The 288,358-nt window shown below is 40.0% G+C and overlaps 1 long non-coding RNA gene and 1 other non-coding gene across 3 annotated transcripts; both read left to right on the top strand.

Annotated features, from left to right (window-relative positions):
• The first annotated feature begins 46,401 nt into the window (after window positions 1–46,401).
• LOC109574772 (uncharacterized) lies at window positions 46,402–257,765 on the top strand. 2 transcript variants are annotated; one of them, XR_011562420.1, is made up of 5 exons: window positions 46,402–46,651; window positions 94,224–94,425; window positions 120,736–120,875; window positions 253,499–253,656; window positions 256,944–257,765. It is a non-coding gene; the product is annotated as an uncharacterized lncRNA (long non-coding RNA). The 2 variants fall into 2 exon arrangements; XR_011562421.1 differs by lacking the exons at window positions 253,499–253,656; window positions 256,944–257,765 and adding an exon at window positions 128,346–132,499.
• On the top strand, window positions 148,758–148,829 carry TRNAC-ACA (transfer RNA cysteine (anticodon ACA)). The gene has a single exon. It is a non-coding gene; the product is annotated as a tRNA-Cys (tRNA).
• Window positions 257,766–288,358: the final 30,593 nt, after the last annotated feature.

Raw genomic sequence — 288,358 nt, 5'->3', positions numbered from 1 at the left:
GGTCTCTGTTTCTGGAAGGTTGGATGTTCAGTGGCACCAATAGCTAAATTAGCCTTGGTAAGGGGTGACGCTGCTTATCTAACTTATATGCAGAATACATCATGATAAAACTGGACTGGAAGAAGCACAAAGTGGAATCAAGATTGCTGGGAGAAATATCAATAACCTCAGATATGCAGATGACACCACCCTTATGGCAGAAAGTGAAGAGGAACTAAAGAGCCTCTTGATGAAAGTGAAAGAGGAGAGTGAAAAAGTTGGCTTAAAGCTCAACATTCAGAAAACAAAGATCATGGCATCTGGTCCCATTACTTCATGGGAAATAGATGGGGAAACAGTGGAAACAGTGTCAGACTTTATTTTTGGGGGCTCCAAAATCACGGCAGTTGGTGATCGCAGCCATGAAGTTAAAAGACGCTTACTCCTTGGAAGGAAAGTTATGACCAACCTAGATAGCATATTCAAAAGCAGAGATATTACTTTGCCAACAAAGGTCCATCTAGCCAAGGCTATGGTTTTTCCAGTAGTTATGTATGGATGTGAGCATTGGACTGTGAAGAAAGCTGAGCGCCAAAGAATTGATGCTTTTGAACTGTGGTGTTGGAGAAGACTCTTGAGAGTCCCTTGGACTGCAAGGAGATCCATCTAGTCCATTCTGAAGGAGATCAGCCCTGGGTGTTCATTGGAAGGAATGATGCTAAAGCGGAAACTCCAGTACTTTGGCCACCTCATGTGAAGAGTTGACTCATTGGAAAATACTCTGATGCTGGGAGGGATTTGGGGGCAGGAGGAAAAGGGGATGACAGAGGATAAGATGGCTGGATGGCATCACCAACTCAATGGATGTGAGTCTGAGTGAACTCCAGGAGTTGGTGATGGACAGGGAGGCCTGGTGTGCTGCGATTCATGGGGTCGCAAAGAGCCGGACACGACTGAGCAACTGAACTGAACTGAACTGAAGGGGAAATCCATGCTTTTGGGCATGTGTATAGCCTTCATTTTTACCACCTCAGCTTACTCTGTTTATACAGCCATTTTTTTTTTTTTTTAGCTTTGGGATTGACAGTGATAAAGACTGGCTGATATAAACAGGCTGAGTCATTTTTGCTGCATAGTTGTTTAGGATTTTCTCTGTGTTGGATGCTATTGGTGGGTGTGTTCATAAGATAAAAGATTTTTATAATTTATGCACACTCTCATATTCATACTTCTACCCTAGATTTCCTTGTCTCTGATCTTCGTCTGTTTTCTTTTCCAAACCTTAATAGCCAAGCCACTGGCTACTGCCCATGAGTTCATATATGTAGTCCAACCTTGGGCCACTTCTCTCTCTACACAAAGTATATGGCCAGGTATAGAGAGTTGAGTCTGCACTATCCCTTGCAGTCCTGTATACTCAGAAAGTATCTTCTCTTTCCCTTATCAGGCTTGTTATGTCCCTTTATTGGTTATGGTGCAACTTACCCTATTTTGGCCACCTGATGGTAAGAGCCAACTCATTGGAAAATGTCCTGATGCTGGGAAAGATGACGGGCAGGAGAAGAAAGGGTGACAGAGGATGAGATGGTTAGATGGCATCACCAACTCAAAGGGTACAAGTCTGGGCAAACTTTAGGAGATAGTGAAGGACAGGGAAGCCTGTCATGCTGCAGTCCATGGGATCGCGAAGAATCATATAAGACTTAGTGACTGAATAGCAATCTTAAAGATGATATGTCATAGCTATAGAGTGGAATGTTAGCCACAAAAAGTAATGAAGTTATGCTATTTATTGTAATATGGATAAACCTAGAGATTATTATGTTTCATGAAATAAATCAGAGAAAGATAATGTATAATATTATCTGTATGTGGGACCAAAAGATAATATGAATGAATATATATATAGCAAAACAGAAACAGACGCACAGACATAGAAAACAAATCAATGGTTACCAGTGGGGAGAGGGAAAGGAAGAGGGGGAAGTTAAAGGTGTGGGATTAACAGATACAGACTACTAAGTAGAAAATTGATAGGTATCAGAGAGATATTTTACATCACAGAGAATTATAGCCATTATCTTTTAACAGCTTTTCATGGAGTAGAATCTGTGAAAATGCTGAGTCATTCTTCTGTATAGCTAAAACTAGCGTGATATTGCAAATCAAATACGTGTGTGCATGCATGCTCAGCTGTGTCTGACTCTGTGACCTATGGACTGTCACCCATCAGGCTCCTCTGTCATGGAATTTTTTCAGCCTAGAATACTAGAGTGTGTTGCCATTTCCTCCTCCAGGGGATCTTCCTGACTCAGGGATCAAACCCACGTCTCTTGTGTCTCCTGCCTTGCAGGAGAATTATTTACCACTAGTGCCATCTGGGAAGCCTGCAAATCAAAAATACTCCAATTGAAACACAAATAAAAGTGGTAACTTAAAAAAATCTTAGCTATCAGTCCACTGGCTATCATGGGAGGTAGGAATGTATCCTGAGGGAGTGTATACATTGTCCTGCAGAGAGAAGGCCTCTGCATTTCCTCTTGCAAGAGGAGAAATGTGAGCTTTTGGTGGTAGGTGGGCAACAGGCACTTCTCCTGTCATATAGGGTTTGGGGAAATCTAAGGATTTTGGACTTTTTGGGGCCTCCACATAGATACCTACTCAGTGTGCCAGGGTCCTGTTTTTCTTAGTGAGGGCCCTAATCTTAACATAGAAAATCTGTCTTGATTAGGAGTTTAGCCTTTGATGAGTGTTTAGGCTTTGATTCAGAGTTTGGCTCCGTTGATGATTATATTCTAGTCCTAGTCCTTGGATTTCTATGCCTTCCTGCAGCAGAGAAAGAGATCCTTTTTATTTGCTATTAAGAAGGCTTTCTACTTTCACAATTGCTTTTTATCACCTGTTAATTTCTATAGACTTTTGTTTTCTTTCTTCCAGACAAGGAGTTTAGAAAGTAGCAGTACAATTCCATTGTTTTTATAGTTTCTATTACCTCTTTTTGTCAAGTGCAACATATAGTACTGGCTAGGGCATCTCATGCACCTTTATACCGTCTCAGTTCACCAGTGGTGATGTGAATACTTGGCCCTTCACCTAGTGCCAGGGCTGTCTGTTCTCCCCCTGCCATCAGGGAGGAAGTTCGCATCGTCAGCTAAAGGTCCAGAGCCGGAACCCCATCTTCTTTCCTACATCTTTGGAGCACTCCTGGTACCAACTGTCACAGGGTGAGGTTTCCCAGGAAGCAGACCCTGAGTTGGAGATTAGAACTTGCTTTATTTATTAAAGAGAGTTCATGGACACCTATAGAAGGGAGGGGAATGAAGTAGGATTGGGCAAAAGGAAAAGCTGAGCTGAAATGCAAGTGTAACTACAGCCTCAGTCAGCATCGTAAGGATCCTTGGAGCTAAAATGGTCATTCATAGGTATCTTGAGTTGGGCCATAATGGTCAGGACTTTGTATTCTTGAACTGATCTGGTATTGGATGTGGATGTTCATGGAAAAGGGCATGACCATGGATGAGAGGGCTCAAGAGCTGAGACAATCTTGAAGAAGCTCACAGTCAAAAGCTGACTGCTGACAACTCTCCAAGGAGCAGGAAGAATTGAGTCTTCCAGTGAAGAAGGATATGGACATGAGAGCTAATCTTTGGGGGAAGTGCAATTTTAGGAGCAATGGCAGTCACTTGCAGAAAGATTGTGCCATCCACCCGCACCACTCTGTGCCTTTGTGTAAAGGCAAATCAGAACATATTCTTCAAGCATTGCTTCCCCAAGGGAGCCCTCTTTCATCACCCCTAATCCTGTCTTCTTGCTTAACTCACTCCCTGGATCCAGTGAGTCCCTATGACACTTTAAATATGCCTTTATGTAGCTATCTTAGTCCATTCTGGCTGATATAATACTAATACCATAGACTGTGTGACTTATAAAGAACAGAAATATATTCCTCACAGTCCAAGATTGAGGTGCCAGTTGATTTGACGTCTGGTGAGAGCCCTCTTGCTGTGGATAGTTGGTTATCTTCTTGCTGTATTTTCACATGGCTGAGGAAGAAAGGGAGCTCTCTGGTTCTTTTTTATAAGGACACTAATCCCATTCTTGAAAGTTTCACCTCTATGACCTAGTTCTCTCCCAAAGGTCCCACCTCCAAATATCATCACATTGGGAACTATGTTTCAACATGTGAATTTTTGGGGGGGAAGGGCAGTACAAACATTCAGTCTGTGACTTTAACACTTATCACATTGAGATATAATTGTGTAGTTACCTGTTATATTTCTACTTTCTTGAGGGTTGTAACTTTCATTCATTTGATCTTAAGGATCAGAATCAGTATTGTACCTTTCATATGCCATGACTATTAACTGAACAATGTGTCAAAAATACACAAATGCATCAGACCATCATTCATGTCATATTATAAGGCTATAGATATAGCATTAAGAGATCCAATTTGAGTCTTTATTTAGTCATAAACAGATAATAGATAAGTCAGTTAGTCTTCATATGTCTGAGTTTCACCTCCCCTAAACTGTAAGGAAGTGTCCTCCATAGTTTATATCATTATTATTAAGATAAAAGAATGTTCAGTTCAGTTCAGTTGCTCACGCATGTCTGACTCTTTGCAGCCCCATGGACTGCGGCACACCAGGCTTCCCTGTCCAAGTTCACCAATTCCTGGAGTAAAGTCATGTCCATAACTTCAGTGATGCCATCCAATCATCTCATCCTCTGTCGTCCCCTTCTCCTCCCGCTTTCAATCTTTCCCAGCATCAGAGTCTTTTCCAACAAGTCAGTTCTTCCCATCAGGTGACCAAAATATTGGAGTTTCAGCTTCAACATCAGTCCTTCCAATGAATATTCAGGACTGATTTCCTTTAGGATGGACTAGTCGGATCTCCTTGCAGTCCAAGAGACTCTCAAGAGTCTTCTCCAACACCACAGTTCAAAAGCATCAATTCCTCAGAGCTCAGCTTTCTTCACAGTCCAACTCTCACATCCATACATGACTACTGGAAAAAACATAGCTTTGACTAGACGGACCTTTGTTAGCAAAGTAATGTCTCTGTTTTTTAATATGGTGTCTAGGTTGGTCATAGCTTTTCTCCCAAGGAGCAAGCGTTTTTTAATTTCCTAGCTGCCATGACCATCTGCAGTGATTTTGGAGCCCCAAATATAAAGTCTGTCACTGCTTCCATTGTTTCCTCATCTATTTGCCATGAAGTGATGGGACCAGATGCCATGATCTTAGTTTACCTAATGTTGAGTTTTAAGCCAGCTTTTTCACCCTCTTCTTTCACTTTCATCAAGAGGCTCTTTAGTTCTTCTTTGCTTTCTGCCATAAGGGTGTTGTCATCTGCGTATCTGAGGTTATTGATATTTCTCCTGGGAAACTTGATTCCAACTTGTGCTTCATCCAGCCTGGCATTTTGCATGATGTACTTGTACTCTGCATATAAGTTAAATAAGCAGGATGACAATATGCAGCCTTGACGTACTCTTTTCTCCATTTGGAACCAGTCTGTTGTTCCATGTCCAATTCTAACTGTTGCTTCTTGACCAGCATACAGATTTCTCAGGAGGCAGGTCAGGTGGTCTGTTATTCACAGTTTGTTGTGATCCACAGAGTCAAAGGCTTTGGCAAAAGTAGAAGTTTTTCTGGAACTCTCTTGCTTTTTCGATTATCCAGTGGATGTTGGCAATTTGATCTCTGGTTCCTCAACCTTTTCCAAATCCAGCTTGAACATCTGGAAGTTCATGGTTCATGTACTGTTAAAGCCTGGCTTGGAAAATTTTGAGCGTTACTTTGCTAACATGTGAGATGAGTGCAATTGTGTGGTGGTTTGAACATTCTTTGGCATTGCTCTTCTTTGGGATTGGCATGAAAACTGACCATTTCCAGTCCCATGGGCACTGCTGAGTTTTCCAAATTTGCTGGCATATTGAGTGCAGCACTTTCACAGAATCATCTTTTAGGATTTGAAATAGCTCAACTGGAATTCCATCACCTCCACTAGCTTTGTTTGTAGTGATGCTTCCTAAGGCCCACTTGACTTCACATTCCAGGATGTCTGGCTCTGGGTGAGTGATCACACTATTGTGGTTATCTGGGTCATGAAGATCTTTTTTGTATAGCTTTTCTGTATATTCTTGCCACTTCTTCTTAATATCTTCTACTTCTGTTAGGTCCATACCATTTCTGTCCTTTATTGTGCTCATGTTTACATGAAATGTTCCTTTGGCATCTGTAATTTTCTTGAAGAGATCTCTAGTCTTTCCCATTCTATTGTTCTCCTCTATTTCTTTGCTTTGATCCCTGAGGAAGGCTTTCTTATCTCTCCTTGCTGTTCTTTGGAACTCTGCATTCAAATGGGTATATCTTTCCTTTTCTCCTTTGCCTTTAGCTTCTCTTCTTTTCTCAGCTATTTGTAAGCCCTTGTCAGACAACTATTTTGCCTTTTTGCATTTCTTTTTCTTGAGGATGGTCTTGATCCCTGTCTCCTGTACAATGTCACGAACCTTCGTCCATAGTTCTTCAGGCACTCTGTCTATCAGATCTAATTCCTTGAATCTATTTGTCACTTCCACTGTATAATCGTAAGGGATTTGATTTAGGTCATACCTGAATGGTCTAGTGGTTTTCCCTACTTTCTTCAACTGAAGTCTGAATTTGGCAATAAGGAGTTCATGATCTGAGCCACAGTCAGCTCCCTGTCTTGTTTTTGCTGACTGTATAGAGTTTCTCCATCTTTGGCTGCAAAGAATATAATCAATCTGATTTCAGTATTTACCATTTGGTGATGTCCATGTGTAGAGTCTTGTCTTGAGTTGTTGGAAATGGGTGTTTGCTATGGCCAGTGCATTCTCTTGGCAAAACTGTTAGCCTTTGACCTGCTTCATTTTGTACTCCAAGGCCAAATTTTCCTGTTACTTCAGGTAGCTCTTGACTTCCTACTTTTGCATTCCAGTGCCCTATAATGAACTGGAGAAGGAAATGGCAACCCACTCCAGTGTTCTTGCCTGGAGAATCCCAGGGACGGGGGAGCCTGGTGGGCTGCTGTTTATGGGGTCGCACAGAGTCGGACACAACTGAAGCGACTTAGCAGCAGCAGCCCTATAATGAAGAGGACATCTTTTTTGGGGTGTTAGTTCTAGAAAGTCTTGTAGGTATTCATAGAACCGTTCAACTTCATCTTCTTCAACATTACTGGTAAGATATGTGAAAGAATTTGGGGTAAGAAAAGGGGTGTACAAATGCCAGGAATTATTACTGTTTCTTTCTCTGTCACTCTGTGTTCACTTCTGTTCTTGCTGCCTAAAAATATTTCATTTGCTCTTGCAACTCTGTGGTTAATCACAGACACAGGTTCTTCACCATTGTTACGGTGTATTCTTCAGTTAAGTACAACTGATCCATACATGTATTTGAAAACTGGTGAACAAATGAACCATTGAACATGATCACCTCGAAAAGCACACTCTGGGATCATCAAAGTCTATACATAGAGGCTAACAGATGATAAAGATATGGTCTCTGAAGATATGGTTTTTAGTCTGCTAGAGGAAGACCAACACGTAACAATTCAGGAGAAATGACATAAGTATTTTATGGATATAAATTTGAGATGGGATATAGTTCAGGTATAAAGGAAGGAGTGCTGGTGATTGGGTGGTGGTCAGAAGAGCCTTCATTAAAAGATGAGGCTTGCACAACCAGTAATAGAGGAGTAGATCTGATTTAGGAAGAAAAGGAACTGCAGGGCATCCAGGATGAGCAGAGGCACTGAAGAGTGAGAAAATGGGAGGACTCTAAACTATTTGAGCAGAACACAGGTTACAGGGGGCAGTGAAAAAGAAGGCAGCCCCATGAGGCTCCCAACATGTGTCATGAAGACATCATTGAACATGCTCTGTATGGGATCTTCTTCTGAAAAACCTTCCGAGATCCTTCAAGAAGAATTCTTGCTTTTGTTGCATGGGTCTCAGATACAGCGGATGGGGCCACCATCTCATTTGTTGTTATTGTTGTTTGCTTTTATTTCTGTCCTTCAGCCTAGGCCTTGGGCTTTTCAGGGCTAGGGATTTTCTGTGTCCTCAGAATTCATGATGGTAACAGGCACAGAATAAATATATACTGAGAGATGAATGAAAAGATGTAATATCTTTGCTTACTTAGTTTAAGTAAGTCAAAACCATCAGGAATCAAAGAGAAGAAAGCTTTATAACTTAAAGAGGTAAATGTAGAGTAAAAAATTATCAGAAGTAGAATCTGAGCACTTGAATTCAAGTTCTCAAAGTGAGGCAGTGGTTTTGTGATTTGGACCCCTGGAGAACCTTGCTAAGCTTCAGGGGATCAATCACACTTAGCACTCAAAATCATTGAAAGAATTAAACAATTTACGTGTGCACAAGGACACTGCTTTTTTTATCCTAGACCTAGGTCTCCATGCTCAAGTTCTCATTTCATTTTTTAAAATTATTTTAGCCACACCCAGTAGAGGTAAGAACGAGACTTGACATGGTGAACTTAATGGAATTCAAAAGAAAAGATCTTCTCTTAAACTGGAGGCCTGTTCTGTGATAGAAGAGCCAAAGCTAAGACACCAGAGCGTGAGTCCCCACTCTGCCACCTGTTGACTCTATGACTTTATGTGCATTATTTAATCTCTCTGTGCTCCCAGTGCTCATCTGCAGAATCAGGATTTGTTGATTCAGTTGCTATTTTGACACTAGGAACTGCAAGTGTGAACAAAATATACAAAATTACCAGGTGATTTTTATACACTAATTTCGAGAAGTACTGAATTCTAAATTTGGGTATTTAAATATTCCTATATCTTGGCTCTTCCCTAAACAAATTAAATAATAATCTGCAGGAGGGAGCCAGGAATAAGTTTGTTTGTTTTAAAGCTTTACAGGTGATTCCAATGTGTAAGAAAAGAACCACTCATATAAGATGATTTCTGGATTGGTAAATATTTAGTAAAGGAGCAGATATGAATCTGTATATATTTGGAATAATTTTTAGTTCCTCTCTTTTTCTTTTCTCTTCCTTTTAACAATATGCCAAGTGCACACTGAGTGAATTGACAGAACTAGTTCATAAATCCCCAGCAAGACTGCATTCTTTGGTCTGTCATATTGTGCTGATTCCATCTGCACGTTTAGCCCAATGCCCAGCCATAGCCTTTATGGGCTGATTGGCTTCATATCCTACTGGCTGCTGAACAGCGGCCAATCCCCCTGGCAAGAGGCCCACTAAGATACCGTCAGAGAATAAAACAAAGGACTTGCCATTGCATTGGCTCTGGGGTTGGAATTAAATCAGGAAAATAACTTCCTCTGTGATCTGAGGTAGAATAAGACTTGAGTTTGTGCCCAGTTGTGTCCAGAATTGAGGGTTAACATCAAAATGTATCCAAGAGTAAGGGATATCCAAGAGTATGGGACCAAAATTCCACAATAAATTCAGTATCCTCAAGTCAGGAGGATGCAAGACCAATGTAGGTGTGAGAGTCAAAGTAGAAATGAAGCCAGGGCTCCTGGGACACTGACCATGAATCAGCCTGGGTTGTCTAGAACTTGTTTTTATTTGGCCACAGAATAAACTGTCTAGAGTTAAAGGCATATTGTGTGTGTGTGTGTGTGTGTGTGTGTGTGTGTGTGTGTGTATGAGTTAGTCATTCAGTTGTGAATGACTCTTTGTGACTCCATGAACTGTAGCTGGCCGAGCTCCTCTGTTCGTGGAATTCTCCAGGCAAGAACACTGGAGTGGGTAGCCATTTCCTTCTCCAGGGAATCTTCCCAAGCCAGGGATTAAACATGGGTCTCCCACATTGCAGGCATATTTTTTACCCTCTGAGCCACCAGGGAAGCATAAGATTTGTGTAAATAAATAACAGCTATTACAGTTCTGAGATTCTCTGATCTATTTCAATTAGGACTCTATTCTTGGTGCTGGGAGACCTATTCCATTATAATGATTGTCTCCTTACAATAAATTTTCTTTCCTTATTGTAAATATGATTTATTCTGAAAGTGTTAGGATTTTTGTAATAGGAGATAAGAATGTCTTATCAGGATTTCAAAGGATCCAGATGGTCATTGTTTTGTGGTGTGATAAATGTAATGTTAAAGAAAAAGACTGCTTTGAAAAGTCGTTAGATGGTCATGAATTGTGATTGAGGCTGAGATAGGGTAAGTAAAGAGATTTTTTTCTTCTTTTCCTTTAGTATAGAAGCACTTTTTCCTTTCCTGAGCCTTGAATACAAGAAGGAGCAACAAGGCAATTCTGGATAAATAAGTACTTAGAATTACCATCCTAACTCCCTTTATACCAAAAAAAATATGTCAAAACACATTATTATTTCTCTAGGGCCATGACATCTTAAAAAGATGCAAAGAGCTGGAATGGAGGGAATGAGAGTGCTATCCAGTCGTTCATTGGTGGTGGCAAATACATTTCTACGTATTTCTGATATTACAGACAGATACTCTGTGCTAATTTTATTATTATTTTTTAATTTTATTTTATTTTTAAATTTTACATAATTGTATTAGTTTTGCCAAATATCAGCTAATTTTAAAAGCCATAAGAGAACTCAATAGTGTGGAAAGACTGGAAAGAAGATACATTTCTTCTTCTGAAAAAGGCATAGGGAAGCATGAGCACCATCTTTTCTTCACCACTGGATTTGTAAATAAGAGGATAAAGTGAGAGAATTTGATTCCCCAGTTCTTCCAGGAAAGTGCAATAGCAAAGTCATTGTCCAAATGGCAGTCCAAAGGTTGTGATAAAGAATTCAGGTGTATGAGGGTACTTCAAAATAAGGAAACTGAATCCTGGTGAAGAAATTGAAGCTCCAAAAGGTCAAGTGGTTTGCCCAAGGCCACTGATGGCCTGAAGTGGTCCCCAAAACTCTAACTATTAACGCATTGCCAGGTTTATTGTTTCATAGAACCGAGTTTCTTCTAATCAAGAAGCCTCGTGTGGAGCAAAACATCCTTTTCATTTACCACTGCTGCTGCTGCTGCTGCTGCTGCTAAGTGACTTCAGTCGTGTCCGACTCTGTGCGACCCCATAGACTGCAGCCCACAAGGCTCCCCCGTCCCTGGGATTCTCCAGACAAGAACACTGGAGTGGGTTGCCATTTCCTTTTCCAATGCATGAAAGTGAAAAGGGAAAGTGAAGTTGCTCAGTCGTGTCCGACTTCCAGCGACCCCATGGACTGCAGCCTACCAGGCTCCTCTGTCCGTGGGATTTTCCAGTGGAGTGGGGTGCCACTGCCTTCTCCATCATTTACCACAGGGAAGCTATTTCCTTCAGAGAACTACTGCTTGCTCTTGATTTTTCAGGAGATCAGTTATCTCATGGTTCCTCCCATTCATTGCCAGTTTATTTCCCTATTCATAGTCAGTACTTGGGAGGAGAGAAAAATAGAGGGGATAAAACATGTGGTCATTCTTCCACCCGTTAGTGGTTTGGTAGAGGGCTTGTGAGGAGAGACAGTAGGCAGAAAGATTGAAATGATTTTTTATAATTGCCTGGGGATTTTATTTGTTCTAAAATATTAATGACATAACAGAAAATTTGAGAGCTTAACTAAAAATACATTAGTACTCAGGTTTCAAAGCCTCCACTGTTTCATGATTCAAAATTTAAACATTGAATCTTATTCAATCATAGAAATCAGTAACCTTTATTCTGTGAGTTTAGTTCATGATTTATTCTCCTGTTGGAAACAGTGTTTTATAATAGAAATCAAATTTTATATTTGTAAACGTGTATAAGAGTGTGAGTGACTGAAAGAAGGTAAGTTCCCAGGCTTTTCTAAGCTGAGAATGTCAACCTATGTGTGAACAAGTGCCTTTCTAGCCGATACTGGGTGTAAGCCACTTGAAATTTTGGAGGGAGGCCAGCATCTCATCATCTTGGCTGATCTCTTTGCACACAGTGCAATGCTCTTGTGTGCCAAGCCAGAGCAGTAAAATGCCAAAGGCTTGCCCAAAATGCCAATGATAATACACCTATTTTCATCCAGCACAGCCACTGTAGTTCACGTAGTTACTTTCCCAGCTGAAAAATGCTGGTGAACCAGCATGGTGAGGTGCAGATAAGTACCTGCTTCTAGTTACTGGCAAACAGCAAAGACAATTAAACTTTAGTATTGAGTCATTTGTCAGCTGGGCAGGCTGATTTCAACTCCTACCGCTGAGTTTTCAAGCTGCGTAGGATTTTGCCATATCGCGCTTGCTTTACATTAATAGCTGTGCTGTTAAATTCTAGAAAAACCAAATGCTTTTAATAGAGACTGCATGCCTATATTCTGGAGCACGTGCAATACTAATCATTCTAGTTTCTGAACTGAAATTGGGTGGTTGATGCCAGGAGGGGAGATTATTACATGCGTTGATGCCTCGTGAGCAGACAAAATGCAACTCCTCCTTGTTGGTTAAAAACCTTTGCGAATACCAAGTCAGCCTCCCACACTCATGAATCTTCTCCATCTCTTCAGTGGGAGTTTTATGTGGGAATTAAGAAGAGAAAAATGTCACTCAGGGCGTGTATCTGATCATGATTTAATATCTAAGCCAAGAAGTCCTCAGAGAGTGAAAGCATCTACCCACATAACAGTAAGTCATGAACACAGGCGGCAACGGGCCTCAGAAGAAGCCTCTGCAGTGTCTGGATGCAAATGAGTTATAAGCTTTATCATTTTAAATTTGATAAACCCAGATAGACCTTCACAAGAAAACTTCATATTAGGAAACTTAATTGACTACAAACGATAAAATAGTCAGTGTTTACTTTTGTTATCCCTTTATAGGAGGATCATAAAAGTCCCTGTTGATACTTGCTGTGAGGAAAAAAAAAAAAAAAAAAAAAACCTTAAAATAATTTAAATACCTGCATGGCCAAAAACAGCAAAGTGAGAGGACTTGAGGGAGCAGGAAGGGCAGAGTGTTTGAGAACTGAAAGCTTCCTCAACTAGACCAATTAATTATATCCCTCTGTATGATTAACATGCATTCATTGAAAATCAGAGTCCATATAGTTTTGATTACTGTTAAACAAATACAAACACTAAACAAGCACAGCCATGTTTTATTAAAATAAATAATGGAGCTTAAGGATTCATCCATGGCATTTAAAGGCAGCCCCATCTTCATGGCGCTGATTCCCATGGGGTAATTACATGAGTCAGTCCACCGGACACCCAGCTGAGCCGGAAGCAGGTTTGCAGGGAGTGAGGACAGTCTGGCCTGCGATTCTTTCTGCTTGGTCTTTGAGTTGCTGAGTTAGTGTAGACCAGGGCAGCCTCCTTAACCAAGAGGGGGGTTTTTGTAACTAAAGAAGCAGTCATGGTGTGGCTCTAGCCCTATTCATGTTTGAAAACTAAAGAAATTTGAGAAGCATTAAGAAGGAAGCTTTATGTAACCTTTTACAAGAGAGCTGGGGAGGCCAGATTGACTCTCCAAGGGCTGCAGGGATGCTCCTCTGTAAGGCAAGCTGAGGTCCCAGCAAGGTGGAATCCACCATTGCTCTCTAATGGAGACACCTTCCAACTGTATCCCTAACCTCTCACACTATGGGATGGTAGGTTTCATCACCTCCAAGGAGAGATACCTTGACTCATAACTTTTAAATATCTTAGCTGTAGCTCTCAGAAGTAGTCCATGCAACATTTTGCAGGTGGAGCAGATCGTGTTTAAGAATTTACATGAGGGCCCTTAAAACTGTTTTGGGGCAACTTCTTAAGGCAGATCAATAAAACAGAATATCATGTTTTACATAGGATTTTACCAACATAGTGGCATACTAATGCTGATTTTCAAGATTTTTTTTTTTTTTCAGAATGGTTTTAGGTTCACCACAAAATTGAGAGGAAGGTATGGAGATTTTCCATGTACTCCATAACCTCCCACCCCCGTCAACATGCATAGCCCCCACCCTCATTATCAATATCTCAATATCCCTCACAAGACTGGTACATTTGTTGCAACTGATGAACCTATACAGATACGTCCTAATCACCTGAAGTTTGTAGTTTCCCTTAGGGTTCAATATTGGTATTGTGCATTTTGAGGGTTTAGACAAGTGTGTATTGACAGGCATTCATCATTATAATAGCATAACGTGCATTTTTGCTGCCTCTGTGCTCTGCCTAGTCATTGCTCCCTTCACCCCCAAACCCTGGAAGCCACTGATCTTTTTACTGTCTTCATAGTTTGCCTTTTCCAGGATGTCATATAGTTGGAATCATACAATATGTAGCCTTTTAAAATTGGCTTCTTTTGTTTCAGTTCAGTCAGTCAGTTCAGTTGCTCAGTCATGTCTGACTCTTTGCGACCCCATGAATCACAGCATGCCAGGCCTCCCTGTCCATCACCAACTCCCAGAGTTTACCCAAACTCATGTCCATCGAGTTGGTGATGCCATCCAGCCATCTCATCCTCTGTCATCCCCTTCTCCTCCTGCCCTCAATCCCTCAAAGCATCAGGGTCTTTTCCAATGAGTCAACTCTTCGCATGAGGTGGCCAAAGTATTTGAGTTTCAGCTTCACATCAGTCCTTCCAATGAACATCCAGGACTGACCTCCTTTAGGATGGACTGGCTGGATCTCCTTGCAGTCCAAGGGACTCTCAAGAGTCTTCTCCAATACCACGGTTCAAAAGCATCAATTCTTCAGTGCTCAGTTTTCTTTATAGTCCAACTCTCACATCCATACATGACTACTGGAAAAACCATAGCCTTGACTAGACGGACCTTTGTTGGCAAAGTAATGTCTCTGCTTTTGAATATGCTATCTAGGTTGGTCATAACTTTCCTTCCAAGGAGTAGGCATCTTTTAACTTCTTTTGTTTAGTAGTATGCATTTCAGTTTCTCCCTTTTCATGGCTGTATAGCTTAATTCTTTTTAGCACTGAATAAAATTCCTTTGTCTAGAGTAAACTGTATTTCAGTTAATTTATCCTTTTGTCTATTGAAGGACATATTAATTGCTTCTAAGTTTTGGCAATTATAAGTAAAACTGCTATAGACATCTGTGTGTAAGATTTTGTGTACTTATAAGTTTTTAACTCTTTTGGGTAAATACCAAGGAGCCATAATTGCTTACTTATATGGTAAGACATATCTAGTTTTACGAGAAACTGCAAAACTGTCTTCCAAAGTGGCTGTACCATATTTATTCCCATGAACAATGAATGAGCATTCCTGTTCTCCACATCCTCGCTAGCATTTGCTGTTGTCAGTGTTCAGATTTTGGCCTTTCTAATAAGCATTAGTGGAGCCACATTGTTTTAATTTGCATTTCCCTGATTCCATATGATGTGGAGCATCTTTTCATATGCTTATTTGCCATCCGTGTATTTTCTTTGGTGAGATGTCTGTTGAGATACTTGAGCCATTTTCAACTGAATTGTTTGTTTTCTTATTGTTGAGTTTTAAGAGTTCTTTGTATGTTTTGAATGAGTTCTCAGATGTGTCTGTTGAAAATATTTTCTCTCAGTGTGTAGCTTATTTTCCCACTGTTTTTGCAGAGTAGAAGTTTTTAATTTTAATAAATCCAGCTTATTTTTTTTTTCATGAATCATGACTATGATGTTATATCTAAAAAGTCGGCAGCATACTCAAGGTCATCTAAGTTTTCTCCTATAAGATATGTTTTTAAATTGAGTCTCTTCATGAGTATAATTTCTTCATCTGCAGATATAAGCATTGCCATTCTCTCTTCCCTTGCCCCAAGATGGGATTATGATCAGGAAGGAAATCTAGCTGATGTGCATTGTTACAGAAAAATCCAAAGCAATGCCAATTGGCAGAGGGAAGGAAGATTCTTAGTGTTTGGCAATTAACACAGCTTATCCTTTTGGCCAAGAAAATTTACCCACAGAAACATTTTTTTAGAAACCTACAATGCAATACCTTTTCTAGGTTCTTAAATATTGCTGGGAAAATCCAAGCCATACAAAGATATTTTTTACTTATCTCCAGGGAAATCAAGCTATTGGATTATTAACACTAGGTTATATCATAACTGCACTGTTTGATGATGTGTCTGGGAATCAGAGGATGAACTGTTGCAGACTGGTGTGGGTGTTGGTTATTTTGAAGCTGAGTTTATTTGAAAAGAACTCTTTACAAGTTTCTGTATGTTATGTTGTTTGGCCCAGAGAGTTGATACAAGTCTTGAAGCTGGAGATTGTGAGATAAATAATGCAGGGTAGAAACTTGCCCCACTAATTAATCAGAATCTTGTGAACCTGAGCGGAGTGAGTCACAGGCAGCCAACTAGGTAAAATGGGACTATAATACTTACTATTCTAGATGAAAGACAATCACAATTTTGGATCCAGATGCTAAACAAAGAAAGGAAAAGAAGTGAAAAAAAAAAAAGATGATTCAAATTTTGGAACTGATTCCTGGTGAAAGACATTGCAACTCAACACAATTTTATTCACAAGTTTATTCAATAATAAATGAAAATTAAATCATAATGAATTAAACAGAAGGAATTATGAATTATTATTTGTATTAACCTGCAAGTGTATAAACACAGGCTTCCCAGGTGCCTCAGAGGTTAAAGCGTCTGCTTGCAATACGGGAGACCTGGGTTCGATCCCTGGGTCAGGAAGATCCTCTGGAGAAGGAAATGGCAACCCACTCCAGTGTTCTTGCCTGGAGAATCCCATGGAAGGAGGAGCTTGGTGGGCTACAGTCCATGGGGTTGCAAAGAGTCGGACACGACTGAGTGACTTCACTTCATTTCACTTCAAACACACCCTTAATGTGACAGTTTTTAGACCTAATCAAACCCCTCATCAATTCATTTCTTTTCTCAGTGTGTTTGATAGCATTGGAGAAGTTTTTCATACATTGTTTTTCTGCTGGGTTTTCAGTAAGTTGGCACTTTATGCTTTCCATTCCTTAATTTTTACCTGTTGTCTCTATATTTTCTGAGTCTCTAACTTAATAATAACACATCAGTAAGAAATACTTGCCCAATATGCAGAAATATCATTAATGAGTTGTCTCATGATGGATCTTAATTACATAAAAGGCTTCTGCTAACAACCCCAATCAAGTTAACACAGAAAAGAAACTGATAATGGCATTTTTGGTGATTTTTGATAGTCAAGTGACCTCAGATATTATAAGACACCCAAATCTAATATCAATGAGATTTCTCCCACACTTTATAATATAACTTGTAAGTTTGGGTGAAAATTGTATTTAGGATGTATAGGAAGTCAAAACATAGGCATATGTGGCAAGAGGGTTTTAAGGTCTGACTTATCTGAGGTGAACGCATGCTGGTGCTTCCTGATTCTTGAGCTGGAATCAAGCATTTTGAAATTTTCCTTATTTTAAATAAATGATTTACTGAACATATTCTAAAGTTCCAGTCACCCTTGGAGGAGACTGATTTTTCCTCAGTGCCCTGAAATGCACCTTAAAAAATAAAACTCCTTTGAAATATGCACCATCACTAATGGAAATGGAAATTGCAACAATTAAACAGTGTAATAAGAAATATACTTTACCAGGTACTTTTAAACTAGGAGAGACCTATTAAACCTTGCTAAGAACATCTAAGCATTAATAGAGTTGTTATTTAGATATTGCAAAGGATTCTTTTGTAAAATTCCTTTATGCTCAGACTGAACTCATTTATTTGAGGAGAGGTAACAGAGATCAGCCCTGGGATTTCTTTGGAAGGAATGGTGCTAAAGCTGAAACTCCAGTACTTTGGCCACCTCATGCGAAGAGCTGACTCGTTGGAAAAGACTCTGATGCTGGGAGGAATTTGGGGCAGGAGGAGAAAGGGGCGACAGAGGATGAGATGGCTGGATGACATCACTGACTCGATGGACCTGAGTCTGAGTGAACTCCGGGAGTTGGTGATGGACAGGGAGGCCTGGCGTGCTGCGATTCATGGGGTTGCAAAGAGTCGGACACGACTGAGCGACTGAACTGAACTGAACATCAGACCATTATTAGATACAAAACATCTGAGTTCTGGTTTCAGCTCCACCTCTAGCAAACTCATTGACCTGGTCCAGAAGGACAGCCTAAATCCTCCTGCTAGTAGTGGACTCGGTGACCTTGGGCAAGCCACTTATTCACTAAGTCTTTATCTCTTCATCTTTAAATTGGACTCCTCTTTGCTCTCTTCCTTATGGGAGTTAAGGAGATAATATTGTTAAATTGCTTTGAGTTCCTAAGAAGAGAAGCACTCCTCAAATGGAAGCACCATTATATTGTTTGGCAATCAAGCTGTGTCTTTGTTTCCTTCAATTATCCCTTCTGCTGCTGTGTTTACTTCAACTGTTAGGTGTGTCTACTCTAACTAGTCAAACCAATACTTATATGTTATGCCTTTCCCTGTCCCTGTTAGTTATCCTATTTTCCGTATTATTCCCAATTCAATTTCTTTTGGAATAATCTATGATGAGCAAGTCATATTGACCGTAAGAGCACAGTTTTCAGAAAGAGGCTTGTGCTATAATATGTTAGGTGATGGTAAAATAACATCCAATAGTTTCTTGTGTTTTGAAATGGTTATATACAATAAAAATAATAATTAATGTTGTAAATTTCAAGTACACCTTTCATCTGATCATCTCAAAGTATTTTAGAAACACTAATTAAACTCCATAACAGCTCTATACCATACATATTATTATTCCCATTTTGCAAGTGAAGAAACTGAGGTTCAACAAGGTTATGTGACTAGCACAGGACACAAAATGAGTCAGTGTCAGGAAGGGGATTTAGTGTTTCAAGGCCCAGTGAGCTAATTAGTGCTCTGATTTCAAAGATAGAAGGTATCACTGACTCCCAAAATTCAAGAGGAGCATTTCAGTGCTTAGGCTATCCAGTGCCTTCATTCTCCCACTGAGTTCTGTTCTTAACTTTTGATAGGTTTTCCAACTTCTTAAACTCGTCCATCAGGGAGTAAATAGAGCTTGTTGTTGTTGTTCAGTCACTCAGTCATGTCCAACTCTGCAACTGCATGGACTGTAGCATACCAGGTTTCTTGGCCCTTCATCTCCCAGAGCTTGCTCAAACTCATGTCCATTGAGTAGGTGATGCCATTCAACCATCTCATCCTCTGTCATCCCCTTCTCCTCCTGCCCTCAATCTTTCCCAGCTTCAGGGTCTTTTCCAATGAGTCGACTCTTCGCATCAGGTGGCCAAAGTATTGGAGTTTCAGCTTTAGCATCAGTCCTTCCAATGAAACTCAGGGTTGATTTCCTTTAAGATTGACTGGTTTGATCTCCTTGCTGTCTAAGGGACTCCTAAGAGTTTTCTCCAACACCACACTTTGAAGGCATAAGTTCTTCAGTGCTCAGCCTTCTTTATGGTCCAACTCTCACATTCACATGACTACTGGAAAAACCATAGCTTGACTATATGAACCTTTGTCGGAAAAGTAATGTCTCTGCTTTTTAATATGCTGTCTAGGTTTGTCATAGCTTTTCTTCCAAGGAGAAAGCATCTTTAATTTCACTGCTGCAGTTACCATCCACAGTGATTTTGAAGCCCAAGAAAATAAAGTATTTGATGCTTGGCATAGGCTGTAAGGCTCAAATCAATTAAAATTATACCTTTAGCTTAATACAGATACTTAGTGGGAACAAATGTTGAAAGTTAGTACTAACCTCTTGGAGTTGAATTACATACTGATTTTCTTTTCCTACTGTATCCCATGCTATGCTGTAGCAGGAAGATTGAGTATACTACATAGTGTTTTAGCAATAGAGAAAGAATAGTCTGTAGTGTTGATTTAATTTGCTTTAAATAATAAGAATTAGAAATTGGCTACCCAACATTATTAATATTAACAACCTGTATCCTATGAACTGGCTCAGAGGATTGGAATAGAGTACAGATAACCTTAGCTAGGTCACACCTGTTTCTCAGTTTGGGTGGGTCAGTCTCACCTCAGAACCGCCTCTCTAGGTTACTTTGGGTTGATTCTAACTCAAATGATTTTTCCTTCGAAGTGTAGCAATGTTTCTTCTTAGGAATAAGCTTCCAAAACTTTTCTTCTCTAATTTATGGAATAATTTAATAAAATCGTCATTCAGTTCAGTCACTCAGTCATGTCCAACTCTTTGCGACCTCATGAACTGCAGCACTCCAGGCCTGCCTGTCTATCACCAACTCCCGGAGTTCACTCAAACTCACGTCCATCGAGTCGATGATCCCATCCAGCCATCTCATCCTCTGTCATCCCCTTCTCCTCCTGCCCCCAATCCCTCCCAGCATCAGAGTCTTTTCCAATGAGTCAACTCTTAGCACAAGGTGGCCAAAGTACTGGAGTTTCAGCTTTAGCATCATTCCTTCCAATGAACACCCAGGACTGATCTCCTTCAGAATGGACTGGTTGGATCTCCTTGCAGTCCAAGGGACTCTCAAGAGTCTTCTCCAACACCACGGTTCAAAAGCATCAATTCTTCAGCGTTCAGCTTTCTTCACAGTCCAACTCTCACATCCATACATGACCACTGGAAAAACCATAGCCTTAACTAGACGGACCTTTGTTGGCAAAGTAATGTCTCTGCTTTTCAATATGCTATCTAGGTTGGTCATAACTTTCCTTCCAAGGAGTAAGTGTCTTTTAATTTCATGGCTGCAGTCACCATCTGCAGTGATTTTGGAGCCCCCAAAAATAAAGTCTGACACTGTTTCCACTCTTTCCCCATCTATTTCCCATGAAGTGATGGGACTGGATGCCATGATCTTCATTTTCTGAATGTTGAGCTCTAAGCCAACTTTTTCACTCTCCTCTTTCACTTTAATCAAGAGGCTTTTTAGTTCCTCTTCACTTTCTGCCATGAGGGTGGTGTCATCTGCATATCTGAAGTTACTGATATTTCTCCTGGCAATCTTGATTCCAGCTTGTGCTTCTTCCAGTCCAGGGTTTCTCATGATGTACTCTGCATATAAGTTAAATAAGCAGGGTGGCAATATACAGCCTTGACGTACCCATTTTCCTATTTGGAACCAGTCTGTTGTTCCATATCCAGTTCTAACTGTTGCTTCCTGACCTGCATACAAATTTCTCAAGAGGCAGATCAGGTGGTCTGGTATTCCAATCTCTTTCAGAATTTTCCACAGTTTGTTGTGATCCACACAGTCAAAGGCTTTGGCATAGTCAATAAAGCAGAAATAGATGTTTTTCTGGAACTCTCTTTCTTTTTCCATGATCCAGCGGATGTTGGCAATTTGGTCTCTGGTTCCTCTGCCTTTTCTAAAACCAGCTTGAACATCAGGAAGTTCATGGTTCATGTATTGCTGAAGCCTGGCTTGGAGAATTTTGAGCATTACTTTACTAGCATGTGAGATGAGTGCAATTGTGCGGTAGTTTGAGGATTCTTTGGCATTGCCTTTCTTTGGGATTGCAATGAAAACGGACCTTTTCCAGTCCTGTGGCCACTGCTGAGTTTTTCAAATTTGCTGGCATACTGAGTGCAGCACTTTCACAGCATCATCTTTCAGGATCTGAAAGAGCTCAACTGGAATTCCATCACCTCCACTAGCTTTGTTCGTAGTGATGCTTTCTAAGGCCCACTTGACTTCACATTCCACGATGTCTGGCTCTAGGTCAGTGATCACACCATCGTGATTATCTGGGTCGTGAAGATCTTTTTTGTACTGTTCTTCTGTGTATTCTTGCCAACTCTCAATATCTTCTGCTTCTGTTAGGTCCATACCATTTCTGTCCTTTACTGAGCCCATCTTTGTATGAAATGTTCCCTTGGTATCTCTAATTTTCTTGAAGAGATCTCTATTCTTTCCCATTCTATTGTTTTCCTCTATTTCTTTGCATTGATCGCTGAGAAGACTTTCTTATCTCTTCTTGCTATTCTTTGGAACTCTGCATTCAGATGCTTATATCTTTCCTTTTCTCCTTTGCTTTTCACTTCTCTTCTTTTCACAGCTATTTGTAAGGCCTTCCCAGACAGCCATTTTGCTTTTTTGTATTTCTTTTCCATGGGGATGGTCTTGATCCCTGTCTCCTGTACAATGTCTGGAACCTCCATCCATAGTTCATCAGGCACTCTATCTATCAGATCTAGTCCCTTAAATCTGTTTCTCATTTCCACTGGATAATCATAAGGGATTTGATTTAGGTCATATCTGATGGTCTAGTGGTTTTCCCTACTTTCTTTAATTTAAGTCTGAATTTGGCAATAAGGAGTTCTTATTCTAAAATCTTCATTAGTAGTAAACAATTTCAGCCTTAAGACTTGAATTTATCTCTGTGGTCACATCTGTGCCATAAATACAGAAAACCCTAGTGATTTCCCTAGATAAGTGGGCAAAACAGCTCAGTACTTGAGAGTTCTAGTCTGACCATAATCCTAGCTAGGTTTTTCACTAGCTGTAGGAATATGAGCAAATCACTAACCCTGTTTGAGCTTATTTTATCATTTGTAAACTGGGAATAGTATTTTTATATCCTGAGTTTTTTGTGCAGATAAGTTGAGAGAGGGTAGGAAAATCCTGAAAATGATACTTGGCATATAGTAGGCATTCAATAAATGGTATAAATGTTAGCATTAATCTTTAAATTATTCCCTGAGTTTATAAGGAAATGATCCTAACAAAGAGTGATGACAAATATGGAAATTTGGAAAGAATAAAAAGATAGAGTATATCCAAAATAAAATAAGTGCAAGGCCAAACCCCATGGCATTTATGTCTGGAGAAACAAGGTGAAAAGGTGTTGAGTATGTGAGCAGATGGCTCTTAGGGACTGAGGCAGGAATGGGTGGCACATTAATTACAGGAGAAAGCAGGGTATATGAATTGGCACAGAATTTCATCTTGCTCTTTCTCTAACAAAAATGTTATTGTTACTTTGACGTATTACAATGGAAAATTGTTCTCAGTAAGTCCAGCTTTTCCTTTGATGTTTCCTAGGGAATTGCACTTGGCTAATGTCCTCAAGCATGTAATGTTATTTTCAAAGAAGTTCTGAAAATGTTTGTGAAAATAATAAGGCCAAAGTTAAAGGTAATGTAAAATAATCATTCCAAGTGGGGTTGGGAGTCAAATACAAAGTTTTTTGCTTAATAAAAAAAAAAAGACTGATTCATTAAAAATGTATTTTCCATGTAAATGTAAAAATACTTGGGAGGGAGAAGGGAAAATAGTTTCCTTTTGGCATAAGGACAGCAGATAGTTAGGAGACCTGAATCTATTTTCTCTTTTCCTAAATTTGTGAAAAGATCCATATAATCTGACTTAAATCCATGAGACAGAAAATCTCATTGAAATTTATAATCCAGGATTCCAGAATAGTGCATGAAAATAAAATTTGTGATAGTTACAAGCTTTGAAATATTAATTTATCAATCCATGCAAGGTCTGAAGCTCACATCAAAATCTTTATTTTCAGATGATTATCCAGCTTGATTTATTAGCCCATCCCTTCACTATTTACATGCTTACTGCACTTCAGTATCTACCTTTAGGTGGGTCATTAGAGAATTTCGATTCTTCTTCCACTAATTTTTTAGGTTAGTTATCTCAGGGTTACCTCTTAATTGGTTTTCTTTTTTCTAGTTTCTTCCTTATTCAATCTACTTGTCACATTTGCTGCCGAAAATGATCAAAGATGAAAACCCCAAAATATGATGGAGTCACTGTTCACGTGAAAATCCTTCTGAATCTCCTTAGATCTACAAAGGAAAAAAAAAAAAAAAAAAAGAGTTTGAGCCTATTATCCTGGCATACATATGCCTTCAAAACAAGCACGCAGCCTAGTTTTCAGATTTCATCACAGATTACTTCCTCACCTAAAAACACTTTCTACCTCATGCCATTCAGTCAGTGACAGTGCTGATGTGGCAAAACCAAACCAGTTTGAGAGGTGACGAGAGAGAGAAGTCTACATGGCACACCAGCTTGTAGACCATAACAAGAGAAGTGACTGAGGACAAAAATTAAACACAGACCCCACGTGGGCTGATGAAGACACCAGGCCAAAAGATGGCGGAGAATACGTGGCAGGTTAAGAATGTGCATGGACCTATGATTATTATTATTGTTACTGCTGCAATTCTGATTTTTTTATTCTGTTAGCTGGTTTCAGTAGAATACAAGCCTGAAAGCCACTTTATGTTTCTCACCTGCCCCTTCATGTAAACTGCATGAAGCCCTTGTTCCCCGTGCCTGGGTGAAACAGCTTTTCCAGTCACTCTTAAATAATAAAGAAGACTCCAGCTACTTTTAAGGATTAGAGATTGGTCCAGTTGTAAAGGTGATCTTGGCCATGGAGGGTGTCAGAAAGGGTGTTAGCAAGTAGAGAGAATGAGAATGAGGCTAGTCTAGTTGTCTCTGTCTCTGTTCTCTGGATGATGGATACATGAGTGTTGGGTTTTCCTTGGGGGATACATTAGTGGGGTCCTTGGAGTTCTTTTGCTCAAGAACTCAGGCTGCAGTAAATTTTGTGAGAAATAATTCTCACTTGCTGGTTACTTTCGACTGTCTACCTTGTCCCTTGGGCTTTTCAAGGGCAACTTCATGACAGGGAACACAATGTCCTCTTGGAGAGGGTCTGTTGTGCATTGAATCAGAGCGGGTTTCTTCCCACAGAATTCACATGCGGAAATAGGGAGGTAAAGCTCTTACTCAGGTATAGGTGAAGGAACACCTCCATCCCACACAACTCTCCATTTCTTTGTTATGAAAGAGCAAAATCTTTCTTTCCCTTTTTCACTGTCCAATCTTTCACCTTTTAATGTTTTCTAAACATCAAACACCAGTACTCTGTCCCCCATAATCCTGGAGATGCATGTCCAAGCTCTCTCATTCATTACTTTTCAACCTGTTACACTAAGTCTGGAATGAGTCTTCAGCTCTTCTCTACCTTCTCCAAGGAGAAGTAAAACACACAGCAATTTTTTCCAAAGAAATTTTCCCTTTTGATTTTTTTCAACCTCAACCTTTTATATAGTTTTATATAGCTGAAGTGATTACCTAGTCCTGGTAGCACTGGCTTGGAGCCAGTTCTCTTCTAATCTTTTTGAGATAGTTTAACACCCTACTTTAGACTTTGTAGATATGTGCTATCTGCTATTTTGTTCCTGGCCATTGCATCTCTGCCAAAATTCCAGGGCAACAGAGAGAGTTACATTCAACACCCCGTGACTCTCTGGAGGTAGCGGTGGCACTTTTTTTTTCTTATTGAAATATAATTAATTTGCAATGTTGCAGGTATAAAGCAAAATTATTGTTATATAATTTTTCAGATTATTTTCCATTGTAGGTTATTAAAATACATTGAATATAGTTCCTTGTGTTATACAGTAGGTCTTTGTTATTTATCTATTTTATGTATGGTAATGCATATCTGTCGGAGAAGGCAATGGCACCCCACTCCAGTACTCTTGCCTGGAAAATCCCATGGACGGAGGGGCCTGGTAGGCTGCAGTCCATGGGGTCACTAGGAGTCGGACACGACTGAGCGACTTCACTTTCACTTTTCACTTTCATGCATTGGAGGAGGAAATGGCAACCCACTCCAGTGTTCTTGCCTGGAGAATCCCAGGGACGGGGGAGCCTGGTGGGCTGCCGTCTATGGGGTCGCACAGAGTCAGATACGACTGAAGAAGCGATTTAGCAGCAGCAGCAGCAGCAGTGCATGTCTGTTAATCTTAACCTCCTAATCTATCCCTCCTTTTACCTCTTTTCGCTTTTGGTGACCTTACATTTGTCTTCTATTTCTGTGAATCTTTTTCTGTTTTGTATATAGATTCATTTGTATTATTTTTTATATTCCACATATAAGTAATACCATATCTTTCTCTGTCTCAATTACTCCACTCAGTATGATACTGTCTAGATCCATCCATGTTGTGGCAAATGGCAATATTTTGTTTTCTCTTATCAATATTTAGCTGAGGCACTTTTGAAGACCCATGTTTGGCTCCCCATGATGGGCTCAGATCCTCACGCCTGAGGTCCATGCTAGGCATGTTCATGCTTTTGTTAGTCGCTTAGCTAGTTCTTTCTGCCTGGGGTGCCCTTTCCTACCTTGAAAAGGTCTCCATCCTCTAAGACTGCTCAAATACTGTCTCTTTTGTGCAACATTTATGAGTTCCCTTGGTCAGAAGCAGTATGAATCCAAGCTATGTTTACCTACTATTTAGGAATCACATAATGAAAATTCTAGACTTTAGAATAAGACAGACCTGGGTTTAAATTTGATTTCAGCATCTTACTAGCTCTGTGTGACCTCAATTTCCTTCATCTCTCTGAGTTCACCTGAGCACATGAAGGGAAATTTGAGGTTATATAAATACTAAATCATTTATATAAAGCATGAAATATGATATCTCCAAATAGGCAGTACTCAATATGATATATGCAAGTATGTAATATGACAGAGTATTCATACTATGAATAGTAAATACTGCTTTTATGACCACTTCTAGTACTGGTACTTCTGCTATCACCTCAGAAGTAAATAATCTGAACATAGCAAAAGGGAAGACTATTGCTACTCATCTAGTTTAACTTTTATTTTCACTGCCATCTGCCAGCCACTAGACCAGAGTCTCTGTATATGCTGCCCAATTTAATTCTCTCAACATCCCTATGATGCAAGTATAATCATCTCTTTTTGACAGATGAGGAAACTGAGGTTCATAGAGATGAAGTAACTTACCCAAATTCCCATAGCTAGCAAGGGATAGAGCAGAAAAGGAAAATCTAGGTCTGCTTCACATCACACTTGTGTGAATAACAACCACGTTGCACCATAGAGTCTGAAGGCTCTTACTGTGTATTTGCTCAGTGTCCAGATTATGCAAAGCAGCATCACCTACTTTAGTGTTTTCTGGGGCTGTTAATTCCGTGCAGCTTTACCTCCAATGTGATATCAATTCTGCAAAAATTTCCAGGTACAAAATAACACTCAAAAGTCCCATGAATGTCTCTTAAATGTATGGTGGGGAATCTTTGTAAGCCTTCCTCATTTTAGGCTGAGATTTCCTTAAAAGAGCATCTTCCTCCATCTCCCTTCTTCTCAGAAGCCTTTACAATGGCTACTTGGATGTCCCTATAAAATGGACTCTTCCTCAAAGTACCTGGAACTTTAAATGAACAGCTTGAGCTCACCCAGGCTATGCTGTTAAATTGTGTCATGCCTGCTTAATATGTATGGCACATCCTCCCAGGAAACTGGAAGTGCCAAGTGTTATTAATTTCCCCTCAGTGCTCCACTTTTGTCACTGGCATAGCTTTTCTTTCCGACTGTGAAAGATACTGCATTTCCAAGTGCAAAGGCTGAGTGAAAACGGGTGAGGTGGGGCACCAAATGTCCCATTTCCCCCGTCCGTGGCCAGTACAGTCTTGCTACCTGATTCCTTCGGAGCCGCCCCAACTCCTTGATGCTGTGTATGATGTGGCAAATGGGAGACCCTGCTCTTAATCTGAGCCCCCTGTTCTCCACAGATGTGTGAGCTGCATGTTCATGTTCTTTCCCTTAACTAGGATGTTGCTTGCTGACAGCTTGAAGTGGCCCTCAAATCCCCAAAGACCGCAGCTCAGTTTCAGGTAGATCAAAATATTTATAAGGACATGTTCCCTCTCCATATGTAGATCAGCCGAGGGACTCAGAGAATGACAAGTAGTTCAGCTGAATTCTCAATAAAAAGATGGTTAAAATTTACTTATAGATTTCATATAAATGCAGGGACTGACTTGCTAGTGAGTAACCCTGAGATGTACCAACTTAAAAGCTACAAAACTTTATGCTTCCTGCCAAACATTTTGGTATATGATACTCCTACTACTAGGGGTCCTATTAATATTTTATTTTTATCCTCAGCATGGGGTAGGGAGAGATATGGAGAATAATTAAGAAACTTGAGAGGACTCAACATAGAAATATCTCTAATTAAAGAGAAGGTAGTATAAAGAATAATTGGACATATATATATGTATGTATGCCAGTTGTATTATATATTTTATAAATTTATATCATATATTGATTGCTCTCTGTATGATATATACTACCATTTACTATATAATATCAAGCTATTTTCCCTTTTTTCTGTCTCTATAGTATCAATTCCAATTATATATATATATATATGAATAATTGAATATATTTAATGCCGACAAAGGTCTGTCTAGTCAAAGCTATGGTTTTTCCAGTAGTCATGTCTGGATGTGAGAATTGGACCATAAAGAAGGCTGAGTGCTGAAGAATTGATGCTGTTGAACTGTGGTGCTGGAGAAGACTCTTGAGAGTTCCTTGGACTGCAATGAGATCAAACCAGTCAATTCTAAAGGAAATCAGTTCTGAAGATTCATTGGAAAGACTGATGCTGAAGTTGAAACTCCAGTGCTTTGGCCACCTGATGCAAAGAACTGACTCATTAGAAAAGACCCTGATGCTGGGGAAGATCGAAGGCAGGAGGAGAAGGGGATGACAGAGGATGAGATGGTTGGATGGCATCACCGACTCAATGGACGTGAGTTTGAGCAAGCTCCGGGAGTTGGTGATGGTCAGGGAAGCCTGGTATGTGAAGTCCATGGGGTTGCAAAGAGTCAGACATGCCTGAGAGACTGAACTGACTGACTTGAATATATATTTGATCCTATGTGTAGAAGACTCCATTCCTTTTCCCTACGAAGTTTCGTATTCACCCTTTAAGATAGACACGGGTAGAAAATCACATCTTCTGTACAGCTTCTCCATGCTCCCAAGAAGTCCTCCTCACTTCCTATTTTCTGTTCCCCTGGCACTTGCACAGGCAGATGGCTTCTTCAGCTTGTGGCACAGTAATTCTCTATTTACTGCTCTGCTGCTCACCTGACCTGTGTCTCTTTAAGGGCAGGGACTGTGCTTTACACCTGGACTTTCCAACACATGGTAGATGCTCAATAACTATTATCATATTAACATATCCTTTCATGGAGTAATTTGATTTTAATAGTAATATCATTATAAACATTAAGTTTCCAGTTATTTATAGTCTCATGATAGTTTGGTGTATCTCAGTTCCAAAAATGTTTGGCTTCAAAGTGAAGTAGAATTTGAACATGAAATGTGTTTGGCCAATCCATCATTTACTATTGATATTGAAGACTGAATATAATCATAAATCATGAGTCGTACATGACTGAGTGACTTTCACTTTCACTTTTCAGATTCCTATCTTTGGCTTGCCTGCCACCCATACATACATATACACACATACACAGATTACATAAATACAAACACACATATACACATACATAAGCACACATGTATATACTCAAATACACATACAACCACTTATACATCCATATATACACACAAAACACATGTAGCCATATGCAAATACATAATTACTCAAATACATGATATATACAAAAGGATACACAGAGACACGCATACACAAGAACACACGAACACACACACTTTCATGAGCACAAGTACACATGCCTACATACTCATGCAAATCACCTTAGATGCTTTGCCTCATTACTTAAAAGTTTTTCCTGCTCTTCTGTTAACATCCCTTAGAATTTCTGGGATATATGGAAGGAAACAGGGTGATGTTATTTATTCTCTTCTTTATGAATCTAGGAAAGGTTTGCTGGCATTTCCACACCTACTTGGGGTGCGCTACCTACATCTCCAGACTAGTGGCTGTCGGGAAAGGCCTTCCTCCCCAGCGCTGTGTGGTCAATCCTAACGTGTCTCCTCCTGGCTTTGTTAGGCTGGCATTAAGTCCAGCTAAAACACATGCATATTCATTTGAAGCTTTTAACATGAAACCTCTGGGGCCAGGAGTCTTTGAACACTGCTGCTGCTGCTGCTAAGTTGCTTCAGTCGTGTCCAACTCTTCGCGACCCCATGGACTGCAGCCCACCAGGCTCCTCCATCCATGGGATTTTCCAGGCAAGAGTACTGGAGTGGGGTGCCATTGCCTTCTCCCTCTGAACACTAGGCAACCCTAAAGCCCAAACTTCTCACTGGCAGGATGTGGACTTTTATTTGTCACAAATCTTCCTGCCCAAATAGGTGGAATGGACTGCAATTTTAATGACTTATACATCACTTAATATAAACACCACATTCCTTCACTGCAAAGGCTGTTAACTGTTAGAATTGTTTCCTAAGAGAGATTGTTGAATCTGTATTAAAGTATTTGAAAGTAGGGCACCTTCTATTTATCTTGGAGAGAGTCTAAGTGGGTGAATGACTCAGATAGCTATCTAGTGTCCTAAGCACAAACAGTATCAGAATCTTCATGGGAAATCCTTCTTTAGGACTTGGCAAAATATTTTATGATTTCAAACACCAAACCAATGGACATAAAAATCCAGACTGAAGATGATTTCATCTCACACTCTTCAGTCAGACATTTTATCTCAGGGGCAGAACGGCTTAGCTCCTGATGGGCCTTGGTAGTGTTTTAAGAGAGGCGTACAATGAGTTAACAGGGAACCATGTGAAACCTACATTCTAATGACAGTTGTAGTATTGATTTCTTTGGCAAGTCTCTCTCTCTTTATTCTCTTTGCTTCTGTTTCTCAAAAGGTAGGCCGAATGTCTTAAAGGCATTCTTTGAAAAACTCATTAAGCCCTGTTTATATAGAGCTCCAAAGATTGTTCTCCTTTGTGTAAATGAGGTTACAGAATTCATTTGAAACCACCAGTTGTAACTCTATCACTGAAAAATGATTCACTGTTTATTGTTCACTGCTTAGTATTGTGGTCACTCAGTATTACTTTAAAAATATACCTATGATTTAGGAATTTTCAAGGATTTCTAGGGACAAATCCCTAGAAATTTCTCATTGCTGAATCTTAAAGACTAGTATGTGTCAGTAATTTGGGAACACCTGATCTTGTCATCGTATTTTTTTCCTCTACTGAAATACTCTTCCCTATCCCTCTTTCTGGCTAACTCTGATTCATCCTTTCATCATTAGTATAAATGTCACTTCATCTGGGGAGCCTTGCCAGATCCTTAGACTATACCTGTCCCTTCACTGTTCTTCTAAAGTGTGTATCTTAACTCACCTCACCCTTTGGTAATTGCTTGAGTAATTGTTTAATTGCTCCCCTCTACACCCAGCCCCTGCACAGTGAGCTCCATGTAGGGGTGGGGGTCTGGGTGTAGGGGGTGGCTAGGATTGGCTGGAAGTCTTGTCCATCACTATATCCTTCAAGTATGGAGAGCGACTGACCTGTACCTGGCCCTTAAGTGGTGAATGAGTGAATGAATGAATGAATTTTTTGAGCTCTCACTGTGTGCCAGGCACCAAGGAAGGTGCCAGGGGAAGACATGAGAAATGAGACTGAGGAGCATGCATTCTAGTGTAGGAACTGAACGTTAAGATGTTACATTTGCTACATGCAGGTATGGACAAGAGCTGAGAGGCAGGTTTGCACATCTTTCCTAGATATTAGGACACTTTTCAAGAAGCTGGGTGAAAAACTTTCTAATATTCAAATGTTGAAAGGCTTTCTAATGTTGAGACAAGATTAGGCATTTTAAAATATGTGCATTAAGCAAATGTTTATCAAGCACTTGATGCATAGGAAGTAATTCCTAGGTGCTATGAAAATCACTTTTATGTCCCTTGCCATTTAGAGAATGACTTAAATGGGAAAAACACATGTTTGTTTTTCTTCTAGAATTAGTGTCTAGGCCAGGCCTAGGTATGACTTAATAGATTTAAAAAAAAGTGTTCTGAGAAATAATTGCGTTTCTCTTTAACTTCTCTTGAGAAACCTTTGTGTTTTTTTGTTGTTTTTTTTTTTACTGTAAAGAAATCCATTGATATGAAAATGGCTGATAAATAATATCAAAAGTCTGTCTCGCTGGGTTCCTGTTATCCACTAGAAGCCCTCAAAAGAGGTGAGCTGGTAAAGAATTGGGTTGGCCAAAAAGTTTTGTTTGGGTCTTACCATAAAATATTATAGAAAACCCCAAATGAACTTTTTGGCCAATCTCATAGATGGTAAAATTGTTTTTGTTGTTTAGTTGCTAAGTCATGTCTGACTCTTTGTGACCACACGGACTATAGCCTGCCAGGCTCCTCTGTCCATAGGATTTCCCAGGTAGGAATACTGGAGTGGGTTGCTATTTCCTTTTCCAGGGCATCTTCCCAACCCAGGGATTGAACCCACATCTCCTGCATTGGCGGGCAAATTCTTTACCAGTGAGCCACCTGGGAAGCCCAGATGATGAAATGTGTGCTTTCAAAGATGAATGTCATGTTATGTTCTTGAGACTTGTCTGAAAGAAGAGACCTCCCAAGAACATGAACATACACTTAGAGTTGTCTCATGATGGCCTTGCTCCGTCCTTGCCAGGAGAGGCAAATTCCTGACTGCGGAAGCCTGACTGCATCTCTTCCCCTCCTCCAAGAGGGATCTGAGGTGTCACAGACATGTCCTGCCTCCCTACCTGGGACTTACAACAGCTGCTCTGAGAGGCAGGTGTGGACTGCAGAGACAACATGGGGCTTTCTCTGGCCACATGGGGTATATGTGAGAACGAATCCAGCCAGCCAGAGTAACTGAGCTCCCTGAGACAGCCCAAATCTGCCTTGAATTTCACAAACAAAGTTTTGGCAAAGAAACATCTCTCAAGAGCCTTCTCATTTGTCCTAGAAGTGTCAGCCTCCGTCCTAAATTTTGTAGGCTCAGAACCTGGGAAGATTGCTGCCTGTAGCCTCTAGGACAACAAAGACATAATTCAGCCTCTGTGCCTGCTTCTCTGGACATTGAGAAGAAAAGATGACAAGACGAAAAGGTGACAAGTCCCTCTGCATTCCACCCACCCACTCAACCAGCATCTCTGAGCACCTGTTAGGTGCTGGGCACCATGTGAGGCACACGCCTATTAAAACCAATACAAGGGCCTGCCCTGATAAGCTTATATCCCAGTGAAGGAGAGAGACAAGATAACCAGTCAACGTCTCAGGTTAGATAGATAGCAATAAATCAGGTAGGAGATTATGAAATATTGGGGTCAGGGAGAGGGAAGCCACATGATGTGTGAGTGTGTGCAATTTTAGATAGCATTCCCCAGGAAGGGACATCAGGGAAGAGAGGGGTTAGCCAAGTGCATGTTTGGATAACCATGTGATGTTCTGGGAAAGTTCTAAGAACAGTGAGGAAGCCAGTGAGGCTGTAGCTGATTGAGTGTGGAGAAGAGTAGAAGAAAACCAGACAGAGGGGCCTTCTGCGGGGCCCTGCAGGATCTGGCCAGGCCAAGCCAGCTGTTCTGAGAGCTGTCGAGCCAGTGCCTGGGCCCAGAACATGAGCTCTGAACCGGACTTGTCTATGGAAGCATCTTCCTTAGAAGGACAGGTCTGCCTTCAAACCCAGCAACATGATAAACATTTGTAATTATTTTCATGTTTTAACAGGTCTAACAATTTCATTTTGAAATTGGAACTGCTGATTACTGGGATTCAGTGGGACCATCAACAGGTGGTCTCCTAAATACTGAGGTGGTTTCCCACGGCTTTTCAGGTTGTGGCCAGGGAGACCTTGTATTGAAGCCAGAATCTAGGACAGTGGCTTTCTCTTACACACTCCACCCCACATTTCTCTTTGCTTGGAACTATATCTTCTATTCCCTTTTATTCCATATGTCCATCCTCAACTATTCTTCCCTGTTAAGAATACATTTTGACCATTTTAGACTGCAAGTTCCCACTCCTTAAATAAAGCCAGAAGATGACGTTTGTTGTTTGGATTACATGGACTGGATGAAGCCCTTGCTTCTTAAAAATCCCTTCACCTTTCCTCTTCTGTGAAGTGTGTTTAACAATAATTTCCCCCTGAGGGGCACTGGGAAGAACATTTGAGATATGGCCTTTAAATGAGTGAGGGCATTTCCTTGAGCTTTTCAGTTCCTTTCCTTTTCCCTGAAATGTTTTGACTCTAACCCATTCTCCTTTTGTTTCTAGCATTATGGTCAACCAGTGTAGAAACAACATCAATCTAATATAAACCACTGGTCAAATTTCTTTGGGGCCCATCTATCTCCTGCAGGAGATGCCAGTTCAATTCCTCGGTTGGGATGATCCACTGGAGAAGGGATAGGCTACCCGCTCCAATATTCTTGGGCTTCCCTTGTGGCTCAGCTGGTAAAGAATCTGCCTGCAATGCAGGAGACCTGGGTTTGATCCCTGCTTTGGGAAAATCCCCTGGAGAAGGAAAAGGCTACCCACTCCAATACTCTGGCCTGGAGAATCCCATGAACTATGGGGTCACAAAGAGTCTGACACGACTGAACAACTTTCCCTTTCATCTATTATAATGAATGGTATCCTTTTTGAAAACAAATCATTGTGTTACATTCATGTGTTAATTATGAATGCAGTTCACAAATATTTGATGAGTGTTATACTGTACCAGGCATCCTGGACAAAGGGCGGCCATTCCCACACATAACAGAGTATACAGTCCAGCAGGAAGTACAGACATTCGATAATCAATGACAAGGCTTCTTTGTAGCAGGAGAGCTCTGCAGTATTGTAGAAGAGCCTAAGAGGGTGGCTTAAGAGAATCTGAACCTTCAGAGGCCTAGAAACAAGGCTTAGAGGTATTTGTTGTTGCAACTATAAAAATCCTCCCATAATGTTTCCCTTTAGCTATTTTAGGATATTGTTTGATTTCCTATTTAAGGCTTTAAAATATGCTGACATTGAATTCATCATTATGATACATCTCAACTTTGTTGTTAGTGTTAGTCACTCAGTCGTGTCTGACTCTTTGCACCCAATGGACTGTAGCCCATCAGACTCCTCTGTCCATGGAATTCTCCAGGCAAGAAAACTAGAGTGGGTAGCCATGCCCTTCTTCAGGGGATCTTCCCGATCCAGGGATTGACCCCAGGTCTCCTGCATTGCAGGCAGATTTTTTTTTTTTTTTTTTTACCATTTGAGACACCAGGGAAGCCCAACCTTACCAATGAAGGGGATAAAAACCCACGTCCATATTTTCGGAGGCTGGAGCAGGGTTTGAATTTGCTGAGCACAACAGAAACTGACAAGCTCAAACCACCCATTTTCCAAATTACCCTCACTTTCTTCACTGTGACTTTTACCAGCAACCTGTGGGGCAAAAGTTTCCAGCTTACTTTTTGTACTACAGTAAATCACATTCATTTCCCAAGGATGCAAAACAGAAAGATTCCTAAATTATTCAATAGCACAGAATGTCTTTCTAAACAGCCAGACTAGGTTTAAAAGCTACCATTGTCTATTTATTAGGAGCACTTTTCTCACTGAAATTAAATTGTCGGCCATACAGACATATGAAATAAAGCCCAATAATGGTTTTCTCTGTTCTTGATTATCTTTTCACTGTGCAAAGACTCATGTGGCTCTCTTCTACATGAAAAAAGAAAAAAGGAAAATATATGAAAATTCTGTGATGTTTGGGAAGGGGACTGCAACACTTGGACATCTTGTGTGTGAGGAAAGATTCCCAGCCTTATGCCGCTGTCATAGAGCTTGGATATCTACAAACCTCCAGATCTTGACAAGTTCGTGCTAATTTGCATAGTCTCACACCACTCCCAATTTATGGCAGAATACATCTCACATTTGTAACAGACTCAGGGCTTCTCAGAATTCTAACCTTGCTAGCGAGAAACACAGTATCCAAGTGGGCAAGAAAGAGAAAGACGCAGGGAATGGCTGCATCTTTTGTTCCCTTTTCAAAGTCTGATCCCAATCAACTCTCGAAATTCTCAAGAACCCTTGAAGTCAGGGACATGTGGCTAATGGAAGTATGCCACCACATGTATTGTTGCATTTGGAAAGTGGCTGCTTGCAATCAGTTCTCCTTGGCCCTATGCTGATGGGGCCTCCTCCCAGCCTGCCCTACCCGATGTAAGCTGTGCTTGCTCTCGGCTTCCACTAGAGACCTCTAGCTGCTCACAGGAAGGCTGGGGAAAATTCTCAGTAACTGGCGTTCCTCCATGAGCAGCGGGGGTTAACAGTTTGCCAATGGCCCCTGGGAGGAGGGGAGGTTCACCATCAAAGGAAAATAATTCCCTATTATTTTTTCCTTTCCTTCTCATTTTTTCTTTCCTGAAACAAATTGAGGCTTATTCAAGCAGGTGTGTTGTGGAAAAAAAAAGAAAAGAAAAAAACTGAAGAGGAAAGAATTTCTGTGACTTAAGGCAATGCCATAGAAAAGACAAAGGAGGGATTTTTTTCCCCCTAGGTTGAAAAAGCCCTTCCTCCAAAGAGTTATCCACACTGACAGTTGGAAGCCAGTTTCAATGCTCAGCGTTTTTGAGAGCTTCTCCTGTCAGAGCGGGAGAGAAAGGGCTCTGTTCACAGGCAGTGAACTCCTGGATGTTATTATGAAGCTGAACTAAACATCCTCCATATCTACCCTCCACTCCGTGCCCCAGTCTTTTCCTGCATCCCCTGGGTAGCCTTCTCCTGGGTTCTTGCCACCTTCAATGGGAGTCTACAGCTGTAATCCGTGTAATAGCAACAGATGGGACACATCTGTAAGGAGAGACTAGCAGATGAAGTTTCACCATTTTTCCAAAAAGGCAAAACACATTAATCTCCATTTGCCTTTGAATGGTCTGTAACAGAAACAGAGGACCAAAAGGGGATCTAATCTCCCCTCATTTAACCTGTGCCCCTGTGAAAAATTGCTGTAGCTTATGTTTCAGAAACTGAGTGTGACTAATTTTGCTCTCTATCCATGATCTTTACCATGTAGCAGCATTAGAAGGAGAATCAAAGTAGGCTTAGGTCAGTGGGTCTAGAAAGCCTCACATGAGCTGATCACAACGTCTTCAGAGATGCTCCAACATCCGGTTTTCTCTAAAGATAATTGCAGATTCTCTGCATCTATCTTTTTAGGAAAAATCTTGCCTAAGTAGACTCATTTGTTCACTCACTTATTCATTTATTTATCAAGTGCCTCCAATGTGCCAGTCACTGTGGTTTGCAAGGGAAATGTAAATAAAGATGCACAAGGACTTGAGCGGGAGTTCCGAACACAGGCACCACAGATTCCAAAGGGTGAATAATTTTTTAACATACCTGTAATCCTCCCAGGGGTTGTGTGTGCACGTGAACTTCAATTAGTGAGAAAAATCCAAGATTTCAAATGACCCTTTAAGGGGTTAACATAAAAACAAATAGTTAATAGCCGTCACAGAAGCTGATAGTTATATAAGCAGATGATTAGGAGACTGCATTAAAATCGCCATATAATAGAGCTATGAACAGCGCCATATGAATCTGTGGGTGGAGTCATCATGACTGTCTCTGACACAGAGGTCAGGGAAGGCTGCGGGGAGAAGGCTGCATTTGTGTTACCTGTGGAGGATGAGGAGGAATTGCCAGGCGGCTGGAAGGGAGGATAGATGGAAGTCAGTGTGCCCTGAGGGGCACTTCTCCTCCAGAGTCGGAGGCCACCCTACAAGTTGGAGCACGATTGGTATTTTTTTCACTGCAGCTTGACAAATGGAGCCTGCTTTGCCATTAGTCAACCCTTACAGCACAGGAAGAGGAATTCCAGAGGCATGCCCTGGCTGACCACAGATGGCTGAGAGTGCATGCCGTACAGAAACACCCCGAGGTTGGTGTGGCACGATCATAAAGATCTCAAACGTTTGGTGATGGGCCAGGTTGCAGGGGTGCCTCAACTTAGCCCAGTGTTGCTCCTCTGGGGCTCTGACCTGGGCTGGAGAGGAATGCTGGCTGCAGTGGACAGAGCCCTGCATGGAGGTCAGGCCCTGTTTCTGCACCTGACCAGCCGCCTGCTCACTTATTCCCTCTAGCCCCTCCTTCCTCTTCTTTATGTAAGAGGCACCATTTATTGGGAACCTCTAAATCCTAGCTTCTGTGTCTGGCTTCACTTCACTCTCCCAACATCATACAAAGTAAGAGTTACCCTCTTCATTTTCCAAACAGGGAAACTATGGTCAGAAAATTTAATTAACCCCATTGACATCTTACAGCTAAAAGGATGGTGATGCCAGCATGAGAACCATGGTCTTTCTGACTCAAGTCTGTAACCATTTTGGTCCATCTCATTTGTTCCAGATAAGTCTCCATCTTGATAATTTAAGTGTTTTAAATATCACAGTCTTGAGGCCATTGACTTATTAGTGAAGCTGCAAGGGTAATTTGACACTTAGTTCTGCAGAACCAGAATAATGTATTAGGTATATACTGCTTATCTGGGAAATTACAAAGCTGAATTTTTCTGCCAGCCAGTGCACCAAGTTTTGGCAGTAATGACAGAGTTTGATATGAAATTTATAGGATTTATATGTGGCTAAAGATTGTGGGCTTCCCTGGTGGCTCAGTGGTAACGAATCTGCCTGACAACGCAGGAGACATGAACTCGATCCCTTGGTCAAGAAGATCTCCTGGAGGAGGAAATGGCAACCCACTTCAGTATTCTTGGTTGGCAAATCCCATGGACACATGAGCCTGGAGGGCTACAGTCCATGGAGTTGGAGAGTCGGACCCAACCCAATGTCTGAACAATAAGATTAAATTGTCTTCTCTTTAATCTGGATGGTATCACTGAGATCTGATTAAACCTTTAAAGGCAAATGAGTTTCAAATTGTACAAATAAATCCGTATTTTAACCTGAGAATTATTATTCTATCAGGATCTATCCATAATGCATACCATTTGATCATAATATGGAAAAACTTGAACGAATGTTTTGGCCAACCTGATACAATAAATTGTAAGTCAAAAGTCTTTTTTAAGAAAAGGAAGTTGATTGACTTGATAAATATTTTAAAATTTATCTATCATATTGTTGAATATAATACTTAATATTTTATCTATATTTAAAGTAGCTTATTTAACGTATTTTATTATGCCTGCTACATGTTATAATCTAATAAATGAACAGTCAACAAATGCAATCCTTTGATAATAACTTGAGTCATTTAAAATTTTTTTAAAAAGGCTTATTTTGTGTCAATATTTTGCCCAAATCTTTAAACTCAGAACTCGTTTATGGGAATTCCACACATACTGAAGAATTCTGGTTATTGTATTTTTTCAATATTAAAAATTAGACTACAGCCATATTTAAAAAGACTTCCTTCTGCTGTATTTCCTAACCTTAAACTTGAACAGTTTCTACATCTATTATAACATGTTACAGAAATATCTTTCTAGCAAGAATGCCAGTTATAGAATCCAGTTATGATTTGTGGATATTGCAATATAGTAGTGATGAGCCGTGGTCCGTGTGGCTAGATTGGCTGGAGAAGACTCTTGAGAGTCCCTTGGACTGCAAGGAGATCCAGCCAGCCCATCCTACAGGAGATCTGTCCTGGGTGTTCATTGGAGGGACTGATGTTGAAGCTGAAACTCCAATACTTTGGCCACCTGATGCAAAGAGCTGACTCATTTGAAAAGACCCTGATGCTGGGAAAGATTGAGGGCAGGAGGAGAAGGGGACAACAGAGGATGAGATGGCTGGATGGCATCACCAACTCAATGGACATGGGTTTGGGTAGACTCCGGCAGTTGGTGATGGACAGGGAAGCCTGTCATGCTGCAGTTCATGGGGTCGCAAAGAGTGGGACACAACTGAGCGACTGAACTGAACTGAACTGAACTGAAATGAGTGATGAGCCGACCTGTTATAGAGTAAGACCGACAGTCATTCAATTAACTTTATAATGGGAAACTCCAAAACTGTGTATTGTCAGGCATTATGCTTTTTTAAAACAAAGCAGTTGACAAGGTATTTTTCTTTTATGAGACACACAAGTCTCTCTAACTTTCAAAAACAAAACAGGTAGGTGGATATAACTCTTTCACTCTAAACTTTTAGTTAAAAAGTGGAAAAACGAATCAGGTACTCAGTTGAAGAGCCAGACGCTTGGCTTTTCAATAAGATACATATACTTATCTCCTATTGATTCTGTTTCTCTGGCAGACCCTGACTCTCTAGATTCTATTTCATTTTACAAACATAAAGCAAGGTGGACTTGGCCATAAATCCTAAGAACAGTATAACTGATGTACGTTTGCTTACATTTGAATTTTTGTTTTTCTCAGAAGGGTGTAAGCTGTCCCACCCTTTAGGACAGTGTGCAGATGAGACAGCAAACAAAGCCCAGATGCTGACCCATGGAATGAAGCCTCAGAGAGTGTACTGACCCAACAGGGTATACAGAACAGTACTTGGGGAGCTGTTATTATATCATCATCAAGGGATTAAAGCCTCCCTAGACAAGCAGTGACAAAGCACAGAAGAATTGAACCACGCCTTACAGGATGAATTTGGGCTCCTGGAAACATTCTCAAGATTTTAGCCAGTTCTCCTTGCTTTTCTTTAATCAGAGCTATTACAAAGATGTTTGGGAAAAGCCCTTAAACCTGATGATTCCTTCTTCTTGGGGGAGCATATCAGCAAGATTGGATAGAGTTAGGAAAGAAATCAAGGGGCTTAGTTAAAATCGGGGAGAATCAAATTAAGTTTATTTATATGATATCAAATGCTGGGTTTTTTATGTATGATAAAGTTAACTTTATTTAAATTTTGCATGCATTTATTTATTTTTATAAAAATATATGTAAGGGTATTAAATCTATTACAGAATAAAACCAAATAATCTCTCTTAAAGCTACTTACATAACTAGAAGAGAAATTCTCTCTGGTATCCTTGAGTTTACACTATGCCTACACTGCTATCTTTGAAGCTGTAATGAAATCTGGCATATAGATTCAAGCTGTGTTTTTGCAGAATAACTCGAATAGGATTTAATGTCTAAGAAGAGAGTGGGTGTGAAATACTTAAAACCCAGAATCAAAGGCCTGTCTATTTACAATGACTTTCAACTCTATTAGGATGATAAGATAGATTATTTAAATCCATCTTTTATTTCATAGAATCATTTGCCACTGATCTGAAATAAAAATAACCTTGCCATTGGATATGACATCAAAATAAAGTCAAAGATGGAATGTGTTTTCATGATTAATGGGAATTTTTAAAATAACTGCTACTTAGAATAAATGAGTAGGCAATGGCACCCCACTCCAGTACTCTTGCCTGGAAAATCCCATGGAGGAGGAGCCTCCATGGACGGAGGAGCCTGGAGGGCTGAAGTCCATGGGGTCGCTAAGAGTCTGACACGACTGAGCGACTTCACTTTCACTTTTCACTTTCATGCATTGGAGAAGGAAATGGCAACCCACTCCAGTGTTCTTGTCTGGAGAATCCCAGGGATGGGAGAGCCTGGTGGGCTGCTGTCTATGGGGTCACACAGAGTCGGACATGACTGAAGCAACTTAGCAGCAGCAGCAGCAGAATAAATGATAAAGTAACTTTTTTTAAGGATGAGAGAAAACTTTTGGAGGTGATGGATATATTTATGGCATACATTGTGGTAATGGTTTCACAAATGTATGCTTATTTTAAAAACTCATGAAATTATATACATTTAATATGTGCAGCTTTTTGTATATCAAGCATGCATCAATAAGGTAGGTTTTTAAAAAAGAACTTTCCTTTTAAGTTAAAATTAACTTTCCTTTTTTCTGATTATAAAAGCAGTAAAGGTTCATTTCAAGGAAAACTGCAGCAATTTACATAAATGTTTTATCTTAGAGAATTGTGTGTTGCATCAAAATTAAAAGGTTATTGTATAAATAATTGTGTTTCCATATAATCGAGTGTTATTTATTCTAAGTATACTTACGATACTTATGTATGAGTGAGTGAATGAGTGAAGTCACTCAGTCGTGTCCGACTCTTTGCGACCCCGTGGACTGTAGCCTACCAGGCTCTCCATCTATGGGATTCTCCAGGCAAGAATGCTGGAGTAGGTTGCCATCTCCTTCTCCAGGGGATCTTCCCAATCCAGGGATGGAACTCTGGTCTCCCGCATTGCAGGCAAATGCTTACCCTCTGAGCTATCAGGGAAGCCCTACTTATGTATACTTATACATATTTATACTTATTATAAGTATAAATAACACAATTTTATTAAAAGATTAAAAGTAAAAGTCTCTATCCCTCTCCAATCTCTATTTTCTCGAGGTACCTGATCTTAAGCATTTCTTATATATTTGTTTCAAACTGACCAAGAGATACTACAATTTTATCCCCCCACTCCAAAGCCATTTTCATCATATGCTTGCAGTCATGCTGTCCCATGGAGAATCTTAAAAATCAAAGACATTAGTGGGCTTTATAACATATAGTCAAGTTCAATGAAGGTCCCCCTTTTTGTAAGACTGTCCCAATATATAATTTTTACTTTAAGGTATAAATCAATGGTAAAAATCTAACACATTTCCAAGTCCATGCACCAAGTCTGTTTGTATATCCCAGGCAACTCTCTACCTACTAAGCTGAATTAGTCACTTCAAAAGCCAGCCTATTCTATACAGCCTTGCTCCACCATAATCTTAGCTTCCTGACCACTCCCACCACTGGAGAACTAAGGCATCTTCCTACAGAGGCCACAGCCACTTTGCCTTGGGCTCCCACAGGCTCCAGCCTCTTCTCTCTGTATCTGTGCAATGAGATGCAATATCCTTATCAACTCACTTCAGTTCAGTTCAGTTCAATTTAGTTGCTCGGTCATGTCTGACTCTTTGCAACCCCATGGACTGCAGCATGCCAGGCACCCTGTCCATCACCAACTCCCAGAGTTTACTCAAACTCATGCCCATTGACTAGGTGATGCCATACAACCATCTCATACTCTGTTGTCTCCTTCTCCTGCCTTCAATCTTTCCCTGCATCAGGGTCTTTTCAAATGAGTTAGCTCTTCACATCAGGTGGCCAAATTATTGGAGTTTCAGCTTCAGCATCAGTCCTTCCAATGAATATTCAGGACTGATTTCCTTGAGGATGGGCTAGTTGGATCTCCTTGCAGTCCAAGGGACTCTCAAGAGTCTTCTCTAACACCAAGTTCAAAAGCATCAGTTCCTTGGTGCTCAGCTTTCTTTATAGTTCAACTCTCGCATCCATACATGATTACTGGAAAAACCATAGCCTTGACTAGATAGACATTTGTTGGCAAAATAATGTCTCTGCTTTTTAATATGCTGTCTATGTTGGTCATAACCTTTCTCCCAAGGAGTAAGCGTCTTTTAATTTCATGGCTGCAGTCACCATCTGCAGTGATTTTGGAGTCCCCAAAATAAAAGTCTCTCACTTTTTCCACTGTTTCCCCATCTATTTCCCATGAAGTGATGGGACCAGATGCCATGATCTTCGTTTTCTGAATGTTGAGCTTTAAGCCAACTTTTTTACTCTCCTCTTTCACTTTCATCAAGAGCCTTTTTAGTTCCTCTTCACTGTCTGCCATAAGCGCGGTGTCATCTGCATATCTGAGGTTATTGATATTTCTCCCAGCAATCTTGATTCCAGCTTGTGCTTCCTCCAGCCCAGCATTTCTCATGATGTACTCTGTATATAAGTTAAATAAGCAGGGTGACAATATACAGCCTTGACGTACTCCTTTTCCTATTTGGAACCAGTCTGTTGGTCCATGTCCAGTTCTACCTTGCAAGGCTTTAAAAATCTCTTCCATGCATATGTTGATCATCACTAATATTAATTTCATTAATTTCCATGAATTTCCCCTCGTGGGGGAAATTTAAAAACAGGTGGCTATACATACCCTAATGGGAACTCCTATTGTGGTTTAGTTGCTAAGTTGTGTCTGACTCTTTTACGATCCCATGGACTGTAGCCTGCCAGGCTCCTCTGTCCATGGGATTTTCCAGGCAAGAATACTCGAGTGAGTTGCCTTTTCCTTCTCCAGGGGATCTTCCCAACCCAAGGATTGAACTCATGTCTCCTGAGTTGCAGGCAAATTCTTTACTGCTGGATCACTGGGGAAGCCCCTTCCAAATCTGATTGTATCTTGTCCCCTCAACTTCAACCAGGTCTAATTTTTCTCTGCACTCGTCCTTTTTCTCTACCTTTCACAAGAATCCATCTGCAGAAGAAAATATCCACAAATCTAATCCATCCCACTGAGAATTTGCTTTAGAAGCTGCAAAAAAAAAAAATAGTGTAGACAATTATCTCTGTTCACCAACTTGTTTCTTTCTTGTTTATGTGTGAAAGCAAAGTATACTTCACGAGCATACAATCTTAAACTAGTGAAATCTGTTTCCATCATGGGACCTTTTAGTCCCTGTTTTGCCCTTGTTAACATCTTCCTTCTTAATGCTTCCTCCTCTTCCCTCAAGTTGGATAAATTCAATCAAAGCCTGCTGTGACGGAAGAATCTGCCATGTACATCACCTCTGCATCAGAGAATGGCAACAGTTTAAAGTAGCTGGATATTTGTGCTGAATAACCCAGTGCACTTTTAGAGTTTGCAAATTGTTTTAGATTCTTGGACTTTAAGAAATTCTTATAGTCCTTTGAAGTAAGTATTCATAACCTCATTATGCAGATAAGTTAAAGCATGAACAATTCAGCGCACTCTTCCTAGTCACAAAGCTCATAGGTGGAAGAACCTAGGTTTGAGTATATGTCTTGCTAAAATTCTTTGTTAGAACATAAGTGCCTTTGAAAATACCTGAAGCCTTAGTCTAAGTTAGAACCGTCTTGATGTGAGAGAATTTCAGGCAGATCAGGTTTGGAGAAAAGGAAAAATAAAACCTTTCTGGAATCTATACTTGGATATATTGTATTTAATTTGATTGTTATAAATGTATCTTTACAAATATCCAAATATAATTATCTGATATAAGGTAATGAATAAAGGATTCAGATACTCCATGGATAAAAGGCTCTCTGTGGGTTGTCTGCTTGGAAAAGACTCCTCAAATCTGAGCTTTTAGCTTGCAAGTCATATTGAAGCTTACTATGTTTCTTAATGTACAAAAAATCTTTCTCCTAATCTAACCTTGTTTTTTCCTCTCCCTTTTTTCCCTCTACTGTTGCTATTTGTCTCCCTATCTACCTTTATTTTATTTTCAAAAACTCCTCATGCTTAGCTTTTCATGGAAATGATGAAAACCTCATTCGCTTGTTTTTTTCACTCTGCTGCTGCACAGCAGTTGCTACAGAAAATAATTCAGGAAATGTGTCCTTTTCAGCACTTGTAGTGTGAACTGAATGTTCGTGTTCCTCCAAAATTTTTATGTTGAAGCCCTAGACCCCAGTGTGGTATTTGGAGGTGAAGGCAATGGCACCCCACGCCAGTATTCTTGCCTGGAAAATCCCATGGACAGAGGAGCCTGGTAGGCTGCAGTCCATGGGGTCGCTAAGAGTTGAACCCAACTGAGCGGCTTCACTTTCACATTTCTCTTTCATGCATTGGAGAAGGAAATGGCAACCCACTCCAGTGTTCTTGCCTGGAGAATCCTAGGGATAGGGGAGCCTGGTGGGCTGCCATCTATGGGGTCACACAGAGTTGGACACGACTGAAAAGACTTAAAGCAGCAGCAATGAGAAATTTAGGAGGAGGCGATGGCACCCCACTCCAGTACTTTTGCTTGGAAAATCCCATGGATGGAGGAGCCTGGTAGGCTGCAGTCCATGGGGTCGCAAAGAGTCGGACACGACTGAGCGACTTCCCTTTCTTTAGGAGGGCACTGACTTCATGATGGAATGCGTGTTTGCTTAAGAAGAACAGCGACCAGAGCTTGTTTGCCCTCTGCCACGTGAGGACACAGTGAGAAGGTGGATCTCTGTACATCATCAGGTTCTGGACCCTCACCCAAACCACACTGGCCAGCACCTTGATCTTGGACCTCCAGGAGAAATAAATCTCCGTTGTTTAAGCTGTTCAGCTACGGTGTCCTGTGGCAGCAGCCCAAGGCAACTAACACAGTGTGGTTTGTAGTTTGTTCTGTGTGCATGTGTGACAACCCTAGTAAATACTTTTCAGAAATTCCTGTATTAAGTGACACTTTCTCTCCATATATCCTTACAGACTTCAACTCACCCAGGCTAAGTTTGCAATGGCACTTTGAACATTGTAGAACAGATTTCACATACTAAGATGCTGTTTATCAGATTATTATTCCAATCATAACAGTATTATTAAGGACTTTTAAAGTAATTCCTATGTCTCTTGATTTATGGTAACCATACCAAATAATCTCTATGTACACCATTTTATTTAAATGCCTTTGATAATTCTAAGGGGTTAATACTATTATATCTTGATTTTATAGATGATAAATCTGATTTGGAAAGAAGTTTCTTACTTATTTCATGTATAATATTCAGTGAATGTGAAAGGGACAGAGTGAAGGGACAAAGTAGGTGATTAAATAGTTAATCATACTACAAGACCGTCAGTAGAAAAAATATGGGAGACCCCTGTAAGTTAATGATTACTCAAGAAAGCAGGTTTGCTTAACCACAAAACCAAACAGGCTTGCTTAGCAACAAAACCATACTGCAGAAGCACGAGGCATGCCCCCGGACAACAAAACAATGGTGGCATGAGACTCACATCCTGCCCAACGAACCCAGTGAGTTAATGATCCCTAGGCCATGCTCTCTGCACGTATAAAAAATAGTCATTTGTGTACCTAGCTTGACTATTTAGGAATAAGAAAACTCCTCTGCTCAACCTGGAGGAAGAGCTGAGGAGAGAAGCATGACATTGACTCAAGAAACACAAAGAAGTTCTTCTCCTCCTCCCCGCTTGTCCTTTGATTTTAAAACCGTAGCCTGGTAAGTTCTTGGAGCACAGCATCTCTCACCCTCCAGCTTGTAAGCCTCAAAAGCCTCCTATTCTAATTAATCACTTTTTATCTATCACTTTGCCTCTCACTGAATTCTTTTCTGCACTGAGACATGAAGGACTATGGTACTGGAACTCTCCAGAGCCCCTCTAAACAACACCAATGGTTTCAGATGCAGGATTTGAAATAATCAGACGCCACTGGAAAGTTTGTTAGTTCACTTATAGATAACCAGTGGTGTGGAACTTAGCAACTTACCCCTAGAAAATAGCATCCTCAAGAATTAATTTATTACCGTAAAAGATCCTAGTATCCAGCCTGAACTAGGAAATATTTCTTTAAGTCTGTGTCACTTTAACATGCTGCATTTCAGTTATGTTTTCTACTAAATTGCCCCAAACATGATTTAGATAGTTGAAGATTTTATGTTGAGTCCATAAACCAAAGCAAAGCCTAGCAGTAGCCTCAATGATAATCATAGGGACAGGAACATTTGCAGTGGAAAATCTAGAATTATCATGTGGGCCCTGAGAGGAGGAGAGCTTGATTTGCTTACCTGAGGTTGGTTCTCACACTAGAAAAGGAAGTCTTACCTGCTCAGGCGTTTGGCAGAAAGCCCAATGAAACTGCTTTTGTTTTGGTGAGAGCAACTGATCTGTGAGGAATGTTTGAATACAGAAGAGATAAATAGGACATTTTCCAAGGTCCAGGGAGCTGTAGGAACCCACAAGGACAGAATTTTTGGAATAAGTATGCAGAGCCTATGCGGTTGAATACTTGGTGTGGATGACTGAAATTTAATTTATAGGCTCTTTCAGGTTCTAAATGGAATCATTGAATACTATTTTTTTCAAGATTGGGATGAGGATATAAAAATATATTGAACTGGACACTGTTTACTATTCTTTCTTTGTGTTATCTCTAATGCTGCAATGCTAAAATAAAATAGTAAGAAAAAGTAATAATAGCTTCTAGGTAATGAATATCTCTACTAGATTAGGCATAGATTTAGACTTTTTATATTTTATCTAATGCACTCCTTACAGAAACCCAGATTTCTATGCTCATTTTATTTATCCAAGAAGTAGCATAGGCTCGGAGAGGACAATTTCTAAAGATCACAGAATTATAGACCATAGAGTTGAGATTTGGACTTGCATTTGCTTGCTCTTAAGCCAATCCAAGGACAGAAACATTTGGTGGTAACTAATATATTATATTCCCTATTTCTGCATAGAGTTCAACCCCTGTAGACATAATGGTTTTCTCAATGGACCAATTAACTTCCTTTATTGGAGTCAATTTTCTGATTTGCTTTAGTCCTAGGAGTAATCTATGGGTCACTTTTATCACCTATTGTAATCATAGCACTTTTACCACCGTTTTGCCATAAGTCTGGGAGATCATATGTGCCTGTCTGCTAAGTTGCTTCAGTCGCGTCCAACTCTTAGTGACCCCATAGACTGTAGCCTACCAGGCTCCCCTGTCCATGGGATTCTCCAGGCAAGAATACGGAACTGGGTTGCCGTACACTCCTCCAGGGGATCTTCCTGACCCAGGGATTGAACCTGTGTCTTTTATGTCTCCTGCATCTGTGGGTGGATTCTTTATCATTAACACCACCTGGGAAACCCCTGGAAGGTAATATACCTCCCTTATTCAAACTTTAACTGGTTATAATGTTTTCATTCGCAAGACAGAATTTATGTTCATTATCAGTCCAAATATCTGATTGCAAGTATGCAAATGAACAATTTTATAAATGTGTTTCTATTCCATCATGTTCTTGTGAGCTAGGTTCTGTGTTTGGTGGTTGAGAAATACTTAAATTTATTTTCAGAACATCTCAAAGATCAAAATGAATGTCAAATTTCTCTTTATTGCATGAACTCTTTTTTAAAAATTTTTAATTGGAGGATAATTGCTTTACAATGTTATATTTGTTTCTGCAGTACAACAATGCGAATCAGTCATAACTGTATAAATATATCTCCTCCCTCTTGAGCCTCCCTCCCACCCCTCTCAGTTATCAAAGAGTGCCAAGCTGGGCTCCCTGTGTTATACCGCAGCTTCCCACTAGCTATCTGTTTTATACGCAGTAATGTATGTATGTCTGTGCTACTTTCTCAATTCGTCCCACCTCTCCTTCCCCCAATGTGTCCATACGTCTGTTCTCTATGTCTGCATCTCCGTGCATGAACTCTTTAAATCATATTTGATCAAAGCTCTTATATTTTAGGTTTTGGTGTCTGATTTCATTTACATACAATTTGACACTGCTTCAAACTCACTTAAATATATGTACATTGAAGTGAAACCACTGGTATTTGTGAGAAGTGCTTTGTTGGGTTAGCCTATTCAAAACCGCTCAGCCCTGAGAGATAGAATTTCAGTCTAAGTAAGTTAGCTCCACTCGATTTATGAGTCCCAAATCCTAGTCTTTGGCAAAATTCCCTTGGATGGGAACTCAATACCAACTCTTGCCCATAAAGCAGATAAATGAGGCTTCTGTTTGGAATATAGAATATATCTAAAGTAATGCTCCTTAAACATTTTCATCTTTGGGGTTGTGGTCCAGGGTTTGTGGTTACTGCTAAAAACACTGCCATTAAACCTTCTGGAGCAGCAGACACAAGAATGTGTCCTTTTCCCATCTTTTTATGGACCAAAAGTAATTTCACCTGGTGTTTAAAAAAGCAGCAATATTCCAATCAAGTAAAGGAGAACACAGAGTAATATCTACTGTTGATTGGTGAATCCTAGAATCAGATCTGATGTTTGCCTTCATATCCACCAGTTAAAGAAACTAAGGATGTTGCAAAATGCAGAAGAATATTTAAGAGAAAATTGATATGCCCTAATCTAAAGTAATCCATGTTTACTACTTTTTGTTAATAATCAGTATCTGAAGAAGGAGACATAACTGCTTATTTGTGATGGAAGGCCTTTACCAGACCTGCCCATGAAAAACTCCTTTGGTAAACATAAATAGAGCATTCTTGGGTCCTGAGGTATAGGTAACAGGAGATTGGCTGGTGCTGGCATGGCAAATGTTTTAAGCCTTGGAGCCTGGGTATGCAGCCTGGGTAGCATGCTACGTAGTAAATCTAATGCCTTTTAAGTTATTTCTGGATGTTGATATAAAGGAGAACAATGCTGTACTCATCTGACCTTGAGGACAGCCTCCTTCCACGATGGCAAGACCACTGGTATCAGAGTGTTCCCATGAGAACACAAAGGAAGCAGTGGGGCTCATACCTACTTACTTCAGTCTTTGCCTTCTGTTCATTCTTTGTACTCCTTATTAGCTACTTTTGGAGTAAACAAAAGTAAAACAATATTGAATTGAGTCCAAGTCATCATTCTTACCCACCACCAAATCATAAGCAGACTTTGAAATGTGACCAACTTTCCTTATAATGTACAGATTGTTGCATGAGCTAACAAATGTCTTGAAGCCCAAATGATTTAACTTTTAAGAAAAAGATAAATTTATAAATATGATGATATAAAAAGAAAGAAGCATGTATTCTTTAGGAAAGAAATAAAATGTTTGCTCCCTAACTCTGAAATCCAGATATTCTGTTATACACTGCTTTAATTTATCCAACTTTAGGGTGCATATAATGTGGACAAGTAGTAGGAAAAAGATTTTAAAGCTTGATAATTTCTACATGAAATACATTGTACAAATAAGAACAATAAAAGTAAAAGCTATGAGTAAATGTAGTATAAATTTAGGAGCATTTTTTTTCAAGCCCATGGAGAATTACTTGAGAAATGTACAAGTAGCTCTTAAAAGGTGGAAAGTGTGTAGGAAAATATTATTTTTCACAATAACAAAATCTATGTTTTTATATGGCTTTGAGGTGGCCAAGGTGCTGAAAATAAGAGTTTCCAAAAATATCTTGGCTATTCTTTTGTCCCAGCTGAATTCCAGTTGACAATTTACCTATAAAACCATTATCCACTATAGCAGGCTGTTCCAACTGTCTTCTTCTGGGTATATTTTTCATTTACCTGAGGCTTCAATATCATATCATATAATTGTATTAATTAGGATCCTCATGGTTGCAAGAGACAGCAACTTAATTCATATTGTGTGAAGCCAAAAGATATATGTATTTGAAACCAAATATGTATTTGAAAAGTCAATAGCTCCAGCTGCTCAAACACTTCATGTTTGTGGACTACTTGCTGGAATGGGGAAAGGATATGTTTGTTACTGGCTATTATTTATGTTGTAGAATGGGGTTTAGAGTCAAGCAGACATGGGTTCAAATCCCAATTCTCTCACATAGTACCTTTGGGATCTTGGTACATAACTAAACTCTGAGCTTCTGTTTTTTTTTTTTTTTTTTTTTTTTCATGTATGAAATTGATTTGAAGTCGCTCAGTCGTGTCCAATTCTTTGCGACCCCATGGACTGTAGCCTAACAGGCTCCTCCATTCATGGGATTTTCCAGGCAAGAATACTGGAGTGGGTTGCCATTTCCTTCTCCAGGAGATCTTCCCAAGCAGAACAATTTTATGAGAGGAGAGAAAAAACCTACTTTCTCTTTTGAAAGTGAAAGTGTTAGTCACTCAGTCATCTCCAGCTCTTTGCAACCCCATGGACTGTATCCCACCAGGCTTCTCTGTCAATGGGATTCTCCAGGCAAGAATACTGGAGCAGGTAGCCATGCCCTCCTACAGGGGATCTTCCCTACCCAAGGATCGAACCTGGGTCTTCTGCATTGCAGGCAGATTCTCTACTGTCTAAGCCACCAGGGAAGACCCCTTCTCTTTTGGGGACCCTATAAGCTTCTGGAAAAGGCCAGGGCAGATAGAAGAGCTTGTGTGGAAGCCATCTGAGCAGTATACTGGGTAAGGCACAGAAGTATTCCAGAGCATCTTGCTCTGTGTGTTGGAGAATCTTCAAATCACCTGATGTCAAAAATATAGCAGGAATGAAGAAAATGGAGCAATGCTAATTAAGGATGTAAGTAGAAAATACTTCTGCTCTCATCTACTGAAATTAAGAGTAACATCAGTTCTGCTTTGTGACAGCTCGGTAAGTCCTGCTGTCTCTTAATCCATAGTCAGTGGTAAAATAATTCTTATATCACAAGCACTATGAGTATATATCAAAACATGTTTAGAGACACTTAAAGATTTCAACTGAATTTTTAAAATTTGGACAGGTATTTTCAAGTTTGTGAGTTACTGAAAGAGGATGGTGAATTTAAAGTTAAAATATACACACATGAGGTAAATAATACCATGATCATAGGCCACAGATTTAGATCTATGTCATGGAAATTGGACATGTAGAATTTATTTAGGAACTCTCAAAGCCTGAAGCAGAGACATATACAAGGCCCAGGTCTATAGGAAGAAAAGGAACAAAGAGGATTCTTGAGTCTGATCATATACCAAGGAAAGTTCTTAGTTCAACTTTTCAGGACATGATCTTACTCAGGGTCACTCAAGAAGAAAATTGCGTATATACATGGAACTTTTTCCCTCTAGTGAAAATCTAAAAGCAATTCACCTTTCACAGTATGCAAAAGCAAGAGAGTATATTACGCGAGAAAATGTTATATTGCTTCAGGGAAATGCAGCTCTTGACACATAGCCAATATGTGTTTTAATTTTATTTTCTAATTGATAGCTGTTTTGTTTCCTAGTAGTCTGATGAATTAAAAGCTATTAACTGCTTTTCTTATTAAATTTTAAAATTTTTCTTATTTTAATATTGTCTGTTGCAAAGTCAGGTCCAGATTAATAAACAAAATACAGTATAAGAAGAAAAATCAACAACAAAAGGGCTTACTGGTAAAGCATTCAGGTTCTTCAGGCTTTGAGGAAATGTTGGATCCATCACTTATTTGTCTTTGGTCTTGTCATTTATGAGGTTGACTAATTCATTTTAATGATTTCAGTAGTTAAGTCCACGCAAAGGAAGAAAGGCATGCTTTTCAGAGATGCTACTTCTCTATCTCAGTTGTCTATTGCTCTGTAAAAAAAAAAAAAAAAGCCATGGTGGCTCAGATGGTAAAGAACATGCCAGTGCAGGAGACATAAGAGACACGGATTCGATCCCCGGGTCAGGAAGATCCCCTGGAGAAGGGAATGGCAACCCACTCTGGTGGGCTATAGACCATGGAGTCGCAGAGGCGGACATGACTAAGTGACTAACACTTCATTTCACTTTAAACTCAGTGGCTTAAAACGATGACAGGTCTTGTTTGGAACTGCTCAGGTTACTGCAATCAGACAGCAGCTAAGCCTGGAATGTCTGTGTGGTTCCTCCCATGTCTGATGAGTGGCAGGGAGGGACATCTGAATGGCGAGGACCTCTCTTTCTCCACATGGACTCGCCATGTGACTAGATTAGGCTCCTGTGCATGATGGTCAGACTTGTCACAAACTATCCCAGATTCTAGAGGAGGTGAAATACATTCCATCTCTCAGTGCGAGGGGTGCCAGGAATGTGTGGCCGTCACATCTACCCTTAGATGTTTGTAATCAAGATGGTGTCTTTTACCTCTTCTTTTTTTTTTCCTTTATTTTCCTCAAAGCATGTCATTTATACTCTGTCTTCAATGAATACAGAGATTTCAGAGAGAGTCGCCTTTTTCCTTGGAGCATGCCAGAAATTTGGCATTTCTAGAGGGCCTCTGGGAGGCCATAAGCCTGATTTCAACCCTGAGCTGAGGGTCGGCAAATGAAGGTCAGCAAATCAAGGGATGGTCCAACCTGTGAGATTGCTTGAAGGTGGTGAGGGCAAGCTGGTGCAAAAGAGCCCCACGTTTGGGCAGGATCCAGTCTAAGGATCCAGCCTTTGTCACTCTGGGCCCACTCTTAGCTGGGCCCTGCCAAGTCCACGATGAAGATGTCTAGCAAACAGGCACAGTGTTTACTGCCGACTCTGCTTGTCAGGACAAGGCAACAGGCAGTTCTGTTCTTCCCTCCCCACACCCACAGTGCAACACATCCCTGGATAATGATAGGCTTCATCTTTATTAAGTAAATCACATTGGCATTACAGCCCCACCATAAACTCCTTGACCTTGCCAAATTGGCAAAAGCCAAGCATTATGAGTACTTATTTATGAAGTTTCAACCATTTGCTTAGGGTATTTATTAAATGGCCATATCTGTAGATATACCCTGATCTTAACCATTGCATAATAAATAATGTGAATTTTCAAAGAGCATCATTGATTTTTTTCTTTTGCCACAGATATGTGGTAACGCTTTCCTTTTTTGTTCTAAGAAGCCAGACAAATAGAAATCTTGGAAATTATGGGTCCAATTAGTCTTCTTGGTAAAAAGCCCATATTGTTTGTAAAATATTGGACCTCCCCCATTATCCAACAATAAGGTTCTAGATTTGGAGTGGCCTTATGACTGTAAAATGCTTATGGAGCATTTTAGTCATTGTTTTGAACAATTTTTAGCCTCATAAGCTTAAGTAAAACCAGTTGTAGTAGAAATTAGGTAATAAAAGGTAATGGAGGGGTTAGGAGGACCTTTCCATATTCTATTGATTAAGTGAATGACCACAGTTTAGGGATCTTTCTGATGCTCCAAAGAAGAGAAAAATAAGGTGGGAGGAATAAACAAATTTCTTCCCTTGTAGTAGAGACAGTAAGTTCCAGCAGAAATAGCCTAAACACAATCACATCCAAGTCCATACCCAATGGTGAAATTAAGGGCAGAGTTTTGGTTGCATAATGTTGTTGACTATTATTTGGTATTGGATTAATAACAATGGAGAATGATAAATACCAAAATGAGTGGTAAGTTTTGATAGAAGCCCTTTAACAAAATATGAGTAGAAGGTGAAGGGGATAGATAGACATGTTAGTTTAAAAAAACTCTCATTCTCTTTCTTCATCTCATCAAAATGTCTTTGTGGCTTTATGAAGTAAATATTTTGTATTTAGAAATTCAGGAATAAGTACCAAGGCCTCATGTAGATGTAGAAATTTTGGAAGAATGAAAGTAGGAATCAAAAAGAAATAAAGCATATTTATTTTTATTTTTTAAAGTTTATTGAAGTATAGTTGATTTACAATGTTGTAGTAATTTCTTCTGTGTTGCAAAGAGATTCATTATACATATATGTTTTTCATATTCTTTTCCCTTATGATTTATCTAAGGATACTGACTGAGTATAGTTCCCTTTGCTTTATAGAGGATCTTGTTGTTTATCCATTCTATATATAATATTTTGCCTTTGCAAATTCCAAACTTCCACTCTTTCCCTCCCTGTCCCCTCTTTGGCAAATAAAAATCTGTTCTTTATGAGTCTGTCTTTTTTCTGTAGATATGTTGATTTGTACTGTATTTTAGATTTCATGTAAAAGTGATGTTATATAGTATTTTTCTTTCTGACTTATTTTGCTTAGTATGATTATCTCTAGGTCCATCCATGTTGCTGCAAATGGCATTATTTCATTCTTTTCGATGACTGAGTAATATTCCATTTCTTATATGTACCATGTCTTTATCCATTCTTCTGTTAAAGGCTATTTTATAAACAAGAGCCTTATTGGGCTTCTTTGACTTTAGCACCCTTGATGATTGTGGCATCTCCTTGCTTTATTCTTCTTATGTTAGTTACTTAGTCGTGTCTGACTGTTTGCAACCCCATGGACAGTAGCCCGCTAGACTCCTCTGTCCATGTGATTTTCCAGGCAAGAATACTGGAGTGGGTTGCCATTCCCTTTTCCAGGGGATCTTCCCGACCCAGGGATCGAACCTCCAGTCTTCCCACATTGCAGGCGTATTCTTTACCATTTGAGCCACTAAGGAAGCTCTATTCTTCTTCTTCTTGTCTTTATATTTTTAACAGAATTTTCCTGTTTTTCTCACTTGTAATTATATATGCATGTATTCATGATGGCCTTTAGTCCTTTTTCTGACTGCATTGTAAGCACTTAAAAAGCAGCAAATACACATCTTCTAGTCCCACTGTAATTTTTCTCCTGCCTGACACAGTGCTCTGAGTTCCTTGGGATTTAGTACAAACTCTTAATTGAAACAGAAGTTGCCATATTCTAAATTAACACCAAGGGTGTGAGCTTATTACTGTTTCATGATGACTACCAAAGGGAAGACAATTACTGGCATCTTATGTGCCACAGGTTATACGTGTGATAACTAAGCAAGGAAATAGATCTGCTTTTGAGCTCAGGTTTCGGTGGAAACTAACTAACTAACTATGGGCATAATTACTTTAGGCCAGGCATCATCACATCACCACTAACACAAGGATAATAAAGTATCTATAAGAGTTGGTGATGGACAGGGAGGCCTGGCATGCTGCAGTCTATGGGGTCACAGAGAGTCAGACATGACTGGGTGACTGAACTGAACTGATCCCATTATGGGGTTACAAGAATTAATTGGAATATTGTGTGTAAGGCATTTAAAGTATCTGACATATATTAATAGTTAGATTCAATAAATGTTATCATCATCATGATTGTACTGTGCCCATACTTTTTTAAGTGCTTCAGTTCTTGAAATTTATAATACTGATGTTAGCCTATTTTTATTTTTTATATTTCTGCTAGTATGATCCTGGACCAAGTAAAAACTTCAAAGAATTTCCCTATTTTGAAGAATTCTCTCATTTTACTTATAGTCATTGGTATGAAGGCTTTTATGAAGCTTAAATTGTGTGCCTGCTCCATCTTTCACATTAAACATATCACCATTTGAAGACACCAACTCTCACAGATTTCAATTTGTAAATAATTGTTTTACTCTCTCTAGTGCACTTTTATCACAGTATCTGCTTGAAATTTTATCAGACTGGATGACATTTCTACTGCCCATTATCCTTTTTTAGGGTTGTTCTTAACCATGCCCAAGCCCCAGGGTCATTTGGTGGTGACATGTTATAAATAATATTATTACCATAATTAAAGGTTGGATCAGAGTAGCTTGGGAGGGAAATGTGCTAACCTTTGGCTTGCAATCAAGCCTGGGTCACTGAGGTCATTAACGCAGTTTACTATAGCTGACCAAATACATTTCTTTGAATAGGTGGTAGTTTTCAGAGTAGACATACCTGACACTTAACTGGTGTGATTTGATCTTATTCCAAGTAAATTGGAATATCAAAAATATGATGGGTGATGGTTTACTGTGCCCTTCTATTGTATTTTTATGCAGATGCTTCAAACTTCCAAACCAAATCTTGTCAGTATGTAATGTAAAATGTTTACTTATTGAAGATGTAACAAAATATGATCATAATGAAATTTATTGTTTAGTTACTTGGCAACATATTATCTTGTGCCATCAGTGGATAAGATGATGACCATGAATCTGACTATCTTTCTAGCATTTCTCTCTCTTGCCTCAGTAGCAGCTAATTTGCTATAGCTCAGGATGAAACAATTAGAGCCAGAATGATCTAGGGGTTGGATATGAATGCTGGTCTCTGTAATTTTGCAGAATTCTCCAGGGAAATCTGGGACCCTACCACTGTCCTTCCCTGCTCCCTCTGGAAACTACAGAGGAGCTCTCTCTCTTTCTTCTCTTCTTTTGTGTTAGGTATCTTCTCGATAGGAATAGAGATCATCGCCTTAAAAAAATAGGAAGCTTAAAATAAAAAGTGCTCTTACACTCCTAAAGCCTAATTGCAAAATTTTCATTCACTTTGCATTTTATATCTTTCTTCTTTTATTTTCCTACTGATTCAAAGTTAAAAAGAATAGAATCCTGTAATGAGCACTCGTTTGCATACAGAATGAATCAAAGTTTGTTTTTGCATTCTCTGAGTAACATATTTGAAATGGCCAAGATAGAGGAATATTTGCCAGGCTCTGAAAGAATTTCAGTGGCAGAGCACGTGTTTACAGTGGCAACATAATCGAGAGCCTGTCTGAGGCCCTCCTGGGAATCATCATGTTCAGAGCTGCTTTTGGCAGCCTGACCTCACTGGCTAGGTTTGACCATCTTTAAATAAGGGCATTGGAGATTTCATTTGTTCAAGTAAAGAAATATTCTTAAAATAAAAGTGTATATACATGTATGGAGAATATATCATGTATTTATTCAATTTTAGGTGAGCTGGGGAGGCCTGGCATGCTGTGACTCATGGGGTCGCAAAGAGTCAGACACGACTGAGCGACTGAACTGAACTGAACTGGTATATATATATATTCTCATAACAGTTAATGTTCCTTCACTGACAGTTTATAATGCAATATTATACTGTACATTGTGGATATTATAGATAGCATAAAATTTAACCATTAATAATAAAACATCTATGGTATTAATTTATTCTTGGCTTCCCCACTTAGATCATCAACATTTATAAGAACTGCACACAATACTTCTGTTATAGGTTTAAGGTAGAACTGTAATGATTTCAATACTTACTTATCAAAGAAATTGAAAATTCCCATGTAATTCCTTCCTATTCAGATCTGGATTTGAATGAAAGGAACAAAAAAAGATATAATTCAGAGCTTTGAAAATAATTTTAGAAGATTATTAAAGCAAAGTATTATAATGTCATTGATCAAAAAATTGTTAACTTGTTACACAATTAAAGTTGATATATTTTAGCAATCATATCAATTAATATGCTCTAAAATTAAAAGACGCTTACTCCTTGGAAGAAAAGTCATGACCAACCTAGATAGCATATTGAAAAGCAGAGACATTACTTTGCCAACAAAGGTCCATCTAGTCAAGGCTATGGTTTTTCCTGTGGTCATGTATGGATGTGAGAGTTGGACTGTGAAGAAAGCTGAGCACTGAAGAATTGATGCTTTTGAACTGTAGTATTGGAGAAGACTCTTGAGAGTCCCTTGGACTGCAAGGAGATCCAACCAGTCCATTCTGAAGGAGATCAGCCCTGGGATTTCTTTGGTAGGAATGATGCTAAAGCTGAAACTCCAGTACTTTGGCCACCTCATGCAAAGAGTTGACTCATTGGAAAAGACTCTGATGCTGGGAGGGATTGGGGGCAGGAGGAGAAGGGGACGACAGAGGATGAGATGGCTGGATGGCATCACTGACTCAATGGACATGAGTCTGAGTGAACTCTGGGAGTTGGTGGTGGACAGGGAGGCCTGGCATGCTGCGATTCATGGGGTCGCAAAGAGTCGGATATGACTGAGTGACTGAACTGAACTGAACTGAACTAAAAATTAAAGAAAATGAAGATAAAATTGAATTACTTTAATATCTTATTTAGATTTTATTTATATTTGTCCTTAAGACAATTTATTTCAAGTCCAGGAAATATTCTATTTTTTGGCTCTGTCAATTAAGATCAGTCCCCCAATAGATCTTGCTTGTAAAGACCAACATTTCCAATGTGGCATCTGGATCAGCTTGCAAATCATTAATAAAGTAACACAGTGTGAGATGACCCAATAAAACTATATCTTCAGTTCATATTTCAATTCATGCAGGCTATCTGATGACACATTACCAAATTATAATACATTTCTCTCATGAGAATCTAGCTGTGTGTCAATCTGATTTTGAAAAAAAGATCAAAGCTGCCCAGTCAAATTAATTCTGACTTGACATACTTGTCTTTCGCTATTGAATTTTGACCTCTTAATACTCGATGTCTTTATTGCTTTTCATTGCTCCTCAGGTTGTACACGAATGGATTGTATTTTACTGAGGAAACTCTTCCTATCTATACCAGCTGAATATTTGAAATGTGAAAGAGATTTGGTATTTCTGCATGGCCCCCTAGTACACTGTTCTCTTTGTGTCTCATACATCCTTTTGTTCTGGCAAAGAACAGGACAGTGAGAGTTGGGACATAGAAGGGATTCGGGGATGCCTTTTGCTGACTTTTCAATAGCTGGAGTTTGTAAAAGATCACAGATCAGAAAGGATTTTAAACACTATTGCACCTGAGCTTCCAACTTCTTGAACAATGTGACAAGAATTTGAGATGCCCTTCCAAATGTGCCTGGCTTAAGTTACAAAAAACATTAATAGCTTTGACCTCTTCAACTATTACATGAAGAAAAGGCTCCACTCACTTAAGGGTCACCCTATTGTAATCTCTATCTTTGAAGTGAGTCACGTACTAATTTCCTCTCAGGAAAGTTTAAAGCAAAATATGTTTAGTCAGAAGGATTACTTTTTACTTTAAGAACCCCAAACAGCTGAGATTTGAATGTGATGAAAAGATAGCAAATTAATGCTTTAATTTGAAAAATCTGTGCTAAGTGCTGAACTAAATTACTACCAATCCACAGAGCCTTCATTTACTTTCCTATATTTATGTAAATAGGCATTCTGTTAGTAAATTCTGTTAGTAAACTGAATGAAAGTGAATAAAATGAAATTGAGTATCTGTCCAAATCACATGGGACAGTAACTGACAGTCATAAAAAATAGAGATCGCTACTATGATTAAACAGGCCTATGTAGATCCTTGATTCTATGTGATCGACAAAAACCTTGTTATACTCACCACTGGTGCATTAAAATCTAGGGATATTTGACATGAGAGTATCTCAGGGTTGTTCACTGTGATACCAGGATTTATCAATAGAAGTGCCCTGGAGTTCTAACTGTTCTTTGCTAAATAGACCCTAGCCCTGAATCATTCCTCTGGTTGTCTTCTAGGCCCTTTTCATTAAATATTAAGTGATGATTATAATGAAACATTTATTAAATCTTTACCCTCTTAAAAAGTTTGGTTGAGCCTGTAAAATTTAGCCCCAGCTGCTATCTGAGAAAGCTTAAAACTGACAAAATCATTTCTAAGGCTATTCTGCTAAGTCACTTGAGTCACATCCAACTCCTAGCGACCCCATGGACTGCAGCCTACTACTTCATCCATGGGATTTTCCAGGCAAGAGTAATGGAGTGGGGTGCCATTGCCTTCTCCGATTCTTCCTCTACTGTATATAAATCTAAAATCAGAGTGTAACTTCCATGGTATTTCATAGTTAAATTGCAGTGTTTTTTGTTTTTTTTTTTCTTTGTTGTTGTATACTATCATGGTACAACTTGCAGCAGATAGAGTGGTAGATATAATGAAATGTGGTAGCTCCTATTTTAAGATTTTATCCCTCAAATTCATAGGACACATAAAAGCTAGAAAAGCTAACATTTTGCAATCTTTCTATCAGTGAAGATCCATGACTTCATTCCAGTCTCTGAGTATAAATAAGAAATCCTTCTTACATTTCTCCATTTTCAGGTTCTGGGCTGGTAACATTGCTGTAATAATTTTTATTAATATGTGTGTGTGTGTTTAGTGTCTGGTAAAACTCTTAATGGATTGTTCTCAGTGGGGATAGTGGAATAGCAGTCAGCTGTTTATTATTGCTATTATTATTATTACTACCAGGAGCCCTCAGATGGTAAAGAATCTGCCTTCAGTGCAGGAGACCTGAGTTCAATCCCTGGGTCAGGAAGATTCTTTAGAGAGGGGAATGGATACCTACTCCAGTATTCTTGTCTGGAGATTTTCCTTGACAGAGGAGCCTGGCAGACTATAGTCCACAACTATAGTAGTGTCTGAAGAGTCAGACACGACTGAGTAACCAAGCACTATTTTTGTTGTTGTCGTTCAGTTGCTAAGTTGTGTCCTAGTGAGCCTAACCAAGAAGACATTCATTTAGACAGACTGACCTCATTGATTCTCTCAATATTGAATTCAAATCAGTGGTCAGGCAGGTTTTCCAGAGAAGCCAAGAAACATCTTGGGCAAAATACTGAGACTCTAAATTTCGGAACTTGAGCTATTTAGCTAACCGGGATTGTGTTTACCTAACTGATTGCTTTTCTTCCCATATGAATACCTGGATGCATGCTAGCATAATCCTTAGTACTTGACACATTCTGTGTTCTTCGCACAGTGTTTAATTCTATGGGCCATCATGCTCAACCAGATAACACTGGAATTTCTTAGAAAAGTGGATTTAAACATTTTTGACCACAGCGTTAATACAGTCTGTTCTCTATATATTGGTAATTCTATAATACGTATGCACACACATGACTGAAAGTTCCACACAACTGAAGTGAGAACATCAGGAACAATAATTACTGTTAAGACTTTTTGCCTGTGTTTTACTCTAATATGTTTTATTCTGTTGTCTTCTACCCCTATGCCATTTTTAATGTTAACTTCTACTTTTTTTCTTTTATGTATGTAAAGATTTATGTATCACTTGATAGATTTTTAAAAAAGAGTACATATAAACACATTGTGAAGCATAGCAATGAAATTCACTTCACTGCTCCCACATAGAATATTACAAGCATAATGAAAGCCCTCTGTGTTCTTCTTGTTATCTACCCCCGCCTTGTACACAGAGATTAATACTCTCCTGAGTTTCTTTTCATTGCACCCTTGCTTTTCAGATTTTCTTTTCAGATTTATCACAGAAATTTGTATTCTCAAACAACAAATTTAGTTTTGTTTGATTATAATTTGATATTCTTCCTTGAGTTGTTTTTTATTCTAGTAAACATTACATTTCAAAGATCAACCCACATTCATTCATTATTCAATAAACATTTATTGAATGTAGACTGTATGCCAGCTCCTCTGTCATGTGCTTGGTGTACATCACACAAACTAGATAAGGATTCCTACTCTCATAGAGCTTACGTTCTACTGGGAGGAGACAGGCAATAAACAATAGATGTAATAGATATGTAAGTGACATCATATGTTAGAAGGTAAGACCTGATAAGGAAACATAGAATAGGATTAGAAGAATCCAGAGTGCTGAGGTAAAGGTAGATGGCAGTCTTTAAAGGGTTGTTCATGAAAGGCCTTGTTGAGAAGGATGCAGTTGAGCAAAACAACCAGCCAACTAACCCATGGATGAGTATTTGTAATTTATTTACTTTCACTGCTGTATAATATTCAGTGGTATAGACATACCACTGAATTCTTCTTTGTGTAATTATGATATTATAAACTTTCTTGCATTATTTCCTAAGACATGTGCAAGAGTTTCTCTAGAAGTAGAATTTCTAGAAGAGTATACAATGTTTAACTTAAAACAGGCAATTTATTTTCCAGTGGTTAATCAAATTATTTTCCCACCAGCTATGTATAAGATTTTCTATCATCCACATTTGGCTAACATTCAAAATTATCAGACTTTAAAATTTTGCCATAAAATTATCTTTTTTTGCATCGGATTTATATTGAAGTGAGTACTTTTAATATAAATATTGGCCTTCCTTGTATCTCTTCTGTTCATGAGTTTTGCCTGTTTTTCTGCCAGGTTATTTTTATTTTTTCCCATTGGCTTATAGAATCCAGATGATTGTCTCATCTCAAGATTTTTTATATAAGTTTATCTTTTTCAAATAAAGTAATACAAGTTCTGAGAATTAGGGCATGGGCATATCTTTTTGAATGCTGCCATTCAACCCACTAGAGGAGGTCTTGGTGAAGTCCTCGTACCCCAGCATAACTTTCAGGTCAGTGTTTTCCTTTTGTTCTGTACAAAACCCCCACTAATCTGAAACTGATGACATCTTGTTGTGTAATTTTATGCCCCTTCTCTTTGCTTTAACTTGCATCATTCCTCCTCTTCCTAACTTGTTTCTGCATGGATAACTTGATCAATACCCAGTTTCTCAATCTCTTCTTGACATCTCTACTATCTCACCTCCTCCTCATTTGAGCCAATCCACACCTATGTCTATCCTGGGGCCTCATTATGGTTCCAAGTCTGTTTTTTAACTTCTTTACCTTTAATCGTCATCTTTAAATTCAACATGTCAAGATGTATTTCCAGATCTTATATTCACTTACCTTACCCGACATGTGTTCTTTAACAACACTGAGACCTAGAGTCTCATTTTTATCCCACTTATAAGCCCCCTGCAGTGCTCTGTGATTGCTCTCTGGTAGTGGTAGCAGAAAGATTCATAGTCCATCAGCTTAACCATTTCTTTGCCAGTATTCTCAATTCTCTCTCTTTTTTCTGTATCCAGCTTTTAAAAAGATATTTTTCAGAAACAATCATGGCGTCTCAGGTAGAGTAATTGTTAATAGTATACACCAACTTTCAAACTCCTTTTTTTCAATGGACTACCAAAATCAGAAAGCCATTTAAATCACATTGGAGTCTTCATGTGATGCTCTGAACAGAGAAAGTATAGAATAAGGGTTGACATTTCACAGTTAGCTTGTTGTTTAATAACTTTTGCAAGCCAACCTTACGTTTTGGGAAATGGAAAAGAAAATAGCAGCATTATCCATTAGAAGATAGCCTAAAAAAGGAACTGCTGCTTTCTCACCCTTTTACCTGACCACCCCCAAACCTAAATAAATTACAACAAAATAAACATAAATCTTACCCTTATGGGCCTCCAGGCTGATTGCAGAGAGAGAGAAAGAAGAGATCATGAAAAGTGTCAGTAGTGTCTCAGAACTGAAAGGGCATAAACGTAGTTTAGGAGAATAAGTATCCCCGAAGAGACACTAAACTGAAACCTAAGTGATGGTAAGAACTGGGTCAACAAAGAGTAGAAAGAAGAGAGTCGGAGAAACATACCCAAAGGCCAGATTATCAAGAGCTTCTGCTCTCAAATTAGATTACTTCTCTGTGGAGCCTTCAGTGATTTCCCATGTCTAAGTCAAATCCTTCTTCCTTCAGTTCAGTTCAGTCCCTCAGTCATGTCTGACTCTTTGCGACCCCGTGAATCGAAGCACACCAGGCCTCCCTGTCTATCACCAACTCCCGGAGTTCACTCAGACTCACGTCCATCGAGTCAGTGATGCCATCCAGCCATCTCATCCTCTGTCGTCCCCTTCTCCTCCTGCCCACAATCCCTCCCAGCATCAGAGTCTTTTCCAATGAGTCAACTCTTCGCATGAGGTGGCCAAAGTACTGGAGTTTCAGCTTCAGCATCATTCCTTCCAAAGAAGTCCCAGGGCTGATCTCCTTCAGAATGGACTGGTTGGATCCCCTTGCAGTCCAAGGGACTCTCAAGAGTCTTCTCCAACACCACAGTTCAAAAGCATCAATTCTTCAGCGTTCAGCCTTCTTCACAGTCCAACTCTCACATCCCTACATGACCACAGGAAAAACCATAGCCTTGACTAGACGAACTTTGTTGGCAAAGTAATGTCTCTGCTTTTGAATATGCTATCTAGGTTGGTCATAACTTTCCTTCCAAGGAGTAAGTGTCTTTTAATTTCATGGCTGCAATCACCATCTCCAGTGATTTTGGAGCCCCCCAAAAATAAAGTCTGACACTGTTTCCACTGTTTCCCCATCTATTTCCCATGAAGTGATGACACCAGATGCCATGATCTTCATTTTCTGAATGTTGAGCTTTAAGCCAACTTTTTCACTCTTCACTTTCACTTTCATCAAGAGGCTTTTGAGTTCCTCTTCACTTTCTGCCATAAGGGTGGTGTCATCTGCATATCTGAGGTTATTGATATTTCTCCCGGCAATCTTGATTCCAGCTTGTGTTTCTTCCAGTCCAGGGTTTCTCATGATGTACTCTGCATATAAGTTAAATAAGCAGGGTGACAATATACAGCCTTGACGAACTCCTTTTCCTATTTGGAACCAGTCTGTTGTTCCATGTCCAGTTCTAACTGTTGCTTCCTGACCTGCATACAAATTTCTCAAGAGGCAGATCAGGTGGTCTGGTATTTCAATCTCTTTCAGAATTTCCCACAGCTTATTGTGATCCACACAGTCAAAGGCTTTGGCATAGTCAATAAAGCAGAAATAGATGTTTTTCTGGAATTCTCTTGCTTTTTCCACGATCCAGCGGATGTTGGCAATTTGATCTCTGGTTCCTCTGCCTTTTCTAAAACCAGCTTGAACATCAGGAAGTTCACAGTTCACGTATTGCTGGAGCCTGGCTTGGAGAATTTTGAGCATTACTTTACTAGCATGTGAGATGAGTGCAATTGTGTGGTCATTTGAGCATTCTTTGGCATTGCCTTTCTTTGGGATTGGAATGAAAACTGACCTTTTCCAGTCCTGTGGTCACTGCTGAGTTTTCCAAATTTGCTGGCATATTGAGTGCAGCACTTGAAAGAGCTCAACTGGAATTCCATCACCTCCACTAGCTTTGTTCGTAGTGATGCTTTCTAAGGCCCACTTGGCTTCACATTCCAGGTATCTGGCTCTAGGTGAGTGATCACACCATCGTGATTATCTGGGTCGTGAAGATCTTTTTTGTACAGTTCTCCTGTGTATTCTTGCCACCTCTTCTTAATATCTTCTACTTCTGTTAGGTCCATACCATTTCTGTCCTTTATCAAGCCCATCTTTGCATGAAATGTTCCCTTGGTATCCCTCATTTTCTTGAAGAGATCTCTAGTTTTTCCCATTCTGTTGTTTTCCTCTATTTCTTTGCATTGATCGCTGAAGAAGGCTTTCTTATCTCTTCTTGCTATTCTTTGGAATTCTGCATTCAGATGCTTATATCTTTCCTTTTCTCCTTTGCTTTTAGCTTCTCTTCTTTTCACAGCTATTTGTAAGCCCTCCCCAGACAGCCATTTTGCTTTTTTGCATTTCTTTTCCATGGGGATGGTCTTGATCCCTGTCTCCTGTACAATGTCACGAACCTCATTCCATAGTTCATCAGGCACTCTATCTATCAGATCTAGGCCCTTAAATCTATTATTCCTCACTTCCACTGTATAATCATAAGGGATTCGATTTAGGTCATACCTGAATGGTCTAGTGGTTTTCCCTACTTTCTTCAATTTAAGTCTGAATTTGGCAATAAGGAGTTCATGGTCTGAGCCACAGTCAGTTCCTGGTCTTGTTTTTGCTGACTGTATAGAGCTTCTCCATCTTTGGCTACAAAGAATATAATCAATCTGATTCCAGTGTTGACCATCTGGTGATGTCCATGTATAGAGTCTTCTCTTGTGTTGTTGGAAGAGGGTGTTTGTTATGACCAGTGCATTTTCTTGGCAAACTCTATTAGTCTTTATCCTGCTTCATTCCGTATTCCAAGGCCAAATTTGCCTGTTACTCCAGGTGTTTCTTGACTTCCTACTTTTGCATTCTAGTCACCTCCACAAGAATCATCAGTCCTCCTTTTGTAGATTATCTCATCTTAGATTATCTCACAGTGCATAGTATCTGCCTGTTTCCTTGACTTTCTTCCCCAATAGCTCTGGAAAGAGTTTGGTGTTTGACTTATCTCCCATAATATCACCATACATAGGCAGGATCTGACATATAATAGAGGTTTAATAAAATTTATCAATTAATTGACAATGAGAGTAAAATATTCAAAGGGCAATAAAAAATGGTTGGATACAAATGGCAGCCAGGTGATTTGCTTGCCTTTGTGATGGTCATATTGATGGGACTTATTCAAATCACCTGAATTCAAGGCAACACATATTTATCATAGAATGTGGTTGCTGTAGGCATTGTTGAAATGTCACTTATTCTTCACTCACATGGTATAATGATATTACTCTTATTTATCTGAGGAAATCCTATACAAAATAAATAATATACAGGGTATGTTTGGGCAGACTGAGTACTCAGTCCAATAAAGCAAGACTATTATTTTTATATGTGTGTATTATTAGAAGAACAATATTTTTTTTCTTTCTTTAGTACTCACTGTGTCACTGCATATGTTTCAGGCTCTGTAGCCATGAGAGATTTGGAAATCAGTCCCAAGAACAGCCATTCTCAACAATACTTCAATGGGTCACAGTTAGTTCTGAGGTGGTGGTTTAGTCGCTAAGTCGTGTTTGGCTCTTTCAAATCCATGGACTTTAGCCCACCAGGCTCCTCTGTCCATGGAATTTCCCAGGCAAGAATACTGGAGTGGGCTGCCATTTCCTTCTCCACAGATCTTCTTGACCCAGGGATTGAACCTGTGTCTCCTGCATTTCAGGCAGATCCTTTACCAACTGATCCACCAGGGAAGCTCACCAAAAAATGGTACTAATGTGTTCAGAACTCTTGGAGCTTTACCACAATTTTGTAAGAAAAGGAGGTAGAATGGGAATTTGAATGAAAACAAACCATTAGCATATTACCTCTGGGACTGATAAGTCAAGGTTATTACCCGTTTCAGAGAGATTAAGGCAGTTATAGGCTTAAACAAGAGCCCTTTAGAGGAAAGAGGTTGGGAGAAGGGTGCTGGTAAACTCGGTTTTCTTATTTAGATTATATTAATATTTGATGAAAATATTTACTTTGAAGTCACAGCATTAATAGGAATTTCACATCCAAGAGTTAATATCCTATCTATTATTAAAGAAAACCTCATAATTTTTCTGTAAAGGCACCAGATTTCTAGTTACCTTCAGGGACAAAAAGGTAGACTGGCCCTACTTGATTCACTAAAAAAAGGAAACATCCATCTCTGAAAGGTGATGACTTTTAGACAATGCATCATTTATATCATAGGTGAAATAAAAATAAAATTGCATGTAGGCTTCTTGATACATTTCTTTTTAAAAAATTTAGTTAGCATAGGCAGTCCCAGTGTAATGCTTTCATGCCAGCAAATGTAACTTTGGCTTTAATCATCTTAATTTGTAATAATATCATATAGGGTAATGCTGAGACTGTCACACCAATATATTAATATTTCTATATAATTAAGAGGCAATGGAGTATAATGAACACCAGACTGAGACTTTGAAAATCTGAAATTTTAGTAAGGAGCAGCCAATAAAAATTTTAGATGAGCTACTGTAGGTCTTAAGTATTACAATCCAAAAATGAGAAGAATGAACTAAATCAACCAATCTCAGCTGTGTTCCTCAGAAACCTTTGGGCTCCCTGGTAACCTGAAAAAGACCACTCAGTAGGGAACAGAAAATAATTGACTGCAGTCCACGGGGTTGCAAAGAGTCGGACACAAGTGAGTGACTTCACTTTCACATTTGGAGAAGGAAATGGCAACCCACTCCAGTATTCTTGCCTGGAAAATCCCATGGACGGAGAACCTGGTAGACTACAGTCCATGGGGTTGCAAAGAGTCAGACACGACTAAGCGACTTCACTTTCACTTTCCATATGTCTTACTTCCACATTAACTGGAATCTCCACTTTGATCTTCTTAAGTATTGGACTTTCTTTGGAGAACTGGTTTCTCTGTTCATTATTTCTTTTTATTTTTTGAGGAGCGGTTTAGCTATCTTCTAGGGACTTCCCAGGTGACTCAGCAGTAAAGAATCTGCCTGAAATGCAGGAGTCACAGATTCAGTCCCTACATCAGGAAGATACCCTGGAAAAAGAAATAGCAACCTACTCTACTCTTCTTACCTGGAAGATGCCATGGACAGAGTAGCTGGCGGGCTACAGTCCATGGGGTTGCAAAAGAGTCAGATACGATTTAGCGACTGAACAACAGCAGCGGCTGACTTCTAAAGGTCCTTGCTACACTAATATTCAACCACTATGTTCTAATCTAGTTAGAACTTTCACAAATTCATGTTTTAAATACCTTAAAAATTTAGCTGAAGATGTTTCCAGAATAAGGATTTAAAAAATTTGTCAGGAAAGACCATTTTATGTTATGGTATAAATGCCCCAATCTGGAGTTTATCTTAAAAATAAGAATAAAAATGTTTTACTTATTTTAGAACATATCATGAATATTCATCTGAAAATACATGATATCCTCAGAATAGAGTATGAAAAAGCACAAGAAGTACCTTCACCTTATTCTGAGAATAATTTTCTGAAGGCTAGCTAAAAACATTTATTTTTTAACTAACACTGTTTGAATATCTAGTATACACTAGCCATGTACTGTTAAAGCTAAGAATGTCTCGCCTGACCTTTAGAATTTAGTCTAGTGGGAAAGACAGACACATGAATGATTAATTGCAAACTGATGAGGTATATGCAGGGGTAGGAGTATGTAGTATATATTTTAAAAGTGTTAAGCTTGGTGATTAAAAGCATAGAATTTGTGTTCAAATTCTACTTCCACTGATCAATAATATTATGTCTTCTAGTTTCATGACTTACTTGAATAATGGCTTCATTTTCTTCATTTGAAAAATGAAGGTGGGAAAAGTAGCCACCTCTTTTTTTGTGCCAATTAAATGTTAAAATCAAGGCTTCCCTGGTAGCTCAGTGATAAAGAATCTGCCTGCCAATGCAGGAGACATGGATTTGATCCCTGATCTGGAAAGATCCCACATACCTCGGAGCAACTAAGCCTATGTGCCATAACTACAGAGCCTGTGTGCTAGTGTCCCAAACTGCAGCTACTGAAGCCCGCACACCCTAAAGCCTGTGCTCAGCAACAAGAATAGCCACTGCAATGAGAAGCCCACCCATCACAGCTAGAGGGTAGCCGCTGCTCACCACAACTAGAGAAAAGCCCTCGGAGCAACAAAGACCCAGCACAGCCAAAAATAAGGAAAGAAATAAGTACAATTATTTTTTAAAATGTTATAATCAACATCAAATGCCTAGCATAATGTCTGCATTTTACTCCTAACTTAAATGATAGCTGTTACTATTATACTGCTTGTTAGATTTTTTAATCGGTATGTTATACACACTAAGTGTTTGGAGACAGTATGCTCTTGTGTGGCTTACAAGTAGAGGTCCTGATGGCTTTTGTCTCAGACTAGTTTTTCAAAGGTCTTGAAGAGTAAATAACCTTGGAAGAATAATCTGGAATGCTGTCTCCTCCTGAAACTAAGTATGGGTGGGTTCACCGTCCACTGAAACAAAGACCCTGGGGCAAAAGTCGGGCGGGCTTGCTGCTTGCTAGAAGAGAAGCAGGTTCCCAAGCTTGGGCTTCCTCTGCTGTAGCACAGCCCCCAGCCTGGGCGGGCATCTCCTGGCCCTCTTTGTGTCACCCTGTGAACAATGGGGCTTGAGGAGCTGGTACACCTGCTGATGCTTTTATGAATGATAATGTCTTTTGTCTCTGAGTCAGGAGTCTTGTCTTCTTACAGCATCCAGGGGGCAGTGAGCACCTGATCTGTTTGCTTGCAGGAAAGTAAAATCTCCGAGCCTTTACAGTTCTTGGTACTAGAGAGACTGAGGTAGAAATCTTACCCCAACCAGAGGGTCACAGCTTTTAAACCATATTTGCTCTGTTTCCCAACCATTTATTATGAAAAATGGTAAGCATATGCCAAGTTGAATACCCCTATATTCCACCACCTATATTATGCTAATACCAATTTATTATATTGTAGAATTTTTATGAAAATAAAGATTAGCATTTTTACTTTTTGTCACAACTGTACACCTGATGTACATCTGTATGTCACAAACATTTGAGCCCCATAATTAGAAGTCAGAACACTGAGGCTCAGAAAGGGTGAGGATCTCGCCTAAAGTCCTGTTTCTAGGAATCCTCTCAGCAGCTCAGTCCTCTGACTCCAGATTTCTGGCTTTCAGTAAAAAGTTATGTATTTATTTCACAGGGTCAGGGAAGAATTATATTCTCCCCACCTTTCTTGAGTTGAAGCAAAGCATGTTTAAACCTGGAATGGGGCTGAATGTAGAATCTGGCTCATGGTCCAGTTGAATCTCAATTTTCTCTTTTTGAAAATATATACACCCCACTTAGGAACATCCTGAACTTAGAAGTGGATGTTCCACTGGGATATCCCTACAACTGCTTTAACTGACACCTCCAGAAACACTGCTGTTACTCTGGTAAGTGGATCCCAGAGCCTCTGCAGAATGTTCTGAGGCCACTAGGAGGTGATTTTGCCATTGCCACTAAGAGGAGGATGTGTGGGGTTTGCAGATGTTCTAGGATGTGAGGAACGAGATGCCGTCCTGTGTCAGAGAAGACTACTGTGGTCTGAAATGAAACCAGAGTGTGATAATTTATCTATTAACAGTTGTGAATTAAATGGCATTTTTGAACTGGCTTGAGCCCCATCCAAAATCTGTCATTGTTTTATAGGAAACACATTAATTTATAAGTAAACTTTAGGTTGATAATATGTAAGTTGGAGATAAATGATAAGTACATATGAACTTTGACGTTGACATTTATAACTTGAAAAATATGTCATTTTTATTACATTCAAGTGTATCCTGACACACAAGCCAGAAAGACACCTCACTGAGTTATTTGTATCATGTGTTCATTTTGAATCCCAGGATCTTTTTCACAGTTGTCAGGGAGTCCACTCAATGAGATCGTTCTCTCAGGACTATAAAAATGGCCATACGATTGACAGACAATATAAAATTGGCACTTTGCAAAGGTAGCTGTCATATTAGAAAGACTAAAAATATTCATTGACTAAATGAATGAATGCACTGAATTATAGTACAAGAATGGTTACAGAGGAAAATGAGATATATACCATGTTTCATCACTTCTAAGAAATAACTTTCCACACTGTAAATAGTATCTCTGTAATTAAGATGTTTTAAATTGATAACGTTAGCAGTATTTTTTTTCCTATCATATAATTCATGATAAATCTTAGAATAGTTTTCTTAATACTCAATGAAATGTACCTTATATCTCTACTTTACCTGTATATTGTGGACTCCTGGTAAGTGGGCCTGTCTCATCGTTACACTAAGAGGTGCTATATTCATTTCTCACAATTCAAAATTTAAAATAGAACATTTCCATTAGCTTTTCTTTTAATAGCTTTCAATATGTGTTCTACCTACCTACTACCATTCAATTACATGATGAATAGGACCTAAAACTTTCTCTCTCCTCTGATAAGCACTCTGCAAAATTGTCAGGGCCACTGCTTGCTGACACAGGAATGACAATTTAGTCTTCACTAGCGTAGGATATGGAGAAGGCAGTGACACCCCACTCCAGTACTCTTGCCTAGAAAATCCCATGGGTGGAGGAGCCTGGTAGGCTGCAGTCTATGGGGTTGTGAAGAGTCAGACATGACTGAGAGACTTCACTTTCACTTTTCACTTTCATGCTTTGGAGAAGGCAATGGCAACCCAATCCAGTGTTCTTGCCTGGAGAATCCCAGGGACCGGGGAGCCTGGTAGGCTGCTGTCTCTGGGGTCGTACAGAGTCGGACACGACTGAAGCGACTTAGCAGCAGCAGCAGCAGCAGCAGTGTAGGGTAGTAGCTTCCCTGGTGGCTCATTGGTAAAGAACCTCTCTGCTAACACAGGAGCCGTGCTGTGCTTAGTCGCTCAGTCGTGTCTGACTTTTCGCGACCCCATGGACTGTAGCCTGCCAGGCTCGTCTATCCATGACGATTCTCCAGGCAAGAATACAGGAGTGGTTGCCATGCCCTCTGCCAGGGGATCTTCCCAAACCAGGGATCAAACCCAGGTCTCCCTCATTGCAGGCAGATTCTTTACCATCTGATTCACCAGGGAAGCCAAAGAATACTGGAGTGGATAGCCTATCCCTTCTCCAGGGGATCTTCCTGACCCAGGAATTGAACCAGGGTCTCCTATATTGCAGGCTGATTCTTCACCAGCTGAGCTACCGGGAAAGCCCATCAATACAGGAGATGCAGGTTCAATCTCTGGGTCCTAGAGCCCCTGAAGAAGGAAATGGCAACCCACTCCAGTATTCTTGCCTGGAGAATTCCATGAATAGAGGATCCTGGTGGGCTACAGTCCCTAGGGTTGCAAAAGAGTCAGATACAACTTAGCAACTAAATAACAGCAAGACTAGGGTAAGATATGGGCACTCATGAACCATCTGGATTTTAACAGACTGAGATCTACTTCAAGAAAATTTCCCCATTATGCAGTGGTCACTTCCTATGTAACTCTACTAAGGGTTCCATCACCTCTACAGTATCTACAGTTTAACTTCTCAGCTTTTGACACCCACTTCTGTGTGGGCTCCACTCTGTCTTTATGTTCATCATTTAAGTGTTGCTGTTAGAGTGGGTGGTAGTACAGTGCCTGAATTGCCATGGCAACCAGAAACTCATTTTTCTAATCTTGTCTTTGGTTATTCTTACTTTACAAATCCATTATATAAAAAGGCTCCACATGTCAGAGTCAATCTTGTATGAGTTATTTTTTTCCAAAGTATTTTAGGATCGGATTCCAAGCTGATTTCTTCATTGATTAGGTGTTAATAATCTAAAGACAATGTCTTTTCAGTGAGGTTGGAAACAGTAAAACGTCAGTTCAAAATCTAGAGTCCCTGACCATTTGTCTGGTTTATTTTCCCCCCTTTACTTTTCTGTGATAATTAAACATAGTTATTGCAGATGGTGACTGCAGCCATGAAATTAAAAGACGCTTACTCCTTGGAATTTGGCAATAAGGAGTTCATGATCTGAGCCACAGTCAGCTCCTGGTCTTGTTTTTGTTGACTGTATAGAGCTTCTCCATCTTTGGCTACAAAGAATATAATCAATCTGATTTTGGTGTTGACCATCTGGTGATGTCCATGTGTAGAGTCTTCTCTTGTGTTGGTGGAAGAGGGTGTTTGCTATGACCAGTGCGTTTTCTTGGAAAAACTCTATTAGTCTTTGCCATGCTTCATTCCATACTCCAAGGCCAAATTTGCCTATTACTCCAGGTGTTTCTTGAGTTCCTACTTTTGCATTCCAGTCCCCCATAATGAAAAGGACATCTTTTGGGGGTGTTATTTCTAAAAGGTCTTTTAGGTCTTCATAGAACCATTCAACTTCAGCTTCTTCAGCGTTACTGGTTGGGGCATAGGCTTGGATTACTGTGATATTGAATGGTTTGCCTTGGAAACGAACAGAGATTATTCTGTCGTTTTTGAGACCATGAACTCCTTATTGCCAAATTCAGACTGAAACTGAAGAAAGTAGGGAAAACTACTAGACCATTCAGGTATGACCTAAATAGAATCCCTTATAATTATACAGTGGAAGTGAGAAATAGATTTAAGGGCCTAGATCTGAAAGATAGAGTGCCTGATGAACTATGGAATGAGGTTCATGACATTGTACAGGAGACAGGGATCAAGACCATCCCCATGGAAAAGAAATACAAAAAAGCAAAATGGCTGTCTGGGGAGGCCTTACAAATAGCTGTGAAAAGAAGAGAAGTGAAAAGCAAAGGAGAAAAGGAAAGATATAAGCATCTGAATGCAGAGTTCCAAAGAATAGCAAGAAGAGATAAGAAAGTCTTCCTCAGTGATCAATGCAAAGAAAGGAGGAAAACAACAGAATGGGAAAGACTAGAGATCTCTTCAAGAAAATGAGAAATACCAAGGGAATATTTCATGCAAAGATGGGCTCGATAAAGGACAGAAATGGTATGGACCTAACAGAAGCAGAAGATATTAAGAAGATGTGGCAAGAATACACAGAAGAACTGTACAAAAAAGATCTTCATGACCCAGATAATCATGATGGTGTGATCACTCACCTAGAGCCAGATACCTGGAACATGAAGTCAAGTGGGCCTTAGAAAGCATCACTACTAACAAAGCTAGTGGAGGTGATGGAATTCCAGTTGAGCTCTTTCAAATCCTGAAAGATGATGCTGTGAAAGTGCTGCACTCAATATGCCAGCAAATTTGGAAAACTCAGCAGTGGCCACAGGACTGGAAAAGGTCAGTTTTCATCCCAGTCCCAAAGAAAGGCAATGCCAAAGAATGCTCAAACGACCGCACACTTGCACTCATCTCACACGCTAGTAAAGTAATGCTCAAAATTCTCTAAGCCAGGCTTCAGCAATACGTGAACTGTGAGCTTCCAGATGTTCAAGCTGGTTTTAGAAAAGGCAGCGGAACCAGAGACCAAATTGCCAACATCCAATTGATCATTGAAAAAGCAAGAGAGTTCCAGAAAAACATCTATTTCTGCTCTATTGACTATGCCAAAGCCTTTAACTCTGTGGATCACAATAAACTGTGGAAAATTCTGAAGGAGATGGGAATACCAGACCACCTCACCTGCCTCTTGAGAAATTTGTATGCACGCCAGGAAGCAACAGTTAGAACTGGACATGGAACAACAGACTGGTTCCAAAAAGGAAAATGGGTACGTCAAGGCTGTATATTGTCACCCTGCTTATTTAACTTATATGCAGAATACATCATGAGAAATGCTGGGCTGGAAGAAGCACAAGCTGGAATCAAGATTGCCAGGAGAAATATTAATAGCCTCAGATATGCAGATGACACCACCCTTATGGCAGAAAGTGAAGAGGAACTAAAAAGCCTCTTGATGAAAGTGAAAAAGGAGAGTGAAAAAGTTGGCTTAAAGCTCAACATTCAGAAAACCAAGATTATGGCATCCGGTCCTATCACTTCATGGGAAATAGATGGAGAAACAGTGGAAAGTGTCAGACTTTATTTTTGGGGGGCTCCAAAATCACTGCAGATGGTGACTGTAGCCATGATATTAAAAGATGCTTACTCCTTGGAAGAAAAGTTATGACCAACCTAGATAGCATATTGAAAAGCAGAGACATTACTTTGCCAACAAAGGTCCGTCTAGTCAAGGCTATGGTTTTTCCACTGGTCATGTATGGATGTGAGAGTTGGACTGTGAAGAAGGCTGAGCGCTGAAGAATTGATGCTTTTGAACTGTGGTGTTGGAGAAGACTCTTGAGAGTCCCTTGGACTGGGAGGAGATCCAACCAGTTCATTCTGAAGGAGATCAGCCCTGGGATTTCTTTGGAAGGAATGTTGCTAAAGCTGAAACTCCAGTACTTTGGCCACTTCATGTGAAGAGTTGACTCATTGAAAAATACTCTGATGCTGGGAGGGATTGCGGGCAGGAGGAGAAGGGGATGACAGAGGATGAGATGGCTGGATGGCATCACTGACTCAATGGACGTGAGTCTGAGTGAACTCTGGGGGTTGGTGATGGACAGGGAGGCCTGGTATGCTGCGATTCATGGGGTCACAAAGAGTCGGACACGACTGCGCGACTGAACTGAACTACTCCTTGGAAGGAAAGTTATGACCAACCTAGATAGCATATTCAAAAGCAGAGTCATTACTTTGCCAACAAAGGTCCGTCTAGTCAAGGCTATGGTTTTTCCTGTTGTCATGTATGGATGTGAGAGTTGGACTGTGAAGAAGGCTGAGCACCGAAGAATTGATGCTTTTGAACTGTGGTGTTGGAGAAGACTCTTGAGAGTCCCTTGGACTGCAAGGAGATCTAACCAGCCCATTCTGAAGGAGATCAGCCCTGGGATTTCTTTGGAAGGACTGATGCTAAAGCTGAAACTCCAGTACTTTGGCCACCTCATGCGAAGAGTTGACTCATTGGAAAAGACTCTGATGCTGGGAGGGATTGGGGGCAGGAGGAGAAGGGGACGACAGAGGATGAGATGGCTGGATGGCATCACCAACTCAATGGACATCAGTCTGAGTGAGCTCTGGGAGTTGGTGATGGACAGGGAGGCATGGCGTGCTGCGATTCTTGGGGTCACAAAGAGTCGGACACGACTGAGTGACTGAACTGAACTGAACTGAGAATTTATACAAGTAGAATACTTATATCCTAGATGCAATGCTTTAATATGTCAGCCTAGGGAAATCCACTGACTTCTTGTTGTAGACTGAAATGAGTCCATTCAATTTTGTACAGAATTATATACCTTCCCTGCCAATGGTGCTAATGATACCGTAAAGCAGGTACTCAGTACTATCTGTTATCCTTCCTGACATATAGAGCAGCTGAGGAGATGGACGACTATGGCTAAATACCTTAATAGAATCTAAGAGGAAAGAAGAAATGTTTGTGCTTTAATAAATGATTTAGGTTATAGTGGTTCAAACTACTGGAGCGTTTGTGTTTAAATTACTGCCTTTGCATTTGATGGTTCTGGATGTATATAAAAACAGAATGATTATTGATTGTTTACTTTGATTTGCTTCATGATGACCTCACTGGATGTCAGATTTGATGATGGACATGTTCGTCTGAGATTTCCATTGCATCTTAACAGACTATTAATGTGTAGGGAACAAGATTAGGCTTTTTTCCCTGATAGCTCAGTGGAGGGGACAGTGTAGAGATACTTTGTACCATGCATTGTGTACTTTGGAATACACATTCTGTAAATATCTTATGAGCTATCAACTTAGTGAGCAATATCCCAACTGATTATTTTTATGGAGAACATAGCATCTTCTTTAGTTTTTTTTTTAATTATTATTATTCTTTATGCCATATGTTTTCCTTTTCATTTGAAGGCTCTCTGAATAATTCAGGCCAAAAAAAGTGAATGTGGCTTTAAAATACCTAAACTAGCTACTAGGCTTAAATTCTCTAAGCTTGTGATGCTCAAGCAAGGATGTGCATCAAAGAAAACCTGGGGTGCTTTATAAATAAGAAGGTTGCTGCTAAGTCGCTTCAGTCGTGTCCGACTCTGTGCGACCCCAGAGAACGGCAGCCCACCAGGCTTCCCCGTCCCTGGCATGCTCCAGGCAAGAACACTGGAGTGGGTTGCCATTTCCTTCTCCAGTGCATGAAAGTGAAGAGTGAAAGTGAAGTCGCTCAGTCACGTCCTAGCGATCCCATGGACTACAGCCCACCAGGCTCTTCTGTCCATGGGATTTTCCAGGCAAGAGTGCTGGAGTGGGGTGCCATAAATAAGAAGGTTACAGACTCTCAGACATCCCAATTCAGAAGCCTCCAGAGATAGAACCTTCAATGTGTCCTTTTAAATAGATTTCAGGTGCCTCTGGTTCTTCCTTCTGGCTAAGAGCCCCATACCTAATAAATATTCTGTTACTGATATGTATGGTACATACCTTATAATTTGTGTCTCTTGATTTTAAATTTTTGAGAAATCCTCATGCGTGGAATCTTTCTATATTTCTGGTTTGAAAGCCAGCTTTTGATTACATTTAAGCTTATGCATTCTCTTACATTTATGTTGCCTTTACATTTAGCAAAATACCTTTGTTTCATCCTCACCATCATCTTGTGAGATCGGCCATGACCACAGTTCATGAACATGCAAGTTGGCTCAGAGCATGTGAGCCCCTAGTTGAGGGTATATATGGAGCCTCAAACCTGGTCCATGCAATGCACACTAAATTATGTACCTGCACTGGCTGGGTAAGCTCAGAGGGGCTATATTCTTCTCATTTTCACAGAGGCATGCCATGGGCCAGTGGTGCCCCTGTGGTAAGCAACCAGGGCTTATTATCCCCATGTAAGGCATGAAGAGCTGGAGAGGCTCAGAGGATGAGAATCAGTGGTTCCTCCAAGGTTTCACAGGTCATGAGTGCCCAGCTCAGATGACGTTACTTGTCCTAACCCAGTGCTTTCCTGTCATACTGGAAATTACTCTTTTATAGTCTTTGAAATACCCATGTAATTCCACCCAAAGAATTTACAGATGCTCTCGTTGTTCAACTTTGTTCCTGACCATATAATTATGAATTTCTTTTTCTTTTTGATCAGGACCAATTTAGTTAACGTTGGTTGTGACTTGTCTTTGAAAAGAAACACTCATACGAACAAAGCAAAACAACTGTCTGATAACCTTTGAAATTCCAGGCTATGTTAAACATCTAGATTAAAATCAGTAAAACATCTGGAGTTTTCATAAAGATGGTAATGTATGTAGATCATCCTTCAGGATATGTGCATATGCTTGTCCTGTGACATACTGGAAATAGTAGTAGCATGGAGATGAGGAAGCACAACATCTAGTCCTGATATTCTCCCTGATTTCATGCATGCCTCACCCAATTCATGATGAAATGATAAACGTCTGGCTTTTTTTTCTTTTTTTTTTTGCTGGAAATTAGTCCTGCACAAATGTGTTCTTTGGCTAGTCTGCGTGGTTCCTTTGTGTTCTTCTGGCCATGTCCCTCTGCCCCCACCAGCTGCCACTGTGCTCACCACGTCATTCTCCTCGGGACACAGTTCTTCTCTTCTGGCCTTTGAGGCTGCCAGCATCCCTCTTACCTCTTACTTCCCAAGCCTGGATGTAAAGCCTTCCTCTCAGCTCCTCATGGAAGACAGAGTTCAGGCTGTTTAAGTGTTGCTGTGTCTTTATTAAAGACCGTAGTAGTAGAAAGGGAGTTCAACACCAAGAATAACTCACACTGCTCTCTTCCTGGACTGGTGCCCTGTCTCGTTACCAGCCTGTCTCCACGTTCCAGGCACGACTCACTCAGAAAGGCTGGCAGGGCCCTACGTCTCTCCAGACATGCGAGTGCAAGCATAATGACTCTCAGCTACAGAAAGAGGAGGGTTTTAATCCCCTCATCTCATTTTAAGACTTACCTCTCTAGTCTTCCATTTCTGTTCTAGGTTTCAGAATTTTTAGGATTATTACAAGTGGCAACATCTGTTCACTTCAGGAGAAACCTCATTTCTGCCCAGAAGGATGGAATATCTTCCCACAGTCCCTACAATACAGTTTAAAGTTATTAGTCGTCAGACTCCAATAAATTAATCAAAGTCTAAATTATTCCACCTTTAATGCTCGTTCCTGTGGGATATTGATGCTTTATCAGTGTGTATATGTGCCTCAATTAGTTAAGTTTTATCTTATTCTCTCCTCTGAGGATTTCAAGTAATCTGGGTTCCAAGATTGTGGGTCACTTTTTATACCTCTCTGTTCTTCTCATTTTCCAGTATGCCAAACAGAGATGAAAAATCCTCTATAGGGGTTTTAAAGGATCATATGGAATGCACTAAATCATGCTACTTATGTGCTAGATTTTGTACACATACTGTTTTAAATTTTGTATATATTTTTATATTAATTCAACAAATACTAAATAACTATTGCCATGTGCCTTGCACTGTTATAAATGCATTTAAGAATAACACATTTCATAATATCCCTTTACTATACTGTGATTAGCTTTATTTTGTCTTTACTCTGAGGCTCAGAGAGTTTAAGCAAACTGCCTAAGGTCACACAAGTAGTGTGAGGAGTCAGTCCGATTCTGGAATTTATGTGTGTGTTTGTGAGTGCTAGTCACTCAGTCACGTCCAACTCTTTTCGACCCCATGGACTGCAGCATGCCAGGACTCTCTGTCCATGGGATTCTCTAGGCAAGAATATTGGAATGGGATGCTGTTCCCTCCTCCAGGGGATCTTTCCAACCCAGAGATTGAACCCCAGGTCTCCTGCATGGTAGGCAGATTTTTTATTGTCTAAGACATTTAATTCTTTCTGGAATTTATGTTCTTAGCATTTTGCATAGGCTTAGAATTCTGGCATCTGAAGACATGACCAGAGTGAACAAAAAAAGAAGGAAAAAAAAAGAAAAGAAAGATATGTTTACTTGCAATATGAAGGAATCCTTAAATTAGAATTTTAGTGTAAGCAATTATCCAAATATACAAATCACCAAGAAAATAAAAATCTGTATTCTTTCAGATGCCAGTTTTGTGGGGCTTGTTATTGAATTTTTATTAATAACAGTTGTTGACAGAAAAAAAAAAAAAAAACTATGGCCCCTGTCCTTAATCTAGGGCCTTGCTACTTTCAGTGTGGACCCAGCCGCACCATCAGAAACCCCGGAGAATTCGTTGGAGATGAGGATTCTCAGATCCACACAGACCTACTGAATCAAAATCTGGGCTTTACCAAGGACCTCAGATGATTTCTGTGCACATTAAAGTTTGAGAAGCTCTGGTCTAAAGCAGTATATGCTCCAGCATTGATGTAAAGTGATATTACCCAGATGTAAGCAGCTGTTTACCAGATATGCCCAGGGAGAGCATCAATATGTTGATCTTCCTAGAATGAACTTGCAGCATGCCAACTCTTCAGCAGTATGAGAACTCTGTGCCAGTAAATCATAGTTACCATTAGGAAACGTCCCTCTTTAAAATTTCTTCTGATTCAGACCTCCCAAGCACCATCGCCAAGCTCCATCCGAAGGCTCTGTGGGGGCGAGGATCCTTGTCATCCAATCCAGATCATAATTGGTGGATCTACTTGAACAGGTGCACAAGTTGATTAGTGTAATCTAGTGAGAGAGGCTATTGTGTGACATCACTTGGGTCTTTGAGATGCTCAGTGGGGATTTCCACTCTTCTGATTTATGCTTTGACCCTTCCCCTCCAGCACAGGTGCTTTCTGACTCCTGCCTCTCCATATGGCTCCTCATGTCTGATCCAGATCTCAGCATGCTGGGATCTGATCTGAATACTCTTATTCTGTTTCTCTCATGCCTTTCCTGTCCTGCTTGGATATCCTGATACCCATCTGAGTGCCCCCCTGCAGATTCTAAAAATTGCTGGTATCCTGTGCCTATGCCTGATGGCGGACTCCCCTCCATGCTGGAGGTGACTGCGTGCATCTATCTATGGGACTAATCAGACACAGGTTGAACCCAGCTTCTGATCTTTGTCTTCCAGTCTTGCTCAGCCTCATGTCCCTTCATGAAGATCTAGGCCTGAAGGTAATTTTTCTTGTGAATGAATGTGAGAGTGCAAATTTAAAACCAAAGAGGTAAGGCTGTGAATGCATTCAATCATGGAAGAACTGAATTCTGTTTCAATTTCTGCTGTCAGAACAGCCTATTCTTCTAAATAAAAACATGAGCCAAACACAATCTAATTTGTTTAATAGAAAAAAATTGAATTTCATGATCAAATGAGACTGGCTATTCTATGACTCAATCAGTTGTGGAAATGAAATAATGTGTCTTGAGCTCCTAAGAGAATGTTCTGTCTATGGCAGGTGTGTTAATAAGTGCTAGTTCTCTTTCTCTTGGCAATCAGTTCAAATAAAATCGAAAAGGTCTGCTTTGATGTGGTGGGTAAACCTGGCTTTAGTGTCTGTATTCTAAGTCTGTCTTCCTGAGGGCATGTATTAAGCATCACAAGAGAGGTCTGAGGCCACTGAATTCTACTGGATAGTCCAGCCATTACAGCCAGCAGCACATCATCAAGAAAAGTTATTATTTTTTGACAGTGGTTTTCCTATAATCGATAAAAGCTACGGAAGAGTCTTTGCAAAACTCAGGGTCTCTGTAGGAGTATGAGGCCAGCTTGGGAATGAACAGTGTGTGTTCTATTCAGCTTAGTTAGAATCACTGAGCATCTGGTTTACGTAGATAATAGAGAACATTTGTCCAGACACCTGCCATGTGCAAATTGCTTATCATTTTTATACTTGCAAATTAGGAATCCAAGACCCCTGCAAGGTTATGAATAAATAACAGGACTAAGGGCTTATAGACCAAAGTCATTGTTAAAATAAACAAGCTGTAACCCAAGATTTAACAAGCCAGCCACCCTGCAAGTAGTGCATTCCCAGCCCTGCATTGTCCTCTGTGGGGCTTACGTTCACCAGTCATTTCTTTTTCTTTAATTTCCTTTTTTTTTTTTTTTTAAAAAAGAGATTATTCCCATATTCTCATTTTGATAGCCTTTGACAGATGGTACACAAAGGGAATATGATTTAATATAGTGAGTTTGGTTGGTATGAGGATGAGATTAAAGGCCTTTGACTTTCTAGTCTTGTTGAAGTCTCAGAAAAGAGTTGGCCCTGCATAGAATTGTGAGGAAGTGCAGCCTTCCATTCCATGAGGTCCTCTTATCTCTTTTCTGACTTTACCCTTTGAAAGATTGCCTCCCCCGGGTATTCTTTTTCTTCTTTTCCCTTCTGAAAACTTGTTTTCAGGAGATACATGCAGAAAAACTCATACTAATGAGCAGACAGCTGTTAAAGTTGTAATATATTCCTTTTACTAAGAATATTGGTATTTTTAACTGGAGACAAGAAACCACATGTCAGAGACAAAAAAAAAAAAAAAAAAGAATTTGTTAATTGCAAAATGTTAGACATTAGTGAGCAGGTGGAGAAAATATTTCAGTGGGGGAAGAAAATCCTGAGTTTCATTAAGCTCCTGCAGGATACTTGCCCTGCCTACAGGTAAGAGTTGAAAAGTGAGGACTGAAGTAAAGGGGTGGGGGATACAAAGGGGTATATGTGAGGATCAGTGGAGGAGAAGAGCAAGAAGAAATATTTGTATGATACTAAGAGGTTGAAGTTATCTTTTTATTAAGTAATTGAGGCTTTGGATTAAGAGATGGAAAACAAGAGAGCATTTGGTTCCTACTTAATACTGTGGAGTGGAGGCTATCCTAAAAATCTGGTGTGCTTCTAATTGAAAACAGATTTTCAAAGAGTGGTATAAGTCCTTATGTAAAAGCTTGAAGTAATTATTCATTTTGCTGATATTTTCACTTGTTTAGTGTTTGATGTGCTTAAAGTAATATACTTTTGCATAGAAAACAAACCTTAGGCAGTAAGATTTAATCAGATATGGTATGATAGTCAGCCTCCAAGATGGCCCCCAGTAACTCTTGCCTCCTGGTATCCACATCCTTCTGTCGTCTTTTCCCATATTGGCTACTGTTGATCTATGAGATAAGTAAGATGTTATGGAAGTGACACTGTGACTTCTGCAAGCTTAGGTCACAAACTCATGATAGCTTCTGTCTTATACTCTCTTTATCACTTGCTCTGGAGAAATATCCAGATGCCGTGTGATAAGAACATACCAGTAGCCCCATAGAAATCTCATGAGGAGAGTAAGTAATTTCTTCTGCCATCAACCAGCTCCAAATCGCCAGCCAAATGAATGCCTCCTGTTGAAAGCAGATTCTCTAGCCTCAGTCTAGCCTTCAGATGAAAATCTAGCCCATATTTTGATGCATCCTCGTGAAAGACTCTGAACCAGAACCATGTGGCTAAAAGCTGCTCCCAACTTCCTGACTCACAAAAGTTATGAGAGATAACCAATGTTTATTGCTATGTTAAGCCACTGGTTTTGAGGTAATTTTTAATGCAGTTTTTAACTAATACATATGAATAAGGCAGAGATCTAGCCTGGAAGTGTGGATAGAAAAGTCAAAGCATCAAGTCAATAAATTTAACTTAGTGACCTACCATGGCCCAGCATGATTCTAGACACTGTAATTAAAATTTAAAAAGCACAATGTCCCAACCTCAGATGACTTAGTGCATGGTTTGATAAATGTGGATCATCCATATCACCAAAGAGAGCAGTGCGGAGAAAGATGTGCCCATATTTTGCAGATATTATACATTGTAGAAAGGAGAAGGGCAGGGTAGGGTAGACCAAAGAGCTAATGACTTCTGGAGGAAGTGGCACGATAGATGGCCCACAGAAGACTTAGGAACACTTAGAAGACTTAGAAGACTCTGAAATGAATTCCAGAAAAGTTTTTCCAGTGGAAGAATGTGATTAGAAGTCATGATGATAGAAATGAGCGAGCTCACTGGGGAAGGTTTAGTGTGTATGTATGTATTTGTGCTTGTGGGAGGGTCCTAAATCCTAGTTTTTGATTTAATGATCTTGGAAAAAAGTCTAAGAAGTAGAAAAAATATTTAAAATTCAAATCATGAGAAATCATCTTGGAATCAGATTTTAAGAAACCTTATCTGGTTTTCAAGTACAGGATATGTTAGGAGAGAATAAAGATAAGTGAGAAGATCCCATGGCGATCCAGGTTTGTGAGACATTTAGTTGGGGGCAATGAAACTCAATGGACATAAATCTGATCAAACTCCAGGAGATGGTGGAGGACAGAGGTGCCTGCAATGCTAGAGTCTATGATGTTGCAAAGAGTCAGACATGACTTAGTGACTGAACAACAATGAGAGAGGAGAGGAAGGGCAAATCTATGACAACACAAAAAGGCCAAGTGACTACCTCTTCCCTTGAACTGCAAACACCATTGTGTCAGGAACCATTCTCATTGCCAAGCACATAACTGGCATGAGTAAGTGCTCAGCATGAATTTATTGAATGAATAAATGAAAAAAGGTTATTCCATCCTCCTGTTGACCGTCCTCTTGTTCACTGGTCTTTTTTTCACATGTTGCTTGCCACCCCCGGGTCTTTCCTCATCATGCCATTTGTTCTACCTGGACTGACTACTCCAGGTCCATAGGGCAATAATAGATATGAGGATCATTTGATTAGTATCTGGCTATCCTATTAAAATGCAAATAAGCTCCACAAGGAAAGGGACCTGTCTGCAGGAAAAACTGTTATATTTTCAAGGGCATTTTTTTGTACCTATCCAAATGAAGGATGAGATATCAAGTAAATCTCTTCTTCTCATCCCTCACTATCCAAAATACCCCTAGGCTCTCCATTTCTCTTCCTGAATAGCTCTTACCTCACATCACATATTCTATCTGTGCATGAAAGAGTGAGCATAGCCTTCCTGAGGCTGCTATATTTAAGAGGGAAGCTTTCATGGTTAGCCCTTGGCTGGTGTCAGGAATGTGAATTTCCCACCATTTTCTAACTGATGAGAATGGTTTGTTGTACCTAAATTATTTGTACAGTGTTCATATTAGACACTTGCTTGTCTCTAGGAATCTGGAATTTTTGTACAGTTAGGCAGAGGGTACCTATGCGGCTAGACCCCAGGAAAAACTTTGGGCACTGAGGCTCTAATAAACTTCCTGATTGACAACATTGCACACATGTTGCCACAATTCAATGCTGGAAGAATTAAACATTCCATGTGAGTCCACGGATAAAGGACTCTGGAAGCTTGTGCCTGATTTCCTCCTTTCTCCTCATGTGCCTTTTTCATTTGCTGATTTGGTTTTGTATTCTTTTGCTGTAATAAATCACATCTACAACTATCTGCTGAGTCCTATGAATCCTAGCAAATCATAGAAACTGGTGGTGGTCCTGAAGAACTCTGACCATTCATTGACAAATTCTGTCTGCATTTCTTTCAAAGTATATCGTGAATATGATCATTTCTCATTTCCTCCACTGTTTCTACCCTTGTCAAAACTGTTATGATCTGTCTTCTAGTTGATACTCTTCACCAGTCTCCCAATTTCCACTCCTTCATTTTCTTGAGCGCTGCTGCTGCTGCTAAGTCACCTCAGTCGTGTCCGACTCTGTGCGACCCCGTAGACGGCAGCCTACCAGGCTCCCCCGTCCCTGGGATTCTCCAGGCAAGAACACTGGAGTGGGTTGCCATTTCCTTCTCCAATGCATGAAAGTGAAAAGTGAAAGTGAAGTCGCTCAGTCGTGTCCGACTCTTAGCGACCCCATGGACTGCAGCCCACCAGGCTCCTCCATCCATGAGATTTTCCAGGCAAGAGTACTGGAGTGGGGTGCCATTGCCCTCTCCAAGCACAGCAAACTGATTAAAATGAAAACATGACCTGTCACTCCTCTGCTTAAGCCCTCTAGTGACCAGACATCCCACTCAAAGAAAAAGCAAAGTATTTACATGACCTCTGCACTCTGACTACTTATTGACCCCTAGCCTGCAGCCCCTCCTGCCCCTAGCCTGCAGCCCCTCCAGCCAGAAACTTTGCCTGATCTTCCTCACAGGCACATTACAGCCTTTACAGTCCCTTTGACCTGGAACGCCCTGCCCAGATGGATCTTTGTGGTTCAATTCTTCACTTCCTTTAGACTTTTAGAAATCAAATATGGCCTTAATAGGAGGCCTTCCCTGGACACCCTACCTGAAATGTCAACCTCTCCTTTTCCTCATTCTCCTTTACTTTTTCCCCTTAACACTTATCATCAAACTACTATAGCTGCATTGTTTATTTACATTACTTATTGTAGGGATTTTTGTCTGTGTTCACTGAAATATCTCTGGTTCCTACAATAGCTCCTGACATACAGAAGGAGCTCAAGAAATATCTGTTTAATGAATGCACAAGGAAATGGAAAAATAATAAACAGCCCAGTCCCAAATCTCACATTTCCTGAATAGGTTTTCCCAATTCCCCTAAAATTTTTTGCATAGAATTCTCTCTCTCTCTTTGTGTGTGAGTGTGTGTTTTGGTTATTTATCTCATTCTCCTTGTTTGCTATTTCTAACTGCCAATCATTTCCTAATTCTCTTTGTAGTCCCTATACCTGGAACAGTGCCTGGCATGTTGTAATTCAACAGCAAAGTTCTGAGTGAATGAGTGAATAAATGAACTTCTCTTGTGATGCAAAATATCTTTCCAAATGGTTAGCCCAAGTTACACTGATGTTAGCATATGCGCGCACCCCTTTCACTAAAGATAAGGCAAGGAGTTTGTTTTTGTTCGTTCAGTCATGCTAAATGGCTATATTGTATTTTTGTTTGTTTCTTTGATTGCTACTCTTTAACTATTTTCAATTCTTTTTGTTAAATCTGTAAATCTGTTGTGCTTGTAGTTTATTTTAGAAACAATGAAAACACAATATTTCCAAAGAATATGAAAACTGATTGTTTCTTTGTACCAGCAGGATTGAAGAATGTGTGTCAGGGCCAGGGAGACAGCAAAAATGAGTGAACCCAGGAGTGAATGTTCTGTTGGTGGAAATGGGCTCTATGTTCTCTGCTGCCCTTTGTTGGTAGTATTCAGTACCACTGAGTGCTGTGTGGGGCAGTGGGCTCAGTGTTGCCAAAGTTTCTTTTTCAAAATTAAGCCTTTTATCTCTTAGGTCTAAAGGTGAAATCCTGGAGGTAAAAATACAGCATAACGTTAGCAGTAAAAATATTCACCTTGAGATGAGGAAATGGTAAAAGTACTAAAAAGTAATCAACAACAGGTGATAACGTGAGAAGGTGTAACGGATTTGCTAACCTTGAGAGTGTTGAACACTGTATGTGTTTTATACTTGGGTCTCTGATAGTACTGATACAGCTTATGATGATTAAGAAATAAGTTGATTTTTATTCTTTCCCACCGCCATCAGATTTCCAAATTGTATTGATTGTCCTATAGTTGGTAGAATGGCACCCTGACATTTGCTTTTGGATTTGATAATTCATTTATAGCAGCTATTAAATTCCTAACTGGTAGATTGGGGAAACTTCTGGGCAGCAGAAAGCACATGTTGTACACACTTTATCAACCATGCACACAGTAGAATTCCATATGTTCATTGCCAGCTGCCCTATGCAGATCCTCTCCTGGAGTTGTGTGCCATAGAAATAGGGTTGTATTATCAAAATCTGTATTCTTGAAAAAAAACGGCTTTATTTTCAAAGAGTTGCTTGCTAGAAAAGGGGAATGACATTAATAAAACAGGATGGCCCATCATCTGGACAGTTTCCTTGGTGGTCAATTATAGCCGGCATCCTGGGGAGGGCCACATCTGTTATACAGACTTCAAGTTTTCTTCTCACAATAAAGAAAAGGGAGAAGCTATTGAATGCACACTGAGACCCTCCCCTAGTATTGCAGGTGGCATTCCCAGAGCTAAAATTTTAGCATTTACCTTGTGTTAACCTTTTACATTTTCTTTTCTTTTTTAATATGCGGTTTCTGTGGCTGACTACAGGATTTCATGACATAATATTTCTATGTATCCTTTGTGAAAATATCTAAAGTACTTACTGCTGCTTAAAATTCTGAAAGAGAATTTTTTATTTTTTTTTTAAGTTTGGAGCTCTCAACCTGGTCCCCTGAAGAATATAAAAGAGAGAAGAAACTGTTTATCATGCCCAATAGGAGATAGGACTAGTTTATTTAGCTTGTTTAGGACATGATTGTAATGTTGGTGTATAAAGAAAATTGCCCAAAGTCCGTTTTCATAATACCAAATGATGACTATATTTATCACAGCACCATTGTCCTGTAGTCCAAACATTATTACCTTATTCATCATGCCAATAGCAATATTTTCTTATCCTATTTGTCTTTTATTTCTACTCTCAAACAAGGCAATAGGGAAGTTATGCTGCCTTTAATTTGGGGGGGCAAACTACATAATAATTGACTTTATTTCTCTTTAACTTAAATATTTCCTAAATTCAGAATTAGTTTCATAATGTTTGAATGAGGCTTCATCTTATATGCCCTGAGAAAAGAGATCAAGCTATGTAGGAAATGGTTATGGCTTTTTTCTTAAATCAAAACCAAAAGCAATCAGAAAACCACAATAATAATAGGCTTACATAGCTGGTTGTTAGGTTGCAAGATACATGATATTCAGAGCCTGCTATGTATCAAATACATGCTTGGTAATTTAAAGACATTTATTATTTCTACAGATTAGTCTTTTCCAGTGAGGATTAGAATTCTCATTGTACAAAAAAAGATACAAAAGCACCTGGTAAAGGACAGGACTATTTCTACCAGCCTCACTATATGAACCTGAATCTTCTCTCTCTGTGAATAACAGAGAAGATTCAGGGTGAATGTACACAGATAAATTAGCTTCACGGTGGCACCGAGGCTTTCTGAAATTGCAGCAAACCAATTTGACTGTCATACTGGCTAGCTTGTGTTCGGCTCTGGGGCCCCTATATAGTGGCATTGATCTTTTTTTAATCTTGTAGGATCATATGCTTCCACACAGGGCTGTGTCCTTTAAAAAGACACCTCGGGGATGCTGAGCATCCAGAAAATGTGCCAAATATTTCACAACTCATCTCTTTGAATTACCTTGAGAGTACCTGGCACTTGTTTTTTTTCAGTGGTGACAACTCTTCAGTCTTTGAGGATTGGTTTTGAAAATGTGAAGCAAACAGAAAAAAAAAAAAGGAAAAGCTATCCAGAGCTGAGTCTAAAGAATGCGGTAATAATTGCTTTACTTGAGCCCCACTTGAGATGTGTTTATCCAATTAAAAACATGATTTTCCCTCCCTTCCTACCTCTCCCCCTTCCTTACTTCTTCCCTCTTTTCCTCCTCCTTCCCTTTCTCCTCCTCCTTCTCCTTGTTCTAGTCTTTTTTTCTTAGCTCATGAAATGCTTCTGTGAAGAGACTTTCAAAAATGTTTTCAGCATGGAAAATTTTTAAAATCAATAAGTATTCTTCCAAGTGACAACCTTGAATACTAATATTTTGAAAAGTAAGTTCTAGTGTGTTTGTAAAAAACAAATCATACAGCTAACCCCAGTGGGTTTCCCATCTCTGGTAATCCACTGCTGCGTACACACTGCCCCCAAAATGTAGTGAGGAAAATGGAAATCATTTTCTGATGCACACAGTCTCATGGGTCAGGAAGTCAGGCAGCGACAGCAGGGGCAGCGCCTCTCACCCTTCACCCGCCACGAGAGCTGGGGCCTCGGCCGAGTGGCCCAGTGGACTGGATGGCCTGAATAGGGCACTTTGAGGCCTCAGTTCTGCTATGGTCCTTGGTCCTTCTCCACATCTGAGATGGTTTTGGTTTTTGTTTTTTCCCCCTACTCACATGCCTAACACCTGCCTTGATATGGCTAGAATGTCTGGCTCTGGCAGGTCATCTCTCCCCATGTAGACTCTCAAAATACCCAGATGCAACTTCCTCACAATGTGACAATCTGAGCAGCTGGTCTTCCAACCTAGTGGTTGGCTTTCCCCAAAGTGAGTGTTCCAGGAAGCGAGAAGTGAAACTTGCCAGTCTCATAAGGCCTGGCCTGGAAACTGATTCAGCATCTCTTCTACCATATGCTTTGAGGAAAAGCAGTCACAGAGCAACCTAGATTCAAGAGCCAGGGACATGAACCTCAGCATTCCATGAGTAGAAGCTCAAAAATGTTGGTCACTTTAATGAACCACGAAGCCTAAAGCTCTCCAGATAGATAGGACATGTATTCATGGATTCTTCTCTCATTTGTAAACATCAGAAATGTTCCAGGTATTGTATGGATTAAAGATGAAATAATAAGCATGGATTTTTCTAAGGATACTGTATGAATATGCTCAGAATCTAGATACACTGATTTTAATAAGGTTATTATAGTATGAAGATAATTCTGGTTAATGTTTATGTCTATATGGTAGACTCATTCTAACAAATAATCTATCAGCAAATTTTGATACTTTGGAAAGTAATCGCCTGATAGATTGATGCAGATTACCTGTGCATTATATTAGAAGTTATATAATCCTCTCTACCTTGTTCATGCTTGTCTCTTTTCCTGAAATATACTACTTACATTCATACTGAGTTTGCTTCCTAAAGTGTCTATCTAGCCATCAAAGTCCACATCTTCCTTTAAGTCTTTCCCATACCCAAGTTATGAGAATGGGGTTTCTGAGGCTCCATAATTCTTGGAAGCTTAGAAGAAAGAAATTTTCAGGTAAATTTTGGACTTGTGATTCTTCACATACTTTACCTCAGATTAAAGCTATTTATTTTCTCATTGTCTTTTCACTCCTGATAAGCACCTAGCAGGTGGTGCTTTATTTATTTATTTGCATGATATTTATTTACTTATTATGTGATTTATTTACACTTTTATTTATTTACATGATGCCATTCTTAGTGTGGTATCCTGCCCAGAGTAAGGGCTTGAGATGTACTGTTCAAAATAAATAATAAAGACAGATACATAAGGATTTCTGTTGATTGTGTAGAGTTATAGAAATATCCATGATGCTAAAATTTGTGATGAATTGAGCACTTAACCTAGACAGAACAATGGTAAGTGCCTATATACAAGATCCATTCAGCTTTATGAAATGAGAGTCCTGGTACTTGCCTAGGCATTATGCTGGGTGAAAACCTGAATGCAGCTTCCTCACTCAAGGCATGCTTATTCTAGGGGAGGAATTGAACACCACACAAGAAAGTGGATAACCATTTACAGAATTGTGATAAGGGCTATTAAAGGAAAGCACAGTATGCCCGGAGAATACACAGATCTAACCAACCCAGTGGAGTGGTGGTTAAGAAGACAACTGTGGAGATGCCTTTTGGGCTGAATTTTAAAGGATGATCAGTAGTTAACAAAAGGGGTTACACAGTGGATTCCAGGACTTGAGGACGAAGGATGCATGACCTGTTGGAGAATGGAGAGAAGTGATGTTTATGCTGAGATCTGAAGGATAGATGGGAGTTGACCAGCTGCATAGTGGAGGCAGATAATATCAGGCAGAAGAAACAATTAGTGGCATGTACCTAAGGTGGGAAAGAGCAGAGTTAAGAGAAACTGGGTGATAAAGTGACAAAGGCAAGACTTAAATTCAGGCTCAGAGCTTTTATGTGAGAGAATATTTGCAAGTACCATTCCCCCTTAAGCTTCGGTGTGGACTAGCTCATACTGTGGACACGTGACTTACAGTTCTGAGTCTATTAAGAACAAAGTGTATCTTCTCTATGCTCAAGATGGCTTCCCCACACCTCTCCAGTCACATTAGGAATGGTGACATTGTTAGAGAGGTTGTACAAATCATGGCAATTTCCAGACAGTGCTGGGCTCTAGAGAGTAGACTGCAACTCTGAGGCCAAGCCCAAATTTCATGGTAGACATGAGTGATGTTTTCTAAGTCCTTTATCCACATAGTGAAGAGGGAGGCAAGGTCCTCTCCGCAGTGTGATTATCGAGGACGAAGCTGCGTACAAACACACCAGACACTGTGGAGAGAAGCTTGGCTTAGATGCTGAAAAGATTCAGGCTAAAGTGCTGGCCTGGCTTAAAAATCCTAGCCTTTTTTAATATCCTAGCCTCTTTTAATATCCTAGCCTAAAATTACCAGGTCTCTCATGCTGTTAACTTCACTGAGCTTAAAGTTTTTACCTGTAAGAAGAGTAAAAACTGACTCCAAGAGGCTATTGTGATGATTAATAAGATACTGTAAACAGAACTGTAGTCTATTAGACACTCTATAAATGATTATTATTGCTGTATTACTATTTCTATTTTACATTTTGTGTCCTTCAGTTACCAGAGCAGGAATAATGGCTCTTTAAATATTGACTTAACTCTTTCTCTCTATGTAGCACCTGTGTGTGGTAGAGAGAACAATGGCGTCCCCGAAGATGGCCACATTCTATTTCTTGGAACCTGTGAACAAGTTAAATTACATAGCAAAAGGGACTATGTGGATGTATTAATAATGGCATTAAACATCCTGAGATGAGATGATTATACCAGATTATCAGGGGGTAGTCACAACGATCATTATAAAACTGGAGGCAAGAAGGTCAAAAGCAGGAAAATTGGAAGATACTACTCCCTGGCTTTAACAATGGAGGAACAAATTCTCCCCTAGAACCTCCAGAAGAAACCCAGCCATGTGGACACCTTGATTTTAGCCCATTGAGATCTATTTTGAACTTCTGAACCACTTGTATTATAGGTGTGTTGTTCTAAGCCATTAAGTTTGTGGTAATTTTTTACAATGGCAGTGGAAAACTAATGCATGATGGGACAAATAGTTTTAGCTAGTAAAATTTTTATGTGGAAGCTTTGTGCATAGGAAAGCATCTTCATTTATATACACAGCCCTTATAAAATTATCTGCTCATATTGATGAATGGTGCTTCTGTTAGTGAAGAAAGAGCCTGTTCTGCACCTGAATTTATCCCAATAATCTCTTAAGTACTCCTTTTCTTTGTCATAATGTTATTTTTTTCCCTTGTTTGTTTGAAGGATAGACAAAAAATAAAAATAATGCACTAGAAAGTCTTTTGAGAAGAGGATTTCCCAAGATGTTTCTGTGTCTGGCATGATGGAACTCCCCCAGTGGTATTTATAACTGGAAAGCACTGGGTTCTTCAAAGTTCACACCGAATGAGAGCCCCGTCTCATGGTCAGGGGGATGTCATCTGCCATCGCCATGACTTCCTGCCAAAACGATTCCTTGCCTGTCCCAGGAAGGGTATTTTTATGCAAGAAGTTTCAGTATAACCTACTTTTAAAAATGTGAGAGTTTAAAAGTAGTTGGTAATTCAATCTTACTCTTGGTACTGAATGGTTTTGTAATAAAATCATTTTAGAGTGGAGTTCTTTCTGTCCCTCTGTCCTGTTTTAATTTTTTTTTTTTTTTTTTTTTACTTATAGCCTTCTGATCTTCAACTTCAAGCCATTTACTCTGCAGTGAATAGCCAAGCATTTTCACTTGGCTGGCTATGTCTCGGATGTTCCTGTTTGTTTATGCATTTGCTTCTCGGGAAGTAAAGTATAAAACTTTTAACAAACACCTTTACCTTTGTTAAATAGATATAGAGCCAACAAAGTATAATATGAAATTCAATACAGAAAGGTGAGTAAAGTTTGAACTTAATACTAGAAATGTTTGTGTTTTTCTCAAAATTTATCAACTTTCTGTACCTCATACTTAGCCTTTAGAGTTTTTAAGACCATGTCAATACTATGGAAACAAAATGCCAAGCCAAGTTTCTAATGCCGGTTAATTATTGAATATTGCTCTCAGAACTGTAGTTATTTCTCTGAAGATCAATCATGGCTTTATATGTGGGCTACCAATACTGCTCCATTCATGTATACTAAAGTATTTCTACTGATGAAGAAAAATTTGTATAGAATGGTAACTTATGCCATATCTAAGAGGAAAATAGCTACTTTAGTTGAAACTTCTAATGATATCAAGTTTACTATAATAGAATTGAAATTGCTCTGAAATCTCATATTTCCTACATAGCACTAAAGCGAGAACTGTAACAGACTCATTACATTTGAGCCCTTTAATAATTTTTATCTTCTTCCTAACTAAACCTGCCTGTAATATGCAACTAGACTTCCATGATTTAACACAGAGCATTGCTTCACTATGTAGGGAGGGTACAAATTACTTTCAGAAAAGATCTGTTGCATGTGGTTTGGAAAATCTAATTTTGATTCTAATCTGGGTCTTCCCATATCTCCACTCAAAATTGCCTTGTAGAATATCTAGTAAGTTTATGACAAACTGTGAAGCAAATAAATTAGCCTTTCAGTGAGGCCCTAGATGATACCAAGGGTCATAATCTCAAGAAACTGGAGTGACCCTCTCTAGAAAGAAACAGCCAGAGAACTATTTCAAAGGTGTGATTTTAAAAATGCAGTAGATTACTTCACTTAGCATAATGCCTTCCAATGAGATCACTTTTATACGTGGAATCTAAAAAATACAACAAACTGGCGAATGTAATAAAAAAGCAAACTCATAGATACAGAGAACAAACAAGTGGTTACCAGGAGGGAGAGGCAAGGAGGGAGGGACAATACAGGGACAGGGGATTAAGAGGTCCCATCTATTAGGTATAAAATAAGCTACAAGGATATATTGTACAACACGGGGAATATGACCAATATTTTATAGTAATTCTAAATAGATATAACCCTTAAAATTATGAAACATTATGTATACCTCTAACATATATATTGAGAGGGCAATGGCACCCCACTCCAGTACTCTTGCCTGGAAAATCCCGTGGGCTGAGGAGCCTGGTAGGCTGCAGTCCATAGGGTCGCTAAGAGTCGGACATGACTGAGTGACTTCACTTTCACTTTTCACTTTCACGCATTGGAGAAGGAAATGGCAACCCACTCCAGTGTTCTTGCCTGGAGAATCCCAGGGACGGGGGAGCCTGGTGGGCTGCGGTCTATGGGGTCGCACAGAGTCGGACACGACTGAAGTGACTTAGCAGCAGCAGCAGCAGCAACATGTATATTAATAATAAAGTAGATCAACTATACATAAAAGTGTTTTTCCATAAAAATAAAACTTTAAAAAGAGACACTGTCAATACTCTTTTCATATCCTCTCACCTGTTCGGTATAAGGTGACCAAATTCAAATGCATTTCTCTGCCTAGGGGCTTCTTCCACATTCTAGCATTCACTTTGCTGCCCATAGGCTGGGTTGGGTGAGGCAGAGAATTAGCGTTCTGCCTGGAAACCACCTTCCTTTTGTGACTGACAAATAGGCCAGCTCCATCACCCTCAGGTTAGATAAGTCTGAGACATGTATTCTACACTGGCTCACAGCCTTCTCTAGAGGGCTTAAACTCTAGTGACCAATAGTAGAAACTTGCTTTGTGAAAATCCTTTGTTACTTGCTTTTATCTTCCTATCTCATTCCTCTACTTCTCTGCCAGAATTACCTTCAATATAAACTACCATTTAGGTCCCTGGAATCCATTTCTAGCAAAGGACATACCTTTTGAAAAGCAACATTTTTTTTCCCTCCCAACTTTATTGAGATATAATAATTGACATATAACTTTGTGTAACTTTTAAGTACAACATAGTGATTTGATACATGTATATATTGTGAAATGATTGCTATAATATGGTTACATCATCTTGTAATAAGTACTGTCTTTTCCTAGTAGTAAGAACATTTAAGATCTACAGTTCTACTCTCTTAACAACTTCCAAGTATATAACACAGTACTGTTAATTCTTGTCACCATGCTGTAAATTAGGTGCCCGGAACTTATTCATCTCATAAGTGGAAGTTTGTTCCCTTCGACCAACATCCCCCCCGCCCCCCCATTTTCCCTAGTTCCTGGAAACCACCATTCTACTCTCTGCTATCATGAGTTCAGTTTTTTGGGGGTTTTTTGTTTGTTTTTTTTTTGTTTTAAATTCTATATATCGTGAGATCATCTAGTATTTGACTTTATCTGACTTGTTTCACTTGGAATAATACCCCTCAAGTTTCATCCATGTTGTTGCAAGTGGCAGGATTTTCTACTTTTTTATGGCTGAATAATTCAGTGTGTGTGATTATCATTTGTTTATCCATCCATCTGTTGATGTGCATTTCAGTTATTTCCATGTCTTGGCTATTATAAATAAGGCTACAGTGAGCTTTGTGGTGCATATATCTCTTTGAGGCAGTGCTTTTATTTTCTTTAGATATATACTCAGAAGTAGGATTGCTAATCATAGAGTAGTTCTGTTTTAATTATTTGAGGCGATCCACACTGTTTTCCATAGTGGATGTATGACTTTGCATTTTTGCCAACAGTGTACAAAGGTTCTCCTTTTTGTACATCCTGGCCAAACCGTGTTACTTGTTGTCTTTTTGATAGTAGTCATCCTAACTGTTGTAAAGAGACATCTCATTGTGGTTTTAATTTGCATTTCCCTGATGATTAATGAGGAGAAGGCAATGGCACCCCACTCCAGTACTCTTGCCTGGAGAATCCCATGGACGGAGGAGCCTGGTAGGCTGCAGTCCATGAGGTCGCTAGGAGTCGGACACGACTGAGCGACTTCACTTTCACTTTTCACTTTCATGCATTGGAGAAGGAAATGGCAACCCACTCCAATGTTCTTGCCTTGAGAATCCCAGGGACAGGGGAGCCTGGTGGGCCGCCGTCTATGGGTCACACAGAGTCGGACACGACTGAAGCGACTTAGCAGTAGCAGCAGATGATTAATGTGCCTGCTGGCTATCTGTATGTATTCTTTGGAACAATGTCTCTTCAGGTCCTCTGCCCTTTTAAAATTGGATTAGTAGTCTTTTTGATATCAAGTTGTATGAATTTCTTACATATTTTAGACATTAGCCCATTTTCTGTTATATGGTTTACAAATATTTTCTCCCATTTCATAGATTTATCTCTTCATTTTTTGGTTGTGTCTTTTGCCATGCAGAAGCTTTTTAAGTAGTCCCACCTGTTTTTATTTGCTTTTGTTTCTTGTGCTTTTGGTGTCATCTCCAAAAAAGCATTGCCAAGAGCAATCAGGGAGTTTTCTCCTCTATACTTTCTTTTAAGGAGTATTATGGTTTCAGGTCTTACATTTAAATCTTTAATCCATTGTGAGTGAATTTTGATGTGTGGTTTAAGACAGAGGTCCAATTTCACTGTTTTGCATGGGCCAGTTTTTCTACTATCACTTGTTGACAAGACTATTCTTTTCACACTGAGTATTCTACACTTTCTAGTTGATCACATATGCACGCTTTTTTTGTTTGTTTGTTTGTTTCTGGGCTCTCAGTTCTGTTTCACTGGTCCATGTGTCTGTTTTTATGCTAGTACCATCTATTTGATTAGTTTTATAGTATAGTTTGAAATCAAGAAGTGTGATGCCTCCAGCTTTGACTCAAGATTGCTTTGGCCACTTGGGGTCTTATTTTTTTTTTTTTTTTCTATTTCTGCGGGTGGCGGGTGGGTGGGGAATCCCATTCCCCTCTGCCACCCCCTCCCCCCCACCGAAATAGACAAACCTGAATTTTTCCATTTTCATTTTGGGAACTTTTCTAATTCCCAAAATGGAATTTTGATAGGGATTGCACTGAGTCTCTATATGGCTTTGGGTAATAGGGACATTTTAACAATATTAATTCTTCTGATTCGTGAACATGAGATATCTTTCCATTTATTTGTGTCTTCTCCAATTTCCTTCATCATTGTCTTATAGTTTTCAGTGTACAGATCTTTTACCTCCTTGGTTAAATGTGCCTATTTCATATTTTAAATTTGAAAACATAAGCTCAAGCACAATTACCAAGAGGCTCAGTGAAGGACAAAGAAATATGAAGCCCAACTATACATATTCATCATTTGCATCTGCTCATTGTTCCTGCTCAAAAGTAAATGTTTCCATTGTTTGTGAAAATGGAAAACACTTTCCTGAGCATTTTAATGAGATTAACTTGATTTCAGGATTTTAAAGTAGCATCCAAAAAAAAAAAAAAAAAAACAATCCACATAGCTAAAATGATCCACTCATGATTATGGAAATTCTTTTTAGGAGATACTGATTAAGGAGGAAGCTAATTTAATATTAATTATTTTGCTATGCTCTTTTTCCATCAAATAGAAAAAGAGTATGAACCAGAGAAAATTGCTTGATAAAAGTTAGGCTTTCCAGGTGGCGCTAGTGGTAAAGAATCTGCCTGCCAATTCAAGAGACCTAAGAGACGAGAGTTCAATCCCTGGATTAGGAAGATTCCCTGGAGGAGGAGGAAATGGCAGCCCACTCTAATACTCTTGCCAGGAGAATCCCATGGACAGAGGAGCCTAGTGGGCTACAGTCCACAGCGTCACAAAGACTCAGGCATGACTGAGTAGCTGAGCACAATAAAATGTTTTAGCTTGGAAGAGTTAGAATTGATTCTGTATTATCAAAGTAGTAATTACCTTGGAAATAAGGTGCTTTTCACTGCTAATAGCTCATTTTAATAATTCAACAGTTTCCTGTTTGAGGCATTTTAAAAACAGCACTTCAGAAAAATGGTCATGTTTGTAAACTTTGTTACTGTTCTGAAAATATGATTGCCTTTTGACTCTAAGTAAGATTAAATTTATTGCTTGGTTTTTGGCTCTTCTCTAAAGTTATTTTCAGTTACTTTAATATCTGCCTTTTAGCTTCCTGATAATTTCCATTTTCATTATTTCCTTTCTCTCAGTCCTATTAGGGGGGAAAAAATGTTCAAGGCAAACATATTGGCTGGAGTTGGTATTGGGCTTGGCTGTACTGTGTTGTCTAGAAGCTGATTATCCCAGAAACACATTTGCTTCAACACTGAAAGTTTTACTGGCAGTACATTAAATCTAGCTTTCAATCTGCACCAAGTTCTACAGGATTGTCCAGTGTGGTGGTGTTTCAGCTGAGGTTCCAGTGACTGGAGTATTGTGCTGATGAGACAAATAGTTTAGTCTAATTGCAAACTCAAGTATAAAGTGTATGGCATTTCTGCCATTCCTGGGAACAGTAAGCATACTTAAGTGGAACTCTAACATTTCTTGAATGTGATTATTTTTAACTTGCCTTAGTTTTCCATCATGAACATTTAAAAGATGTTCAAGGAGCTCTGTAAATTAATACCATCCTATCAACTCATGAAACCTTGCTGAGGTCAATTAAAAAACTTAGAGTAAACATTAAAGATACAATGACCACACTATACTGCAGGATTTTTTTAGGATGCATTATTATGTCAGAGAAGGTATTATGGAATTGAATGGTTAAGGATAGGTATGCATTTTAGGTTCTGGTTAAAGTCTTTGCTTCACTTAACTTGGATTATATTATTGACCTAAGGTAACTGGTTCAAAATTTTTTTAGATATAGAATAATAAAGCCTAATAACAAATTATTAAAGAGAAAAACTATCCCTTTTGCAATGGGAACAGAAGCAAGGAAACATTTAAAATGTTTGGAAAATAGACATAGTAGAAAGTAAAATCCATGAGTAAACCAGCTTAAAATCGATTTGCTTCTATTATGGTTACAATTAGGATTGCATTTTTAAAATGTATAGACCTGTTTAAATTATGGTAATCTTTTGGTTGGAACACAGAGGACTCTTGCACTCAATTGTTTCCAGGGCAGCACAATCCTGCTACTGGAAAAGAGAAGGGGGAACCAATTAGAGTCCTTGGAAAAAGTGTTGGAGCAGGACAAATGAGGATGGTAGCCATGGGGAGGATAAATGGCCACCACACTGGTGTTACCCACTAGAATCTGTTCAGTGTTGCTGACTGGCTATTAAATAGCACCAGAAAGAAAAGACCATTTTCTCTAAGATTAGCCCACTGCCTAAATCATGTTAATGCCTTTATCAGGCCCACCTGGCTGATTTTTTGAGGTCCTTCTGATGGTTCATACTTAGGGGAATACTAGGAGATAGGACTGCATTAAATAGTTTTAGATATAAATTCTTCAAGCCTTAGTTTTTATTATTCATAAGATAGTTATAATCTTCCTACTCACTTCCAGAGGTGTTGTGAAAACCAACTAGCTTAATATATATTAAAAGGCTATGAAAATTGTCAAGTATTAGTAACTATAAGATGGCATGATGATGACATCATAATACATACCATACTCATTATCTCTCAGGCACAGTTTTAGATGTTATATTGTCTTACTCAAACCTTTGAACAACTCTGTGAAGTAGGTAATATTATTATCATCCTTATCCTATGGATAAAATTGAAAAAAACAAAGACTAAAGAATTTTTCCAAGGTCATAGTAGGGCATAGAGCCCAGAATCAGTCCTGTGCAACAGTGTCTCAGAACCCATAAACTTGTATAAGTCACTGCCCCCTGTTCATGGTACACTGTCCAGTGATGATGATGATGGTGACAACAAGGGCAACAGTGATGAAGCTGACTATTGATCACAATTATCTAATTTAGAAAATAGCCTGGGGCCAAAATATAGCTGAACACTTGATGTGAAAGTTGCTCAGTCATGTCCAACTCTTTGCACCCCATGGACTGTACCGTCCATGGAATTCTCCAGGCCAAAATACTGAAGTGGGTAGCTGTTCCCTTTTCCAGGGGATCTTCCCAAGCCAGGGATTGAACCCAGGGTCCCTGCATTGCAAGCAGATTCTTTACCAGGTGGGCCACCAGGGAATAAACTGAAACAAAACTGACTCTCTTGTAAATTCTAAAACTGATTTTTATCGCAAAAGGGGCTAATCTGGAGCTAAACCTCAGGTAAATTTCCTCTCCCTCTTTCCCTTATTCTGATGTGTAGACATACGCCCATTATAAAAACATGACATTCAGAAGGTTCTTAGACGTCAAGAAGTTCTGACCTTTCAGCAAATAGATGTATTACAAACTAGGCCCCCAGAACTCTACTTCACTAGAACTGACTTTGGGTCTTTGGACAAGGGATGAGTCAAGTTTCACTTCCACGTACTCATTCCTTTTTCTCTCTGGGAAAAAATGTTAATATTCTTGGGGGAGGTATAGTATTAAAAGTTTTGCACATTTATAAGTTAGCACAAATGAGATTTTCTCAGTCAACTTTTTAAAGTCACAGCTAAAAAGGGAACAGTCTCCTGTTACACAATATACGTGAGCCTTAAATGGGAGATAAAGTACTGGAGAAGCCCAATTTTAATCTTTGTCCAAAATGGAAGCCTTGGGTAAACAGAGGGCAACCGAAGGACATGGGAAATGGGGTCAGGGAAAACGTACTACTTAAAAGCGTGGATTGTGAAGGGGTTGGAGCAGGTGCCACTGAAGCAAACTTCACATTTTGGGAGCTTCATAAGCACTGACATCCTTTAATATTCATAGATGAAGACAGAACAGACTTTGGGTGCTTGTTCTGGCAAAACGGAAAACTCATGACAGACACAATTAAAAGAGCGGAGAGTCATATGACTTTTCAATATCTGATTAAAGAAGGAGAATTTTTTATAAAGTGTTTCTTTGTTTTTTTTCACATAGATATATATTTATAATTGGAATATAAATGCTTTACAATGTTGTATTAGTTTCTGATGTACAACATGAATCAGCTATATGTATACATACATTCCCTCCCACTTAAGTCTCTGACAAGCGACCCCCCCTCCCCACCCCGCAGCCATCCCATCCCTCTAGGTCATCACAGAGCCACAAGCTGAGTTCCCTGTTATACTCTTTGGATTACAAGAAGTTATATCCAGGAAAAGGGAAGAAAAAAAAGAGTGTTATTTAAGAACATAGCAGATCTGGAACTTGAATGGGAAGGGTGCAGGAAGCTAGAGCTGTTCCAGGGTGGCTCACCCCCTCAACAGCACCTGAGCTCTGTCTTCCATCTGCCTCCTCACAGCTTCCCAAGGCCACATCATTGGTGTCTACTCTGGGCAGGCCCAGCTGGCTCAGCTTCTCTGAACTACCTCATTGTTACAATGCTTTCCTATTACACAATAAAAAGATAGGTGAAGCTCAGGGGCCATGTTGCCACACCAACTTCCTTTGTAAATTGCTGGACAATTTCGGGGTTGACTCTCCTTGGGTTGGTTGGGTGGGGCAAGAAAAGTAGAGGTGCTTGGTGAAAAACATGTTAACCAAAGGCCACCCCCCGGGGTCCAAGAACAAATCATGAACCCATTAGAAAAAATGTAGCCAGATGAAGTATTGTGATTAAATAATGATGCTTTTGAACTGTGGTGTTGGAGAAGCCTCTTGAGGGTCCCTTGGACTGCAAGGACGTCCAACCAGTCCATCCTAAAGGAAATCAGTCCTGGGTGTTCATTGGAAGGACTGATGCTAAAGCTGAAACTCCAATACTTTGGCCACCTGATTCGAAGAACTGACTCATTGGAAAAGACCCTGATGCTGGGAGGGATTGGGGGCAGGAGGAGAAGGGGACCGACAGAGGATGAAATGGCTGGATGGCATCACCAATTCAATGGACATGAGTTTGAGTGAACTCCAAGAGTTGGTGATGGACAGGGAGGCTTGGCGTGCTGTGATTCATGCGATCGCCAAGAGTCGGACATGACTGAGCGACTGACCTGAACTGAATGTTTCTTGACATCCATCAACATTTGTGTTTTAATTAAGTAGATAAAATGTATTTGTGTATAACTAAATCCATAAGTTAACCTCAAAGCCTTTTAACTGTTTGTTTATTTATTTTTGGTTGTGCTGGGTCTTGGATGCTGCACTGGCTTTTCTCTATCTGCCGTGAGCGGGGGCTACTCTCTGGTTGCAGCAGGCTTCTCACTGTGGTGGCTTCTCTTGTTGTGGAGCATGGGCTCTAGGGCACGTGGGCTTCAGTGGTTGTGGCTCCTGAGCTCCAGAGCACAGGCTCAGTTGTTGTGGTGCATGGGCTTAGTTGCTTGACAGCATGTGAAATCTTCCCGGATCAGGGATTAAACCCATTTTCCTGCACTGGCATGTGGATTCTTCACTACTGTGCCACCAGGGAAGTCCCTAACCTCAAAATTTTAAAGGAAACCATTTACATATATAGTTAGAGAGTGAAACCACAAGAGGGAAAAGCATCAGATCTCATGTTTTAAGTGAATGATTGATTATCATTTTAGAGGGATAATAAACATAGATTATTTAGAATTACCTGGTGTTATGAACTGAATTGTATCTCTCCAAAATTCATATGTGGAAGCCCTATCTCCCAATCTGACTGTATTTAGAGATAAGGCTTATGAAGGTAATTAGATTTAATAAGGTCATAAGGAGGAAACCTTAACCCCTTAGGACTGATATCCCTAATTAGAAGAGGAAGAAGCACCAAGAATGCATATCCGAAGAGAAAGGGCCTTGTGAGGGCTAGAAGGGGGCCATCTACAAGTCACAGATTATGGTCTCACCAGAAGCCAACCCTGCCAAGCCCTTGATCTTGCACTTCCAACCTCCAGAAGTGGTAAGAAAAATAATGCTTGTGTTTAAGTCATCAGCCTGTGACATTTTGTTATGGAAACCCAAGTCAGCTAATACAACTGGGTTGATTTTTCACGGGTCTGAAGTTTATAACATTTGCCTAATAGAACTGTGGGCTTCCCAGATGGCTTAGTGGTAAAGAATCTGCCTGCCAATGTAGGAGACATGGATTCGATCCTGGGCCGGGAAGATCCCCTCCCTGGAGAAGGAAATAGCAACCCACTCATGTATTCTTGCCTAAAGATTCCCATGGACAGAGAAGCCTGGTGGGCTATAGTCCATGGGGTCACAAAAGAGACATGACTTGGAAACTAAGAAACAACAACACTAGAACTGTAGATCTACCAGATAAGACAGGTCCTATAACGTGAACACAGCTAAGTGATCTTGTGGGGCCACTTTTTGTAGTATTCATGCACAGCTTATTACAGAGGGTTGCATTAATATGCCCAAACATTATTACTGATTATACCTATAATTAGTTTATATAGCAATAGAGTCTTTGCTTATCTATCAGTCTCTATGTCTTGCTGGGCCAATAGAAAAAGATCTATACTAAAGGAAAAACATAAATTGGTTTCCCTTTACATTTGGAAAGCCAAGGGATGCTGTTTCTTCTTGAAGATAAATTCATTCCATTACTGCTCATGCATTTTCAGAACAAAATGTCTAAATCTAATATCTGAGTCTTCTTACTAAGTCTTCCTATAGTCTCACTCCCAGGTTCCACTGCTGCTGCTGCTGCTGCTAAGTCGCTTCAGTCGTGTCCAACTCTGTGCGACCCCATAGATGGCAGCCCACCAGGTTCCCCTGTCCCTGGGATTTTCCAGGCAAGAGTACTGGAGTGGGGTGCCATTGCCTTCTCTGCCCAGGTTCCACTAACCTAGGGTAAAATGTCATACTAATAGTAGTGTTAGTTACTAGTCATGTCTGACCCTTTGCGACCCCACTGATAGCCTGCCAGGGTGTTCTGACCATGGGATCTCCATGCAAGAACACTGGATTGGATTGCCATTCCCTTCTCCAGAGGATCTTCCCAACCCAGGGATCGAACCCAGATCTCCTGTGTTGCAGGCAGGTTCTTTACTGTCTGAGCTACAGGGAAGTTCTACTAAAGGTTATATTCAATTGTCTGCCTCAGTCCTTTCCAGGAATTTGAGGAAGCTTAATTTCACTTACCTCAAAATTCCCTTTCAATTATTGTTAATATTTTTAAATGATGCTAAATATTAATATTTTTAAATTTAAAAACAACTTTTATTTTTTAGAGATATATACTGAAATATTTATAGATGAAAGGATAACATGCTTGGCACTTGCTTCAAAATCCAGGGATGGGAGCTATAGATATAACGAGTTCAGTCATGAGTAGAAAATTTTTGAAGTTTTGTGATTGGTGCAGGAATGTAATATATAATTTACTAAAATCTTGTATAAATTTGAAAAATTTCATAACAAGTTAAATAGTTTTTCTGTGAAGAGCAAGAAACCCCAGGGATGTGATGTGTGTGCTCTGAAACGGGATTGCTGGCTCATCAAGGCCATCATGTATATTGCATGTCCAAGTTATGACCTGATCAATCCTCATCCCTATATTACTGGCTCCTATAATGCTAAGGTGAGGCTCTTCAGCTTCTCTCCAGCAATCACTTGACTGAAGCTATGATCTATTACCAGTGACAGGTCTTTCATAACACCTCACCTATCCTTAGATTTTATCTCACCCTTAGAAATACAGCTCTTTTTCTGTCCGTTCAGTTCAGTTCAGTTGCTCAGTCATGTCCAACTCTTTGCGACCCCGTGGACTGCAGTACGCCAGGCCTCCTACTCCATCACCAACTCCTGGAGCTTACTCAAACTCATGGCCATTGAGTCAGTGATGCTATCCAACCGTCTCATCCTCTGTCATCCCTTCTCCTCCTGCCTTCAATCTTTCCCAGCATCAGGGTCTTTTCCAATGAGTCAGTTCTTCAAATCAGGTGTCCAAAGTATTGGAGTTTCAGCTTTAGCATCAGTCCTTCCAATGAATATTCAGGACTGATCTCCTTCAGGATGGACTGGTTTGATCTCCTTGCAGTCCAAGGGACTCTCAAGAGTCTTCTCCAACACCACAGTTCAAAAGCATCAATTCTTCGGCGCTCAGCTTTCTTTATAGTCCGACTCTCACATCCATACATGACTGCTGGAAAAACCATAACCTTGACTAGACAGACCTTTGTTGGCAAAATAATGTCTCTGCTTTTTAATGTGCTGTCTAGGTTTCTGTGTGTTAGGCTTTTCTTAGTTCATAAATGTCACCATTCTGTTGAGAGTCTAGGATAGAAGTATCAGTTCACTGACAGAACATCTTACTGTTCTCAAAATCATTTTTCTTTGTTAATTCTCTTAACTATCCCTGCCTTCTTTCCTCCCTTCTCCACTTCCAGTAAGTGTTAGACAAAGCTTGTGGTCATTGATTCTCTACAACCAGAGTGTACATCCATTCCCTCCAGTATTCTCTCTGGAGAGAAAGGTTGACCTTTATTGCTCAACTTCTTAGAGATAAGTCTTTATCTCTCACTCAGTATATGAGCCCTAATTCAAACAAAGCCCCTATTGGCTCCAGGTCATGCAGCTCTACAATTCATTTATAGCTGTCTGAATTCTTAGTGTCCACATGCACAAACACACACACAGCAATAGAAGACTTCTAAAACCTTTCTGACTATGACACTTGGCCAATCCAATTATACATCATCCATGGGATGAGTGACGTATTTGAAGAGACTGATATTCTGGGTAGCTAATGATTACACCTCCATAAAAAAATAGACTCCTGCCAACTGGACAGTTAGATCTGGATTCATTCTGGAATGGTTCTGGTGTCAAGCTTGTAAACATAGCCTACACGTTTTGGGGTTCTAGAATTTAAGAACGACCTTCTGTGTTTCTCTAAGAACATAATGTTCTTTGGAGACATAGGAAGTGTTGGTGATGGAGCAGACAGCCTCTGCTGAAAGCCCATATGTTCAGCACTGACACAGAGGCTGGCATGGCAAGAGTGGGCGGAGTGCACTGTCATACCAAGCTGGCATTCGTAATCTCAAAGAACAGGCTGTGACCTTGATGACAGAATTATGCTGCTTGCCTTTCTCCTCTCGAGCTTACACAGTATACTCTGAAAATGTCTACTTTGGTAAGGTTTATTCAGGAGACAAGACAGTCTCCTAGTAACAACTGAATTCTAGAATTGGAAATCAAAGTATCACCATATGCATTAGAATGATTAAATTTACTGAACATTCTTCCAAGGAGAACAGTTTGTTTCTGACTCATTCCTAGTACCTTTTTTTTTTTTTCTTTGACTGTTCATCCCTAAGAGAGGGGACCATTTAAGACTATTAATGACTAATGAAACTTTAATCATACTCTGATACACAGACTATTTAGCCATAAAGCAGCTTCTTAGGGGGTGGTGTACTGGAGTGGGAGAAACATAGTTTGGAACATTTTCCTGTGAAACAGCAATATTTCTGTCAAGGATACATTCAATTGGAAAAAGATTTCAGGAAAAACATGGCCTGGCTTTATGTGATAAACTCCCTGATAGATAGTTTCCTTCCTGAAAATAAAGGTCCTTGGTGAAACTAGCCCACGCCTTCCCATGGCAATAATCTTAGTTGGTATTTAAGAACACTTATAGGCAGATAGTTCTTCTTCATAGCTAAGCTCCCTTTCTTCCCTATTTCCTTTTTTCAGGCCTGGAGGAAATGGAACACTCTAGTCACATTTTCTTCATTCAAATAAATGAAGACAGTTCTTTTATATCCAAGATAAATAACTATAATTTCTTAAGTGTTGACTTAAAGGGCTTGTTTTCTCATTCTTTGGTTATACTTTTTTCTTGGACCCTTAATTTGTTTTTATGTGTAAGTTTCTGAGACCCCCAAATAGACAAACACATAGTATTCTAAGTCCTGAATACTTTCTAAAGGGGTGAATCATTTCTCCCTCCTGTTGTATTATTTTTAAATAATGCATTGAAATTTATAGTCAGCATCTTGATGCTTGATTTTCTGCTATAGTCCTGGGAAGACAATAGCATACGTTGCATAAAATTTCTCAGTACTTGCATATTCACATTTTAAAATTCTGATTTGCCTGCTGATTTTAATCTGTCAATTCAAAGGATGATTATTTTCTTTTTGAGAATATAATGTATTGTTTGGGTAAAAATCAAGCTCATTTTCCTAAACATTAGTATTAAACCTGGGAATTAAAATTTAGGCATCTTATTACCATCTCTTTAAACTCATTTCAGACTATGGATTTTGTTGACCATACCACTATGAAAAGATAAATTCAAAACCCCAAAATCTCCCCTTCATGAGAAAGATGAACCATCAGGTTTTTCACTGTGATATTATTTTATTTCAAGCAATGTGATTTGCTAGGGGAATGTTTAAGTGATGCTGTAATTGAATAAATAAAACCCAACCCAAACATAACTTTGTAAAGTTACAGATTCTGTATTTATATTCTCATGATGTATCATACTGCCAAGCTGTACATCCAGATTTTTGCCCATGGACTTCTTCCACTCAACACAGCTGCTTTGGTGCCCCTTTCAAATTTACTTTGAAAACTCTCCATCATAGTTACCTTTTTTCATTCTTATCTTTTAGTACTTAAATGTTCTTTAGTCCAAGATAGTCATTTTTAAAAATTGTTCCCAGAAAATGAAGGTTCTTTATGACTTTACTTTAGATTTTAGTTAGCATTTTGATCTTGTCTGTGAAACCTTGATCAGAGATCAGCATAGAAAATAAGCAAAAATGAGCTTTTCTTTATTGAAGACAGGATGTTAGTTCAGATACTTGTTTGCAACATTCACTTAAGAACACTAAGTGAATTACCTCTCCTTTATTCCAGGGAATACAAATATGAACTGCAGATATGCTTATATATGTACCAGAATTCTCTGTTATTGGCCTTTTGGAAATACCAGTGAAATAAGAAGTACAGACTAGTAATACATGCTGATTTGGTATTTATCTTTCTGATATCACAATCTAGAGGCCTAACAACGTTTCTCCAGGCTGATTCAGAGTACTGGGACCAGTGCTATGGGAAGTCATCAGTGGAGATGCAGAATACACAAGCTCACCACTGGTAGTGACAGAGTGCATGTTAGTATGGCACCCCACTCACCACAAGTCCATTCACATCCATTCTATCTTCTGATCCTCATAACATTCCCATGAGCAGGTAGGGTGATTCCCGGGTAAACAGGTCAGAAAGATTAGGGACTCTTATGAGTTCACGCAGTGACTCAAGCACTGTCCAGTGCCCTTCCAGTTAGACTTTAGCCTCTCAAAAGAGGCTTGTTTTTAATTTTTTTTTTAAATTGAAGTATAGTTGATTTACAATTTTGTGTTAATTTTAGATCTACAGCACAGAAACACATACACACACACGTATGTATACTGTCCATGGAATTCTCCAGTCAAGAATACTGGAGTGGGTAACCATTCCCTTCTCTAGGGGATCTTCCCGACCCAGGGGTCAAACCCAGGTCTCTTGCATTGCAAGCAGATTCTATACCATCTGAGCCATCAGGGACACCCGTATGTATGTATACACTATACACACACACACACACACACAGAAATTATGTCACTAAGTGATAAAAATGACTTGTCGGAAGACCAAAGAGAAGACCAGAGACATATTAGGATAGGTTTATGCCAGCAGGGACTATTGTCCATGTAAGACTAAGCTACACTAAGGAAACCAATTTATGAGAATTCAGAATTCCATCAAGCTCAAAAGTCTTCACTATCAGCTATTTACATGTAATTCAAGCCAAAAAAAATACTATAGTAATCTGCATGGATGTTTAGTTGATATTAGAGTTAGTTGATGTTTATAACCTCAATGGTGATAGACTGTGTAGCAGTCCCATTTATACCCTTTTCAAAGAGATCAGGGCTGGTGATAAGATTCCAGATGGTGTTCTAGCCAAGCTCTCTGGTTGTTAATACCCTCTAGTACCGCTAAGAAGACAATTCCTAACATTGCGTAGTTCCTTCAGTGATCATGGAGAACAGCTGTCCTGATGTTCCCAGATGTTGGCTAAAATCATTGGTTCAAATAATCCATGTTAACATGGATGTTAATTGACTTCCATGGAATTGTCTCACAACCATGTGAAGATTTAAATCTCAGTATCAAAGTGTTTAGGAGAATCCAGGCTACATTGTAAATATGTTTGTGTTAAAATAATGAGTAAATAACTCTTGATTACTTTTAAACAGAATTTTGGCTTATTACAGCAACAGGCTTGAAAATTAAAATTAAAACCCATAATTGAATTATTAATTAAGATTTGTGATCTTAAGAGGAAATTTTATTTTACATACTGTTTGGAAACTTAAAAAATACCAAGTTCCACAATGTTTTCAATTTAGTTAGATTTATAAAAAATTTATTATTCAAGAGAATTTTATTTACTTCAGAGAACAAAGTGCCTGAAAAGGAAATGAAATATAAAATGCAGTTAAAATTTTTGAACTAAGTTTTTCAGTGGGAACCCTTTCAAAGTGTTCTTTATTAAATTTGCTAGACATAGAGTAATAACACTTGGCTAAACTTAAAAGCTTAAGAAATAACTATTTTTTAATCTAAAACTTTAGTATTTTTTAAACAAAAGTAAACCTCTGGGTGTTTTTCTGCTCAGCACAAAAATCACTCTCAAGGGTACCATTAACCTCTTTAACACTGCATTGTACTATGTGAAATCCATTTATTTTAGTATTTTCCTTAATTTTTTCTTCAAATATTTCCAGTATGTTTATCCTAATTCCCTAAGAAAAATCTGGAGAATACTTTGGTGCCTAATAAACATGCAAAATTTCACCATACAAAAAAGAAATATTGAAACCTGTCACCAAAATGATAGCTCCCTTGAAAACATCACTGTAAATCAGGGAAGTCTGGTTCAACTCAAACAGCACCAAGGGATCCATAAGGAACGACTGACTTGCTGCATCCCTCAAATCAATTGCTATAGACCCATCCAGCCCCTTTCACACAGTCCACACAGATGTACACATATCTCTCAAAGAGCTGGCCACCCAAATTGAGATCTCAGAATCTCATCTAATTTTAGTCTAGCTTACATATCCAGGATTTTGTTTGTGAAAACAAAACTTGAGAAAGCCCAATAATTGTGAAAGAGTTATGTTTCAGGATTTTTTTTTTTTAAGATTTTCAAATTCCTTGTTCCATTTTAATTATGAAAAAAAAAATCTTTCATGGAAGGGGAACATGTGGTCTACAGTTTTAGCCTTTGGCCACAATTGCAGTTTCTGAGAAAGCTTTTGATCTATGAGCTTGTATTGAGTGTCAGTTATATGAGTAAAGAATTTGGAAAGAGCTTCTCCTTTCTGGGATGAACAAGGGATCTCTGCCTCTGTATCTACCCTATCAGTGTGGTATGTATATGTGTATAGGTGTGCATGAAAATGTGCTATTTTGAGGGTAAGAGAGACTAGCCTTGAGAGCTTTCAAATGGAAAGTAGACTTCACTAGACTGTGTCATCACCGCTTAATTATCTCCTAGTCTTCAAGGAGCTTTCCTGAGACAAAAATAGATGCTAATACTCTAGTCTCCTCTTGACACTCATGAAACTAGATACAAATCACTAGGACCTTCACTAATACTGTGAAAAATCTGAACTCCTCCATGATTGTGTCAAAGCAAGGAGTACAGGAACCTCAGGAATGCCGTCTCTTCCTCATTCTCTTCTTCAACATCTCCTGAATGTGCATATAATTGGCTAAACCAAAAATGCAGATCCTGACTCCAGTGTGCTATGGTGTTTTTCCGGCTGGGTATGGTCATATCTGGTCTTTACGCCTGGAGATGGTGACCACTGCCTCTAAAAGGTGTGACTCTCTACAGGTGCTATGTACACAACCCAAGCTTACCTTTTTCTCCCAAGTTCAGAATCAAAAAAGGGGGGTGAATAACAATGGAACAGATGGAAATTGAGGACAATGCTTTTTTAGGTTCTATGAGCTAAGTGTAAATCACACTATTTCTGCCATCTTTACTCTCTGAGAAGTCTGTAAAATGAAGAGCTATAACATGCTGACAGTAGAAGCCAAGGTTTTCACCTCAGACAGGTCCCTGGAGCTTACCCTATTTACTGTGAAGGACCATTCTCTTGTCCTCCGCTTTCCTTCCTAGTTTTGTCTGCCACGCTGTCCACCTACATGATGATCAGAAAGCTCGAATTTACTGTAGAAGTAAGAAAGCTATTGAAGTTACCATGAGCAAGATGTGGTTATACCCCTTAGTTGAAGAACTGAAATGAGTTCATGCACTTTATTTTTATACCAATGAGGTAAGATACATATTTTACATCTTGATGTTGTTTTTTAGTCACAAAGTCGTGCCTGAGTCTTGTGACCCATGGACTATAGTCCACCAGGCTCCTTTGTCCGTCGGATTTCCCAGGCAAGAATACTAGAGTGAGTTGTCATTTCCTTCTCCAGGGGATCTTCCTAACCCAGTGGGCTGAACCTGCATCTCCTGTACTGTGGGCAGAATTTTTACTTTTTTTTTTTTTAACCACTGAAACACCAGGAAAGCCCTTTTACATCTTCACTTCAGTTCAATTGAGTTCAGTCTCTCAGACGTGTCCGACTCTTTGCAACCCCATGAATCGCAGCATGCCAGGCCTCCCTGTCCATCATCAACACCCGGAGTTCACTCAGACTCACGTCCATCAAGTCAGTGATGCCATCCAGCCATCTCATCCTCTGTCGTCCCCTTCTCCTCCTGCCCCCAGTCCTTCCCAGCATCAGAGTCTTTTCCAATGAGTCAACTCTTCGCATGAGGTGGCCAAACATCTTACTATGTGACGAATGTAAGTTTGGAATATACTTATTTTCTTATTTGAGTCACCATTTAAAGTGTGAAAATGTCAGTCATTCAGTCATGTCTGACTCTTTGTGACCCCATGGACTGTAGCCTGCCAGGATCCTCTGTCCATGAAATTCTCCAGGCCAAGAATACTGGAGTGGGGTGCCATTCCCATCTCCAGCAGAGTCTTTCTGACCCAGGGATAAAACCTGGGTCTCCCACATTAAAAGCAGATTCATAATTAAAAGTTGAATGATATAAACCTGCAATTAAATAAGTTATATTAACGATAAGGGCGATCAGTACTAAAAGCTTGTCCCTTTCTAATTGTTTTACTACATTTTACCAGTATCTATGTTTTTGAGGTTATTCATGCTTATGCTATCTATGTGGAGTAAATATAATGGTGTATTACAGCACATTGATCCCAGTTCCATGTTCATTGACATCAGCTTGATATCAGCTATGTCAACAGTCTTTACCCTGAATGAAAAAGTGAAAGAAAGAAATTGAAAGTCACGTAGTCGTGTCCAACTCTTTACCACCCCGTGGACTTTACAGTCCATGGAATTCTCCAGGCCAGAATACTGGGGTGGGTAGCCTTTCCCTTCTCTAGAGGATCTTTCCAACCCAGGGATCAAATCTATGTCTCCCACATTGTGAGCAGATTCTTTACCAGCTGAACCACAAGGGAAGCCCAAGAATATTGGAATGGGAAGCCTATCCCTTCTCCAGCAGATCTTCCCAACCCAGGAATCAAACCAGGGTCTCCTGCATTGCAGGCAGATTCTTTACCAACTGAGGTATCAGGGAAGCTTTACCCTGAAGGAAACTGGAAAATGCAACAAATTAGACATTTTTCCCTCCTGAGAGTCAGTGGTTCAATATGTCCTGGCATAGTGCAGGAAGGATATTCCTGAGAACCAGTGAAGACGCACATCCTCTGCTCACAGAATTTCTAACTAAATCAGGCTACATTTGGTTCTTTGGGTTCTGAAATGGCAACCTTATTCAGGAGAAAGTTTCCAGTCTTTGAAAAAGTGGTATTTCAAAAATATGGCATAGAGGTTACCCCCAGGTTCTGATTCAGTGGGTTGGTGAGGGCTGCACAGTATGAGCACAAGGTCCTATGTGTCATTGGGAAATGAGATCACATTTGCAAGCAAACACCCATCAGAGGATGTCTCAGTCACCCTCTGCTTCATTTTGATAGAAAAGAAAGTAGATGAAAAAATTATTACCACTTCAAATAAGTCATCGACTTTCTAAATAAAGACTGGGATAATTAGACCTGAAAATACCTGTAGTTTTAAAATGAGAAGAACAATAGGACTCTGTTTCTGCTTTGCAGTGGCTGCATTACAAAAACCCAACAGTTATCTGCTTTCAATTGTTATCCCTCATGAAAGAGGAGATAAAATGAAGAGGGAAAAACAGGAGAGGCAAAGAGAATCACTTTCAGAAAGTCAGTAATAGTTAAGAGCAAAGACATCAAAGTCTGCTGTTAAGTCATAATTATGATGTTTAGGTGATGAATAAAAAGAATTATGGATGGTTCCCAGTTAAATATATTCTTAGAGCTATTTACATAATTCAAGGCATCCACCAGAACAGTAATAAAACACATACAATGTAATCAGTCAGTTCAGTTCAGTTGCTCAGTCGTGTCTGACTGTTTGCGACCCCATGGACGGCAGCACGCCAAGCCTCCCTGCCCATCACCAACTCCCAGAGTTCACACAAACTCATGTCCATCAAGTTGGTGATGCCATCCAACCATCTCATCCTCTATTGTCCCCTTCTCCTCCTGCCTTCAGCCTTTCCCAGAATCAGGGTCTTTTCCCAGGAGTTGGTTCTTCCCATCAGATGGCCAAAGTATTGGATTTTCATCTTTAGCATCAGTCCTTCCAATTAATATTCAGGACTGATTTCCTTTAGGATGGACTGGTTGGATCTCCTTGCAGTCCAAGGGACCCCGCTTGGGGCTGGTGCACTGGGACGACCCAGAGGGATGGTATGAGGAGGGAGGAGGGTTCAGGATGGGAAACACATGTATACCTGTGGCAGATTCATTTTGATATATGGCAAAACCAATACAATATTGTAAAGTTAAATTAAATAAAATTTTTTAAAAAAGAAAAAAAAAAAAAAAAAAGAATCTTCTCCAACATCACAGTTCAAAAGCATCTATTCTTCAGCACTCAGCTTTCTTTATAGTCCAACTCTCATACCCATAAATGACTACTGGAAAAAACCATAGCTTTGACTAGACAGACATTTGTTGGCAAAGTAATACCTCTGCTTTTTAATATGCTGTCTAGGTTGGTCGTAACTTTCTTCCAAGGAGCAAGTGTCTTTTCATTTCATGGCTGCAGTCACCATCCACAGTGATTTGGAACCCCCAAATACAAAGTCTGTCACTGTTTCCACTGTCTCCCTATCTATTTGCCATGAAGTGATGGGACCAGCTGTAAAGAACAATTATATTCTAGATAATGAAATGTTATTCCTCTAGCACGAAATATTAAACACATCACTATACTCTAATAACATTTTTTTAAAGATAAATGAAAACAGTTAGACTCAAATATAAAACGCCTGAGAGTATATACGGTATTTGTTAGGTTTTACGCTGATCAAATCAAGTAACTTCTTCTCACCTTCATATTGTGAAAAAGTCCATTATAATGCAAAAGAGACCCTTCTTCATGTGAGATGTGTTGGATAATGGAACCAGCTAGTGATCCTTGACGATAAGTGGCCAACTTTATAGAGTACTGAGCACAGTGATTTCTGAAGGTTAGGGAACACAGTAAAAGCGGCCCCATACTGTGTGCCAGATTGTATTACTGGAGTTGTGTATGGCTCTCCAAACAACACAGCTGTGCTGTCCATATCGTCCTGCCTATACCTTTAATAGGAATGCCACTCTATACAGTGAGAGATGTTTTTCAGGGTGTTGCCAGCTTTCATGGAATTTTCCAACCTGCGTTTATTCCAGTGAGTGACTGGTAGCAGCAGGCCAGGTTGTGACTCTAGAATAAGGTCAAATGTCGGTGAAACCTGGGCCAAAATGGCCTCGTCACTGTTCTTACTTTTCTATTGTCTTAAAAACTGCTAACCAACTACTGACCAAAGGTATTTCCATGCTCACGTAGAATACAAAACGTGCAGTTTTGTTGTGCTGTGCTGCTGATAGCGCAGTGATCTTCATCAGTATATCCGTGCAGTCACAGAAGTCTGCTCAGCTTCAGGACTAATATACTTTTTGGTTAAATATTGAAAGATACTGATGAGGTTACAAGATAAATTTTATTCTCATGAAAATCTGTTGTATTTCTTCCAACTATCTTTTCATTTACTCATAAATTTACGTTCAACATTCTTGCTTTCTGGTTTGGCCTACCAGCTCTGCTATGAATTATTTGTGGATTTACTAGCTGGAGCCACCCTGACTTGAAAGATGAGTTAGATGGATTTTCATTCTGTTCCACTATTGAGCCTCTCAGCATCACGGGTGCCGAGTTCTTGCTTCCACTGAGATAATACATTTTATAAAGTATCTCACTATAGTACCCTAGTCTTTTGTTAGGGCACACACACACACACACACACTCTTGCACATGTGCACAAACATTCACAAGCACAACAAAGGAGATGTGGCAGACTTGACTGAAAGTTTGGGAGAAAAGTGCAGTGACTGATGTTCAGACCCACATACCAAAGTAACCGAAAACAGAATCTTCCTGTCTTCAGAAATCCTTCAGCTTTATCCCACGTTATTTGTGTGTTCTCGCTCTTTTAACGCTCATGTCGTTTTCTTCTCTGTTTCTTTTTACTTCCAAATCCTGGTTATTTATAACACAGCAGTGTTTAGGTCTCCCCAATTGGTTTCCTAATGACCCGACTTTTGTCCCTAATACCTTATTAAGGTGTCCCCTTCTAAAAAACACCCCGTTGCCTCATTAAGAGAATGTGTAGCTCTAGCTGTCATCTTAATAACTTTTAACTCTGCCACATAAACCTGAGTCAGTCATGCAGTCAATAAATAGCTGACTAAACACCCAAGTTGTGTGAAGGGTTACATAAATGATCTTCACTTCTGTGTGAAGTGAATACCTGTTCTCAGGTATAGAAATACCACAGCCAGTACTTCCATCCCCCAAAATGCTCATAAAGGTCCCCAGATATTTAGTATTATGCAGGAGAAGGCAATGGCAACCCACTCCAGTACTTTTGCCTGGAAAATCCCATGGACAGAGGAGCCTGGTAGGCTGCAGTCCATGAGGTCGCTAAGAGTCGGACATGATTGAGTGACTTCACTTTTACTTTTTTCACTTTCATGCATTGGAGAAGGAAATGGCAACCCACTCCAGTGTTCCTGCCTGGAGAATCCCAGGGACGGGCGAGCCTGATGAGCTGCCGTGTACGGGGTTGCACAGAGCTGGACACGACTGAAGCAACTTAGCAGTAGCAGCAGCAGTAGGAGAAGGCAATGGCAACCCACTCCAGTACTTTTGCCTGGAAAATCCCATGGACGGAGGAGCCTGGTGGGCTGCAGTCCATGAGGTCGCTAAGAGTCGGACACGATTGAGTGACTTCACTTTTACTTTTCACTTTCACGCATTGGAGAAGGAAATGGCAACCCACTCCAGTGTTCTTCCCTGGAGAATCCCAGGGACAGAGGAGCATAGTGGGCTGCCGTCTATGGGGTCACACAGAGTCGAATACGACTGAAGCAACTTAGCAGCAGCAGCAGCATTGTTGGTACCACATGGGACCTTTAACACTCTCTCTTACAACCTTCCTTTCCTTCTTGGGAATATCTTAAATAGAGGAAAAATAATAACTAGAGTTACTTTGGGAAGTTCATTTAACAAAACATTGCAAATGCCATGTACAATATATGGACTTCAAAGTTAAGCATATTTAATACCAGCAGTTGGATTCTCACTCTGACTTTGACTTGGCTCTGTGTCCACAAACAAATTGCCTGAGCCTCGATAACTCTAAAATTAATGATCAAGTCCCCACTTCAAAAAATTATATTGAAAATTAAAAATAAAAACTTTCAGTAAATTTCTTAACACCATTCCAGGAATGCAGTGTTTAATAAATATTAGTTATTATTATTTATTAACTTTATTGAAATATCAAGCATGATGTGGATCAACATGTAGAGGCAGAGAGAACTCCTCTGAGCCTTCGTTGTGCAAAAGCAATTGTTCTGTCCCCGTGGCATGGATGCTCTAGTCTTTCTATGTGGACATGGAAGGTGGAGCGGTCACTTTGCTTCTCTGTGTTGTGTGGCAGCTCCTCACACTGGATCTCAGAAGCAGCCAAGGATGACTTTTCGCTCCCACCTTGGTCAAACCATCGCTCTCCTTTGGAGTGTGCCTCCAGTGAAGATCAGGGCTCCCCGAGTGGACAGAAGAGTCTGGTGGGTTACAGTCCATAGGGTTACAAAGAGTGGGACATGCGTGAGTGACCAACACACTTCCACTGAGGACCAGCACTGTCTTTCCTCCCTAGTTACCTCAGAGGCGGGGGTGAGGGGATATCGGTCTCTTCAGTTTCTATCCCGGCTACCTAGTTATTATAATAGATGCTAAATATTATTTTCTATTTCTCCCACCATTATTACTGACCCCATTTTTAACCACAGTCTGCTGTCAGTTTCACACATAGTACAGCTGAAAAGTCTCTGGCCACAGAATTTCAGTTGTCTTTATCATCATGAAAGCCCCCAACACAGCAGGCTCTCTATTTCATATCTGCTGAGCAAAAGAGGGTAATGTCTGCCGTGATTTGTCTGCTGTCTCCCCTCCCAGGGACTGTCCTTCACTGGGCCGACACCAGCCCATCTCCACTTGCACCACCGTCCCGGCCTGCTGCTCCTGGCCAGCGCCAGGGAGCTCAGTTTGGTCCTCTCCTCCTCACAGCTCTTTTTATTCCCTGCAGAGGACTGCTGGAGTCCAGCCCTTCAAAGTCTTACTCAGATACAAGCGTTAACCGCTGTTCATCTTTGAAACATTACTATATTTATTAGTCTTTTATTTACAATCTCAACACTTGCTATATTAAAGAAATAGTTCTTGAAAACTCGTAATTGTTTAAAAGGGAAAAGTAATCTCTTAAAAATGATTACTCTCTCCTCTGAGCCCTGGTTATCCTTTTAACTGCTTCCTCACTTCACCTCGAACATGACTGAGCAACTAACACACACACACACACACAAGGATACATACATCAGATCAGATCAGTCGCTCAGTTGTGTCCGACTCTTTGTGACCCCATGAATCGCAGCAAGCCCGGCCTCCCTGTCCATCACCGACTCCCGGAGTTCACTCAGACTCACGTCCATTGAGTCAGCGATGCCATCCAGCCATCTCATCCTCTGTCGTCCCCTTCTCCTCTTGCCCCCAATCCCTCCCAGCATCAGTCTTTTCCAACGAGTCAACTCTTCGCATGAGGTGGCCAAAGTACTGGAGTTTCAGCTTTAGCATCATTCCTTCCAAAGAAATCCCAGGGCTGATCTCCTTCAGAATGGATACATACATACGTCTAACAAATATTTCTTCCCTTAAAACTTTTTTCTATTTTTAAAAGTTATTTTATGTTTTTGTTTTTTAAATTTTTATCTAATGTTCCTGTAACAATAGTTAAGTTGTATCATTATTAATTATATAATGGGTCAGCTTGATATGATACCTCAGGATCCAGCTTAATTATATATATATACACATATGCTTTTTCTTCAATTTTTATATATGATTATACATAATATATGTTTTTAAATGTATTTGTTGTTGTTTAGTACCTAAGTTGTGTCTGACTCTTTGTGACCTCGTGGACTATGGCTCACTAGGCTTCTCTGTTCATGGGATCTTCCAGGCGAGAATACCAGAGTGGGTTGCCACTTCCTACTCCTAGGGATCTTCCTGACCTAAGGACAGAATTCACATCTTTTACATTGGCAAGCACTGGCAGCCGCATTCTTTACTACTGAAGTATGCTTATATATTTTTTTTATATTAGGATTTTATATAAGTATATTAAGTATCCTTAGTGCATAAGGTTATTCAAGGAATAATGATGGTAAAGGCCATCAGCTGCATGTGTAAGGTGATGAAGGTTTTTTTGTTTTGTTTTGTTTATTAAGGGGAAAAGAGACCAAATTTGTGTTAGAATAAAATATCAAGTTGATCCATAACATCCAAGAACAGAGAGAAGAATAAAAGTTGAATGTGTAGAATGTTAGGAAAGTATATAAAATACTGCCAACAAAGACCTCTCCACACTACTTTGGAAAGAAAGAAAGAAACCTGATTTATTGTTAAGTATAACAGAGTACATAGCCCTTAAGAGATGATCAAGGCACTATAAAATTTCACACAATTTATACAACAGAGCAGATTCAGAGTTCACTGGGAACTGAAGAAAGTAATCACTTTATCTGTGTCCTTCTGAAAGAATAATATAACTTATCTCCTCAAAAGACAGGGGTTACATCATGAGATTAACTCCTAGGCTAATTCTGGAGCTGTCTGTTTACATCTGCAGGGATTATGAAGCCCTCGACCTTGGAGAAATTTCTTCATTGTAAAACTGGACCCTGGACCTATCTGGCTCCTGGAGAAATTTACTTACCTTTCAAAGACCCACTATGTCATCAAGGAGATCTTTTAAGAGAGGAGGAGGAGGTAAGAAGGGAAGAGGAGGCAGCTGCCACTTCTGCCTGTGTTTATGCAGAGTTTGCAAATCATCACTTTAACACATAAGGCTGTGGAAAGGTGTGGTTAGCCTCAGCACTTCTCTTCAATCTGACTCTGTTTTGATGGGCTCTTCCATTAAATCATGTTTTAAGAAGCTTGTGAATCGTTTACTGTCAAACAATATTTTGATTTAAAATAGATTAGGTTTTCTTCTTGTTAAAATGAGAAGTATTTGGTCTTTTCTTATTAAGGGATGGCAGAGCCATACTTGAATACTGTGTAATCAGCCCATATTATAGAGATGACCGGATAAGGCAATGGCACCCCACTTCAGTACTTTTGCCTAGAAAATCCCATGGACGGAGGAGCCTGGTATGCTGCAGTACATGGGGTCACTAGAGTCAGACACGACTGAGCGACTTCACTTTCACTTTTCACTTTCATGCATTGGAGAAGGAAATGGCAACCCACTCCAGTGTTCTTGCCTGGAGAATCCCAAGGACGGGAGGCCTCGTGGGCTGCCGTCTATGGGGTCGCACAGAGTCGGACACGACTGAAGCGACACAGCAGCAGCAGCAGCATAGAGATGATGATTCTCAAGAGAAAGTTTTTACTTTTCTGCTGGCCTTACCATCCTAATTATTAAAAAGATAAATAACTGAAGCTTATAAATTCTGAAAGAATCATTTATGATTGTGTTACTTTTTCCATGTGTATTTTAAAATACCATCCTGTCATTTTAACAGGTCATTAAGCTACAACCATTTGTTGTTATCAGGTACCCATCCTTCTACTGTAACCAAGTAACCAAATATCCCTTCAAAATTGTTTTGATTTTGCTTTCCTAAATCAGATCCTAAGTTTGGAAAAGTTAAATTCTCAAGTATTTTTTGAAATTAAAATTGCCTTTGTTATTTCTCCATCCTGTCTTTGATTTTCCAGGCCCTGGAAAATTATAAGACATTTTCGTTTCACTTATAAAAAGAAAGATGAGAATAATTATTAATTTGGGAGGCTCAATATTTATTAATTAGCTCAACACTATTGTAAGAACCAGACGGCGAGAGCTATAAATCAAAAGAGAAGTTTGGCCTTCCGTGTCATTGATTTTGTAGATAACATATTGCTAATATAAATGTTCAAAAGATCGTACACCCTGCAGAATTGAATTGGAGGCCCTCGGTACCCTATCACTGTCTGTTTCATTGGTTAGGTCCCAATCAGAAAGCTGTGCTTTGCAGCCAAGTCGAGAATTTTATTTTCTTCCATTTTGTTATTATTAGTTACTACAATAGATTAACTGTTACTCTTTAGCCTTATCACAAGTGGTTTCTGCTTTTTCACTGATGCTTGTCTGAAGGGTCTGCTATAAGTTTCAAGCTAGAATTTATTTTTCGGCCAAATAGAGAGCCCTCCCAGAGCCCTGTGAAAAGGACTCTACCTGATATTCCTAACTATTGGTATTTCTATAAAAAATGTGGGTATAGACTTAAAGCTGATAGCTGGGATATCTTTAAGATGGCTTTCTGAGAATCCCAGCAAATTGAGTCTTTTTAATCAAAAGAAATGATTCTGTTAAAACAGGGCTGACCTAAGATCTAGCAGAATAAGAATGACTTACATCAAACTGATGAAAAAAATTAACTGTGATTTTTCCTTAAAAATTATTATTGTTTTAATGTTCTATTTTCTGGTTAGTATATAAGAAAGAACCTTGCTTTCTTATTTACTTTATTGCTAACCCTCAATTTGTTGTTACTCAGTCACTAAGCTGTGTCCAACTCTTCCCAACCCCATGGACTGCAGTACACTGGTTTCCTGGTCCTTCTCTATCTCCTGGAGTTTGCTCAAACTTGTGTCCATTGAGTCCTTGATACCATCCACTCATCTCATCTTTTGTCACCACCTTCCCCACTTTCCTCAATCTTTCACAACGTCAGGGTCTTTTCCAATGAGTTGACTCTTTGCATCATGTGGCCAAAGTATTGGAGCTTCAGTTTAAGCATCAGTCCTTCCAATGAATATTCATGGATGATTTCCTTTAGGATTGACTGATTTGATCTCCTTGCTATCCAAGGGACTCTCAAGAATCTTCTCCAGCACCACAATTCGAATCCTCAATTTAGTAGACTATGATTTGTAACTGAAATGAAACATTTTTTTAAAAAGTCCTATCTGATTCTCACTGATATCTCAGAATTCTGGAACAAATACTGGGCTTCATTACTTTTCACGTCAATATATTTACTTTCAGGTTCAGTAAGAATCTGTTCTCCTATTTACCAGGATTTAAGCAGACAAAATGATTGTGCAAGTGCTGTAGTTGGTGTGTCATATTAGAGAGGAGTACTCATTTAATCAGCTATGAGAACCTCCCCATTAAGAGACAAGGGTTGCCTTTCTTTATGAAGTTAATGCCTGCAAAATCCTCTAGGGAGAACAGGCCTGGTACCTGGCTCACTGGGTTCCAGTTCACAGGGAATGAGGAAGGTCACTTCCTGCCAGGCCAGGGACCTTGGCTTCATTTAGGAACTTTGAGGAAAGAGAAGCAGATGAGAAAAGTTTCTTGGGTTTGGTTTTCTCTCCTTGGGTAGAAGAGCAAATGATTAGAAGTGTTTGAAAGTTAAATCTGAGCTTCTTTATAAAAATGTCCAGGAGGAAGTTAATCCTTTGGCTCCAGTAGTTGCTTGATACCAAATACCTGCAACTTCAAGAGCACATTCAAGGAGGCTCACAGGAGTAATTAACTCTTCTTGTTCTGCGTATGGTAATAGCCAAAATATGAGGCCAGCCTTTTTGGTTTTTAGTGTAATCAAGAATACTCTTTGCCACTTATTATGACCAAAATCAGAGACTTGAAATAAATATTATCTAAAATCTAAAACTAAGTAAAAATTGAGGGAGGCATATCCTTTGTTACTAAGATCTTGTTTAACAAGTTTACCAGGTGAGCATTTAATTCTCTAGCAGTATGCTCTTATGTTCAACTCATTGTTTGCTATTTAATTTGGCCCCAAAACATGTTAATTATATATTTATGTCCAATAAGAAAGATAACCTCAAAGTAGATTGCCTTTGCCCTATAGCACCCTAGTAGTTTTTATTTAACCCAACAATCTTCCTTCCTTCCTTCTTCCCTCCCTCCTCCCCTCCTTGCCTCCTTCTCTCCTTTCCTCCTTCCCATCCCTTCATGTTTCTTTCTCTCCTTCCCCTACTTCCTCCCAATTTCCTTTCTTTCTTTTTGTTTTTAAAAACATGTTTATGAATATCCAGTTCCTCAAATATCTTTGGAATTAGCTTTGCCATCTTACTAGATTCTTCATTATTAAGTTTTTCACATGTGTAGATTTTATATTTATAGGAGAATCGTTTATTCAACTTTCTGGAAATTATACTTTTATACTCTCAAATAACACACATGAGAATCTGTTTATTTTGACTCTGATCACAGCCTCTCCTGCATTTCTCCTGCAAATGAAAAAAATATATATCATGGATATTTACCTATATTTGAATTTATAATATTGTTCTCCTGCTTCTAAGGAGATGAGGTAGTTTACATTTAAAATGACAATGCAGCCTGTTTGAGCTCACATGGAATTTACTGTTGAATTTGAAAAATGTCTGGCAAATGAGTGGGAGATACCCATCAGAATACCATTTTCATGATGCTCCAGGAAACTTTTTGGCACCTAGTAGATTCCAGAGCACAGAGTGCCATTTGGTGTTATACTTTTGCTGTATTGGCATTTTCAACAGTGGCATCTGCAGTGCTACCCTAGGGAGTGGGTGGTACCCAGTAGGAACTAGTGATACCCAGAAGGAGGTAGTGGCCACCACCAGAAGCAACAGTGGAATCTAACGTGCTGGTGGTACCCCACACAGTGGGAGCAACCTTTGAAGGAGACAGCTGGTCTATTGGCACTGGAGGCAGTTGGGAAGGGAATTAAGCTAATGTAGTCCAAGTGCATTCCTGATTATAACTTGCTAGAAAGAGAAATCTTGGCATAAGTACTGCTTTAAGGATGTCTCTTGAATATCATTAATCTGAAATTCACGTTTGACAGGAGTTCTCTGGAGAATGACTGAGGGCTTCTATTTCAAGTTTTATTATTAATTGTCAAGAAACATGCATCCTCCAAGCAGTGAAGCAGCAGTGTTGTTGTTCTTTTTGGAAATTAAGGAACCTGAATGTTTTTACCTAAACAGAGCACAGAACGTCCCCTGTAGGAGCTGAGTCACAGCATACCTACAGGTGGAGTCCACGACATCTTCAGAAAAGAGATTCAAACCTGCCCCAAAGTGCAAACACTGAAGCTAGGGAGCAATCACCCGTCAGTGGATTAGGAATCACTTGATAGTTAGGATGTCTGCAGATAGATGTTTTCTCCTTCTCCTTTTCACATTTTAGAAGATGGAAGAAAATAAAGTTATTCATGAGCCTATTCAGTTAAACTGACAAACATGCTGCATTACCTGAAAGAAAATTAGATAAGTGTAGCAATTACTTACAGACTGTGTCATTAACACTTCTGGGAAATCAGTGGATGAAAGGTACTGTTAATGACAGTGAGAATACATACTGCTACTGTGGAAAGTGCAAGGGGTTTGCTAAGTGAAATTATTAAATAATCTCCACTGTTGAGTGAATGGTTTCAGTCCTAAGTATTCCTGTTGTTTTCCTCTTATACCAATTATATCAATTAGACTCTTGAGAGCAAAATGGAAACAGAGTAAGTAATAATAGCTTGCTGGGAACCCAATGTTTTAAGCTTCCTTTGACTAAAGGTATTATCAAATCCATTGGTTTTAAGGCACATAAATTCTGTTTCTGAGAAAAATCTGCCTCTTGAATTATCTCCCATTTGCTAAAATATGTGGTGAATATTGCACCTAAGCAACATTAGATTTTAGAGACTGCAAGCTAAAACCATTTTCCTTGTCAGATACACTGGTGTTTAAGAGGGTTGTGATCTTCATGACTAAGGGTAGGAGAAGATTCTGATTGGCCTGAGAAAGGGGAGGAGGGGAGGGCCTGGGAAGAAACTGTCAATCTGCTGTTCAATTCCATAATAACTCAAGCATTTGATGGTTGCTGAAGCTCAGTATTATGAGAGAGAGATCAAGGAGAATTCCTATCAGATATTTTAACACAAACAGAAAGAATGTAACCATTCTTTTTGTCTTACACAGTATTCATTGTGTTTGTATAAAAGGGAGGTGCAGTTTTTATAGACTCCATGAATTCTAATACAGTTGATCAGGGTGGTAGGGACTCAGAGAACTGGTCCATCTGTTTCATAAAAAGACAAAGTACACAGAGAAGGTGTTCTGGAAGTCCCATATTAACTCAGTTACAGAGCTAGAACCAGAACCTCGGTTTCTGGATTCATCATCAGGGTTCTTTCCCAGAACATATTGAGCTACCAAAGAAAGTTGTGCAAGAATATTCAAACAAGTCAACATTTCTTCTTCTTCTCTCTGATCAGAGTGTAATTCATCTTTCTTGTTCTACATTTTACGTTTTAGATTTGATTATGCTTGTGTCCACGTAGATTCTTGCTGCTGTATGAGAAACAGATTCAGTTCTCTGTAAGCTGGAAAAATGTCTTCGACTTTAATTTCTTTCCTTCCTCCCAAACACAATGATTTCTAGTCTACATCCACCACCTATTTTAATTCAAAGTTCCGTTAGAGTATTAAGTGATAGGAGGCAAGTAATTTCATCACGAGTACCAGGTCAAGTCAAAATAGTTGTCTGGACAAAAGTTTAGAAAGATTCTGAGCAGCACAGATGATCTAAACAAGCAAGCAACATGATTATATTAACCAGTGCTACCTATTAGGATGATGAGATAAGGGGTGAGAATGGTTTTTAAGATTTTCAGTTGCTGCTTCAAAGGAACCAAAAGCATAAGACTTGAGATTCAGAGATGGGACTGTACAGTATGTCTTCTTTTGATGGAATGTTACTCTAATGTGCCTGAAAGACAGAATGTATTAAAGACATGTAAAGGAAGCTGTCCAAGGCAGTGGTCATATTGCAGGCAGCCTAGTTTACTGGGCTCTGGAGTTTGGACACTGCTAAAACCATCAGGTATTTAGGTCACATGCATGGCAAGATCGAAACCATTTTATAGGAATATTAACTGAGGGGCAACGTGTAGGGACAAGAGGGAAAAATTAAATAGCACAATCACAGGCTGCTTCAAAAGGCTGGGTGAGAGGCTGTGAACACCTGGACCCTAGAACCTTGATTGTAAACCTAGAAAAGATGGAGTGGATATGAATGACACCGTGGCGGTGGAGTCGGTAGTAACCAGTGTCCAACAAGATGACTGGATAATGGAAAAGATGGGTCAAAGTAAACCCAACGTTCAAGCCTGAATTGTTATTTTGTTATTAACTGTAATGGGAGGAGTTACAGGTAGAATCAAGGATAAAATCTGGTGGATTTTCTTTATTAAATTTATTTCTTCTCACTCAAGAGTTAATTATCTCAGAATTGTAGGATATTCATGTGAAAAGTGACCTTAAGAGACATATGTTCAAACAAAATCATGCTTGAGGGCGCTTCTATTTTTTTCATATCTATCATCTTTAGTAAATACATCTTTATGTCTTCATTTTCATTTCTAGACAGCTTGCAAAATATTCTAGGATAATACCTTCTTTTTTTCTGATGGTTACACAAGTAGAGAAAGAACCACTTTCTAATATTTTAATCTGAAATGTCTAGATGTTTATCTATCTCACTGCAATTGAACAGCTATAATCTCACAATTAGTACTCGGTTAAACTATGGATTATTTTACACTGTAACCAAGAACCTAACATTTTTACACTACTGAGAACTGTATATGGTGCTCATGACTTATTAGGATGACTCCATTTGTAACTGGAAAACAAACCAGATACTTCTAAAAGCTGACCATGGCTAGTTTTGTCAATTGCAAAGAATAACAAGAGTCAAAATGAATTTGGACAAGTGACAAAGACCTTTTCCCAGAATAATCTTTTCTCAATTTTGCATTTGCTAGGGATCCTAGCATTGAAACCTCATATTATGAATACTATTTTATTGAATTAAGTCCTAAAGTGTATAGCCAGAAAATATCCACGATGTCAATGCTCTGCTTTCAAATTTCTCGTTTGTTCTATGTAGTACTGCTAGCAAATTTACTTGGGGCATGCCTTAGCTATAATAGAAAATATATGTATCTAATAACCATTCTGTTTTATATGAGTTTTATAGAGAGGTTTTTGGCCCAAATCTGTTTCATGCAATTAGACATGGGATAAGCTCAAATCAGTGCTATAGTAACCAAATCCAAGATTTTAAAACTTTAACTACAAAAAATGTAAACTGTTGAAAGTATGTGTAAAATACAAAACACTTCTTTTAAGTTTAAAACCTAACGCTTGTTCCTGACTCCAACAACCTACTTTGCTTTCTAGTACATTCTGTTGGCCTTCTAAGCTATGGTCCAGAGACTCTCCTGGTGAAGATCTTGGCAGTAACACAGCATTCCAGACTCACTAGAAGAAGAAACTGTTCTTTGTTTCTTTTTCATGTTCACTGTTCTTTTCTTTTTAATGGAATACTAAAAAATGAACTGTTCGTAGTATTAACACTACTAGGCAGAGCAGCAAATACTAACGGGCTCAAAGGGAGGCAGCCGTAATGATGGGAGCTTTTTGTTTTCTCCCAAAAGCCCTATTCTGAAGCTCCAGGGGAAAACTAGGATAGGACACCAAACCAGAATGGGAAAGCCCATGGAAGACAGAGAACAACAGTCAGAGATTTATACGGGTCAAGGCAAAACAAATGTACCATTCTGCCAAAGTTCATCAACACCTAGCCCCTAACATGAATACACATGCATGTGTATAGTAAACATCAGATCAGATCAGATCAGATCAGATCAGTTGCTCAGTCATGTCTGACTCTTTGCTACCCCATGAATCGCAGCACACCAGGCCTCCCTGTCCATCACCAACTCCCGGAGTTCACTCAGACTCACGTCCATTGAGTCAGCGATGCCATCCAGCCATCTCATCCTCTGTCGTCCCCTTCTCCTTCTGCCCCCAATCCCTCCCAGCATCAGGGTCTTTTCCAATGAATCAACTCTTCGCATGAGGTGGCCAAAGTACTGGAGTTTCAGCTTTAGCATCAGTCCTTCCAAAGAAATCCCAGGGCTGATCTCCTTCAGAATGGACTGGTTTGATCTCCTTGCAGTCCAAGGGACTCTCAAGAGTCTTCTCCAACACCACAGTTGAAAAGCATCAATTCTTCGGCGCTCAGCCTTCTTCACAGTCCAACTCTCACATCCATACATGACCACAGGAAAAACCATAGCCTCAGCCTTCTTCACAGTCCAACTCTCACATCCATACATGACCACAGGAAAAACCATAGCCTTGACTAGACGAACCTTTGTTGGCAAAGTAATGTCTCTGCTTTTGAATATGCTATCTAGGTTGGTCATACATATATCTAAAAATAAGAGTGTGATTTGAAGGTGAGAAAGGAGACACGGTAATAGCTGACATGTTGGCACTGAAGAGAAGAGGTGAGAAGTTCACAGAAGTTTTAGAGTGGAGCCTCTATATTTCTGGCTGATGTCTGCCACAGAAGGGCTTTCACCAGAGTCACCCCCTACCCAGGTTCCTTCTCCAGATCCTTACTCATTCCTTCCGAGGACAGAAGAGGTGATTTATCTGATTCATCGTCACGCTTTAGCGTGGTTGAACTTTAGCACTGATGTGAAAACCAGTAAGTAAAAGATTAACGTAAGAAGATACAACATCTAATTAGATCAAACCTACGAGGCATCTGGCATTGCCTGGCGAAGAAATTGGTGTCAGTGGTGACACATTTCAAACTTGTTGCACAAATTCAGCAAGAGAACACCCACAATCTACTCAGTACTGTAATTTCCGCATCTACATCATGTTGGGCCTCAGGAAATCTGGAGTGGTTGGGGCTGAGAAGTTAACTAGAAAACTGGGAATTGCTGGAATTTCTATTGTTTTCCTATGGAATTCCCATATGTGTAGGTAAGTGTTCCAAAGGGAAGGTGAGTGTGCTTTGTTTGATGACTATGATTGATATTGCTGCCCACGGGAAAGGGGATAATTACACAAAAGGCAACACTAATTCGATGCCAATAAATTGAAGGATAGGGCAACTGGGTTAATCAAAAATCTATACATTTTTATTGTTCTTACGAGGCATATTTACTTATGTGTGTGTGTGTGTGTGTATATATATATATATATATGAATTTATAAATACTTAGAATCTGGATCAACATACATATATTCATTAAAATACATGCTTATGTTTATGTATATAATAAATACAATCCATGTAGGAAAATATGGAAAATTTCCAACATGTAAAAAAAGTAGAGACAATGGTATAATTAATTCTCCATGTAACCACAACCCATTTCAAGCATTATCTACTAATAGTCAGTTTGTTTCTTTTATACCCCCACTCATTTCCCTTTCCACATTCCTGATTTTTTTGAAATAAATACCAGATAGTATATTATTTCATCTGTATATACATCAGTGCCTCTAAAAGGAAAGAAAAGCCCCTCTTTTAAATATTATAATACTGTCCTCATACCACACTTTTATTTAATCTTATTCTTATTGCCTTTCTCCCAGACCTTCTGGTTTTCAATAACACCCACATGATCACTCAGTTTATTAATTTATTATATATTTGACACACCAACAGGCTTAATACTACCATCAACAATATGATTGCTGAAAAATGGTTTAAGATTTTTCCACACTTCTCTTAGTGCTAAAGGATGTACTTTCAAATTATTGTGTTTTATTTGGAATAGTTCCTATGTCATTTCCACCAACTGGAAAGACAGATTCATTTATTTCATTTTGCTCTTGATGTTTAGCCTTAATTTTCTTTTTCAATTTTGTTTTTTAATTGTATAAAATATTTACATAGCTCCAAAATCAAATCCACAAAAGCAACTGATATCCATGGAAGTTTAACGTCTTTCTGTCTCTTTCATATTATTCCCTCATAATTCTTTTACTATGGTGATTATTACTTTGTGACTTAAACAAATAAGCATATCCTGGCATAGTTAAACAGTAGAATAAAATCTACACTTTTTTTTCACTTTGCTGTTTTCACTTAATATATTCTAGATACTATTTCATAGTAGTATGTAGCTATATTAATCATTCTTACTAGAGGTATACAGATTCCCATTGTGTTCATGCACCATAGTTTATGCAGTCTATTCATTATTATTATTATGAGTTGAATTGTGCCCTCACACAAAAAAAGGATATTTTTAAGTCTTAACCCCTGGTACCCATGAATGGGACCTTCCTTATTTAGAAATAGAGTCTTTGCAGATGTAATCAAGTTAAGATGAGGTCATGCTCATCCATTACATGGACTCTAATCCAGTATGACTGGTGTTCTTACAAGAGGAGGAGAGAGACACACAGAAAGAGGATGGTCATGAGATAAAGAGGAAAAGATTGGCTTGACATATCTCTAGCCAAGGAAAACCATGATTGTTGTCAAAGACCAGAGGCTAAAAGAAGCAAGAAAGGATTGCTCTTGTGGTTTCAAAGGAACCAATGGCCCTGGCAACACCTTGAACTCAGCCAACTGTCCCCCTTTGTGGAAATTTGTTGTGACGACCCTGGGAAATTAGTAGTTGCTGGTCTTTTGCTATTGCAAACAAGGCCGTCATGAAAAGCTTTGTAAACATGACATTTTGTTGTATTTTTTTTTTCCCATAATACTTTGGAAGGGATCTTAGAAATGAGATCGCTGGTCCCAGGGTAAATGCATATATAGTTTTGGAAGACAGTGTCAAATTTTCTCTCATAGCAGTTTTATCATTTTGCCTTGCCACCAGTGATTTTCAAAAATGCCTATTTCCCTACCCCTCACCACTAAAATTTTGCCAGTCTGGTAGGTGAAAATGGTTTCTCATTGTAGTTTTAATTTTGATTCTCTCTTATTGGTAGCTTGACTATATTTTCATATGGTTAATAGTCATTTGTATTTCTTTTTTGTTTGTCTATCTGGCCCATTTTTCTATATGTGTTCTCCTGTCCCATATCTAGAAGTTATTTTTATACTAGAGTTATTAATCATTTAAGTTTTATTCCAAATGTTTTTCTCAGTTTCTCTTGTTATTTGCTTATGAGGGGTTAATTATTTATTTATTGTCATGTTTAAAGTATTTTAAGCTGCTTATTTCTTAAATTGAACAGTTTTGATCTATAAGCAGTCCGTGAAGAATATAAATACTTTTATTAAGGATAAAAGCCTATATAGATGACTATTTAGACAGTTTAAGTTTTTAAACTTATTGTGTATTATGAGTTCCATGCTCAAAGTTCATTTTGAGGAAGCCTGCTTCCCATGTGGCTCTAGTGGTAAAGAACATGCCTGCCAATGCAGAAGACACAGGAGATGCTGGTTCTATCTCTGGGTCGGAAAGATCCTCTGAAGAAGGGCATGGCAACCTGCTCCAGTATTCTTGCCTGGAAAATTACGTGGATAAAAGGAGGCTTGTACTTTGGCCACCTCATGTGAAGAGCTGACTCATTGGAAAGGACTCTGATGCTGGGAGGGTTTGGGGGGCAAGAGGAGAAGGGGACGACAGAGGATGAGATGGCTGGATGGCAGCACTGACTCGATGGACGTGAGTCTAAGTGAACTCTGGGAGTTGGTGATGGACAGGGAGGCCTGGCGTGCTGCAATTCATGGGTCGCAAAGAGTCAGACACTGCTGAGCGACTGAACTGAACTGAACTGAGCTGTGAGCTATAGTCCATGGGGTCGCAAAAGAGTCAGACTGGGCTGAGCGGCTGAGCATGATACAATATTAAGTCGCATGGCCTACAGCAGTCAGATTAGATAAATAAAGGGATCTTTGCTTGAATTAAAACTTTCTCATCAGGTAGATGTGTGTGTGTGTGGACAGAATGTATCAGTTTGCTTATTAGTAAAGGATGAATCAGCAGTTAAACACTTAAAAAATGCATCCAGTCTTAAAAATGCACTCATTTGACATTTACACATACTACATACATGTATATATATGTGTGTATATATATGCGTGTGTGTGTGTGTGGTATAACAGTTCAACTTTTATAAAGCACCAAAAATGTATGACATCTAGGACACATAAATATATATCTTCCTTCCAGTGAATTTGTCATCTAAAACTGATCTATTTTATCCAGACCCTGTCAGTAAGTATCTCTATAACCTTGAGCAAATGTGCTTCAGCTCCTGTCTCTGTAAGATGAGGTGACTGGAATAAAATATTTCTAAAGCCCGTTTTCCAACTCTAACAGGTATTAATCAGCTTCTGTGATAAAGACCTGACATATTTCTTAAAATACCCTTGAACCAATTTTACTTCATGATTAGTACTTAGAACCTGTACAGAAATCCATTTTGGCCCCTCTAACTTGATAGGTATAAACACCGAATTTCACATCATTCTATGCCTCTCCTGCGCGTGGCCCGAGTGAACGCTTATGAGAGTGGTGTTTATGGGCGTAAGTGAAGGTGAGACACGGGGCGGACTCATTTCGGGGGCCTTGGCGTGTGTGTATGTTCAAGCGCCTCAGACAGTTCTCCTTCAGGAGGAGCTGTGCAACGCTCCTTTCCTCTTTCTGTGATAAGGAGAGAGAGGAGTGGGAAAGCAGAGTCTCCAGGTGTTTCCTGCAATGACATTCCTAGTGGTAGCTTCCTGTGCCCTGTTTGGAGGCAAAACTTCAGTTAATGCTGAGCACCCAGGGTAAAAGGGCCCCATGAGCTATACTCCCTCATGCCTTTGCCTTCATACAAATTATATCTTAAAGTCATATTTTTAAAGTTTGTTTGTAAGTCATCAAGGAAACCCGGTAAACTTATAAACAAACTTGAAAATATGATTTAAAAATATAATTTGTATGAAGGAAAAGGCATGAGGGTGCTATCTACCTTTCAGACTAGATTGCAAGTTCCCTAAGGACGGAATCAGATTTAATTTAAACAAATGATTATTCGATAGAATTTTATTTTGAATTTATTTTTATTGTAGTTTTATTTGAATTTATTATTTAATTTAATAATTATGGTAAATGTAATGCATAGTGAATGGCATTTGATCCTCGATATTCAAGGATTCTGTATTCCCAAATTTACCCATGTGCTATTTATAATTCCCAAATTAATACTCCTGGCGCATCAGGGGTCATTCATGGAGGTGCGCATGCTCACAAGGTTGGAAACGTTGTCAATTGGTGTACATATTCCCAGCTGAGGCCAAAGAAGGCGATGCCTTCTTATTTCAGCATTCATACTATAAACAAGTATTATTTTTAGAATCTATTTAGGGTCACAGTTTTTGAATTTTTGTTTTTGGGGGTTGCTGTTGGTGGTGGTAGTGATGATGATAGTTTTGCTATTTAAAATGGTCCCTGGGTGCAGGGCTGAGGTGCTGTCTCAGACTCCTAAGGGGCTGTGTTATGCCTTACAGAAAAGATACACATGTTAGATAAGCTTCATTGAGGTACTACTATGGTGCTTTTGGCTGAACTCAATGGTAATTAATCAGTATATATTAAATAAGATGGCTTCAAACAGAAGCAAACACAAAATGTTAGGTATTGATTTATTGGTGAAAATGTGAGCAGTGGCTTGCAGGAAACCTAACCCTGTTATTTCCCCTATGGAGCAATGATTTAATATTTGCGAATTCAGTGTTTGTAGAGATTTTACAGAACATGACTCCAATGAATAATGACTCAACTGTGTTTAAATTTGGTTTATTTTTAAAAACATGAGTATCTAAACTAATGAATATCTATATCTAGCATATACAGTTGACCCTTGAACAACATGGGTTTAAACTGCATGAATCCACTTATATGTGGACTTTTTCAGTAATAAATATATAGCACTACACAATCCATAGTTGATTGAATCCATGGATGCAGAGGGTCCAGAGGGCCAGCTATAAATTATATGCAGATTTTTGACTGCAGGGAGTGTCAGTGCTGCTTACCCCTATGTTGTTCAAGGATAAACTCTAGTTGGTCAATAATGTATCCAATAAATTATTGAATGATAATGATTATAATCAGAACCACGATTCCAAAAAAAGGACTTTTCAGGTAAATTAGTATTTATGGTAAATAGTCACTGGTGGGATGGATTGTGCCACATGCAAAGAACATATGCCACGGCTTATTGCAACCCTTTACTGACTGAGTTGACTCCAATAGATCTTTTAACATCCATGCCTCTGATTCCTCATTCATAAAATAATGATTATGAAACTCTTATTTTGCAAGATCACTAAGGGGTTCTAGCCCAAAGCTTTTGTAAATTAATACAAAAGCACTACCCAGGCTAGTTATGATTATTGATGACAAGATCACAGGTCTGGAAGTTTGACCTTCAAACTAGCATGGGGTCAAGGAAAACTCACTGTGAGATGCTGACTTACATTAGTCTCTTACCCATCAATGTCTATCTCAGAGTCCTACTTTTATAAAATGATGTCAGACTGGATGACTTCCAAGGTCTTTTCTGGCAGTACCTTTCTAAGGACCTATGACACAATAGGCTTAAGCTCTATTGGAAGGACTGATGCTGAAGTTGAAGCTTCAATACTTTGGCCACCTGATGAAAAGACCTGACTCATTAGAAAGACCCTGATGCTAGGAAAGATTGAGGGCAGGGGAAGAAGGGAATGATAAAGGACAAGATGGTTGGATGGTATCACTAACTCAATGGACATGAGTTTGAGCAAGCACCCGGAGACAGTGAAGGACAGGGAAGCCTGGCATGCTGCAGTCCATGGGGTCACAAAGAGTTGGACATGACTGAGCAACTGAACAACAACTAAAGGGATTTCAGAGAAGTTGAGAATGAATCATAGATTAATCTTATATCCAGGATAAGAGCAGTGCCACTATCATGGTCCTGGTCCTTGGAACAATCTTGATTTTGCTCAACTCAAGCCCTTATAAATTGACTGTCTCCATGGGAAACCCTCTGTTAAACCTCTGTTACTATGACAGTCTTTCCTTCAGGAGTTAAATATTAATAGCACTAAAACTTGAGGTCTTCCTTGGAAACATAAAATGATACTCCTAAGAATTAAGGGGTATTTGAGAGCACTTGAGACTGGTTCCCAAGAGGATGACAAAATTAGAAAGTTAAAAATAAAGTAAAGCTAGATTGAAGCTCTTGATTTATTTATTTGTATAAATAGAGCTCTGCAGATATGGGTCAAAATAGTTACATATATCAATGAACAAGTCTAAATTTTATAAGGCTTAATTTTATTTTTTAACAAATTTATTATTTTACTTGGAGGCTAATTACCTTACAATATTGTAGTGGTTTTTGTCATACATTGACATGAATCAGCCATGGGTGTACATGTATTCCCCATCCTGAACCCCCCTCCCACCTCCCTCCCCATCCCATCCCTCAGGGTCATCCCAGGGCACCAGCCCTGAGCACCCTGTCTCATGCATCGAACCTGGACTGGCAATCTATTTCACATATGATAATATACATGTTTCAATGCCATTCTCTCAAATCATCCCACCCTCGCCTTCTCCCACAGAGTCCAAAAGTCTGTTCTTTACATTTGTGTCTCACATATAGGGTCATTGCTACCATCTTTCTAAATTCCGTATATATGCATTAATATACTGTATTGGTGTTTTTCTTTCTGACTTACTTCACTCTGTATAATAGACTCCAGTTTCATCCACCTCATCAGAACTGATTCAAATGCATTCTTTTTAATGGCTGAGTAATATTCCATTGTGTATATGTACCACAACTTTCTTATCCATTTGTCTGCTGATGGACATCTTGGTTGCTTCCATGTCCTGGCTTTTATAAACAGTGCTGCGATGAACATTGGGGTACACATGTCTCTTTCAATTCTGGTTTCCTTGGTGTGTATGCCCAGCAGTGGGATAAGGCTTAATTTTAAAAAGATACAAACTAATATGGCATGTAGGTCAGATCGTATGACACTGAACTTTCCTTTCTTTAGCAGTGAAATGAAGGTGACAAGACCCTATTTTAGCTAACCTAGTAGAACCTTTGTAAGTATTACATAATGACAATGGCAAATGACTCTATTACATACAAATCAAGTACCAACAAAAGACTCTTGACATTTCAGTTCAGTCCATTGTTTAAGAAATTAACCAAGAAGAACTTAAGGAGAAGCAACGGTTTTAAAACTTTTAATATATGGTTTGATGAGAATAAAGCCATTCTCCTTTGTTCTATTAAAGCATACAGTTCTTTTCAATGACCCAAAAATGATGACTGCAACAATGAAAATCTGATGTGTCTGTATTCTAGTACTAAATATTCCAAAACAAACTAAACAACAAAATAAATTGTCCAGAGACTGAGTAACAAAATAGACTGTTATCCATGTATACCTAAGGTCTGAAATGAACTTTTAATCCTGAATAATAAACTCACTTCCAAAGCCAAGTGCTAAAGGGAGTGGAGTCTAAGTTTGACATCTGCCTCATTAGGGATGCCACTGGTCAAACAGCCAAGATTCTACATAGCTATGGGCTGCTGCTGCTAAGTCGCTTCAGTCGTGTCCGACCCTGTGCAACCCCATAGACGGCAGCCCACCAGGCTCCCCCGTCCCTGGGATTCTCCAGGCAAGAACACTGGAGTGGGTTGCCATTTCCTTCTCCAACGCATGAAAGTGAAAAGTGAAAGTGAAGTCGCTGGGTCGTGTCCGACTCTGTAGCTATGGGCATATTCATATTAATTAAATTAAATTTGCAAATCTCTTTACCAGGAAGTAAATAAACAATATCATTATAAAACTGTATAGTTAATAGAGATAAACAGGTTCGTTTTTGAAAGAGAAATACACTGTTTGGTTGCTGAAATGTTCTGGCATGCTACTCCTTTCTCTGGATTCAAGGCTATTCTTTCCACTTGCATAACTGTCATAGTGAGAAACAAGGCTCTTTCAAATCTCTGTATGGCTTATTCCTAAAGTCATTTTCCAGTAGCAGTGTGATGACTCATCCATATACAATGACCTTGTAAAAGTCATCTAAAGGGAGCTGTAGAACCTTTATTTAAATTGATAAAAACATCAAGGAGTCCAAATATAACTCAAAGCAACCTTCGTTTTCTGAATGTGCCAAAAGTAACTTTGTTTTCAGGGTTATTTTTTTTTTAATAGTGACCCTGGCTAAAACTAAAAACAACAGGATGAACAGAAAAAAACTCTTCAAATATCCATTAAAGGAAAATGATCATATTCTGTGACTAATCAGAGCTCCCAAATAGCCTGAAGTATGTTTCTTTATTTAATTTTTAGTGAAAGCATTATTTATATATGGATATTAATATCAGGACACCAGCTTCCCTGGTGGCTCAGACAGTAAAGCGTCTGCCTGCAATGCGGGAGACCTGGGTTTGATCCCTGGGTTGGGAAGATCCCTTGGAGAAGGAAATGGCAACCCACTCCAGTACTCTTGCCTGAAGAATTCCATGGACAGATGAGCCTGGTGGGCTACAGTCCACGGGATTGCAAAGAGTCGGACATGACTGAGCAACTTCACTCTTCACTCATTAATATCAGAAGGCTTCCCAGGTGGCTCAGTAGTAAAGGATCTGCCTGCCAACACAGGAGATAGATGAGACATAGGTTTGATCCCTGCATCAGAAAGATGGCCTGAAGGAGGAAATGGCAACCCACTTCAGTATTCTTGCCTGAAAACTCCCATGGACAGAAGTACCTGACGGGCTACAGTCCATGGGGTTGCAAAGAGTTGGACATGATTGAGCAACTGAGCATGCACACATTAATATCAGAAATTTAGTGAAGAAAAATAATAACCTTGGGATATTTTGGGACTCTTTTATACCAAGCCTTATATTTAAAAATCTGGCTCTGCTACTAACTGCATGATTTTTATGTCACTTAACCTAGTGTTATCATTTCTAAGGAGCTTTCCAGTCCTAAATCTATGATTTTCCAGTGAGAATAGCATCCATAATTATGATCAGTATCAGTCAGCAATGAGGTTGGGGGAGAGAAGGAAAACATTTGTGATAAAATGTAAATAACTTTAAAAGCGTAGAGTATCCTATTTTCTAAGTGCCTGGGTTAATTATGAGATTTTTCTAGAGAAGTTAGTTAAAAATAATAAATCTACAATATCTCAATATTTTAGTGACTCTGTATAATAATGATCCATTGGGTTCAATTTTATGTCATACGCCAAACCATGCTTCTGTTGTAGATAAATAAATACTTCTTCTAGAAGATACAGATGATCTTGGCAATGTGGCCAGTGACCCAGAATATTTGGGTAGATGTGATTCTTGTGGTTATCTTAGCAGGGAATGTAGATTCTTGCCTAAAGTTTCCATTTGAATATCAGTCCTGAAGACAGACACAGTGAAACAATGCATGCAAACACAGTTTTGGAATATAACTGCATGGGATTATAAATTACAGGATTAAATTCTTGCATAAAGTTGGGAATGGTGGTAAGAAGAAATTCTCTATGGGGTCTATTCTATGAAAGTCTCTAGATTTTCTTCATTTTGCTCTTAAAACTTAGCTGCTGGTTCCATGGAGCATCTGGCTACTGGAACCATTATCTTCCTGACAACTGTGATCATCTCAGACTCACCTGTGGCTTCGGAACCCAGACCCATCTCTACCAGACTCCAGACTGGCGCCATTTTTGCCATTTTGAGATGCACATGGACTCCAACACTCCGCCTCAGTTGTGGGTTTTGGCTTCCCCATCAAACAAGTTGGATCAGTTAGACACTGGGTATAAATGCTACTCCTTTCCTCTCCCCTGTTAGACTCTTGGAAGATACAAGTGCTTCCAGTTTCCGTGACACGATTTTACTATCCAAATTCTTTTTTTTTTTTTTCTTTTTACTATCCAAATTCCATGAAGTTCTCTGGACGGGAATAGTATCTAGGCTATTTTCACATGCCTCATCATTTAGCACAGTGCTTTACACAGAGAAGATAACCAAGAAACATTTGCTTGCTAAATGAACAGTATGTAATCTTTTCCTTCTTTCACATTTAGACTCTGGTGATATGACCAGATTAAAACCATTTCATGTAAAGTGCCCTCATATCGCTAATGATTCTGATGATCTCTCAACCTGGCGACATGTGATTCAACAGAAAACAATATGGAGAAAAGCAAGTTAGGCTGAGAAAACTAACCTGGGGTTTCCATGGTTTCCTGACTCTAACTAGTGCTGTGACGTACCTAATCTTTGAGGGAATTAATAAGACACTTAAATGACTTTTTCAAGAATTTAATTTGTCTTCATTCTCCACTTACTTCTCATTCCTTGATGAAGAATATTTACCCTTCCTCTCTACCTCCCTCTCCATGATTCCCTGCAATTCCTTTCACTTTTCCATCTGAAGGGAACCTCTGCCCACTCTGTGTGTTTGCCAGTGATGCTTCCCCTTTGAACAAGCCAGCCAGCTCCTTTGAAACGTACAGCCACTGCTCCTCCTGGTTATTATCAGCCATGTAAGGTTTTAATTCTCTTTGCTTCATTCCCTTGATACTGCTGTCACTGCTTTAGGGGAACTTCATGGAAGTGCATCCGCCAGCTCTCTGGGCCCTGTCAGAACCTGGTCTCTGTTACTCATTACTCTCTTCCACCCCAGCAATGTATTTGGTGCTCGTGTCCCAGACCTGGTTTGGTGCTCGTGTCCCAGACCTGGTGATCATCAACAGCTGTGCCTCTTCCAAAGTCTCGATTTAAATTAGCTACCCCCACCCCTTAGCACAGAATGAGATGGTTGGATGGCCTCACTGACTCAATGGACATGAATTTGAGCAAACTCTGGGAGATGGTGAAGAACAGGGAGGCCTGACGTGCTGCAGTCCATGGGGTTGCAAAGAGTTGCACAGGACTTAGTGACTGAAAAACAACAGCAAACCCTGAACCAGCATTTCTTGTCTTCCCGTCTAACTTACTCTAGCTTGCCAACTTGAGCCTTTCCTCAAGCCCACGGGGCTCCCCGTCCATGCGCTCAGTGTTGGCTCCTCCCACAGTCATCACTTTCCTTCTCATCCCATTAGATCTCATGTTCTTTCACATGCTCCTAGCTCCTGTTATGTTTGCCTATAGACTTTCAACCCTGTTCAAATCTAAGCCTTCAGCTGCTTCCCTCTTATAACTTTGTAGGTGAACACAGCTAGAGAAAAATCATCCAGACATAATGACCAGTTTGTGACCACAAATCCCAAGGGATCTTGACTTTGCCACGCAGTCCCAGTCCATTGTCCTAATCAGTTCTCTGTGTCCTTCACTCCCACCCCCAACCCCAACCCCAACCCCAATCTTTGGGAAAAGGATTATACCTCTTGTCAAAATTCCCAAACCCCTTCCTCTTATTCTTTTTTTAAGGCAAACACATTCACAATAGCAGTAGACAAAACACAATTCAAAGATTATTCGTAATTCCAGGACTGTAACAGCTGCTGCTGCTAAGTCGCTTCAGTCATGTCCGACTCTGTGCAACCCCATAGACGGCAGCCTACCAGGCTCTCCCGTCCCTGGGATTCTCCAGGCAAGAACACTAGAGTGGATTGCTATTTCCTTCTCCAATGCATGAAAGTGAAAAGTGAAAGTGACAGCTGAACACTGTGCAAAGTGTGGGTCCCTTCCAGACCTGGGATCTGTGTGACTAAGTGGCTGCTGGCCCATGAGCCACCTGATTGGGAAGGAGGTGAGGGAAGCCATGCTCCACTACAGGGGTTGGCGGTGCAGGTCCCATCTGTTCGTTTGTGTTCCACAAGTTGGAACACAGTTCAATTTCCTTGAACCCAGTTAAACATGTTTACAGATAATATTATCCAGTTGTAACAAAATGAATCATCACAAACAGACAGCTGGCAACTTAAGATTATATTGATAATGCAGGCCTCTGAAGAGAGAAGGGCAGAAAAGGGCAGAGTTGATAACCAGAAACTTTTATCACCTAATGAGACTTTATAACAGATCATCAACATTTCAAAAATAATAGAACTATATTAAATATAGATTTATATCAACAATTAAATGATCTTTTTTTTTTTTTTTTTATTCTTCCAATTTTATTTTATTTTTAAACTTTACATAATTGTATTAGTTTTGCCAAATATCAAAATGAATCCACCACAGGTATACATGTGTTCCCCATCCCGAACCCTCCTCCCTCCTCCCTCCCCATACCATCCCTCTGGGCCGTCCCAGTGCACCAGCCCCAAGCATCCAGCATCGTGCATCGAACCTGGACTGGCAACTCGTTTCCTACATGATATTTTACATGTTTCATTGCCATTCTCCCAAATCTTCCCACCCTCTCCCTCTCCCACAGAGTCCATAAGACTGTTCTATACATCAGTGTCTCTTTTGCTGTCTCGTACACTGGGTTATTGTTACCATCTTTCTAAATTCCATATATATGCGTTAGTATACTGTATTTATGTTTTTCCTTCTGGCTTACTTCACTCTGTATAATAGGCTCCAGTTTCATCCACCTCATTAGAACTGATTCAAATGTATTCTTTTTAATGGCTGAGTAATACTCCATTGTGTATATGTACCACAGCTTTCTTATCCATTCATCTGCTGATGGACATCTAGGTTGCTTCCATGTCTTGGCTATTATAAACAGTGCTGCGATGAACATTGGGGTACACGTGTCTCTTTCCCTTCTGGTTTCCTCAGTGTGTATGCCCAGCAGTGGGGTTGCTGGATCATAAGGCAGTTCTATTTCCAGTTTTTTAAGGAATCTCCACACTGTTCTCCATAGTGGCTGTACTAGTTTGCATTCCCACCAACAGTGTAAGAGGGTTCCCTTTTCTCCACACCCTCTCCAGCATTTATTGCTTGTAGACTTTTGGATCGCAGCCATTCTGACTGGTGTGAAATGGTACCTCATAGTGGTTTTGATTTGCATTTCTCTGATAATGAGTGATGTTGAGCATCTTTTCATGTGTTTGTTAGCCATCTGTATGTCTTAAGTATATTTTGAGCCTTTACAAATTAGATAATGATAATGTAGTATGTATGTTCAATTCAGTTCAGCCGCTCAGTCATGTGTGACTCTTTGCAACCCCATGGATTGCAGCACACCAGGCCTCCCTGTCCATCACCAACTCCCGGAATTCACTTAAACTCATGTCCATTGAGTCAGTGATGCCATCCAGCTGTCTCATTCTCTGCCGTCCCCTTCTCCTTCCGCCCTCAATATTTCCCAGCATCAGGGTCTTTTCCAATGAGTCAGTTCTTCGCATCAGGTGGCCAAAGTATTGGAGTTTCAGCTTCAGCATCAGTCCTTCTAATGAATATTCAGGACTGAGTATGTATGTATCTATACTGGAATTGTATGCCTATTTTTTTTATTAATAGGGATATTTGATCTCTTATTCCATTAATATCTATAACTAAATAGAATTATAAATGGGACAGAGACAGGGTCACAGCATATCTTAGAGAGCTGGAATTCTTGCAAGCCAACTAATTTAGTTAATAACCTCCATAATAAAACATTGTACTTAATACATATTAAGGACTAAAAGAGAACTGTGGACACATGTGAATAAACTATTCATTTGCTGAGAAATTTCCCTTTGAAACATCTTTACCCAGCAACCAACTTGTTTACCCTTAAACACCTTAATTAATGGGAAAACTTACTACCTCTGAAGACAACCTCATTATTAAAATGTTATCACACTGCATCCTTCCGCTCCTCCCTAGTACATACACACACAGAAAAAAGGAGGAAAAGAATACTCTGAGTGGACATACAGTGTATAATATGCACACCCAAAATTTCCCTGAAGGGTATTGAAAGACTAGTTCAAATAAATCAATGTCCTTCCTCTACAGTCTTATTTAGTGGAAACATCACTCTTGCTGTGCTTAGCCACTCAGTCGTGTCCAAATCTCTGTGACCCCGTAGACTGTAGCCTGCCAGGCTCCTCTGTCCATAGGGATTCTCCAGGCAAGATTACTGGAGTGGGTTGCCATTCCCTTCTCCAGGGGATATTCCTGATCCAGGAATCGAACCAGGGTCTCCTGCATTGCAGGTGGATTCCTTACCAACTGAGCTCCCAGGGAAGCCTTACAGTCTTACTTAGTGGAAGTATCATGCTTAAAGTCATAAAAACAGAAATAGGAAGTCGAAAACATAAGCAGAAGAAAAGGACAGAACTCCATTCTACCAAGATAGGTAGATAGATATGTAGATGGGTAGATAGGTAGTTCAGATAAGACTGAACAATATGAGTATGTGTGGTTTTATTAATTTTTAAATGTTCGTGTATGGAGCTCTATGTCTTTATGCACTCAGCCAGCCTAGTCACCCCAGCCGTGCTCCCTAATGATCCTGGGGTGTCTTATGTAGTGTAGATGCTCCTAATGTGTCATTTCCAAAGTTCCTGGTGTACGACTGTGAAAGGTCTACTGGAATCTGCCTAGCAGAGCAGTAGTTTAGCTACAGGGAAGCCCTGGAGCAGCCTAAAATCATGTTTCTAAGGGGTATTCAGCACACAAATAACCCACATGAGAGCCCTCCCAGGGCCCAGCACCCACAGTGAGGTGGAGAGAGAGTTCCTTATGTGAACATTGCTCTGGAGCTCAGAATGTCAAGCTTCACAAGAACAGGTCTTTTCAAAAACCAACCACAGTTCTTTTCAGTTATGAAAGCATTATTTGAAAACCCATCCTTTTCTTGCTGGAATTAATCCTACTTATAAAATAAACCAAAATAAAATAAAATAAACCCAGTTCTAGAGATGCCTTCCTCTCAGAATACCAGTATCCATGGTGAAGACCATCTGATTAGGCTTCTTGGTCACCCTGGGCTGGAGCATTGTTGCACCCCACAGGAGAGGGGACTGAGTGGGCTCCTCACTCTGAGCAAGGAAGACGACCTTCCTGTCTTCAGACTTGCTGCTCACCCCATGCAGTCCTCCTAAATTCTTGGCAATACTAGAGCTACTGACAGAGCAGTGTCCTTAGGTACCATGCCGTCCTTCCAGGGCATGCTTGTCTGTTTAATTTTCACCCGCACTTAGGTGCCCCTGATTTATATTTCTAAAGCTATAGTTTCTTTTCTGGCTAAAAATAAGTCCTGTTGAATAACCAAGGCCTTTTTTCTTTTATGAAAATGCCATTAATTTTTAATATCAGGAAAGTGTCACCTTAATAATCACATTTACTTTTCTCTCTTGTTTCTCCCTGTGACAGCAGGCAGAGGATTAAATTCAGTTATCAAAGCGATGCAAATCAAAGCAGTGATTATCCAAAAATTTTTTTCATGTTTCTCTATCTTTTCCGGAAGGGGGAATTATTTTCCTACGTTGTACACATTTCCTCCACATTCTTTTTAAAAGAATTTCATGTCCTTGTTGCATCTTCTTTTTTTGGCAAGGGGAGGGACTAATCCAGGAAAACAAGCTAATGGGTGACACAGAGGCTTAGACTTTCTAACTGGAGGTGGTGCAGAGCTTCTGCTGGGGCCCCACCTAAAGGAAGTGATGATCTTTCTTGTAATAAATAAGCTTTGTTCTTCTTCATCTCCCTCCCCCAACACTGCGTGAGAACTGAAATAGTTGGAATTCACTGAAAGGCAATCAGGAAGTTTTCGCAAGGCACATGGTAACCCTGCCCTCACTCTGAGAGATGTATTTTTCGAATCTGGAGGTGGCTGAATATAAGAAGAGCAGAATTTGATTCCAGGTGGCACTTAATTTCATCATAAGCTTCTACCTGGCTACTGTGCAAACTGACTTACATGATGTAAACAAGTAGCCAATAAGAGAACAAAAATTCCAAGCAAAATGTATATGCATGCCTGCAGAAATGGTTAAGTTGTCTGAATGGTATTTGAGATCTCACACAGTGAAATGTGTGAGACTCAACCCTTACCCCAAATCACTATAGTTTGTCGGCCAATTTGCCTAGGATGTAACACAGAACCTTGAGCACTGTTAGCCTGCGCTGCCGTGGCGGGCAGGAGTTGGGGGCATTCTCAGCAGACTGAGAATTACAGAATGTTAAAACCATCTTATAGTCCCTTTCCTAAGGGCACTCAGTTGAAGCAACTGGCCTCTGGAAGAGAGCATAGACTTTTAAGCAGTTCCTGAATTCCTGCCTTAACTTTCCCACTTATTAGCACTGTGACTTTTGGCCACTTAACTTTAGTCTCAGTTTCTTCTTTATAAAATGGGAGTCATAAACCTTACCTTAGAGAATTTCAGCAGTTTCATTTTTCTTTTGATGTGTATATCATGTCTCCTCTAAATTCTTATTTAGTGAAACATATTTAAAGCCATGAGAACAGAGGCAAGAATGCAAAAAAGCACAAGAAGTGGGAAAGGATAGAGTTGCATTCTACCAAAATAAATCCCTATGCTAGGTTATTATTAAAACCTGTGCTAGGTTTTAATTAATATTATTAATTTTTATATATTATTAAAATGTATTAATAATATTTAATTATATTATTAAAATATATTAATATTTTATATTTATATCAATATTTTATTAATGTTTATTAATAAATATTAATGTTTCATATTATTAAAAGATATATTGTTAATATTTAATAATATTATTAAAACCTATGCTAGGTTTTTATTAATATTATAAATCCCTATGCTAGGCTATGCTTATTAAACATCATGAATGGCTATCAGCTGATAGCCATTCATGATGTTTAATAAGAGTTGGTTCTGCACAGATCATCTGGCAAGTGAATCTATTTGTAAGTAGCAAGACCTCACCTTATGGTCCTGGGATGATCATTTTCCACTGCAGATACAAATGATAAAGACAGTTCAGGGAGTCATTGGCATCCATCTCAGGACCATAAGGTGAGATCTTGCCCAAATGAAATAATACAGAAGAACTGCAGCTAAAAAGAGGGGGAGGGACCTGAGTATTTATTATATATTTTAATCCAGATGATTAAATATCACTTACAAGTAGCTCTTCTGGGGACTTTTTGCGCCTACAAGTCAGTGGATACCTTTCTCATTTATGCTGGTTTTAGACAGGTTTTCTGATACCTGCAACTGAAGACATCCTAATAAACTGTGGAGTAAGTCGATGCGATAATCCTGAATTCTGTGCCACATCCCCTGCTCTGACTTCTTCCTTGGTTACCATCTTGACTGCAAGAGGCAACCAGCTGCCAAAACCTAGCTGGTTAGGATCCCTCGCCGAGCTTGCTGCTCCATGAAGAGCAGAGTGCCTGGTGGAGACCATCATTTACGTATCTGCTGCTGCAGAAATAGCAGAGATACCAACATGCTCACATCCCTGGGACCAGAGAGATTGCTGGGCCCATTTGCAGAGAAGGGACAGCCAGGAGAGAATATTGAGTGAGTTGCTAATGAAGAGCTAGAGGAGAACCAGAACACAGAAGACTTGGAAATCATGTGAATTTCAAAAGAGAACAATAAGACCAGTTACTCAGCAGGGACGGAAAATCTGTTGGAGACTTCATGGAGAATGATCAAACTTTGAAGCAATGAGTGGGTCTCTCTGTGCCTTAAGAAAATCACATTTGACTGCCATGTCTATTCCCTCTGGGGCCTCCATCCTGCCACCTCTCACAGGAGCCAAAGGAATATATGGGAAGTTGGTAGAGAGTTACTCGTGCCCCTTTAGTGTCCCTTCCTGCATGTGAGATGGGGAGGAAGATCCAGCCTAAGGCATGTGGAAAGCAGCTGTGGGCTACAGGGAACCCCCTGAGTATACTTGTGGAAACCTGAGCCCCTCGTTTTTCCTTCCTGCACTTGGAAGTTCCACAAAGTATTTATCTCCCTATCTCTTCTTAACCACCATCAAATGAAAGCACACAGTTGACTCATTTCTACTCATTGTCTATATCAGTATATCGTGACATTCACTTATGAGAATATTCAACAATTTGCTGCAGTGAGATACTTCACTTTCTAAAAAAATTCTTTGTCAACCTCAGGGCATGAGAAAGATAGCAATGTGTAAGCTTTTTGAAGTATGTAATAACCAGGAAAGCATAGGAACAGGATGTAAAGTTAGTAGTGAGGGGAGGGGAAGAATGTCATAAAAAACTAAATCAATTTAGTAAAAGATAGGAAGGGAATAATAAGGTTAATAAAATCAACCTAAATATTCATTGGAAGGACTCTTACTAAAGCTGAAGCTCTAATACTTTGGCCACCTGATGTGAAGAGCCAACTCATTGGAGAAGACCCTTATGCTGGGAAAGATTGAAGGCGAAAGGAGAAGGGGGTGGCAGAGGATGAGGTGGTTAGATAGCTTCACTGACTCAAATGACATGAATCTGAGCAAATTCTAAGAGACAGTAGAGGACAGAAGAGCCTAGCCTGCTGCAGTCTATGGGGTCACAAAGAGTTGGACACAGCTTAGTGACTGAACAACAAAAACCAAGGAAAGGAGAAAAAGGCAAAGATAATCCGTGGCACAAAATAAGATGAAAATAATTAAATCTATTTGTTCATTTCATAAGCGTGAATGAACTAAACTCATCAATTAAAAGATAATGATTATAAAAATTGAAATTGTAAGTGAAAGTCGCTCAGTTGTGTCCGACTCTTTGTGACCCCATGGACTATACAATCCATGGATTGTATTCTCTAGGCCAGAATACTGGAGTGGGTAGCCGTTCCCTTCTCCTGGGGATCTTCCCAACCCAGAGATTGAACCCAGGTCTCTTGCATTGCAGGCAGATTCTTTACCAGCTGAGCCACCAGGGAAGCCCTAAATTCAATTATATACCACTTATAAACTTCCCTGGTGGCTCAGATGGTAAAGCATCTGCCTACAATGCAGGAGACCCGGGTTCAATTCCTGGGTGGGGAAGATCCCCTGGAGAAGGAAATGGCAACCCACTCCAGTACTCTCGCCTGGAAAATCCCATGAACGGAGACTGGTGGGCTACAGTCCATGGGGTCACAAAGAGTCGGACACGACTGAGCGACTTCCCTTTCCCTTTCTTTCTATAAAAGACACACATAAAATATAATGACCAAGAAGGACCAAAAGTAGAGAAATAAATTAAAAAATAATACCAGACAATTACTGAGAAATACCAATAATGCCAACATAAACCTTAAGGGAAAAATATTGTCAAGGATAGAGAGGTTTGTTCCATAATCATAAATGAAACAAGTTACCAAGAAAGAGTAATATTGTTGAATGTATGTACATTGAATAACCTCTCCTCAAGATATATAAAACAAAATTTGATATTATTACAAAGAAAAATGGACAAATCTCTGTAACAATAGAATGCTTTAGACATATCTCTTTGAAATGATAGATTTAACAAAGAATTGTTAAGATTGCCAAAACTTTAAGAAATTCAGTTAACAAACATCATCTTATGGACATAATGCACCTACTGATTAGAGAATATACAATACTTTTAACATACAATCAGCAGTTATATCCCGAGTGGAGCCTTCCCTATCTTTCTAGTTTCCCAGTTGTTGACATTCCTCTAAGTTGGTTTACTCTAAAGTAAAATGGTAGCATGGATGATCATAATAGTTTCAGAACTTTAATGTATTAATTGCTGAGACATGGGACTCCTTAAGGGGCTGGCACAGAGGAACTAGTGGTCAGTAAACTAGTCGTTTGAGGTTCTTTTGTACAAGAAGAACCTCTTTTTACTTAGACTGTGTGTTTCTTTGGCTTCGTGGAGATTATTAAGGGCTATGTCAACTCCCCTCCCCAAAAGATCCAGTCCACGATATTTCTACTGTTCACTAAGACTCTTGAGACTAACCTGCTTATCTTTTTCTTGCTGAATTCTGAAGATCCCCAATCTGTAGCTGACATCTACAATATAGTATCTTCTATTGCAAGGTTTCATGAATAGAACCAACTTGTTTCTGCTTACTGGTTCCCAAATCTAGTTACACGTTAGAATCATCTGGAAAACTTCTAAAACAGATTTCCAGGCCCCGCAAATAATGTCCTGAAGCAGAATATCTTGGGGATTGGCTATAGAAATCTGATTCTTGAAAGCTTCCAAGATGTTCTGATGCAGGTTGTCAGCTGGACTGCATTTGAGAACTAATTTAGCCAAAAGACCCAGCCTTGAGAGTAAAGAAACTTTAGTTTTCATTTTAATTCCATAACTACTTGATGCCACACACTTTCTTTACCTCCTAGTGTGTTTTTCAACCTGTGGTGCATTTTGTAAATTTGGAAATTGTTCTGTAATTATACTTCAGCTCACTTACCAACCCCACTGAGTTTTTTGAAGGCTGAATTGTTAGAACAGCCAACTGAAAACCACAAAAATATCAGATATTTTATAAGAAACAAGTTTTGTTCTCCTAATCAATTTATTTTTCATTTATGGAATGATGAAAAGAAGTAACAAGTTATCCATGGCTGCTTTTAGGTGAAGGTTTAACCCCAACAGCAAGGAGATCCAACCAGTCTGTCCTAAGGGAGATCAGTCCTAGGTGTTCATTGGAGGGACTGATGTTGAAGCTGAAACTCCAATACTTTGGCCACATGATGCAGAGAGCTGACTCATTTGAAAAGACCCTGATTTGGGGAAAGATTGAGGATAAGAGGAAAAGAGGACAACAGAGGATGAGATGGTTGGTTGGATGGCATCACCAACACAATGGACATGGGTTTGGTTGGACTCCAGGAACTGGTGATGGACAGGGAGGCGTGGTGTTCTGCGATTCATGGGATCGCCAAGAGTCGAACACGACTGAGCGACTGAACTGAACTGACTGCCCATGCTAGAGCAGAAATGGTATGACTTGTAAGTAAGGTGCTTGCCAAGGAACAGTATAAAACCTACATAATGACTATATATTTGTATAATCTGATATCTGAGGTATATAACTATATATATGTAAAGATATATAGAGTCTGACTTATATATGTGTGTACACACTATATGAAATGTATGTTCTGTATGAAATATACATAATTGGAAGAAACTTGGAAGGGACTGGTTATAATGTGTCTATTCTTCAGTGCAAAAATTCGTGGATTTAATCATCTGCATAAAGATTTAGCAACACGATAAAATTAGATGTGTCTTTTATATAAGATGTCACTTGGAATGATTGGTTTTCCTAATCTTAACCTTTCAGGTTATACAATGGTATAATTCCTGCAAGAGATGATAGCATGATTTCTTACTTTTCAGTATTACCTTACATTCACTTTCCTCCAAGTTATACTCAAGGAAGGATGAAGAAATGCAAGAATACAATAAGATGAAAAAGAGCAAGGCTGCCTGATACTAAGGAAAGGAGCAAATCAGGAGCCACCAAGGAAGAAGGGGGCCATTAGCTATGACCTTAGGCAGGAGAGAGACTAGAATTAAAAAGATAGCAAATATTAGAGGACAAGTTGTCCCAAACAACAAAGGATTACAGGGCTCTGCCTGAGGCTTTATTCTCATGCTAGTGGATGGTAACACACTTTAGAGTGACACCTTTCAAGTAGCAGATAAAGGTAGAAAGCTCCTCACCCATTCTAGGATGCAGCATGAACACAGATGCCAGGCCCAGACGGAGTTCTGTACATGAGCTTCCAGCTTTGCCATTTATAAAACTGAGCCATCAGATGCAAATAAGGTCTGAATGTTGTTTTCCTTCCAAGTCAAACTCCAGACTTGAGAAATTAATCTGTCGTTTTTGCTTGGAAGCTGAAATCTGTAGATTGCAAAAGTGGAGATGTAGCCTCTCTCTTCATTTCTTTCTTTATATCCTTATGTAACATAGCAAGCATTCCCGGAAATAGATGATGAAATTTTCACATCAAAGGTACAGAGTAAAACTCTTGCAGATTTAAAGAAGTTTCTTCCTTGGCAGAAGAATAACGTTGTCAGTTGTCTGTTCTCCAAACAATGATATTTCTGCTGGAATCTGGTGATAAGAAGGGATACAATGAATGAAGGAAAGTATTCAAAGGTAGCACAATGCTCAAGGGAAACAAATTCATACTCCACTATTTCTTTCAGTAGTACACTATAGTTATTCCAAAATATTAAGGAAAAATGAATATTCAGTCATTGATTTGTTTGACAAACATCGTTACATGACAACTGTGTGTCTGGCACAGTGTTAAAACCTGAGTCTGCAAAAATATGATCAAGTCTCTCCTTTCAAAGAATTCCATTCTAGAGATAGCTTGACATAATAATAACACTGATTATTATTAATATCATTTAGTCTTCTGAAATATAATAAATGTTGTAATCTAGGTGTTCATGATTTTAGGGAAAGGTGAAAGCACTTGCTAATACTCAGTACATGGGGGTAGGATGAAGAGGGACAAATGGAAAGAGATTATAACAGGAGAAATGGCACTGAGTGGAGAAGAGGGGCCCAAGCTTCTCATGTCAATTAATATAGCTGTTATTCTCATTTGGGGAACTTTTTACTATCTTCTCTATGGACCTTAAGACAGTAGAGCTAAAAATGATAAGCTAAATTTTATCTTCATGGTTGTTATAATCTCTAGTAGTGTGTATGTATGTGTATATATATATATATATATATATATATATATATATATATTCACAAATCTTAAAGCCTTTCATTAGAAAATCACCCTTAAATAAGTGACCATGTTTGAATCTCACACTGTTGGATGTACTCTAAAGATCAAAGCCTTAATGGTATGGAGCAGATATTTTAATAAAATTGATTAATGTTTAAGTCAACAAATCTGGTACTTAAACAATCAATCCCAAGTTAGCAAAGAGGATCCTTTGTCAGGACCAGCCTGGTTTATTGTCTCTGAATTTGACCATTTGCTATCTGGATGATCTCCCTGGCTCTGACCTACAGCTAGAGGTGTTTACAGAGTTCCAGCTTGGAGCTCAGAGTCCTATCTTTGGCCTTGAAGCCTGGTTCTGCAATCTGGGCTTCTGAACTGTTGCTCTGACTTTGATACCACCTTGTCTCAATTCTTATAACAACATTATTTTCTTGCTTTTATATTTGGGTATTAGTTTAGAAACTGTATCCACTGTACAAACGCCCTCAATGCCCAAAGTCTGCTCATGAAAATTTACTCTTGTCTGGGGTCTTGCTCTCTGAAGAGAGAGAGCTATAGCCTATCATCCTGATTACCACTGGATCCTGGAGTAATTGTCAACCATCCCCAACTGCATTTTGAAAAATTCCTCTGCTCTTGTTTACAGATCCTTGATATATAGAGATGATGGTTCTGGACCATGACCTGTCAACTGTGGTGTTTGAGATATTGTGGGTCTAGACACCTTGCTTCACCTACCAGATTGCTGTTCTTTGTAGCAATAGAACCAAGAATTTTGGTAAACTTCTACCCTTCATTGGTTTGTGTCTCTGTTTTGAACAATATGAGCTAAGCCTAGCAAAGGAGAGCAAACGTATTATTAACACCATTCATACCAATATTCTGAAACAGATATAATTTTCCTCCTTGCATTGGCCATTCCTCAGTTTCTGCCCTTTCAACCTGCTGTCCTGCTGGACTGATTCTCTCAGCTTTCCACCTGGGTAATAATCAGATTTCAGCTGTTATTACTTTTTTTTTTGGTAAGATAATTGCTTTACAACCCTGTGTTCTTTTCTGCCATACATCGACAGGAATCAGCCACAGGTATACTTATGTCCACCCCCCAATCCCACCCCTCCAGGTTGTCACAGAGCACTGGGTTGAGCTCCCTGTGTCATAGCAAATTCCCACCTGCGATCTGTTTTACATATAGTAATATATATGCTTCCATTGCTATTCTCTCAATTCATCCCACCCTCTCCTTCCCCCACTGTGTCCACAAGTTTGTCCTCTATGTCTGCCTCTCCATTGCTGGTGGGATATCTATGGGTTATACTGCATCTCCCACAACTGGGAATTGCCCCTTTTCCCAGTCCTGTCCAGATACAACTGGACAGCCTGGCTCTGCGGGCTTTCTGGCTCAATGGCAGTGCAGGTTATGGGATGACTAGTTCTAGGATGTCCTGTCTTATCACAACTAACTGTGTGTACATTGAAACTGTTTTATCACCAATCCTCAGTTCTGTTTCTGGCAAACAGTAAAGACTTAATAAAGATTTGCAAATAAATGAATAAATCAACAAAGTCCATTACAAGTAAAAATGACATATCTGCTGAGTCTTAAGATACAACTTCCCTCCTTACCCTCACCTTGTAAATTTTCCTTTTATTTCATGTCCTGACTTGATTTTATAGAATTTATTTAAGTATTAATGTGGACGTGGGTTTGATCCCCAGGTCAGGAAGATCCCTTGCAGTAGGAAATGGCAACCTACTCCAGTATTCTTGCCTGGAAAATTCCAAGGACAGAGGAGCCTGGCAGGCTACAGTCCATGGGGTCCCAAAGAGTTGGACATGACTAAACAACTAAGAACACGTGATCCTTCACTCAGTTAAACAATTTGAAGAGATTAAATAATTATTAGTTTTTGGCATGCTTAGACAAATTATCACCATGATTTGCTAAATTCTTTTTTATTTGAATGCTTGTTAACATATAAACTCATGCAACCTGTTGGAATGTTGTCCATGGATGAAAAATGACACTCATCTGCTCCTGTGAACAAGCATTATGTTCTAAGACATTTGGGTGTTCTAAAGCACAAGGACACAGTGTTTTCTTAAGGTACAATGTTTTATAAAATTGAGTATAGCACTCAGCACAATTGAATTTCCTGACTCCTGCTGCTGCTGCTAAGTCGCTTCAGTTGTGCCCAACTCTGTGCGACCCCATAGACGGCAGCCCACTGCCGTCCAACTCCCGTCCCTGGGATTCTCCAGGCCAAGAATACTGGAGTGGGTTGCCATTTCCTTCTCTAGTGCATGAAAGTGAAAAGTGAAAGTGAAGTCACTCAGTTGTGCCCAACTCTTAGCGACCCATGGACTGCAACCTACCAGGCTCCTCTGTCCATGGGATTTTCCAGGCAAGAATACTCCTGACTCCTATGTTGCTCTAAAAACTTCTTTTTAAGACTTTACTTTTTCAGAGCAGCTTTAGGTTCACAGCAAAATTGAGAGGACACTGCAGATGTTTCTCAGTGCACATCTTGCTCCCACACATGCATAACCTCCCCATTATCAACATCCCTCACCAGAGTGGTATATCTGTTGCAATTGATGAAGCTGATATATACTGACAGAGTGGTGCATTTGTTGCAGTTGATACACTGACATATCATGATTAACCGGAAGTCCATAGTTTACTTTAGGGCTCACTCTCGGTGTTGTGGGCTTCCTTGATGGCTCAGCAGGAAAAGAATCTGCCTGCAATGCAGGAGACACAGGACACGTGGGTTTGATCCCTGAATTGGGAAGATCCCCTGGAGGAGGAAAATGGCAATTCAGTCCAGTATTCTTGTCTGAAAAATCCCATGGACAGAGGTGCCTGATGGGCTACGGTCTATGGGGTCGCAAAGAGTTGGACATGACTGGGCAAGGATGCATGCTCAGTGCATGCATGCATGTCTATAGACATCTGAGTACTAGCTCAAATTTTCAACTCCATTGGTTAAATAGCAAAGAGCACAATTGCTGGGTCACATGTTATGTTTAGTTTTTTAAGAAATTGCTCAATTTCCAAAGTGATTAGACTATTTTTACCAAGGTGGTTGTACCATTTTTTTTATTCCCATGAGCAGTAAATGAGAGTCCCTGTTGCTCCACATCCTCACCAGCATTTGGTGTTGTCATTGTTTCAGATTTTGGCCATTTTCATAGGTGTGTATTTCATTGCATCTGGTTTCAATTTGCATTTATCTAACAACCAGTCCATTCTGAAGGAGATCAGCCCTGGGATTTCTTTGGAAGGAATGATGCTAAAGCTGAAACTCCAGTACTTTGGCCACCTCATGGGAAGAGTTGACTCATTGGAAAAGACTCTGATGCTGGGAGGGATTGTGGGCAGGAGGAGAAGGGGACGACAGAGGATGAGATGGCTGGATGGCATCACCGACTCGATGGACGTGAGTTTGAGTGAACTCCGGGAGATGGTGATGGACAGGGAGGCCTGGCGTGCTGCGATTCATGGGGTCGCAAAGAGTTGGACACGACTGAGCGACTGAGCTGAACTGAACTGAACTGAACTACATATGAGGACTTCCCAGGTGGCGCTAGTGGTGAAGAACCCTCCTGCCAACGCAGGAGACATAAGAGACGCCAGTTTGACCCCTGGATCAGGAAGATCCCCCGAAGGAGAATATGGCAACCCACCACAGTATTCTTGCCTGGAGAATCTCCGTGGACAGAAGAACCTGGCTGAAGTCCATAAGGTCACAAAGAGCTGGACGTGACTGAAGCGACTTAGCATGCATGCAATGACGTATGTTGTGGAGCATCTTTCCAAATGCTGATTTGCCACCTGTCTGTCTTCTCTGGCAAGGTTGTCTATTAAAAATCTTTGGTCCATTTTTCAAATTGGGCTGTTTTCTTAGTGTTGAGTTTGAAGAGTTCTGTGTATAGTTCGATTAACAGTCCTTTAAAACTTGTGTCTTTTCTCTCAGTGTGTGTCTTATTCTCTTGACACTGGCAGAGCAGTTTTAATAGTAATGAGGTCCAGTTTATCAGTTATTTATATCTTGTATTATGCCTTTTTGCCTTTTCATACTATTCATGGGTTCATACTGTTCATGGGATTATGCCTTTGGTATTCTATGTAAAAAGTCATTGTCATACAAAAGTCATTTAGGTTTTCTCCTCTGTTATCTCATAAAAGTCTTATAGTTTTGTGTTTACACTTAGTTCTATGATCCATTTTGAAATAATTTTCTGTAAAAAAAATTAAGGTCTATGTCTAGATTTATTCTTCTGTGACTGTCTAGTTATTCTGATATCATTTGCTAAAACACTGTAAACTTTTAGAAATATGATATTACTCATAGCTGCTACACAATCTTTTATGCAGTATAAACACTTGTTATTGATTATTTTCCTAACTCATTCTTTTGATAACCACTTCTAAGATGACCTATAATAATGAATAATTTCCAAACTTTCAGCAATATGATTGTGTTTGTACTGTGTTGGGATAGTTGTAGTAGAAGCTTCTATCTTCAAACCAACTAAAACTTCTTACTAAATTGAAAATGTCAGAGAAGGTGGAAAGTTTTAAAATGATGAATACATTTTTATTCATTTTCTTTCTAATTAAAACATATAAGACAGAAAACCACTACAGCATAAGTTATACTTCATTACAAAGGAGGTGTTGGAGCATTATCAACATACATAATTAAGAGTTAGTTACATGACTTTCAGTTTTTGCTTCTGACCATTACAGAATAATGGTATACATCTTGCCCTCCAACTATAAACAATTATATAACTGAGCTCATTATATGAGCTAATTGTTTTCAGGCATTGGACAAATATATGGAACATGTCTGTGAACCATGAGAAAGGGAAAACAAGCAAAGTGATTCCCATGTTTATTCCAGTTGTCTGCTTAGGCAGCTTTCCAACCATACATAGGACTGGGAGGTGAGGAACAAGCAGTCACAGAGGTCAGGCGCTGGAGAGAGGAGAGTCTGAAGTGGCAGGAGGTTGGGGGACAGGGTGCCTGAGATGGGGAGGCTGTGCAGAGGGGAGCTGGAAATGGAAAACTGTGTAGAATCAGCATCCTGGAGTCTGCTTGGGTGGTCCTCATAGGTCTATGATGATTAATTTTTTGTGTCAACTTGGCTAGGCTACTCTACCAAGTTGTTTGGTCAAACAGTAGACTAAATGTTACCATGAAGACCTTTTGTAGTTGTGACTAACATCTACAATCAATGAATTAAGACTGTACTCCATAGTTTTTGCATTTCATATGGGCAGAATAAAAATAGAACAACAGACGTTGATGGATGTCAAAGTGACTAATTTTTTTGCTGTCAGATGACTGAGGTGAGATTACAGCTTGTCATCTTCACTGTCATCGTAGCAGTGAATCTATGGATGGAAAGTACTCAGAGACATTCTGGTTCAGGACTATTGTTAGGTGTGTGAGGTGTTGAACACTTGACATCAGAGAAAAGTGAGATCCATGGAAGATCTGAGTTATGGATGACAGGCATAAAGCTTTTAGTGATGCCTAATGGGACTCAGCTTTCCTTTCAGTTTCTTGTGCTCTGTACTGTATATAGATTTTCAAGCCACGGCTGAGGGTGGGCAGGGATGAATCAGAGAATCTTTATGATCACTTGCCATGCTGCTCAGTGTCATCTGAGATCCACCAGATGGCAGAGAGCACAGGAAAAGGCGACAGTGAAGCTGTCAGTCTATTTCCCATTTTAATTAGCTTCTTATATGACTGCAGTCTCATTTCTGACTGCCACATCGGGTTAGAAAGATTTTAAAAGAAAAACTCACTCTTGGATCTCCAGACATGAGTAGGTGAAGGAATATAGAGCTACAAACCATCCCAACTCATCAAGTTTAACTCCTTGCTAATACTTAAAATACTGCATTTCATTTTGAAGTTGGAAAGGCAACAACAACAAAAACAAAATTTCTCATCACAACTGTTTATATAGGAAGAAGGAAAAGAAGGCAAATGTCTGGGTTATTGAATGATTAGGAGAATAAACAACCTGAATAAAATGCCAGTGAAGTTATTAGATGTGTCTCCTTAAAATACAGTGACCATTCCACTTGGGTCACCCTCTACTCTCTTTGTATACCCCAAACTGTCATTGAGCTGTGGCTCCAGGCATCGCTGAAAGGTGATCTCATATCAACCCAGAGTGTGTGAGTTATGGTTTTCCTGAAATAGGTTGGAAATAAATAGTACTCTGCAAGTGCCTGTTATATATTATTATTTAATAAAATCTGTCAGGACAAATTCATTCACCTGGAAACTATTTCATAGGCCAAGTCAGAGAATTATGATTGCTTTTGTCAATACGAGTTTCGTTATTTGTGTGAGTGTGTGTGTGTGTGTGTGTGTTCTATCCATGCTGCTTGGCTGCTGCACATATGTGAAAACTTTCTCAAGAGCACAATGTTATTTCAGCAGTAGTCTCTCTTTGCAAGCAATGCCCATCACAAAGAATTCTTCTTTCTACTCCTGAGGCTAAGCTACTCCTATTTGGAAAAACACTAGCCATCTGTTCTTCCAGCCACAGAAAAGGACCATCCCCTGCTCTTATAACAGGGAAGAAAAAAATCTGACTCCACATTGGATCTGTTGCTTTTGCTTTAACCATTGCTTTCCTTTGCTTTGTTAGTATAATCACTAAAAAGATGCTATCTATAGCTATGTTGTTGTTTAGTCTTGAGTCATGCCTGATTCTTTTGCAACCCCATGGACTATAGCCCACCAGGCTCCTCTGTCCATGGGATTTCCCAGGCAAGAATACTGGAGTGGGTTGCCATTTTTTTTTTTTTTTTCTCCCAGGAATCTTCTCAACATAGGGATGGAACCCATGTCTCCTTCACTGAAGCTGGATTCTTTACCACTAGGCCATCTGGGAAGCCTCCACATACATAATGGCCTGCCTCAGGGAACCCTGCCCCACTTCCTCAATGTAGGCAGAGCCTACATTCCAAATGCAGATTTATAATTCTGGGGAAAGAATCATAAGTAGCATTTATTAAAGATGATTCTTGGGTCGCATTTCAGACTTATGAGCAGAAATTTCTGGGAGTGAGAGCAGAATAGACTTGTGAACAAACATCTCCTGGTAATGTTTAGGTGTATAAACTTTGAGAAGCATGATTTTGGAGAATCACATTCCCTTCTAGGATGGCATTTAGGACTGAACTTTAGATTCGAAACTAAGCTAGAATCATAAAGTAGGTGAGAGAGTTGATTTTTTCACTCTTATTCCTAATTTAACACAGATGATACCACTCAAATGGCAGAAATTGAAGAACTAAAGAACCTCTTGATGAGGTTGACAGAAGACAGTGAAAATTTGGCTTAAAACTCAACATTCAAAAAGCTAAGATCATGGCATCCAGTCCCATCACTTCATGGCAAATAGATGGGGAAAAAGTGGAAACAGTTGCAGATTTTATTTTCTTGGTCTCCAAAATCACTGCAGGCCATGACTACAGTCATGAAATTAAAAGATGCTTGCTTCTTGGAAGAAAAGCTATGATAAACTTAGACAGCATATTAAAAAACAAAGACATCACTTTGCCAACAAAGGTCCATGTAGTGAAATCTATGGTTTTTTGAATAGTCATGTATGGATGTGAGAGTTAGACCATAAAGAAGGTTGAGTACAGAAGAATTGATGCTTTCAAACTGTGGTGCTGAAGAAAACTCTTGAGAGTCCCTTGGACTGCAAGGAGATCAAACCAGTCCATCATATAGGAAATCAATCCTGAATATTCATTGGAAGGACTGATGCTAAAGCTGAAGCTCCAATATTTTGACCACCTGATGCAAAGAGCTGACTCATTGGAAAAGACCTTGATGCTGGGAAAGATTGAGGGGCAGGAGGAGAAGGGGACAATAGAGGATGAGATGGTTGGATGGCACCACTGATTCAGTAGACATAAGTTTGAGCAAACTCCAGGAGATAGTGAAGGACAGAGAAGCCTAGCATGCTACAGTCCATGGGATCACAAATAGTCAGACATGACTTAGCAACTGAACAACAACATTCTCAACTTCTGCCTTCCAAAGGTATACAGTCAATCTCTACAAAGTTTTAACATGTTCCTAATTTCCACAAAGAGAGATCCCTCTGGTATATAAGCTGACCCAAGCAGTTATTAGAGGAATCTGGATAATGTATTAGTACAGAGCTATCATGCGTTAGCATACAGCAGTAATGCATAGCAAGCTTGGATTATCAGTTTTCAAGGAAAATAAATTAAAATATGCCTGACATTGAATTTACAAAAATTTTCTTTTGATGTCCAGTTTCTTAGAAGAAAGCCAAGCAAGGTGCCTGACCCTTAGGAGATATTGTTGAGTGAATGAATATACACATTAAAGAATCCTTTATTCTCTCAAGATTAACATTATGATTTTGATTTAGCTTTGTTCTCTAAATATATAGAATCATTAGTGAATTAAAAGGTATTATTTGACAGGATGGAGAATAAACTAGATTTTATTGTAGTAGATTTCTATACAATAGGAACTATTTTCAGCTCTTTCACTTATTTTCTGTGACAACAATTTATATAAGCAACCCTAACCCCACTCCAGTACTCTTGCCTGGAGAATCCCATGGATGGAGGAGACTGGTAGGCTGCAGTCCATGGGGTCGCTAAGAGTCGGACACGACTGAGCGACTTCACTTTCACTTATCACTTTCATGCTTTGGAGAAGGAAATGGCAACCCACTCCAGTGTTCTTGCCTGGAGAATCCCAGGGACAGGGGAGCCTTGTGGGCTGCCGTCTATGGGGTCGCACAGAGTCGGACACGACTGAAGCGACTTAGCAGCAGCAGCAGCACTCTCATATGCTTCATATAGCCACCTCTAAAAACTTAGAGTCGATGGTAATGAAATGTCTATGGTAATAAAATGAATTCAGCTTACTGGTGATAGACACATATATGTGTGCTCATTTGCTGAGTCATGTCTGACTCTTTGTGACTCCATGGACTATAACCCACCAGGCTCAGACTCTATCCATGGGCTGTCCAAGCCAAGAATACTGGAGTAGATTGCCAGTGCCTTCTCCACATACACATATACATGCAAATCTATATATACATATATTCATACATATGTGTGTGTGTTAGTTGCTCGGTCATGTCTGACTCTTTGCAACCCCATGGATTATAGCCCACCAAGCTCCTCTGTCCATGAAATTCTCCAGGCAAGAATACTGGAGTGGGTATCCATTTCATTTTCCAATTCATACATATACTAATATATATGCAAGAGGGACTGTGTTAATATTTATTATAGAATATCATCTTTATGACTTCTGAAAAGGAAGAAAAAAATGTGCATTTCTTGAAAGACTGTTTTGAAGTTAGATGTAATCTGTTTTACATCAGCTTTCCTTTGAGTGTTTTCTCCATCCTCATTTTTGCTTGTTTCTATAATGATCATCTCCATGTGTTCTCTTCTGGAATTATAGGTCAGAGAGTATAGCTGGTTAAGATCACTCATACAGAAAGCCTTTGATTCCTGTAACTACATGTGTTTTTGACTAGTCGAGGTTGTGTAAGTTGCCCCTTTCTTTCTAAAGTAGCTCCATACTTAGTCCTCAGACACTTGGAGTTATATAAAATTAATTGCATTACTGATTAATAATAATAATAAATTGCTTATTTTCAGAATTCAAAGAATAGTGTTCCCTGACAGTGTAAATCTGAGGTTTTATGTAAAAACTGACAAGCTAATTCTAAAGTGTATAGAAATGCAGAAAACATAGGCCAGCTAAGGCAAACTTGAAGAAAAATGAAACTGGCGGATTTATGCTACCCAATTTTAAGATTTACTGTAATCTGATGTAGTTAAGAAGGGCCTTATATCTATAGGGATAGGTAAATTAATGAAAGTTACAGAACGGAGGATACAGCATGTACAAATGACTGGATTTTCAAGAAACGAGACAATATAATTCAATAAGGAAAGGAAAGTCTTTTCAGTAAATGGTGTTGGAGCAACTGAATATCTATATTAAAACGTGAACTTTGGCCCCTCTTTCACTGCATATACAAAACTTAATTTAAGGTGGATCATAGCCCTTAATTTAAAAGCTAAAACAAACAAGCTTCTAATTACACTAATACTGCAGCCACTAATCACATGCAGCTATTACACGCTGGAAATGTGGTAGTCCACATTAAGATGAGCTGTAAGTATAAAATATACATGGATTTCAAAGACTTATTACAAACTAAGAATATTTATATTGATTAGATTTTTAAATAATATTTTGGTATGTGGGGTTAAACAGACTAAGCTATTTGTCCTTTTACCTTTGTTTGATGTGACTACTAGGTAATTTAAAATCACATAGCAGCTCATGCTGTGATTCATTTTACATTTCTATTAAACAGTACTGTTCTAGCAGAAAAGATGGGGAAATATCTTCAAATCCTTGAAGAAGGCAAAGATTCCTTAAACAGAACATATACACACACCTACACAAAATACTAACCATATAGGAAAAAAAAAATAACCTGGGGGGAATTCCCTGGTGGTCCAGTGGTTAGGACTCAGCTTTCTCACTGCCAAGGATCAGATTCAATCCCTGGTCAGAGAACTTCCTGCAAGATGAAAGGCATGGCCAAAAACAAACAAACAAAAAAACAAACTAGGGCTTCACCATAATCAAACAACTGCTCATTAGAAGACTATTTAAAAAGTTAAAGGGCAAACCACAGACTGGAAAAAAGTATTTCAATATGAATACCTAAAGAAGGATCTGTAAAGAGAGTAAATTAAAATCTCCTATAAATCAATAAGAAGATGAGCAACTGTAAGGGAAGAAGACAATGAGAAAATGGCTTGAACAGGTATTTCACAAAAGAAGATACCTAAATGGTCAATAAATATAGGAAAAAGTGCTTTTATTTTACTGTTTAGCAGGAAGATGTAAATTGAAATCCTAGTTCAGTTCAGTTCAGTGGCTCAGTCGTGTCCAACTCTTTGCGACCCCAGGAATCGCAGCACGCCAGGTCTTCCTGTCCATCACCAACTCCCGGAGTTCACTCAGACTCACGTCCATCGAGTTGGTGATGCCATCCAGCCATCTCATCCTCTGTCGTCCCCTTCTCCTCCTGCCCCCAATCCCTCCCAGCATCAGAGTCTTTTCCAATGAGTCAACTCTTCGCATGAGGTGGCCGAAGTACTGGAGTTTCAGCTTTAGCGTCATTCCCTCCAAAGAAATCCCAGGGCTGATCTCCTTCATGCAAATACAGTCAACTATTTTTGACACAAAGAAACAAAGTGACTCAGTGAAGGAAGGAAGCATGAGTGCATGCTCATCATGTCCAACTCTATGTGACCCTATGGACTGTAGCCTGTTAGGCTCCTCTGTCTATGGAATTTTCTAGGTAAGAATACTGGAGTGGGCTGCCATTTCCCTCTCTAGGGGATCCTCCTGACTCAGGGATCAAACCTGTGTCCCCTGCATTGGCAGGCAGATTCTTTACCACTGAATCACCAGGGAAGCCCCTGAAGGAAAGGCGCTGTGCCATGCTTAGTCGCTCATTCATGTCTGACTCTTTGCCCATGAATACTAGAGTGGGTAGCCTATCCCTTCTCCAAGGGATCTTCCTGACCCAGAAATCAAACCGAGGTCTCCTGCGTTGCAGGTGGATTCTTTAGCAGCTGAGCTACCAGGGAAGCCTGAAGGAAAGATAGCTTTCCACGAAAGCTGCTGGGGCCACTAGATGGGAATGTGGGCAGCCTCTAGGAGCAGGAAAAGGTAGGGGAAAAAAAAGAAAAAAAAGATTCTATCCTAGGGCCTCCAGAAGTAATCCTGCTAACACTTGGATTTTTCATCCAGTAAAACTCAACTCAGACTTCTGACATTCAGGACTATAAGTTTGTGTTGTTAAGCCACTAAGTTCATCGTATTGTTTCAAGAGCAATAGGAAACTAGCATTGATGTTCATGTACAAAAAAATTAACCTATGCAGAAATCCTAGTCCTCAAGAAAATAAGAGCAAACATTCTGAAAAAGACACAAACAATTTCACAGAAGCTTTATTCACAAAACTGAAATAACACAAATGTCCATCACAGGAAAATGGAGAAACAAATTGTGGTAGAATTCTATAATGAATTACAAGACAACAAAAGATAAAATTCAGGTATGTGTGACAACATGGATTAATCTTAAAGGCATGAAATTGAGTAAAAGAAGCGGACCTAAAAAAATGATTCCATATCACAGGATTTTATTTACACACATTTTGGAAATAGGCAAAACCAATCTATGATAATAGAGGTTAGAGTAGTAGTTCAGTTCAGTTCGGTTCAGTTCAGTTGCTCAGTCATGTCTGGCTCTCTGCATGGATTGCAGCAAGCCAGGCCTCCCTGTCCATCACCAACTCCCAGAGTTTACTAAAACTCAGGTCCCTTGAGTTGGTGATGCCATCCAATCATCTCATCCTTTTCTGTCATCCCTTTTCTGTCATCCCTTTCTCCTCCTGCCTTCAATCCTTCCCAGCATCAGGGTCTTTTCAAATGAGTCAGTTCTTTGCATCAGGTGGACAAAGTACTGGAGTTTCATGTTCAGCATCAGTCCTCCCAATGAATATTCAGAACTGATTTCCTTTAGGATGGACTGATTGGGCAGTCCAGTGGAATCTCAAGAGTCTCCTCCAACACCACAGTTTAAAAGCATCAATTCTTTGGCGCTCAGCTTTCTTTATAGTCCAACTCTCACATCCATGCATGACTACTGGAAAAACCATAGCCTTGACTAGATAGACGTTTGTTTGCAAAGTGATATCTTTGTTTTTTAATATGCTGTCTAGGTTGGTCATAACTTTTCTTCCAAGGAATAAGCGTCTTAATTTTATGGCTGCAGTCACCATCTGCAGTGATTTTGGAGCCCAAAATATAAAGTCTGCCACTGTTTCCACTGTTTCCCCATCTATCTGCCATGAAGTAATGGGACTGGATGCCATGATCTTAGTTTTCTGAATGTTGAGCTTTAAGCCAACTTTTTCACTCTCCTCTTTCACTTTCATCAAGAGTCTCTTTAGTTCTTCTTCACTTTCTGCCATAAGGGTGGTGTCCTCTGCATATCTGAGGTTATTGATATTTCTCCCGGCAATCTTGATTCCAGCTTGTGCTTCATCCAGCTCAGCGTTTCTCATGATGTACTCTCATATAAGTTAAATAAGCAGGATGACAATATAAAGCCTTGATGTACTCCTTTTCCTATTTGTAACCAGTCTGTTGTTTCATGTCCAGACCTGCATACAGATTACTCAAAGGGCAGGTCAGGTGGTCTGCTATTCCCATCTCTTTCAGAATTTTCCACAGTTTGTTGTGATCAACACAGTCTAAGGCTTTGGCATAGTCAATAAAACAGAAATAGATGTTTTTTGCTTTTTCGATGATCCAACAGATGTTGACAATTTGGTCTCTGGTTCCTCTTCTTTTTCTAAATCCAGCTTGAACATCTGGAAGTTCATGGTTCATGTTCTATTGAAGCCTGGCTTGAAGAATTTTGAGCATTACTTTACTACCATGTGAGATGAGTGCAATTGTGTGGTAGTTTGAGCATTCTTTGGCATTGCCTTTCTTTGGGATTGGAATGAAAACTGACCTTTTCCAGTCCTGTGGCCACTCGTTAGTTTTCCAAATTTGCTGGCATATCGAGTGCAGCACTTACACATCATCTTTAAGGATTTGAAATGCCTCAACTGGAATTTCATCACTTCCAATAGCTTTGTTCATAGTGATGCTTTCTAAGGCCCACTTGACTTTGCATTCCAGGATGTCTGGCTCTAAGTGAGTGATCATACCATTGTGATTATCTGGGTCCTGAAGATCTTTTTTTGTATAGTTCTTTTGTGTATTCTTACCACCTCCTCTTAACATCTTCTGCTTCTGTTAGGTCCATACCATTTCTGTCCTTTATTGTGCCCATCTTTGCATGAAATGTTCCCTTGGTATCTCTCATTTTCTTGAAGAGATCTCTAGTCTTTCCCATTCTATTGTTTTCCACTATTTCTTTGCATTGACTATTGAGGAGGGCTTTCTTATCTGTCCTTGCTATTCTTTGGAACTTTGCATTCAAATGGGTATATCTTTCCTTTTCTCTTTTGCTTTTCACTTCTTTTCTTTTCACAGCTATTTGTAAGTCCTCTTCAGAAAGCCATTTTGCTTTTTTGCATTTCTTTTTCTTAGGGATGATCTTGATCTCTGTCTCCTGTACAATGTCACAAACCTCTGTCCATAGTTCTTCAGGCAATCTGTCAGATCTAAACCCTTAAATCTATTTCTCACTTCCACTGTATAATTGTAAGGGATTTGATTTAGGTCTAGTGGTTTTTCCTACTTTCTTCAATTGAAGTCTCGGTTTGGCAATAAGTTAATGATGTGAGCCACAGTCAATTCCCGGTCTTGTTTTTGCTGACTGTATAGAGCTTCTCTGTCTTTGTCTGCAAAGAATATAATCAATCTGGTCTCGGTATTAACCATCATGTGATGTCCATGTGTAGCGTCTTCTCTTGTGTTGTTGGACGAGGGTGTTTTCTATGACCAATGCATTCTCTTGGCAAAACTCTATTAGCCTTTGCCCTGCTTCATTCTGTACTCCAAGGCCAAATTTGCCTGTTACTCCAGGTGTTTCTTGACTTCCTACTTTTGCATTCCCGTTCCCTACAATGAAAAGGACATCTTTTTTGGGTGTTATTTCTAGAAGGTCTTGTAGGTCTTCATGGAACTGTTCAAATTCAGCTACTTCAGCATTCCTGGTCAGGGCATAGACTTGGATTACTGTGATATTGAGTGGTTTGCCTTGGAAATGAACAGAGATTATTCTGTCATTTTTGAGATTGCATCCAAGTACTGCATTTCGGACTCTTTTGTTGACTATGATGGCTAGTCCATTTCTTCTAAGGAATTCTTGCCCACAGTAGTAGGTATAATGGTCATCTGATTTAAATTCACCCATTCCAGTCCATTTTAGTTCACTGATTCCTAAAATGTCAACATTCCCTCTTGCCATCTCCTGTTTCAGATCAGATCAGATCAGATCAGTTGCTCAGTCGTGTCCGACTCTTTGCAACCCCATGAATCGCAGCACGCCAGGCCTCCCTGTCCATCACCAACTCCCGGAGTTCACTCAGACTCACGTCCATTGAGTCAGCGATGCCATCCAGTCATCTCATCCTCTGTCATCCTCTTCTCCTCCTGCCCCCAATCCCTCCCAGCATCAGAGTCTTTTCCAATGAGTCAACTCTTCGCATGAGGTGGCCAAAGTACTGGAGTTTCAGCTTTAGCATCATTCCTTCCAAAGAAATCCCAGAGCTGATCTCCTTCAGAATGGACTGGTTGGATCTCCTTGCAGTCCAAGGGACTCTCAAGAGTCTTCTCCAACACCACAGGTCAAAGGCATCAATTCTTCAGCGCTCAGCCTTCTTCACAGTCCAACTCTCACATCCATACATGACCACAGGAAAAACCATAGCCTTGACTAGACGAACCTTTGTTGGCAAAGTAATGTCTCTGCTTTTGAATATGCTATCTAGGTTGGTCATAACTTTCCTTCCAAGGAGTAAGCGTCTTTTAATTTCATGGCTGCAGTCACCATCTGTAGTGATTTTGGAGCCCAGAAAAATAAAGTCTGACACTGTTTCCACTGTTTCCCCATTTATTTCCCATGAAGTGGTGGGACCGGATGCCATGATCTTAGTTTTCTGAATGTTGAGCTTTAAGCCAACTTTTTCACTCTCCACTTTCACTTTCATCAAGAGGCTTTTTAGTTCCTCTTCACTTTCTGCCATAAGGGTGGTGTCATCTGCATATCTGAGGTTATTGATATTTCTCCCGGCAATCTTGATTCCAGCTTGTGTTTCTTCCAGTCCAGCGTTTCTCATGATGTACTCTGCATAGAAGTTAAATAAACAGGGTGACAATATACAGCCTTGACGAACTCCTTTTCCTATTTGGAACCAGTCTGTTGTTCCATGTCCAGTTCTAACTGTTGCTTCCTGACCTGCATACAAATTTCTCAAGAGGCAGGTCAGGTGGTCTGGTATTCCCATCTCTTTCAGAATTTTCCACTGTTTATTGTGATCCACACAGTCAAAGGCTTTGGCACAGTCAATAAAGCAGAAATAGATGTTTTTCTGGAACTCTCTTGCTTTTTCTATGATCCAGCGGATGTCTAATTTGCCTTGATTCATGGACCTAACATTCCAGGTTAGGTTCCTATGCAATATTGCTCTTTACAGCATCAGACTTTGCTTCGATCACCAATCACATCCACAACTGGGTGTTGTTTTTGCTTAGACTCCATCTCTTCATTCTTTCTAGAGTTATTTCTCCACTAGAGTAGTAGTTCATGGAGAAATAAGGATATATTAATGGGAACAGCAAGAGAACAACTTCTGGGATAATAGATATACTTCATATCTTAGGGGTATAACGTATATACATCAAAGTTGAGAGAGTCTCACAGTTCAGATTGCATTTTACATTACACAGTTCAGTGTACATTTTACTGTGTGTGAATTTCACCTTAACATAAAAAACTCATTGAATTTCAAAAATGTGATATTTTATTCTATTTTTAATTAAAGTATAGTTGATTTACAATATGTTAGTTTCAGGTGTAATAAGCAAAGTGATTCAGTTATACAAATGTGTGTGTGTGTGTGTGTGTGTGCACGGGTGCGTGTTCATGCATGCTAAGTCACTTCAGTTGTGTCCAGTTCTTTGCAACGCTATGGACTATAGCCCAACAGGCTCCTCTGCCCATGGGATTCTCTAGGCAAGAATACTAGAATGGATTCCCATGCCCTCCTGCAGTGTGTGTGTGTTTGTGTGTGTGTCTGTGTGTGTATGTGTCTGTGTTTTCTTTTTCAGATTCTTTCCTCTTATAGGTTACTACAAAACATTAAGTATAGTTTCCTGTGGTCTACAGTAGTTCCTTGTTGTTACCTATTTTATTATTTTTAAATTTTACTGTTAGAGTATAGTTGCTTTACAATGCTGTATTAGCTTCTGCTGTACAACAAAACGAATCACCTATGTGTATACATATGTCCTGTCCCTCTGAAGCCTCCATCCCCCCAGGTTATCTATTTTATATATGCTATGCTAAGTCAATTCAGTCGTGTCATACTCTGTGTGACCCCACAGATGGCAGCCCACCAGGCTCCCCCATCCCTGGGATTCTCCAGGCAAGAACACTGGAGTGGGCTGCCATTTTCTTCTCCAATGCATGAAAGTGAAAAGTGAAAGTGAAGTCACTCAGTTGTGTCTGACTCTTAGCAACCCCATGGATTGCAGCCTAACAGGCTCTTCCGTCCATGGGATTTTCCAAGCAAGAGTACTGGAGTGGGGTGCCATTGCCTTCTCCGATTTTATATATAGTAGTGTGTATATGTTAGTCTCAAACACCTGAGTTATCCCTCCTCTTCTCCTTATTTTGTACATGGAACTTTTTTCCATCTTGTCTGGTGGAGGCAGAGAGGTAAGGGACACATTCCCTGGGGAAAGTCCAGTCAGTTAAATGTTGATGTGGCCAAAGGAAGGAAAAATATGGTGAACGTGGTTTTAGGGAAGGTGTAAAAGAGGGCCCAACAAGACTGGCCAAACCAGCCATCTTTTCTGCACCCACTCCCCAAGTCAGGATGAGAACTCGGAGTACAGTCCAGAGACTCCTGTTTCAGCTACCAGCTAGGTCTTCTGGACCCATGCCCTTCAAACTGTTGCTCATAAGCTTTCTCAGTTGCAAGATTACGTTTTTACTGTCTATTGAAATCAAAGCATACTCAGGCTACAAACCCATCAAAAAAAGCTTCTAAAGGATGACATTGGATTTTAATAAACACTTTTCATTCCTTACTCAAGCATATCTATGATTCATAGAAAAGTGGCTCCTTTAGGTACTAATCTCCAGCCACATATCAATAGAAAACCAGAGAATAGATAATTATGTATTTAGAATCTTCTTTCAATTGCCAGAAAGCAGTAAGCTCTTAGCCACAGCTGTATCTAATGGAAACACTTGAGGTACATCTCTGCCTTAGTTGTTGTCATTGTTCTTTTTTAAATCAATGTAGCTTAATTTTATTCATCAAAATGAAAAACCATTTTTGAGATTTTTTTTTAAAGTATGTTTATATATTCTAAATGAAAGCAACTTGAGTTCCTAACGTTGAAAATTGCTTAAATATTTGAAAATAGATAACTATTTCTCAGTATTTACACTGTGCAGTTAGTAATATTCCTTAGAGTGGTAGATACTCTTAGCTCCTACTCAGCCTAGTTGAACCCAAGCAGGTAAATTAAGCATGACCACCATTCCCAGTGACCACATAAAAAACACAAGAATCACTTTGGTTCCTTTTTTCCGTTATTCCTCACATCCAACTAATAACCAAATCTAATCATGCCAAATTGTTTTCACTCTAGTTTCATTGTGTTTAAGACTACGGATATCTTAAGACTTATTGACTTCCAAAACTGCACTCTGAGAGTAATCCTATTTTCTTGATTTCTGATTTTCCCCTCTCTACGGATTTGAACTATTTCTTAATAATGCAGTTTCTTATGAAGGTGAGGCAAGAACATGCCTGGCATATTTAAGGAGCAGTAAGCCAGGTCTTATGCACTGGAGAAGGAAATGGCAACCCACTCCAGTGTTCTTGCCTGGAGAATCCCAGGGACGGTGGAGCCTGGTGGGTCGGACACGACTGAAGTGACTTAGCAGCAGCAGCAGCAAGCCAGCTCAGGTTATAGATCTTAGTGGATAAGGAGGTTATGGGCAGCTCATTAACTTAGGGAGGAAGCCAGGGTTTTGATAATGTAGGGAGTTGCAGGCTATGGTAAAAATTGTCTTTTGTGTTCCCTAGGAGAGATAGGAAGGTATTAGAGTTTAGTTTTAAGCAGATAAGTGAAATGCTCTGAGTTGAATTTTAAAGAATCAGTTTGCTGTGGGAAGAATAAGCCATAGTGAGAAAGAGGAAGACCCAGCAGATAAGGTCGTTCTGTTCCCAGGGTAGTAGACACAGCCTCTGTTGGCAGTGGTGGGGGTTGTAAGATGTTGTTAGTTTCAGGATGTTTGGGGTGGTGGTATGGGTAGGTAGAGTCGATTAGAGGTGCTTAAAGACATCAGATTTTTTTTTTTTTTTAATCTGAGCTACTAACTAAATATAACATATTTGAGATAGAGATCACAGAGGGAAACACAGGTCAGTGGTTCAGTTTCGGTCATTTGATTCTCATGTGCCCAACAGATATCCTAGTGGAGATGGCACATAAGCAGTTACATACAGGTCTTGAATTTAAAGGAGAGACTAGTGCTGAAGGCACACGTTTGAAACTTGCTATGCTGGAATCAAGATACAGAAAATACTTCCCAAAGGAGAGAGTGATCAACTAGTTAGTTCACTGCAGGTGAAAATTCTATTAAAATGGAGATGGAGATTGACCATTGGATTTAGCAGCACGAAGGCTACTGATGGCCTAGAAAAGAACCGTGTGGGATTGAATCGTGTGCTACCATTTGTGAAATGCTCACCACCACTTTCAGCATGCCTGACTCTATGTTCAGTAATTTGGTTGGGTTAACATGCATAGAGAAGGCTGCCGTAAAGCATTGAACTGGCAACCAGGGTATCTAGGTTCCCACTAATAAGCTGTGTGGCAGAGGCAAGGCATTCTGCCTCTCAAGGCCTCTATTTCCTCACAAGTAAAATGCGGGGGCTAGAAAAGAACATTTAAACATGTTTTGCTAAAAAAGAAAAAGTAGGTATGTTTTACATTTTAAAAGAGAAACTAGTAACAAGCAAGTGTCCACTTGATTATATTCAGTGGAAGATGCCTTTGAGAAATGAGACCTCCAGGATCCTCTCACCTGCAGTGACGCCCTGTCCCCATCTTCTCTACTCCTCTGTATGAGTCAATGATGTTCAAATCTTCCCTCTCTCCATCCTCACATATGCCTACTCATACATCATCCTTGTCACCTCTGTACACAGATCTTACCCCCAAGGAACTGAAAACTGAAAACATGGTTGCAGTAGAAGCATCACAAGTCACTGCTGGAAACTGGGAAGCTCTCCAGTGGTTTTTAGCACACACGTGAACTCTGTGCACATAACTCCTTTCCCTGCATGCAAGTACCATCCGAAGACATGAATATGAAATGATTGCTCAATTAGTTTTGGTCTGCCATGAGGGGGGAATTAAAAGAATCTAGAAATTTCATTTATAAGTTACATCAAATTAGCATAATGTTCTTTTCTGGGTAAAGAATCTGCCTGCAATGCGGGAGAGCCGAGTTTGATCCCTGGGTTGGGAAGATCCCCTGGAGAAGGGAAAGGCTACCCACTCTAGTATTCTGGCCTGGAGAATTCCATGGACTGTATAGTCCATGGGGTCACAAAGAGTTGGACACGACTGAGCGACTTTCACTTTCACTTTGTTTTCTGGGAGGCCCAATTTGATGGCTTAGCTGTTAATTTTCATCAAACTAAACGGAAAGTAAATAAATGAGTAAAAACAGAAGTCTGCTTTTGTTTTGAACTGATGTTTCCTGACTCCAACTCTAGACAAGCTGCAGGCAGCACCTTCTTTTCCTTGCTGGGGAAGGAAAAGATGGTGTGGAGGTTATTCATTTGATCAACTGCCTTCTGTGGGCCAGTTTTGTATTAGATGGCTTAAGCCTTTGAACTCCTTTGATCCTGACTGCTTTCTGAGGCCTTATTTCCATTTTAGAGATGACTAAGAGTGAGAGAGCTACCTTAGCTGTAGCTTTTTAGAGGTTTTGTTGCTTAAGAGTGGTTTTACTTGCTGTTAACCTCAAACCATCTACTTTATGCCTAACTCAAGGATTTCTCTTTTAGGGAATTTGTACATGTCCTCCCTCAGGTTCTTGCCATGGTACACTGAAAAACCCTTCATTTATTCATCTATTCATCTTTGCATTTATCCATTCATTTCTTCAATCACTCATTCAGAAGGTACTTGCTATGGGCCACAATGCTCTATTTTTCTCCCCTATTAAAATTTCTTTTCACTATAATCTCAAGGAAAAGAATATTAATTTTTATAACTATTCTTATCAAAATATAATTTAATTTTGAAAATGGGAGCGAGGCATGAATGCCTTTTTAAAACAAGAAACAATTATTAACATATAGAAGGATAAGGTGTGGCTTCTGTCCTTAAAAAAAAAGTTATCTACACTAACTACCACTGTCTTCACCATCCTCACGTCTTGATCCAGGTGATCATTATTATTATTTTTAGAATAATGTACCTTTTCATAGAATTGTATAAAAATCACATTAAATATTCTAATACATGATTCCCCAGCCTTTTTGGCACCAGAGATTGGCTTCATGGAAGACACGGGCCAGGGGTTGGGGGATGGTTTCGGGATGATTCAAATGCATTACATTTATTGTGTGCTTTATTTTTATTATTATTACATCAGCTCTACCCAGATCATCAGGCATTAGATCGTGGAGGCTGGAGACCCCTGTTCTAATTTATAGCAATATCCTCCTTTGATGTCTTTTACTCGCTAAGTCATGCCTGACTCTTTGCAACTCCATGGACTGCAATGCGCCAGGCTTCCCTGTCCTTCACTATCTCCTGGAGTTTGCTCAAACTCCTTTGATGAGTGACCTTAAAAACAATATATATTTCATGCATGCTATTAGAATATGTTTTATGAATTGGGGTTTATACCTTTCGAGCTGGGAGCAGTGACACAACCATTCCGTGCTATGTCACCAGGGGTTTGCTAGGTTGAGCACTGGATTATAAGGATCAAGCCCACTTCAGTGGATATTGTAATGTTATGTTCAGCAACTTAGGGCATGATTCAGGTAAGTTTGTAGTAATCGTTTCAAAAATGTCTATGAACTGATGCTTTTTCAAACCCTTGGAATTGACAGCATACTTTTACTTCAGGAACGTGTGAACCAGAGGAAAGTTAAATGATTACCTCTGAAGTTTTCACTTGGGGAAGCAGGTGGGGTGGTATCAACTACTGACTGCAGAAATATCCGTGGGAATTGTTTGGATTCCAAGGTGCCAAGTCATTTGGCACAAAATTACCAAATGTTCCCACTGGGAACATAGGTCCTACATCTTTACCTAGAAGCCTACCTTGGGGCATTCCTTTGAAGCAAAGATAATAATCTGTGTTTTCATTGAACCAAAAAGTAAAACCAAGCATGACCAGAACATTTCTAGAAATACCTAAGACAAGCTTACTTTAGATGAGGCAAGAAATGGTGATTCCAAGTATGGCTTAGTTGCCTCTGAGTCAGTCATTTCACAAGGACAGAGGGAGGGAGTCAGAGCACAGATGGGCACCGTTCTGTCCATGGAAGAGGAGTTACCTTCCATACTCAAGACGGCAGCTACATCCAGACTATCATGGGAAGCCCCTTGACATTTCCCCAGAATTCTCAGATTGCTCTTTATTGCACTAAAATAGAAGCTCTATAAAACAAAAATTTAGCTCCCCTGTTTCCTACAATACACAGACATCGTTGTTTCAGTGACTTCATTTCTTGTGCAGTTGTGTTGATTGGGCATTGTAGTCACTGTTCTCACAAGCCTCTGTTTGGGAATTTTTATTTTATGGCCCTTTCATTGTGAAGCTTTCTTTATCATCCTGCTGCTACTACTTGGGAACAATGTATTCTTTGGTTGTAAAACTGATTTTGTGTTTCCTAAGCTTTTTTGGAATACTTATACATCATCCAGGGGCTTCCTAGGAGGCACTAGTGGTAAGGAGCCCACCTGCCAATGTAGGAGATATAAGACATGCAGGTTCAATAACCGGGTTGGCAAGATCCCCTGGAGGAGGGCATGGCAACCCACTCCAGTATTCCTGCCTGAAGAATCCCATAGACAGAGGAGCCTGGCGGGCTACAGTCCATAGGGTCAGTCGTGGAGTTGGACATGACTGAAGTGACTTAGTGCACATGCATGCGTATAATGTCCAGTGTTGGAAAATCAATTTTTATATAGTTTTTGATTGGCTGAATAAACTCTATCCCTCTGTTTGTCCTTTAGTAAGAGAATTTTTGGTGACAGAGCACATGAAAGAAAGGGATCACAGGGAACTTCCTCTGCCTTTTTACCCCCATGCATTTAGAAAACTGAATTCTCTGTTTTCAGCAAGTCTAACCCCTCTTTCCTTAAGTATCTCTCCTGTAGCAAATGAGAGACAGCATGGTGCAGACGGTAAGTGCAGAACCTTGAGCTGGAATGCTGGAATTTAATTCCAGCTCTCCTTTTTGCTGGCTGCATGACCTTGGACATGTCATTGAACCTCTCCCTCTCCATGCTTCAGTTTATTCATCTGGAATTGCTGTTCTTCAGTCACTCAGTCGTGTCCAACTCTTTGTGACCCCATGGACATGCCAGGCTTCCCCTTGTCCTTCACCATCTCCCAGAGCTTGCTCAAACTCATGTCCATCAAGTCAGTGATGCCATTCAACCATCTCATCCTGTGTCATCCCCTTCTCCTCCTGCCTTCAATCTTTCCCAGCATCCAGGTCTTTTCTAATGAGTCAGCTCTTCGCATAAGGTGGCCAAAATATTGGAGCTTCAGCTTCAACATCAGTCCTTCCAATGAATACTTGGGACTGATTTCCTTTAGGATTGACAGGTTTGATCTCCTTGCAGTCCAAGGGACTCTCAAAAGTCTTCTCCAACAGCACAGTTCAAATGCATCAATTCTTAGGTGCTCAGCCTTCTTCATGGTCCAACTACCACATATATGACTACTGGAAAAACCATAGTCTTGATTATATGGACCTTTGTTGGCAAAGTAATGTCTCTGCTTTTGAATATGCTGTCTAGGTTTGTCAAAGCTTTTCTTCCAGGGAGCAAGTGTCTTTTAATTTCCTGGCTGCAGTCACCATCTGCAGTGATTTTGGAACCTAAGAAAATGAAGTCTGTTGCTGCTTCCATTGTTTCCCCATCTATTTGCCATGAAGTGATGGGACCGGATGCCATGACCTTCATTTTTTGAATGTTGAATTTTAAACCAGCTTGTTCACTCTGGGAGTCGGTGATGGACAGAGAAGCCTGGCGTGCTGCAGTCCATAGGGTCCCAAGGAGTCAGACACGACTGAGCAACTGAACTGACTTTCACTTTCAACAAGGGGCTCTTTAGTTCCTCTTTGCTTTCTGCAATAAGGGTGGTGTCATCTACATATCTGAGGTTGTTGATATTCATCTGAAATAGAGGATAATACTAGTAACTTCACAGGGTTGTTGGAAAGATTATATAAATTAATACATATAGCATGTTTAGAACAGTGCCTGGCACAGGACAAGCACTCTTAAGCACATTAGCTGTTATCTCAACCTCTACTCAGGTCCTAGTCATCTTTCCCAGGCTCCCACCAGCTGAGTCATTAGCACCTTTGCTCAAATCACCCCTCCATCATTTGACCTTATTTCTTACAACTTTGTTACTATCACTCTGTGTTCTCTCCAACTTCAAAGCTCTTCAGAATCTAGGTAGACACTGCATAAGATATACCCTTTGAAAGAGGCAAAGCATGCTCATGAATCATTACATTATTTTTAATGAAATAACCATGGAAGACTGAACCAAGAAGAGATTTGAGTAGAGATCTAAATTCAATGTAGCATATTCCACCTTTGAATTCACATCCACTTATTTTCAAAAGATTAATATTCTCTTGCCTATTCATTCTTCAAACTTCTTATGGGCATCTGATGTGTAAGCAGTGGGCTAATTAAAATATTATTAAGAAATATTAGACAATGTCCTATAACTCATCTATCAGTTGGTGACTGAGGGGGGAAAAGAGCTAAAAGATGAAGCAATCAGTTTAAGAAATGAGTAAAATGATGGATAATGTTTGCCTTTGGCTCTCTAATCCTAGGACTTACTCTGCTTTGTCTAAATTATGAACAAATAATACACTCCATTTTTTTGTTTTGTCTTGTTGGTTACATTAGAGTTGCTAAATTTATTTTACATTCATAATGAGAATAAGTGGCACCTTGAGACTTTTTTGACTTCCCTGGTGGTTCAGACGGTAAAGCATTGTAGGCTGCCGTCTACAATGTGGGAGACCCGGGTTCAATCCCTGGGTCAGGAAGATGCCCTGGAGAAATAAATGGCAACCCACTCCAGTATTCTTGCCTGGAAAATTCCATGGATGGAGGAGCCTGGTAGGCTACAGTCCATGGGGTCGCAAAGAGTTGGACATGACTCAGCGACTTCACTTTAGAGAATTTTTGCAAAGTTAAAATTAATTTATTTCTGTCCTGGTTCAAGAAGTCACTTTCTAATACTTAGCTCTGAGATCTATTTGAGTTTTCAAACTTAGTTTTAGGAATAACGCCACTGTTTAATAAAATTACAAGGTTCACTGAAACATACATCTTCATATTAAAAGGAAACAAATACCACAATGGGCTGGAAAACAGGACCTCTTGAGATCTTCGAATGAAATGCTGGAAGGATGCACTGTAGCAAGTCTCAAAATCCACTTGAAGTATTTGAATTTCAAATTAAACTAGAATCTTTGGAGATTTGAATTGTGTTTATTTTTTGTAAAATTCTCCACTCTTATTCAAAAGAAAAAAGAAACCTTAACGTCCTCCATAAAAGTTTAAAAGTATCTGGAACTTCTAATAGCTCATATTAAACATCACAACTAATGAAATATAAGTGAATAAGGAACAGATGTGCTACCCTGCTCTCAAAATACTTAGGAATTTAAAATTAGGAAAGTTGGGAGAGGAAAAGAGCTGATGAGAGATACATTGATTATGACTATACTATATTACCTTATAATCAAAACATTCTTCCCCAGTTGAAAATAAAAGATCAATTTCTAGTGAATTCTGAAGTTTGAGTTTGCTCCAGAATCCCTAATATTACAACACTTAACTGATTTATAAAAAATTTTGTAGTGTTTTCCAAGGGGCTTTCAAGGTGGCTCAGTGGTAAAGAAGCCACCTACCAATGCAGGAAAAACAGGTTCCATCCCTAGGTCTAGAAGATCCCCTGGAGAAGGAAATGGCAAACCACTCCAGTATTCTTGCCTGGGAATTCCCATGGACAGAGGAGCCTGGTGGGCTGCAGTCCGTGGGGTCTCAAAAGAGTCAGGCATGACTTGGCGATTGAACAACAAAATTATTGTCAGCATCATCATCCCTTTCTACTATCTTTATCTCTACATAAACTATCTAAGTGTGCAACACATTTGTACAGATTATGTGCTGCTTGAAAGATTTAACAAAACTCCCAAGACCCTCTCCTTAGAAAGTTTACAGGTGCAGAAATTGATATTGCTTTGCATACAATTTCTAGGAGATTGCTAGCCTGAGCGGGTGGGGGCAATTGATGCCTGGTGAATAATCTCTCCTTTATAAAGTAAATGCATTTTGAGAGCTGTGGATTCCACCTTCATCACCTCTAACAAAACAGTGAAGTGTTTGTCACTTAGTTAAGTCCAATTCTTTGAAACCCCATGGACCCTTGCCCACCAGGCTCCTCTGTCCATGGAATTCTCCAGGCAAGAATAGTGGAGTGGGATTGCCATTCCCTTCTCCAGGGGATTTTCCTGACCCTTTGTTTCCTGCACTATAAGCAGATTCTTTACTGTCTGAACCACCAGGGAATTCCTGCACAGGGACTTAGCACAAAGAGTAATGATGTGTGATGAGGGTGGGGAGGTGTAAGAGGGGAACTTCAGATAAAAATGCTCAAAATGTTCTTCCCGCTTTCCCCCAGCCCCAGCAGAGTCAGATGTTAAATTCACAGTCAAAGCTCCTACTGGCATTTGGTTTCCTGGTAAAGCTCAAAAGATCCACTTGGCATTTGCTGAGCATGAACAGCATACCAGCCTCTGCTGACTGGCCAGATCAATATATTCATAACCTTACGAGAAATGTGAATGCATTTCTGTAAAGGGTGCAACTGTGGGCCTGGAAAATGTCCAGGGTCAATAATAAGAAAGGAAAAGAAAAAAGTGGTTAAAGAAGGAAAAGTCTCACTTGGGTCTTCACCTGTGTTTATCAAATACATCTCTTTCACTTTCAGAGAATGTAAAATCCTTTATTGATGAATCATTCTTCTTATAGGAGTTAATGTGATAGATAATGACTCTTTCCTAGGAAGTCCCCCAGAGATATCTTCTGCATATATGCTTTAATTAACTTAAAAGAAATGCCTATCTATGCAATAGAAGTGGCCTTTTTTTTTGGTTCAATTTCGGGAGGGATCAGTGATTGTAGGACAAAAAACTGTGTTTTTTTCTTTTCTTGCATTTATTCAACAAGTATATTAACTGCTTACTGTAGGTCAGGCCCTGGAGAATGCAACACAACTCCTTCTCTATGGGAACTTGCAGTCTTGTGGGAGTGATCCCATATCACCTCTTGTCCTAGTAACTGAAATTAACTACCCACCCCAACAAAATAGTGTGTATGAAATCCAACAACCCAACCATCTCTCTTGTCACAACTACTAATGAATTCTTACAAGCCCCCACAACATATTCTTATGCTTCCAGTACTTTTAAATGATATTTGAAATGCCTGTTCCTTTAACTAAGACAATTTCAAGGCTTCCGACAGTGTAAAGAGTGTATGCAATCTAAACTTTAGCTTTAAGATCTGGGTCACCCTGGATGGATTATATAAATAATGATCCCCGAAATGTCTGTGCATTTGAGTCACATCTCCAAGAATTGACTACCTTCTACACAAACACACACATACCCCATACTGAACAGCCTCGTCCTTCTTCACTAACTACTGTCTAGACAGAGGAGGGCTTTTGGGGACCTGGGTGTTTAATATCATTAGCCAGCATATACACAATGGAGTATTACTCAGCCATTAAAAAGAATACATTTGAATCACTTCTAATGAGGTGGATGAAACTGGAGCCTATTATACAGAGTGAAGTAAGCCAGAAGGAAAAACATAAATACAGTATACTAACGCATATTTATGGAATTTAGAAAGATGGTAACAATAACCCGGTGTATGAGACAGCAAAAGAAACACTGATGTATAGAACAGTCTTATGGACTCTGTGGGAGAGGGAGAGGGTGGGAAGATTTGGGAGAATGACATTGAAACATGTAAAATATCATGTATGAAACGAGTTGCCAGTCCAGTTTCGATGCACGATACTGGATGCTTGGGGCTGGTGCACTGGGACGACCCAGAGGGATGGTATGGGGAGGGAGGAGGGAGGAGGGTTCAGGATGGGGAACACATGTATACCTGTGGCGGATTCATTTTGATATTTGGCAAAACTAATACAATTATGTAAAGTTTAAAAATAAAATAAAATTAAAAAAATATATATCATTAGCCAGCAGAGGAATACAGATTAAAACCACCGAGAGATATTACCGTGTACCTTTAAGAAAGGTAGAATGTAAGGTAGTGACAAAATTAATGCTGACGATGGTGTGGAGAAACTGGATCACTGGTACATTGTTGGTGGGAATGTTAAGCCACTCTGGAAAAAATAATGGTAGTTTCTTAAAAAACCAAACTTGCACTTACCGTATGACTTAGCATTCCTGAGCATTTATCTCAGGAAAATGATGGTGTATGCTCACACAAAAACCTATACACAAATGCTTATAGCAGAAAATGTCTATTTGCACTAGCCAAAACGTGGTAACATCCCTTATGCCCTTCAGGGGGTGAATGGTCAAATGATCTGAGGTCATTCCATGTACTGGAATAATAGTCAGCAATAAAAAGAAAGTATTGATCCATGTGACAATTTTGATCAAATTCCATAATCAATCTCTTTATGTTTAGTAAAAGAAAACCAAAAATCAACCCACAAATATCTACAGGGTATGACTACATTTATATAACAACCTTGAAATGATTAAATTATAGAAATGGAGAACAGATTAGTGGTTGCTAGAGTTTAAGTAGTGGGTGAGGGTGTAGCTATTAAAGAGCGCGAAGAGTGATCCTTGTGGTGATGGAAATGCTCTGCATCTGGACTCTAACCGTGTCAGTATCCTACTATGGTATTAAACTATGGTTTTATAAGGTTTACCACCAGGATCAACTGGGTAAAGGATACACACACTCTCCCTGAATGATTACTTACAAGCATATGTGAATCTGAGTGTGTGTTTTTAGTCGCTAAGTCATGTCCGACTCTTTTGCAACCCCATGGACTGTAGCCCACCAGGTTCCGCTGTCCATGGGATTTCCCAGGCAAGAATACTGGAGTGGGTTGCCTTTTCTTTCTCCGGGGGAATCTTCCAGACCCAGGGATCAAACCCATGTCTCCAGATGGATTCTTTACCCCTGAGCCACCAGAGAAGCCCATATGTGAATCTATAGTTACTGCAAATCAAAAGGTTAATTTAAAAACTTGTGACTTCCAGTTCTACATATAGAAATGATGAAAAGTGTTTCCTCTACCAATTTGGATCTACAAAAAGTCAGAGTTTAAAATATAACTATTGATAAAAATAATTCCTATATGTGATAATTTCTAATAATTAATCCCTACTTGCAAATACCTATTACAGAACTATTCATTGTATACCAAAAATGGATCAGGACTGACATTATCCTTCCTCCTTCAAAAAAGTGAAAATTCCTTTTTTCTTATGAGATCAGTGAGGATCAGGTTTACGCCTACAAGACTTCTTTAAAGAGTTGGCTATGCTGTCTTTTTGTTCTTGAAAAGAATGTCCTCTCCAGGCAGAGAAATTGCCAAAAGGTGTCTTTGTGGGCAAATCCTTTTGATGAAAGTCTTCCCTTACTCCAGACTGACTGCAGTCCTGAGCTAGGGCACTGGGTTTGGCAAGCAGAGACCACGCCAGGTTTCAGCATCCATTTGTCTCCCTTAGTAATCGCCCTAGTACGGGTCAGCCTATACAAGTCTATAGAGATTCCCAGGTAGCTCAGTGGTAAAGAATTCACCTGCCAACGCAGGAGACATGGGTTTGATCCCTGGGTCAAGAAGATCCTCTGAAGAAGAAAAGGACAACCCACTTCAATATTCTCGCCTGGAGAATTTCATGGACAGAGGAGCCTAGCTGGCTACAGGCCAGAGTCGCAGAGTTGGAGATGATTGAGCACGCAGGCACACACGCACACTCAGCACCAGCCTATGCTGCAGCTCTCGGTCCTACCCCAGGCCCAGGACCTTTCAACTGCTGCCAGCACAGTGAGGAAGAACACCTGGACCTCTGTGGGGAAATGGGCTTCTTAGGCTCTGCTTCCTGCAGCAGTGTTTCCACATGAGTGTCAGCTTCCTCGGTTTCCTGGGTTTTCATGGTGGAGATTAGGAAGGAGATAAGTGAGGAAAGCTAGCATTTATTGAACCCCTTCTGTCTATGTGCCTGTAATTTTTCATGACTTGATAAACATTATGCTGCATTTTATGATTGTCTCTTGACAGATGAGATTGCTGAAGCTCAAAGACATGAAATGCATTTGTTAAGCCCACTAGCTAAAAAGAGTTTAGTTTTGACCTTGATGGGGTGAGGGCCAAAGAGTCAAAGACAACAATAATCAACTGGAAGGCCCTGCTGGAGGGAGGATACTTGGGGTAAGCAGGAAATAGGGTGACTTTATCCCTGACTCCTTGGTCACAGTATGGTCTCAAGCTTAAGTCAACAGATTTTGAGAACTTGAGAAAGAAGCTTGAAGGTCAAAGAAAGAAACACTAGGATACACCTGACGAAAACACCTAAGATAGCTGATGGACAAGAGATTTGTTTGTGGTTGAGACATTTTTATCAGAGGGAGAATACTTCTGAATTTGAAGCAAAGTAGGCATAATAAGGCAAAGAAAGCAATGGCACCCCACTCCAGTACTCTTGCCTGGAAAATCCCATGGACGGAGGAGCCTGGTAGGCTGCAGTCCATGGGGTCGCTAAGAGGTGGACACGACTGAGTGACTTCACTTTCACTTTTTACTTTCATGCATTGGATAAGGAACTGGCAACCCACTCCAGTGTTCTTGCCTAGAGAATCCCAGGGACGGGGGAGCCTGGTGGGCTGCCATCTATGGGGTTGCACAGAGTCAGACATGACTGAAGCAACTTAGCAGCAGCAGCAGGCACAATATAACCTCAGCCTCTAGAGTCCTTGAAAGTGGCTGAAGTCTCAAACAGAATCTTCCCCATACTCTAAAAATATAACTCAACCAGCATGTCACTAATTTTATTTTATTTTATTTTTTAATTTAGACTACCGGTGTTTGGGGCTTCCCTGGTAGATCAGATGGCAAAGAATCTGCCTGCAATGCAGAAGACCTGGGTTCGCTTCCTGGGTTGGGAAAATCCCCTGGAAGAGGGTATGGCAACCCACTCCAGTATTCTTGCCGGGAGAATCCCTATAGACAGAGGAGCCTGGTGGGCTACAGTCCATGGGATTGCAAAGAGTCGGACACAACTGAGCAACTAAGCACAGTAACAACTGTGTTTTAGAGATTTTAGCTTCTGGAGATTTTTAAGTATGTATTATATTTAAAATAAATATTTATGCTCCAGCATTACTTTCTCTCATTCACAATTCCTTACATCATCAGCTAAATGGGCTTTGGTGGATGCCTGGGAATCTAGCCAGCATTTGTGAGATTGTTTCTAAGATAACATGCCTTCCCAGTTCCCAATACCCTAGTTACAATAAAAGTCTATGAACACAATAAGTATTGTCAACTTGACTATTCAATGAACAATAGGGAAAAATACTAATAATTCAGTTTATTCTTCCAGCTTTGATTCTGCTTTCCTGAATTTTTCTCTTTTCAATTTTATGAAAACGCCTTAGGCTTTGTGTTGTGTTCTAGCACCTAGTAAAACTAGAAGATATGAATATGAAATCTTTGGTTCAAATGGTGGGTGAAAACTTTAGCTGAGATGGCGCCTGTTGTTTGAATGGCCTCGGGAGGCTTTTCCGCCTTCTCTGGAGTGGTCTGCCTGCACAGGCACTTGCAGAAGCAAACTTAGCTTGCAGAAAATCATTTGTGTTTTGTAATGATCTGTCCATCTGTGAATAACCAGCAAAAGTGTTTTCAAAGTTTGCACTTGGATAACAGCTTTGAATGTATTGAAAGGTAAAGGGAGGCCTAAGGTCTTGGCTGCTTGATGGCAGAGCTCAGAGCACTCTGAAGTTGAAGTCTTCAAAACCTTGACTGGGGCAAGCACGTCACCTGGCATAGGGTGCTTCAGTTTTTCATTTATACGGAGATAATAATGAAAACTACAACTCTGAAAATTCATTGAAAGGACTGATGCTAAAGTTGAAGCTCCAGTGTTTTGGCCATCTGATGCAAAGAGCCAATTCATTGGAAAAGACTCTGATTCTGGGATGGATTGAAGGCAAAAAGAGAAGAGAGCAGCAGAGGATAAGATGGTTAGATAGCATCACTGATTCAATGGACATGAATTTGAGCAAACTCTGGTAGATATTGGAGGACTGGAAATCCTGGCATGCTATAGTCCGTGGGATTGCAAAGAGTTGGACATGACTTAGCACTTGAACAACAATAATGAAAACTAGTAATTCCATATAATTTTATAAGTTATTGCTTACTCATATTTCACTCTACAGATATCTTTGGAAAATCTATCATGTTCCAGATTCTGTTTTCAGCACTGAAGATTCAGTAGTGAAAAACACACCAAATATCATATGTTCAGTTCAGTTCAGTTCAGTCGCTCAGTCATGTCTGACTTTTTGTGACCCCATGAATCGCAGCACCCCAGGCTTCCCTGTCCATCACCAACTCCCAGAGTTCACTCAGACTCACGTCCATCGAGTCAGTGATGCCATCCAGTCATCTCATCCTCTGTCGTCCCCTTCTCCTCCTGCCCCCAATCCCTCCCAGCATCAAAGTCTTTTCCAGTGAGTCAACTCTTTGCATGAGGTGGCCAAAGTACTGGACTTTCAGCTTTAGCATCATTCCTTCCAAAAAAATCCCAGGGCTGACTGGTTGGATCTCCTTGCAGTCCTTGCAGACTCTCAAGAGTCTTCTCCAACACCACAGTTCAAAAGCATCAATTCTTCGGTGCTCAGCTTTCTTCACAGTCCAACTCTCACATCCATACACGACCACTGGAAAAACCATAGCCTTGACTAGATGAACCTTTGTTGGCAAAGTAATGTCTCTGCTTTTCAATATGCTATCTAGTTTGGTCATAACTTTTCTTCCAAGGAGTAAGTGTCTTTTAATTTCATGGCTGCAGTCACCATCTGCAGTGATTTTGGAGCCCCCAAAAAATAAAGTCTGACACTGTTTCTGTTTCCCCATCTATTTCCCATGAAGTGACGGGACCAGATGCCATGATCTTCGTTTTCTGAATGTTTATCATATGTTAAAGCTTATTATATTCTTGGGAAAGAGAATCAATCAATAAATTAATATTTGTAAAGTGGTAATAAACAGATATGAATAAAAATAAGGCAGGAAAAGGGGATAGGGTATATATAAGTAATAGAGCGGCCAGGAAACCCTCACTGACAAGGCAATATTTTTGCTGAATCTTGACAAAAGTATAGAAGTAAGCCAAGTGGATATCTTGGAGAACATCATGCCAGACAGAGGACATGGCAAGTGCAAAGGCCCTGAGGAGGCCAGTGTAGCAAAAGGAAGTGAGTAGATGGGACAATAGTAGGAGTTGGTGACAGTCCAGACTGTTGCTGCTGCTAAGTCACTTCAGTTGTGTCCGACTCTGTGCAACCCCATGGACAGCTGCCCACCAGGCTCCCCCGTCCCTGGGATTCTCCAGGCAAGAACACCGGAGTGGGTTGCCATTTCCTTCTCCAATGCGTGAAAGTGAAAAGTGAAAGTGAAGACGCTCAGTTGTGTCTGACCCTTAGAGACCCCATGGACTGCAGCCTACCAGGCTCCTCCGTCCATGGGATTTTCCAGGCAAGAGGGACCTATAGACTATTATGAGGATTTTGGACCTTATGCTGAATGAAATGAGGAGTTATTGGAGGGTTTTGCATTGAAGAATGATCATCCTATTCTTTAAGGATGGTTGTTGTTGCTGTTTGGTCACTAAGTAATGTCTGATTCTCTGCCAGCCCATGAACTGCAGCACAACAGGCTTCTCTGTCCATCACAGCTCACTGTTATATTCTTTTATACCATATAATATAATATTATATCATAGAAATATAATTAGTAAGTTATGCATTTTAGATTTTCTGTCATACTAAAAAATAACAATTGCAAGTAAAATTATTTGAATAATATATTTTATTTAACCCAATATAAAAAAATATACTTTCAAAGTGCAAAAAATATGAACTATCATGAATGAGATATTTTGCATTAGTTTTTCATACCAAGTCTTGGAAATCAGGCATATATTTGGCATTCATAGCATATCTTAATTTGGACTATACACATTTCAAATGTTCAATAGCTATTATGGCTAGTGGCTACCTTATTGGATACCACAGCTCTAGTTGCTGTGTTAAGAATTTACAGTAGCTTCATACATTGCTGATGGGGATGTAAAATAGTGCAGCTGTAAAATGGTGCAACTTTAGAAAGTTTTTCGACAGTTCATAAAAAAGTTAAACATAGAATGCCATATGACCCAGAAGTTCTACTCCAAGGAATATACCTAGGAGAAGTGAAAACATATTTCCATGCAAAAACTGATACATGAATGTTCCTGGCAGCACAATTCACAATAGCCAAAAAGTGGAAATAGCCAAGGGCTCATCAACTGATGAATGGGTAAATAAAATATATTACATGCATACATTGGTCTATTAGCCAGAAAAAGGAACGAAGGACTGATTCCTACTGCAACCTGGATGAATGTTGAAAACTTTTGGTAAGTGGAAGAAGTCAGATATACAAGGCACATATGGTATGAATCCATTTATGTGAAATGAATAGAGCAGGCAAACTCATAGAGACAGAAAGCAGATCACTGGCTGCTGGGGGCTGGTGGTGGGAAGATAGAGTATGGGAAGTGACAGGTAGGAGGTTTCTTTCTGGAGTGATGAAAATGTTCTGAAATTAGATAGTGGTTGTGCTTGCAAAACTTTGAGAATATGCTCAAAGCCACTGAATTGCACATTTAAAAGGATGAATTGTATTTTATGTGAATTACATTGCAATTGAAAAATAGATGTTAAGGAAAGGGGGTAGTCAGTTAGGATACTACTATAATAGCACTGGGAAAAAATGAAGATGGCTCAGACTAGAGTGGCAGCAGCATAGGTTGTGAGACATGGCAGGATTCTGAGCATTTTTTGAAAAATAGAGCCAAGTAATTTTCTGATGGACCTTGGTTTGAGTGTCTAGAAAGGTGGAGGTTTCATTACCAATTTGGGGTATGACATTAAAAAAAATGTGGTGGTTAGAAACAGAAGTTTGCTGTCGGATACAGGTTTGAGATGCCCATTAGACGTTCAAATGGGGATATCCAGTAAGCAGCTGGCTGCGCAAATGAGGAACTGGGGGAGATGAGTACTAGAAAAGGAAATTTGAGCAACACTGTGTGTGTGTGTTAGTCCAACTCTCAGTCATGTCTCTTTGCGACCCCATGGACTGGGGCCTGCCAGGCTCTCCTGTCCATGAAATTCTCCAAGCAAGAATACTGGAGTGGGTTGTCATTTCCTACTCCAGGGGATCTTTCTGACACAGGGATCCAACCCAGGTCTTCTGCTTTGCAGGCAGATTCTTTACCGTTTCAGCCACCAGGGAAGCTTAACACTATATAAATGATATTTAAGACCATGAGATTGGATGAAGTCACATAGGAGGTCAGTTTAGATAGAGCAGAAAAGAGGTGTGAAGCCTGAGTCCTGATTTATCCTCATGCATTGTGGTCAGGAAAATGAAGAAGCAGCAGCAAAAGTGACAGAGAAACAGTGACCAATCAGGTATAAGAAAAACCAGGAATGAATGATATACTGAAGGGCACATAAGGAAAGTATTTCAAGAACTGATTGATCCACAGTGTCACAAGCTGTTGATATGTCAAATAAGATGGGGACTGAGAAATGACCTAGATCCATCAGCATGGAGGTCATTGATCACCTTGGTGTGGTCAGGGTGAAAGGAGACTGTATGGGGTCAAGAGAGAATGGATTACTGCAAATATGAGTAGATTAAAGGGAACTAGCATCACATTATTGTTCAAAGATGAAAGCAGGAAGAGTCTATTTTTATGCTGATGTAGACAATCCAGAGAACATTGCTGGAGTGTAATTGAAGCAATAGGTATGAGAATACTTTAAATATTTAGAAAAACATTTCAGAATAAAAACAAACGTATGGTATGGCCTTTGGAAGGATGTTCTCTTGATTCTTTCTTAGCGGAGGTAACTGTGGAATGGGCTGCCTCACTTGGGTTGCTCATGTACTTTTTTTTCCCCTCTGAACTTTATAAACTCATTGGGAGTGTGCTTAAAGCAAAGTAATGAGATCCAGTTTATCCCTCTAAGAAATCAAGTGGATAGCAGCATATTGCGTGAAGTGGAGAAAGGAAACCAAGGGGCGGTAGATGCCCCAGGCAGAAAATGGGAGCTGGGCACACAGTGCATTCGGTATGCTGGGTTTTGAGATGCAGATCAGTGAATTCAGTTGCCATCTCAAGGGCAACTCCAAGATTGTAGGAGACATTTTTCTCAGGGCTTAAGCATTAGGCTATTCTTGAAGAGGCTGGAAACTGTTTACTCATCAAACATTTCCCTAATGATTACAAAATTGTATGCCCTTTCCAAGACTCATAGAAAATCAATGGGTTAGGTCAGGAAATGGTTGTAAAGTCTCTTGGGTCATTTTTTCCCACTTTTCTCTCTGTCTGTGGAGTTGAATTGAGTCAGTCTTTGATTTTTGCTGAAGGAACTGCATTATTGAGCTCAAATAACAGCCTGCTAGTTTCACAAAAAGCCCTGAGAATCTTCAAGCTTCCTCTGAGACTTCCCAGCGATTCTAATACCTTTGCCACTGTTTCCCAAGGGTCTTCAATTCTGTAGGTTCAATCACCACCTTCTGTGATGAAACAGAGATGATGCTCTGGAAGGAATAGTTTTCTGTAGGAGGGGACACTAGCTCTCACTGCCCTCCTTTTTGTCTTTAAATATGCATTTCCCCTTAGAGATATGGTTTTTAGGGATAGTGATATTTGATTCTTAATTAGCAATCTGTCCTAGCTGTGAATATTGTTTTCCTTAATATTCTTTAGTTAAACCGTGAGTAGGTTGAATGTCCAAACAGACTCTACTAAATACCAGGGTGTAACCAAAAGGAAGCAAACTGAAATAAACTAAAGGCAATAACCTAGATAATTTGTGTTAGAGGACAGGTGTTTTTTTTTTTTTTTTCAACTTGAGTTTCACTGAGTGACTGATGACTCTCTAACCCCCAGGGCACTCACAAGTAAAAAAGAATGTCTATTTTGCTACATGTAACATTTGTGCTATCCAGACCTATGAGATCAAGATCAAGAAGCTGCAGGAGTTCTCTCCACTACAAAGATCTATTCTTTGGGTATCACCTATGCACCACCACCAGGATCAGGTTATTTTAATTTGCCTCTACCTGGGAAGAAAGAAATTTCTAAAGAAGTAAGACAAGCTTCCAGGTGCCTATTCCAAATTCTCATGCCACCTCTGTGAAATCAAAGCTTTCTTTTCCAGTTACCACTTTGCTACCACTGCCTACACATACACACCTAAAAAAAAACTAGAACAAGTGGGGCAGTGAAAAGTCTTAAAGAGTAATCACTGTTCAGGTGACTTGTGGATTCCTATTTGTCCACCACTCATGCCCTGGTAGGTACCCAGTATGCAGAAAGAGGAAGGGCTCTCTGTAAGCCTTGCTGAGTACATGCTTGTCTTCTTTCTCTGGGGAACAAAATGGGCATGTTGGGTGGCAGCCATAATGTATAAGAGGGAGTCTAGCTTGCAACTGGACTTGTGACTTTTGTTTGTAGACACCACAGAAGAATAATGACCCTATTCTGCTTTACGAAATTAATTTTTCTATGTCTCTCCTTGAGTACAGACAGCCATGCCTTGAAGCTCCAGGGTATCTGTAGATATTTGGGGAGATAGATGGAAACAGTGGCCTGGTGGTACTCTTTGTGTTCCAGTAGATGTAGGAGTAGCCGTGTCCAGAAGACATGATGATGTTGCCAGGAGATAGCTACAGCAGAAGAAAGACATAGTTCTTTCTACACACAGCAGAACCCCAAATCAGCTAGACTTATTCATAAGCCCATATGAGTACCATATGGATCACCCCTTGGAGTCCCAGGGGGACTCAGCTGGTGGCTCAGCTGGTAAAGAATCTGTCTGCAGTGCGGGAGACCTGGGTTCCATCCCTGGTTGGGAAGATCCCCTGGAGAAGGGAAAGGCTACCCACTCCAGTATTCTGGCCTGGAGAATTCCATGGACTGTATTGTCCATGGGGTCACAGAGAGGTGGATACCACTGAGCGACTTTTACTTTCACTTTGGAGTCCCAGAACTATGTTGAGAAAACACTTATAGGGAGATAAACAGCATGCAAAGAGAGAAAACAAAAAAATAGACAGATTATGTTCAGAAATCTCTTTTAGCCTACAATGGATTTGAGCAAGCAGAGAGACCAATTAAGAGGTTGATGTAATAATCAACATGAGTGATTAAGTCAGCCTCAATTAGGGCAATTATAGACAGATTGAGTTAATGGATATTTTTAAACAATACTATTAAGTTAGAGTTGCCAGAATTTGTTTATAGATTCTGTATGGGGTGTGACTGGTCAGACACGGGGGAAATGTCACCTTCAGGGTGATTCCCAGGGTCCCAGCTGGGATATCACAGATGAGTGGTGCCTTCTTCCCACATTCAGCACCCTCAAAAGCCACATGCACTCTCTGTAGATTCTGAAATGGCCTTTCCTGTGTCCTTACAATCTCCAGAGGAGGGCTGCTTTGCTTCCTCAGGAAGATGAGCTTTGCCCTAGATAAGGCATGGATTTTGTTTCTTTCAGGCAGAACTTGAGAAGCTTGCAGAGCCAGCATTGCTTGAATTCAGTCTGAAGCTTGTATAGCCATTCCATTTTCGTGGCTTTTGTCTTTTCTCTCAAACAGCAACACCTGGAACCTTGACTTTTTAAAATACTAAATTCTAAAGTGCCTCAAGAACTGGGACCAAATCCCTGTCAATATCAATATTGGAGTCCTGGTCTAGTTACCCAGTTCCTATCTCCCTAAGTCAACCATCTATATTCCTGGATGTTTGCCATTTTCTGCTGATAGAATCTGCCCCAATCGTTGGGTCAGGAAGATCCCATGAAGGAGGAAATGGCGACCGACCCCAGTATTCTTGCCTGGAGAATTCAATGGACAGAGAAACCTGGAGGACTGCAGTCCACAGAGTCACAAGGAGTTGGACACAGCTGAGCACACGTGCACACCAGTAGAGTCCTCATCTTGATTTTCCATCCTGCCTTTGGGAGGTCTCCCGATGTGCCCATTGTTAACTCTTGTTACTGCTAATCAACTGTATAATAGTGTTTAATTTTGCCAGTCTCCTGATGCCATGCCATCTGTCTCTCTGACTTTCAGCCAGTGTCCTGCTATTGGTGTCTCTTCAAGTACCTTCCTACCATAAGGCCTTCTGGTGTCTTAGTGGGTCCTTCCTTCTCCAATTTGATGTACTCAACCATCACCGTCACTTTAGTAGGCCCTTCCTTAGGAACTCTCCCAAAGAATTGGTCATCTGAGCTTCCTCAGTTTGTATGTGGGACATAGCATCTTATAATCCATATTTTCAGAGATTCAGATTCCTTTTTAAAAAATCTTACCCAAACTTGAGCTTTTGAAGTTATATTAAATATTGATCTTGGAGAATTCAGCCATTTTGATTTGTAGCAAGATTTCATAAATGACTTTTAAGACATTTGGGAAAAATATTTAAAACTCAAGATATTAGACTTTAAGCCTATATTAAGTGTCATCCCTTAATTCTTTAAGGAATTGATTAAAGAATAAATACATTAGAATTAGATAAAAGATTCTCAACTTTGGCTGCAAAATGGAATCACCTAGGGTCTTTAAAAACATACTGATGCCTAGGTCCTACCATCAAAGACTCTGATTAATTTCTCCAGGGTCTATCTAGGCATTAGAATATTTTAAAGCTTCCCAAATGATCCTGGTGTGAATCAAGTTTAAGAATAATTTAATTAGATTAATGTCACTTAATGGTAATTTTAAAAATAATGAATATTATATATGTGCTCAAGAAAAACAAAAGAAAATGTCATACATCATGCAAAGATAAGCACTTAAACATTTTTGGTTTATCCATACACAGGCACACAGGTACATACATCAGTTCAATTCAGTTCAGTCACTCAGTCATGTCCAACTATTTGCAACCCCATGGACTGCAACACGCCAGGCCTCCCTGTCCATCAACAACCACTGGAGTTTACTCAAACTCACATCCATTGAGTTGGTGATGCCATCCAACCACCTCATCCTTTGTCGTCCCCTTCTCCTCCCGCCTTCAATCTTTCCCAGCATCAGGGTCTTTTCAAATGATTCAGTTCTTTGAATCAGGTGGCCAAAGTATTGGAGTTTCAGCTTCAACATCAGTTTTTCCAATGAATATTCAGGACTGATTTCCTTTAGGATGGACTGGTTGGATTTCCTTGCAGTCCAGGGGACTCTCAAGAGTCTTTTCCAACATCACAGTTCAAAAGGCACTCAGCTTTCTTTATAGCCCAACTCTCACATCCATGCATGTCTATTGGAAAAACCATAGCCTTGACTAGATGGACCTTTGTTGGCAAAGTAGTGTCTCTGCTTTTTAATATGCTATGTTGGTCATAACTTTTCTTCCAAGGAGTAAGCATCTTTTAATTTCATGGCTGCAGTCAAGATCTGCAGTGATTTTGGAGCCCCCCAAAATAAAGTCAGCCACTGTTTCCACTGTTTCCCCATCTGTTTGCCATGAAGTGATGGGACAAGATGCCATGGTCTTAGTTTTCTGAATGTTGAGCTTTAAGCCAACTTTTTCACTCTCTTCTTTTACTTTCATCAAGAGGCTCTTTAGTTCTTCTTCACTGTCTGCCATAAGGGTGGTGTCATTTGTAGGTTATTGATATTTCTCCCAGCAATCTCCATCCATTGAATTTTCTAGGCAAGAGTACTGGAGTGGGTTGCCATTTCCTTCTCCAGGGGATCTTCCCAGCCCAGGGATCAAACCCAGGTCTCCCGCATTGTGGGCAGATGCTTTACCATCTGAGCCACCAATCTTGATTCCAGCTTGTGCTTCATCCAGACCAAAGTTTCTCATGATGTACTCTGCATAGAAGTTAAATAAGCAGGGTGACAATATACAGCCTTGACATACTCCTTTCCCAATCTGGAACCAGTCTGTTGTTCCATGTCCAGTTCTTAATTTCTTTTTTCTTTCTTTTTTTTTTTAATTTTATTTTATTTTTAAACTTTACATAATTGTATTAGTTTTGCCAAATATCAAAATGAATCCGCCACAGGTATACATGTGTTCCCCATCTGTTGCTTCCTGACCTGCATACAAGTTTCTCAAGAGGCAGGTCAGGTGGTCTGGTATTCCCATCTCTTTCAGAATTTTCCAGTTTATTGTGATCCACACAGTCAAAGGCTTTGGCATAGTCAATAAAGCAAAATAGATGTTTTTCTGGAATTCTCTTGCTTTTTCGATGATCCAGTGAATGTTGGCAATTTGACCTCTGCTTCTTCTGACTTTTCTAAAACCAGCTTGAACATCTGGAAGTTCATGGTTCACGTTCTGATGAAGCCTGGCTTGGAGAATTTTGAGAATTACTTTGCTAGCATGTGAGATGCATGCAATTTTGTGGTAGTTTGAGCATTCTTTGGCATTGCCTTTCTTTGGGATTGCAATGAAAACTGACCTTTTCCAGTCCTGTGGCCACTGCTGAGTTTTCCAAATTTGCTGGCATATTGAGTACAGCACTTTCACAGCATCATCTTTTAGGATTTGAAATAGCTCAACTGGAATTCTATCACCTCCACTAGCTTTGTTTGTAGTAATGCTTTCTAAGGCCCACTTGACTTCAGATTCCAGGATATCTGGTTCTAGGTGAGTGATCACACCATCATGATTATATGGATGTTGAAGATCTTTTTTGCATAGTTCTTCTGTGTATTCTTGCCACCTTTTCTTAATATCTTCTGCTTCTGTTAGGTCTATACCATTTCTGTCCTTTATTGTGCCCATCTTTGCATGAAATGTTCCCTTGGTATCTTTAATTTTCATGAAGAGATCTCTAGTCTTATAAAAAAATTTTTTAGTGTATTAGCTTGTTTGATTTTTTTTCTACAACCTTTTGCACTGAGTATTATTATCCCCATTTACAAAAGGGATATCGGCATTCAAAGAGGTTGATTTACTGATGCAAAGTCTACTGAGTGATAGAGCTGTCTTGCAGACAGTGAACATTCCCCCACACTTGGTTGCGTCTCTGTAGGAGGGGAGGACATGGACAGGGTCACTCTGGTGTAGAGTTAACACTCTACTATTTTGAAGGCCCAGAAACTTGATTGTTACTCTGCTCATGTTTTGATGCAGATGAGCTGAGTTGTGCTAATCATATTCACAGGACACCAATGTATAAAAATGTCAATGTATTCTTCAAAAACTGTTAAGTAGACTGGGGCATCTGTGTTGGCTTTTTCGCCCTTGTAAACAGTCAAAACAGGTTGCTGAATTGTTATCAAATATGTGGTTAGAAAACTAGATTATTGAGTGAATACTGACATTAAGCCACAGAAAACTGGATGCATGTGTCTTTATAAGAGGAAAATAATCCCCACGAAATCATGGGTGTCAAGATAATCTCTCTGTAAACCGTGTGGGGTCACCAATTCCTGTGCTTTGATTTTCCCTCATGTAGACTCTATACAAAGTGACTGTCTTTCATCCTCACACTTTTTCCCTCAATCATGTGAACAATGGTGTTAATTCCTCATCCTTGTTTAGCCTCTGGCTCCCTTCACATCTCAAGTCTTGGTTAGGTTTCTGGCAATGGCTACTCTTCCTGCTTTGTCTAATGGGACACCTCATTCCTTGCTTTAGTTGCTCAAATCTTGTCACAGATAATACCGCATCATTGTCATTTGAGGTACTTGTTAAGAAATGCAGAGTCTCTTCTCTCTACATTTTTAACAAGCACCTCAAATGACAACGATGATGGTATTTATGGAGCAGAAATTAATACAACATCATAAAACAATTATCTTCCAATAATAATAATATAGAGTCATGAAGTGCACACCAGAAATTCTACATTAGAATCTCTGATTTGGGACCTGAAAACCTAGGTTTTAAGACAATACTCAGGTGACATGCATGCAAACTATAAGGAGATGTCTGCAGAGGGCTTACCTTACCTATCATATGTTGTTTGTAAGGGTTGACCTTGAAGAAATCACCTTATTTTCATACTAAGTGCAGTAACAAGTTAGCTCAAGTTAAAAGAGTAAGAGAATTATAAAATATAGCATCTGTTAATTTAAGCAATGGCTACAACTAGTCTGTATTCTTTAAGTAATTTTTAAAAAATCATTCTATAAGAAAGTCAAATAGAATATTATAATGTTTTACTATGGAGAAGGCAATGGCACCCCATTCCAGTACTCTTGCCTGGAAAATCCCATGGGCAGAGGAACCTGGTAGGCTGCAGTCCATGGGGTCGCTAAGAGTCAGACATGACTGAGTGACTTCACTTTCACTTTTCACTTTCATGCATTGGAGAAGGAAATGGCAACCTACTCCAGTGTTCTTGCCTGGAGAATCCCAGGGACGGGGGAGCCTGGTGGGCTGACGTCTATGGGGTTGCACAGAGTCAGATACAACTGAAGCGACTTAGCAGCAGCAATGCTTTACTGAAGTTTGAAAATAAAGTCCCAAAGAAAAGAGAAATAAAAATAAGGATTGGGCTGTATCTATAACATCAACAATAGGAGATAAAAAGTCATCAAGAGGTTTAACATCTGGTTTGTATCATAGCGTGGTCGATCTGATTATCTCTGATATTTAATATGGCTGCAAAAATCATGAAGGACTGAAAAATGATCATCTCTGAGGCCCCACAAAGACAAGGAGAGAGAAAGCTTTATTTAAGGAAAAGAGATCAAGAGAAAACAGACAGTCTCCTTCATGGTTTCTCTAGGGTTATTTAGATGGCATGAGATCAATGACCAAATGATAAAAAGTGATTTTTCTGAACCATAGGCTTTATTTACTTCATCCCTAACATCCTGCCTTGGAAGATGATAGTGGGAATGGATGACCATCTCAAGAAGACAGCAAATATCAAGAGATATTTATTAACTTGGCTAATATAAGGGTTGACTATTTGATTAGCCTTGGCCTGGAATGACTTGAAAGATGTCTGCACATAGGCTCGTAAGCAGCTCTGTGCCATTTCCCTAGAGAACAGTGCAGGAGACTATTTTACAGCAGAGCCTTGCACTAGCTCAGCACAAAGGCTTCCAGTCTGAAAGGACAGTGAGAGATTGCTAGGAAGGAAATATTTCTCTGTATCTCTCTAGAGAACTTTAGGAACGGATCTGAAGCCCTGCAAGAATGAACAAGGCATCGTTTACGTTTGTGTTTTTCTCACCTGCCTCACTCCCAGATGGTTGTGGTTGGGCAGGGAAGGGGAGTGGTGCTAAGTCTTCCTTAGAGTCCAGTTTCTTGCTGATTCTCTTCAGTCTTCCAAACTGGTATGAGATTTTTCCTTAAGTAAGTCGGAGTACTCTCAGCAACTTGTATATTTTGCCAGTTGTGGTAGATTCATTATTTTACAATAAGTTAATGGCAACCCACTCCAGGATTCTTGCCTGGGAAATCCCATGGACAGAGGATCCTGGTGGGCTACAGTACATTGAGTTGCAAAGAGTTGGGCAAGACTGATGACTTGATTCTCTAACATAGACCAGTAAACGCAAGTCTATTGGCGAGTAGGAGAATTTTTTTTTCAACTCCTATTTTCTTTTCTTCTAATTCAATTGCAGTGAACTTAAGGCAAAGCAGAAAATTCAGTTTCAGGTCTTGAATGATAACATTTCAGGTATTCGTGGAACTCTGAGCTACTGAGGTAAACTCAAGTGTGGTAAGCTCTGCTGAGAAATATATCCAGATATGTAACATTTTTTGAAGCACAGCAGAATAAAGGCTGAGTGGCAGCCTGTGTTCTCCCTTGTACATTAGCATCTCAACTTTGCATTATAGCCTAAATTATTTAGGTCTCAGAGTATCTTAGCAGATTTTTAAGGTATTCTTAGAAAATATTTGTGCTGCAGTCCCGTGGACACATCAGACAGGGATAGGGGACATTTTTTATGATGAGGTGGGATAGTTAAGATCTTGACTTCAAATAGGTAATAACATCTTCATTGGTGGAGAAATCTCCTTTTCCTAGGTGGACAAATCAACCACCACATCTGCAAGTTGGATGCTATTCAGCTCTCCACCCCCCGCCCTGCTTTTCTCTCTAGATGACCAGGAGTCCCAAGTGGATTAAGGACACAGTATCTGGGAATGCAAAGGGAAATAGTGTTAAGTTTAGCAAATGATTTCTACACTGTTACTTTCATGGCTATATGACAGTGTTGCTAGAATTTTTAAATAAATGCCACCTAGTTTAGAGCTGAGGCTTACTAATGCTTTGAGTTACAGGAATAAGTTAGGAGTCGCTGCACCAGACCTAAGATCATGTACCTTGGGACTCAAACAATGGAGCTCATTGCTCTCTTCAGGATGCCAGGGAGCACCACACCCGCCCCCTCATTCAAACGTCTCTCCAACATCCTAGCCTAATTAGCACCTCCAGATGAACCCCAAAACTGCACCCAAATTTCAGGATATGTTTATAACTATGGAATGTTACAGAAAGCCGAATGGTAGCATGGTTCTCGTAGACTATGTAAAGTAAGGAGCCCCTTTCGTTTAGCTTTGAAAATAAACACCAAGCCCATAAGAAGTTAGACTTGGCTTAGTAAAAACAATGACCTTAGCAATTTCATCACTTTCATTTTTGTCGTTTTCTGTTTTGTTGGGGCGAGAAACTGTAGTTGGTCCATTTTGATTCTTGATCTGTCAGTATAATCCAATCCCAAGCCCATTTAGTCAAATAATCAGTTGATATGTATTTAAACGAAATGACAGGGGCTTTGGGAATTCAGGATATTGCCTGTGAGGCTATTTTCTGTGTGTCTGTGTAATGTTTGTGTGTTTCTGTTGTGTACACCCACCAGTGTTGCCCAGGGGAGAGGCAGAGACTATTCACTCTAAGAGAAGAATATGGCTCTGTGTAAATACAGGTAGGGGCAATGCAAACACAGCAAGTCAATTACAATCCTATGTGACCTAAATGCTTTTCTTTTAAGTTCAAAAGTCAGTACAATTATTTCAAAATGAAAATATTGATTCATTTAAAGTATTTTAATTTCCTGTCTGTATTCCTAAGAGTATCTATTCAAAACAATAATGAAAGCATTGCTTTGAATTATATTATATTTTCAAACATTTCCTGTGTTTGGCAGATAAGAGTAGATTCAACTTTATCTGTAACATGGACATATTAGCATCCCTGCTTTCATCAGAAACTGTGTAAAAACGTTATCAACATTTTGTACTGTTTAGGACATTATAGTGCTTATTTAATGTTTGGCTTCAAATAAATTTAAAAGCAATATGTAGTGGATGTCTTTGCAAAGAGGAATGGAATTGCTGTCAGAGAGATGCAGAGGGAAGTGAGTAGCTTCCTTTTCTGAATGTTGAATACATAGTAATTCATTGTATTATCTCAAATCACACTGTATATCTGAAATAGTTAATGGCAATTCTTTAAATACTTCACAGCCTACAAAGGCTTCATGCCCTTCTGCATAGACAAGAGTCTGAGATATATTTGTACCCATTTTTAAAGTGATTGTTTATCAATCCTTAGTTTCCTCTACCTGTCTGCTCTTTCCCAAAAGGAGACCTATGTAAAGTTTGAGAGTTGCCGTAAATTACTGAGACCTGGAGAGCAGTAGTGAAATAGTTTGTTTTGTTTTCCCTTTTTTTTCACTTTAAAGTTTTTTTTACTTTTTACCCTAAATCTTCGACGTACTCTCAGGGTATTTATTTTAGAAAACTTTCATGGATTTTATATAAGTTGCATTAGACCATTCTGAATAAAAACTAATTGACAAAACACCTCACATTATTTATTTCGACTGTGCTGGGTCTTCCTTGCTGCGAGCAGGCTTTCTCCAGCTGTGTTGAGTGGCGGCCACTGTCTAGCTGCAGTGATGAGCTTCTGATTGCGGTGACCCCTCCTGTTGCCGAGCACGGGCTCTATGGCGCGCGGGCTTCAGTAGTTGTGATGCGAGGACTCAGTAGCTGCAGCCCCTGTGCTCTATAGCACAGCCTCAATAGCTGTGGTGCATGAGCCTAGCTGCTCCACGCCATGTGGGATCCTCCTGGTTAGAACCTGCATCTCCTGCATTGGCAGGCAGATTCTTTACCACTGAGCTATGAGCAGAGCCCAAACCTCACATTTTTAATGTGACTCTGAAGATAAGCTGTGATCTTTAGTTGCTGCTGCAGATTCTCTTTACCTATATCCACATGGCAACCTATTATATTCCTGTTTACAAACTGGCAAATTCCTAATGCTTCTCTCATCATCTTCCTCTTCTGTTACCTCCTCAGACTCCCTCATCCAACTGCTCAACACTAGACTTTTTTTTCTTACCTTCCCCACACATCTTTCAAAACAGATTGCTCTCATTAATCACCAACTGGTCATCACTACACTCCATTCACCCACTCTCCCTGATGCCCAGGAGGATTAAGGCTGAGGAGTGTCAATGAAGTGGGAGGGGAAAGTGTTTGGATAATACTTTAATTTATGTTCCTTTGTAACAGAGGAAAGTTTACCAAGCATTCATCCCATTACAAATATCTATTTGCTCTTTATAGAGGTGTCCTGAGAGCAAGATGGTATTGGCTCAGAGGTTGGTCCTTTCATTTTAGGAGTAACATCCACTTCTGAAGTCATAGGCCCCAAGAACAATGACCAAGGTCACCGTCCACGGCCGGGCTGTGCTTTTGTTTGAGAAGAGATAGCCCTTCAATGCTGAGAAACCCAGCTTCCAGGAACTCCAGGCCTCAGCCCAGGCACTGTCTTTCACGTAGCCCTGCAGAGAACAATTGTGTGAAGCATGGTGACCTCAGAAGCCCAAAGCCTTGCAGGCTATTTATGAATGCAGTGTGCTCCGAAAACGGGCTCAGGATAAGGAAGCCCTATCAGAGCTTGATTTAGTTCCCACTCTGCCTGTGTGAGCATCCTAAGAGAAAACAAGTGTAAATATAGCAACAATCCATGCAAAGGTAGAAGACCAGTTGCATTTGCACTTCTGAGAGCAAAACTGAGAGCTCTTTAGAGTAGTTTTAGCCAAACAAGTAGAATTCATTGTGCATTTTTCGCTAAGTAAGATTATCCAGGTTTTGTTCATGGCCTCTTTTGTGAGGAAGGTGAAAAATCTAGCCAATGAATTCTCAGTGTATGTATTCATAGTGTAATACATCACACTGGATTTGAGGATAAATAATATCATTCATCTCTGAAATATGTTGGTCTCATTGCTATTTCCAGAATAATCTAAATAGATGAAAATGACCTCTTTCCTAGAAATTCATCCATTTTGGTTTAAGGCAGCTTATCGTCTTGTTTGTGGGAATTAGGCCTGATCTGAAAACACCCTCAGCAGACTTTGTATAACTGACCTGCTGTGGCATATGCAGCAGCTAACGCAGAATGGTGCAGGACCCTAGACTCCCTGGCTTGAAACCTCCTGAAGCTTGTTCCTGCCTCATGGACTACGTATGCACTTTACAAAGGGTTCCATGCTGCTTAAGCTCTAGAGTGCCTTTCAAGAAGCGTCACATGCTTAGGTTTTTGATGGTAATTTAATTAGCAGATGGTAATTTAATTAAAATGTCACAAAACACAAATACCATCCACTGGAACTGGCCCTTCACTGGGGAGCCCACGGCATTTAATAGCAGTTGCAGGTTGTGACAACAGGTAAGGTGAGGAGAGGAAGAGGCTGACAGCATAAAACACTGCAAATCTACTGAGAAGCAACGCAGCCACATTAGGTGCCAGCACCAAAGGAGGTCACCATGTTGATCCAATAATCCTTTTGGTTCAAGTCAAATAAATAAATAATCAATAAAAGATCCAAAACTTTAAGCACAGAAGTTGTTCATTGTAATTTGTAATAACCAATCTGGCAATCCCTAAAGAACAGAAAACAAAATCATGAATATGCATACTGGGGCTATCTCAGTCTAGCCATTGGTGTAATCACTCAAACATATGTTAATTTCAAGAATTACATATGTATGCATTTTGAAATATCTGTATATGTATATCAGATATATGTTGAAATTACATATTTCAGTTCAAAAATGTGAGTCATATGCTAGCTGTTCAAAGGCATTTCCTATGATAGTACAAATAATCTTGATGCAATTCTCTGAAAAAATTTTCAGAGATTTGCTGTGAACTTTTCTGTATTCAAATAAAACTCTATTCCATCTTCATGTCCTCTGGAAAGGATATAAGGTAAGCTTTACAGATATCTTATGTATATATTTTTAAAACATATTTTTCTGCCCGGTACTAGTAGGAGGATCGGCTGCTTACCACGTGTAACTATGTGCTGGTAACAGTTTCTCTTCAGACTCATAAGTTTATATACGAGAATAAATAGACCTTTCCCTTCTCAGTCTTTACTTACAGATATGGAGTCCACACCCCAGACAATGGAGCCATTTGTGAAATAATATAGTTCATAATACAACAATAGCTCCTCAAAACCAAAGCATTGCATGGAGTGCAACAGAGGAAATGTGGCATGGAGGAAATTACATCACTTTTAGACTGAGCAAGGGTCTTAATGTCTCAGAGGTCGTAGGAATACAAGTTGTCTACTTTGATAGAATATGTATTTTCTTAAAGTAAGCTTTGGATCAAGAAATTACAACTGAAAGCAGACACTGATAGAAGTCAAGTATTCCAAAAGGTGATGTTGCCTAAATATGGAAGAAATGAAAAGAGACATTGTTACCTCAGAGTCATTGAGGAAAATATATATAACTTTGGTAAGAAGTTATAAAGGAGTGCCTATGGACTTCCCTGGTGGCTCAGCTGGTAAGAAATCCACCTGCAATTCGGGAGACCTGGGTTTAATCCCTGGGTTGGGAAGATCTCCTGGATAAGGAAAAGGCTACCCACTCCAGTATTTTGGCCTGGAGAATTCCATGGACTGTATAGTCCATGGGGTCGCAAAGAGTCAGACACGACTGAGCGACTTTCACTCACACTATAAGCTTTGGAGTAGGGCTAGGGTGAGGCTAACTTAAAAGGGGATTGTGGAAAATAACAACCTTTGAATCCTTTCTTTTTTATTCTGCATAATTATTCTGATGATTTTAAATGTGATTGAAGACAATGGCTCACCTACTATCTGAGAATTGTACCTGTCTATAACTTTAAGGAATTAGAAATGCATGAGTTTTTTCAAAAGTCAAGAAGAGGATTCAGAAATGTTAAACTGAAAATAAAAAGCACTTTCATCAAATTATTTTTTACCTAGGGGAATGTATTTCAAGTCATATTCAAGATTCTGACTGATGAGTTGATGGATATGTCTGAGCTCCACAAAGGGACGTGAATTCAAGGGGGAAAATGTGTACTAAGGAGGAAAGAGCTTTATTTAAAAGGCATTGAAATAGATGTTCAAAAAGAGTGTGTTACTGGGGACTAGGAAAGGAGAAATGCTATAACTAGGATCAAGGATAGATGTGAAACATACAGGAAGAGTACGATGCAAGCAGAGAGAGAGAGGTTTACAGATGTGCGTATTAGAAGAGTCTCCATCTTCAGCTTGAAGGAGACAGAGCAGTCACTTTGGGGTCTGACATGTAAGAACCGTCTTCTATTCTGCAGCTGTCTCTGTATTAGTATTTTGATACCATAGCTCATGTCTGTAAACAAAAAATGAAATGTCAGATTCACCAGTCTAAGTTCCATCAAGAAATTCATTATAAAGTTCCCAAATCCAGCAGCTTAATTATGAACTTGATCTTGACAGCAAACGTCAGGATGTGACAGTATTGGCTGAATCTGATGCGTGACAACTGAACACGGTTTAGAAATTCTAATATGTTAGCCTTGACCACCAGACCTAGCGAATCTAAAGACAGTTGTGACATAAAGCTTATTTTAAACCAATGAATAGGGTTATACATTTAAGTATAATCAGGATTCTGTCAATCTTTTACCACTGTGTGTGTTCAGCTAAGTCTATCATCAGCTGCCTGAAACATCTCAGGAATGAGAGCTGTACGTATTTCATAATATTTGTTTCAGAATACACTTCAGACCATATTTAGAGAAGATGGGTTTTCATGTACACATACACAGGATCCTCCTGGGAAAACGAGGGGTATAGCATTGCTCATCTTTGGGTTTCTATTGTTGCTCCTAACACAATGACCTGACCTCAATGAGTATTTCTTAGATGAATAAAATATAGCACTTCCCTTTTACATTACCCCATTAACATCATTAAAAGTGATTTTCATGTCAGGGAAGCTAGACATGCATTTCCAGTTAATTTTCATACCACATAAGGGAGAACACTGAACTCAGATTCAGGTGGAGCTGGGTTCAGCTTCTGATTCTTTTTATTAGCTAGATAATCTCCAGGGAGATTATGATAGTTGTAGAGACTCTATTTCCTCCACTGGAAGTCAGGGAATAAAAACTGACCTGCCTTCTTTTGTAAGACTGTTATGAAGATTGATTGAGATATATGCATGCACCATATAAAATACACAACCCACACCAGGGTACATCTTAATAACATTTAAGTCATGTCACCCTTCCAGCCTGCTGTCTATCCTTATCATTTTTGTCACATTTTATTTACAAGACATTTTGCTTTTTCAGCTGGGAACAAATAGTAGGATTTAGTTACTGCAGAGACTATTCAATGGGGCTTCCACAGAAGACATATTACAGCTTTGGAAAGTCATTTCTCACTACATTGAAAGCTTTCATTTTGAAGAGAAACACATGTTTTGTCAACCAAGGGAACATGTAGTCTATTATGTGCAAACAATATGAAAATGATCATTTGCAAGTGTTTTTGGACCTAATTCTAAGATTGCCAAGGAAATGGAAAGAAGAAAATGAAATCTATGTAGCAGCTCCAAGCTTGTGCTTTACCTCAACCCACCCGCTCGCTCTGCAAGCACCAAAGTTTGATGTTGGTTTCTAAATTAAGAACACAATTTCCTAGAGGTTCTATATTTGGGAGAAGGAGATTTCCCTTGTCTCAAAATACACCCTTTCCGGTGTGCTCTGCAAAAACCCAGATGGGAGTTTTCCCAAAACCAAGTAAACAATCTCAATTCTTTTGCTGTTATCTTAAATTTGAATCGAGATCAGTAGCTTTGGAAAAATCGTTGGTAATTTGACATGAGTAGGGAAGTCTTCTAATGCTGCATTTGGAGAATAAGGCCCCACCTCTCCTCTGCTTTCATCACCTTGTACTTTCAGTGTGTAATGACTTTATGCACTACTTTATAAACATTGTTTTTTCCATCTCCCTGCTATAAACTCATTGCAAAGAGAGTCCTTATGTTTTTACCTTTACATCTCCTGGCCTTAGCGTGGATTTTTATGTATCTGTTGAAAGGATGGATAAGAAAATTGGATGTAAGATTTATAGTCCAAATACAGAGTGAAATGAATTTATCAGAAGATCAGACCATATCTGTTTACCCAAATTGTTGAATAACTTTAACAGAGTGATGAAAATATAGTATAGTGATTAAGAGCACAGGTTGGGAGTAAGACAGAATTAGGTTCAAAGCCAGTTCTGCCCCTTTCCCTGACTATGTGACTTGGACAAGTTATTAGCCCCTCTGTAATAATTATCATTATTATAGCTCTTAGAGCATTATCCTCCTTATCTGTAAAGTATGGGATGGATATAAGGACTGAAACAGGTAAAGTATACAAAGTATAAAGAATGTTTTGATAATAATAATAATAAAAAGTCTATTAACCACTAGAAGCACTACACTCTTACTTTAGGTAGTAACTTCCCTTATACAGCTTTTCATTCAATCCTATCAAAGCTAAGTTTTCCCTCTGGCAAATTGTTCTATTTCCAGTTTTCCATAATGGATGAATTCTTTTTTTTTTTTTTTCTCTTTATGATAGATTAAGGAGGGGCAGCTGATTGCCATAGATCACTCTAACTTCCTTTGGAAATTACTTCATTGATTTCTGAAATGACAAAGGACCTGTAATGTACCTATAAATATGCTCATTAAGTCACAAACTGCTCATGGCAGCACAGGAAATCTCAATATACTGTCCAGGCATCTTCCTTCCCCAAAGAGGCATTTTCCTGAGGGCATTCAGCCTGGACTCATTATCATAAGTACAGCTGGACCTGGAGTCATGAATCAGGGAACAACTTTCCAGTTCCTCTTCCTCTGTGAGTTCCTTTAGTGGGCAGGCTTTCAGGCTGATGTGATAGATTAGAAAAAAGAACATTTGCATAAAATGAGATAATCAGTCACTAATCTACTCTTCTGTTACATTATCAGAGCCTGGACTCTAGAAGGAGTATCTTTTAAACAACAGAGGACTCTAGTGAAAAGGTGGTATCTAAAGATTCAGAGAATTTAAGAATAATTTCTTAGCCTCAAGTATTTCATTTGAAGGCATTTCACTACAATTCGTGTGCTCTGCTACTTGGGGGTCTGCTCATAAGTTCTTCACAATGAAGAAAGCAACCAGGATGTGGGGATGACATCAGTGGCTCCATTGCATGTAAATTAGCCTCCAGATGCCGGCACAACAGCCCAGAGCGTTTTGACATCCCTCCCTGGAGCAGGGCCATCTTCAGATCACAGTGGCAGTCGTGTCTAACTCTTTGAGAACCTATGGACTGTAGCCTACCAGGCTCCTCTGCCCATGGAATTCTCCAGGCCAGAATACTGGAGTGGGTTGCCATTCCCTTCTCCAGGAGATCTTCCTAACCCAGGGATTGAACCCAGGTCTCCCACGTTGCAGGCAGATTCTTTACCAGCTGAGCCACCAGGGAAGCCCTTTGTGAATCATACCTATCAGTACAAATTTAAGCTCAATCAAGCCCTGATTTGGTTGGGTGGCTTAATGTTAAAATTCATTCATTTTTTTCCTTCTTCATATTGTCTATTTCCATCTCATGCCATATGGGCTATACCTCCCTTTTGGGTTTTATTAATGTCTCTGAGACTATTTCAATTTGTTTCTCCGTAAATCCTCCAGGACTTCCAGTTTCACAGATTAAGTGTTTAAATAATACATTTAGCATTATATGGAAGAACAACACAAACACAGCAGCATCAGAGCAGACACATGGCCTGAGAAACAAACTCATTAACACCTCCTGATCCTTTGGGACCATCCAGCACACCTCACTGATGGGGGGCTAGCTGGCGGCCCCAGCTTGCTGCTCTCACCAGAATGAGTGTCACAAGAAAACATGGTTCCTACGTCAAGGAGAAGTAACTTGATACAAGTACAGAGTACTCTCTGATGCGCCTCCTCAGTCGCTTCAGTTGTGTGTGACTCTTTGAGACCCTATGGACTGTAGCCCACCAGGTTCCTCTGCCCATGGCATTCTGCAGGCAAGAATACTGGAGTGGGTTGCCATGTCCTTCTCCAGGGGATCTTCCCAACCCAGGGATTGAACCTGTGTCTCCTGTGTCTCCTGCATTGGCAGGCGGGTTCTTTAATGTTGAGTCGCCTGGGAAGTCCCTCTCCTTCTGATACCTTATATTTATTCTTTAGATGCCCTATTTGAACTCTTAATCATCCAACAGAGGCAGAAATTACTACCCATCATCAATCTTTGCTTTGCAGTTGGGAAGGCCCCAGTGCTCAAGGATTACAGATGAGTGCAGATTAAATTCCTGTTTTCACGTTCTTGAATGGGGACCCATTATCTCTTCAATGTTCTTGGCCTTTGTGGGGGAAAAAAAAAGGCCAAAGGACCTAAACCTGTTCAGACCTGCAGTCTAGAGTAAGGAGAGTGAAAATCTCCTGGATAGGGCTTGTTCAAGCCTCTTTAATGGCAGGCATGTGACCCTGACGGCAGCTTTGGTGTCACTTCCTTTAGAAAAATTTATCAAGCATTTACCTCTGGGGTTTACCTTGTTTCTTTTGGAGAGGATCCATCAAGTGTCTGCAGTGGCTCTAAGGCTGATCCCCTTGAACTTGCCCTAAACTGAGCCAGAGCGCGTTGTTAACTGCAGTTAGTTACTGAGCCATTAGAACAAATCAGAACCTTGAGGGGAGCCAGGATTTTCATCCTTCTCCTCGCTGCTTTTCTCCCTGAAGTTTTGTGTTCTTCTATCTGATGCTTCTGTCAATCCTCCTGTACAAGGATTAGGTCTAAAGCATTTCTATTTATCAGTTACTATAAAATTCCCTTCATGGCAGGCTATGTATATCTATTTTTATAAAAAGAAAATTTGGTGAAGACAACCTACTTTTTCAAATGGGATGAAAACTAATCTCTTCCAGTTTTGCCTTCTGCTGTCAAAAACATCCATATCTCTGGGTAGCTTTCTGCATCTTTCCTGCTGTAATGTAAAAGCAGGGCCAGAATTTCTGTATTGAGAGTGCTTAATCATTATAGTGTTCTTAGTGAGCTTTCGATAGTAAGGAATAACATACTTTCATATTTCAAAAACAAGTAATTCCAGAAAGTAGCATTTTTCTTGAGAGGTGAACAATAAAATGTTTTACATTGACAAATATGGGGTAGAAAGTTTTCTAAGGTATATTGTGCACTTCTTTCTTGAAAAAACTATTCCATGCATATTTTTGACTTTTTCATGTCAAGTAATTGTCATGAACATTTGTTATATTTCTCTGCTGTAGACACACTGAGACCTTGGGAACTATGGAGCTCTTTGTGTCTGTTCCCTCTTGTATCAGTCATCCCATTCTGCCACATTCTTGTGATCTTTTGTCTGACTTTTGTAAACTACCTTCTTCATTGCTTTTACTCATTGCTCCCATCTCTCGATGTACTCTGGAGATCTCTAAGAGCTCCCAACTAGCAAACCATATGAACTCTGGTGCATGAACATTAAGGCACATATTTGGATTACTCCATCCCTGGAGAACATTGTATTCAGTTGTTCCACATGCCATTATGATATATGTTACTCTGGCATGGAAAGAGATCTTTCAAATGAATTAAAACGGTGAGAGCTGTGCTTAGTTGCATCCAACTCTTTGTGACCCCATGGACTGTAGCTCTCCAGCCCTCTGTCCGTGGAATTTTCCAGGCAAGAATACTGGAGAGGGTTGCTGTATCCTTCTCCAGGGAATCTTCCCAAGCCAGGGATGGAACCCATGTCTCCTGTGTCTCCTGCATTGGTAGGTATGTTCTTTACCACTAGTGCCACCTGGGAAGCCCTATTTGTTTATTATGTGATTTCAAATGAATAGAGCATGAAATGCAGAAAAGCAAACAAATGAGTATTATTTGTAACAATAAACTCAAATGGGCCAGAATTACAATTTTATATAAGAATGAAGATCAGGGTTATTACATAAAAATGTAGATCCCTAGATACCCTCCAAGCCTTCTGGGTCAGAATTTCCAAAGGTAGCATTCTAGCTTTTTAAATTAGCAACCATGGTAAATCTGACACTCACAAAACCAAATCACACAAAACTGATTTGGGACCATGCTCTGCATAATATTGAAAATGGTTTATCATCGTAACAATTATCAATGTGCATTGAAACATAGTGATACTAGTTACAAAAACTTCCAACTGATAAATAATCAAATTTCTGATCATCAGTCTTTCATTTAGAAAAGCTCTGTGAAGTAGAATATCTATCTCAGAGTGAAAACATTTTTAATAGGTGTTTTTACTCTAAAAATTCTAAATGGGCAGCAGAGTATCTGTGAACCTCTTTAAAAGCACATGTAAAAATGTTTATCTTAATATACCATGTGCATTTTTCCAGGAAGAAAGTTGATAACCAAGTTTTTGTCCCCATTTTAGAAATGAGAAAACTAAGGCTCAGAGAGATTAAGGAACTTGCCTTTAGTAGTTAAGAAATGAATCATCGTTACCCTGAGTAGTTAAGAAATTTCTTAGCTGGATAGAACTAGGATCCCAAAGACAGGTGTGTCTAATTCCAAACCTGTGCTCTTTCCCACTCAAGCTCAGGGCCTCTTAAGTTGCTATAAGTGCCTCCTTTCATTATTCTTGGAGAACCTGCCTGATTTGCCATGAGGCTGTGCTTCCCATGGCCCGGATCATTCTTTACCAGCTTTGTTCACTGCCTGACAGGTCAACCCTGTCTTAATCGTCTAATCGCAATGTAATCAAGCTCTTTTCTTACCATTGCCCTGGTTCTCTCTCCTATTTGATCTCATTTTGTTTCCTGAAATTGCTAACTTGGTTTCTCCAAGGGAGTTTCTCTAAGATTATCAGATAACAACTGCAACAGATATATTAAGTGCGTTGGGGGCAGGCCCCTTGTCCATCCGTCCATGTTCTTTCTTCTCAGCTTATCTGGAATAGCATCTGAGGCAGCTAAGAAACTTAAACTGCCATCTGAGTAAAGCCAGCTTGATTTCTGCCTAGCAACAGGAAGCAGGCTCTTTTGCCAATGGCAATGTTTATCTCATTCAAGCGCCTATTCATTTAAAAGACAAACCAATCCTCTTGGTTGAGTCATTGTTATTTTTTATAATAATTGTTTCTCTTGTATTATTCATCTTAGATGGGCCCTTTTTAAAAAAGCGGGCTTTTTTCCCCATCCACATGACATGGTAATATTCTTAATCTTTAGCAAGTGTTAGAACTTAATCTTAATTCAATGATTAAATTTACATTAAAAAAAAAAACAACACAGGGTTGACTTGTCAGACAGTGCAAACGAAAGCCTAAGAACAGCCAAAGGGAAAGAGAAGAAATGAATGATGTTACTAGAGGATCCTTCAGTGGTAGAGAAGAGACAGACCTCTGGAAACCACGTGAGACCACCAGGTCCCACTTTTTTTCACGCAATAAATATTTTTTGAGACATCTGCTATGTGCCGTGTGCATGGCTAAGAGCTAGAGACACAAAGGTGGTTAAGAAACAGTTTATGTCTTCACAAAGCTCAGTGTGAATTAAGGAGACAGAGGCACATAGATACCATGGTGGCTGCAGTCCGTATGTACATTAAGGACACTCTTGGTGATGAAGAGCAGAAACAGCTGGTATCTTGGAAGATGAAAGAAGTAACTGCTCCTTTGGGCCAACTTTGGGTTTTCTTCTCACTCATCACCATCCACAGTTAGGTATATTTGATCGTCTGCTCTAGGGAGGAAAAAAAAAAAAACACATGGGATGGTTAAATTTTCAAAGGGTTTGAAGACTTTAACTATCCAGAGCTGCTCTTCTAAAGAGGCTGAGAGTGCATCAATCTATCATTGAAATCTGCCAGCGACATGATGTCCAGCCTAGAGGAATTAGAAACTAATCTCTTCCAGAAATCTCATGATTTAAAACTCTATCCATGGTTGAAATCAGAACTGACTCCAGAGAATAATATTCCTGGGAATATACATAATACAATAAAGAAAAAAAAAGAACACAGATGAATAAATCTCTGGCCAGACTGAAATTTTTCCCTGAAATATGTTGTTAGATTAACTGGCTGGCTCCTTGTGGTACAGATTTTCTTCCTGAAATATATTGGAATCATTGCTTCAAATGTTTTATATTCAGACTTGGCCAGAGCTATATTATTAAATTAATTGGATTAACTTTAACCAATTTAAATGCAATTGGGCAAGTATATAAAATTAATCATATACCAGTTAATTAACATTCCATTTAAAATGTAATGATATGAAATAAAATATTTTTTTGAGTAATGCTTTTGCAAAGCCTACTACAAAAGAGTTCAATCAACTCTATACCTTTCCTTTTGAGAGGATCCCAAAATAAAACATGTTTAAAACCCCAAAACTTATATTTCATGTTATAAATATCAGCCTTCCTTTCTTTACTAATTCATCTTGAATTTATACAAAAAACAGCTACCTGGTAATGGGTTCAATTCTGGGTTGCTAGAATACAGATGTGAATAACATGAACGATCTACTTTCTAGGAGTTCAGTAGTAACAGAGCTACCGACACTCAGTGAACTCAAAGAACTGCAGTAATTGCTGTAAAAGTGTAATTGTGGAGTATTTCAGGAGACAGAATGGGAAGCAACTTCTTATCAGAAGAACACATTAGCAGAGATGACAATGGACCAGGGCTTTGAATGTTTATTAGAAAGGAATTTAATATGATCAGGTCCACATTATCTCCTGGAGAAGGAAATGGCAACCCACTCCAGTATTCTTGCCTGGAGAATCCCATGGACAGAGGAGCCTGGCAGGCTATAGTCCGTGGGGTTGCAAGAGTCAGACACAATTTAGTGACTAAACAACCACCACCACATGATCTATCAAGGAAAAGAGACTAAAAATGTTATAACTTTAAACATTTGAAAATAATTTTTGTATAATAATGATTAACTGGTATGTTCTACTTCATCAGAATGGAAAACAAAATAAAAAGACATTTATTTTGAAGTTTAAACAATTATAATTCTGGTTCCTTCTCTTTGTCAAAATGGCAGGAGTCTTACAGGATTTCTCTTCTGAAGCAACTGATGTCCAGCAGTCTTTGAGGAATTCTCACAAAAATATATTTACTGGGCTCTTACTACATCCCAGTACAGTTCTAGGCACTGGAGGAGAGATACTGGCGGGCCTTTCGCAGACCTTGCTTTCCAGCTGGGAGAAAACAGTCACTGACCCAACAAACCTACAGGCTGAGGAATAAACATGTATCAAATCAATAAATGACAAGGAAAATGTAAGCACGATGCCAGAATTACGTTTGGTTGACATGGTGATCAGTGACAGGGTAGTCAGGGCAGGGCTTTCTGAGGGTAGAGGGTACTTGAACTGAAGTCCGAATGGTCAAAAGCTGTCTTGGCTGGACTACATGAGTGAGGCTGCAAGAGAGGGAGAGAGTAGGGATTGGTCCTGTGGAGCCTGGTAGTGACTTGAGCTTTAGCGCCCTTTTGCTGGGAAACCACTGGAGCCTTTTATAGTTAGTAGGGAAGTGGCATCAAATCACTATTCGATTAATAGTTTTTAAAGATTCATCTCTATGTGGAATGGATTAAGATTGGAACTAGGGTGAGCTGTTAAGAGTTATGATACTGATCCAGGTGAAATTCAAAGGGGACTTGAAAACTGTGGGCTCCTGTAGAGCCCACACGAGCCCCCAGAAAAGATGTTTGGGAGGTGGTATGATTAGACCTGAATAAAGTATGGCAGGGGGGTTGAAAATGACTTGTATATTGTCCCACCAATCCCATGCTGCTATTATGACTCTAGCATTTTGTAATCCTAGAGATTTCTGGGTCACCTTACACAGTAAGGCAAGTGGCTTTTCCTGGCTATGTCCTTGCTTGAAACCAACTTGCCCCAAGAACAGAAGCTATCTTCACCTCTAAAACTCCAAATACCCAACTAAACCAGAGTATGCTGTTGAACAAATTTTTATTGAAAATTTGGAATTTCAACACTTTTAATGTCAGGGTCTGAGTTTTTGTGCAAAGACCAGGTGGTAGCTTTCTCTCCTGAACCAAAAGGAAATCTTTATTCTCATAATTGAGAGTCTAGATAACCCACACTCCCTTCTTCTGCCCATTATGGGTGATGTTTCCTCTCCACTTGACCCTGCATGATTAACATGGATCAATTATTTCCCTGCATGAGAATCTCATACATCCATCTACAGTATACAGATTTTTCTTGACCCAGAAGAAGCAGTTATAATAGAGGATTCAAAGCTTTGATGATTTATCTTAAATAACTTTGTGTAGGATACTGACAGTCTAACTTACATGTTTGGGGAAAAGTTTTACCTAATAACAAACTCCAATTTTCATTACAGAGCCAAACATTTAATGTATTATTCTGCAATATCCGTATATAGGTTTATGGTTACTTGATCGAATTCTCAAAGAACAATGGGTAAGGCTTTTTATTTTTTACTTTATTTTACTTTTCATTTTATTTTACACTTTTGACCTAATAAAGTTTTTACTTAATGATTTTCTCAATGAATATTTGGCTTGTTCTGGAACAAAGAGGTTCTTTTGTAAAAATAATTGGTTCTCAATCCAGAAACCAATTCTAACAGCATTTTCATTTGGCAATTTTCCATAAGTAAAACAATAAAGAAATTAAAATTACTCTTTGCTTCTCCACTTATAATTTCTGCACCATCATCAAAGGGAAAGTGGAGAAGAGAAAGACAATATTCTATCTGAAAGTGGAGATTATGCGTTCTGGGTGTGATCTTGAGCAGGGCTTTTGTTGAAGATGAGAGGGCAGGGGAAGGTCATGCATTAAAATCACCCGAGGGGCTGTTGCAAGTACACTCAGTGTTTGCTCTCCCTCAGGAACACCTAATTTATAGTCAGCAATGTAACAGAAAAGGCACAAGCACATTAAATTGTGCAAACCAGCCTTGTAAATTCTAATTAATCATGAAAGAATGAGTCATGGAACTAAGGCATCAATTGGTTTATGTGTGAAACTCATATGCCTTACAAAATAAATGATTTCAGTAGTTTCTTTTATGTAGACCTTAACTCTCTAAGAAATAGTTTTCTGATTCTTAGAAATATAAGTCATCTTTGTGTATTTTATGCTTTTTGGATATGGGAGTCAACTAAAAAGTTCTTAAGTTCAAATAATGTACTTCTCTGAAGAATAAGTCATGTCTGACTCTTTGCGATCCCATGGACTATACAGTCCACTGAATTCTCCAGGTCAGAATACTGGTGTGGGTAGCCTTTCCCTTTTCCAGGGGATCTTCCCAACCCAGGGATCGAACCCAGGTCTCCTGCATTGCAGGCAGATTCTTTACCAGCTAAGCCACAAGGGAAGCCCAAGAATACTGGAGTAGATAGCTTATCCCTTTGTAAAGGGATCTTCCGGACCCAGGAATCAAACTGGGGTCTCCTGAATTGCAGGCTGGTTCTTTACCAACTGAGCAATCAGGGAAGCCCTAAAGAATATGTAATATACACATACTCAATTTAAAGTTTAAGATTATATGTTCTCTAATAATCTCATTTTCCTTGGATGTTGGTTGTCGTCTATCTTAAACAGGATCCCAAAAATTAAATGGGAGAAGACAGGAGAGCTCCTTCAGGGAGGAGACCTGTGCTGTTGAGGTGTGGCGGATGGCTGTTGGGTGTGCGCCCTCTGAGTCCCACTGGAAAGGGTCTTGTCTTCTCCTCCCTCCTTCCTTCTCCATTAAATGCTCTCCAGCTCTGTCACTGTCTGACTCTCTCACACACAGAGTTACTCTTTAAAAACTGAAGAAAAAAAAAAAAAAACTGGGTATGAGAGACTCTGGCACAGAACTGTTGGCAAATGGTGCCAGCAAATTCTGGCAAATTCTCGTTGCTACAGGAAAAGCCTTTAGAAAGAAAAACCCTTTGTGACAAGTAGTAGGTAACGAGAAGATAACTTGAAAAATACAATATACCTTTGTTTATGATTGTTACATGTGTGAACTGGGTGTCTCACCGTTTTAAAAAGTTTTCAAAGGAATCTCATAATAACATTCAGCAACACGATACTCTTCACATGTACATTCCAGGTATCACTTTTCCCTAAAATATGTTTGCATTAAAGACCCCAGGAGATACCTCAACAGTTAATTTAACTCTTCATCCAATTTCAAAATTGGGAGATCATTTGAAAACACAGATAAGGTATCCCAAAAGGAGTTTCTGGATTTTTGTGTTATCCATTTTTACTTCTTTCTGATCCTCAGGCACATATATTTTCTCTAGCCTGTTGGAGTCTAAAGAAGGCTGAATGCTAAAAAATTGATGCTTTTGAATTGTGGTCTTGAAGACTCTTGAGAGTCCTTTGGACTTCAAGGAGATCAAACCAGTCAATCCTAAAGGAAATAAGCCCTGAATATTCATTGGAAGGACTGATGTTGAAGTTGAAGCTCCAATATTTTGGCTATCTGATACGAAGACCCAACTCGTTGGAAAAGACCCTGATCCTGAGAAAAATTGAAGGCAAGAGGAGAAGGAAGAGGCAGAGAATGAGATGGTTAGATAGCATCAGTGACTCATGGACATGAGTTTGAGCAAACTCTGGGAGATAATGAAGGACAGGGAAGCCTAACATGCTGCAGTTCATAGGGTCTCAATGAGTCAGACATGCCTTTGCAACTGAACAACATTCTTCTTGCTTTACTGGCAGTTAAAGTAATTTGCTAAATTTTCTACCTGAGACCATCAAGGAAACTCACGTATTTGTTCTTTATGTTTCTCATTTACTTATTTAAAACTTTGTAAAATTTTATTTTGGAGTATAGTTGATTAACAATGTTATATTAGTTTCAGATGTACACCAAAGTGATTCAGTTATACATGTATCTATCTCTTCTTTTTCAAATTCTTTCCCCATTTGTGTTATTACAGAATATTGAGCAGTTGGTTATCTGTTTTAAATATAGCAGTGTGTACATGTCAGTCCCAAATTACCAATATATAGTACTAGTTCTTCTAGATTCTAACTTTGAATCCTGACTCAAACTATCTGAGCTTACCTTTTTCTTTTCAATATATGTGTCCCAATATTTCCATTATCCTCCCCAAAGACAACACTAGGTACTTACTTAAATATCTTATTTCTAGCAAAAAAATAACTTACTTTCCTCAAAGCCTAGAGTTTTGCTTGTATAACAAAAGTTGATAGAATTGTTTCTCTAGCTTGGTTGAGAATTCTTATCTCTAGGGAGTTGATTTAATTTTTACTGCAGCTATATGCTCTGCAAGTAGTTCTGTTTTACATATGAATCACATATAAAAGCACCCAAGATAGGCAATCTACATGTGTTTTTCAAGATGATTTTTTAAAACCTCCCCCATCTTTCAGCACAGAATATCACATACAAGAGGAGCTCATTTTGCTCTCTATTTAAAACAGAGAACAGTCTTATTCTATTGAAACTAATTTCCTTTGTTAATTTTTGATGATACATGTTAATTTAAATTTAAAAATGGGAAGAGAGTATAATATTCTGGGAAATTTTTTAAATCCCACCATTTCCCCCCAAGAACTTTGTCATCTTTCTCAGGTATTATTTGTACTTGTATTGGGTTGGCCAAAATGTTCATTTGAGTTTTTCCATAACATCCTACAGAAAAATCCAAACAAACTTCTTGGCTAACCCAATACCATTGGTGTAGTATTTCAATTGACATAACAGATGCCATATTTCTGTCAGAGCAAATCTTCCTTGAGGAGAATCCTTACCATCCAACTTCATGGGCCTCTGTCATAAAGTGAGTAGCCAGGTAAAGTCCAGTGAATCACAGGAGGCCTTTGGCACTGAGTCAATGAAACCAGAAGATGTACCCACCAGTGTCCAGCTGGCTCTAGCTTATACACTCTTCCTCTGATCCAAATGGATAAGATGAGGCTGTTCTGGCTGTAAGGCAGTTGTAGGGTAAAAGCATTCTTGCATATGGTTTACTCTCCTAAGCTGACAACTCCAAATATTCACTACAACATCTGCACAGAATAGAAATCTTGGAATATTTCCCATTTCCAAGGGAAGATTTTAGGATCATTCAACTAATCAAAGCCATACCTTGAGGTCAAGTACAAAGGGGTAATGCCTATAGCTTTTTTTTAGTCTGTCAAGTTCTGAATATGAAAAGTCCAGTGACACCAACCCATGGGCTCAAAAAGATTTAAAAACTCAGATCTAAGTATATGTACATATCTTTCAAGTATAACAAAATTGACCCATCTCTAGGCCACATGATTGCCAGCTTAGTTGCCCAGGTTCTGAGCTTTGGCACTTCTGGAGTCAATCTATTTGTTATCTGCTCTGTGAAAGCTTAAGGAAGCATTTCAATAGCCAGCTCTGTTGTACAAAGAAGTCCTATGGAGAGAGATCAACCAGCTACCTAATCTGCTCCTCCACAGTGACATGGTGTCCCTGAAAAGAAACGCTAAGAACATGGTGACCAATTCTGTGTTACTAGATGGGCACATTGTGAAGCAGGAAAGGGCACTGCGATTTTGGCTGTTCAACTCACTGCCTGAAAACAACATACTCTTGTATTTCTGTTGAGTAGAACAGAACTAAACAATTCTTTTTCTTACTATATCTCAGCTAATTCATTAAATGATTTCACGATTGACTCGAGAAAGGCAAGAAAAATATAGTTATCATTTTTCTCTGAACAAGACTTTAAATGACATTAAAAGTCTATGTATTACATTAAAAATTATTCAAAAAGCAAAACAACAACAACAACAAAGAACCTGAGGAGGCTTGGAGGACTCAGAATTAGCAAATTATTTTTATATGTTTCATTGCCTTCCTTCTCCCAGGCAAAATAGAAAAACAAATGAGACACAAATTCTCCACATCATCAAATCTAACTCCTAAGTAGAAAGTCTCTGGTATTCTAGCCCTAAATATTTTAGATTCTACAGAAACTTGGATAATTCTAAAGTTTGGTTAATATCCATAGCCACCAATAATCAAGTCAGTAGAAGTCATATTTAACTGCATTAATAACATCACCCTCTAAATTCATGATGAGCTTTCCATAAACTTGTGTGCAGACATAAGTCTTTAAACTGTTTTGCATTTAGTCAGGAATATACCATGAATAAATGACATAAAAAGGAATTTGAATTTTGATGCATAAAGAATAGTCACCTATTCTTTACGACAGTTAATTTTTAATTCGCATATAGAAAAATTCTAGATTCCCTGGAAATAGATAAATGCGAAGTATATTCATCAGCTCTAAATCACCTATCCTTTAGACAGTCTCTCCAATTCCAATACCTGAAAGAACAAATTCTGGTGCCAGTGTCTTTCTAGTTTTATGACGCATTTAGTAGCATACCTAAATAGATTGAAGACCTTGTCATCAAAGATGACTGGAAGGATAAATCCAGTTTCAAAGGAGTGTTGCTTGCTTTGTTTTCTAAAGCTCAGGCTCATAATGCATGGTATCCCAATTAAGCTACACTATCAATGCAGTCCAGAAAAACTTGCCCCAGACTGAAAACTGAAATCTAGCTGAGGTTCTCTTCCCACAGAGAAAGTGTTTGAGACTCAGGGCTGAGTGGTAGCAGAGGGAGCAGTTGGATATGAAGGGAATGAGCACAGTTAGTGTCCTTTGGAACCTGGGGTATTTGGTCTTCTCTAGGTCTAGTGTGTGTGATGGTTGGATGGGGGCTGGGCCATGGCTTTGGGGCCTTGCTTGGAAGAATTCGGAATGTTCATAGATCAATTACTACTGTTGCCTACTCTCAAAAACACATCTATGACAAAGAAACCTACTTTTCTCCCAATTCTTAGGAGCAGAGAAATGTTGGAGAAAGAGATGATAAGTTTATATGCTTCCTCTAAAATCCTCCAAGTCCAAGAGGCTCTCTGTGTGTGGTCTTGCATAAAAAGGCAATGTGGTTGAATTTAAAATCAAAAAGGTTAATGGTGGTCAGATCAACAGTCTCCCAGAACAAAAAACAACACATATAATTGGACAGAATTCAAATAGTCTCATCACAGAAAAAGACTAATAAAGGTGAACAGGAAAAAACAGGAATTTAGGTTCAGTTCAGATGAGGTCAAAGGTTAAATGCCTGGATAGTATTAATTCTCTAACTTAAAGATGATTTCTCATAAAACTTCAAGAACTTTTCCTTTCACATTAGCAGAAATACCATATTTCCTGACATGCCTCTCTAACTCATTTAGGCCTGGGTCCAGAAGATAAGACAAGTCATCTCTCCAACTCTTCAGGCCTTTCATCAAGGCCGACAGTCACAAAACTCCCTTGTTCTGCTGTCTCTCAGGGCCTGTTCATGGGATGGCTAGGGACTGGGTAGCTTGGGTATGTCTTCTCTTGCCCTTTTTGTCTTCACTGCCATGCCAGGCTGAACCAGGCACATACTAATACAGCTGCTGGGTTTCACTGCAGGAAATAGGTAACTTTTGGGGGAGAGTGAGATGAGGCCCATGTCTAATTTGTTGAATAGGTTATAAACAGCTTTGGGATATTTCAAGACGTAAGACTGCATTTAAAGCTAAGGGGTTATTAGGAAGAGTGGTAATAATAGTCATAACAGTCATTAGTGTCCTATTAAAATACAAACAAAGGAAATGAGAACATGTATCTTTAATAATCTGATGCTAACACAACAAACCAAACAAATAAGTGAAACTGGCTTTTGGCTTCCTTGGAATGGACAATGACCTGCCCACTGAATATATTTACATCTTTGCAAGAGACTATGTGAAAGCTATCATGTGTGATACGGCATTAAAAAAAAAATCAAATGGTTCTTATATTCCTTCAGTACATTTGAATCTAATTTCAGCGTCTACCAAAAGGAAATAACAACTTTGCTGGGTACACCGTGTAAACCTACTTGCTGTCAACTGCCAAGAAAAAATAGAGTACTTCCTCCCTGCTAGCCAGGCCTTCCTCTTCTTACGGCAGAGGTCCCCAGCCTCCAGGATCCAGTGCCTGATAATCTGAGGTGGAGCTGATGTAATGATAATACAAACAAAATGCACAATAAATGTGCTTGAATCATCCCGAAACCACCCCCTACCCCAGTCTGTGGAAGAATTATCTTCCACAAAACTGGTCCCTCGTGCCAAAAGGACTAGGGGCTGCTGCCTTATGGGGGAAAGGGGCAGGGGAGCAGAAGGGGTCCTATGGGCACGTGGATTATAACTGATCACCTTTTCTTGCCGGTACTTCTAATTAATGTGATTTTGGAAAATATAAGTTTTCTTTGGTTAGACAGATGGGAAACTAGCCAAGAGCTTCTAAATCTAGAGTTGTGTGCGTAAGCAAGGTGGGCTCTCTGGGTAGATAGAAACTGCCCTATGGAAATATTCTCAAATGATGCTAAAGGTAAGCTAATAATAACAATGTGTGCTTATCATAAATTAAGGGGCCGTTCCAATTCCCAAGTTTCCTTCCTCTTACAAATATGTGTTTGAGTGTATGAATGAGTGTGTGTGTGTGTGTGTGTGTGTGTGTTTTCTCTCATCCAAGTGACCAGATACTCCAACGGACATTACCAACAGGATATGCAGGGTGTGGGTGTCTGGAGGTAGTTAGAGCAAACTTTTGAGAGGCAGAGACCTCATCCAGGAAGTAGGGGGATGGGAAATGTCCTGCTTCTACCTCTGTTTGGAAAGGACCGTCCTTGACACATCGTTTCTCCCGAGAGAAAGAAGCAGGGCTTAGACAAAGGAAGGCTTGATTCATGATATAATCTTGCTCCAGAAAGGACTTAGAAATTACTTTCTTCTCATGGATGAATGGATTGGCTCACAATTAAATGTATACATAAAGTGATGATGTGGATTTGCTGTGTGCATTGTAATGGGATTTTCTCTCTGCTTTAGATAGATGACTCTGTGTGTTAAGGAACTGCTTACCAAGAGAATAGAGATCGGTATATCAATTATGCTTTTAAGTTCATATATTCTTTATTCACACAATAAATATTTCTTGAATGCTTATTATAAGGCAGCCGTTGTGTTACTTTGAAATGATACATATGTATATGAGTGTGTGTGTGTGTGCAATTCTAAACAAATCTCCTGTGTGAAATATGCTAAGATTATCATACCGGTAACTGGGATGCATGAAGTATTTTAGATTCTAGAAAGAAAAATCTAGACAATTTGTGGCTACTATTTCTTTTTGTAATTTTTTTTTTTTAGTTGCTCTGCTGTGTCTTCATTGCTACAAGGGGGCTTTTTCTGGTTGCGGTGAGCTGGGGCTACTCTAGTTGTGGTGTGCAGGCTTCTCATTGCAGAGGATTCTCTTGTGGAGCACAGGCTTTAGAGCGTGGGCTCAGTAGTTGTGGCACATGGGCTTAGTTGCTCCATAGTAATGTGGAATCTTCCCGGACCAGGGATCAAACCCATGTCCCCTGCGTTGGCAGGCAGACTCCTAACCACTGGACCACCAGGGGAGTCCTATATTTCCGACTGATAACTGTTACTGTCACTGTCTTGTACCCCTTTCTATATATTATCTCATTAATCCTCATTTTGATAGTAGTGACCATTATTATTTCATTTTGTTTTAGAGATGAGGAAATAAATCTTAGGTTGTATCACTTTGGTAGTGCTGCCATAATGAAGTCCACAGACTGGGTAACTTGCACAATGGAAATGTATTTTCTCCCCTGTTCTGGAGTTCCTCATTATGGAAAAGTGCCCAGGTTATCAAGGGGTGAGCACTGTGTTCCTTTACCTTGGGGGTGTAAGCAAGAAATGTGGACACCCACAGACAGTTCTGCACTCACACTTTTCTCATCTGCCTTGAGAACCTTCCTGTAAGTAAAACTCTGGTCAGACCTCTTGCTGGCAGCTCAGGGTGTACCTGGCATGCTTGAGTTCTCAAAGGAAATATAGCACAATCTGTGAGCCTTCCTAGCTGCAAAAATAACCAACTTCTCTTGCAGTGTTTAATGAATGGAGGGAAATAATCTACCTACTTTCTTATACATTTTACTGTAGCAAATGAGTTTAATCACTTCATGCAATAGGGGGCTCTGAGCGAGGATCACCTTCAGGTGAAAGCTGGAGGAAAAAAGATGCAGATAGATGAACCTGTTAGAACCCTGGCTGTAGGTCTCTGCTGTGGCCCCGAGTCTATTCACATGATATGGTTCAGTCTGAGGAGCCCTGTTGGGGGTGTGATCTCACTTGTCCACAGCAACAAGCTCTGAGCCCAGGCTGGGTGGGTGCCGTGTGTTACAACTCCTGCTTCCCATAGGAGGAAGCTGAGGCTCAGCTAAAGAGGAGGACCTTCCAAACCCTATAGCAGTAGGTGCCAAAGTACGTTAGAACCCAGAGATTCTGATTCCCACTATTCTACTCTAGCCATTCCCAAGTACTTCTTCTCTAAGGCACCACCCTCTGTGTTGCAAAGACAGGTTTGCTGTCATAGCACCCATACTGAGCAGCATGGGGATGCTGCTGCTGCTGCTGCTGCTGCTAAGTCGCTTCAGTCGTGTCCGACTTTGTGCGACCCCATAGACAGCAGCCCACCAGGCTCCCCCATCCCTGGGATTCTCCAGGCAAGAACACTGGAGTGGATTGACATTTCCTTCTCCAATGCATGAAAGCGAAAATTGAAAGGGAAGTCGCTCAGTCGTGTCCGACTCTTCGAGACCCCATGGACTGCAGCCCACCAGGCTCCTCTGCCCATGGGATTTTCCAGGCAAGAGTACTGGAGTGGGATGCCATCGCCTTCTCCAGCATGGGGATGTGACCTACCTAAAAAGAGATCTCTTCACCTCAGGATCACTCATCTCTAACCTGACATGTATCTGACACCTTCTCTTGTCAGATTTCAGTGTCAAAATTACCTTCTTAAAATAAAAAGATTTTTACAAAGTAACAGAATTTAAAACTGAGTTGTTCAAATGTTACTGTTTTTATCTGACTATTCTTATCTTAAAGTGGGATCATTCCCAGGGAAAAGAGGAAGGTTCCACCCCTGGTTCCTTAAATAGCCAAAAGCTGGAGTCCAGAATTCAGCAACCTTTACCCCCAAAGTTTCTTGCAACATAATTTCCCAGTTGGTTGATGCCAAGGCAAAAAGACACCCTTTTAATGATTAGAGAGGATCAGTTGCTTAAATGATTTCTTGTCAATGATGCATTTATGGTTTTACAATAAAATGACTTTTAAGAAAAAGATTATTACCTTCTTAGAGACCACATTGGTGACCCTCCTCTCAGAAGGAGATGCCCACTCCTACCCAGTCATGCTTTGTCACATAACACATCATCCTATCTACTTCCTTTATGGTACTTGATATATGTTTGTAATTATCTTGTTGTGTGTTTGTTTACCTGTTTGCTATATTGCTCATCCATGACACAGCAGCTTCATCCAGAAAGGGAGCTGGGGAACCCTTCTGGCCACTTGCCCTCAGCGCCCACAGCAGAGTCGGGCAAACAGCAGGAGTTCAAGGCCAACACCAACCAGGGAACCAGGAGAAGCACGACTACAGTCATCCTAAGGCTCACAGAATGGGAAGGAGGCAACTTCATACCCCGAATGAGCTGCTTCCTCTCCATTTGATCTTGACTCATTTTAACCTCTGTTATGAGCTGAATTGTTGTTGTTTAGTTGTTAAGTCATGTCGACTCTTTTGCGACCCCATGGACTATAGCCCACCAGGCTCCTCTGTCCGTGGGATTTCCCAGGCAAGAATACTGGAGTGGGTTGCCATTTCCTTCTCCAGAGATGAGCTAAATTATTTCCCCCCAATCCCCAAACTCATATCTTGAAGTCCTCATCCCCAGTACCTCAGAATGTGACTGTATTTGGACATAGGGCCTTTAAAGAGGAACTAAGTTAAAATGAAGTCATTTGACTCAGCTGGTAAAGAAACTGCCTGCAATGCAGGAGACCTGGGTTTGATTCCTGGGTTGGGAAGATCCCCTGGAGAAGGGAGAGGCTACCCACTCCAGTATTCTGGCCTGGAGAATTCCATGGACTGTATAGTCCATGGGATTGCAAAGTCAGACATGACTGAGCAACTTTCACTTTCACTCTCACAATCCAATATGAGCAGTGTCCTAATAAGATGTAAGAATTTGGACACAGACACGTATGGAGGGGAGACAGTGTGAAGATACAGCAAGAAGGTGGCCTGCCTAAAACCCAGAGAGAATTCTCAGAAAAATGTAATTCTGCCAATACCTTGACCTCACGCTTCTAGCCTCCAAAACTGTGAGAAAATACATTTCCATTGGTTAAGCTACATTGTCTATGGACTTTGTTATGACAGCCCTACCAAAATGATACCACCTCTCTGAGACTTATTTCTTCACCTCTAAAATAAAAATAATAATGGTCACTCCTATTAAATGAGGGTTAACAAGGTAATGCATGGAAAGGAACACAACACAGTGATAGGAACAAAGACATCACTCAGAAATACTAGCTGCAAAAATTGCTTTCTTCCTAGAATCTAACTCCTTCATGTGTCATAGTTATTCACATGATTATCTGCATATATTTCACATAGGAGATGGTTTAGAATTATGCACACCTATATCATTGCACAGTAACACAATGACTGCCTTACTTTAAGTATTCAAGAGATGTGTGTCTCTCTGAGGGGAGAGGGCAGCAATTGTGTGGTCATCATGTACTTTCTAGCCTCCATGACTCTTGGCTTTTGCGGCAGATTTTTGCATGACTGGCTCCTTCACGTCATTCCCTTCCCACCTCAAATTGCACTCAGCAGAGAAGTCTCTCATTCTTTTAAAAAATATTTATTTATGTGGCTATCAGGTCTTAATTGTGGCACACGAGATCTTTCATTGTGGCACATGGACTCCGTAGTGACAGCACACAGGCTTAGTTGCCCTGCCACCTATGGCATCTTAGTTCCCCAACCAAGGATCAAACTGGCATCCCATGCACTGGAAGGTATATTCTTAACCAAGAATACCTAGAGAAGCCTCTGAAAACCCAGTTTACCTCCCTTCACCCCAGTCACTGGATGCATTTCAGATATTGATTCCTTTATCACCTTTTTTATCCCATGATACCCCATACTCCATGACAGCAGGGACCCTAGCACATTCATCACCCTTTGATCAAAAATGTTGGTCATTAAATAGCCAATAAATCAAAAAAGAGATAACTGAATAGGGGAGACTACTTCCCATTAGCTGAATCCTGGGGAAGGGGCTGATTCTGTGAACTGTGCAGTGTTTCTTATATTCTGGCCTTGGCCTCCAGGGACATGGTTTCCTGGAGAGAAGAAATACTGAGGTGCTGTAGGAGGATGATAGATAAAAAAGGAAAGCCAGTTAGAGGTGGATTCCCAGCCCAGCTTTGCCACTAACTGGGACAGCCTACTGGGGAGGTACTCAGCCTCTCCAAGCCTCACTCTCAGCAAAAAAAGAAAAAAAAAAAAAAAAAAAAAGACTGTAAGTAATTCTATACTCTGAAGAACTGTTGGAAAGATTCACTTAGTAATGTTTTAAAAGCACATGGCAAATAGAAGCTCAGTAAATGGTGTCATTTACAAATATTTTTAAGAGAGAAACTAAAAGGGCAAGCCACTCCACCCTGTATTTTGACCTAATAGAAGGTGTTTAAGATAAGTGTAAAAACTTAGCCATGCTGACAGTTTAATGTAAAGAGCTAGTGTTTTAACCCATCTGGAAAATATAGATCAGATCTCTGATGTCCTGACCCCCCGAGGGTTCTTTTTTTCCCATTATGTGTGTGCATGCTGAATTGTTCCAATCCTGTCTGGCTCTTTGCGATCACATGGACTGTAGCCCGAAAGGCTCCTCTGTCCATGGGATTCTCCAGGCAAGAATATTGGAGCAGGTTGTCATTCTCTCCTCCAGGGGATCTTCCAGACCCAGGGATTGAACTCACATCTCTTTTGTCTCTTGCATTGGCAGGCGAGATCTTTGTCACTAATGCCCACCTGGGAAGCCCCTTCCCGTCATGTACAACTATTTTATTTTTATTTTGAAGAACATGCTAAATTATGTAAAGTGGTATTAATATACACATGCAGATAGTCAAGTCTATGAGGACAGAAACAATTTGATTAAATATTTTTAAAATTATTTTTAATTGAATATAGTTGATTTTCAAAATTAGTTTCAGGTGTACAGCATAGTGATTTGATATATTTATAGATTATAACTATCTATTAAAAATTTTTTTTTGATGTGGACCATTTTTAAAGTCTTTCTTGAGTTTGTTAAAATATTACTTCTGTTGTTTATGTTCTGTTTCTTTGGCATTGAGGCATGTGGGATCTTGGTTCCCTGACCAGGGATTACATCCACAGCCCCTGCGTTAGAAGGTGAGGTCTTAACCACTGGACCACCAGGGAAGTCCCTAGATGGTTCTCTATTTAAAGTTATAAACGGAGAGTCCTTCCTAATTTTCTATTGGCCTCCCTTAGACCACAGAGAATCCTACATCTGAAGGACATAATGATTCTTTTATCTTCAGAATTATCTTCACACTGATGAAAGTTTCCCAATTTTGAGAAGCAAATTATTGATATAGCTTGATATTTAATTACTTAATATTACTGTCATGGGAAGAGGACTTTAAAAGAGCCCCAAGGCACATTTCAGTGGCGTCAGTCACCGTCAGTACCAAGCTGTGGTGATATTTCTCATCTGCAACTTGGGGGAGGGAGAGAACTTATAATGTATGTCGTGCTGATTTATGCTGATTTCAGCAGGCTTGCCCGGGGCGGGGGGCTAGCGCCTGCATGAAGGATATGTTCCGGATATGTGCAGGTGTTCCTCATACCGTATTGTTATGCCATGTTTGCTGAGTGGTGATAAGTCATTATTTTCCCATGAGCAACTGCCTACTGCTGTCTCAGACTTCTGAATCATGCCAGGCTTAGGGCTGTTTTCCCAGCAGGTGCAGTCACCTGAGAAAGATGAAATACCACAAGCATCCTCTCCCCATCACCTCTTCCTTTCCTAGGTAATCCCAAGGAAAAAAAACACCAGGAGCCAAATTTGAAGGAGTAAATACCAAAGTGGACCTGGATCTTCATTAGGCCTCAGCACATACCAGGGCAGTGATTAACATAGTTCCTGAATTTAGTTCCTGCAGCACCTCAGCCTTCCCCTGCCTTGTCTAAAGAGTGAAATTAGATTGTCCCTCACTCCACAGAGGTTGCTGGACTCTTGTGATGAATGAACTGGAAGCAGACCATCTTTAGGAACTTTCCAGACAGCCTCTTTTTACTCTCCACCCTCCTTTCCCGATTAGGGATCCTACAGTTCTGAGGAAAGATGCTTTTCTTTTCTGTTAAACACTTGAGTCAGAAAAGAAAAAAAGAAAGTTGATTTTCTATGTCCCTCCAGAATTAAAGAGACTTGATGCTAAGTAACTTCAGTCGTTTCCGACTCTGTGCGACCCCATAGACGACAGCCCACCAGGCTCCCCCGTCCCTGAGATTCTCCAGACAAGAACACTGGAGTGGGTTGCCATTTCCTTCCCCAATGCATGAAAGTGAGAAGTGAAAGTGAAGTCGCTCAGTGGTGTCCGACTCTTAGCGACCCCATGGATTGCAGCCTAACAGGCTCCTCCGTCCATGGGATTTTCCAAGCAAGAGTACTTGAGTGGGGTGCCATTGCCTTCTCCGAAAGAGACTTGAGACAAAAATATCTGGGTCTTATATCCAACATTCCCATCTTCCACCAGACTTGAGACAAAAATATCTGGGTCTTATATCCAACATCCCCAACTTCCACCAGTCTGCCTGTGGATCACCTCCAATCAAATGTACTCCTTGCCTTACATCTTGCATCCAGTATCTTGAAAACAAATTTTAAAATGTCACTTTCTTTTCTTAAACCTCTCATTGCTATTTGGCTCCCAGTCTCTTCCTGGTCCAGGCCTTCCCCATCCTGTAGCACCTACTTTTCCTCCTTACACCCCAACCACTGAACTGGCCACGTGTTCTGTTTCTGGCCCTTGTACATGCTGCTACTAACACCTACAGCAGTGATTCTCAAGGCTAGAGATGCCATGTCCCGGACAAACTGTTTGGAAATCTCTGGGGATGGACTCTGAAAACTTCTTAGGTGACTGTAAAGTACAGCCAGTTTAGGTACAGATGCTCAGCTCTGGCTGAAGGGTGAAGTCCTAAAGTCCCAGAGCCCAGCTCACACTTTAGCCTACAACATTTGCATCCCCATGCATGGGCCTCGGGCATCACTAGTTTTTTCCAGTCTCCCTAGGGACTTGCAGTTTTGAGAAGCACTGTCCTCGAAGGTGCTTTCCTATGATCCCTGGAAAACTTGGACTTCTTCCATAGGTCTCAGTCTGATGGAACTTTCTGAGAAGGCTTCCCTGAGCCAGGTGCTCACATCATGCCATCCTGCAATGAGGACTCAGTTCAGTTCAGTCACTCAGTTGTGGCCGACTCTTTGCGACCCCATGGACTGCAGCATGCCAGGCTTCCCTGTCCATCACCAATTCCCAGAGCTAGCTCAAACTCATGGCCATTGAGTCAGTGATGCCATCCAACCATCTCATCCTTTGTTGTCCCCATCTCCTCCTGCCTTCAATCCTTCCCAGCATCAGGGTCTTTTCTAAGGAGTCAGCTCTTCACATCAGGTGGCCAAGTTATTGTAGTTTCAGCTTCAGCATCAGTCCTTCCAAAGAATATTCAGGACTGATTTCCTTTAGGATGGACTGGTTGGATCTCCTTGCAGTCCAAGGGACTCGCAAGAGTCTTCTCCAAAACACCAATTCAAAAGCATCAATTCTTTGGCGCTTAGCTTTCTTTATGGCCCAACTCTCACATCCATACATGACCACTGGAAAAACCATAGCCTTGACTAGACAGATCTTTGTTTGCAAAGTAATGCCTCTGCTTTTTAATATGCTGAGGACTCAGCAGGATGGTGGTCAGGTGGTGAGCCTCTCGAAGGCAAGGACAGTGCTGGTGCCTTCAGTCTCTAGAACAGTGCCTGTCATCCTCAGCTGGGCACCGTGTTGGGAGCATAAAAGCGTTTCTGTCCTTGTGGAGTTCCCATTACTCTTGTCAATTTCTCCATTCACCCATTATTTCCAGAGACAAAATGTGCAGCAACCTCGCCCTCTGCCCCAAAAGCATGGTACTGATACCCAGGAGCTAGAGCATAGCGTTGCTCAGCTCCCAGCTTTACAGGGACATCCTTCAACAGAAGGAACTCCTGTGGAGAATATTTCCAACCCTGGAAACAGTGATCTCAACCTGTTAGCTCTACAAATTAAAAATTAAAAAAAGTGAGGACACCAGTAAGAAGAATGCTCAAAGGCTAATTTTCAGAGAAGATTCTGGACGTAATTTGTTTCATTTTGAATAATTACTATGAACAGAGGCAGACTTCATCTGTTGTTGTGTTGTTGTTTAGTTGCTAAGTTTTGTCCAACTCTTTGTGACCCCGTGGGCTATATAGCTTGCCAGCTTCCTCTGTCCATAGGATTTCCCAGGCAAGAATACTGGAGTGGCTTGCCATTTCAGGGAATCTTTCTGACCTGTGTCTCCTGCATTGGCAGGGCATTGCAGGCAGATTTTTTTTAACTCTAAGCCATCTGGGAAAAGTTTGTCTGGAAGGTTCTAAATGCAACCTGTGAACAGCTGACTGAAGGAGACACTGTTGGAGTCACAGATGATGCCTGTCAACATGGAAGGATGACCATGGCAAGAAGATAGTGAGTAAAAGTCTCAGAAGCGTTGTGTATATGTCATTACTTTTAACCTCTGCAACAAAATACTTCTTTTCAGGCATTAAAGTATCATGCAGGGGGGCTGTATTCAAGTCCAATGTTTGCCACCAACTGTGTGAGCTTGAACAAGTTACTTACCCTTGCTAAACTTCAGTCTCCTGGACTATTCAATGTGGACAATCAGGTTACGCATTTCAGAGGGTTGTTGTGATGATTAAGAGAGATCATACAAGTAAAGTTCCTTAGCATAGTGTCAGGCCTACAGTGATTTAACTACAACTATTTGCTACTGTTATTACATTCTCTAGCTAGAGTGAAAAGCCCAAGGGAGATGGTAAGTGGGCTAAGACAGGGACCAGGGACTTCACCGGGGACATCCTCTTGGTCTCAGTGCTGCATGTTCAGACGGAGGGACTGCAGGGAACCATAGGTTGCACAAGATCCATTTCCATTCCTTACTGGAATTCAGCTCTGGGTTTTTTATCTATCAGCACCCCTTTTAAGAACTTTCCATGACTACCCAACCATATCTTCCCTTCTTGCATGCTTCATTGCTTTCCCTTTCCTTTTCTCCTTATATCTGAACAGGCATGAAAATTGATGTCTTGACACACTTGAATATTAGATCCAAGGACTTTCAGGTTTCTTCAATTTCATAATAATCACTCATTGTCCTGGTACAGCCATCATCATTGGTTGTGGTTTGAGATTTTATTATTTCGGTTCTGGGAAGCTATTCTGAGTTAATTGTCATGAAGCATTATTTTTTTTTAAGTTTCCTTTAAGGAGTTTCCTTTTGTTTAGTTGTGCTTTCTTATATGAGCCTTTTCAGTTAACATTTTCTTCTTTACACATTTCATGGTCTGAGAAGTGAATGGGTTTCTATGGTGGCTCAGATGGTAAAGAATATGTTTGTAATGAAGGAGACCCAGGTGTCTGATCCCTGGGTCAGGAAGATCCCCTGGAGAAGGGAATGGTAATCCACTCCAGTATTCTTGCCTGGAAAATTCCATGGACAGAGGAGCCTAGCAGGCTACAGTCCATGGGGTCACAAAGAGTTGGACACAATTTAGTGACTGAAAAGCATCAATTAAAATATTGTTTATAATCATATATGTAAAAATTATCAAAGTAGAAAGTTGTGAGTCAGAACATGTGGATTCATCTATATATATTTAATTCTATAAGCTGTGGAAGATGGTTCAGTTCAGTTCAGTTCAGTTGCTCAGTCGTGTCTGACTCTTTGCGACCCCCTGAATTGCAGCACACCAGGCCTCCCTGTCCATCACCAACTCCCGGAGTTCACTCAAACTCATGTCCATCGAGTCGGTGATGCCATCCAGCCATCTCATCCTCTGTCGTCCCCTTCTCCTCCTGCCCACAATCCCTCCCAGCATCAGAGTCTTTTCCAATGAGTCAACTCTTCGCATGAGGTGGCCAAAGTACAGGAGTTTCAGCTTTAGCATCATTCCTTCTAAAGAAATCCCAGGACTGATCTCCTTTAGAATGAACTGGTTGTATCTCCTTGCAGTCCAAGGCACTCTCAAGAGTCTTCTCCAACCCCACAGTTCAAAAGCATCAATTCTGCAGTGCTCAGCTTTCTTCACAGTCCAACGAGATCATAGTTTGACAAAATATTAAATATAAGTTGGGGACTGAGATTGTGCTTACAGAAAAGAATCCTCTGTAATACTCAGTAAAAGCCATCTGTCAAGACATCATTCATGAAGGAATAAAATCATCAAATAAGCCACTGCAGAAAGGAACATTCTCAGGGACCACCTCTGTTTCAGAATCTCATCAGGTTCATCCCTAGTTTCAGCTTCTCTGACTGCAAGACCCTTGGGACTGCTTTGAAGTGTCAGATCAGCTCCAAGGGGCTCTGCCCAAACAGCAAAAATAAGGGCTCCTATTCTCTCATCTTTCATTTATATAATTTTAGAGGTAGTTTTCTGCATAAATGGTAAAGCAGAGAGGATGGAAGGAATGCACAGTGTTTTAAAAGTTGCTCGCCTTCGCTTCCTCCCTTTATTCTCGGTCCATTACTGATCTTTATCTTACCTGAGCATCTGTCAATTACAAAGAGAATACTAAGAACCTTAATTTGGCCATTTATGTTCAAATTTAACAGATGTCTAGACTTTCCTAAGATTCTATTTTCTATAAAATGGGGATAAAAACACCTGAACGTTGTGAGGCTTGAATGTGACAGGACTCACTGAAGCACCTAGCCCAGGGCCTGGTACATGGTCAGTGCTCACAAATGTTAGCTATGACTCTAGTTACTATTGACCTCAGACCCCAAGCGCTACCCTCCCAGACTCCTTGCACATTTAAGTTCTCTTTCAGGTATGGCAGTGATACTGTGGTTGTTCCATCTTCAGGTTTTGGATTTCCTTTTCTCCATTTATGCATCCACTCAGATTTAGTCATAGCATGCTAGATTCTAGGGAGACTCACTATAGGAAATTCTTGCTCTCTCAGGACTTTGATTTATGCACTTCAGATTCGTAGAAAAACCTCACTCTTGACCCCAATATTCTTTTGGTTTCTATCCTTCCTTGAATTGTATAATCCATCTAGGAAAGTCTATTTGCCAAGTTTACATCTGTTTTACTCTTCTGCAGTTCTTAGTGATACCACATTAGTCACTCTTTGTAAACAGTTCTCCATATTACTCACCATGAAATAGGTTATCTGTTTGACATCAGAGAACAAAGTACTATTCCTAGGATGAATTTCAAATGTCACTGAGATACTTTTATCCTAGGTCTTGGGCATCACAGCTTAAGGTTTATCCACCCTACTGATCTTAAGTTCCCCTCTTCCCTGCCTTTACCCCAGATAGGTTTTAAAAAGAGTGAGGCTTCCCTCAGCAGAAGCTTTATCTTCCTTTTCCAACTTCTCTCCCTGCTTCTTCTCACTATGACTTTGATTTCCCCTATGGTTACATCCTTTTGGCCACATCATCCACTGTGTCAAGTATGTGCAAGTAATAGAACTTTCTGTGATGATGGAAATACACACACACACATATTGTATATTAATATATAGCCACATGTCACTATTGATCACTTAAAATGTGGCTCAGTTCAGTTCATTCATTCAGTCGTGTCCAACTTTTTGTGACCCCATGGACCGCAGGATGCCAGGCTTCCCTATCCATCACCAACTCCTGGAGTTTACTCAAACTCATGTCCATTGAGTCCGTGATGCCATCCAACCATCTCATCCTCTGTCATCCCCTTCTCCTCCTGCCTTCAATCTTGCCAAACATCAGAGTCTTTTCCAATGAGTCAGTTCTTCACATCAGGTGGCCAAAGTATTGGAATTTCAGCTTCAACCTCAGTCCTTCCAATTAATATTCAGGACTGATTTCCTTTAGGATGGACTGGTTGGATCTCCTTGCAGTCCTAGGGACTCTCAAGAGTCTTCTCCAACACCACAGTTCAAAAGCATCAATTCTTCGGCACTCAGCTTTCTTTATAGTCCAACTCTCACATCCATATATGACTACTGGAAAAACCATAGCTTTGACTAGATGGAACTTTGTTGGCAAAGTAATGTCTCTGCTTTTTAATATGCTGTCTAGGTTGGTCGTAGCTTGTCTTCCAAGGAGCAAGTGTCTTTTAATTTCATGGGTGCAGTCACCATCTGCACTTATGAATTTATTGCAGGTTACATCTGGATACTAGAAAGAAACTCTCATAGGTCCATGTGATGTAGGTGCCTGCCATCAGACTGAGACTCCCTTCCCCATCATTTTGCCCCTTGGAGGAGAGAGTTGGAGATAAAGAGCAGCAAACTTTTCCTCTTAATTGTCCCTCCTTTTATTTCTGTATTAGGTGGATTGATGCCTCTTACTTAGAGCATTCTTCTTGGGACCTAGGTGCACTTATTACTTAAGATAGTCACTGCTGCTGCTGCTGCTGCTAAGTCACTTCAGTCATGTCCGACTCTGTGCGACCCCATAGACGGCAGCCTAACAGGCTCCACCGTCCCTGGAATTCTCCAGGTAAGAACACTGGAGTGGGTTGCCATTTCCTTCTCCAATGCATGAAATTGAAAAGTGAAAGTGAAGTCATTCAGTCTTGTCCAACTCTTCGTGACCCCATGGACTGCAGCCTACCAGGCTCCTCCGTCCATGGGATTTTCCAGGCAAGAACACTGGAGTGGGTTGCCATTGCCTTCTCCTAAGATAGTCACAACACCCCTAAAAAACAGTTGTTATCCATATTTTATAGATGAGGCTCAGAAGAGTAACATGCTTGATATTGTACAGTTAACAAGCCACACACCTGACATTTAAACCAAGGCCTGCCATAAAGAAATCCTGTCTCTTCACTCTCCCCTTGCCAGCCTATAACATAATCATCTTTGAGATTATTTGTCGCCATGACACATCAAAAAACACTGCCTGCTACCAAGCAGTCCTGACTTCTTGGTCTGATTATCTATGATTCTTTTCACAACTTTTATCTATTCCACATTTTTATTTCCTAGACTTAATCTTTCTCTTATGTTTTTCCCATAAAAGGCCACCTTCTACTCAGTTCTCCTGGTTTCACTGCCCTGCACCCCTATCTAGCTGGCATCATATGTGTTAAGCTATTCTGGGTCATGCTGCATTTCCTTACGATGTTTCCTACATGACTAAGCAGTGCACAGCTGAGCTTTCAATGGAGCTCCACAGATGCCTGCCTTAGTTTCCTGAGTCATATTTATACCAGAACACCGACAACTCCAGCTCTTTTATATAGCCTCTTCCTAAAAGGAGGCTCCGGAGAAGGCAGTGGCAACCCACTTCAGTGTTCTTGCCTGGAGAATCCCAGGGATGGGGCAGCCTGGTGGGCTGCTGTCTATGGGGTCGCACAGAGTTGGACACAACTGAAGTGACTTAGCAGTAGCAGCAGCAAAAGGAAGCTCACCAGCATCCTCTTAAGGAAATGGGATGCCTTCTCAAAGGGCTGAGTCTTTTTTATGCTATCAATTTGCAAGAGGCTTATAAAAAAAATCCAATGGATATTGACATTCAACTCACCTCATGATTCATCAATATGCTATTCTTTCCCACTTTGCTATTGAAGAAACAGAGGCTCAGAATGATTTATTCAATTTGTAGCAAACATATCAGGAAATCAGAAGGGTATCCAAGAATAGAAGCTAGTTCAATGTCCAGCCTAAAGTTAAGGCACAATTCCCAAATGTTTTGAAGAGTCACCCCTTCCTAACAAAATCAAGGGTATTGGTTTCCAAGCAGTTCTTGGAAATGAAAATAGGCAGAACTGGAAATACTATTTCAGACCACACACTTAGCCTGCTCCTCACAATAATCTGGCGTTGGAAATTTCTCAAGACCAAAGTAACTTATCTTTTTAAGTATACAGTCTGCTGAGAGCAAGGAGTTAAGGGTAGAAGCAGCAGTGAACTCTTTTTTTTTTTTTCCCCTAATTGTAGCTGGACTTCTGAAAATATTCTGACAGCAGCATAAAAGCTATCTCCGTGCATGAATCAATCTAGTATTTTAGCAACACGAGAAATCTATAATGGCAGGTAAGAGTGTTTAATAAGTGGGATTGGGAAAAGTTTGATTTAAGCCAGTTCACTTATTTTATGGGATTGCTGAGAGGCCTTTGTAGGCAGTTATTTCCAGATAGCTTATCCTTGGTAAAGCTTGAAGTACCTTCCAAAGTCAAAGAGTGCTTTAGAAAAAGGGAAGTCAACAACATTATCTTCTAAGGTTTCTTTATTGTTTGCATGAAGCAAACTTCCATTGTACTACATACTTTGAATGGAACTTCCTTTTAAATCTTCATTGGATTTTTTGATTACCCTCTTGCAAGATCAACAACAGCTATCCCATGATGGGAAAAAAACATGGTCCACTTTTGAAAAGTAACAAGAGCCATGTGCTATAAATGTAGACCCAAGATTTTTTCTTAGTGTAACTCATCACTACTCATGAAGAAAATTCAGAAGGACATGGAAGGGCATTGGTTTGTCCAGTATCAGTATTCAGGTCAGCTAGTCTGAAAAGAAAATGAAGAGAGACCCAGTGGGTCAGTAACAGAAGCAGCATATAAAGACTTTAAAAAATAATGCTAATAAAGATATAAGCCAATAGCAGTAAACTACTATTTTTACTAGATACTAGGTACTAGGGCTACCCTGACAAATTACCACAAACTGGTTTCTTAAATAACTGAAATGTATTCTCTTATGGTTCTGCAATCGTGTGTTAGCACTGGTTCCTTTGGGGGCTCTCGGGGAGAATCTATCCTGCCTCTCTGTCCTACTGCCTGGGGGTTGCCAGCAAGACTAGGCATTGCTTGGGTGTAGCTGAATAGCTCTAATTTCTGCCTCACTCAAGTCCCTAAATGACAAGCCAGTTCTCAGTGATAGTCATTACTTGGCCGTCTTTCCTGTGTGTCTCTGTTTTTAAGTGGCCTTCTTTTAAAGACCTGTCATTCAGATTTGGGCTACCCCCATGGCTCGGAGGTAAAGATTCTACTGGGCAATGCAGGAAACAAGAGTTTGATCCTTGGGTTGGGAGGATCCTCTTGAGAAGGAAATGGCAACCCACTCCAGCATTCCTTCCTGGGAAATCCTATGGACAGAGGAGTCTGGCGAGATACAGTCCGTGATATTGTTGTCATTGAGTCACTAAATTATGTCTGATTCTTTGCGACCCCATGAACTGCAGCACACCAGGCTTCCTTGTTCTTTACAATATCCTGGAGTCTGCTCAAACTCATGTCCATTGAGTCAGTGATGCCATCGAACCATGTCATCCTCTGTCATCCCCTTCTCTTGCCCTCAATCTTTCCCAGTATCAAGGTCTTTTCCAATGAATTGGCTCTTTGCATCAAGTGGCCAAAGTACTGGAGCTTCAGCTTCAGCATCAGTCCTTCCAATGAATATGCAGGACTGATTTTCTTTAGGATTGACATTTGATCTCCTTGCTCTTCAAGAGACTCTTAGAGTGCATGGGGTCACCAAAGAGTTAGGACTTAGCAACTAAACAATGACAACATTCAGATTTAGGGCCCACCTTAAACCATCATGACTTCATCTTAATTTAACCAATTATAGCTGAAGAGATGCTTTTTCCAAATAAGATCACATTCTGAAATTCCAAGTAGACATGAATCTTGGAGGATGCTATTCCATCAGTACAAGCATTATAGGAATTATCAGTATTCCGTGACCTCGGATATCTATAGAGAGACTCATGGCATGGAGGAGAGTGCTTGAATTGGCTGCTTATGCTACAGGCTTGGTTTGGTGTTGGACTTGGCAGTATCTTTGTAGTTCACACATGAATGGAGGGGTTAGAGGAGTTCAGAAGTCCTTACCTTGGGAACCTTGAACAGACTTCAAGACCTCCATTAATCTTCTAAGATTGTATGCACATCATTGCATCTAGTATGCTTACACTTTTTAAAAAAATAGAATTTCCCTGTCTTTTTTGAGTTTCCCTAAGAGAACTTAGACCCAAAAGGCTAAGAACAATTGTATCAAATCATCTGTAAGGTCATTCAGAACATTCTGATTCCTGGATATATGTTTGATCTGTTATATTTCCCCAATTTTATGATGCATTCAGAGTTTCTGGATTGTGTACTAAAAGTATAGCCTTTAATATTATTTTATTTTGAAGAGTTTCTGGCTCATTCATTTCTAATCTGCTTCATTCCACATAACCCACAGGGGGATTATTTTCTATGTTTCTCATGTTTTATGCAGTAGGAAATGTAAATTAAACTCAGAACTGGAAGGAAACAAGCTAATGTCTGCAATGAGGGGAGGGGTTGGGAGAAACATAGCTGAAAGAGTTTACAACTAGGCATACAGAGTTTGGTATCAAAGACTATAGAACAGAGCTGCTGAAAGGAAGCAAGTAGGGGAGGTGGGTAAGGCTGGAGGTGATGCTGTGGGATTGGAGCTTTAGAGTAGACTCCACTTTCCCCTCAGAGTCTGGGATGTCACTTGTCCCATATTTTAGTGTCTCCCTAGTAAATAACAATTTCCTAGTTATTAAAAGCAATTCCTTTTAAAGGCAGCTCTCATCAGATCACACAGTCTGTACTGTGTTTTGAAAGAATACACTCCCTCTGGTTTTCCTTGGCACCATTTATGCACATCCACATCCACGAACAACATAGCTCTTCAAGAACCATAGACAACTTGTTCATAGATCATCTGATCTCCATCTGTTTTACCCTCCTTTTTTTTTTATATTTGACTGATTTTCATTTCTTCATCTTTTTGGAGCTTTCCCACAAACAGATGAGTGAGAGGAAGGAAATGGATCTAGTCTACTGACTGAATTGCTACTTTTCTATTATTTGAAAAAAAAATGTTTGGTCCTGAGAAGCAATTTTAGTTATATATCCTTTTCCCTGTTACCACAGAAAATCAAATCAATCTTTTTATATTGGTACAAGATAGAATTGAAAACTCACCTTTACTCTGGAAGGTTGGGTTTAAAATAATAAAAACTTTTTAAAAAAGAAATTTTTGTCCTTCATGATAGTTTGTCACTGATTTCCTTAATTTCTTTAAGCTTTGTTTCCATTTATATGACTATATTAGAAAATGTGAAAAAACATCAATCCTTTCCTAGTTTTTTTTTACTCCACTCTAGGGATGTTCTGTAGGCTCATATGTGCATGAGTGGAGTCAATTTCTCTTATGTATTCTCAAATTGACACTGCTGAGTATTCTTTTGAGAAAAAAACTCTTAAAGAAAGCCCCAGGTAAAAATCCATTCAGAAATGAGTGTGAAGTCTCTTTCCAAGAGAACACATTCTGCACATCCTTGTGAAAAAAGTAAACCAGAGTATAGCCAGAGACCCTCAGGGAATGTTGTGTTCATAATTATTCCTTAAAGGTCAGTGAAAAGAAGGAAAAGCACTGAGGAAGTTTTGACATGGAACTTTCGAGTACACTGGCCAAGAAATGAATCCCAGGCAGGCAAAATTTGAAATTTAAGAAATTAAGCTTGAAATAAAAGCTTGATCTTTTAAGCTTGAAATAAAAGGTAATGGGGAAGTCTGGGAAAAAGGGAAAGGAAACCGCAACCCCTGAAGAGTTGCTGAAAACCCAGAGGGCACCCAGGGAACCTGCCAAGGTCCACACAGTCATTGCCCATCTTGTCCTGCCTTTCAAAGACTTTCAAGATGTCTGCTGAAAGCTCAGAACAAAACTGATTTAGCCATTTTGGACTTGTCATTTTTTGTTTCTTATGGTCACTCACTTTCTATATAGCTGAAAAAGAGTCAACCCACTAATTTGCGTTGTATTAGGATAGCATCTAAGATGTAAAAAAAAATTTTAATTTATATATATCTATATATATATATAATTTTCCCCAAGTGGGGGAATGGAAAGCGTATTACCTAGATGAGTGCTTTAAACTGTAATTAATCAAATCCATTTCACTTCCTTTCACTAATTAAGCTCATTTTAGGATGTGCATGGCTCCAGTTGGAGCTTCCCAGGTAGCTCAGTGATAACTGCCTGCCAAGCAGGAGACATGGTCGGGAAGATCTCCTAGAGAAGGAAATGGCAACCCACTCCAGTATTCTTTCTTGGGAAACCCCATGGACAGAGGAGCTGAGTGGGCTGTAGTCCACGGGGTCACAAAGAGGTGGCCGTGACTAAGCGGCTAAACAGAGGCAGCAGCAGTCCTCCAGGCGACATGGAGCCTAAACAAGATGTTTGCCCAGGTTATTTTCTAGCAGCTTGGAGTCAGCTGTGTCTAGTTTGAGCTGAACTAGTTAAGACTGGATAGGACCCCTGACCCTCCAACTGGGCATGCTTGCATGTCCTCTCGGTGACCTTTTGAACACTGGGGTAGGGGAGGGCTTATAGCTCAGTTACATCTGCAGGGAAGGATGACTATCACACCTTTCCTCAATCATCTTCCCCCATACCCCACCACCCCTACCCCCGCCCATGCCTCAGAGTGCCCTGCGGCTGTATTCCTTAGTCCATAAATACCCACAGGCCCTCACCTCCAAGGAGGTGGGCTTGGGGTTTGTTTTTCTGTTTCCTCACACCTCCACTTTTCAAATAAACTCTCTCTTTCCTCTTTGCTACAAACCTTGGTGTCTCAGCACTTAGGCTGCTGTCTTCCTGCAAAATGAGCCTGATTGGGAAATAAGCTTTCTAAATGGGCATCTTAACCAAGTAAACTAAAGTTTTTGTGAATGATTTTTGGTTCACAGTTTTCAATAGATTTTACTTTTTTGTAATACTATATCTGAGTAAGGGCTGCTTCATTAAAGTCATTCATAATGAAGTCCTGCTGCTGCTGCTGCAAAGTCGTTTCAGTCGTGTCCGACTCTGTGCGACCCCAGAGACGGCAGCCCACCAGGCTCCCCTGTCCCTGGAATTCTCCAGGCAAGAACACTGGAGTGGGTTGCCATTTCCTTCTCCAATGCAGGAAAGTGAAAAGTGAAAGTGAAGTCGCTCAGTCATGTCCGACTCCCAGCGACCCTATGGACTGCAGCCTACCAGGCTCCTCCGCCCATGGGATTTTCCAGGCAAGAGTACTGGAGTGGGTTGCCATTGCCTTCTCCATAATGAAGTCCTACCCTCTACTATCTTTCTCCTGTTTGTTTAGTTTGGCTTTCTCTTAAAAAGTTGGAATGGGGGGGCAGGCACAACACAGAGCTTGAGGCTAAGGAATTCAGTTTACATAGCCAGTTTCATCAGATCTTTACTAAAACTGATGATCTCTGTGGCTAACTTGTAATTTTCCTCCTCTGCTACCCCTTCTTTTCTCTGCATACTTCAACAGGAGATGGAAACTATTTGCAAAACTCACAGTAAGATCCTCAAAAGGCCAGGAGGGTTTTTTAAATCCAACTTGACTGTAAGGGGCAGTATGGTTCAAGTATAAAGTCGTGAGAGTGGTAACCATAGCTCAAGGAAGGCATTGTGGCCCAAGTAAGCGTCAACTAAGTTCATATCAGAATGTATTCCCTAAAGTGAAAAGTTTTCCCCAAAGAGCAAGAAAATGCCATTGACAGACATTTTGAAAGAAAGGAGACAAAATATAAAAGAAGTCTGTCTTACCCTTGCAGAGAACTGGCAATATACCTTTAATAACCCTGGCTTGTTGGTGATTAAAAACAAGCTAATTAAATATTTTGTTATTCTAAATGACCTTGTGGAGTGCTTAAGACAGAATTTAAAAAGTAAGTGCTTTCTCCTATTTGTGCTGCGGATTACACCACAGCGTTCCTCCCTTCCTCTCACACATATGGATGATCAGTCATCTACTTGGGTCTAAGGAATCTTAAATGCTATATTTAGTTATTCTCAGTGAACTTCTGTTTCTTTTTTAAAACTTTACTAGCATAAGGAGGGGCTTGGACATTAGCTATCAAGTTTCCCTGAAGGTAACACAGCAGTTATAAAATGGTTTAAATAATTCGACATTGGGTAGTACAAAACCGTGACAAAACTGGTCCTAAATAAATATAACTATGTCAATCAAAATGTATTTAGAGATCCAGTTATCGTGATAGAATTCTGAAGATCACTAAGACTTGAAACAGCTACTTAAAATACTCTAAGTCGGTGCTTTCTCAATCTCGGCCCTACAGAGATTTTTAAGTTGGTAGTTCTTTGTCGCTGGTGGTGGGGAACTGTCTGGGGCCCTGTAGGCTGTTTAGGAGCATCCCTGGCCTCCACCCATCAAGTGTCTAATCCTGTGTGTGTTAGTCACTCAGTCATGTCCTACTCTTTGCGACCCTACAGACTGTAGCCCACCTGGCTCCTCTGTCCTTGGGATTCTCCAGGCAAGAATACTGGAGTGGGTTGCCATGCCCTCCTCCAGGGGATCTTCCCAATCCAGGGATTGAACCCAGGTTTCCTGTATTGCAGGCAGGTTCTTTACCTTCTAAGCCACCTTGGCCAAGTTGAGAACCGAAAACATCTCCAAACATTTCCAAATACCCCCTCAGGAACAAATTTTACCCCTAGGTGAGGACCACCATTTTAAATCATTGCAGAAAGACAATTCAGCTTTTTGCAATCTCATTTTTCCTTTTCCTCTTATGTTAGCTCACAATAATTTCTGAACATCCCATGTTTTTCCTTTTATCTCTGAAAACATGACTTTTTTTTTTTTTTTTAACTGTCCTTCTTTAGGTGGGAGATGAGTCCTATAGGCTCCCACCTCCAACGGAGGCTGCTTACCCCTACTCTCTACAGGGAGAAAAGCCCGCTCCCCTTTAAACCAGGGCTCCTTCATATTGTGCTCCCCTTAGTCTTGTCACTGGGACACACAGGCTGCTTTCAGGGTGGCAGGCCTCCCAAAACTAGGATTTTTGTGTCCCACAGCTTCCCAGCTGGAAGGGCTCTGAAGGATGCTTTGAAGCGATGTTCTAACAGATTCTGAGACTTAAGCTTGAAGGGGAGGTTGTGGAGGAACTTGGAAGAGATTTAAAGACTCCCACTGTGCGGGCCAACTGAACTCAAGACAAGGAATCGGACTCATTGTTTACTGATAATAGTAGAAACTTATTTTTCCACACACCAACTTGGCAGGACCTTAGTTCCGAGTATTCCTAGGTTAATGCAAGTCAATTAACTTTAAGACAAAGTATTTCCAAAACAAATTTAACGGTCTTCTTGTCCTGCCTGCCCCCCTAGAAAGGCTTTTCATTATTCCCCACCTTATTAGAAGCCTGCTGGGAGTGCTTTTAAAATGCCTTCGAATAAGTAGGCAAAGAAAAGTTACCTAGGTCTCTAGGTCTCTGCCTTCTTGTTTATTTTGCCATTTCTCTTAGGTTTACATCTAAATCTTTGAGGTACAAAAACTAAATCATCATCTGCACTATGAAACTTGAATAAAATGCGTGTAGTCTGCTCCGTTCTGTGGCTTTTGACTCTGTGTAGTGCGTCTAATGCTAGTGGAGAACGTGGATCCTGACAAAGCACCGCAAATTGAACACAGCTTATAATAGTAACAGGTATTTGTTATATATTTACTCTGTGCCAAAGACTGAGCTAAAGTTATTTAAATTTTTTCTTTCTTACATTTAATTACTCATTTCTCATTACAACTTTATGAACTAGGTCCTGTCATTCACTATTGAGATAAGGAAACAGGCTTAGAGAAGAGAAGATCATATTTTAAGTGACAGAGTAGGAATTCAGACTCCATCATTGACTACTCTCAAAGCCTTTATTCATTAGTAGATGGATAGGTTGACCAATCACCTTGTTACAGGATGGCTATTTTCCCAGGAAATTCCTTGAAAAGATCTTGTCATGAAGGTTGGCTCCTAAAGGCAATCTGCACAGAGAGGATCCTCTCTTCCTTTTTAAGGAGCTACTTCTTATAATGTGATCCAATGACTATCTGCTGAGGATCTTGCACCTCTGAAGAAGCAGATCCATGAGTTCCTCAGTTCCTACCCCAGACCTAATAATTCAGAACTTCTATAATGAATGGGGGAGGAGGCAATGGCAACCCACTCCAGTACTCTTGCCTGGAAAATCCCATGGACAGAGGAGCCTGGTAGGCTTCAGTCCATGGGGTCTCGAAGAGTCAGACATGACTAAGCGACTTCACTTTTACTTTTCACTTTCATGCACTGGAGAAGGAAATGGCAACCCACTCCAGTGTTCTTGCCTGGAGAATCCCAGGGATGGAGGAGCCTGGTGGGCTGCCATCTATGGGGTCGCACAGAGTCGGACACGACTGAAGTGACTTAGCAGTAGCAGTAGCATAATGAATGGGAAGTAAGCCTAAGTATCTGCACTTAAAAAAACAAATAACAACAGCAACAACAAAACCCTCACCTTTCTTATACCCTGGAAAGTCTCTAACCATTGACCTATGCTGTCAGAAGAGATTCATTCTCAGGGCTGGGTGTTAGGTTTCCTCTTCTAGACCCTCTGGAGGATTCCTTCAAGCAGGCTCCCTTGCTCTCTGACTTCCAGGTGACTTTAGACATGGGAGGCTGGGGGCATTAACAAGAGATCAGGAGAAATGGGAGGGATAAGGTCTTTAGCCCTCAGGCTCCCTTCCTATCTGGTTATTGCAACTTGGCCGCCTCGTGCACCCAAAGGCTCCAGCGACTGTCAGGGAGCCCTTTCCACACAAATGTCCAGATTCTAGGAATCACACCCTCCTTTTGTCCAATTAGGCTCTGGGTGGTAAATGCTTCTTTCTGGTGCTCCCTGTAGGGTATCAGACTATCTTCCACTAGTTTCAAGAAAGTCTGACCACATCTCTTAACCAGCCCCCATTTGAGAGCATCCTCTGGTTCCTGGCAGAACCTTGAATACCCTGACAAACATGACCCAAACAGCCATAGTTTTACTTCTCCTGGGTTATTCTTCCTATATTGCACCTATCAGGGACTTGATAGCCTTAAGTTATGATAAAAGTATACTTTTCTTTCCAGCTGTTGTAAGGATTAAAGATACTTGCATAAATTGGTTAACATGTGCATCCTACCAACTCAGTTATTGCTAATTCCTGTCACCTATTGACAGCACACTGCCTCTGTCTCCTCATTAATGTAACTTGATTGACCTCCAAGGTGATGCTTACTCTCTTCAGTTCTCCTTTTCCTTGATGCCCTCTCTCACCCAGTCATCCACCAACTCTTACCTTTTGTTTGCTCTGACTTCACTGATTTGCTCAGGCTCACTGGGACTTAACAGTGTTCACTGTAAGAGCAAGCGTCAACTCCCTTTGTCTCCAAGCCATGTCACTTCTGTGTGTCTGAGCAACAGACTTTTCCACTAACTCTAAATTGACCTTTATTTCCTCTAAAGTGCCAGTTTGCAGGCATCTCCAGATTTAGCCCTCCGAACTTCCCTGAATTTAACCTTCAGTTTCATGAGGGCCCCCCCATCAGGGCCTTCCATAGACTTCCCTGTAATCTAATCGTTTTTAAAACCCCAATCATGCTTCTAAATAATGTCCCACTATATGGAGCTTTCAAACTTCTTAGAATATCAACTCTGTATTTATCCTCATGTCATCACACCTGTCCAAGTACTCAGGTACAGGTGATGGGTTTTTCTCAGCCTAGAAACAGTGGGGGGCGGGGGGGAACAACTGGTTTCTAACCTAGAAAAAAATTTAGGGAAGTAGAATAATATGTTTGTTCACTTGAGCACCAAACAAGTGCCAGGTGCTCTGACAGGCACAGAAGGTTGATGTTTCTGCCCACAGCATATGCAAGAATGCCAGCAAAGGGGTGAGCCAGTCTCCTCCACCCAGTCATCCTTCATAACTCCTTATGAGTTAACCGGTGGATTTTCAAGGAAGGCAATCAGACTAGTGGGGAATCACTGAGCCCAGACCCTACAGTTGAATCACTATACAAAATACTCTACCTGCTTCTATCCAATGAACCATAACGATTTATGGTGGGTTGTGATACCAATAAGGTTCCTGCTGAACCCATTATAGTCTGTCTTGGGTCCCATGTTTTAGTTGGAATATGCTGTTTGCATTGGGGTAACTGACTCCTGCCTGATTTGCTCTCACACCTTGTTTAAAACACAGCCTGTGGAAGTATTTCAGTATAGATTAACTAGTAGAATCACCAGGCTTCCTGTAGGCTTTTCTGTAAGTGTTGACTCTTGCTGTCTAGGGGCTTTAATTATGTGCTGTATGACACTCCTGTTTTCTCTGGGACATGAGTGTTATTCCATAGTCCCTGCTTCAATTTGTTCTTTTTCCTGGCCTTGTGTCTCTGCAAAGAATTTACAATTTTTTGTGGAGAGTCTCTTATGACTAGGGATGACTGACACTCCACTTGTAAGGTGTGGGGATCTTTTAGAGCAATTGTTTTCCAGTCGCTCAGTTGTGTCTGACTCTTTGCTACCCCATGGACAGCAGCACAACAGGTTTCCCTGTCCTTCACCTTTTCCTAGAACTTGCTCAAACTCATGTCCGTTGAGTCAATGGTGCCATCCAACTGGCTCGCTCTCTGTCATCCCCTTCTCCTCCTGCCTTCACTCTTTCCCAGCATTAGGATCTTTTCTAATGAGTCGGCTGTTTGCATCAGGTGGCCAAGGTATTGGACCTTCAGCATCAGTCCTTCCAATGAATATTCATGATCAATTTCCTTTAGGATTGACTGGTTTGATCTCCTCCTTGCAGTCTAAGAGATTCTCAAGAGTCTTATTCAACACCACAGTTCAAAAGTATCAGTTCTTTGGTGCTTACCCTTTATGGTCCAACTCTCACATCCATACATGGAAAAACCATAGCTTTGACTATATGGACTTTTGTCAGCAAAGTAATGCCTATGCTTTTTAGTATGCTGTCTAGGTTTGTCATAACTTTTCTCCCCAAGAGCAAGCATCTTTTAATTTCATGGCTGCCATCACCATCTGCAGTGATTTTGGAGCCCAGGAAAATAGCCTAGAGCATACCAGACACCAATAGCTTAATTCTTTTCAAACCCTGTACACTAAGGGTTACCCACCCAAGCTATCTACACATAGAAAAGAATAATCTTATCTAAAATGTGAAGTTACACCTGTATAATATTGTTAGGGCTCCTTATTTTATATGTGAAGTTTCATTTGAAGAAACTGAAGTCTGAAAGCCTAAAGAAATTTTTCCAAGTGTCCTTTCACCTTTCATTTCGTCTGGAACGTATTCTGTGGTTATTTAGGAGTGGAATGAGATAGATATCTTGTGTTTATTTAGCCTGTTTTTCAAAGTATATTTCCCAGGTGTGCAAGAAGAGGTAGAATGATTGCAAACCAAAATTTGTGAGAGAATGAGGGAATAAACCTCTGATTAAAAAATGTATATTATTCCACATCAAACAATTCATAAGCTAGATAAACTGTGTGGGAAACTCATTACTGAAAATATTTAACAGTGTCAGAGGATAAAGGAAACAATACACCCAGCTAAGAAATATTCACTTTGGCCCTAGGAATCTAGGTCTGTAGACTTTTAAGCAACTGCTACTGCTAAGTCACTTCAGTTGTGTCCAACTCTGTGCGACCCCATAGACAGCAGCCCACCAGGCTTCCCCATCCCTGGGATTCTCCAGGCAAGAACACTGGAGTGGGTTGCCATTTCCTTCTCCAATGCAGGAAAGTGAAAAGTGAAAGTGAAGTTGCTCAGATGTGTCCGACTCCCAGTGACCCCATGGACTTCAGCCTACCAGGCTCCTCCATCCATGGGATTTTCCAGGCAAGAGTACTGGAGTGGGGTGCCATTGCCTTCTCCACTTTTAAGCAAAGCCCAACTCAAATCAAGCTTCTGATATCTGTGTAAATTCAATATCTGTGAAGATGTTAAGAACCTGCAGTAAAAAACAAACAAACAAAAAAACAGTTTATAAAGTGAATCTCTAAAACTTATTTCCCAGTGTGTATCCCAAGCTGAAGATTTTAGTTACACTTTTAGAAAGGTAGGGTGCCCCTCATTGTTTAGGAAAAGCAAAAGGAAAAAGATGACTTTTTAAGCCATAGAATGGAAAATTCCTGGAAATCATCTATCTCTATTTTCAAAAGAGGTTACCTTTCACCTCAAATGGGGAGCTAAGCATTGTCACCAAAGCTACCTCATCTTCAAGTACTTGAAGACAATCTGTGTCTGTCCTGAATGCACCTGGTGCCAAACCCAGGTTAAGTAACAACCATGCAGAGCTTGGACGCTGTGCCCCAAGTTGAATTTTTCACCTGTGCATTCTAGTGGAAGCCTACTGAGTTGTCTTCTCAAATTCCCAAATCAGTGTCCCTTCCCTGGGAACACCCTTGCTTTTCCACAGAGCTAGGATTCTAGCTGCCATCTTCCCTACCATGTAACCCTGTTTCTTGGCTACAACTAACTGTTCCAAGAGTGGACACCAGGCCCCCAAACAGGCAAGTGAGTTGTTGTTCAGTTGCTAAGTTGTGTCTGACTCTTTGTGACCCCATGGACTGCAGCACGCCAGGCTTCCCTGTCCTTCACTGTCTCCCAGGTTTGGCTCAAATTCAAGTCCATTGAGTTGGTGATGCTATCTAATGAAGCAAGTCAGAGTTCCCCCAAAAGTAATATGAAATTCATACCCATAGAAATATTCATCTGTATATCTATCTATCTATATGTCAATTTGGGAACCGTGTTTTCTGCCACCTCTTCCAAAGAATAAAAATATGTAGACAATTGTAGTCTCCTAAGTGGTCCTCCAAAAAGCAAGATCACAGTGTGATCCATCCAAAGTGCTGCTCACCTACACCCAAACATTGCAGTATCTTCATATAAAAATAAATTTGATCATGTCACTCTACTGCTGAAAATCTTGAACAGCCATCATATGACATGGTTCACATAATCTCATCTTTACATATGTTCATATCCCAACAACTCTCTTCCCCCCTACCCCCATTAGATCCTTTCTATGACCCCCAGACAACTTCACAATCAGTCATAGAACATCTACTCTTCAGACTCACTGAGTGTTTCCTGACTTCATGTACCCTCTCCACCCTCTGCCTGAAATATCCTTTCCCCTGTTTTTGTTTGGCAAACAGTTTTTCATCCTTCATGTCCTGCTCAAACAGCAGCCCTACAGAAGACTTCCATGTTTCTTATTCACTTCCACCTCCCCTGAAAACCCTCTACCAATTCCTCATGGGTGAACTAGCCATTCCTCTGTCTTTAACTGTAGTTTATATCTGCCTTTCATAAAATTATGCCTATAAAGCTGTAAGTACATACCTGTCTTCCCTTCAAGAATTGCATACCCTAGTTAGCTATCTCCCAGTGCTGAGGAATATGGGACATCCTCTGTGTACAGGGATCCAACTTATGCTAAACCACCAAATGCCCCTCCTCAAGTTGATTTTTGGGAAACAGATTAAGTGTTCCTGGAAGGTAGTGATAGCTTACATCCCAAAGCCAGGGCAGAGCCCAGTGCTTCACACATGCTGGGCACTCAACATATGTTGAAAAGATGTATGGATATTTTGTGTTTTCAGAGCGTACTGCTGGTCCTGTTCGTGACGCCAATTGTCTCACTGTTCACACTGTCCACAATGTTCTCTGAACCCAGGGTAGGTAAGGTGCAAGCCAAAGAGGCTGGAAGGAGATTTGAGGAACTGCAGACACGTTTATCCTCTCCTGGCTGGCATGGCAGCCATTATACCAGCTCTCTCCTGGCTGACTGAAGCAGCCGTAGCAGCAGCCACAACATAATCATAATGTAGCAATAACATAGTCCATGACACTAACCTCATATATAACGTCCTCACAGTGTTGCTCATGAGTAGCCCCAGTGTGGCAGCAGCCAGGGCTTTCATGAATCTCATACAGGCGCACCACACAAAGCAGCTCCTGAGCACCTGAGTACCCCGTGACACACATGTGCAGTGCTACAAGCGATCGTAGCTGTTACATAGTCATTGTTTACAGAACATGAGGCAAGAGGGTGTGAGAGCATGGCATGAGAGAGCCTGACTGACACCATCTTGTTAATTTCCCCACACAGAGTATAAAACAGGGAGCAAAATGTAAAGGATTAGAAAGATGCTCAAAGGATTCCTGTAAAAAACAACTTAAGGATTGGTTTATTTGTCAGCAAAAGGTAGTTAGTTCAGTTCAGTCGCTCAGTCGTGTCCAACTCTTTGTGACCCCATGAATCGCAGCACGCCAGGCCTCCCTGTCCATCACCAACTCCCGGGGTTCACTCAGACTCATGTCCATCGAGTCAGTGATGCCATCCAGCCATCTCATCCGCTGTCGTACCCTTCTCCTCCTGCCCCCAATCCCTCCCAGCATCAGAGTCTTTTCCAATGAGTCAACTCTTCGCATGAGGTGGCCAAAGTACTGGAGTTTCAGCTTTAGCATCATTCCTACCAAAGAAATCCCAGGGCTGATCTCCTTCAGAATGGACTGGTTGGATCTCCTTGCAGTCCAAGGGACTCTCAAAAGTCTTCTCCAACACCATAGTTCAAAAGCATCAATTCTTCGGCACTCAGCCTTCTTCACAGTCCAACTCTCACATCCATACATGACCACAGGAAAAACCATAGCCTTGACGAGACGGACCTTTGTTGGCAAAGTAATGTCTCTGCTTTTGAATATGCTATCTAGGTTGGTCATAACTTTCCTTCCAAGGAGTAAGCATCCTTTAATTTCATGGCTGCAGTCACCATATGAAGTGATTTTGGAGCCCAAAAAAATAAAGTCTGACACTATTTCCCCTGTTTCCTCATCTATTTTCCATGAAGTGATGGGACCAGATGCCATGATCTTTGTTTTCTGAATGTTGAGCTTTAAGCCAACTTTTTCACTCTCCTCTTTCACTTTCGTCAAGAGGCTTTTTAGTTCCTCTTCACTTTCTGCAATAAGGGTGGTGTCATCTGCATATCTGAGGTTATTGAGATTTCTCCCGGCAATCTTGATTCCAGCTTATGTTTCTTCTAGTCCAGCATTTCTCATGATGTACTCTGCATATAAGTTAAATAAGCAGGGTGACAATATACAGCCTTGACGTACTCCTTTTCCTATTTGGAACCAGTCTGTTGTTCCATGTCCAGTTCTAACTGTTGCTTCCTGACCTGCATACAGATTTCTCAAGAGGCAGGTCAGGTAGTCTGGAATACCCATCTCTTTCAGAATTTTCCACAGTTGATTGTGATCCACACAGTCAAAGGCTTTGGCATAGTCAATAAAGCAGAAATAGATGTTTTTCTGGAATTCTCTTGCTTTTTCCATGATCCAGCAGATGTTGGCAATTTGATCTCTGGTTCCTCTGCCTTTTCTAAAACCAGCTTGAACATCAGGAAGTTCACAGTTCACATATTGCTGAAGCCTGGCTTGGAGAATTTTGAGCATTACTTTACTAGCGTGTGAGATGAGTTCAATTGTGCAGTAGTTTGAGCATTCTTTGGCATTGCCTTTCTTTGGGATTGGAATGAAAACTGACTTTTTTCAGTCCTGTGGCCACTGCTGAGTTTTCCAAATTTGCTGGCATATTGAGTGCAGCACTTTCACAGCATCATCTGTCAGGATTTGGAATAGCTCAACTGGAATTCCATCACCTCCACTAGCTTTGTTCGTAGTGATGCTTTCTAAGGCCCACTTGACTTCACATTCCAGGATGTCTGGCTCTAGATGAGTGATTACACCATCATAATTATCAGGGTCGTGAAGATCTTTTTTGTATAGTTCTTCTGTGTATTCTTGCCACCTCTTCTTAATATCTTCTGCTTCTGTTAGGTCCATACCATTTCTGTCCCCCAAAAGGTATTCTGCCCTCAAATAAGGGGATACACTGGTTAACCTTGTAAGCTCCTTGAGATTAAGGATGGCAACTACTCCTCCTCTTTGTATTTCTACAGAAATTCCCACTGTATCACATATATTATGGGCATCCAAAAATGTTTATGACATTTAATGATTTGAGGTATCATAATTAAGAGTATGTGAAAATAAAATTTTGAGTCAAATATATAATCTTGATTAGAATATTTCTATAAATTAAAATGTTAAATTGAAAATTTAGAGATGACCATTTTTCCTTAATATTAGCTGTTTCCAAACTTCCCTTCATCACAATTGTATATACTAAGTAGCCATTTAAACTACCTCATTTAGCCTTTTCTTTTCTTTATAGTTTTTGATTGACCTCTCTGAAATAGATGCACATGCAAGGAAATGATGAAATATTAGCAGAGAAGAGTGAAATGAAAAAATTCATATCTTTTTAGTTGATAGAGATATTCAAAGGGTATTAGAAGTGGGAGACGCTATGCTGGTCATGAGGGGTAAACGTCCATGCAAATGTGACTGGCAGGTTTAAGAAGTTAGACCAGCTTCAGAAATGGTCTATCTAGAGTGTTCTGGATGAAAGCAACAGTGAGAGACTTTGGTACAGTTTTACATGGCCATAAAATCACCACCAGGTAAACTGTGACTCTTCAGGTGTTCCATTGTACAGAAGCTGAGTACTGCTACTGCTAAGTCACTTCAGTCGTGTCCGACTCTGTGCGACCCCATAGACGGCAGCCCACCAGGCTCCTTTGTCCCTGGGATTCTCCAGGCAAGAACACTGGAGTGGGTTGCCATTTCCTTCTCCAATGCATGAAAGTGAAAAGGGAAAGTGAAGTCGCTCAGTCGTGTCCGACTCTTAGTGACCCCTGGACTGCAGCCCACCAGGCTCCTCCATCCATGGGATTTTCCTGGCAAGAGTACTGGAGTGGGGTGCCATTGAAGGCAAGTGAGACAGTCGGAGAGTGAGGTTTGCAACTCTTGTCTTACAGTGCTGTCAAGTAATTTTCCCTGTGGAAGTCAGCATCCTGTTTATCCCCAGAAGGTTTTTTCTTCACCTCTATCACCTAATTCCTCACTAATTTATTTAAAAAACATAATTATTCAGCAGGCTACTACCTAGCCCTCAATAAAACAAATGCTTGAATCAAAATAATAGGTCCCTGTGTTTCAATTTTTAAAAAGCATCTGACTACAGAACCAACTATTGCTTTTAAGCAGCCATTTTAAAAACAGATTGCAACAAAGCCGAAAATGCAGAGAAGAGTGGCTTCAGATTTCAAAAAGGTCACCCTTTTTTATGGGTTGTCATATGACCAGATAGTCCACTTGCAGTTGTATTTAGTTCACTGCAAAGAGTTGAGAAATAGCCTAATTTGTTAGGGAGTCTTTTTAGTTTTATCCCATCTCAGTTCATCTTATCTTTATTTGGAATTTGTGTGACAGCTTTGAACTAAACACACTGAAGAGGACATCATGAAAAAATGTAAAATATCTTTGTCTTCTTATTTCTTCCCCAAGTATGGATAAATCTCTGGCAAGTACATCTGTGCACGTCTGTTCACAGGGCATATGTTTGCAAGTGCAATTAGCATTTCTTTAGCATACTATACTTAGTGATCCACTGACTTAGGATTCATTGGAAAATTTTCCTCCAAAATATCTTGTGGATCACTAGGGCCACTGCTATGCTGCTTAGTGGTATAAAACACAGAAGTCTGAAGAGGTAGTATTTGGACTTCATAATTATGTGAGGACTTGCCATCAATCTTGCACTGTTCATCAGTAAAATACATATGAATCATATAATCTGCTGTCTAGAGTGTGAAACTCAAAACATAGGCCAGATATTTTTAAAAAATACATTCTCCCCCCCTTTTTTTGCTACATTTTTCTATTTAAAAAAAAAAAAAACAGAACAAAAATCTACTGAAAAGCTTTGTGAAACAAAGCACATCAAGGACATTTCCACTTAACTACTGATTGAAAAGCATAAAGGAAGATACTGTATCAAAAGAAATACATCGTCATCCTTGCACCAGTAACCCCTGTAATGGTCTCAGTAGTAGTCTTGAAATTTGCTGAGTCTCCAGGAATTTCAAATTGATTTCATCAATTAACCTCATGTGTTTCCAGGAATCTAAAGAAGCCGGCCTTTGGGTTACATATGTATAAGCATATTCTCCGATGAACTTCCCAGATTGAAGCTGATCAAATGACTCATTAACAGAAAACCACGTGAGATACCAACACATCACAAGAGCTTCTTAACAACGACGAACCATTAATACCTAGTAAGTCATTAATAGTGAATCTAAATAGCAACTCCCCTCCTGATGGCATTGTAAGCTCTTTGTCAATACTTTGGAATATTAAGGTGTTCGCCTACATATTCATTACAGTTTATAATTAAAACCTAAGCTTAATAGGCCACAAGGCTAGTAAATGAAAAATCCAGAATTTAAAACCAGTGTTGAATGAATATAAAATTAGTTTTATTTCTAGTATGTATATCTCCATGAAAAGATTAATAGCTATATATTTCCTAGACCATTTTCCTTGCCTCCATCATGGGGTCAGTATATTAGTAATGATGAGGAAGACTAACTATGACTAATAAGCTAACTACTTATGATTGGGAAATAATTCTACCTTAACTTTGAGGGTTGGAAAAACAAAACTAGTGAGAGTCAAATGAAAAGAGGTGGCTGCAGTTTAAATAGGAAAAAATGAGGAGAGAAATGGAGAGAAGCCCTACTTTCCATTTAATAGGAAATTGCTAGAAAATGGATATATGACACATCTCTGCATTATCCAACCAAAGTTTGAGAATATATTCTCAGTACAGAAAATAACAGCACTCCCCAACTCTTGACACCAGGGACTGGTTTTGTGGAAGACAATTTTTCTGTAGACCAGGGAGTGGCAGGTTGGTTTGGGGATGATTCAAGTGCATTGCTTTTATTGTGCTTGTTATTTCTATCATTATTACCTCAGCTCCACCAGCATTAGATCCTGGAGGTTGAAGACCCCTGCGTTAGACCTCATTTCTTTCATTTGGCAATTATCCCTCCAATCGATATTTATTACCTCTGCTGCTGCTGCTAAGTCGCTTCAGTCGTGTCCGACTCTGTGCAACCCCATAGACGGCAGCCCACCAGGATCCTCCGTCCCTGGGATTCTCCAGGCAAGAACACGGAGTGGGTTGCCATTTCCTTCTCCCTTATTACCTCTAACCGCAGCTAAACATCCTTGAAAAAGTATTCCTTATTTATTCAGTGTTGCCCTATTTTACATATTTAAAATATCCATATTCCATACACGGTATGGAGTTATGCAAAACTTTCTCTGTACAGACAACCAAACAAACACCTCAAGGCACACAAGCCACAAAATGGAAGTCTGCAATGTATAGAGGATGAAATGGACTTCAGGGGAGCAACTGTTTTTTAGCAATGGTGCTAATAGCTCAAAAGCGATCATGTTGGAGATATTAAAAAAGTAAAACACTGCCAGAGGCTGTGGACAATGTGGATTAAGACACACATAGGAAATCTCAATACCGTGCTAGAGATGAGAACGTGACAGCTAGGTTACCATGGAGACAGAGCAAAGACACCAGCTACTAATCTGAATACCAATTAACAGCTAGCACTTCTTTATGTTACTAAAATTCGTTGTCAGGGCAACACACAGGATTGGCTCACATTATCAAATGAATAACAAACTGAATCCAAAAAGTCAGATTCTTTAAGATCCATAAAATTCTAAAGAAACTATTTATAGAGATTCATGCAGCTTTCAGGATAGTATCTGTTGTCTCTGTAATTCCCCATCCCTCAATTTCTGTAAAATATTCCTTAAGCTGATATTGGGATATATGTCTTAGTATTCTCATTTATGTTTCCAGCCAAAGTGCACACACACCGCCCGCCCCTCCCCTGCCACCCGCGCCACGAGAAACATCATCCAACAAGTTCTTTCAGTATAAGCAAAACACAAACAACCTAGGTTACATCTACACAAAATATTTGCCTGGGTAGCTATATTTTATCAGGGACCTGTACAGCGTGTGCTTCAGTTGCTCAGTTGTGTCTTTTGTGACCCCCGTGTATGAGAGCCTGCCAGGCTCCTCTGTCCACGGGATTTTTCGAGACAGAATACTGGAATGGGTTGCCATTTTCCTCCTCCAGGGGATCTTCATGATGAGGGATCAAACCCACATCTCTTGTGTCTCCTGCATTTCAGGCGGATCCCTTACCTACTGAGCCACCAGGGAAACCCCATCAGGCACCTGCTATCTGCTTATGTAACAGTTGCTTCATATATGGTATTTAGTCTGAAAAATGTATATATAGTACCCACATTTTGCTCAGAACCATGTTAAATTGAACTGTTTGCCACAGGTGAGATTCAGCCTGAACCTTTGTCTTCCAGAGTCTGTAATTTAAGAGCTAGCTTCTCTTATGCAAACACAGCACCTGTCACTCAGTAACTAGGTAACGTCGAACAAGCTAACTTCTCTAGTTCAGAGTCCTAGTATACTAAGGATTTCTAGTGAGATCTGACTGTTTCTCCGGAGAAGGCAAAAGCAACCCACTCCAGTACTCCTGCCTGGAGAATCCCATGGATGGAGGAGTCTGTAGGCTACAGTCCATGGGGTCGCTAAGAGTCAGACACGACTGACGCGACTTAGCAGCAGCAGCAGACCATTTCTCACTACCTGCACGGCAGCCACCCTGCTCCAGTCCACCAGCCCCGTTGCCCTGAGTGATTACGACAGCTTCCCAGCTTTGTCACCTGGTGTAATCTGTTATACAAACCAGCGGTTTGTTCCCTGTTTATGACCAGTCAACTCATGCTAAGCAATCAAGCCTAGTGGTATGGTAATCTAATTTACAGTATTCTGACTTCCAATAAATGACTTCCTAGTCATTATGTTTTTCTTTCAACATTTTGCTTCTATTTACCCACACTATAACATATTTGGAGAAGGCAATGGCACCCCACTCCAGTACTCTTGCCTGGAAAATCCCATGGGCGGAGCCTGGTAGGCTGCAGTGCATGGGGTCTTGAAGAGTCGGACACGACTGAGCGACTTCACTTTCACTTTTCACTTTCATGCATTGGAGGAGGAAATGGCAATCCACTCCAGTGTTCTTGCCTGGAGAATCCCAGGGACCGGGGAGCCTGGTGGGCTGCCGTCTCTGGGGTTGCACAGAGTCGGACATGACGGAAGCAACTTAGCAGCAGCAGCTGTAACATATTAAATAATAATGAAAGCTATATGGTGGTTGCCACAGGAGGTGAGGATGGGGGAAATTGAAGACAGTCAAAATGTACAAATTTCTAATTATAAGATAAGTTCTGGGGATGTAATGTACAAGGTCACGATGTAGCATGCTGCTGCTGCTGCTGCTGCTAAGTCGCTTCAGTCGTGTCCGACTCTGTGTGACCCCATGGACTGTAGCCTACTGGGCTCCTCTGTCCATGGGATTTTCCAGGCAAGAGTACTGGAGTGGGGTGCCATTGCCTTCTCCGATGATGTAGCATAGTGACTATTTAATACTGTACTATATAGCTGCAGCCGAGAGGAGATGCCACACGCCCGAGGTCAGGGGAGGCAGCCTAGAGGAGCAACCCCATGTCCAAGGAGTGGCGGCTGCGCAGGTGCAGGAGGGCCGAGAGGAACTACTCCACGTTCAAAGTTAGGAGGGGCGGCAGTGAGGACATACCCCTCGTCCAAGGTAAGGAGCAGCAGCTTCGCTTTGCTGGGGCAGCCGTGAAGAAATATCCCACGTCCAAGGTGAGAGAAACCCAAGTAACATGATAGGTGTTGCAAGAGGGCTTCAGAGGGCAGACACACTGAAACCATAATCACAGAAAACTAGCCAATCTGATCACACGGACCACAGCCTTGTCTAACTAAGTCATGCCATATGGGGCCACCCAAGATGGGAGGGTCATGGTGGAGAGGTCTGACAGAATGTGGTCCACTGGAGTAGGGAATGGCAAACCACTTCAGTATTCTTGCCTTGAGAACCCCATGAACAGTATGAAAAGGCAAAATGATAGGATACTGAAAGATGAACTCCCCAGGTCGGTAGGTGCCCAATATGCTACTGGAGATCAGTGGAGAAATAACTCCAGAAAGAATGAAGGGATGGAGCCAAAGCAAAAAGAATACCCAGCTGTGGATGTGACTGGTGATAGAAGCAAGGTCCGATGCTATAAAGACCAATATTGCATAGGAACCTGGAAAGTCAAGTCCATGAATGAAGGCAAATTGGAAGTGGTCAAACAGGAGATGACAAGAGTGAACGTCGACATTCTAGGAATCAGCAAACTAAAATGAAATGGAAAGTGTGAATTTAACTCAGATGACCATTATATCTACTACTGTGAGCAGGAATCTCTTAGAAGAAATGGAGTAGCCATCATGGTCAACAAAAGAGTGTGAAATGCAGTACTTAGATACAGTCTCAAAAACAACAGAATGATCTCTGTTCATTTCCAAGGCAAACCATTCAATATCACAGTAATCCAAGCCTGTGCCCCAACCAGTAACGCTGAAGAAGCTGAAGTTGAATGGTTCTGTGAAGACCTAAAAGACCTTTTAGAAATAACACCCCCAAAAGATGTCCTTTTCATTATGGGGGACTGGAATGCAAAAGTAGGAACTCAAGAAACACCTGGAGTAACAGGCAGTTGGCCTTGGAGTATGGAATGAAGTAGGGCAAAGGCTAATAGAGTTTTTCCAAGAGAACGCACTGGTCATAGATAGCAAACACCCTCTTCCAACAACACAACAGAAGACTCTACACATGGACATCACCAGATGGTCAACACTGAAATCAGATTGATTATATTCTTTGCATCCAAAGATAGAGAAGCTCTATACAGTCCCAAAAACAAGACCGGGAGCTGACTGTGGCTCAGAACATGAACTCCTTATTGCCAAATTCAGATTTAAATTGAAGAAAGTGGGGAAAACCACTAGACCATTCAGGTATGACCTAAATCAAATCCCTTATGATTATACAGTGGAAGTGAGAAATAGATTTAAGGGACTAGATCTGATAGAGTGCCTGATGAACTATGGACGGAGGTTCGTGACATGGTACAGAAGACAGGGATCAAGACCATCCCCATGGAAAAGAAATGCAAAAAGCAAAATGGCTGTCTGGGGAGGCCTTACAAATAGCTGTGAAAAGAAGAGAAGCAAAATGCAAAGGAGAAAAGGAAAGATATACCCATCTGAATGCAGAGTTCCAAAGAATAGCAAGGAGAGATAAGAAAGCCTTCCTCAGTGATCAGTGCAAAGAAATAGAGGAAAACAATAGAATGGGAAAGAATAGAGATCTCTTCAAGAAAATTAGAGATACCAAGGGAACATTTCATGCAAAGATGGGCTCGATAAAGGACAGAAATGGTATGGACCTAACAGAAGCAGAAGATATTAAGAAAAGGTGGCAAGAATACACAGAAGAACTGTACAAAAAAAGATCTTCATGAGCCAGATAATCATGATGGTGTGATCACTCACCTAGAGCCAGACATCCTGGAATGTGAAATCAAGTGGGCCTTCATCACTATGAACAAAGCTAGTGGAGGTGATGGAATTCCAGTTGAGCTATTTCAAATCCTGAAAGATGATGCTGTGAAAGTGCTTCACTCAATAGGCCAGCAAATTTGGACAACTCAGAAGTGGCCACAGGACTAGAAAAGGTCAGTATTCATTCCAATCCCAAAGAAAGGCAATGCCAAAGAATGCTCAAAATACCGCACATTGCATTCATCTCACACACTAGTAAAGTAAGGCTCAAAATTCTCCAAGCCAGGCTTCAGCAATACGTGAACCGTGAACTTCCAAATGCTCAAGCTGGTTTTAGAAAAGGCAGAGGAACCAGAGATCAAATTGCCAACATCCGCTGGATCATGGAAAAAGCAAGAGAGTTCCAGAAAAACATCTATTTCTGTTTTATTGACTATGCCAAAGCCTTTGACTGTGTGGATCACAATCAACTGTGGAAAATTCTGAAAGAGGTGGGAATACCAGACCACCTGACCTGCCTCTTGAGAAACCTATATGCAGGTCAGGAAGCAACAGTTAGAACTGGACATGGAACAACAGACTGGTTCCAAATAGGAAAAGGAGTACGTCAAGGCTGTATATTGTCACCCTGCTTATTTAACTTATATGCAGAGTACATCATGAGAAGCGCTGGGCTGGAAGAAGCACAAGCTGGAATCAAGATTGCCGGGAGAAATCTCAATAACCTCAGATATGCAGATGACACCACCCTTATTGCAGAAAGTGAAGAGGAACTAAAAAGCCTCTTGATGAAAGTGAAAGAGGAGAGTGAAAAAGCTGGCTTAAAGCTCAATATTCAGAAAACGAAGATCATGGCATCTGGTCCCATCACTTCATGGAAAATAGATGGGGAAACAGTGGAAACAGTGTCAGACTTTATTTTTTTGGGCTCCAAAATCACTGGAGATGGTGATTGCAGCCATGAAATTAAAAGACACTTACCCCTTGGAAGGAAAGTTATGACCAACCTAGATAGCATATTGAAAAGCAGAGATATTACCTTGCCAACAAAGGTCCATCTAGTCAAGGCTATGGTTTTTCCAGTGGTCATGTATGGATGTGAGAGTTGGACTGTGAAGAAAGCTGAGCACTGAAGAACTGATGCTTTTGAACGTGGTGTTGGAGAAGACTCTTGAGAGTCCCTCGGACTGCAAGGAAATCCAACCAGTCTATCCTAAAGGAGATCAGTCCTAGGCGTTCATTGGAAGGACTGATGCTGAAGCTGAAACTCCAATACTTTGGCCACCTCACGCGAAGAGTTGACTCATTGGAAAAGACTCTGAGGCTGGGAGGGATTGGGGGCAGGAGGAGAAGGGGATGACAGAGGATGAGATGGTTGGATGGCATCACCGATTCGATGGACGTGAGTTTGAGTGAACTCCAGGAGTTGGTGATCGACAGGGAAGCCTGGCATGCTGCAGTTTATGGGGTCACAAAGAGTCAGACACAACTGATCGACTAAACTGAACTGATATATTTATAAGTTGTCATGAGTGTAGTTCTTAATTTCTCACAAGAAAACAATTCATAGCCATATGAGATGATAGATATTACCTCCTACATAGTGGATATTTATTGGGATAATTTTGCAATATATACAATTCAAATCATTATGTTGTACACCTTAAACCAATACAATATTATATGTCAATTACATTTCAATAAAACTGGATGGGAGAATAGCAGGTAAAGTTTTTAAAATAAAACAAAACTTTTAGAATAGAATTGTTTAAAAATGCTCAATGGAATATTTATAAAACAAAAACATTTATTTTAATAAAAACTATATAAATATTTGATAGAAAACCATAAAACAAAATAATTTTCCTGTTGAAGGATTCTTTCCTACCATGCCTTGTGCCTAAAAACCATGAAATAAGTAATATCTGAAATTTTTATTACTATAACACAAAATGTATCACTTTAGCTAATGCTTTTATAAGATACAATGCACTTGTGCCATTTCCTTTCATAAGTCTCATGGTGTGCACATGACTGAACTTATTATTGAGGACTTTTTTGTTTCTAAAGCTTTGCTTCCCATAAAATACATTTCCTCATGAGAGATAATAAGACTGTGCACTGTTCCTTAAGAAGAATTAACTATTTGTTAAATGTGACAGCCTTGAGCCTTCAACCGAAAGCTCCTGCTTTTCCTGAACCTTAAATCTTTCTGGAGTCTAAGTATATATTCCATATACACATGGTTTTAAAACATACATGTAACATTCATTCCATGGGCTTCCCTTGTGGCTCAGCTGGCAAAGAATCCACCTGCAATGCAGGAGACCTGGGTTCAATCCTGGGTTGGGAAGATCCCCTGGAGATGGGAAGGGCTACCCTCTGCAGTATTCTGGCCTGGAGAATTCCATGGTCTGTATAGTCCATGGGGTCGCAAAGAGTCAGACACGACTGAGTAACTTTCACTTCACTTCATTTCAAATTTTACAAGTTGAATTTTTTGTTTGTATAGGCAATAGATGGTTAAGAATCTGCCTGTAATGCAGGCGACCCAGGTTTGATCCCTGGTGGGGAAGATACCCTGGAGAAGAGAATGGCTACCCACTCCAGCATTCTTGCCTGGAGAATTTCATGGACAAAGGAGCCTGGCAGGCTACGGTCCATGGGGTCGCAAAGGGTCAGACACGACTGAGTGCTAACACTACTACATGCCACTTATATTGCTAGGCACTGTTTCAGCACTTTATGCCTTTTAACTCACATATTAATGATCACAATAATCATGAGCCAGCTACTACTGGCAGCATCCCCATATTACAACCGAATATGAGAAAACCGAAGCACAGGTAGATCTAATTAGATCTAGTAACTTACTCAAGGCAATTCAATTAATAAGTGGAAGAATTGAGACTTAAACCAGCCAGTCAGACTTCAGAGTCTATTGTCTGAATCCCCACACTCCACTGGCCATCAGCACACAGAACAGGATAACATGTGAAACATCTTGTTGTTTCCCTTGGACTTTCTGCTTTCCATTTGTAAACTTTCCCTCACCCTCACCACCTGCAGTTCAAATTAGAAATGACTTTTGTTTTCCAAAGGGCCAAGCTTTTACAGATATGTATAAAGTTATGCAAAGAAAATTATTTTCTTAAAAACACAGAAAAACAATTGTAAAATCTCTTGATCTAAAGAAATGAGGATAGTTTCCTTGTTACATTAAAGGTGGTTCTTCTCCTTGGGGTCAGGGAAGAAGTAAGAAGAGGGTTGCGTGGGCACCACTGGAAACAGAAGACCCCTAATATAATAAACAAGCTGTCTAAGGTGCCTAGATTGATTTTAGAGCAGGAATGAAGGTGAGAAAATCCATGAAAAGAACTTTTGGCTTAAAAGTCCTGCCAGTCCCATGGGACTATGGCTAAAAGTAGAAGATGAGATGTTAAATGTCCTTTATAAATAAAAGCTTGTGGCCCAAGATTTAGGCACATGAATCTACAGTGTAGATTGAATGTCTATCCTAAACTCAGAAAAGGACAACACTATTCAAATCAGTGGTAATTAAAAACCTAATTCTTTCCCACAGCCTATAGAATATTTCACTGCCCTTCTTAGACAATCTTACTCTACCACCATCATATTATAAAAGATGAGAAATCGGATCAGCTTAGTCTGGTCTTGTATGGCTAGCACATACCCTCGTCTTGTGTCCAAAGAGACTCAGGTGTTTTGGAAGTAAATCTTACAGTTGAAATAAAACTACAAATAGAAATAACTGAATAATGTGAAAGCTTTCTCCTTTGCTGTTAAACAATAGTTTAATCTCTGCTACTGCTGAACTCTGTATCATAAAAATTGGCTGAATTAGTACCATTTGGGGGCATGCACTCTGTTCTGAAATCGGCAGAGAATATAAAACGCATAGATAATGCAAATATATACAGACAAAAGTCTGTAAGTACTTCAAAGTCATCAATGGACATGTTACAAGTCTCAGTCACCCAAGTTGCTAGAAGTTAAACAGAAAGTTAACAGATAAATGAGAACAAGTTCACTTAGGAGAAGATTCCAGAAATACACCGATGATCAAACAGCTTTGAAAATCAACATGCAGTACTACTGAGGCCAGCAAGATCCTTCGTCAGTAGTTATCAACTCTGTGCTTCCTGTGAGGTTAAAACTTGGTCTGAAAGTGAGTTCCACAATTATCCTATTCTCATAACCTATCAGCATGATCTGGCCTGCTGAAAGGGCAGGGAGTCCTAGTTCATAAAATATTTAATAAATCAATTCTCTGATGCTCTTTATTGACTACCCTCTCAAATGTGAATATCACAGTAAATATGATGCAGCCTGTTACTTATTCAAAAGGAACTCAGAATCTGTGGATTCCTGTAATAAACACCTACCATAATTGTATCATAGTAACAATAAGTGTTTAGCAGAATGGAGAAGGGAGAATTTATAGGGCATGGCTTTATTGTAGTACCTGAAAACGTTAGAGTTCTTGAACTGGAAGAACAGCGAAGTATAAAGTGCATAGATTCTCTGGGTTCCCATCTCAGTCGTGCTGCTTTCTAGTCAGTGAGCCCAGGCAAGTTTCTAGAAGTTCAGTCCTCAGCGTCCTCATCAGAGCACGTGGTGGGACTACTGATACCCATCTCAGAGGGCTGTCTGAGAATTAAATAGATCATCAGTACTACATGATAAGTGTTTAGAATAAGAAGGAGCACATAACATGTCATGCAAGGATTAAGTATCATTATTGGCAATGAGAAAAACTGACAATGTGGTCTAGACTCTCTTTTTTAAAAAACCATATTATAAATAATCCTCCTTTAAATATTTGAAAAATGTATATATGGCTAGTTGAGTTCTTACTAATTAACAGACTCTGCTATAAGTAGTGCATGTATTTTGAGTCATTTACCATACAATTGAGATTTTAATGAAATATTATTTGAACTTAGGTGAAAACAAAAATACCTCCCTTCACAATTTTTATTTAAAAACTTATTTTAGCACTTAGGGATAATCAGCTCCTGAGAGATGTCCAAAAGTTCCAATAATCAAGGTTGGGATAAAAATAACTTTTATGAAACTCAGAGATTAACGATGCAATATACAGTTTGAGGGCTTCCTTGGTGGCTCAGCGGTAAAAAATGTGCCTGCAATGCAGGAAACACAGGAGATGCAGGTTCAATTCCTGGGTCAGGAAGATCCCCTGGAGGAGGAAATGTCAACCCACTCCAGTATTCTTGCATGCAAAATCTCATGGACAGAGAAGCCTGGCAGGCTACAGTCCACAGGGTCACAAAGAGTCAGACACAACTGCAATGACTATGCATACATGCATACAGTTTGAAATTCCTACCATTCAAGACAGAAGTGCAGTCTCCTTAACTACTAGAAAGGCTATTTTAAATGCAGGCCAGACATAATCCAAACTAATTTGGGGTCAAATTAAACCACATATACTCTAAATCCACAAGGCATGCCTATTACCCCTCTCTCTTTTACATACAAGAATATCTCAACCTGTTCTGCTATCAGCATAATTAGCAACTTACGTCACCCTGGCTCTGACATAAATACTAATTAAAGCACACTTTTGTGCCAGTAAATATTTGCCTTTCAAACTGGCACTCTGAAATGTGGTTTCACCTGGTTCTATTCTAAAACAACCTGGGTGAAGTGGCCCCTAAGACTTGCTGGGGTGAATACTTGCCCCTACCCTAGCGGGTGTTTCTTTTGCATGCAAACCCCTTTGTAAACATAGCTCGCCACTGTCTATATGAAGCCCAGGGAAATGAGTTTCTGCGAGGAAAACAGAACTGTTTGCTTATTCCCACAGATCCGGCAATTCTGTGCACTCAGTGACAGCTGGCCATTCCAGAGTGGACAAAAACATTTCCCCCTGGCATGTTCTCTTTGCTGGCCTATGTTGAACAGAAGCCAAGATCATTTATAGCTATTTCATGGACAGACTTAAGATTATTTCAAGTGCTCTAATGATATTTACTTTCCTAAGGAGGCACTGTGTGGTACTCCAATTTGGTTGGCTCAAAGACGTATGCTTACGGCATCTTCTCAGAATGGGCAAATGTTCACAATTATAAAACACACTCTCTTTGCCATCCAGGAGCCTTAACAAAACACTCAAAAACAATGTACATTTTCTCCATTTCCTTTGCTATAAACTTCCTCAGGGCACTCTCGGGTTTCTTGATAGCAGAAGGAGGTTAAATAAATGTTGAAAACAAACCGTTAGACTTGCCAGGCTGAATTTTTGAACGGCCTCCAAATTCCAGCACGGCCACTTCTTTCTGATGTGCCCTTTTTAATCCTGGGATGTTAAAGCAATTGGCAAACATTAACTCACAGATCCTCTTAAATCTTTCTGGGTGGTAGATGTCTGGACTCACAAGTGGGAGAATGTGTTGACAGGCCATCCCTCTGCAAATCACGGCTAATTCCTGGCCATCTCCCAGTCATACGGGGCCAGGTGCATTTCCACTTTTCACAGGGAACTCTTTCTTCTGTGAAGTTACAGTTCAAGTGCCTGGGTCAGTGCCTGTTGCATCATCACTTCTCACTAGTGCACTTTTGTGGAATAAAGGAAACTCTGCATGTTATTAAAACAATCTTTTCTCTTACTTTGGTGTCACTAAAGTCTAAATCAAGAACAGAAGGGTCCAAATTAATTAGGAAAAATCTATTTACATTCTTCAGATGAAGTACTTACATTTGTGGAATATCAATTTGAGTCTTGTTTCTTTAAAATAGGTTGAAGAATTTCCTCAGTTTTAATGAGACATAACTGACAAATAAAATTATAAGAAAGGTTGCAGTATGATTTGATATATATACATATTGTGAAAGCTTTCTCTCATGTAGTTAATTAACACATCCATCACCTTACATATTTACCTTTCTGTGTATACATGTGTGTGTGAGTGAGTGAGAGAGCACTTAAGTTCTACTGTCTTAGCAAATTTAATTATACAATACAGGATTATCAACTGTACTCTCCATGGTACACACTGGATCCTCAGCCCTTATTCATTTTGTAACTGAAAGTTTGTACCTTTCACAGACCTCTATGATCTCTCCCAACCCTAGCCTCTGGCAACCACTTTCGCACTCTATTTATGTACACTGACTTTTTAAAAAAAAATCTACACATGATACCATGCAATATTATTTCTCTGGCTATTAAAGCCCTCCAGGTTCTCCATCCAAACTGGTGCAAATGATAGGAGTTCTTTCTTTTATAAAGATGAATAATTATACACACACACACACACACACACACTACCTCTTCTTTATCCATTCATCCATTGACAGGCGCTTAGGTTGTGTCCATGTCCTGGCTACTGTGAATAATGCTGCTGTAAACATGGGGATATAGATATCTTAGCGAAACAGTTTCTAACCAGTGTCTCCATTATTCTTTGAATATTCCCTCATTACAATTTCCTCAGCACATTCTTAGAAATAGACACTGGATGTAAAGCTGAGAGTTCAAAATGTATCCTGTGAAACTACTGTGAAGTGCTTTTGAATCCTTCAAACTTGCAATTTACCATGAAAGAAATAAAAGAACCAAGCTGGTCATTACAGTCTTTTGTTCCTTGTATTCGTATGGCACTTCTAAGTGCCCTAGGTTTCAGTCCTAGTGATAATTTCTTGCTGTACTGTTTTCAGCTTTATGGTAAAAAGGATAATTATTTTGTCCTGCTGCTGCTGCTAAGTCGCTTCAGTCATGTCCGACTCTGTGCGACCCCATAGACGGCAGCCCACCAGGCTCCCCCACTGGGATTCTCCAGGCAAGAACACTGGAGTGGGTTGCCATTTCCTTCCCCAATGCATGAAAGGGAAAAGTGAAAGTGAAGTCGCTCAGTTGTGTCCGACTCTTTGCGACCCTGTGGACTGCAGCCTACCAGGCTCCTCCGCCCATGGGATTTTCCAGGCAAGAGTACTGGAGTGGGTGCTGTTGCCTTCTCCCAACACCAAAGCAGGCACAGACAATCTGATCAAATGGGCATGGCTGTGTTCTACCCACTCCAGTGTTCTTGCCTGAAGAATCCCAGGGACGGGGGAGCCTGGTGGGCTGCCATCCATGGTGTTGCACAGAGTCAGACATGACTGAAGTGACTTAGCAGCAGCAGTGTTTTAATAAAACTTTATTTACAAAAGTAGGCCATAGGTTATATCTGGACCTTACAGCAGTAGTTTGCCAATCCTATGCTTCTTGATCTTGGTGATATTAAAACATAGTTCATCAGGAAAACTGAACTACGATTTAGTCTAATAAAATGCCGAAGTCCAGTATTGAGAACGTCCGGCCATACAATGTGAGTCTAGAGGTTATATCCTATTGCTCTAAAGTAATGTTCATCATATCATTTCCTCTCTTCTGGAAATATATTTTAAAAATTCTATAACCTACATGTATTTCTTTTAAAAAGGCTAAAAGTAGGCATAAAAACCCTTTTAATAACCTCCAAATCCTCTTCAAATAGAAAAATCTCAGGTGATTTGGTGCTTGGAAGTTACCCTAGTTGCTGAAGACAGTTGTCAATGCTCAACTTCCCTCTCCTTCCAGCCCTGCTTCTTCATCCCCAGCAACTCCACAACCTTGGCTCAGTCCTGGCTCAAAGGGAAGAATGCAAAGAAGGATCATGAGCCAAAGTGGCCTCCAGCATGGGGGCTGCTGAGGAACCAGTGCATCAAGGAAAGAAAAAGCTGCCTGTTCATCTTCTGCTCATTCTGACTTTCTGTATGGAGTTGAATCCACCTCTTGAAAATATCATGTCATTGGTTTCTTCTTTGCTCATCAAACATTTGCTTTGCCTGAAGGATCTGATCATTTTCCACACTTGAGAACAACTTAACATTGTTTTGAGATTTTGGTTATTGTTGATGCTAACACCAAAACAAACCTAAGTGATTCCACCAAAGACAAGAATAAAATTTTAATTGATACCCCTAATAAGTGCTACTTATAACTACACTTTCTAACAATTACCCTTCTAACCCATTTATCAGCTACAATTTAATATTGCTAAAATTTCTACAAAATTTTGACCTCTTAGTGTCAGGATTGTTGTTGTTGTTCAGTCACTAAGTCATGTCTGACTCTTTGCAACCCAGGGACTGTAGCAGGCTAGGCTCCCCTGTTCTCCACTATCTCCCAGAATTTGCTCAAATTTACATCCGCTTCATGGATCACAGCTTTGTTTTGAGGGTGCTTGGTTAACTCAGTGAAGCTATGAGCCATGCCATGCAGAGCCATCCAAGACAGGCCAGAGTGAAAAGTTCTAACAAAATGTGCACCACTGGAGGAGGGAATGGGGATACTCCAGTATTCCTGGGGCAAGAACCCTATGAGCAGTATGAAAATGCAAAAGATATGACACCGGAAGATAAGCGTGCCCGCCCCCACCCCCCCAGCCACCGCCAGGTCAGAAGGTGTTCAGTATGCTACAGGGGAACAGTGGAGGGCAATTACTTACAGCTCCAGAAAGAACGAAGCAGCTGGACCAAAGTGGAAATGACTCAGTTGTGGGTGTGTCTGGTGGTAAAAGTAAAGTAGGATGTTGTAAAGAACAATATTGCACAGGAACCTGGAATGTTAGGTTGATGAATCAAGGTAAGTTGGATATGGTCAAGCAGGAGATGGCAAGAATGAACATCGACATCTTAAGAATTAGTGAACTAAAATGGATAGTGGATTTAATTCAGATGACCATTGTATCTACTACTGAGGGCAAGAATCCCTTAGAAGAAATAGAGTAGCCCTCATAGTCAACAAGAGTCGGAAATGCAGTACTTGATACAATCTCAAAAATGACAGAATATTCTCTGTTCATTTCCAGGGCAAACTATTCTACATCACAATAATCTAAGTCTACGCCCCAATCACTGATGCCAAAGAAGCTGAAGTTCACTGGTTTTATGAAGACCTACTAGACCTTCTAGAATTAACACCAAAAAAGAATAAAAGTCCTTTTTTTGTCATAGGTGATTGGGATGCAAAAGTTTTAGGATAAATATTTTCAAGTCTTTAATATACATTAAAGAAAAATCATGGAGAAGGCAATGGCATCCCACTCCGGTACTCTTGCCTGGAAAATCCCATGGACGGAGGAGCCTGGAAGGCTTACAGTCCATGGGGTCGCTGAGGGTCGGACACGACTGAGCGACTTCACTTTCACTTTTCACTTTCATGCGTTGGAGAAGGAAATGGCAACCCACTCCAGTGTTCTTGCCTGGAGAATCCCAGGGGCGGGGGAGCCTGGTGGGCTGCTGTCTAAGGGGTCACACAGAGTCGGACACGACTGAAGTGACTTAGCAGCAGCAGCAAAGAAAAATCAAGCAATAGTGGAGTACCCCATGTCCATAACTTAGAGAAAATACTGTCATTTCAGAGTTAAATTGGCAAGACACAACATTCTCTGTGTTACTGACCATCTGTGACAGTTAACTAAGAACTTTTCTGTAAGCCCACATCTCCCCATCCAGGACTCTTGTCAGAATGGGGAAATCTCGAGGAGCCAGGCTAAGTCAGATAAGACTACATATAAGTAAGCAGCAACTTAACTGCACTGTACTTATTTGAGGGAAGTCTGTGTAAACTGTTATCTAGTTTATTATTGTTGTTCAGTCACTAAGTCATGTTCCACTCTTTGCGACCCCATGGCCTACAGCACACCAGGCTTCTCTGTCCTTCACTAACTCCTGGAGTTTGCTCAAACTCACTCATGTCCATTGAGTCAGTTGATGCCATCCAACCATCTCATCTTCTGTCACCCTCTTCTCCTCCTGCCATCAATCTTTCCCATGAATCTTTTCCAATGAATCAGCTCTTTGAATCAGGTGGCCAAAGTATTAGAGCTTTAGCATTAGTCCTTCCAGTGAATATTCAGGTTTTATTTCCTTTGGGATTGACTGGTTTGATCTCCTTGCTGTCCAGGGGACTTTCAAGAGTCTTCTCAAGCACCACAATTCTTAAGCATCAATTCTTTAGTGCTCAGCCTTCTTTATGGTCCAACTCTCCTATTTGTAAATATTTGGCTCAGTGGTAAAGAATCTGCCTGCTAATGCAGGAGGTGAAGTTTTGATCCCTGGGTCAGGAAGATCCCCTGGAGAAGGAAATGGCAACCCACTCCACTATTCTTGCCTGGAAAATCCCATGGACAGAGGAGTCTGGCTGGCTACAGTCCTTAGGGTCACAAAAGAGTCAGATGTGACTTAGCGATTAAACAAGCAAACTGGAAAAATTCTTTTTCATTTGTTGACAAAAGGATGGATGACCTTTATCCTCACCATATTCTAACACCAACAGTGGCAAGGATAAGTGGAAAGCTTGCCTCTGCCCCTGAGAGCAGGGCTGTGCAACACCAGGAGAGGGCTGCCCCTAAATATACACTCAAGGTGGCATTTGCTTTTTTGAATACATGGAGATCCAAGGTCTGGCCCTCAAAGTTACAGGCTGATCTTTTTGTCACACAAATTGTGTGGACGTTGAGAATGCACAATAAGCACACTCACAGAGACTGCTGAATTAACTCAATAAAAAGGGCTGAAGTGCTAGAATGTTTGAATTGGTATATCACTACCCCTTCCTAGAAGACAAACTACTTGGGAAGTTAATAAGTTTTCATAAGGTTTGAACTAGAACCAGAGCAAAGGGAATTCATTATCAAGCAGGAGTGTTTAGTAGTGTCAGCGTATTGTGAGCATTTAGAGATGTCAGCTATATCTGTTAGGCTGGACAGGCACTACTCACCAAATCAGTATGGTTTATTTTGCAAACTGTGGGTTAGTGGTTCCCAAGCTTGAATGAGCAGCAAAATGTCTTACTAAGCTTTGAAATGTCAAATCCTTTAATCTCCCATGCCCTTTCTACCCTAAGATCAACTGAAGTATAATGGGGGTGACACAGGAATCTTGTTTAGGGGATTCCAATACAGATAGGCTTGTGCTGTGATTAGTTGCCTAGTCATGGCTAACTCTTTGTGACCCCATAGACTGTAGCCCACCAGGCTCCTCTGCCCATGGGGGTTCTCCAGACAAGAATACTGGAGTGGGTTGTCATGCCCTCCTCCAGGGGAGCTTCCCAACCCAGGGATTTAACCTAGGTCTCCCACATTGCAGGTGGCTTCTTTACCATCTGAGCCACTAGGGAAGCCTGCAGATAGCCTTGGCATTTGATAACACAGATAGCCTTAGCATTTGATAACCCAAGATCTCTGATTCAGGCAGACTTGAATCAAAATTCTGGACCTGTCACTTAGAAAAATCAACTTGGGGGAGTAAAATAATCTCTTGGAGCCTCTGTTTCTTCATCTGTAAAATGGGTATGATAATGCCTACCTATCAAAGATGTTGGAAGAATTAAATGAGAATTTTAATCCCAAGGCTGGATAGATACTCAGGAAACTAGAGAGCTGTTCTGTCACCTCCCAAATAGGGTTTGACACAGTTGATTAAGTTGTTTCTTATTAAACTGCATTCTTGTTGTAGCCCCTGGTCCCTGAGAAATTTCCTAATCATTCTGACTGGAGTCTAAGTTATAGAGATACATAATTGCAGACAAATTCTTTGATTGGTTCCCAAAAAGGGTTGGGTGAGTTTTGCTAATTTAATGTCTCAAAGGCAGTCTTATTTCTTCTATTCCCAAGTTCTTGGTGGTAGGTGTCTTCTAAATATAGATTAAAAATGTCTGTCTATTTTTATCACAAAAGACTCAAAGCTCATATCTGTGAGTTGAGTATTTCAAAAGAAAAGTCTCAGAACCATGTTTTGAGAAAATTCTAATATGAACCTTGTGTTAGAAAGACAGGATGATTATTAGAAACATTAGTTTCAAATAGTGGGTAAAAGTATAAATGACCATTTTCTATTGTGCTTTTGACACATGCACAGAACAGAAATTAATGGGAGAAAACAGGCTAAATGATGTTTGAAAGAAACATACAGGACAATGCCCTTCCTCATGGCAAGTATCTCTCCTTAATAGTCTAAAAGTGCAAAAACAACTCACATAAGTAGACACATTTACTAAAGAGTCCCTTCAGTTCTGAAGAGAATTACTGCATAACAACATGAGTATAATCTGTGATTCCTTGAGTTTCACAGCCTGGAGGTCGTAAATGCTGTGACCCTAAAAGAGAGAAAGTCTACCTCTATGAATGTTCCCATCCACTCCCACTTGACTTCCACCTGCATTGAGGTATCCTTGGAGCATTTCTAGAAGAGCCCCTGAATCTTCACATGGCCAAGGATGAGGCCCACGAGTGGCCGTGTGGCCTGGGCACTTGCGCAGTCTCTCCTGCTTTAGGCCCTTTTGGTGCTGTTGCTGCTGGACATCAGGTCCACCACGTGCTCCCACCAGACATCAGCCTCTGGCGGTTCGTGCCACATGTTTTGGCTACTACCAATATCGGGAAGTGATCCTGGTGGCAGACAGGCTGAGAAGACTGGCAGTCTCCAGGGGCTAAATCAATCTGTGTTCCAAGTAGAAACAAAATGGTCTTTCCTCCAGCTTTAGTGTTAAACTTCAGAATATGGGTGCAAAATGTTGCTGTAAATGCCCTTCCAGAGGGTTTGGTGAAAACGGCCCTTTCAGAGTCTATCAACAGCACCATTCTCCTTTTCCCTGCCGCCTCAGCACCCAGGCGTAAGTCCATAATTCCAGACACTCTTCTCAGTAGCTACCCAACGTGGTAAATCAACAGCTATACACTAAGATAAAATACATTTTTGAAAGGATAAAATAATGTTTTGCAGTGATCTGGGGCTGATGGAATTAGGACTGTGAACCTCACATGGTATAATTCTGTTTCACATCCTGAAGACAATGGGAATGACAGTTATAAATGTGTGAACAGTGATGAATCTAGCATTTTTAGCTCTTCAGGCAGCCTGATGGTTGCAAAGGTACTGGAGGTCTTAGGCAAAAATTAGTAGAGAATTAGAAAATATTTCAGTACTTATCTTCCCACTAGGGTCTATACTATATGTTGTTATCAATATTATATTTAGCTACATGCAGCAAAATTCCATCATCTCTATTTATGACACAGATGGTGGTTTCATATATGTTCCATATTTGATCCATGTAGGATAAGTAACTGGAGAAGGCGATGGCACCCCACTCCAGGACTCTTGCCTGGAAAATCCCATGGACAGAGGAGCCTGGTGGGCTGCAGTCAATGGGGTCGCTAAGAGTCGGGCACGACTGAGCGACTTCACTTTCACTTTTCAGTTTCATGCATTGGAGAAGGAAATGGTAACTCACTCCAGTATTCTTGCCTGGAGAATCCCAGGGATGGGTGAGCTTGGTGGGCTGCCATCTCTGGGGTCGCACAGAATCGGACATGACTGAAGCGACTTAGCAGCAGCAGCAGGACAAGTAACACTTCTTTCACTTGTTGGATGAGAAAGTTAAAGCCCAGCGCATTCTGTGCTAGAATGTGACGCTGCAGCAGAGACACAGAAGTCAAAAATTCCCACTCCTCAAGATCGTGCCTGTCACCTTGAAGCCATCTGGAGCCTGAGAGAGAACAGAGAAACCTACACACCCCCTCTTTGTGAGAAGTCTCTTCTCTGCTCCCCTCCCCAAGATACAAACTATACCCAGAGCTGCTGTTGCTGCTAAGTCGCTTCAGTCGTGTCCGACTCTGTGCGGCCCCATAGACGGCAGCCCGCCAGGCTCCCCCGTCCCTGGGATTCTCCAGGCAAGAACACTGGAGTGGGTTGCCATTTCCTTCTCCAATGCATGAGAGTTAACACTTAAAAGACATTCTCATTTCTCATTTCACCTGAAATATTAAAAAACAAAACAAACAAAAAAGATTAGGCTACTTTCCTGAACCTGTATATGCGAGTACTCTCATATCATACAAATACAAATCTTTTATATTCAATAGTCATTAACATTCAGTTACTTTATGCGCATCAGCCTTTTTTCCCTATACCTCTTCATCTTCCTCCCAGGGTCATCCCATATCTGCTAAATAGGTACAGTCCCACAGGATATCAATATACCATGGAAAGGGCAGTCTTTTCCCAAACCCTTGGAACAGCTGCCAGTAAGAGCTGCTGCTTAGAGAAGATCCCAGGGCAAATAGAGACAGTGACAGACTTTTTGTGACCCAAGAGGTTTGCTTTTAGCTTAACACATTCTTAGGAACTCTATAGGTCAAGTCTCTACAACTCGGTGTGATCCAACAGCATGAAGTTAACAAAAAATATATATAAATTTAAACAACAGCAAAAAAATCATCCAAGTCATTTGACCTATCTCTATCCCACTGTAAAAGTCCCACTTAACCTTTATAAAGGCATAATTATTCATAACATTATGAATATTTTGGTCTTAATTCTTTGATGTGAATAATGCAAAGCCCGTGTGTCAAGCCCATTTCTGTGAAGTGCTCTACAAAGTTTATTTTTTTACTGACTCAACTTCTTTCAAAATAAAATACAAACCAATGCTCTCATAAGTACTCAAACACATGAGGTCATGCTTCCACTCCTTACTGTGGTTTGATGGGGGAAGGGAGATAAGGGAGAACAACAAGGAAACAATAAGCAAGAGTAAAGGCTTTGATAAGAGTACAAACGTGAGGTCACATCCTGCTCTTCATGTCAGCTGCAAATTTCTAATTGTTACCTAATAATTAGCTAGTCTGTCCCAAAATGAAGATACTTGTCTGTATTATATAATGAGAGTCTAATGAAGTGAAAATTATTCCCTGGGTGTAAGAGCTTAGGAAGGATCCCATGCTTAGAAAAGCCTGCACTTGGTTTAATGCTCTACTGTCTTGACATTTCCATTCTAAAGAATTTGTGGACAAAGGACCCTGTACTTTCATTTCACACTGAGCCTCACAACTATATAGCTATTCCCAGACATCATATCAAGCTTCAGTCTACAGCCTTGCTACCTCCATTAAAAAAAATATATATATTATGTGCATATGTCCAATCCTTGCAAAGGAAGTGTTATTTTCCAAAAGAATAAATACAAATGTAAGAATAAACATATCCTTATATTTAGAACCGATAACCTTCTCAATTTACCTTCTTCTAGGTTTCATATATTTTATATTCTTAAATTTTTATTTATTTATTTTTGGCTGTGCTGGGTTTTCATTTCTGCGAGGGCTTTTCTGTAGTTGCAGCGAGTAGGAGCTATGCTCTAGTTGCCACGCACGGGCTTCTCATTATGGTGGCTTTCTGGTTGTGAGCTCAAGCCCTAGGTCTAGAAGGCTCAGTAGTTGAGGTGTATGGACTCAGTACTTTCAGCTCCCTGTGCTCTACAGCACAGGTTCAGTAGTTGAGGCACACGGGCTTAGTTGCTCTGTGGCAGATGGGATCTTCCCAGATCAGCGATTGAACTCATACTTCCTACACTGGCAGGTGGATTCTTAACCACTGAGCCCCCAGGGAAACCCCTGATATATTTTACATTATTCTTAATCAAAATATTTTCTCTTTGCCCATTTTTAGAGGGTGAAGAGAAAATGCATGAAAAGTCATGTAGATGAGAATCTAATTTTTCATTATGCATAACTTTGAGGATAATAAGGACGGCAGTCATAAGTACGCAAACCCAAGTGCATCTATCATTTGCAGTTTGGGGGGCAGTCTGGGGAGGAATGGGTACTGAGAGGTCCAGACCTGAAGGGAGACTGGCTTGGAAAAACAGCATAAAGACATCCCCTACGTTTGTCAAACCAATTAAAAGTTTGACCTCAGCAGCTTTCCCCAAACCAACTTTCTTACTCCCAACCCTTATATTTATTCCTAGAGCTTTCATAATTTGAGATTGTGGGTATAATGGCAGCTACTCAACGGTGAGGGCTGCTCACTGTGGCAGTGTCTTCATCCCCTAGTTCGGTTGGTGTTAGCTGGGAGTCTGGATGCAAGTGGCTGTGTAGTCAAGGTGTTGCCATTTTCTCAGTGACTGATTTTATTACTCTGAGCAGTTTTTGGCTCTAGATCAAGTGTTGTGGGTTGAATTGTGTCTCTCCCCGTAGAAGGCAATGGCACCCCACTCCAGTACTCTTGCCTGGAAAATCCCATGGATGGAGGAGCCTGGTAGCCTGCAGTCCCTGGGGTCGCAAAGAGTCGGACACGACTGAGCGACTTCACTTTTCACTTTCATGCATTGGAGAAGGAAATGGCAACCCACTCCAGTGTTCTTGCCTGGAGAATCCCAGGGACAGGGGATCCTGGTGGGCTGCCGTCTGTGGGGTTGCAGAGAGTCGGACAAGACTGAAGTGACTTAGCAGCTACCCTCCTAAAAAATATGTTGGTGCCCTAGTGCCCAGTACATCAGAGTGTGGCCTTATTTGAAGACAGGGTCTTTACATAGGTGATCAAGTTAAAAAAGGTCATTAGGATGGGCCCAAGGACTGGTGTCTCTATAATAAAAAGAAACTTGGATACAGGACACACACATGCATAGAGAGACAGTGATGTGAAAAGATACAGGGAGAAGACCATCTACAAACCTAAGAGAGGCCTCAAACAGATCCGTTCCTTACAGCCCTCCAGAAAGAAACAACCCTGTCAGCACCTTGATTTAGGAACCCTTTAGCCTCCAGAAGTGTGAGACAATACAGTCATGTTTATATAAGCCACCCAGTTTTGGCACTTTGAACTGTAGCCCTGACACACCAAATCTCAAGTATCTCAAATCTTAAAGGGCATACTTTGTGGTATCTTAGTGGCTGGTTCTCAATTCTGGCATTTCAACGTACTATTGTGTGCTGGTTTGTGAGGTCTAGCATATATCATTATTCTAATTAATACTCAAAGTGATAAAATATTATTTTTTCTTTTCTGACATAAGAATTGGTTAAAATTCTCGCTATAATAAAATCCAGGAGGACTCTCACACATTTAAATTCTGGTATGCTTTTTTGAATGAAGTAGTGAAGTGAAGTCGCTCAGTCGTGTCCAACTCTTTGCGACCCCATAGACTGCAGCCTACCAGGCTCCTCCGTCCACGGGATTTTCCAGGCAAGAGTACTGGAGTGGGTTGCCATTTCCTTCTACCAAAGGATCTTCCCAACTCAGGGATCAAACCTGGGTCTCCCACATTGTAGGCAGACGCTTTACTGTCTGAGCCACCAGGGAAGCCTAATGAAGTAGATGAATAGAATGAATGAAGTAGATGGAATAGAAATAGATGGGAATAGAATTAATGTGCTTGCCATTGCAACCACCTTGGGTATTCTTAGTGACGTGTTTAGCACATGTAACTGTCATCTGACCTGTGGCATAGAGAAAAAAAGTCACCATTGCTCTCCATAAAGTGAAAGTGAAGTCGCTCAGTCGTGTCCGATTCTTTGTGATCCCGTGAACTGCAGCCCACCAGGCTCTTTTGTCCATGGGATTCTTCAGGCAAGAATACTGGAGTGGGTTGCCATTTCCTTCTCCAGAATATCTTCCCGACCCAGGAATTGAACCCAGGTCTCCCACACTGCAGGCAGACGCAGGCAGACGCTTTAACCTCTGAGCCACCAGGAAGCCCAAGACACTTTCAAACTTTAACTTACAGTCATAACATACCCATCTTGAAAGAAATTGCCTCACCCAAGATTCTATTTCTTAAATGTCTGGTGTATTCAGGACATCAATTCTCTCTTCAACATTATCATTGTGGAATTTGTGTCCACACAAGCTGTGTCTACCATACTAGGCTATGGTAATCAAAAAGGGAGAAATTTACACTAATGAATACCACATAACTATATTGAACACATTTTATTAACAAACTTGTTCAGAAGAAAAAACATGGCAATGATGGCTGATAATTGACTATATCTATAAACTAAAAAAATTTTTGTCACATTAACTTAATATAATTAATTTTATGGGTCTATGCTGAATCGCTGATAATTATTATTTTATATTAGTTCCCCAGTCAGTTTAGATTGATCATAACTAGATAGGAGCTTATATGATTTTTTTTAAGTACTTACCAGTGGGATTAATTTAAATGCCAAAAAATTAAAATCATTGCAATGAAGCTCTACCTCCAAATAACAATCTCTAACAGAACTTCATTATTCTCCTCTAGTGTGTAAGACACTCCCAAGGCTTACTTTAAATAGTGATTTCTCAAACTAACCTAATGTTCCAAACCCTCTTAGAAATTTTAGTCTTTTCATCATTTTTGCAGGTTACTGAATAAAAAAATAGCATTTTAATAAAAATCTTTTATTTAGTATATCTAAGATTAAAAAGATGTTAGAAGTGTAACTGAAAATTTTATTTATTGTAATTTTTAGTAATATCCATATTTTATAAAAAGCAAACTGCTATCAACAAAACAAAAATCATCTACTGAATAGGAGATATTTGCAAACAATGTATCTGATAAGTGGTTAATATCTAAAATATACAGAAGACCCACACAGTTCAACATCAAAAAACAAAAATGAAACAACTTGATTGAAAAACGGGCAGAGAATCTGGATAGATATTTTTCCAAAGAAGACACACAGATGGCCAACAACATGTGAAAAGATGCTCAGTGTCACTGATAACCAAGGAAGTGCAAACCAAAGCCACAGTACCTCACACCTGTCATAACGCTGTCATCAAAAAGACAACAAATAACAAGTGCTGATGATGTGAAGAAAAGGGAACTGAACCCTCATGTACTGTTGGTGGAAATGTAAATTGATGTAGCCTCTATGAAAGACAGTATGGAAATTCCTCAAAATATGACAACTAGAATTATCATATGATCCAACATTTTCACTCCTGGGTATTTATCTGGAGAAAACAAACTAATTGGAAAGGATATATGTACCTCCATGGTCACTGTAGCATTATTTACAATAGCCAAGGTACAGAAGCAACCAAACGGCACATCAATAGACAAATGGATAAAGAAGATGTGATATATGGGTACGATAGCATACTATTCATCCATGAAAAGAATGAAATCTTGCCATTTGCGGCAATAAGGAAGGACCTAGAGGTTATTGTGCTAAATGAAATGTCAGAGAAGACAAACACTGCAGGATTTCCCTTTTATGTGAAAAGTCTACAAAACAAAACAAATGCAGAAACATAAACAAAATTATGAATACAGAGAACAAATAGGTGGTTGCAGGAGAGAGGGGTTTGGGGCAAGGAAAGTAATACGTGAGGGAAGATTATTTTTCATTTGCAAAATAGATTAACCACGGATATGAGATATGCAGTGTGAGGAATATAGTCAGCAATGAAGTAGTTGACTATATTCAGCTAAGTAGTATGATAAAATTAGTAACTAGACTTGTGATCATTTTGAAATCTGTAGGGGGAAAAATATCACTATGTTGTATAATAGGAAATAACAGTGTTATAGCTCAATCATGCTCCCCAAAACAAAGACAAACAAATAAACTCATGGGAAAAGAGATCAGGTATGTGGTTACTAGAGGAGGGCATGAGGGGACTGGATGGAAGACTGGATGAAGGCAATCAAAAGGTACTATAAACTTCTAGTTATAAATACATATTAGAGATAATATACAACATAATAAACATAATTAACTGCTCTATGTTATAAATGAAAATTACTAGGAGAGTAAATCCCAAGAGTTCTCATCATGCACAGATTTTTTTCTGTTCCTTTAATTTAGTATTTATTTGAGATGATGAATACTCACTAAACATTTTGATAATCATTTCATGATTGTTCATAAGTCAAATTATACTGTAGACTTTCGGACAAACTGTCAAATGACAGATTATGTTGGTTGACGATATGTATGAAAATGTAGGTAGAAATTTAACAAGTTTTAGCAATAAAAAAGACTAAATTTGCTTTCATAACTTAAGAAATAAACTGAATTTTTTTTTAATTTTGGAAATCTGTTGGTTCAGTTCAGTCACTCAGTCATGTCCGATTCTTTGCAACTCCAAGAACTGCAGCATGCCTTGCTTCCATATCCATCACTGACTCCCAGAACTTGCTCAGTCTCATGTCTATTGAGTCAGTGATGCCATCCAACCATCTCATCCTTTGTTGTCCCCTTCTCCTCTTGCCTTCAATCTTTCCCAGAATCAGGGTCTTTTCCAATAAGTCAGTTCTTCGCATCAAGTGGCCAAAATATTGGAGCTTCAGCTTCAGCAACAATCCTTCCAGTGAATATTCAGGACTGATTTCCTTTAGGATGGACTGGTTGGATCTCCTTGCCGTCCAAGAGACTCTCAAGAGTCTTCTCCAACACCACAGTTCAAAAGCATCATTTCTTTGGGACTCAGCTTTCTTTATAGTCCAACTCTCACATCTATACATGACTATTGGAAAAACCATAGCTTTTTGCTAGACAGAGCTTTGTCAGCAAAACTTATGTTTATGCTTTGTATTTGAAATATCCCATGAGAGAGGTTTTAAACTGCTATGCAAGCATTTCTTTGCATATAGCCCGTCTTGATGTGGCTCGTCTTTTTTCTCGATCAATCTTTGTTTCTAAATTGTGTATAACAATTATATATTTTGCTTTAAACGTGTCTTTTTGAAGTCATAAAGCCATCTTCATATTCTACAAAAGGTTTATTATATAGATATAACTTACAGATAAGACAGATCACTGATACAAATGTGTAGAATTGGTATTTTACATCCTTTTGTATTCCAAGATCAAAGTTCTTATGCTGTTTGTCTTTCAGCAATGGTCAGTTAAAAGTCTCAACTGTAAACAGTTAGTGTCAATGAAGAAAGGGCACTGAAAGCTGTACCATTGGAAATGGAAGTAGAGGTGTTTAGCTAGGTCCTGGTTGTACACATCAGAGCTCTCCTGATATCTTATCCCTGTTCAGAAGGTTCCTGAAAATTCTCTCGCTGTCATGTTTTAAAGGTAACAATATTAAAATATTATTTAATATATGATAATTTCTCCTTCTGACTTCACTCTATGACAATCTCTAGATCTATCCACATCTCTGCAAATGGCATAATTCCCTTCCTTTTTATGGCTGGATAATATTCCATTGTATATATGTACCACATCTTCTTTACTCAGTCCTCTGGACATTTAGGTTCCTACCAAATACTGTATATTAATGTGGAATTAATGTGGAATTTGGAAAAACAGTACAGATTAACCTGTTTGCAAAACAGAAAGAGATAGAGTACCAAGGGGGGAAAGAGGGAGTGGGATGAACTGGGAGATTGGAATTGACATATACACATTACTGTATATAAAATAGATAACTAATGAGAACCTACTGTATAACACAGGGAACTCTACTCAGTGCTCTGTAGTGATCTAAATAGGAAGGAAATCCAAAAGAGAGAGGACATATATGTATGTGTATGTATATATATACACACATACGTGTATGTGTTTGTATATATGTATATACATATGTATATATACATATGCACATATAGCTAATTCAGTTTGCTGTATAGCAGAAAACATTGTATAACAATTACACTCATAAAAATTTTTAACTTTTATTTAGGATTAGATTAAGATGACTAAATGTATGCTGCTGCTGCTACTGCTGCTAAGTCGCTTCAGTCGTGTCGGACTCTGTGCGACCCCATAGACGCAGCCCACCATGCTCCCCTGTCCCTGGGATTCTCCAGGCAAGAATACTGGAGTGGGTTGCCATGTCCTTCTCCAATGCATGAAAGCGAAGAGTGAAAGTGATGTCGCTCAGTCTTGTCCAACTCTTAGCGACCCCATGGACTGCAGCCCACCAGGCTCCTCTGCCTGCTCCTCTGGGATTTTCCAGGCAAGAGTACTGGAGTGGGTCCCCATTGCCTTCTCCGACTAAATGTATATAAATGTATATGTATCCTCAAATACTTTGGAATGAGGGAAAAAATATGTGTCTGTGTATATATATATATATATATATATATTTAAAAGGAAAACTCACTAACTGAACTATTAGAAAATAATCTTCCTAGTAAACTAGATAGTCTTAAGTTTCTAAAATTGAACAGGATGGAATGGCAGAGACACAAGACTAGCAGGCATCAAAGCCCAAAACACTTCAAGGCTTGATTGGCCAGTTGCTTTGGGGATACTCAAAATTCAAAATCCAATCAATAAAGAGAAAAGGGAAGTTACCAGGGGTGATGAAAAGGATCATTATTTGTGTTCATTGGAGCAGTAGGATTTTCCTCTAAGCTAAAACAGTGAGAATAAGCAGAGGACACAGAGGAGAGTGGTGCTGTAGGTGGCCAGTGATCCTAGGAAGAAATAAATGAAGCCACCACACCCAGAGGAAGGACACTCAGAATTCCCAGTAAGACATGCTGTGCAGGCCAAAATCATCAGAGTCAGTGCTCCAAGCAGCTGGCATTCAACAGTGAGCAACAAGAAGTCCTTTGGAACAGGTGCATGCAGGTGAAGGAGTGATCAGAAGCTGCTTATGTTTAGTTTCATCTTGAATTTATTACTCATACAATAGAGCACATCATTAGGGATTTGTTTACCCAAAGTAAGATGATAGTTTTGCAAGGAACTTACCTGGTTACTAGCATTATTGTTACATAGAATTTGTAAATAGATAAATTTCTTTTTGACTCTTTTTAACTCCTTTGTTAAAGAATTGATGCCTTTGAACTATGGTGCTGGAGAAGACTCCTGAGAATCCCTTGGACAACAAGATCAAACCAGTCAATCTTAAGGAAAATCAACCCTGAACACTTGCTGGAATGACTAATACTGAAGCTGAAACTCCAGTATTTTGGTCATCTGATGCAAACAGCTAACTCATTGGAAAAGTCCCTGATACTGGAACAGATTGAGAGCAGAAGGAGAAGAGGGCATCAGAGGATGAAATGGCTGAATGGCATCACTGATGCGATGGACATGAACTTGGGCAAACTTTGGGAGACAGTGGACAGAGAGGTCTGGCATGCTGCAGTCCATGGGGTCACAACAGTCAGACAGGACTGGGCGACTGAACAAAAACAGCTCCTTTGATTTTTTTGGAAAACTGTTCCTTCCTCCTATAAAGCTATCATTTTATAATTTCTAGACTCTCAATGCCCTATGTAACATTTTCACTCCTCACAGATGAACTCAACCCAATTTTGCCACCCTTATTGTTTCAACTTTCCCATTTTCTAACCTTTTTCTGTTTTCATGATTATATTAAATTTTCTGACAGGAGTAATGACCATTAAGGTGCAAAAACAGGCATACATCTCTCACTGATATTTACATTAAAAAATGTAATCTGTTACCCCTAACAAAACCTATAATGAATGGACTATGTGGATGAATCTTGTCAAAGTACTATTTCTTTAATTTTCCCTCCTTTTTCTCAAAACAATATTTAAACAACATAAAAAAAAAAAAAAGTCACACCTTTCCAATGTGCTCCGGAAAGACTTTTAACTCTTACTTAGACTGAGCCTGCTGTGGGCAGAGGAAACGATTGTGTGCTTACATACTGCTACAATGAATTGAATAGGGGAAGAATGAGATTGAACTGAGCTGTGTGTACTTATATTTTTGGTGCTGTATGAACTCTCAGGTGTTTGAGAAACTGATTATTAGTGAGTTTCATTTCCTGGTCTAACAATTCTTTAGAAATCCAAGATCATTGACAAACCTACAGTTTGGGGAGTTGGCTTTTCCCTAATTTAAAATGCTTTAATCTGATAACTTTACATTTAAAAATTGTCGTTGTTTTTTGAAGCTCTAAGATAAAACTGTGCCTTTTTGAGTGATCCTGTTCCATTCTTGGTCCATGGTAGGAAGAGTAGCATCCCTAATAGCTTTCCTTTCATAGGCTCCCGAATTCATTCTAAAATGGGCAAGTTTTCTCCATTTTATTAGCTACTGACAGCATCTAACCAGCTGCAAGAGATTGACTTTCCCAGATCTCAGACTCTCAACACAATTTTTTCTGTGTTCTGCCTTGAGCTCTGAAGAGGGCTAACAGCAATGCATGTAAAATTCTTAGCTCACTACTTGAAACATAATAGATGCTAAAATATTATTGATTCTTACTGTTCATTTGCATGGCATAATCACTATTAAGGAAGCACTTATAATAATAGTAAACATATATCGAATGTTTATAAATGACACAATACTGTGCTAAGCACCTTCCAGAGAATTAGTTAATGGAATAGATATAACCTCATTATCCTGTTTTTGCAGATAAGAAAACTAAGGCTTTGAAAATTTACTCAAGTTTACTCAGTGGAAGAACTGGAATGGAGCCAGTCTGCTTCTATACCTGGGGCTCCTCACTGAGCAATAAGATCAAGTATCCCTTTATTAGCATAAAGTCATCATGGTGCATAAAGAACCTCAAGAAAGGAGAACTGATTTCTCCATGGTAATCTATATTTGCCTTCTATTTATTTCTCCTACCACTCACCACAACAGTACCTCTAACTGCAGTGTGCCTCCTTTTCTGTGGCCTGTCTTTGAATGAGGAGTTTGCTTATTTTTCAATAGTCAAAACTCAGCTTTGAGAGACATGCAGAATTAAATAAACTAGAGTGGATTTACTGGGGTTGGTTGCAATAGCTCTCCCTTCAGTGTTCTTTAGCATCACCAGTCACTGCTGCTTAGAATCAAGTGCAGCCCATGGATTCATTGCTACCCAGAGTGAGCTGTTTATCACTCTGTTCCGTTTCTTTCAGTTTCTCCACTTGAAGTCATCGGTCTCACTTAATTCTTCAACTTTATTTCCTCTGGCTGGTTGAAGGCTCCTGAATAGCTATCTGGGAAGCCATTATCAGAGGCTGTCTCTCCCCTGCCAAGGAAAGGCTTCAACAGTGAAAAGCTACCCATTGCTTCAGACCACATGTGTATGTGACTTTCATAAATTGAATTAAAATGATTCAGAAAGAAAAAAGATTGAGAGATGGTGCAGAGGTAACACAATATCCCCAGGAGGACTGTGAAGCGATACCCCATGCAAGCTGTTCATTCTTGTTTCTACAACTACAGGATAATATTTATCCAGCTTTTACATCGTGTATCAAGTGGCAGGAGGAAGCCTATGTAAGATGCTAACACCTCTGCTGTATGTACTAAGCTGCAACACTTTTTCTCTGGTATTTGTTTACTAAATCTTAGATGGGATAAAGAGAAAGGACCTTGAGGTATCTCATTTGACTTTTTGTCTTCAGCACTGATCTTTCTTAAAATAGTTCTGTAACCTGTCTCATTTTTCTGTCAGTATGTGTTACAGGGTTTATTGTCATTTTTCATGAGGAAATATGAGGTACTGTTTTAAATATAAATAAATAGTAAATACTGAACTTCCCTTTTACTCACAGTTCCAATTGATGAAGGACCAGAGTCTCAAGTGTCCAGTTCTTCTGTAAGAGCTCATCAAAAAATGATAGCATCTAGTTCTTTGAGTAGAAATTTAATTAGTATCTACAATTGACACCTAGCAGAAATAACTGTGAGGAAAATATGAAGTAGGGGAATATGTGGTTTGTTATTTATTAATCACATAAATTCTGTTCCTCATTTAAAAAAAATAGGAGCAGTTGTTTTACCTTCTGTCAGGATCATTCCAATTTTAAGATTATTAACACCCATCACTGGCAGATGGTACTTATTCCTATTAAACTACGAGGCATTGTCTACTTGGGGACCCTTCTTGAAATTATTTCTTAATGCCTACTTCATGAAAGGTAGATCTAAAGGCTTTTTTGCTTTGTTTTTGAGGCAGACCACCAAGTTTCATGTCTTACTGGACTGAATGTATTGTTTCTGACAACAGATGTAAAGCTAATTAAACTGTGCTTGAGCATGGTCCTAGCCTCTTCATCTGCACTGTAAAAGGGCTAGTCTAGCAGCTGTCCAAATCTATGAAGTCAAAAAAGGATCAAAGCAGAGACAATTTCCTCTGAACTTGAAATGGAAATGAGTGTGTTTCCGGTGTCTATCAATCTGCCTAAAACTAAGTAAATCATTTCAGAAGCTTTCAGCACTCGACCAATGTGATGGGGGGTGGGGTGGCAAAGTAGAAACACATTTACAACTTTATTTCCACTGATTAGATAAAATCTCCATCACTCACTGTGATAAAAACAACCAGAAACAGAAGTAAAATGTTCATGTATCAGTTCATTAGTAGGACTTAAACTCCATCAGAGGAATAGAAGGAAATCAAAATGGGAGGATATTGTCTCAATTTAGTCAACATTTGCTCTCTAGTTAAGTCACTTACTCTCAGATACTCATATTGAGTTTGTGGCATATCTATTTAGTTTGAATGCAAATTTTCCATGAATACAGAAAATAGTATATATGAGCTAAGTAACTTGCTGCACACTTTACATATACTATCTCCTTTGTGCGTGGTAAGTCACTTCAGTCATGTCTGACTTTTTGCGACCCTATGGACTGTAGCCTGCCAAGTTCCTCTGTCCATGGGATTCTCCAGGCAAAAATACTGGATTGGGTTGCCATGCCCTCCTCTAGGGGATCTTCCTGATCCAGGGATCGAACCCATACCTCTTATGTCTCCTGCATTGGCAGGTGGGTTCTTTACCACTAGCGCTAACTGGTAAGCACCACAATCTCCTTTAGTTTGACCAAATGATGCAATTTTTATCATCATTGTTTTAAAGATGAGAAAACTGAGCACTGACAGAGTTGAAAAAATAATTTCCCAACCATCTAGAACAGGAAAGTAGTGAGTCCAGGATTCAAGTCCTCATCTATGTAATCCAAAGCCCATATTCTAATTCATTTACAATCATTACCTTTTTAAAGCTCTCCATGTGATAATATAATCTTGGTTAAAACAAGAAGACAAATAGGTTTTAAGACTATGTGCTCTGAATTTTCTGACACAATATGGTTATGATTTTCTCCATTTGACAAATGAAGCATTAGACTAATTGTGCTTAGGGCTCAAATAATGACCATATCTTGATTTAAAATCTACAATATGAGCAACTCATGGAGAACATCTTAATCTGACCAGAGAGTTCTTATTTTTTAATTGGAGTATAGTTGATTTACAGTGTTGTATTACTTTGTATTGTACAACAAAGTGAGTCAGTTTTACATAGGCATAATATTGCTTCTATATGTGGGCTCGTGTTTTTCTTTTTTGGCCACACCATGTCCATGTGGCTTGTGGATTTTAGTTCCCCAACCAAGGATTGAACCTGGGCCCTCAGCAGTGAGAGCAAAAAGTCCTAACCACTGACCACCAGGGAATTCCCTGAAATCTTTTATTATTTCACAGTAGGCAGTTTCTATGAGTATGTATTTAAGCCACTGAAGCTTTGACAAATTTATGAGGATATAAGGGAAAAAAAAAATCTCTAGTTTTTTTGTAGTAATTTGAATTAAAGAGGCTAATGAGAGGTCCTAATGTACTAAGTGTGCTGTGATTTTTTGTGCCGTAAATTGCACTGTATATTCTGAGGAAGCCTAGGGACCTCTTCTCAGAAGGATGTTTTTAAATGTACAAAATAATATACATAGGATTACAAAGGAACCAGTCATATAGAAATTTAGTTATCAATAATTTTAAATATAGTACAGTAATATATGAACTTGTTTATCACACAGTAAGTAACGACCTAGTAACAGGTCTAATAACTACCACACGTTTGAAGTGGTTGTTCAGTCACTCAGTCGTGTCTAACTCTTTGCAACCCCATGGACTGCAGCACGCCAGGCCTCCCTGTCCTTCACCATCTCCTGGAGCTTGCTCAAACTCATCTACATTGAGTCAGTGATGCCATCCAACCATCTTGTCCTCTGTCATCCCCTTCTCCACCTGCCTTCAATCTTTCCCAGCATCAGGGTCTTTTCTAATGAGTCAGCTTTTCACATCAGGTGGCCAAAATATTGGAGCTTCAGTATCAGTCCTTCTAATGAATATTGAGGATTGATTTCCTTTATGGGGGTGAATACAAAAAATCTTTTTGAAGATCTGTATTATCTGTACACTTTGATATGAATACTTGACTTAAAGTACCAAATTCATCAACATTTCTACTTTCCTCCCAAAGAATGTAAAGGCCTTTTCAGCTCAGTTCAGTTCAGTCGCTCAGTCGTGTCCAACTCTTTGCGACCCCATGAATCACAGCACGCCAGGCCTCCCTGTCCATCACCAACTCCCGGAGTTCACTCAGACTCACGTCCATCGAGTCAGTGATGCCATCCAGCCATCTCATCCTCTGTCATCCCCTTCTCCTCCTGCCCCCAATCCCTCCCAGCATCAGAGTCTTTTCCAATGAATCAACTCTTTGCATGAGGTGGCCAAAGTATTGGAGTTTCAGCTTTAGCATCATTTCTTCCAAAGAACACCCAGGATTGATCTCCTTTAGAATGGACTGGTTGGATCTCCTTGCAGTCCAAGGGACTCTCAAGAGTCTTCTCCAACACCACAGTTCAAAAGCATCAATTCTTCGGCACTCAGCCTTCTTCACAGTCCAACTCTCAGAAGATAGA

The sequence above is a fragment of the Bos indicus genome, chromosome 20, assembly GCF_029378745.1.
Source record: "Bos indicus isolate NIAB-ARS_2022 breed Sahiwal x Tharparkar chromosome 20, NIAB-ARS_B.indTharparkar_mat_pri_1.0, whole genome shotgun sequence".
NCBI lineage: Eukaryota > Metazoa > Chordata > Mammalia > Artiodactyla > Bovidae > Bos > Bos indicus.
Note: the sequence above shows the minus strand (reverse complement) of the source record. Positions and strands in the feature narration are given on the sequence as shown.